Source organism: Coturnix japonica, chromosome 13, assembly GCF_001577835.2.
Source record: "Coturnix japonica isolate 7356 chromosome 13, Coturnix japonica 2.1, whole genome shotgun sequence".
NCBI classification, from domain to species: Eukaryota; Metazoa; Chordata; class Aves; order Galliformes; family Phasianidae; genus Coturnix; species Coturnix japonica.
In genome coordinates this window covers 5,158,823-5,415,532 of record NC_029528.1, presented here as the reverse complement: position 1 = coordinate 5,415,532, position 256,710 = coordinate 5,158,823, and the positions used below count along the sequence as shown (strand labels likewise).

At 43.4% G+C, this 256,710-nt stretch overlaps 4 protein-coding genes and 4 long non-coding RNA genes across 11 annotated transcripts in view; 4 read left to right on the top strand and 4 right to left on the bottom strand.

Annotated features, from left to right (window-relative positions):
- Positions 1 to 14,919: 14,919 nt before the first annotated feature.
- LOC116654066 lies at positions 14,920 to 16,773 on the bottom strand. Of its 2 annotated transcripts, none has more exons than XR_004308939.1 (2): positions 16,622 to 16,773; positions 14,920 to 15,364 (listed from the first exon to the last, which is right to left on the bottom strand). It is a non-coding gene; the product is annotated as an uncharacterized LOC116654066 (long non-coding RNA). The 2 variants fall into 2 exon arrangements; XR_004308938.1 differs by having other exon boundaries at positions 16,643 to 16,773.
- Positions 16,774 to 18,086: 1,313 nt separating this feature from the next.
- Positions 18,087 to 34,927, bottom strand: LOC107320097. Its single transcript, XR_001558135.2, has 4 exons — positions 34,820 to 34,927; positions 26,357 to 26,499; positions 25,512 to 25,695; positions 18,087 to 21,480 (listed from the first exon to the last, which is right to left on the bottom strand). It is a non-coding gene; the product is annotated as an uncharacterized LOC107320097 (long non-coding RNA).
- An 8,755-nt stretch (positions 34,928 to 43,682) lies between these two features.
- On the top strand, positions 43,683 to 54,628 carry NMUR2 (neuromedin U receptor 2). The gene is made up of 4 exons (XM_015875607.2): positions 43,683 to 44,557; positions 48,930 to 49,014; positions 49,719 to 49,844; positions 50,674 to 54,628. The coding sequence occupies exons 1-4, from the start codon at positions 43,841 to 43,843 to the stop codon at positions 50,931 to 50,933; spliced, it is 1,188 nt and encodes a 395-aa protein (XP_015731093.1). The 5' UTR covers positions 43,683 to 43,840; the 3' UTR covers positions 50,934 to 54,628.
- Positions 54,629 to 56,669: 2,041 nt separating this feature from the next.
- LOC107320235 lies at positions 56,670 to 183,978 on the bottom strand. Its single transcript, XR_004308934.1, has 17 exons — positions 183,561 to 183,978; positions 154,813 to 154,966; positions 103,055 to 103,194; positions 99,081 to 99,239; positions 89,446 to 89,524; positions 83,435 to 83,560; positions 80,420 to 82,973; positions 79,957 to 80,148; positions 78,479 to 79,835; positions 77,160 to 77,731; positions 75,896 to 76,055; positions 74,066 to 74,589; positions 71,751 to 71,881; positions 71,593 to 71,650; positions 61,475 to 62,621; positions 57,621 to 57,710; positions 56,670 to 56,851 (listed from the first exon to the last, which is right to left on the bottom strand). It is a non-coding gene; the product is annotated as an uncharacterized LOC107320235 (long non-coding RNA).
- LOC116654064 lies at positions 156,212 to 159,128 on the top strand. Its single transcript, XR_004308935.1, has 2 exons — positions 156,212 to 156,884; positions 158,755 to 159,128. It is a non-coding gene; the product is annotated as an uncharacterized LOC116654064 (long non-coding RNA).
- A 44-nt stretch (positions 183,979 to 184,022) lies between the features above and the next one.
- Positions 184,023 to 221,954, top strand: GLRA1 (glycine receptor alpha 1). Of its 2 annotated transcripts, none has more exons than XM_015875916.2 (9): positions 184,023 to 184,943; positions 201,429 to 201,559; positions 204,893 to 204,960; positions 213,427 to 213,650; positions 215,218 to 215,300; positions 216,258 to 216,395; positions 216,938 to 217,152; positions 217,750 to 217,896; positions 221,168 to 221,954. In XM_015875916.2, exons 1-9 carry the CDS (start codon positions 184,888 to 184,890, stop codon positions 221,456 to 221,458), a joined length of 1,353 nt encoding a protein of 450 aa, XP_015731402.1. In that variant the 5' UTR covers positions 184,023 to 184,887; the 3' UTR covers positions 221,459 to 221,954. The 2 variants fall into 2 exon arrangements, with proteins under 2 accessions (XP_015731402.1, XP_015731401.1); XM_015875915.2 differs by having other exon boundaries at positions 221,144 to 221,954.
- Positions 221,955 to 232,646: 10,692 nt separating this feature from the next.
- On the bottom strand, positions 232,647 to 252,681 carry G3BP1 (G3BP stress granule assembly factor 1). Of its 2 annotated transcripts, none has more exons than XM_015875832.1 (12): positions 252,549 to 252,681; positions 242,073 to 242,186; positions 241,396 to 241,477; positions 240,035 to 240,208; positions 239,173 to 239,263; positions 238,631 to 238,724; positions 238,083 to 238,287; positions 237,248 to 237,349; positions 236,820 to 236,931; positions 236,323 to 236,448; positions 236,110 to 236,219; positions 232,647 to 234,930 (listed from the first exon to the last, which is right to left on the bottom strand). In XM_015875832.1, the coding sequence occupies exons 2-12, from the start codon at positions 242,165 to 242,167 to the stop codon at positions 234,724 to 234,726; spliced, it is 1,398 nt and encodes a 465-aa protein (XP_015731318.1). In that variant the 5' UTR covers positions 242,168 to 242,186; positions 252,549 to 252,681; the 3' UTR covers positions 232,647 to 234,723. The 2 variants fall into 2 exon arrangements, with proteins under 2 accessions (XP_015731318.1, XP_015731317.1); XM_015875831.2 differs by having other exon boundaries at positions 236,110 to 236,240; positions 252,549 to 252,680.
- Positions 252,682 to 253,890: 1,209 nt separating this feature from the next.
- Positions 253,891 to 256,710, top strand: part of ATOX1 (antioxidant 1 copper chaperone) — a 3,993-nt gene continuing 1,173 nt past the window's right edge. The window contains exons 1-3 of the mRNA XM_015875801.2: positions 253,891 to 254,022; positions 254,726 to 254,801; positions 256,111 to 256,263. Coding sequence (XP_015731287.1) covers positions 254,017 to 254,022; positions 254,726 to 254,801; positions 256,111 to 256,244 — 216 coding nt within the window. The 5' untranslated portion in view covers positions 253,891 to 254,016 and the 3' untranslated portion in view covers positions 256,245 to 256,263. The remainder of the gene's footprint in view (positions 254,023 to 254,725; positions 254,802 to 256,110; positions 256,264 to 256,710) is intronic.

Here is a 256,710-nt window from a genome sequence, read left to right as displayed (position 1 = left end):
AAATTAGAGGACCCGTTCATCTCAGTGGAGATGCGGAAACATTCCTGAGAGTATAGTATCATATGCATTTGTCAGCCTTGCTCTCAACAGCCAAAGCAAGGAGGCTTCCATCACTTTTGCTATAGCAACCGCACCACATACTTCAGTTAAACTTCATTTAAGTTCTTTTCCTCTGATGATATTCAGCAGGATTTGTCCTTCCCATGGTCAAAAAGCCTGCAACAGCCATTCTGAATTCTGCCTGCATGAACAGAAATTGAAGGCTAAGCCAGCCAAGCCACTTTGACAGTACAAACTGCCTAAATTAAAACATCTGCAATGTCTATACCTAGGCAAATAAATCCCAGTTAATTCAGTTTTATGGAGGAAGGTTTGTTTATTCATTACACAAAGCAAAACTGAGAGTCGTTTTGTAAAGACCTGGGCTGATATTGGCCTTCTGACACTGCAACGTGGAACTGGCAGCCCATGCTCAGAGCAAGCTATGAAATCTCACTCTTCCATCTTCTGAACAAACACAGGAGAAAGGAGGGATCAATTTTGAGCTGTACCTTTATTTTCACTGTGGGATGAGATGAGTCACCAAGAAACCTTCTGCAGAGTTCATCTTCTCTGCCCAAATGTTGGAGCCTCTCTACATTTCTGAAGACAACAACTACACCTGGAGCTTGGATGTGTATTAAAACCTCATTGCCTGCCTCGGTGAGCCCCATGGTCTATCTTCTTTGTCAGTCGCTCCTAATCAATAGGTGATCAATGATATCAGCAGGATAGTATCTCCAAATCTTGATGTCCTTGAATTAGGTTCCAGTCATACAGATTCTAGCCTGATCCTGTGGAGCCATCTTATCTGGGAAAGAGTGTAAAATTTTACCCTGACGCTGGTGAGACAGGAAGAGAAATTAATCTTTATTTTCTTATAGTTATGAGCTTCTGAGTCTTGCTGGCAACTTTCAAGGTACAAACTAAAAGTATTTCTGTTCATTTCCTTAGAACCATCTGCATTTGTTTCCTGCTTTGTAGCTAATGAATCTGTTCATACTATTTATACATTCAAACTGTCACAAATCTTAAACAGATCCAAATTACTTCACAACAAATGGGGAGTACCCTAGGGAAACCAGGGTAGTTCAGACGCATATCTAACTCCCAAAATCTTACTTTGCAGTGAAATCTCTCTCCCTTGGAGGGATCCAGTGAGTGCACAGAGGCAGCTTGAAATTTAAGTATTGGGCTCCTCGCACTGCCAAGATTCAGTCTGTGTTACTCTTGTACAAGGTGTTACCTTGTCAGTGCTATTAGATCACTCCTGCACTGGATTTTACCCACTGGTAAACAGATTTGGCCAGGGCTGCAGATTGCCTCGAAGCCCTTGGCTTCATAATGTTTGTAAAGAGAAAAAGAGCAACCAAGGCAGAACCAAGTATGTATACATGTGTACACACACAAATCATTCTTACAACATGCACAGTCCTAGATATGGCTGAGATATTGAGATTCAGCAGCTTAAGCCACTCTGAATGGTACAGAAATCACAGGAGACAGGAATAGCCTGTGCAGGTGCTGGTGCGGTTCTCTTCCACATGACTTTTCCAGTGTGGAAGGGCTCCTGGTATTCCAGCTCTGGATTTTGAGCAGACACAGTGTCATCTAGAGGAGAAAGTGTGGCTGTGCACATTGAGATACAAAGGGAAAATATTTTTTATGGGAATAAATGTCCTGAAAGAAACCGGTGCTCACACTGGCACAAACAGCAGTTTTCCCTCCCTCGTTATCTTTCTGGGTTGTGCTGTGTGTGTATGTTCACAGGGCACGACAGGAAGGTCTCTTGGGAAACTCCTTTGTGATAAACCATAAAGAAAATCTCACTGATCTGGGTCATTTCTGTCTTTCTATTATCTCCTCCTTATTTCCCTTCTCTTGAGCACGACAGGCTAACAATAACTTTTGATACTTCAGTGCCCAGTTTGAAATGCTGTAGAAATAGCTTGGATAGTGAATTATTTCTTTGTAATTGGAGACGAGAGCCAGCAGGAGCCTGAAGGAAGATGATTGGCTTGCATTCAGGTTCTCCTTCTAAAGGCCCTACTATTTCCTTGCTTCTACTGTACAGGAAGGAGACAAGCTGTTATTTCTAGTTGTTGAGCACAATAGGATTGGGAAGAAATGTGTTGAGTTTATATTAACCTCCTGTATTGAAAACCTTGGCATAGTTAACTCAGTACTATACCTTTTTAAGACGCAATAGATAAATGAAGTATTGAGTAGTTCACTGCATGGGAGGTTTTTCAATACTGCTTTAGAATAAAAGCAGTTTGGCATGTCAAGTAGAGTAGAGCACCGTGCTGGTGTTGGACAAAGTTTCCCCTCATGTGTCCCTGCTGTGCAACCTCTTCTGCTGCTGGGGCGTTGATATAATTTGTCTCCAGGGGCACAAATGCTTGCTGTATAAGGCACCTAGATAACACTCTGGCATTTATACTTCCTAATGAGACACGCTAGGAGAGCAATAAGCACAGTGGTCATGGGGTTGGCTGCTTGATTGCATGTTAGGACTTCATGCATGTAGGAGGGGGAGATGAAGAGCAACAATAACACAGCTTTACAATACACACTTTAGTTAAAAGGAATCTAAGAGCAGTTCCAAAAAGACAGGCATGTGGTAGAAGCAGTGACACAAGCCTAATAGGAAAGGTGATCTGAGTTTGAAGTAAATTCTGTTCTGGTCTTGGAAGATATGAATCCATGAGCAGGAATAACTTTGCATGAATGACTTCTTCCAGAAGAAGTGCAGCTGTCAAACTCATTTCGAGAGCCTTTACTCAGATGCAAACAGCTGCCTCCAGGCTTTGGAAACAGCATGTTATTTAGTCAGTACTTCATGGGAAAAAAAGGGTGGTTTTTTTTGTTGTTTTTTTTTTTTTACAAGCCTCTGCTGAAAATTAGTTGTGTAAACCAAGCCAGCAACTAAAGTTCAAGCCTTGGGACATGGTGGAATCACAAGAGACAAACAAAATCACAAGAATCTCACTTGTTTTAAGGACAACAATGAAGAATGTGGCACTACCAGGACAAACTAAACCAAAAACAATCTAGGATATCCTAAACACAAACAGTCAGCTTGGGTTGCAGCTTCATGAACTCTGTTATGGTCCATGAAAGTTCTCAGAGCTTTCTGTATCTGGTACATCCAACCATTTTTTTCAGCATCATCTAACCATACAGCCACCTCTATCCTTAACACGCACAAGTGACTTGAAAGAATCATCATAGCATCTTCATTATGCAGGTGATAATGGATATGCATGTGATAATTAATAACTGAACAATTCTGTGCAGTGGGCAATGTGCAGCAACTCCAGCAAGCATGGCTGATTTTTACTTACCAGCACATTCCTATGAAGTTCAGAGAAAAGAGAAGACCTGGAGAAGAGAGGGGTGCATTTGTTCAAATCCCAATACTCAGAGACCTCTGACTGGGGGTGGACATGAAGGTACTTCAGTTGTTACTGTGAAGGGTGCAAAATATATATATTTTATAATCAAGTAAGATAATGTTTTAGGGTTGGCCTGCTCTCTTTAATGATAGCAATCTCAAAATGACTTACTAAGAGTAAGCTAATCAATAACAGCTTAGACATTATGTTTAGCATCTGGGAAACTTCACTTTTTGGGGAAAGGAAGAAAAGTAGAGAGAAATCCCCTAAAGTCATGTCCTCCACTAATACCAAATAGACCGCACATCAAATTCTCTGCTTGTATGCTAATTACCCCCACTTATTAAGCAGTAGGAGCTGGTTAAACAGAAGTCGTTCAGACTGATGATGGAGGCTGTGCTAAGTTCCAAAACAGATCAAATTAGATGCTGGATAAGTAGATGCATACATTAACATCAGTCCAGCTCTTTCTTTTCTAAAGATCCAGGCAACATCTTTTTGGGTGCAGCCCAACCAGCATTTTAATCACATTCTCACATGAATAGTTTAGCCATGCCTCTGATACTGCAGGTCTGCATCTACAGAGCAATAGATGATACTGCATTAAAAATAAAGATATGAATAAACATACTCCAGACAGGCACAAAGATTGATAAGCGGGTTGTCCCTTCCAAATCAACCTGGTTTGAACTACATTTTGTGTTGCTGCCTGACTTAAGAGATATTGGGATCTAAATCTGATGACCTGGAGATCATACGTGTTCCATCTCCTGACTCATTCAAAATCTACATCTGAGTAAGGTATAAGCATTGCTGTGCTTCAGAGCACAAGGTTATCAAATCTTGCTAGGTCATTTCATGCCTAAGGGTTAAGGAAACCTTTTGTACTATTTCAGGAGCTGTTAGGTAATCTGTACACATAAGTCATATTTACCAGTGCTTTTTTTATGGATGGGCACATCTGTGTTTGGTGCTCATTACAAACATTTAACACAGCCTGGTGTGGACTTCTGAAAAACTTACAGAAAAATGGATAGAATCATAGAATCACCAAAAGGTGGAAAAGACCTCCAAGATCATAAAGTTGAACTAACATTTCCCACTAAACAACATTCCTTAGTGCAACACTAAGGAAACACAAAGCAGGAATAGAAAGATTTGCTTTTGCTTAGACTGTTTGATTATTATTATTTCTGATATGGAAGTACCTGTGTGCATTTGAGGTCAGCCTCCATTTATGCTGAGTTAGCCCATCAATCTCTAGTAACAGGGTAGTATTGTGTAGCACTGTGATCCCATGTGGAGTGAGAAAAAGAGGCAACGACAACAAAAAAGAAAAGAGACAAAGAAGGGAGGGGGTGGGGGAAGACAGAGCAATTATAAAGCTTTATCATCTCATTCCTGCAGAAGAAATTCAAATGCACCCTGCCCTATCAGTCTTCGGCAGACAGATGCCTTCAGACTAGAAAAGCTCAGTAATATGGCATTATTATTATTACTTCTTTAGAGAGGATAACATTTCAACTATTAAGATCACTTGCTTTGTCCTGGCTCATTGTTAACAACCTACTTTATCATCATCAGTAACCCAAGTAGAAAAGCTCTCACTGGATATGGTAATCAAGAAGTGATTTACAGCCAGAGCTGAGCCTGGCTGCCATTATGGGAATCTCCATTGCCTGGAGATGACAAGTGACTTCCAAGCTGTTCACTCTTTCTCCTTTAAAAGTTGGTTGGGCACAAACCAGCACCACCTCTCCTGTACTTACATATCTGAATCTCTCCAATTGCCAAACAAGCCTGTGTAATGCTTCTGACATGAAACTTTATGAAAGTCCAGTTGATGAGTTTCGCTGCCAAGATGCTAACAGCTGATGCAGCCAGTGATTCCCAACTGCTACCAAGAGCTGGGAAAACATCCTCTGGGAAGCAAAATGAGTGCATCACTGCCCCAGGTCTAAATACCACAGAGGCTGATTGTTGGCCCCGACACAGCTCAGGTCACTTGGTCATCATGCAGCCAATCTGTCCACCTGTAGCCTCCACTCCTGAGCCAACACACCTTCTACATTTACACCCTCTGAAACATTCAGTTCTGCTCTGGCCACAGCCCTACAGATTCACACTTACAAGGATTCCTAGAGATCCTCTAATCCCTTCAGCTGCCTTGCGATGCTACCTATGCTTGGAGCAGAAGTCACACAGCTCTCTGGTGTGATGTTCCTGAAAACCTCAGAGTCTGCTCTGAAAATGAGGAGAAATTGATCCTTTCTACAGTACTTTAGTATGATTATTCGTGTTCTTCCAAAACAGAGAGTAGCATCAGTGGCATCTTATTTTTAAATAGTATTTATATGGAAAGAGAGCAAAAGAGTTTGGGTTACTGTTTGGAATGAGATGATGATGATTTGAACCATAAAATAATACAGCTGAAATTCTTCCCATGCTGCAAATGAAGGAAAAATGTTGCTATCTAGTGGTGACTATCAAACCTCTGAAATGCTGCTCCATTAGTCATTGAGGCCAGGGCAAGGACAAGCCACAAAAAGCCCTTAGTGAAATGGCTACAAAATCATTCCCAAGCAGCTGTAGTATGAGCTACTCTGTTTGCTTCTGCAAGCCTCTGTTTCACACTGCCATGATAGACATTATCCAAAACACTAAACATAAAGAAAGTCATTGTTCATAATTGCTCATTAGGAGCCGTTACAGTTCTTTGAGTCCAGTCAGCATTTATGAGCCCATCTTTAAACCCTGGCATTAGTAGGTGTATTTATTACATATTAATTAGTGCATGTGCACACTTTTGAGTTTGCTGAGCATCTCCTGCTGAGGATATTTGACTTTTAGAGAAGCTGCTCATCTCAGGCACAGACATCCCCCAGTAAGCAGATTCCCACTGGGCAAAACTCATTAATTAATGAGAAGCTCTGAATTAGCATTTTGTAGCTGGGCATGGAAGTGACCAGCTATAAGCAGCTGAATGAAAATTAAACCAGAGGGATTCACAGCAGTGGGGCACAGCTGCTTGCCCTCCCTGCTGACAACTCTACTCCCCTGTGAGGATATTCAGCTTCAGCAGAATCTGCCAGGTGTTCTTTACATTGCCCAAGAAACTTCTTGTATGAACAGTGGAGAAAGGGGAATTTGGCAGTTCAGGGAAATGAGTGTCAGAGGTGGCTGGAAAATGTTGTCAGCCTGAAGGCTGTTAGCCTGGAGACCTCAAGAAGATGGTAAGCTCCTTAATGGGAGCAGTCTTATAGAGAGTAATGTTATAGAAGTGCTCAGAGGGAAGTTTTTTGCTGCAAGGAACGTGTGTATTGTCAATTAAACTTTTCTAAAGGATAAAATGAAGGCAGAGTTGGCAGCAGAATGGACCTACTGCACGGTATCTGGAGCATTGGTTTAGCAAGATGAACATCCCACAACAATCAATAAGGTTCTGAGAACTCCTCACAGCCACAACTGAGCCTCCTTGCAGTGACTATAGTAAAGCTGTACATATTCCAGAAGTTTTAACATATTCTTATAGGTTGACCACCTCCTCTAATGACATTTCAGGAAAAAGCAGTGATCACACTTTGTTCTTGTTCATAGTCTAGCTTTTACGAAGGGAAAATAAGAAATTTCAGGGGCTTTTCAGGGTCTCTTTTTACCTCTCCTCTTAGAATCACAACTTGCATCAACATAGACCCAGATATCCCTTTGGGCCCATCAGCACACCTGCATCAACACAACGAGACCATTTTGTTTTGTTCAGCAAAAAATCACTGCCACTGTCTTGAGAGGTTTCCTCTGTATCAGACTCTTTGCTCCTGTTGGGGAAGCACATTGCACACACTGACAGCAGCATCATGGCATTATTTTACCTAAAAGAAAATCTTGTCTCAGACACGTGGGTAATAGCTCAGCCTACAGTTAAACCTCCACCAGATTTAGCCATTGCCTAATGAGTTTCCAGTTTAAGCGAACAAAACACAAAGAATAGGAAAGAGAACTATGTTCATCTATCAGACAGAATGAGAGAAACACACATCTCACTTGTAAACAATCAGGTCTAATACTGGGTGGAGGGTGAGTAGTATTAACATGGCTTTGTGAATGGGCACTTGGCAAGGTCTTGGATGTCATCTAGTGGCCAGTTGGGTACACTGGGAGCAAGAAGGGAGAAAAAAACCACAAGAGCAGCTTTTCTGGAAAATAACAGCTTCCCTAAACATCACTTTGACATCCTACAGGCAGAAGTCTGGAGAGTTCCAGATATTCTTGTCTGTTGTTAAATTCTGTGTACAGATGCCATTAGAACCTGATCACTCACAGCATGAATCCCTTATTGCAGCGCTGAAAAGAGCAGAGCTTTTGCTATTCCTGCAGAGGGAGAAAAATAATGCTCCTATTTTACAGTATAGGCTATAAAGCAGATCTGAGAGTACTTTGGCGCCAGGCTTAGCTGGGTGGTTTGAGCTTCGCAGCTGCAAGGTACAGAGCTCAGATTCTGTATGAGCACTTTGCCAGTTATGGGATCAGATAGTGATCAAAGGGAAAGGAATCAGGCCAGGCCTTTCTCTTTACAAGAAGGACCTCAGCAATGCACATGAAGTAAGAAGTTTGAGGGAAGATGGTTGTGAAAGCTGGTCAGAGCACTGTGCTTTGCCTGGTTGACTCAGGAGGACAGCTTTAGCCTCCATTCATCTTTTAAAGCACTGCACAGACAATTCAAGTTGCCAAGTGTTAAGAAACACTAATATTCAGCTGGTGGCTTGGTCTGAGAGGAAAGTGATGAACAACTCTAGTGTTATGTTTTGTAATAGCAGAATAAATAGACACATTCTGAAGGAGCCAAGGCTTATTTTTTCTCTCAAAGTGCTTAAAAATTAGTTCAACTTGAAGTAAATGTTCCAGTCAATTTGTTTTTCTGCTATCTGACCTGCTTTGTTGGTAATGCAAGAGTAATAGGAGAAATACATTGACAGAGCTGTATCTGTAGAATACAAAGCAAAGCCTGTGCATGGGGAAGACTATTACTGATTGCTTCAAGAATGTTTCACAGAACGGTTTATAAGGCATCAGCAAGTCTTTAATTTAACTGCATGCCATTATTACACGCTGAGTGTGGTTTATTATTATACTAATAAACCATAAAGACTACTCTATAACTTCATTACCACAGTCAATTGCCATGTACAGTGTTAATTTACCAACAGATCATTAATTGCCAGCACTCACCGAAACGCAGACATAAAGCAAAACTATTGGGCAGAGTTTGCTTTCCAGATTCTGCACTGCTGGCAGTAGCCAGGATGAGCACTCAAAGAAATGGGATTGCCAGCAACAAAGCTTCACTCTTGACTGACACAACAAAGCAGAAAGTCATAGAGCCATCAGTCACTCCACTGACTTATTGGTATGATGAAGGTAGTCTTCCAAAAAAGCAAAATTTATCCTGATCTGAACCCTCAAAAATATGGATTTTTCCCACTACCCAGCAATTTGATAGGTTCAATTGCATGGGGAAGTACTCCTTTCCCCATGGAAAAAAATTCAGTGCGATATATTTTGTGTGGCTGAAGTAGTCTACCTGTGACATTCATGGAATCATTTGAGTTGGAAGGGACCCATAAAGATCAGCTGGTCCAGCTCACCTGCAGTGAACAGGGGCACCCTCAGCTCCATCAGGTCACTGTGCTTGTTCCAACATCTTAACCTCTTCAACAAAGTGATAAATTGTGTTGTCCTGAGGGGAATGTATTTTGTAAACTTGCTTCAGGGCCTTCTTTGGGCTCAGTAATGGAGTGTACCGGGTGAAATACAGATGTATATCATGAATTCTTCAGCATCAGCTTTGCTCAGATAGGCAGTTTTAAGCACTCTAGGGAAGGTGTTGCAGTAGGAAAATACAGTTTAATGCAGACAGAAAAGATATTTACATCAGTCCAATGAACACCATTAAAATAAGGCATTTAATATTTGTAATGCTGAGAATACCAGATCATGTGAAAGTAACATATTTCTTTTTGCCTGATTCACAATGAGCTTAACCATTAGCATTTTATCTAGAGATGGAATTCCAAACCACAGCCTGCTGAATCAGCAGGTTTGGTTTAGTTTTGGAGTACAGTGTAATGGCCTTGATGCTGTATGTGCCGTACAGCTCGCTCTTAATGATGCTATTACAACTGGGAACATTTTTGTGCTTACTGTCCCTGGAGATATGCAACCCCACTCCTTTATGATGGGATAGACTAAGCATAACAGAAGTTCTTTAAATGCTTATCTAAATTGCTGGCACATTAATTTCCTTTTGCAAAGCTTTTTTTTGCCCTTTACTACTCAGTACAGAAATCTGAATGGTTTTCAAGTGATAAAAAGAATCCCTGCTGAACTCAAAATGGGATATTTCTCTAGTTACATGCCCAGAGGATGAATATGGTGGGAGCTGATACCATAAGGCAGACAGGTTAGCAGAACTTTGTGGCTCATACTGTTCAGAGATGGCCTTGATTCTTGATCTGGTGAAAGAGTTGATGTCTAACCAGGAGTTTTTCTAGTTCTGATGACAAGGTGCTAATTTAACACCACGGTCAGCTGTACCCTGAAGCATGTTTCTAATTAGTAGGAAGAAGACAAGGGGAAAATACAAGCAAGGGAGCTCTCAAAAGTTTAAGGGCATTAATTGCCTCCCAGCTGTCAGGGTAGTAATTAAATTCAGCTTGTTGACTTCAGCTTTGTTGCGATTATGTGAAATTAATCTTCAAATACACTGAAAGCTTCCATTACTGTTCGCTTTGTGCTAAAAGCAGCAAATCCCAAACAATACGCAGAGAGGCACTGGCATGCAGCTAGCAGCCATCCAGCATAACGTGTCAGCTTAAGAGAAATGGGATGAAACTTCTTTCCCACTTTTGCTTTTATGCAGCCTGTTCCCTATGCCCACGTCCCCGACAAGGCCAGAACTATGCCTGTCTTGCTAGGAGAGCAAAAACATGTCTGCCAATCTTTTGAAGAGGTCACCAAAGTCCAGCTGAAATCCTTCTTCCCCCTCCTTATCTCAAAGTGGATTAAGTACAAACAGTTACTTGGAAATTTCAGCTTTCAAAGAACAAATCCTTCCTGCTTGTTAACTTTCGATTAGCACTGTCAGACACTCTGTTCTATGTATCACAACCAATTAAAAACACTTTCTGCCCCAGAAAGCTGGAGCTCAAACTCCCTGCTCAGTATGCAAATACAGTACCTGACTTGTGCATATGTGTCAAAAATGTATACATCAGTGTAGTCAGTGGAAGCTTTGCTATTAACATCAAGTATGCTAAGCACTTTTTATGTAAGTGAAGCATGCATAAATACATAAATGCATTTTAGATCCTTGCTTTCAGAAAAAGTGTCATTTTTTCATGAAAATATAAATTGCTTTGAAAGTGCACTTACTATATTAAGTGATGCTCACTCTTAGGAAGTGATGTGCTGAGGAATAATTGATTGGGTGGACTCCTACATTTAAGCAGAAATAACATGTATTTATTCTGCTTACTGCATTCACTACTGAGTTTTGACTGGGTACCTAGAATTACATCAAATTGCAGCATGAATTAGGTTTTGCTGCTAAGTTTTGATGGTTTTTTTTCCTTGAGGAGCAGACAGTCTCAGTAATCAAAATTTGCATGAAGAGTCACCCACCTCCCCAAGGTATGAAATGCTCACAGAACTCATGGTGTTCAACACCTACGAGGAGAAAATGAACAGTGTGCTCTGTATGGCATGGACCAGAAGGAGAAAAAGAGAAGCAGAAGTCACCATTGTTTTCTTTCTTTCCTGAAGATGGACTCTCAGGTAGCTCCAAATTCCACCTATGAGCCAGTTACTGCAGGTGTTTGGTCCCTGATGTGGTTCTGTTACAACCACAGACTCTGCTGTCAGCCTGCAGTTGTCCAAAGCCAAGAGTCAAACAGTTTAATTTAGTATTGAACACCAAATCTGTCCACAGTAGATTATCTCCCTACAGGGGATCTAGTAACCAGTGATCCCTTGTACCTGATTGAAGGAAGCTGAATTAAGGAGCAGCTCCATGGAGTCTATCCTTCCTCATACCATTGGAGCAAGCAGCTGGCAGAAGAACTGATATGAAGTATTTTGTGGTGCTGATTTTCGTCCATCAATATTCACTGATGACTGTGTGGCCATTGCCACATGGCAATGAATTATGTGGCAGTAGGGTAAGCTCAGTGATCCAAGAGGTGTTGTAGTATGCAGAGGAGGAGCTGGAAGTAGTGTGTTGTGGAGAGCATTGGGAAAGACTGATCCACCTGGGTCATCTCATCTTCCCAGAACTTTTGCTAAGGCAAATAGCTCCTAGGTCAGGCTGACTGACAGCATAGTGCCCTCCTGTCTCTTTGCAGCACCTATCTGATTCTCCAGCTGGCCAAAAAAAGTAGAACTCAGTAATTCTCTCTTCACACTGCATACAAAGATTTGATAGGTTTGTCAATAAATGTTTGACACCATCCTGAAGAAAGGCAAGCCCTACTGGCTCTGCTTTCTTACAAGAGTTACCTTCAGTCCTACTGCACTGTGTCACATCATACAACCTCTGTTCTCTGCCTCTAGCACAGGATATACTGCAAAAAAAGATGCTGGTTGACAGAGGGCAGAGTTCAGTTTCCCAGAGCTTGTATTACAAGGAAAAAGTTTGCAACATGCAACCATGTACTGGATGCAAAGCCTGGCTGCAGAAGTGGCTACAGGGCAGAACCCATAAGTTGCTTTTGAAGTTGTTTGTTTTCCTGGATCTTACCAGATGTTGCCTTCTAATTTAAGATTGAAGAAGTTGCAGTACAAACTAAAAAGCACTGGGGTATTTTTACCTTCCTGGCAATCCAGAATTCTTACTATCTGAAAATCAGACACATTGAATTTCAGTGCCTTTAGCTGTATGTCTGGCAGGCATCCATGCAGCCTCAAACCACACACTTGTGTTATAGCTGAAGGCAGATCCTGGCCTTGCTGTTTGTCAGCTTCCCCCTCAAGGGAAGACTGATGAGGAATTACTGCCAGTGTGTGTAGTATTGCACAACACAATTCTCCATCAGTAGAAAGAGCTGGGATGGGTATTTCAAATAAATCTTATGTATTTTGTTGACTGTTTCATCCCTCAGTTTTGTTCAGATTTGAAAGGGAAACATATAACTTGCTAGTATGTTTCGAACCAGATTTCTACCTACCCCTGTAGGGTAGGGACAATAGTAAACTACTGGAGCTCCCAGATTCAGTCAAAGCCTCCATATTACACAAGTTCAGGTGAGCTCATCTGGGTCATTCAGATCTGAATTGTTCAAAAAAACTTCAGATGTGTGACAGGGTATCTGAACAGCCTAACTGCTGCACAGCCTCTCTACAATCACAGAAAGAAAGCCCACATAAGGTATGCTATGAGGTTAATTGCAATAAAGATTACAAGGCATTGAGGTGAAGATTGAGAATGCTAGGGGACAACAAGCCACTGTGAAGTTCATTATATTCTGAAGGGAACGCTGGTGTTCCTGGGGCTCGTTGTTCCAAACCCTGCTGAGTCCCTGATTAGCACAACCTGCCACAGGCATCTGAGTGGTTCAGGCTCAACTTCAGAGATACTGAAGAAAAGACGCCACAAACTTTTACTTCTGTGACCAACCTTAATTTACCCTCCATTCTCTTGGTGGTGCTCTGTTGAAAGTCCTCTGATGGGTGTAGACACCACAAAAATTTCCTTGGATTTCACACACCATCTCTTAACTACCCCACAACAAAACGTTTCGTAGAAACATTAAAGCTTTAAAAGGCCTCTAAGATCATCTTGTCCAACATTTGATCTATCTCTGCCATACTCTCTAACCCACATCCCCAAGTGCCACATTCACCCTTTCTCTTGAGAACTGAATGGAGAACCCACTATTCAGACACCCTTGGAGTCTTCCAGCCCTGCAGAGGAATGCAGCTTAGGGTTTGGGTTCTGCAGAAACCTGGGCTGCTCCACATAGTAGATACACACACTAACAAAGCCCCTATTAATGCACAGCAAATCACATCCCTCTTGGAGCTGTGGGTGCTGCACTGCAAGTATATCCCACAATCTTCTGTTTGCTGTGCTTGTTAAATACAGCTTCCCATGTACAGGGCTTTTCCTGCCTTTCTCATTAGAAAGCAAGAGAATATTGACCCTAAATTTAACCTTAATCTTAACACCTTAACCCCAATTTCTTTCTCAACTATTTACTTCAGACTTCTCTATTATTTTTTCCGAGCAGCACTGACAGGCGATAGTTATGGAACAGTGAAATGCCTCGCAACCATGGCAACACAGTACGCTCTTTGGAAAGTTTACAGATGCTAAAAGAATTAGTTTACCACAGCCATGTGCATTAAGCATCCTGTGAGATCCCTGGGCTCACCATGTTGTTTAAAAGCACAGAACTATTGACTGATTGGGTAACTTCATAGGGAATCACTCTGATACGCCGCACAACAACTGCCCCCAAAGCACACAGCAGGAACAAGCCCTAAGGAAACTGCTTTTGAAAACCAGCATAGTGGAAAATGTGGATGCTTTGCCATTAAAGATTACGTTTGCTTTCTTCTGCTGTAGAATTACCTCACTTCAGATATAAGTTTTATTTCAGCAGCAACCTCTTTTGATTGGTAAGGAGCAGCAGATATCCTTGCTGCCAACAGTACTAAGCAATCCTTTCACCTGACAACCTGTTCCCACAGCAGGGCCAGATTTCTGCTTGCTTAAATCAGCATTACCTCCCTGTAAATATTACCCACATATAATGCCGCAACATGATGGGAAGTACAGCAGTAACAGTGGAGTAGCACAAATTTAGGCTACAGCAAACAAGGACAAGCCCAAATATGGCAACCACAGAAAGAGGAAGAAAAAACACTTACTTTGGAAGGCCTCAGGTCGGCAGGGATCTCCCAGTAAGAACCCCTTGTCACCACTGCCAACCCTTAAATGAGGTCTGGAAAGGGATGGATCCTGGCTCCAGCCCTTCTGGTCATTCACAGCTGCATTGTATTCACCTGAGCTCCCTTGGCTGGCCCTGCCTTCCACCAGGTGCTCCATCACTTCCACTATGCCACAGTTTACCTCTTTTTATGTGATTGCTGTCACCTGAATTTATATCTAATCTTCCTCTTTTTCATCTGTACTATGCCAAATTAAAATCTCCTAAGTGCATGAAAAATGGTAACTGTAGTGCATGAGCAAAAATTAATAAAGCTAGGAGAGAACATGAAATCAATAATCTAGTGCTGACAGCTTGCTTTGTCTTCGTGGCCAGGCTCTAAGGATGTACCAGTGTTTCCTTCTGTTTAAAATTAATTGAACTATTTTATCATATCAGATAAGAGTGCACTCTTTGTGCTGTTGAAGTGATAATTATGACACGATAATTACAGTCTGTGGCCTGCATGATTCTGTGAATGAGTCAGCAAAGGCAATTAGTTTGCAGCAGCAACTTTATGTGGATGTGTCCCTACAGCAGGGAGCTCCAAGACACAGCCTGGCTAATTGTCATCTCTGTTCCCCAGCCTCCCTTACTCACAGGAGGACAGGGGCTTATTGTTGCTGGTAAGGGGGATTTTTGTTGTTGTTGCTATTTCTTCTTTTCCAGTCTAGGTGACCTATACACAATGACTGCAGAAATCAGAGACAGAAAAAGATAGAAGCAGTTCCTGCCTGTAAGGCTGTGGGTTTCAGGCTCTGCCATGGAGCCTTCTGAGGAACTCTGCTTGATGCAGAACTGATGTGGGCACTCCATGTCTGCTGCACCACACTGGGATTCCATTAGAACTGATCAGACTCCGACTTCTCTACATTGTCTGCCACTGTAATGTCCTGCTGACAAATCGGTGCTCCTCTAATCTTTCTAGAAAGCCTTAGGAATGCCCTGGAAGAAAGGAGACAAAATACACGTTAGCAGAGAGAACTATAAGCACCAGATGTTGCTGTAGGATTGCTTGGTTTCAATAAGCTGAAAGCAGAAGGATGCTTTATCCCAAGCCATTTAGAGCCTCAGCAAGGGAACAATGTATAGACAGAGATACATGTACAGACAAAGAAATATTGGAGTAATATCAGGAGACATGAAGGAGTACAGTCTCATGGAACGGTACTTATGCTTGTAGGTTATTCACTTCTAGAAGGAAGATAGGGAAGAAAAGGGAAGGCTGCTTTATTTCCATGTGTCATTTCCCTGTATGAGCCCAAATGAAAAAAGAATAACCCTCATCTCAGGAAAAAAATCTGTATTGCATTGCAATAAGTAACACTGAGGGCAGCACGTTGGAAAAACAGAGGGGAAACAAAATCTGGAACAGCTGCTTACTAAGTGAACACCATCCATTCTGTGAGCTGATGAGACAGTAGAAGAAACAGTGTGTGATCATGCAACTAAGGATGATACGTATCAGTAGGATCCAAAGGGGCTCATTTAGGCCTTTCCTAATTGTGTTCCATTTAGTTTTACAAACCTATTTTTCTTTAAATGCGTAATTCTATCTCAGATGCATTATTCCTTTACCACAATGTTATTTCTAAGCTGATTCCAACTTAGGCATGTAAATATGAACGTTCTAAGGTCAGGTCAGATCCAAAGCTGCTCCAATGGAGAGGATGCATTTTTATTCCTTGGATGCCATGGGGAGTTACTGTCTATGACACTGCAGAAGAGGTCCATTCCCTCATCCCAGCTCCCTGTAGATGTAGTGAGCTACAAGGGGACTGTCAGCAAGAAGGATCTGTATAGGACATGCTGCTTCCCAGTAGAAGGAACCAGCACACATCAACATGACACAGTTAGGTCTGGGTTTGGAGTCCAAGAGATGCTCTGCTTATGTCAGCATAGCTCCACTGAACTCTATGCAAACTGAGAATGTGATTCAGAGTTTGTCACAATCCTGTCCCACATGTGGTGGAGATCTGGGAGCCAGAGCAGTGTCCTGCAACACGCTTGGAGCAGTTTTATTCATCAGGCTAGTGATTAGCCCTGTGCTGCCTTTATGTCTGAAAGGCCAAAACCAAACAGTCTGTCAGGTGGCACCTCTTTGTGTGACACCTTACAGAGTCCTGGACGTGTATCCTTTGAACAAAGAAATGAGCTGATAATAAAAATAGCAGAAGCAGGGAAATGTTGACTGGAAGAGACCTCTGGTGGTCAGTAATCCACCTGCACAACTGGAGCAGGAATAGTGCCAGCAAAGCCAGCAGAGAAAGCGCTTAAAAAGGAGCTCCCTGCTTGTTCATTTGCTCCATACAGTGAAACAGGTCTCTGTGTTACTGGGGAAACCACAGCCCAGAGATGGAATGCAGTGTCTATCACCAGTGAATGCTTTTCTTAGTGTCACAATAGAGCTTAAAGCATGGCAGTACCCAGACACAAAGCAGAATGCCTATAGGCAGTGTAATAGAGAAACCAATAGCAGTGGAAAATATGATTGATTGTTTGTGGTTTTTTTTTATCAATATGCTGAAGCAGAAGCAATACAGCTCAAATTAAGTCATTTTTCAGGCTGTATTTTAGGAAAAAAATATTCTCAGAAAGAGTGGTGATGCAGTGACACAGCTGCAAAGGGAGGTGGTGGGGTCACCATCCCTAGAGGTATTCCGGATCCATGGGGATGTGTCACAGGGGGATGTGGTCAGTGGGGATGGGTTGGGGTTGGACTCAGTGGCCTTGGAGGTCTTCTCCAGCCTTAATGATTCTGTGGTTCAGTGGTACTATGATTATAAGTACAGTGCCTGAGTTGTTGCCTTGAGTTCATCTTACTGAGAAATCTAGCCTACAGCTTTGATCCAAGCTCCCCAGCTCCTCTGGTTATGAGTGAAAGATAATATCATGTTGGGCCCTAACGGTGCCCTGCGTGGGGTTGCTGGTGAACTGCTGACATAACTGCAGATTTTTCTGCGCTCTCTAAACAGCAATTTTCTAGAAACAATTTATCCTACAATGACATCTGGTGGTTGCTTCTCTTAGACAGGGAATTCTTGCAGAATTATCCTCTGCACGCATTGCCCTGAGGTAATTCTTCCCAAGAAAGCAATTTTGCTGTGATTCTATTTTTGTGCAAACATTTAAACAAGTTTGAAAAATGTTAATGTCAGTAAGCAGCCCCGAGCCCCTCCATGGGACCAGGTGCAACAGCCAGTTTTCTTACTGGGAGTAATTTGGTGGACAAGTGTCTGGAGGAGCACTCATGCACTGCTTCAGGAGGATGTATGGGGTCATACTGCAGAGCAGCCATGGAGCATCACTGCACTGAGCTGTTGATCCCACATCTCTGTGTACTGACTTACAAAGGCTTGTAGCAGGAGCAAACCTCCCTGGCTGCCTCCTTCTAGACAGTCTCTGACCAACCCTAGAAGATGGAGAAGGTACTAATGACCCTCAGGTGTATTTTCCCTAGAGATGGATGCACAGGAGAAAACAGGCGGGCCTGTTCCCCTTTTCCAGGTGCAGTGAGAGCAGCTGCTCAGGCTTTGGCATTGCTCTAATTGGAACCAGAGCCCCTCACCCCCTTGGTGTTGCTCAGATCCCCATGACCAGAGTGTACCTGTGGTCAAGTGTTGGTGCAAGTCCTCCTGGCCATCAAAAAGGGTATTTTGGAGCTTACGGCTCTCACGGATGCCTCCTGGCCACCAGGTGGAACCCAAGCCATGCTCCTCTCAGTCACAGCTGCCTGCAGCAGACTTGCAAGCTAATCAAGACTCCTCTTTAGTGGGCTTTGCTTACACTTTGGGGATAGTTTATATGGACAGATCACATGAAGTAATTGCTATGCTGTTCAGCTGGGACCAGTGGCAATGTGGAGGGAAGAATGTGATTGAATTTCATAGATTTTAGCTGCTATTAAAGTAATATGGATAAATGAAGAGATGTGCCCAGGCAGCTACAAGTCCCAACCAAATATTGTGTTACTACAAGTGAAGAAGTTCACAAAATAGCATAGAACTGCTGGCTTTGGTCTGTAACACTTCAGTTGCAAAGTCAGGATGTATCTGTGTTGGGATGGACTTCAGTCCAATTCTTTGTCTCATGTCTGATAAAACTGAACATTGGTTTAATCCAACTTCAAAGTAAATTCTCCACTGTGGTATCTCCCTTTTTGGTCCTCCTGGATGCGTGTTTTGGAACTTCAGTAGTTAATTGTGGGAAATGCTCATTGTCAGTATTGGCTGCTTTTGTTTCCTACGAATCTCAGGAAAAAAAATTATGTGATATCTGAATGTTTTTTTTACGGTGCATGTTTTCACAAAATCCAAACCAGAATTGCTGGCTTTGCGCTTTGTTTGTTTTTCACTTTGGCCTATTAAACACATGGTGAAATCTGGGGAAAAAAAGAGGATAGATACTCTTTAATGTTTCTCCTCCAAATAAAAAAAGACCTCCCCCTCACCCAGAGCAGGCTGAGGATGTAAACAGCTGTTGCTGTTTATGCTCTAGGGCTGTGCAGGCTTCCCCCAGAGAAGGTACATACACAGCAGCTCATACATTTGGGACTCCTATAGCTCTGCTGTTGGCTACAGCTCTTTTTTCCTTTCCTTCCCTGCTGGGACCAACAATTATGTGCTCTCTTATTTTTCCCCCTAGAAATGAAGCCAAGAGGCTGCCCGTGAGGATCATACATGGTTCATACTCTATGCCTTGTTGACTCACACATCAAAAGAAATTGCTTAATATTGTGTAACCTACTGTTTCTTCTTGTAACTGGCCCTGAAAATACATCAGAGATCTGCAATGAAAACTGTGGCAATTCAAGATGCACCGTGGGTCCTCTGTGTAGGATCAGCAAGATCTTTACATGCTTCAATTTGCAGTTGTCTCTTGACATTGAAGTACAAGGATCTGCATTTGTTTCTTTCATGGTTTCCTGCCCTAAACACCTGTGAACATCCTTCTCTGCCATCGCACACCAGGTGCTCTAACCATCTCTCCTGGCTGTTTGCTGGTCAGCAAGCATGTGTGTCACTGGCAAACAGCAGTGTTTGCTTTAACTTCAAAAGCAGTGAGTTTTGTTTCCTTGGGGGGGTTATGTTTGTTTGTTCTCTTTGATTTTCTTCCAAAACAGAGTCCTTCACCTAAATGTGACACAATTACAATTAGACGTTAAACAACTTTGAATGTTCAAATTGCAGGTCAGGCTGGAGAAGTTCTGAGCACTGATGGAGCTGTGGGTGTTCCTGTTCATTGCAGGGGCTTGGATCAGATGGCCTTTAAAGGTCCCTTCCAACTCAGACTATTCTATGATTCCCACATGTGGCATTTCACTCTCTGAGATGCAGTGAGGCTGAGGGCAGGATTAGGGCTCAGTCAGCTTCACCATACAGCAGCATTCCCAGCTCCAGCTCTCTCCTACTGCCAGAGGGTACATCTTTCTGGGAGAAAAGGCAGAGCCAGATGTGCCACCTCTGCACATGTGGCTCCAACATTCCTTAGCACACATTCATTTCTTCAACACTTCACACCAAGGAACAGCTACTGACAGTGTTGGGGCAGATATATCTTAAGAATCTTCCCAAATCAGCCCCTCTGGCACTTGTGCACTGTTTATGCCAGTGTTGCTGAAATGCTTTGTGTTTCAGCTTGTTCTCTCCCACCAGCCAGCAGCACACAGCTATGAGTGACAGACATGAGACAATACAAATAAATACTTTATAACTGCTAAAAGATTCAGGAACCTACAGGAAAAATGTTTGGATACTGACTAGAATTAAAGGAATACGCAGAAGTCAAAGGGTAACAGATCATTATGTGGAGAGCTGGACTCGATGACCTTTAAAGGTCCCTTCCAACTCAAACTATTCCATGATGTTTTATGTAGAAAATCACTTATCTCCACAGCTATGAGTTACTGAGATCTTCTCGTTTCTCAATAACTAGCATCAGTGTCACCATCTGCTCCCTGGCCTCACCACTGCACAATAGCCTTGCTGTTCTCAGCCCTGCAGAAAGTCAATTGCTTGAAATACAATTTTTAAAAGCTATTACTTCTCAAATGATGTCAAAAAAGAAGCGAGTAGGAGTCAAAGGTCTTAGCAGGAACAGTGTGAAGCAATCAGGAAATGCAGATAACACACTGGAGTGATGCAGGAGAAAGAAAAGCCAGAAGCAGCCCCAGCCAATTCAGGGAATTGCTCTCTCCCCTGTAGGCTGAATATATTTACACTTCTCCATGCTTATGTTGAGCCAAGCTAAGATAGCTGAGCTACCTGTTGTGATATTCACACTCTTTAGCAATCAGCTAAATCAGGGTTTGTGGAAAGTTTATTTCAGCTGCTTTGTGGCTACAATACCTGAACAAAACCTGCACAAAATCCAGGCAGCAGCCTCTGGCTCTTCCTTTACTGCTCTTCTCAGCTGTACTCACAATCTGAAATTAATCCCCCATCCTAGAATACAGGTAGGAAGTTTGCTGAGAAGTCCCAAACAGCCCCATGGGTTTGTGCCTTATGAGAACATCAAACGATTTCCATTTCCATTTTTCTAAGAGAAAGCACTTCAAGTATTTATCTACCAGAAACTGTGTCACCTCAGGGGAAACTTTAAAAAGGAGATATTTCTTCAAAGAAAGACAGTTTACCTTGCTGCTAATATAGATGTCAGTGCATGCTGATATTGCCTCGCTGTGGAATATCCGAGTCAGAAAGTTTTGTTTGAATTCCAAATATCCATTTCTTATCAAACGAATAAGGCAAAAATGACCATAAATTTCAAGAATGGGAGAAAATGGACTGAAGTGGCCACTGGGCAGGATCAGCGTGGCCCAAAGTGTTCAGCTGTGGGAGATGAGAGAAGCAAGAGGAAGTAACAGCCCGACTGAGAGCTCTGAAAAAATACCCAAACCAAAAGAGAACAATGAACCTTTGCTATGGATGTGAGAATGACGTGGGTTAAGGGCCGAGTATGTGGTTTTAGACCTGAGTCTCTGATGTTACCCAATGCCAGCCCTGAGCCAGATCTTCCAAGTCCATCTCTATAATCAGAAAAGGTTTGTTTCTCTCTTCATTCTGGAAACGAAAAGGAGAAATTTGGGGTTCATTTCTGGCAAACTGAGAACATTATATCTATTTTTAAAACCTGAAAAAACATGGGCTGTTTTCCAACTAATTACTTTACAGAGAAATTTTCTCTTTTAAGGTGTTTTTTTTTTTTGTGGTTTTTTTTTTGTTGTTGTTTTTGTTTTTGTTTGTTTTTTTGCCTACGCGATAAACGAAATAAGACATCTGCTCAGCAGGGAGATATTGCCAAGAGCACCTGCTCCTGCTCTGATCTGTGCTGCAGTAGTCCACGGAAAGTGGGAGACTTGCAGCAGGTTTGACTGGAAGAGTCTAATTAACAAATATCTCCCAGGCTGCAGGAGTGGGAGGGATTGGGTCAGACCAGCTCAGGAAGGTCTGGGTATTGAACTGGGCTAAGAAAATGTCCTCTGTGTTGAGCTATTGACCGGAAGAAAGGCAGAGCAGCTCCTGCTGACTATGAAATGGAGCTGGTGCTAAGCCTCTGGTTCTAAGTCTGTTTTTTAAACCTGCAAAATTAAGAAAATATGTTCCTAGTGAAGAAGAAATAATATTCTTATACCTTTTAAAGCAGTGATCCCTGGATATTAGTCGGCTCACACGTCTAGCAATGGTGAGAAGAGTTAGTAGATTAATGGAATTACTCTTTCTCAAGACATTCTATATGATTTAACTCTAATGGTCGATATTCATCTTAGTGACAGGAGAATGTTTATTAGCAATACAGGCAATCATCTGCCCTGCATTGCATGGGTAAGTCTGGGGATGCTGTACTTGAAAAAGAAATTATTCACTATATTCCAACCCTGAATCATTATGGCTTTATGAGCTCTTCTTTTACTTCTGCCAGAAATAGCACAGGTTGATCAATAAAAGACATAGAATGAAAGCTTTGAATTTTCAATCCATACAGACAGTGCCAGGAAAGTTTTCTTCAGATCCAGCACTGCAGTTTGGCACAAGAGAAATCTATGGGGTGAAGAGAAGTTGCGGATAGAAAAGTTTGAACATCACAGGAGAAGAAACCCTGACTGTTTCCTGATACTTCTACTGCACTAGAAGGAGACTCGGTGTGCTGGTTGTAGGGCACTGCCTTCCCTGGAAACACTCATCTCACAATAGTTACACAATTAATAGACATTTTCCCTAATCACTCTCTCTGGAATGTTTCACTTATTTTTATTTTCCCCAATGATCTTTCCTTGCTTATAAGTGGTCCAATGCCTCTTAAAAGTGAAAAGGGTGCCCTAAATCCTGTAACAGCCCTTCTGACATTCCTCCTGGCACCACAAGCATCTCTCTCTTGCTCTTGCTCACCCTGCTGTGTGCCCAGGAGGCCTCAGCTGGTCAGATCTACAGTCTATTTGAAGAAGTGATTCAGGACAGGCTTCTCATTAACACTTAATTTCTCCATTGCTTGCCCGAGGCTTGCCAATGTGGCTTCAAAAATAATGAATTTAGCTACAACTTAAGGCACATTTTATTTTCATCTGAAGACAGCCAGGGAACAGTCATCATCTGAAGACAGCTTACAGTCATGTATTTTTCTCTGCTGTTCCTCCTGGAGAACTTCTCTGGGGAAGCTTAATAAATGGAAAGGGCAGCAGAGGACAACCAAGCACAGGAACAGCACAGTTCTTGGCCAGGTGTAATGCCAAGTGATTCTGATAGCAGACCTCTGCAGGAATTTGCCCATTTTCAGCTTTAAAAATGACTGCTGTTCTCCTTCTGATTTCTACTTTTACTTTATTTTTAATTCTGTAGTTGGATTGGCTCTTGAGAGCAAATAGGATTTACAAAACAGGTAAAATGTTTGTCGGTGCTTTTCCTAGGGCTGCAGGTATCCTGAGGTAATTATTGTAAACCTCTGAAGTGCCAGGATACAGAGATCAAGATAAACTCTTTGTTCATTTGCATTACAGATGGAAAGAGGAAAAAGCCAAACACTCAACAGCCTGTCTGCTTTCTGCCTGAGGATGAAAGGGAGGGTACACATCCTCCATACCACCTCCATCCCATAGTCTTCAGGTAGTCTGTGAAAGAGCACAGTATTATCTGTTGCATAGTATTCTCTATGTAGCTACTGAGAAAGTGACAGTTTCCTATGGAGTCCTATATCCTGGTAACTGCCATCACAAAAGGATCCCTCTCCCTGGATTTTCTATTGTAGTTAATGGTTATTAATAAAACCCTACAGATCACTGTCCCTTATTCTATCTGCAATGACTGTAGAGCTGATCCTTTACTCCTCCAGACTTCCAACAGTGCTTGATGAAGACGCGAAATGGAACCATGGAAGTTAAAATCAGACAAAACTAACTAATAAGACTAACCCTGGGACTTCTGGTTGTTTTTCTTGAGGAGGAGGAGGAGGGAGAGGCTCAGATCACTTGGCTCTGAGTTGCTTTGTGTGCTTTCCTACCACACGAGGTCAATCTCAAGTGAGAGAGAACATTAAGCTCCAAGGTTAGGCATGGCAGCAACTTGATCAGATCAATGAGTAAATTGCAATGAGTACAGATGAGCTATTAACTGCTTAAGCCTACAAAATGAAAAATGGTAAGAGTTTTGGTGAAAACAAGTTGCAATGGAAAGTTGACAGAAATGAATTTGTTTCTTCTACAAAAGGAAAGTAACTGAAAAATCTGATAAGTCTCAGCCTGCGAGAGAGGTTATCTTTGCATGGGCAGTGATCAGCCCTTTGCCATGTTCACAAGTATGGGGCTTAATTGGAAGCCAAGGAGATTTAAATGGCATCTTAAGAAAAGGATCTGATTCAGGAAATTCAGGCTTTAGACACTGTCAAGGGACATTTGGGATTCTTCAGTTTTGAAGAATAAGTAAATGTTCCAAACACAGTGGTCACTACAGAAGGAAAAGGAATCAATTCTGATTAAAAACAACTCCTTTTAAAGAGCTTAAGAGCTGTATTTGAAGATAGCATAACACACTGATAATAGAGTGAGACTAAGTGAAATGAAAGGCCCTGAAATGCACTTAAGCAATTCAGCAATTCAGAAGGGGAGTGAATATTCCTAGGAAAGACTTGATTTTCTGTGGTGTGTGGGATGCAAATTCAATGGAGGAGCCACCCCCTCTCACCCCCCAAACAGTATTCCACGACCCCAGCTGTCATGTTAAGGTAATTTGATTGTACAATCTCTTCAGAATAAGCAGCCTCAATAAATAAATCCATAGATATCATATAAAGTGATTGTGAAATAAATAAAAGGAACAAAAGCACAACTTCTAAAATCCTATTTTAAAACCTCTTTTCCCTCCAGTAATTATTGTGTATCACAAGAAGGTAAAAAGCTCCTTGAATTAAAGATCCACCTCTGCAAATCATTCCAAATTGTCATATATGCTAGCAGGATCCTTTATGAAAAGGACTTACAAAATACAATAGTGCTGCAAAAACCAGGAATTAAGACAACCAAAGTAAGTTTTCATTGCTTAAAACTATTTGGATGATAAACTGTGATGATTCATCTTTAAGTACAGAACTGCGGGATCTCACTAAACTCCTCAGGAGCATTCAAAACAGATTTCCCCCATTAAAGTTATAACCAGCAAACCCAACAAACTGTGCTATTGCATCCAAAAAGGGTAGCTCATAGGAAAGAGAAACTAATGAAAATTGCATTGTGGTGAATCTGTTTTTTTCCCCTTCTGATTTTTAATTTGGTTGATGTTAACCCCTGTTCTTCCCATAACTCCTGCCAGGAACAACTTCTGCAGGCTGCTGGCATCCTGGGGCTATGCCTGAGCAGCAGGTAGTGTCCTTATGGGCAGCAGTCATAGAATCACAGAACATCCTGAGTTGGAAGGGACCCATTAGGATCATTGATTCCATCACCTGGCCCCACACAGGACCATCTAGAAATCAGACCAACCAAAGCAAACTTATACACTCGTGCTGTTTGAGAACCCACTATTGTAAGGGAAGTTTGGTATCAGGAAGAAACATGGAAACGATCTGTTGAATTACATTTTAGTAATGGGAATATTTTCTAATTTACCTTACTGGTCACTACCAGATTCCTTTGGCAAATCCTTCTCTGGACCTGTTGTCTTGGGTGTTCTAATGTCAGTCACTCCTTCCTCCATTACAGAAGAACCATGCTGTTGTTTCACGGACAGCAGAATCACATGCTTCTATCTGCAGTGGGACCAATAACTTCACTTTTCTGTCATCTGCGAATTCTTTCAAAAATGAGAGAGTAAATACAGGAACAGAATCTTGGCATCAGGGAGACAGTTGGTCTTGGGGAGAAGATGGGGGTTTGTCTCAGTTTGAGCCTGCACTGCTCCTTAATCTAGGTGTGAGAAAGCATTAAACTGGGCTTCTTATCACCCTGCCTCTCCCAGTGCTGTCTTTGCTCTGCATGTGGCAGTGTGCAAAGACCCGTGTTCTTTTTGCATGGATGCTGGTAGAAGAGGACATGGGGGAACCTCTGAGCCAAGAATTTGCCTGTTCCATTACACATCTCTTTCGGAGAGCTGTGTGAGGTCAGACATCTGACCCCACTGTGACTCTGGTCCAGGTGACAAGCTGAATAATTCCCACTTGTACCACCAGCATTGTTCACTGGCAATGCTTACAGACATCCCCCAGAACTGCCATGGCAGAGACTCGACTACTGGTTTGGCACTGGGGAAGGCACAAATGACAGTTCATATTCCAGACACTCCACGATTGCCACATTGGCTTTCCATAAACTAACCCACAGATAATTCAATGTTTTTTGCCTTGCCACAATGAAACAGTCATTTGTTGAGGCTCCCTTACCGAGAAATGATTTGGAGCCACTAAGCTGTCAAGCAATATTCAACTGAAGAACGGATCTGGGGGATAAGCACTGACCTGATCAATACTGTCATATTTGAACAGCATCTGAAGTTATTGTTTGATGGTGCAGAGAGACAATCTGGGAGAATTATCTGCCTGTTAGAGTTCAGGCCACATCTTCGTCTCATTTTATGACATTTCCCCGTGGTCTGGCCCCTCTGTGGAAACAAATGGTTTTTCTGGGAGCTTGTTTATGGCATTTTTCTTACAGCATGAACTCACAAGGCTGAAATTCACTCCCAGAGAGTTTATGAATGTTGTGAGAGTTGATTACTCAGACTCACCTAGACAGAGAATTCAAAGAGGGACAAAGTGTAACTCACATCCTCATTTCCTCTCTTTTCTGACACCGGTTCTAAAGGATTACTCTTCTTCCAGACTAGAGTGTTTATTTTCCTTCTTTTTCCTTTTCCCTTCCTCTATAACGAGGTGCAGTTTTTGATGCTAAGTGATGTTTGTAATGGCATCTGGTAGCCATTATATTTTGAGGGGGAGATTTTATATGAAAAGCCATTTTATACTGTTGACCAAGCAATTATATTCAAGGTCACGCCACTTACAGCAATGTACATTGACCACATCACTTGGGAACATATTGAAAAAATGCACCAGTATCCAGAACATCAGTTCTAAACCCACTGCTCCTTGCTTAGTGGGAGAGTTTTCACAAGCAAAAATGCACTGTAGCAAAACAGTCCCCCTGTACACATTGGATCCAAGCATGTGCAGCAAAACCTTCACTCTGTGAAACTCTGGGCACGTGTAGCTAAATGTTGCTAGCCAAAGGCATCAGAGATGCTGAAACATATGTCACATATGGCTCCAGCATACCTCACTAGGAAACAACGTGCCTGCCTATTGCCCTTAGAGATGGCAAGTTGCTCTGATGCTATGCTGATGAGAGCAGTAGTGAGAATTACGGGGATGTTTCAAATGAGCCCCATTTCCTTCTGATTGCACAAATGTGCTATTTCACAAATGCCTCCAGCAAAATAGCTCCATTTTGAAATACTGGATGATGAGCTGTCTGCTAAATGGCCCAAATTGTAGCGACGTATCCTGCCAAGCAACTGACAACTTTGAAACACATCCCACAAACCAAAGCAGAGCAGGTGTCGTCTTGCTCCATGCAAAAGAATATGGCCATGAAGGAGCAGCTGTCTAGTTGTATATCCAAGGTATCTTGTCCACTCGTTGTCTCTCTTCTCAGTTTAAATTTCCTCAAGGTGTTCCCCAAAACCCAAGTAAAATATCACTTCATTCCAGACAAACATTAAAGAAAACTTGAAAGGAGGAAGAACTACTGCATTGTTGAGCAGTAGAAATACATCCCCTTTGTTTCTTTAGCATCAGTTGGGGTGGGAAAGTGAGACCTACATTCCTGCACATAGTTAGGAAAGCCTCTGCATTATGAAGATCACAGCCTCATGCTGCATGGCTCATTCACAGGAACTCACATCCAATCAATGGGATTTTTCAAGACTTGGTTTTACAGCTAAAGAAAGATCAGCTGTTTATAGCACTCTGCCCACCAGAGGGAGAAATTTACTAAATAGTAACGGTCCTTATTTATAAGACGATATGAGGCTGAGGCTCAGTTCCTGAGAGTATTTTCTGCAATAAGAAACTAACAGATCTTTGTGGCAAAGTGCACACACCAAGATTTAATTTCCCCAAAGCTCTCCTTTTTCCTATAGCACCTACCCACCCAGTGCAAACCATGGTCCATCTAGGATTTGTACTTATTTGTTTGCCATCCAAGGAGCTAAGAAAGGCTTTCTTTACAAAAAAAACCCACTTAATTACATAGGCTGGGATGGCTTTTACTAAGTTACATTTGTTTTGCCTCTTCAGGGAGGAATAGAGGTGAGAAAGGAAAGAAACTGATTCTGTCACTGAGTTTAAAGGTGTTAATTACCTCTTCTTCTCTACCACAGCAGAAGGTTGTGAGCATCTCATAGACAGTGCTGAATTTCTAATAGGTTATTCCTCTTTGCTGCCTGCATTCTGCTTGTCTTTATAGAAGAACCTCGGTGCCCTTTTTAGAATTGAACCACTCTGCCATCAAGTAGCAAACTACTCCTGCTCTGGGTGCATTGATCTGCATTTCCAGCACACTTAAATAAATAAATGCTACGCTCATCCTTATGTCAAAGCTATTAAATCAAGGAAGAAGTGTGAGTTAAGACAAGCAAGTGCACACTCAGAATGAGAGGAGAAGGGCTCTGAAGTGCTGAAATGGATCAGCACCTTCAGTCCTTTGATGTGCTTTGGTGTCAGAAGCAATAAATCATTTTGATCCCCTAAAGTTTGGTAGCACAGTTTGCACACACAAATACACATGAGTATATCAGGCAAGCATGGGAAATAGGTATTGACACTGGTAAAATGAGTGTGATTAATATATTTTGTGTGGCAGATGTTATTTGATTTCTAGCAACACCTGAGAAAGTTAAACTGTGCAGATAGCAGACAAATATCCAGGGGGAAAAAACAGTTAAAAGTTAAATAGGAAAGGGTGGCTTCAGAGCAGCCAGGTGCAGATTTCAGCCCCGGGAATAGCAGCAAAGGGCTGTGACAGCGCATGCAGCCATCCCAGTGTAAAAAATAAAAAGCTCCTCTATGTTTTCTCCCTGTGTTCTGCTGAGACTCTGCATCTCCTGGCCTGAAGTACAGAAGCATGGACTCAAGTTACATTGGTGGGATGTTAATAAGATTTCTGCTTTTGCCAGGAGAATGAAAATACATCATTAAAAGGAAATCAAGGAATGGAGAGGATGTTGGTGTTCTCTGGGAGACAGATGATGCTGGAGGTGCACCAGCAAAGGTACAGAATGGGGAGGGAAGATATAGTGCTTTCTTGTAGATTTACAGCTTCCTATATAATTTCTAGCTACCTGTGGGTGATGAAATACCCACAGCTCCCTTCCTCTTCATTGCATCCAGAAAAGCTGGGATGCCTTTCAGCTTAACACTTTATATCACAAGCAGCTCTATCCATAGCATTTTACAGCAGATACGGTGATACTGAGATCTTCATCTTTATGCCTAAGTGACTGCTGTCTCCTTTGCAGTCAGAACTTTTTGACTCCTGAGGCTTAACTTTAGGCAATAATTCAGCCAGGATTAATTTTTCCTAATGATTGTCGCCTTCTTCGCCATTCATTTTCCTGTCCTTATGCTTTTAGTGGTCCTGAGTGCATCTCTGTCACAGGTCACGTATTAGTATTCAGTGCAGCACTCCGCGTTCTGTGCTGCCTCCGTACACCCTGCCTTGCTGCTAACGTTTTCAGAATGCTGCTAAGTAATTTGTGATTATTCAGAAAGGCAGTCCTGTTTGGCGATGAGTTTTGCTTTTGCTGGTTTTGCTATCATGAGGCAAAATAGATGCACTCAAAGTCACTGAATTTGGAAAGCAGGAGCAACCAGCTTAAGGGTGAATACAAGTCAGATTCAGCTCTTTACCACTTTCCTTCTGCTGGGATTCCCTTGCACCTCTTTCTGCTACAAGGAAAAAAAGATCTGATTGTAAAGGAGTCTTAAATATGAGCCCAGCTTTGATGTGAGCTTCTTGAAATACATGCCAGTTTATTTGGGCTTTTGTTTTCGTGCTATATTCAAGCTACAACAATGGTAAGTGCTTTTAAACATACGAACAGCTGTGCTAAAAAGTATACAGCTATTAGGCATTAATACCTCATTAATCTTTCAATGCTTGAGCTAAAGTTCCAAATAAAATTACTAGGATTTATTCCCAAGTATGTGAAAACACATAGTAATGTTCATAACAACTTGGTTTGTGTGTAAAGCAGTTCTAAATTATACGTCACTGCTTTTTAATTTGCCTTAAGCTGTCTTAATGTTATCTTTGCAGAAATGATCACATTTTCTTTGTAAGCTGCAGCAGTGCCATTACTGAAGGTACGTTACTGAACTCTTGCACTCTATCAGCAAAATTAGGAGATAATTTTTATCCATGGCTCAGTTCAAAATTATTCTAAACAATCCCATTTTTTGTCATTATGCAATCACATGTAGTACTTAAAAGTTCCTCTTCTATACTTCAGGGCATTTTCAGCATACCATGGAAACAAATAACACCATCCAGGGAGGCAAAGAGGCAGCTGGGAGCCGTAAACATTGTATTCTTATAGTAGTTGAATTACTGACCCGGTTTCCAGCCCTAGGCAAGTCACAGAAGTTTTCACATTTCATTTGTCATTATTAATGAGCTTTGTTTGTCATAAACGGAGGAAGAAAGGAGGGAAAAGATCATTTTTACTTGCTCTGTGGAATGATTTCAAAGCTCTCTATGCTCTCTGCACTGGCTCATGCTTGGTGAGCACGTATCCTCACCAGCATCTGGACAAGTCTTAGCTATCTTTAGATGAATCCTGAGAAGAAATGCTTCTGCTATTACATTAGTACTTTGGGCTCTGTTTTTAGTCAAAAACAAAGGTGATTAGAATGTTACTTTCAGAAAACTCAATGTGAGTACCAGTAGGTGCTCGCACAGCATGGTGACAAATTCAGGTCAGGCTCAAAGCTCTGCTCTGACAGCTCCAGGTCAGATGTCTCAATCTGTTCACCACAGAAAGAGTTTAAATGCCAGACTTCTGGCTACTGAGAAATCAATTAGGAAAACATGTAGGAACAGTGTTGGAACATTATCTCCCACAAACTTGGGGTAATAACTGGGCTCCTGGTTGTTATTGGAAAGGAACAAAGCCTTCCAACATGCTTAGAAATCAACTCTGAAACAGAGAAATCTTTGCTCAATCATTGTTTAAACTGAGTATTCAAAGCCTCCAGAGAAATGTACAACAACTTGACATTTTCTGATTACTGTTCACTTTCTATTGAAAAGAAATAAATAATTGAAGATTGAATAAATTAACTGCTTAAGTCTGTAATTCATTCTTTGTCCTTCCCCTTCACCTCACTGCTTTGGGATACAATAATTACTATCCTCAGTTATTACCTATATAAGACTGCAAAACTGCTCCAAAATCTTCCATTGAGCTGGAAGGTTCTATTAGGGGAGAAAGTATTAGTATTTACGTGCCTCCAAGCAACATGAGGGATTATTGCTTTTCTTTCCCACACCGAATAGGTTTAAGACTGCAATCTCAAGCAGCAACTACGGTGAGTTCCATGAAAACAGTGCTTCAAATAGTATTTCCAAAATCCTCAGCATTATTTAGTTACGTTCAGTCAAATCTGAGCAGATAAATCCCCAGAAAACTTCATACATGTCACATCTTGCACTTACAGATGCAAAGAAAGTGCAGGTGCTAGGAAAACTACATCTTTTATTTAAGCATAGGCTAATATTGCTTGCAATAGTGGTCAAGTTATCTATCTATACATATACATGTATTTTCATTTACTTATTTATTTAGTCTTAGAACTAGGATAAACCAAGAAAATGAAAATATGTTTCCTATCCACCCTTTATATTGAGGTTATTCCTCAAGGTAGACATGTATTAATGCACATAGATGCAGGTCCAGCAGGTCCCCAAGAGATCTTAACAATTTAACAAGCTATCTCTAAATCAGGCTCTGCCTTTCCTGCCCTTTCTTATGCGTGTGATTGAGGCCTTGCTTCCCAGCTTGTCTGTTTAGCATGAAAATGAAGTGTCTGATACTGTGCCCCTTTAACGCTTGTCTGCTCCATATGTAAATGTGATCTTGCCTACCTAAAATCTTCAGATCCGATTTGTGAAGGTTACTGTAGAAATTTTCAGATGTCAGATGCACACACAGTCAATCTGTGTAAAGAAAACTGATGGCCATTAGAGTTTGCCAGAACTTTGGTTTTGTTGGAAAGGCCGATGCTTGGAAGCATTTTCTTTCTGGATTAGGAGGAACAGATGAAACCTTGAAATCATTAACTCAGTGAAAATATTCTAAAAACCCGCTAGTCTTGTTAAATATATTTTCCTATATATTACAGTGGTTACTCCAGATTAATTGCTGGGCTACTGACAAAGTCTATCCCTACGTGATAGAAGAGTGCTGCTCTTATCTGCTTGGTCAAATGAGAAAACATTGAAAGATTTTGTGCTCATTTCATCTTTCAATCTCTACTCAGTAGTAACAGTACTTAAAACGTATGTGAAAAGGTAAGGGAATACATACACATCATGCTGTATGCCTATTAATATTTAAGACAGGCCTCAAAATAATACAGAAATATTCAGTATCAAGGAAAAGGCACAATATTAGTATACAGACACATCCACACTATATATAACGTATTAAAACATTATTTTGACATTTTCAAAGACCCATTTTCCTTTCAGGAGTTTTCTGCAGGGAGGAACTTGCACCACAACCAGCAGAACGTAATGAGGTGCAAAAGGCCCCGGCTCTCATCAAAATATAGTTTCCCAGAAAAGGGGGCTTCGCCAAAATATATAAATGAAGTCAATTCCTGTGAATAATTTCATTATTTTAACTTCTTCATCCATTTGTGGGCTTAGGATGGAGTCCCTACGAGCTGGCCTATTTCATAATGAATTGTGTGATGAGAGGATTAGAAGCAGAGCTGGCAAACTGCCGTGAGGTTTTGGCAAGAGAACAGCAGAGAAAGACAAAGCCAGCAGATGGAAATGTCTCCCTGCATTGACAAGGATGCAATATTACCAGTGTTTGATCCTATTGTGTTCAGGAATAGTACAGATATGCAGCAACTCATAATAGCACACTCTCCAGCAACATGGATTTAGTGAATCCACTGAGATGTGGGGTTCCCTCACCAAAAATGGATAGGAATATCCTACAGGGCCCATCACCTCTCAGCCTCATCCCACTGAGGCTCAAAACGGATGAGCTGCATCACAGGCCCCACATCTGGGGACCCTTCTACAGCAAGAAAGGGGGAAGGGAAGGAGGCTGAACTCCTTACTGCTCTTCTACAGGTTCGCTTGTTGAAGCTGTTGTTTTCTTTAGCTTGAACATTCACGTATGGAACACATCTGAACTCAATGGCAAATCAAAGTGGAAATGCAGAAAAAAATTGTTTTTTCCTGGCTAGCTGGGTAAGCACCTATTCACAAGCATCAATATATGCACTGTGAGAAAATGTCATGCTTTCTGAAGTTCATCCAATGGTTGAGTTCTCAGTTTTGTTTCTTTCCTTTTTCTTTTTACATTCTGCTCTTGATTTAGCCTTTCATGCCTCAAATTCAGGCACTTCGTATTTGAATGCTGCAGAGTGTCTGTTTCTAAGAGAAATGCAATGTTATTCAAATCACTTATTAAATCATTTATTAAAAGGCATATTTAATTTTCAGCCTGGGCATTTGGACCCACTTTTCCTCATATAGCAGAGTTCAGATCACTGAAGTCTAGCCACAGTAAAATTACACATCAGCTTTTCTACAACAGCAAGAGCTGTGAGCATGGAAATTGCCCATCTCCACCCTTTCCTTCAGCATTAAGCTACATGAGAGAACAGCTTCACAGCCTGTATTTTAAAAATGCCAAGAGTACATTAAAAAAAAAACAACACCCACTTCAGTATAAATATGAATAGGGTCTGAAGAAAGGGCCATTAAATTAATGGGCACAAAATCCGGCAGCAATCAGAAAATATTCAAAATACCATGCAGCAGATTCAGACGGGCTTTGAAGTACTCTGGGGCTTTTGACCTTACTGCAATTGTCGTCAGACAAAGACACAATGGATCTCAAAGCAGAACCTACATGACTTTCCCAGAAGCATGGAAACAAAGGTAAGATTTCTTCTGGGAAGTGTCAGAAAACATCCAGTGATCTTCCTCCTATGGGTTACCTATGGCTGGTCTGCCATTACAGTGAGTAATGCCAAAAAGAAGTTTAAATCACTTCTGTTTCTGTAGAACTTAATGCTTTTCCTGTATCTCTCCATGAAAGGTGTGCAATCTTGTTCTGAGGGTCTGAGCCACTTGTACCTATAAAGCACTTGAAAACCTTATGGGGAATTTGATAGTGATACAGGTGAAGCTGTGCTTTGGAAGATGAGCTTTTTCCCCTCTGAGTACAATCTTCTTGGCATTGCTAAAAGCCACCTACACCACATCATGGAGTCTTTTTGAGAGGCTCACTAGCAAAATGCATGGGTCTTGATTCTCCCATTTTGAAGACAATTGAGGCCTGTACACTTCATCTGCAAAATAGCCATTTGGCACAAGGCCACTCAACTCATCATAGGAATATCTGTGAATAAACGTTTCTCAAAAGGAACCAGAGATGGGCCAATCACTGCCCGGTGTTCTGGTTTGAACCATGTTTCCAGTGTAGTGTAGTTGTTCTTTACTCTCTGACTGTTCTGTGCCATTTTAAACACTGTACCCTCACAAATTCGAACATATTCTCTGGTTTTCCCTTTGCTTGGAGGCACGTACAATGCTGTCAGCCTGACTGATTGCCTTCACTATTCTACAGACCCAATAAAACTATTAGCAAAAATGAGGGATGCACCAAATATTACCTGTATGTCCTCTTCCAGTTCTGTACAGTGATAAATCACTGCTTGTCAGCTCTGAGACTTCATTTCAAATGGATCTTGCTAAGATCACATATTGCAAAAGATGTGACTGTAAAATGAAAGAAAGAATGTATAGACTCTTTGGATGACATGAAGGGCTGGATCTTTTGGGAACTGGAATATATCCCAGAAATCTAGGAGACTTACTGACCTGGGAGACAATGCAAAGGCAATGAACAGGGCTTGGAGCCTTGAATCCTTCACTTCTAACCCTAGAACTTACTTATCCTTTTAGTTAAAGTCCTGAATGATTTCTATAGGCCATTTATTAGTGCTAGCAGACTATCCAGGACCACCTTGTTGTGCATTATGTCCCATAGAAACTGCAAGGTTAATTTAAGCAGGGCACCCTCAGTGCTGGGAAAAGTTGTGTTTCTCTTCTGTTACTGGTAACATAAAGCTAGGAACCAAAGTGTTGAACAGCCTTTAAGTCTCCAGAGTACATGTAATGCTATGACAGAAAGTACAGCAGTAATAGAGTAGCAAAGTTCTTAGCCACAGCACACAAGAACGAGACCAAATGCAGCAGCAACAGATGCAGAAAATAAAGAAAAAAAAAGCTGCTTACCTTTGAAAGACATCAGGTATGTAGGGGGCTCCAGCCAAACAACCTCACCTCAACTACCAACCCTTAAATGAGGTCTGGGAAGGGGTGGGTCCTGGCTCCATCCCTTCCAGTCACTCAGGAGCATTGCATGCACCTGAGCTTCCCTGGACTGGCCCTGCCTTCTCACCAGGTGCTCCATCACTGGTTCAAGCTGGGAGTTAGGGTTTCCACTACAGTAATAGAAAGACCTGGGCAACCAGTCACCACATAAATCTGTGCTGTGAAAACTATATCCTTTCTCTTCTGGGATGATTGAACCATTTCAAACAGCAGAGGAGAGAATAATGAATAACGATGCAGGACTAATCATGGTTTATACACAGTATTATCTTGGAAATAGCAATGGAAAAAAACATTCCTCAAATATTAGCAGTAACAGCTTCCATTCAGGGGAATACTGGGAAAGGCAGACTGGTGCATAATAAAGTTAAGCTCTGGGAAGCAATTCTGCTGTAACAGACCTGGGGGCGTTGGTAGGAAGCAATCTGAACAGCAGCAGCAGCAGCCTAGGCTGTATTAACAGAAGAATTCGTTAGCACTTATCTAGAATACTACATCCATTTCTGGCTCCTCTAGTGCAGGAAAGACGCTGAAAGGGCTGGAGCACTTGCCCTATAAGAGATGCTGGAAGAACAGGTCTGGTTCTGCCTGGTGAAAAGTCTTCAGTGGACCTCATAGCAGCAGCACCTATAAGGAGGTCAGCCTGTGGTCCACTTTGCGGTCTGAGTCCACAGCAGATGCTGCTCTGAGCAGAAGGTTGGACTACTGCCCTGCAGAGGTTTCTTCCAAGCTGCATTAACCTATGGTGTTTTTTTCCTATTTCTCTCCAAATTCTTTGTTGCTTCCTTTTTTTCTGTCTCCTATTTTTATACCTACACGTTTTTCTATTCTTTTCCCTTTCCTAAATTCATAAAACTACTTGAGTTGGAAGGGATCTTTAGATGCTATCTGGTCCAACTCCCTTGCACTGAGCAGGGACACAGCTCCATCAGTGCTCAGAGCCCCTCCAGCTCTATCTTGGGTGTCTGCAGTGATGGGGCACCACCACCTCTCTCTGCACAACACATGCCAGTGCTTCATCATTTTTCATTTATTTTTTCACTTCTAACCCCCAGCACATCATTGTTTAGTTTCCTAAAATGTTAATGTTTCAAGGTTGTTAGGTCTTATCCTCCTCTATTTTATCTCCCTTCTTCATCCTTTGCTGGACAACGTTTTTCTTTCAAGCAATGTGAGCCACCGATCTTTAAACAAAACCAAAAATTAAAACATCAGCTTCCCTAGTTCTGTTTTCCTTGCTTAATTTGGAATGCCATTTCAGATTTAATAATGTTGCCCATTTAAATACAGCTTGCTGTGTTGAAAGAACAGTAAGTTGACTCATACTTGAGTCATTTGTGTCTGCAGCAGCAATCTGTTTTATTAAAGGTATTGTAGAACATGCTCAGATGTTCATCAATAAAAAGATATGTTTAGCACTTACTGTAGTCAGAGAAAATCAATAGAATTCTGGGTCAGCTCAGATCCAGTTGTGCATCAGCATTCACAAATGAGCACAGATAATGGAGCTGGTTTGGTCAGGGAAAGCATCTATCAGACTGGATGTTTCCCTACTAAATAACTGGATAAAATAAAATTGTGTGGGTTCATACTCATCTTCTGTTTCATCATTGGAAGTAAGGCTCCCAGCTCATGAAATGCACTGAGTCCTGGTAGAGAACTGACCTAAGAAAATCTGCTGAATCCAAAACCACCATGGCACAGAGGGGCTTCAGCCAGCCAGCCCTGCACACAAGAGCTGATCTCATCACATCACGTTCCTGCTTTTCTTCTCCCCAGCTCCAGAGGGCATCGATGTCTTATTTTACCTTATTTTGGAGGTCTGCCTCTCAATTTTGAGCTGGCTGCAAACCACAAGAACATTTTTGAGATGTACACAGCAATTTGAAACACGCTTTTTAATAAGCTGATTCAGTTTTCTGCGTGTGTCTAAGGCCTGTTAGATTATTTGAAAACTATGGTAAATCATCCTTCTGGCATGTATCTTTTTCATCACCGTTGTGTCTAGAGCTTTCTTTCTGTCTCTAACCTTGTAACAGGAGACATTCAGAAGAACAGAGCCATCCCTTTCTGCATTTAGCTGAGCCAAGTTTTGGCTCCTGGGGATAGTATAATGGAGAAACGAGCAGGAAGAGAACATCATCTGCCAGCACATTAATGTTCCAAATTATGCACATCCTTCTTCATAGAAATGGTTTCATTAATTCCAAATCGAATAGTATTGATTCTCAATGTGACACAAAGACAGGTGATCACAATAACCTTAACCTGCCTTGCAAAGGGATCCAAACAGCTGCTAAGGAAGGGAATAGAAACTCTCAACAAGTGTTTTTGACAGTTACCCTAATGAGCAGGATAGTATCCTAATTACGCTAATGAATAGAATCATTTTTTTTCTGGACCCAAGAAAATCTGACACATATAGATAGTTTAAGCATGTCCTGTCTAAAAACAGACAAGGAAAAATGTGGTTTCATTTCCAGTTACTGTAAGTTGCAGTATTATTATGTAAGCAGCTCTGAGCTAATCGCTTATTAGAGTAAGAAATAACACACCACTGCATTTCAGACAGGAAATAGAAGGTGTCCAGTTTTCCAATAGGAGCAAAACTTTTAGAACAAAATTTGTAATTCTTATAGCATGTGAACCTCCACACAGAACCTGAAACAAAGAAAAGTTCAGCTAAGTGATTCTCTTAGTATTCATTTATGGTTTCCTTTGTATGTAATAAGTGTTATATGCATTTCATATTCACTGATAGATTCAGTTCTCCTTCAACAAATGCCATACTTTTTACCATCTTCAGTTATAAGATGCATCACTGCATTGTGTTTCTTTGAATGTGCTGTGACTCTTCTGTCATAGAACCATAGAACCACGAAGGTTGGAAAAAACCCCTAAGATCTCCAAGTCCAACCCCATCCCCCTCCAGCCCCCCAGCCCCCCATGCCCACTGACCACGTCCCTCAGTGCCACATCTCCACGTTTCTCAAACACCTCCAGGGATGGTGACTCCCCACCTCCCTGGGCAGCTGTGCCACTGCATCACTGCTCTTTCTGAGAAGAAATGTTTCCTAATATCCAACCTGAACCTCCCTTGGTGCATCTTGAAGCCACTGCCTCTCATCTTAAGAGCACGCTGTGTATATATCTGATATACACCAGGGCTATATGACAAAGCTGTTTTACAGTCCAATAGAGAAGAGTTCTTGCCCAAATCCCAAGGTGAGGAAAAAGTGAAATGGGTATGAACTGAAAAATAAAATTCATGAGTCACATCAGGGGAAAAAAAAAAAAGAAACTAGTTAAGTGTCTTGTGGGTCAGACAATTAAGTGAGTCGAGCTCTCCAGAGGAACATATAAATCAAAGGAGGAAGGAACTGCAATGGAGTATCAGTACTGCGATTAGATGCAGAAAGCCAGAGACTCTGAATAATCTGATTCCTCCTGCTTAAGTCTTGCAGAACCAGTTCCCCCCTGACTCAAGCAATCTGAGTCATGCTCGGGGTTTCAGTACATTTTCTGCTGTGACAACCCTTTCGTCTTCCCCCATATAAATCCATATCACTCCATCATGAAGGACGTACTCAGTATGACAAGATTTTCTGCATCAGTGTTTTTCAGCTCTTGTTGCTGTTCATCTGCTGGTCAAGCCTGTACCACATCCATAGTTGCTACCCACTGCATATTCAAAGGAAGGATACACACGTACAAAAAAATAGGTAAAAATGCCCTCTGTAAAGGACATCATTCCCATTAATTTTCATTAACTGCCATCAATAACAAAGCAATCCATCTCTGGAAGTCTTCTTAGCAAACATGTCCCATCTGTCAGACAAGAGTGGACCAGGAGGCAACTGGGAGCACTGGGCTGCCCTTGCTGCCTCGCTGGTCTTGTTTGTGGCTGTCCCAATACCTTCTCCAACACAGCTCCCTCCTAAGCCTGGTTCTGCTTGGAAGATGAGTAAGCCTGCACATTCAGGTCTAACTCCATCTTGGCTTTTAACAGTCTTTCTGTTAAACCTTGTTATCCACATTCCCTCTGCAGACAACAAGAAAACAACAAGTCGCTTTTCCGTACCACTTACATACCTTCTTCTCTGGTTTAGGACAGATCCCTTTCTGCATGTTCTCCCCTTTACTGACTTAAGTAAAGAACTGAAGAATCAACATCGACTCATTTGCTGTCCTTAGCCTCTAAAATTAGGTAAAATGGATTCTACTCCTGAAGTGGCCTGAATCTTCAGCATCTGCAGATTGCCAGGTGCTCCAGGCAGAGACGTGCACCTTGATATTTTCCACTGTAGTCATGAAATCCTCTTCTTATTTGTATTGATTGATATCCTAGGGACTTCAGATATCACGCACAGCCATGGAGAAGCTGTCTGCAAAGAGCCTAGATAATTCTGAAATAACTTACAATAAGGCACAGAAAGACTACTGCAGATGCAACTGTTATAGAGAAGCTCACTCCTCCAGCCTGGAGGGAGAGAGAACATATCAAATATATCTATGCATTTCGTGACGTGTTGAATGTTATACTGAATACTTAGGAAAACAACAACTCACACTGTAGCTACTGCAGTGAACATTCAAAGGAGAAAATAATACAAAAAGTCAAACCAAGTTTGACTTTTAAATTTGAGTGATTTAGAAGAGGAGTGGGGCGATTGTGTTAACACATACAAAGTAGTGCGGCTGAACATTTCTGCTCCCCAGTCCTATGCCTCTAATTTGCACCTCCTTCTTTTCATCCATATGGTCCTGAGGTTTTCTGTACAACCTGCAGTTCACATTTCTCAGTGACTCCATGTGCAGACCCTGAGCAATGTCTTAAGGCTGTTCAAAGAGGCCAGCTCAGGCCCAGGATGCCAAGCAGGTATGTTGGTGTAGTACTGCATCGCAGCTAATCAACACAATTCGTTAGTGTCTCTCAGCACAGCATTAGCACAATGACACTACTTCCCGGTTCCACAGTATGAAGATGGATGGGGAACCTCTGCCTCACCACAGAGATGTAAATATATAAAAAAGCTTGTTTAGCATGAGTAGATTTCTATATTCTGAGATGAGTAACTTCAAATTAGACCATTAAAATGGTCCATATTTCTTCAAAATATATCCCTCTGTAAGCATGACCCATGAAGGATTTCTGCATTTGTTATACTCTTGATTACCTCTACCATTCTCTGTCTCTTTTGATGAATATGTCCAATTTTCCCTGAAATAAAAAATTGCTCATCATTTACTAACCCAATATACAGACAGTAATTGGTGCCCTTGTGGAAGCTTTGGGAGACATGGAAGCACTTGAATTTACCTGTTCTTAAAAATGCAATTTGCTGCCCTTAATGGAACACAGCAATGTGCCGTAGTGCTATTGCATTAGCTTAGGAAAAGACTCCATAACATAAATGTGGCAAGAGAAATGCTACAAGCAGTGAGGGTGTAGACAGTGCCTGAGGAGACACTGGCACACTCAGAACAGGGCATAATCATGCCAAAAAATCTTGTCTGGCTTTTATCCTGCCACATGCTACACTGCATTCATGTACATTACATAACACACATCACATTAATGTAAATATTACATTGACTAACTCATTCCTATTTGAAACTGCACACTTCTACAGCCAGCACACAGCACAGCATCCTCCTTTAGTGCAGAACAGCAAACATTAATGGAGCTGGAATCTGGAAAAATCCCAGATGCTTTAATATTAATTTCAAAAGGAAAAATCTATATTTATTTTCCATATAAACTGTAAAAATAAAGTATTTTCAATCATGCAGAGCCAGAACTAATCTTTAGCTTCTAGATATATCCTCCTATCCTTATTGGGACAGAAATGAACTGCAATATATATTTCACTCTCCTGACCCTTCTTGTCCTCTCCATATGCCTCTTAACTGTGGTTAATTGTGGTCACAGTGATATGATTCCAGTTGTAGCCTGATAGACCAATAGCCCTGGTTTCCTCCTGTGCTCCTACACTTAACAGCCACTCAGCATCTGTCCCCAGTGGGGTCAGAAAGCATCCAGGAGAGAGAACAAGTGGAAGTAGGTGCAGGTGGCACATCCATACTTTCAAGTGCCCTCTTGTGTTTCTACAGCCCATAATTTTCCTCTCAAGATCAGCCTGGCTGCCTTGTTGGCATTTTAGTAATAACTCAATCCAATTTTGTTTCCTTATCTGTAACACTGAGTTCAAGCTGAACAGACCTCAAGTTTCCTTGTCAGTTTCCCTAGGGTGGTTAATGTATGTGAAACAAAATGCAGACCAATTTGGTGGCTATTTTAGAAGTTTTACTCACCTCGGTTATGATGCTATGGAACCTACAGGTGAAAAAAGAAGATGGAGAAAGAGAAATAAGTGAAATATCAGTGAGAGACTGAGGATGAGAAAAACCCTGAAGTGTAAGGAGAAGGTGTTCAGTCCTGCATAGTTTCTCTCCTCCAGAACTATGACGCAGTCAGTCTCAGCAATGATTTCCCCTTTAGTGCCAACAGTAAATCAAGATCAAATCCACATTATTTTGACACTGCTAAAAAGCAAAGGAATTTTGTTCAGCTGGATCCCTAAGGAAGGCAGAAGCAGGTCAAAGGAGCACACTTGCAGCTCCCCAGGCCAATCAAAGCCAGCAGTGTGCTGAGCAAAATGCCTCTGTGCAAAGCTAGAATCAATCAGTAGAATCTTTCTAATGGAGATAGTTTATGTGAGAGACGATTTCAGCAGGTCTGAAAGGTATCACAGGAGAAGTGTTCCTGTCCTTTAGCATAGTCCTTGTGGTGTGCTCGATGCCACTAACAATTTAAATGAATGCACTGCTGTAAGGCAAAAAAATCCTCAAAGCTCCACACATCAGATGCTGCAGTGGGACCAGACCTTTGTTCCTTACCTACTGCTGCTATTTTTGGGGGACAGTTGTGCTCATTGCAACATTTTTCTTTAAATTCCAAGGTTATTGGACTACTGCTAATTCAGAAGTTAAAGTAGGAAAGAGTAGGTCAGAGAAGATGTTAGAATGCAATAAGACACTTAACTGTGATGCCTTCTGTCACAGAATCATTAAGGATGGAAAAGACCCCTGAGATCTCAAAGTCCAACCCCAGCCCATAACCATGTCCCTCAGTGCCACATCTTCATAGTTCTCAAACACCTCCAGGGACACTGAACCCCCAGCTCCCTGGGCAGCTGTGCCACTGCATCACTGCTCTTTCTGAGAAGAAATGTTTCCTAATATCCAACCTGAACCTCCCTTGGTGCATCTTGAGGCCATCACCTCAACGAGGGATCAGGAATTAGTCAGGAGTTAAATACTCTACTGTGACACAGTCATCACCCTTGTAGGTCAGAAAGTACATTTGTAGAATAGTTTTCATTTGAGAAGAAGAAATCTATGAGAATTCATGTAAATTCAGATCTAGAGGCACTAAATTCATCTTTGGAGTAATATGATCTTCAGAAAGATATGATCCCCAAATGAGATCAAATTCCATCATTCTCTGATCTCTTCTCAGCCCTTTTTCCAACCCCCCAGTGCAAATTGCATGTGCACTTTGACACAATGCTCCCTGATAAAAGATGTAAAAATAGTGTGATATAAGAAGAGCCATAAAAACCCTGTGTCAGATTTCAGGAGAAATATATATATATGTATATATATACTCCTTAAAAAGAGGCTGAAGCTGTATAGATACCTATTCCACAGGAATGACTACAAAGACAGGACGACTTTCTGCCAATCACACTCTATTTCCAAGTACTTACTGCTGCAGCAAACAGAGAATAAAAATCAGCAGAGATATGAAAGATAAAATCATGCTGGATTTTCTTTCTTTGCTGGTGGAGAGCAGCAACACAGTTTTTTTTTGTGTCTGGTTCCCCACCACCTGACAAACACAAGCATCTCACGGCAAGTTTCTCACCCTATATTTCACATTCCCATCTCTCTGAATCCCACATCTCTCATTCTGTAAATGTATCTGCTACAGGAGCTAATACAAGTAGCCAGAACCTCTTTTCTTACTCTATAATCTAATGCACTTAGTGAGCCAATGAATATGTGTGAAAGGAGGGGCTTTCTGGCTTAGGGACTCCTCACAGGGGAGCAGCTGTTACAACAGCAAACCCTCAACCGAAGCCAGGCAAACACTCATCTCTCCGTGGCTTTGTGCATCTAGGTCTGGCAAGGCAACTCCTCTCTCTATCTCCCTGCAAAAAGTGAGTGAACTAGCACAGAGGGACTTACAGAAGGCTGGATTTCAGCTGTGGGACATTTCAGCAGGTCCAATAATGGCCTGGATCAGCAATTCCTCCTGGTTTAACCACCTTGTTCTGCAGGAACATTTCAGGAGGTACTTAAACAGCACTGAGGATTATTTAGCCTTCCTATGTGGGCCCAAACGCAGCCATCTGTTCTTGCCCATGGCTCTGGTGTACTCTGTGATCTTTGTTGTTGGGGTGATTGGTAACTTCCTAGTTTGCCTGGTGATCCTTAAGCACCGGAACATGAAGACCCCAACCAACTATTACCTCTTCAGCCTCGCCGTGTCAGACCTGCTTGTACTACTTTTTGGGATGCCACTGGAAGTCTACGAGATGTGGAGCAACTACCCCTTCTTGTTCGGTCCCATTGGCTGCTATTTCAAGACAGCTCTCTTTGAAACGGTGTGCTTTGCCTCCATCCTCAGCGTGACCACAGTCAGCGTGGAGAGATACTTTGCCATCCTCCATCCCTTCCGTGCCAAGCTGGAAAGCACTCGCAAGCGTGCCCTGAGGACCATCGTGGTGCTTTGGGTCCTCTCCGTCCTATTTGCCCTCCCCAACATGGGCACCCATGGTATCATGCTGCAATATTTCCCCAATGGCACCATGGTCCCTGGCTCTGCCACCTGCACTGTGGTTGCGCCCATGTGGATCTACAACTGGATTGTCCAGATTACTTCCTTCCTCTTCTATGTGCTGCCTATGGGGGTCATAAGTGTGCTGTACTATCTGATGGGGCTAAGAGTAAGTCCTGCTCAAGTGCTCAGTGTTTCTGTAACTCATTCTTGTGTGTTTGTGTCTGTGACTTCAACATTTTCTTGCCCATCCGTCTTGCCAAAAATATATATATTTATAAATATTATCTGTTTGAAGCCCCCCCGGAAACACCCCTTCTTTGCTGTAATCCTGTGCTCAAAAGAATACAGCAATGCTTTGAAATAATACACCCCAACCTTTTTTAAAAGAGAACCTATTGCTTCTCACATTTGAATGTCATTTAAACATCCCATTGTGTAGACTGATGATTCCAACCTCTCAGAGATTTACACCTCTGTGATAGGGACTAGAAGGAAATAAAACAGAAGGAAAATGTGGAAAGAATGAAAAGGAGTGGGCTGGTGATAGAATCCTGTGTATGATTTGTTTTCTCTCTTCTTGTAACTGTGGAATTTCCATTACACCTCTATTTTTTTCCTTCCCTGGAGAGGATGTTAATATTCAGTTGTTAAAACTCACAAAGCTGTCACAAACTGAAATGCTCCCTTGCTGCTGCAGCTAGCAATTTCAGCAGTCTTCTCTTTGGATAACTGTAGTACAATTTCACCACTGATTAAGGCTACCTTAGAGCTCACATTTGGGATCTCTTCAGAAAATGAGACTAGTTTTGCCAATTGCCATTATTTAAATAGAAGGAGAAAACAAGTCAGCATCACAGCATTATTAACCTGTACAGCCCAGTGTTACTAATCATAAAGAATCTGTGGGTTTTTTCTTCTCTTATGTTACATACATTTCAGAAATATGAATCCTATCTCACTGCACTGGATATAATTTAGAGTTTAAAATGCTGTGTTTGATCACAGAGAAAGAAAGGGATGCAACACGCTTGTAAAGACTGATTAACTTACCAAACAACGTGCAAGAAAATCAACAAAATCTGTGCCAGCTCATACATCTTTTTATTGTTATGGCTGGTATTTACTGCTCTCTGGAACTAGAGAAAAGAAATTTTTCCCTACCCTGGAAAAGCTAAAGGGATTATCTACCAGCAGTCTGCACACTCAGAAGATCTTTGAAGCAACTGCAGTTCAGTGGCTGCTGTGGAATCTTTGCATAGTTTCACAGTTCCTAATCCTCATCCTAGAAGAGAAGCCAGGTGCCAAACAAGGGCTTGCTCCCCAGGGATATCTGTTTATTGATAGACTTGTTCAAGCTGTCTTTCCTAAGGGCTGCAATATTTATTGTATATGCCTTAGCTTTTCTGTGTATCCAATTGTTACTTCCAGATTTTAACAACACGTGCCCCCGGTTTGTCTGCGTTGCATTCCAAGCTGTGCTGGGCAAAGGTTTCATTTTTATGTTCGACAGAAATGATAGGGAAATGGTGTGCATGTGTAATTTCCAAGAGAAGACTTTTTTTCACTACTCACAGCTGATGAAAACCTTCAAGCTTCAGCGACACTGCAGAATCTCCTGAGTGCCATGCATTGCTCACAGATAGCAGTGGAAAAGCTCGGAGTTAACCTGAACAACATCTGCAATTCAGCAAACATCTCCATTTCAGCAGGCAGAGGCATCACTTCTAGCTGACTTTGTGGAAGAGCATCTTTTTCATATAGTTTCTCCTTCAAGCTTTGACAGAGCTCCAGAGTTTGTGCCTCAGGACAAAACAGAGAAGGAAGCACGTGTGACACATCAGGCAGTTGTGAAAGGGTACCCTGTCATGTGGTCATTGACTTAATTCTTAGTTTCATTACTTTTAAACATAAATATATATGTTTATCTGTCCTTCTCACATGACCAACTGAGACTTCAGGTTGATTACTTCATCACCACCACCTCATGATCAACATGGGTTTAATTTTACAACTTTCTGGTTTAACACTACAACATAAAAGTCAAGTTCTAGTACTTGAGGTAGTGTGGATTTTTGACATTCAATGAAGAGTGCAGAGAGTCCAGAGACCTGTTTGCCCACCTACCTGAGGCATCTACAAAGGGGAAATAGATAACCAGATGTGACCAGACTGACCACACCTAGGCAAAATTATTCTAGGAGTCCAACTCTTCTCTACTGGTCACATGGGGCACATTTTAACTGTCTTCGAGTCGAGGCAACTTATTCTTGCTACTGTGGAGCTTGTCTTGATTTTCTCATCAAGACCTGTTCTGTCCCTAAAACACCCTGCAGTTCAAACCAGAACCACATGTTGATGTTGGCTACCTTTGGGTGATTTCTGCAGAGTCCAGTTCTGGAGCGGGTCTGTCCCCTTTCACATGCAGCTTGTTCTATCACATTTCCCTTTGCAATGAGGTGAGCTAAGAACACACAGGGCAGCAATGGCAGTTCAGCAGCTGGGTCCCAATAGCACCGACAAATCACTCTGGTTGGCAGGACTGTATGCTCTACTAGAAGGCATGTACCTTCTAAACACCACATTTTTGTTCATCTGGAGTGAACATTTGATCACTGTTTGTGTCAGTAACTTGCAGGAAACTTACAGAAAAACGTTGTCCTGCTTTTGCTGAATGGCCTCGTCATGTTTGCCTGGGATAAGTGAGGTCCTAATTTCACTCTGCCTGGTGACTTCCAACATAAAGTGCTGTAGCTAATAAAGATGTCAAATTGGAAATCCAATTTCCAGCTTTTTGCTCCAGATGCTTTTAAGTCTCTTGCAATGACTAGGTAACATTCATCTCCAGGCAACTCTATATGGCCTCACACATCCACATCCAGTGATGTAAAAGTAACCACCACCTTGGTAGTATTTCTAATATACCATTGGCATGAACTCAGGCTTTGCCATGGACTCATTTCTTTTTTCCTTTCTCATGACTCATTGTTCTACTAAATTGCAACTGCTGGGCTGTTCTTACTAGTTCCACCACCATGTATTACCACTGGAGGCTAAAGAGGAGCCTTGAAGCATCATCAAAATGACAGGAGGAGGGTGAAAAATAAAGATATGTGTGCCCCTGCTTTCTAACAGCATCAGAGCACTGTATTCTACCAGGCTTTGGAATGTTCCTGGGATAAATTACTGCTGAGGCTGAAAACTACTGAAGGGAAGCTAGAGATTTTAATCAATCCAAACAGACTTTTATCACCAGATGTGTCACAAATCAGCTGATCCTATTCTTAAGCAACAGCAGATAGGACTTAACATGACAAAAGGGAATAATGTAAAACATGGGAAACTGTAATTGAATGTAATTCAATTTGCATGTGTTTCTTTTTTTATTGGCTTTACTAATAAATAAAGTATTGGCAGAAGGTCTCTTTGATTGCAGTTACAACAACGTAAGAGATAAATACTGTCAATCATATACCAGGAAACAAAATCACTGTGCAAAATGGATAGGAAGATAGCAAAACTCATGTGTTTTCAAGCCCAGACTGATATTTATGTAGTCCCTCATTCCTGATATTTTTTCCCATGTGATTTAAAGTTCTGTTTCCAGTTTCTCTCTGTATAAAAGCATTGCTCTGAAGATGTAGTATAATCAGCAGCCCTCTCTGCAAGAAGCTGGGTGCAATTATGCAGTCTGCATAGATGATTCCTTTTATAATCAAGGCAAAGACGCGTTTTCATCCTGATTATCTAGCCATTGTCTTTTCATCTCCAAAGCGTCAGTGATCTCACCATAAACATATGGGAGGAGAAGCATTTGGGAGGGGATAAATTGCTTTTCTTTGTATCTTCTTTTTTTTTTTTTAGAAACTCATTTTAAAAATAAATAAATAAACAAAAGCAACCAAACAAAACCAAAGAAAACAAAGCAAAAGTACAAATCCTTGTAATTGAGCAGTGGGTGGTTGGATCTGTGCTGATCACATGCACTGGCTGCCTGCTATAGAATATATATGGATCTTTTTCATCAGCTGGATGGAATATCAATTAGTCCAAACACTCAGGGCATGAAACGAACTCCTTCGAATCGTACACCATTTTTTCCCAGTGATTACAGCTGTGTTTCACTAAGACCTCTCTGGGCATTTTTTTGGATCATTGCTTTGTGCTTAATTGTGGGGAACTCTTTTAGGAAAACAAACAAAGAATATTTTACTAGGAGAGAAAATAGTGCTGAAATTGAACAGACTGCGAACCAAATATTGAGTCACTGAGAGAAAGGAGGGGGGAACTGCAATACCAATTTGCTGTCAATATGCATTCTCAGATATACAAAGTTTGCACATTGTTTGAAACCTGAGGCTTCAACCTTCAGTGTAGACTAAAACTGAAACTTCAACACTAATTTGTTTTAAGGAACCCCAAGTTGTCTCAAATTTTGCCCTCTTAAACTCAAACTACAGCTGCAAAACATCAAAAGCAATGCGTGTTGTGGGGCTGCCACCTCCTATCTAATCTTTCTTCTCCCTCCCTCCCTTTGCCAGCTGAAAGGAGACAGATCTTTGGAAGCAGAGGAAATGTCCGTGAATGTTCAGAGGCCATCCAGAAAATCAGTCACCAAGATGTTGTGTAAGTGGTGGATCTTTCAGTCCTCTGTTTACCATGGGCAAAAGTGTGAATGTTTACTTTAGACAGCTGAGGAATGTATACATAAAAAACATTCTGGAGTCTTAGTGGAATATTCAGTGACCAGATCCTGTAATAAAAGCTACCAAACAATAGGCATAAGATGCGAGACTGGTGCATTATGGTTAATGATCAAAAGGCTCATAAGCAAATTTTCTTCTTTCTCAAAGTGCAAATAAACACTTAGATCTTCCCAAGAAAAAGGTGAACTCACACACTGGACAGCACTCTGTACAACTGGTGTTCCAGTTACCCTGAAGCACTTTCAATACTTCATAATTAAGGACTATATTTAAGGCAAAGTTCACCTTGCTACCAAGATGACGTTTGTGCAGGAAACATTAATCAGCTTCAATATTTCATGCTCCATTATTCTTTTAGGCAGCTTAAGTCACCTTCTGGACTTCCACTGCAAAACCAGCTTATTTTTCTGTGCCCCCAACCGTGCCCACAGATATTCACAGTACCCACCTGATACAGGTTTGCAAGAGTCCTTAATGGAGTTGGCAGAGGCCAAGTTCTGCATGGAGAACATGTTCTCATTCATTCTGAATCCAACTTTCTCAACCAGCTTTGCTCTATTCTGGCAATTGAGCCATGTCCTTACATAACCAACTTACTTTTCTTCTCCTCTTTCTTCGTGGCAGTTGTCCTTGTGATGGTTTTTGCTGTCTGCTGGGCTCCATTCCATATAGATCGCCTCTTCTTCAGCTTTGTTGTGGAATGGACTGAGCCTCTGGCTAATATATTCAATTTAATTCATGTCGTATCAGGTAAAGCTTTCTTCTTCCATTTGCAGAGGTGCTGGCAGAAAAAACAACCCATAACACAGTATTTGTAAGTGTTTTACTTGAAGAGTGTAGTCATTTATTGTTACGTGACATGAAGCATGCATGAAAAAGCTTCTTGGATTTGGTAGACAGTGATGAGATCTGTGCCTTAAACAAAAACAACTGGCAAGGTTCTGCAGCATTCAGGATGCTGTCCAGTACAGTTGTCTGAATATTTGCAAAAAAAAAACATAAAAGAAAAAAGAATGATAAAAAAGAAAAAAGGGCATTATGCATCATTACCAGCTGTTTTTTCCATCTTGGAAACATTCAGAAATGAATGTTTTTGTCATTCAGCTGCTTCTAATGAATACACAGCAGCAGGCATCGTCCTGCAGGAAACGCTACCAAATGACAGGACAGCAGACTTACCTCCTGCCCAGAGCTGAGTGATACAGCTGAACATTTATAGCCCAACAAACCATAAAATGAGAGTTTTTTCGAGGAGGATGCTTATTTTCAGCATGCCATGGGAAAACGCTGAATGTGGCCATTATGCAGCTCAGACAGATTCAATCTCATACAGTCGTCCTGGGGGTTCTGCGAGAAATCAGCTCCTCTTGTCTGGAAGTTATCTCATGGCAGCTGTGATGGGGCACCAGCTGTGCAGATCCCACTGTGGGGATGAGGGCTGTGCTGCAGGCAGGTTCAGGACAGCTCAAGAGAGCTGGTTCTTGAACAGCTGGAGATGGAGAGCTCTAACAATATCTGCCACTTTGTCCTCTTGCTTAATTCCACCCACAAATGGTGTCTCTATCTCCTTTCCCTCTAGGTGTTTTCTTCTACCTGAGCTCTGCTGTGAACCCCATCATCTACAACCTGCTGTCCCAGCGCTTCAGGATGGCATTCCTCAGTGTCATCTCCCCTGGCTGCAAGCGCTGGGCCCCAAAGCAAGCTGCCAGCAAGACTCCTGCCCAGCAGAGCATCTTCATGGTTGAAGATCACAATCTCGTGGACTCTGCAGAAGACACAAGTGTGCCTGGCACCAACAGGACATCTGTCAGCAGTTCTCAGCTCTCTACTGGTCTGTGATTTGCCATGGTGTGATACATCTAAGGGAGGGAAGCTGAAGAAAACGACTGCAGGAAAGAGAAAGGGAAGATAGCCTCCTTGCAGACTGATTTCAGCAAGAAGAGCTCACAGACTGTCTTCTTGAGTGAATGAATGAGGAGGCTGTCAATAGTGGGTTATTAATCATAGAAACATAGAATGGTTTGGGTTGGAAGGGACATATTTTATTGCCCTCAGGCTAATGGGAGGGCTGGAAATCTCTGCTTTGTGGCTGCAAATTCTGCAGCAAAGACTTACTCTGCCAAACTACACAATCCCAATGCTACCAGCAAAAGAGAGACACAGCTTATCCAAATCTTACACAATAGCATTTTTGTGCATAAGCCTGAAGGTCAGCTCTTACTCAGCCTAAACTGGGGCAACTTTCTGGGGAAGCCTCACCTGCCCTCTTCTGGCTTAAGGAAGCAGCTCTCATTTATCTCTCCTGTGGCTTTGAGATGCAGCTGTTGTAAGCATATATGAACGAGCCCTGGGCTGGGCTGATAAGCATCAGGCCCCACCATCCAGAAACTGCTATTTCTGGGCCAAAGGAGAGAGGAACCAAAAATCACGTAAAGCAAACTTTTGCTTTCTGGGATAAGTAAATATTGTGTGTGTGAATGATTCCTCAAATTGCTTTGCCAAAAACTACCCTAATGTGGGTTACTTCTAAAAAGTCTAGAAGTTGCTGCTAGAGTTGTACCTCTTCACACCACGGTTGGCAGTAGTCACACAGTGCTGAAATAGTACGTGCATGCCACAAATCTGTCTGCATGACCTGTGAAATGACCACTCCTGGAAGGCAAGGATGTTCCTTTGTCTGAAATGGTAATACTACAAGGGTACCTCAAAGGTCTGCAGCCTTCGCAGGTTAGTTCTGTGCATCAGACAGTTTTATTTCTGTCCATCTAACTGAGTAGAGTCTGACTGTGTACAGGTGGGTTATGATTGGACCCTGCTATGCCCTATGCCCAGCTGTTTGCAGCAGCTTCTTATCCTTGCTTAAATTTCTGTTCCTTATTTATGTGTTGTCTCTGCCGGAGAAGCCCTGTGGCTGTGCTTCAGCAAACCTTACACGTGCCTATAGTGGACTGCAGAGGTCAGAGATCTATGAAGGCTCAGCAGCCACCAGGGAACAGCCTGAAAAGCACAAAAATAGGGCAGAGCTGCAGGGTCATTAAAGTTGATATAAAGGCAATAATAAAAGGAGTACTTTGCAGTGATTTTGCATCTACTGAATTCAGGTTTTGCAACAAAGCACAATGTAAGGTCTAGGAAACTCTTCTGCACCCCAATAATGCAAAAAGATCCTGAAGGCAGCACACTTCCATCCAAGTTGATGACTTCACAAGCTCTGCTGGATGCGAGGTGAGGACCAAAGGAGTTGTGGGGGAAAGAGGCCATGGTGAATCTTTCACATGAGAAAGAATTTTATAAAGTGCTGTGTCTCAAGTTTCAAAGCACATTTTCTGTGTTTCAGAGAAATGCCTCTCTTATGAATCATGGCACAGGGATGAGTTTAGCCAGCATGACAGGCTCAGGCTTGGCTTGGCAAATTATTCTCTGTGTTGCTATAATGGGGCTGGGACTTCCATAAAGAGTCATCACAATGGATAAGGATATCAGCTTCTGAAAGATGGCATACTATGTGCATCACCAAAGCTCATTCCAGTCTGATCACTGGGGATCAAGATGACGTTAGCCCCCATATGAGGAATGGGTTATACCCCTGCTACAGTGAACTCTTGCCTTATTTCCCCAAAAGTCTTTCATTTTGCTTATGCCTGCTGGTAGCAATGGGACCTGGGGATTACACTGCAGCTGGTGACTCCCATTTTCCTGCAGCTCGAGGGGGAATTTTGGTCCATGTTTCCTAACAGATCCATTTTACCAGCTGTGGTTTTGAGAAGCAGCCAAAGAGAAGGTAACAGACATGCACGAGGCCCTGGAGAGAAAAGACAATTCCAGCTCCCAGAAGACACAGCTGAAATACTTTGTCACCCCCAAGTGGACACTCAAGCACTTCCCAGCTGTAGCCAGCTTTCCATTATCATTTTTCCCCTTACCAGTCAGTAAATTAAGTCTGTTTTCCTACTCCCATTGAGGGGCTGGGATTTCCTCCCTCACCCTATAAAGCACCTGTGTACCACCCTAACTGATCCCAGTGCATCCCCTGAGCTTCATGCCTGTGATAGGATGTCTTCTGCACTGTCCTAGACCTCAAACCAGTGAATAGAGTGTAGCTCAACATACTCACATCCATCATATGACAGAGACACTCCTCTGCAAGGTTTTGTGGCTTTTTGAATGCGTCTCATTCATTTAGGACCAGAGAGTGTCTTGAGTTCTCCTCCCTTCATAGAAGATCACAACCTTGGCTACAAAGCTCAAGGATGTCAAATGCATCTCTTACTTGTGAGCACACAGCCCTGCAGGTGAGATGGGAAGCTGTAGGATGAAGATCTTGTGTGGTCTTACAAAAAGTGGCCACATTTGTTCCTAAGGAGAACAAATATCTTTGGGAGAGGTGGGAGTGATGGGGATAAAAGGTGTGTGTGAAGAGGGAGATTTTTCAAAGAGAAGAACTGAGAATCAAATGGCCAGGAACTCACCTTCAGTTTTAAACAAGATATCTTCTTTTTGGCTTAAAAGCAGCTTTTAGCACATTAAGTTTGACGTCACTCAGAAGAAGTCATGCTTGTAACCAAAAAGTATTGAGCTTTTTTGACCAAAAAACAAAAGTAAAGATTATTAAAGATTATTTAGCCTTGCATCAGTCCAAGTATTCTTTGAAAACACCACTGAAGGTCAATGCTGAAAGTATGCTAAGTTTTGTTAAAAAACACTATAAATGCAGTGATAAAATGTGGGCTGGTTTGAGGATGAACGTCCCAAATTCTTCTTCTAAGACAGCACAACTTAATGCCCAGCTCGATCCCAAGTGAGGGTTCCTAAAGGAAAGTCTATGCATTTTGTCCCTAAGAAATGTTCAGTGTCCACTGGCAGCTTTTCTTCCCAAGAGTTCGGTGCCTGAGTGTTATTTATCACTCTGCTCTGTTATTTACCCTAGCTTAGAAGCTGGACACAAACGTGAAAATACAGGGAAGATGGATAGACATGTCATGAAAGCCCACGATACTCCTTTATTTGTACATTTAGCACTTCCACAGCCAAGTGCTGAAAAATGCTGGTAAATGGTTGAGATCAACTCCTGCTGCAAGAAAAAGAGTTACAACTCACTTTTCCCCCAAATTGTGATGAAAATATATCTGTTTCAAGTCAAGCATGACTTCCTAGGCAGAACTACCTATTGATTTATTTCTCTGCCTCTCTTCACCTCTGGGAAAAACATGAGTGAATGAGCAGAGGAATGTGGGGCAATGCTCCAGCACTGTGAGCAAAGCACGGTTTGCAACGTGTTGTAAGGAAGTGCTTAAAGGACAGAAGAATTGCCCATGTTGTAAAGTGATAACCAAGCCCAGCTCCAAGATTTATACTGGAAAAAAAAAATCTTGACAGCCAAGTGGACAACTCTACTGAGTTTATATGAAGAGGTTTTGGAAACTACGGTGTTTTCAATGTGTAAACTGTGGCTTGTCAGTAAAATTAAACATACACTTCAGCTGCAGAATTGGTTATGTGCATCTGTGTGTAAAATGAAAATAAACTTACTGACATCTCTCTTATGATGTCTGGTCCATCCTCCAGTGGTGCTTGTCCCTTTAATTTCACATGAGGGGGCAAAAGATGAACATTTCCTGGTGGCTCAGTCAGCACCACACAGGACACTTAGGACTTACTATCAATCACAGTAATTCTTATTAAAAATAAAATAAATGCAAACGATTTCAGCTGGTTTATATGCATGAAAGTACAGCACAAATCCCAGGGTGGATTGCAGCATCCAAAGTGCTCTGCTTCTTTGGTGAAGAAGGTTAAAAATCAGACAGCATGGTTGTCATAGCCAGGTCCCAGAGTGAAAAGTGCTGCTTCCCAGGCTGTATGACAGTCAGGTTTGCTCTCCCCTATCGGCTTCTCTACAATAATTTGCTTCATTTTCTCTGCTGCCTATTAAGACACTCACTGGGTTTTCATCCACTGAGATTTCTTGTTCTAACTGGCAAATGCACAGCAAATTGCTGGGCTGTAGCATTCCCCAGTCAAATGTAAATTAAGTTAGGGAAAATCACGGTGACAAAAACAGGATAATATGGAGGTTTGTTTCCTGCAGTAAACTAAGGACGAATAATAGGAAAGGACAAGAAATGAAACAACCTGTCACTCCTACCAGGATAAAAATTTGGTTTTAGCATTAATTCCAGGCAGATGCAATGATGGGAAAAGCCCTTCAGTTGGGAGATAAAAGAGGCTGGGAAGAGAATTTGCAGAGAATTACCCTGTTTGGGCATTGCAGATTTCACTGTCCAGGAAAGTAAACATGTTTGGGGTTGTTAGGGCTGAACATTCACTGTAAAGGCTTGCATGCAAAAAGGCAGGGATCATTTTATTCCCTTTGAGGTCACATTTTGGCTAGTCAGACACAGAGAGTTTGGCCCATTTGCCACCAGAAGCAGAAGGCTGTTACTGCCTAGAGCACTGGAAAGTTTCAGGCAGTCTTTTTAAGGGGAAATTATCTTAAATCCACTTAATTTTTAAAGACGGGATTTTTTAGGAGTAAGAGAGCTGCTGAAATAATTTGCTTCCCACTGGTATAGCTAATTCATTAATGAAACACTGAAGCCATTGTTATAACAGTTCAAATAACTCTATTTTCTCATTCCTCCTCAGTTTATATTATGCTGTGAGAAGCAGTAAAGCTCCTTCCCAGAGGAACAGGCTTCTGTTTGCTTCTTCTTTTTTTTGTCTAGAAATAGGATTTCTAAAAGAGACTTAATCTCAGAATTACTAGACAAAGAGGTCCATCAGAGGAACCCTGAATTGCCCTTACAGCCAAGAGGAAAAAACTGTGTTAAAAATCAATCCATCTGACCTGTTTCAGAAACTTACCTGGTCAGGTACAAGGACAGGTCATCTTGGAACGCTGTATGTTCTTTATATCAGAGGCTGCAGAGCAAATGTGTTTGTCAAACCCTCCCAGTTTGTACTGTTTCTTTATAACACAAGAGATTCCCTTAGAAATGACTCACTAAGCTCATCGTGCTTCATATGAGCAAAGCAAATGGCTAACAGCAAAGTCATGGCAAAACACTGGGAAGAAGAGAGCGGCATCCCTAGGGGCTCACCTACCATCTGGGGCTGGTGCCTCTGGGATACACTCCTAAGCTGGGGACTTCTGAAGAGCTAGGTCCATCCATCTGCTGTGTTTACCCTCTCTATGTGGGAAAGAACCCTATCTGCAGGCTTTGTTCTGCTCTAATGGTATGACTGCAGGGTTTTTTGAGTATCAACAAATAGCCAGTGCTTCAGAAGAAACCAGTCCCACTCCCAAGGTAGCATATCCCTTCCCTTACTTTTATAGGCACAAGCAAGGGTGGGAAGGATATCTGACCTGCCAGCGAACACACTCAGTAGCTACCCAAACTCCATGGACAGGCTCCAAAGGGAAGGTTTGTCAGCATGCTGTTGACTGCAGTGCAGCTGAGCTGGGCAGTGCTGAGCAACTGCAGCAAAACCTCAGAAGAACATCGTGATTCTGGGAAACAGAAGCATTCCACAGCCTTTCTGTGAGGAAGGAAATAAAACACCAACACAGGCACCTGGAGATATGGTTATTGTTTATTTAAATGCATACAAACTTACAGTTTCTGTTAGTTGGCTTGGTGCTAGGGAAATAATATAGGCAGAGGGTTTCCTTGAATGTGGATGGACTTGGCTAATATGACATAACTCAGCTTCCCCAGAGACCTGCAACATTTCCTCCCAGATCTAGTTACCTGTTCCTGCAGAAAAACAGACCACACGTATAGAAACACAGGTTTACATTACAGCATCAGTGTCAGGATCCTGCACTGCAATACAGACACATACAACAACACACACTGGGGTGCTTCACAGTAACCATCTACCTCCCTGCTCTTAGCCTAAAGCAATGCAAACCTGAGTCCCTACATAGAGCAAAGATGAATAGGCAGATGATCCAGTCACATCTTGTTACTTTACATACAAAACCCCAACATGAGGGGCTGAGTTGTGCACAGAGCAACAGTCCCTAAGTTGGGTCCAACATGCAGCCCAAAAAATCCCAGTAAAACTGTTATGCTACTCCAAGAGGCAACAGTGAGTGCCATCCATGAGCCAGCCTTGGCTTGCTGTTTTTTTTACAGGGTAACCATAAGGAGCATTTGTATAAGTGCTAGTTTCCATCTAATCACTTCAGATCTCTTTTCTTCTCCTCCCTTCCCTCCCATGGGAACAGGAATATTGCCCAATCCTCCCCCCATCTTTTTGCCACTAAGAAATTCCATCAAGGATCGACTCCTTTCCTCCAGCTGTAGGGTTTTCACACTGTATTTGTATTCCAGTCCCGATTTCAATTACCTGGCTAACCTTTTCAATTTTCACAGAGAGTGAGAATCAGAAAACAGCAGGTCCCTTATTATAGCTCACACTGGCAGGGAACGTTTCACTCCCCTTTCCTCCCCCGTGTTTGTAGGAAAGATCTGTCAAATTCAAACAAACTCATTGATCATAACTTGTCTATTTACTTACGCTTTGCTGACTGTTAAGTATTCTGGACCCTTCTGCAGTCCTCTTTTCTGTCCTCTTTCTGGCTTGAATGTGCTGCTTTTCATACCATTTCTGAAAGCCAAGGGGAAATAGTTTCAAGTCTTAGCCCTGGAGCTCGACTCCAATGGGACTTCTCACCAGGGTCAAATAGTGGGGAATGGAAAAGCTTTGCGTTTCAAGAGAGGATGTTAACTGATTTTTGATAAGTGAGACATGATGCTATTCAGTCCTTATTTACAGGTCTCTGAGCACTTTCCAGTGGAGGCTTAAAGCATCACAGAGGGTCTCCCAGGCCAGGGGCAATTCAGGCATAGGACAACACTGTGCTAATCCCAAAGCCACAGCTCTGCCACTGAACTGTGCTGGCCAAAGCTGTCACCTGCACAAGAAATCATGTTCCTCCTCCTTTTAGCAAGTGTAATCTTGCATCTGGGGAGGAAGAATCACATGAATCAGTACAGGTTCGGGGATGACCTGCTGGAGAGGATCTCTATGGAGAAGGCCCTGGGTGTCCTGGTGGACAACAAGTTGGCCCTGAGTCAGCAGTGTGGCCTCGTGGCCAAGAAGGCCAATGGTATCCTGAGATGCATTAGGGGTGGTGTGACCAGCAGATCAAGGCAGGTGATCCTCGCCCTCTACTCCACCCTGGTGAGGCTGCATTTGGACTACTATATCCAGTTCTGGGCTACCCAGTTCAAAAAAAGACAGAGATCTCCTAGAAAGAGTCCAATGGAGGGCCACAAAGATGATTAAGGGCCTGGAGTATCTCCCATATGAAGAAAGGCTGAGTAACCTGGGTCTGTTCAACCAGAGGAAAAGACTGAGGGGGGATCTGATAAATATTTACAAATATATAAAGGGAGGTGGGATGGACCAATGTAATATAGTAATGGCCTAAATTTGAACACATAGCTTCTTTATTGTCAGAGTGACAGCAGCAATGGAACAGGCTGCCAGGGAAAGTCTCCTTGTATGGAGACACACAAGACCCAGTTCGACACCTACCAACCTGTTGCATGGTACTTTCTTTAGCAGTGGGGTTGGACTCAATGAGCTCTTGAGATCTCTTCCAACCACTGAGATTCATGATTTTGTGATTGATATAGATATCATTTCCAGGCGAGAGCTCTGCCTGCCCATCTCTCAGCCACCCACCTCCTCAAATGATTTATTTGACTTTTTAGGGGATTTAGTGAAATAGATTCGCTTCTCTGCAATATCTTCCTCTCCTTATTCTTCCTTTGTTATTTCTGGCTCATTATCTTTGCCCATGTGCGACTCCAAATTAACTTATTTACCCACAGATTTCATATTTCTAAAAACCAGCAGGGGGCCCTTGTAAGGCATTCTTCCAGTTAACAGCAGTTGAAGGCCTTAACCTATGCTGAATAGGCTCTGGGAAAGGCAGCTCATCTGGGACTGTTCTTGCCCTGATCCCTTCAGAGACCTCTCCCAATTGCTCAAGCGAGGCATCCCCACCCACCCATTTAGCATCCAAAGTTCATCACAACCACTGAGCTCCACAACAGATATCGTTATAAACTGCAATAACAAGTTTTTTTCTCAGGAAATCGGGAAGAGGCTGCAGCACTGGATGATATTCCCACTTTATAGCAGGTAAGGCTGCACCACTGCGGTTTACTGCTCACCAAAGCTCCCCTTTGCTTTTCAGGGAGAAGGGACATTTGTCAAGTATTTTCTCCCTGATTTCAAAGACATTTTTCAGAGTTATCTACTGCAGTGCAACTGTGGTTAAAATTATCTACCTCGGTGCAGCTACGGTTCCATTTATCAGCAGGAGAGTGCTGCTAAGCTCCATCTTTAGGCCAAAAGGGTCTGAAAAAGGCAAGGAGCAGATTTCTGCTCTGACATCTACACATGCAGCCTCTAAAGTGTGTTTGCAGACACCATCCCCAGATTTACAGGCCAGCTACTCTGGTAAGAGCCCACTGGAGGTCAGCCTTGTGCTACAAGATCCTGTGTGGGAAGTGAGGCAATGGGATGCTGCGTAAGTTCTACTAATCCAGACCCTAAACCTGCATGTGGGGTGCACAGTGTGCCCCACGAGAGCAGCTCATGCAGACCCAGGGTGCTCCTCAGATCCAAGCCAACTTGTGCCACGGCACCACAGCTGGCCAGTCAGGCTTAGCACTTATACTCCCCTCATTCCATGGCCTGTTCATCCAAGTTGACCTGAAAAATGCACCATTTTCAGGGCTGTTTTCAGTCTTCCAGTTTTGTTTCACAGGACCATAGCATCATAATTACATACAGATTGCATGTTGTGGATGAGAGATCAGGATACTGATGCAGGACTAGCACAAGCATAGGTCCAGACATTTAAGAGCCATGTTCCTTTCCAGAGTCAATAATTAAGGTTTTTATACTGAAAACCAGTGAGTGTTTTAACTTTCCAGTCATCTCCTCCCACCCTGTGAGACAAGCCAAGAGCTCTAAAAACATTCCATGGAGCACAAACTCCTTCAGCTAAAAACTTTGAGAAAATGTGTTTTTCGCCCAAAAGAATCTATGCTTTTACTCCAGAATCCTATGAGTACCACTGCAAAGTCAGCTTTGTCTCTACCAACTGAAATCAGCTCTTCCTGACTCATTGATTTACAAAAAAACTGCAGATCAACATGGCCTACACAGAAAACAGACATAGGAGTGCTCAATTGTTATTTCCTCTGGTCACTGTTCCACCAATCTGTCTGCAACTCAGTTTCTCCATGTTTTACCTTCATGGTGACTTACTTTTCCTCTCTGAAACAAGCAGAGCTGTCCTGCCTTGCCTTCAGTCAGCCCACGTCTGGAAGGAAGGACGCACATCATCCACACGAACTCACTGCAGCTCACAACTGCAGTGAGAGTCAGCACTGAACAAACCCTCTGTGGGCTCTGAAGAGAACAATCACAAGAAGCCGTAGGCATATATTCTGCCTGCTTTGCTGTGAGAGGTAAAGAGCCATTCTTTTTTGCTGTTTTTCTAGCACAGCAATAGGAATATCGATTCCCACCAGTGGCTTCCTCCTCTCTGAATGATCAGTTATCCTTTGGTGTTAAACAAGCAGCAATTATGCATTCCAAATGCCCGGAGAATCACAAGGGTCAAAGCATTTTCTGTTCTCCTGCCTCCTATTCCCATCAATATTGCCATCGGCATGGCCTTGTACATGCCACATCTTCTCAGTAACAAAAAGGCATCCTCAGCCTGTCCATCCTTCACACCTCAAGGAACAGCAAATGACTTTCTAAGGTCTAAAATGCCCTTAAGAGGAATTGGAGTAGATGGAGAAAAAAAAATAGAGAGAGACAGAGTGGATCTCTGCAATAATGCAGTAATGTTGGCTCTCCATAATTTGGTGATAAATCCAGACTGGAATGATTACTTGGAAGATGCAATCCTAAGCAGCCTGAGACTTTGCAACTGCGCTATGACACAGTCAGAAGTAAAGCAAGAAATGGGTAGGAACAGAGATACAATTGGTGCCTTGACAGCATCCATTTCCATACCAGACATCTTTGAGTCACCCCTTCAGTGTGCCCTCTTGCTGCATACTGGACTCTGTGTTAAGAGAGTAGGGTACACTGCGTTCAACAGGATATGGGCAAATTACACACCAATGAGCTCGGGCCAAGGCGACTCCCACATCCTGTTTCTTTGTTTTGTTTGGCTTTTTCCCCCTTATCCTTTGTTTCAATATCATTGCTGTTTATGAAAGAAAGTGAAACATGCCTTCACTTTGTGTTTGGAATGATTTGCAACTGATTGTCCATTACAAATTCATTTGCCTGTTATCATTTTGTAGCTTCACACATAGGACTGGAACACTTACCTTTACCAACATACCAAAGTAGATGAAGTCGTAGCTTGTTACCAGGCCAATCCAATGGTGGAACATGATGGAAGCAGGATCCAGTCTTTCATGTCTTGTCTGATTTGCTCCATTGATTTGCCTGGCGCATTTCAGAGTCAAAGTCAAGACTTGCTCAGCCTTCCTAGAACTGTCTCACTCTTCCCCATCATAGTCCAGCTGCTTATGTTCCCATTGCTACAGGCTGAGTCCATGATGCAGGCATGAACTTCTGCTCTGGACACAACCAAGTGAAAAAACCCTGTAACAGCGAGGGATATGGGCACATCATTCTTCAGTGCAGCTCAGAGGGAAATAGTGCTTATTTTAGCATTTCTAAAACAGAAGGTTTTATGGATATTGGGGTTCTGTTCGTTTGTTTGATTCTGGCAGAAGCAGCTTTTCAATCCATTTATCAAGCTGCCTGCAGCTCCCATTTCAAGGCTGATGGAGGTATAATAAACAACAAGGAGAAAAATGTCCTTTGGAAGGTGTAATTCAGAGTGGTTTAATAAATAAAATAAAGTTGGGAAAGAGCAGAAAAACAGCCCATGCAAATTTTAGCTTTCTTCTGCTCTTCACTTTGTAGCACAGATTTACATAAATGCATGAAGTTGGTTGGACCATTCTTTCAAAGTCATTCTATAAACAGTCCTGCCTATGAATTCATCTGCCTATGATGGCTCACATCTCACCAGCCACTCTTCCAAACTGCCCTCCAAATTTCCTCTTCCACCCAGCTCAGATGACCCGGGATAGCCATCCCAAATGCAATATCTCACCCTTTCCACTGCCCACAGAGAGAAGAACTTGAAGTCTGCAATAGGCTTTTGTTCTCCATAGTGGAGACATTGCTCTCATTGTCACTATGGACTCTTCTCTGTATCTTTGCTGTGTATGTTCTGCCATTTTTCTCTGGGGTATGTCAATGCAGTTACTGCATTTCCTTCTAGTGCATTTGGGATATCCAAGGCTGATAGACATTCAGATCGAATGCCTGGGTGTCAGCTTCACAATTTTTCTTCCAGATGTCACCAAGTTTAATTAAATCACAGCAACTCTTCTCTGGGTCTGACTCTCTGCAGCTTATTTAGGTTAAGGCCCGTGGGCTTCAGCAAATATTAAAACCCTGTTAGCAATAGAGAAAACAAAGAGGAAATTATAGACAGAAGAAAATGCTGAAAGATGAAAAGAAATGAAAAAGGCACAAAGAAGGAGGAAAAAAACAATCCCAAAAGAACCAAAACTGAAAAGAAAATAGGAAAAAAAGGAAAAGGAATAAAGTAAGAGAATGAGAGTGAGGATGAAAGAATGGAAAATCAAGAGAAGGGAATGGGAAGGAAGGATAAAGGCACAGAAGTATGCATAAAGAATAATCGACACTGGTTTGCACTAATGCTTCAACAAATGGAAATGTTATCAACAATAACAGAACCCCTGAGCTCCATAACAATAGGTGGAGTAATACAAGCACCACTTCCAGATTAAACAAACAGTGAAAAGTGGTTGATTTCTTTCTCTTTTCCCTCGTATATATAGAAAATAACCTCATGCACTTACGTTCTGTGGCTCATCATCACAAAAATATAACTGAAAGAATGAAACCACCCTTCAGTGCAGACAGAAAACAAACCAGAGGTCTCAGTGCTTTCTGGTTGTTGCAGCTGGGGCCTATTTTCTTATTTATTTGTTTTAAAATTCCCTGCCCCTTGTACTCTAGAGACCATATCCCATAAAACATCAGGTTATCAAGTTCAGTGTGAATAATTCATGAGATCATTATAAAACATTTACACCAGAACATTATTATCTTCCAATGAAAAAAAAAACAAACACCCAAATACTTAATGTCCTCCAACACTAATGGCAAACCTCTTGTGCCTGCAATGCTCTTTATTGCCAGAATTAAATGAAATTAATCTTCAACACTGCTTTTGTGCCTAATGGCCCTGAATCACACAAGAAACACTCTGAGGTAATATGAGAATACAGAAATATATATGTGTGTGCGTGTGTATTCTGACACATGGACACAGAGGGGATTTCATTTCAGCCTTACCCCCTGAAACACTCTGAGGCATAAGGGAGTTAAGCTCTTATGCTTAAGTGATAGATTCAGTGCATGTTGATGGGTTACCATCTACAACCATACCAGAGCTGTGCATGTGGTGAATAGTTATTGTGACTCATGGAGACAGATGAGTGCAAACACACACCCAAGCCATACACAGAGGGACTGGGGTAGCATATCAGTTTTTCTTTCGCATACTGCAAGGATGCATTTTTCCCTTCATCCGTAAGTCAACATTTGGTTCGTTCCTGCTCCCATTATTACTGCTTACAGCTTGCTTTGAATTGAAAATAATAATTAATTTCAGATTTACATCAGTGTCACCAAACCAGGATTTGGCCTTGCATCTGTGTCCAAAATTAACATTGCCCTCTCTGTCTATAAAGGGTTCTAGGAAAGCATCTCTTATAATGCAAGCAGGACTTCTCCAGCCTGGATAACCATTCCTCTGTCACTTTCCACTGGTGCACAAGGCCAGAGAAAGTGGGAAAATTCCCATGGCCAAACCTTCACCTTGTTCTCTTGGACTTAATCACCACAAAACTCCTGAAGGCTTCAATAGATGCTTACTGAATAATCTTAAAACTGGTCAGCTTACAAAAACCTGGTGGCTTTTCCTCAGCCTGTTGCTTGACAGATTCTAGTTTTTAATAAATCACTCCCCAACTCCCCATCTCCCTGATGGGCATACGTTCATCTGTACAAAAGGAAGGCCAAAGGCTCCTCTTCTTCCCAGCAGCTATTAAAAGGCTCTGCTAGGCAGCACAGCTGGTGCAGCTGCCTTACAACCCAACCAGGAGCAGCCTTGTCCCTCTGTGAAGGCTGCAAGCACATTGCACATGCTGAGCAGGTGAACATGATCCCCAGAGATTTATGACTAAGCTGATGTTAAACAAAGCCACCTGGAGCCCACGGCACTGCAGTTTGATTAACCACACACACCTTTGTAGAAGGATTAGGAGGACTCTATCATTGTGATGTTTGAATCTTAATTGAAAACCAGAAATCTGGTCCCAGAACCGTGCTGGGCTGGGATCTGACAGGGGAGCATCTGCTTTAGGGGAACAGAGAATCTCACAGTTACCTCCTCCATGTCAGCCCAGAGAACACCGTGGGATTGTACAAGTCTGATGGATGCAGCAGGGATGGGGGTTTATTTTTCAATCATCTATGCAGAGCCCATTTAGAAATCTGTCTGCTATATGCGAGTGTCAACAAACACTCATGAAATTTCATCTCTGAATCAATTTGCAAAATAGGAAAAATGCTTTGTGAACACCAGTGTAGCTGTGTAGATACAGCTGCCAACAAATGTCCTCTGGGATGATTCTTGCTATTTGCTATGTTTCTCTCAGCAAGATGTCAGCAACATATGAGCTGAAGATGAACCCCTAAGAAAGTCTATTATCCCCAGCCCTGAAACACAAAGGAGTTCTGGTTCAGGTCTTCCCCCTTGAGTACCTAATTCAGCGGTATTACATGACAATCTGTGATTAAGAGAGTGCTAAGCAGTCTGGATTGCCATGCCCACATGCTCCATGCTGTCCACATGTGGAAACAGTCCCAAGATCTATCCTGGAGTCCATCAGTTACTCTCTGAATCCCCAGAAGCCCCATTCCTGAGCATTTTATCTCAGTGCCAATGTTGCAGTGCAGTGCTGGCATTAGGAAAGCAAAAAGACTGCCCACGAATGGTTATTACTGTTAGCTATGCCATCCAGCAGCTAAAGACCACAAATCGCTTTGCTAGATGTTGTTCACGTCCTCCTCAGATACAAAACTATGACTACAAAACTGAGCTCTAATTTGACACCTTTGGACAGAGTCACTAGAACAGGCTGTGTTTCAGTTCATGCATTTGCTTGCATTCTTCCTAACATGTGAGTGCTCTTCAGTATGACAGCTCCAAGTAAAAGCTAAACCCCACAGCATTTACTTGTCTGTGGAAGGACAAAGGGAGGATCAAGTCCAAGCAGTTTCTCCTCAAATCATGGATCAATCGAGCAGTTCTGATGACGTCACTATTACTGGCAGCAGGACCAAATTCAAAATTACCTCAAATTTGAAAGATTGATTTCCACCACCAGCATTTAATGTCTGCTCTACCTTCCTTTTCCCAGAGCAGCACGAATAAAAGGAGAGGGAGAAGGAGACAGTTCAGATTCAAGTGCAATTTAGCATTCATTTGCATTTTTAAATTAGTTAAGCTATGGTCCGTTGCAAAGCAATGACAGAGAATTTTTGTAATAATTAGTCTGCTGGGAGTGTAGAAATGGCTCTACAGGCAGGTTGTGCTGAAAGAGGAAGCAATGCTCAAACTGGGATTTACACAGGCACACGTACTCCCATTCATACGTGGCCAGATCCAACTCACTGGACACAGATGGCTACAATTCAGACAACTTCATCTGCTCTAGACACAGACTATGGTGGAGAGAAAGGGATGCTTCTAAACAATGATTCATCTTATTCAAAAGTAGAAAACTGAATCAGACCACCTGAGCAGTCAGATTACTTTGACAAGAGTAACTACCTCACACAGCCAAAGACACCAATAGTAGAATCATAATGTTCAGAATCATAACCATCATTAACGTTGGAAAAGACCACTAAGATCCCAAAGTCCAGTCACTAACCCAACATTTAATGCTTCCTTCCCCAGGTGGCAGAACACGGCAGCACTAACTCTCACTTTGCTTGTTGGTAGGAAGAGAACACTTGGGACTAAACACCATAGAAACACTGTGGGCTCAACCATCTTGAAAGCAATTGTCCGCCACCCATTAGCTACTCTCACACATCAGTCTGAGTTCATTGCCAGCTTTTAGAGCAGGGCAAGTGAAGGACATCTGTTTCTCAGTGTGACTGCTACTTCTTGCTTAAGTTTCCCTCTGGGTGAGCTGAAGCACAAGAAACACTGAGTGAATTTCCCAAAGCACAAACTCTTCACCTTATCTGAAACTTCAATACTAAGCATACTCAAATTTCTCCAGTTCTGTCATTGCTTTGCCCATCCTCCTTCAAAGTAACAACATTCATTCCCAGCAACTCACCATCAGGAATCAGCCAGTCCTATATATCTGGCACGGTGATGCAATACCCTCAGTGAGGACAAAAAGCTAAATGATAAGGAGACCAGAGCCCATCTCTAACCACTGCACTGGCTAAAATATTTCTAGTGTTTCATTACAAATAGTATTTGCTTCTGTCCATATTCATTCGAGAGATGCAATGAAAACTGAAGCCAAAATCACTAAGAACATAGAGCACAAACGCTTGAGTTAATGTCACTAATTATGTACTTATCAGCCCCAAGGGGATCAACAATTAAAGGGATCAACAATTCAAAGAATACACACACTGAACTGTTTTCTTAACCTATGCTACAGAGAATTGCACGTTCCATTCAGAGTATTTACAAAGGACTGGGCTTAGGGCTTTGCCACTGAATGGTTTGCTATTCTTCAAGCATAACATGGGATTACAAATTGCCAACATTTTACAGACACTGAGTTTATAATGATGTGTCATCTGCGTATCCAGGAACCAGCCATCTTTGAAAAGTTTCACTTGTAGTCTCCTTCCAAAGTCACCATGACTCAATAATCATTCTACCTGCATCAAATGCATTAACTCCATGACAGCAAAAATTGAGACCTCATTATTCTGACAACAAAGCGAGCGCGACTGGATTTCCCCCAAGGAACCCAAACCTTTATGGTTACGTTACCGCATCACTGAGATTTTGTAGGTATTAATCATCAAGTTACATTTTGTTTCAGCATGAATTTAGGTGGCTTGGTGTAAGATACATGTTGATGAGAGAAGGGCAAGAACTTAAAAGCTAAAATAAACATATGTACTATGTGTAAATATACTCACATTAAGGATATTGGCCCAGACCAAAACATGTACCACTCTACATCCGTAGTCTCTTGTGCAACTTTTGGGTCTGGCACTTCATTTTTCCCTTGCAAAGGCTGTGATATGTTGTGTTACCAACTTGCCCAGTCAGACTGGCAGGTCTCAGCTACAAGAAATAACACTACCTTAGAAAGTCGAGGTTTCTTGCTTACTCACCCAGCATTCTGCCTCTAGTCCTGTGCCTAAATTGCAGGGCAAATACTTCCTTTTCCCTTAGGATGTCCTTTTGTTCTTCCTCAGGCAGAGAATTGTTATGGTCATTATGCTTTACAGCTGTGTGGTAAGGTCTGGAAAGGGCTTTTTTGGCTTGCAGCATACAGAGATGCAAAACAAACCTCCTTTCAACACTGCTGCACATTTAGGTTAAACGAAATCCTCTCAAAATCCAAAACATGTTTGTGGATTTGCCTCAGTACCTGGGAGTGAATTCATTCTAGTTTGTTCCTAACATTTCTCATAAAAGCATCATCTTGGAAAGGAGTCCATATTCACACAGAACCAAGCTGATCAAAACTCAGACTACAGACATATCCGAAAACATCCACAGGCTTATAAACATTTACTCCCTGCTGGTCCTCTGATTACAGCGGTGTCTTCCCTGTGAGGTACAGAAAAGAGATGGAAAGAAGACAAAAAAGGAGTTTCATTGTTGACCTGCTTCATGGGATAGGTCTGTATTATAGCCCCAGTTTCAAAAATATTGAATTTTTAGAAGGCTCTTTTGTGGTTTTTTTTTCCTGGAATATCTCTAACCATTCAAAGGCTGCCAAAGTAGTTACATGACATATTTCCTTGTTAAGCTTCTCTTTTGGTTAATGTGGCAGACAGACTGGGCACCACCCTGCCAAAGGGGTCAATTCCATACCCTCAGACCTACTCCAGTTGAGGAGCAATTGTCTATGACTTTGTTTGCTGTGAATTTCCATAAGTGCAAGCAGATTCAGGTAGCCATAGTTCTGCAAAGTACTGCTCCATAAAAATAAGATCCTGTTAAACCTACACCTCTAGGACATCCCTCCTTTGAGATGGCCTATGTCTCTCTATTTTACAGGATAAAGGCTTGAGAGCTCATTCTCTTGAGTCTAATGCTTCCACTGTGTTATCTGTATTATCTGTGATTGTCTTGAAAACCCAGCTCACCCTGAGGCCAGCTATTAGCATCTTTCAGCATTACAACAGCTTTTATTGTCCCACTATTTCACATGCATCCTGTCAAGACAGCAGATGAACGAGTTACCAGGGGGTAAGCTTGAGTATAAATTTACAAGGCCTCTACTCCATCATAATTGCCTGTATTCATATTCTCATTCTTCATGTTCAACCAGATGTACTTGGAAGTGATTCGTCCTCAGGATAAAAAAAAAAGAGGGAGTTAGTTGCTTTGCCTCTGCTCTGTAGGAACAAAGAAAAGGCTGTCCTGGAGCTGCTCGTAGTGAAGCTGCCATCCAAGGAGGTCACCCACTGATGCTCCCTGCCTAACTTGTTCTTCCATCTGTAGCCCCTTCCCATCCTGCCCATTCCACACCATTAGACATGTTTGGGGGGGAGGGAGGTGGGGGTGGGAAATGAAGTCAACTATTTAATTTGAAAGAGAATTTTCATCCCAGAAGCTGAAGTATTTCAGCTGGAAGGAAACACATTATCAGGGAAAAAATACTGAATGGGATTGTCTACACTAAAATTATTGACACTGTATGTATGTGAGCAACCATCCATAAAAGACACGCAGTATAAATCAGTAGAAGACTCTTGTCCAAGCCCAGCTGCAATATTTCTCCAGAGACACAACATAAGAACATTTGGCTATCTGCATTTTTGCATATGCCTAAAAACCTTTTGTTAGCATGACTATGATGTCTAGTGGGTACAATTGCTCACATTTCCAGCTGATAATCAGGTCAGCAGAATCTCATCTTTTGTATACGGGCTCTGATTCTTTTTATTATTTAACAGATTGATCAAGAAGCCCTTAATGACTCCAGTGACTATTTTGTTTTCAGTCAAGCATCAAATAACTGAAAACAGTAAATACTCATGATTTCAGATGACAATTACAACTAGTAAATAGCAATAACAGGCAGACAATCATTAGAAAACTTCTCATCCAGTTAGAGGAGGGCACATATAATAAAGCTCGTTGTCAGAGAAATAAGCCATGAAGGGCACCCATCCTGTAATTTGCCCTTCTAACCTATGGTGGGTGCTATTTCACCCAGAAGGAGAGTAAAGCTAAAAGAAAGCTCCAGATTGTACGCACTCGTACCTTACTTAGCATTTAACTGTTATATGAGAATATTGAGTTCAGTGATCTTCAGCTCACACCAGTAGGACTCTACCTTATTCTTTCTGACTGCTTACCCATTCTGTCAATGCTGAAACCAGAACTGCTCCATAATGATTTGTGAACGCTGTACGATAGTATGATGCCCTAATTACTGTGGTGCCTGTTGTATTCATGTTAGATGAACTGAAAAGTGGGGAGAGAATTCATGAGGAGAGTCAGATGTTCTGAGGAAAAATCTGGCTCAGTGTGTACTTCCTACTACTGCCAACTTTGGGATGTTAAGAACCACATCCAGGATATGAAAAAGGCTGAGCATCACAATACCAAAACCATTTGCCTGTGGTCTTGCATCAGCGAGGCTGAGATGTGGCTGAGAATGGATTTCTATTCTCTTTTAACTTCAGCTTCCCTATGGCAAAAAAACAAACAAACAAACAAACAAACAGGAGGAGGAGAAAATACAAAGATGATACACAAATCTTGGGCTGGATTCCCTTTCTGGCTTATACAGACATAAAAAACATACAGACATGGATAAGTCCATTAAAAGAGAATTAAAATGTATTAACGAATTTGCATTGCTGAAGCAATTGAAGGTTTGAAGGGCATAGCCATAAAACTGATTTCCCCTGAATTTCTTCTTCTATACTCATTAACCATCTGGGTTAAATCTCTTCCTTGTTCAAGTTTCACCAATAAAAAAATGATTCATCTAAATGCTTTAGAGTAAGTAAGGTTTTGCTCCAGTGTAGAGGTAAAAGCTAATGTGGCTAATTGCAACAATTACTGATATTCAAAGACAGATTGGATAAGCCGTACCACAGAGACCCGGTGTGGCTTACCAAGAGTCACATGAATCTTCAAAACATCAGACTCAAACACTCAGAGATGGGAGAACATCACTGATAAAATATGCTTGCTCTATCCTTATTCTCTAACAGGTGTTATGACCTCAGATGGAAACTGGGTACTGCCCTTGCTGGTCTGAAGCAGTACTGCTAATCTTCTCTTCCTAGTATTTCCATCTGCTGACCATGTAGAGATACACTTCTTTAGGGACAATTCATAGCTGCTGCCCCTCAGCCCTGTGACTGATGCTGTCAAGGGATGCCAGAGGCTCAATGGTCAATTGTTTACAGTCTTATCTTTACCACAAACATCTGCATAATCCAAGTCGGACAAGAAAACAGGAGAAGATCAGGTGGAGAAAGGTGATCGAACAGAAAGATCTCTTCATTTCTGCTGATGTCCTTGGGAACAAATAGGGACAAAACAACATAAAAATTGCCTGGCCCCTGGCAGAATGATTCCAGAAGTTTTGCCACAGACTGGAACTGTTTTGCAAGAGCGACAGAACCAATCCCAGTACGCCAAGTTTTAACATTTTATGGCAGAATAAGGCTGAGATCCTATAGGAGTAAAATAACCAATTGACCCATAATCTATAAGAGCAACAATGGAGAATAAAATTTCCAGTATAATTGGTTTATAAATCATTCCTGTGATACCAGGACCTGGCAATTTATTCTGAACATTTGAGCATTTATTCTCAGGAAATGCTGTGGTTTAGCTATATTTAAACTCTTTGGCTGGTGCTACCGGGGGAAAGATGACAACTGTGTGCAATGATTTATTTCTCCACTTTACTTGGATTGTGAAAGTGTAAAGACACAGCCCTGAGAAAGCACTCTATCCAGTGGGCAGTGTGCACTGTGCACTGTGCAAACACTGTCCTTCCTGGCCCCAGCGTGCTGCTGTGCTAGATTTCCACTCAGAACAGCTGGTAATGGGCAGTCACCTTCATCATCCAAATTTACTCACGTGTATCTCCTGTTTCTCATGTCACGAGGTCTCCTTGTGCCACGCGTTCATATCTCTCCTGCATTACAGGAATTTTAGCATATGATTAGATGCTCTTGGACAAAGAAAACCATCAGAGACGTTTCTCATTGCTGCCAGGTAGGCTGGTTATTCCTTACTGTCCCAGTTTGGGATGTACAGCCCTCATTACTCAGCAAAGGAAGCATAAACACTTTCTGGATGTGGCTTCTGGAGGCAATCCTCAACATTAACAGTCTTCTTGCACAGTGGGGTGAGGTGGGGCCCACACCTGAAATGGGACAAAGTTAAGAATCAGCATTTAAAGTACATTAAGGCAGTATTATTTAAGCAGTAGCTTAGCAGACAAAAGGAAAAGATCCTGCCTTTCTCCAAGGAAATAAATGGAGACACTTGCCAAACCTTTCCCACATTCACATGTCCAGGACAGGCAGCGTGGCTGACAATTTCCTTTTCCTGAGGCTTATTTCCACTTTCATCCCTCCAGGAAGCAGTAGCAGAGCCATCACTCAATCTCTGCAGCTGTTCTGCTCTGTGCCAGAGCAGTGACCTCAGTGACAGCAGATGGGAAGCGATACAGTAATGTCATCCCCGTGCCATAGATTTAAAAGGACAAACCATCCTGTATGAACAGCTTTTCATTAGCAGAATTTCACAGAAAAAAATAGCTGAAGTTCAGGAACTGTCATATGCATATCCTAAGCAGAAAGAGGGACCCAGGTACTTTTATCCTAATGGATGATGCTCCTAACATATAATACAGCACTGAAATTGTTGAAAGGGAGGAGGATGGAAAGGTAAGATTTGGCACCACACTGCTTTCCTAAGTTATCAAAGGCAATCTGAAAACGTTGGGCTCTGGTTACAAATTTGATCATGAAAACATGGTTCTTGGGGGAGGAGAAAGAAACCGGAATTTAAGCTACTTTTCCCCATGCTTTCCATAAGTATAAAGCAGCTGAGCAAACAGCAATGGCCCTAGCCTTGGTAGCAGAGCCTCAGCCCAACCATTTGATCACATGAACTGACAATTAAATACAAGTCACAACATATGTACCTTCTCCAGACAGAACTGGTCTCTGTAGCACAAAGACTGCTTAAATGATAACGAGTAGTTATGAAGAAATTAGATGAGTTCCCATTAGCTACATGTGTGTAAAAAAAAGGCAGAAAGAGGCTTAAGGAATGAACTTGAGCAGAAATCCTCAAGTACATCCTATTGCTTTCAGTCAGCAACCTCACAGGCATTGACAGTATTCAAGTTTTTTGATTTTCTAACACTTGTATAAGCTTCGATCCAAGCTAAGATCATGGAGAACTTATCAGAAGGAAGGATCCATACAGAATAGATTATTAAATGCCCATTGTGGACACTGCTGCCCAGAACTGTATTTTTTAAAGAGAGCAATACTGCTGGTGTGTCTCTTCCAATCAGCCTTTCAAACGAATATTCATGTAAGTAGGAGCTGTAGCCTCTCTATTGAAGTGACATCTGACAACATGATGGGTTGTTATAAATATATAACTTGCACAAGTGTAACCAGTCCAGCTGTGTAGGGTAGGTCAGAGCACTGACTTACCATGCCCTCTCTAATGTAGTTCTTGCTACCTCTTAGGTCAGAAAGACCCTGTTTAAATGCAAAGGCACTCTGCAATTGCAATCTGCAAGACAATGAAAGAAATATGCACAACGTAGGTTGCTGACCAAGCAGAACTTTGCCAGAGTAGGATATGGTTTTAAAGGCTTACTCTGAGGGCACCAGCTGTTTTCTTCTGTCATTTAGCAGTAATTTAGAAAACACACACACAGTGCAAGAAAAAGCCAAGAATAAAACCTGAAGATATTTCACTTGCAAATAATGAAAGCAGGAAAATCTGTGAGTGTCCAGGCAGGATGCTGATGATGGAGAGATGTTCATCATCATATGGGCTATTTTCCCAAGAGGAATAGCCTATTTTCCAGTAGGAGGGGAAGAAATACCAGTTATTTTATCCTTTCTTGATAAACGAGAACTAAAGAGGCTGATCTTCAGTACTTGCCTTTTCTATCCATTATTTCCTATGGCATTTTTTCCTCCTGATAGTGCAAAGAGTAGCTGCTATTTGCAACATTGTAAATGACGGTTAATGCTTAGATTAAATGTGAGCTGGGAGGCAGAGAAGGATTAAATGCAGAGATGATACTGTTTTAACAGACTGCTGGCCTTTGCTGTAAGTGAGCTATCAAACTTATACCCAACAAAATCCATCAGGAGAACAGCAGCTTTGCCAGCAGCCATTACAAAGGGGACAGGGAAACATTTCAAATCAAGGAGAATAACTTCTGTTGGGATTAGACAAATTCACAGATGGTAGAAATATCAGTAAATACAATCCCAAAAGACTGATTTTTTACTCTTTTTTTCCTAATGTGGGCTGCATCATGACAAGCACAGGGAATGGCAGTGACCCTTACCATGGCTATATGCAGGAGGTCAGCATGCAGCAAAGTGGTTGCCTCCAACACATTGAATGTAGAGCCAAAGTGGTTCCAGCACAAGGATTAGTTTCTCATTTTCTATCTGCTACGAAGCTTGTGATGGCAGCCACGTGGGAAGAGCCAATTACACTTCTGCTGATGGTTGCAGCATGCCCTGTGAAACGCTGCATCCCTTCAGTACCTCACATCAAGGACTGCAAAAGCTGGGTCAGAAAGTCTGAGCTCACGGAGGAAAATCTGCGTTGCACCAAGTCACAGGAGCAAATTTGCACCTCATGGAGCTCTCACAAGTTCTGAATCCCACCAACACACAGAAAAAAAACCACATAGCCTACCTTATTCCCTTAATCTGCCCACTTAAGCACAATTCAGGCTGCTGCACTGTGAAGAGAAGCACGAAAATGTCAGGACTGCCACAGTGGAACAGAGCAACAGAGCAAGCAGCAGCAGGGACTGATTCAAAATGCCAGCTTTGAGACTTGCTGATGCAAGGTATAGCTCTGGAGGTGAACAAGAAAGAAACAACTTCTTGCTTCTGCTTTCTTGTTCCTGATGAAGTATTACTGCCCATTCAGATTCCCTCCACATTCTGATGCTCAATACAGTTATTATTCCACCCTCAGCAAGGCTTCTGTGTCCATCTCTGAGAAGAGCAGGGGTTGCTTTGTCTGCTACAGTGATCTTGCATTACTTCGCAATGCACGGGAATGCATGCTGTCAAACCTCACTGGGCCATATAGCACAAACCAGAACTCAAAAAGCTTCTGCATTCCCCACCTTAGAGCACAGTGAAAACCCAGAGGGAAGAGAAGCTGCCAGCTGTTCTCCACTCTGATGCTTTTTACACTTCCCAGTCACCCAGTCCAAGCCCCATAAATACCTGCAGGGTCAAAGCCCTGTCCTCACGAGTAAGAGCAGTGACCTTGACAAGTGACATAACCAATATACAGTCATTTCTTTAGAGGGACTTGCCCCCTGGTACAATTTTTTGCTCATTCAGTCTTCCTCCTCCTTTAAGCAAGATCTGCCAGAACTAACTACATTCAGTTTGTTTTCCTCTTCCTCTTTTTCCTTATATTATTTTATTTTTTGTCTTGTCCCAGCATCCCCTCTCTGAGGCATCTCCCTGGGGAAATTCATGTCCCTTATACTTTTTACTCTGTGCGCATAACAGAACATTATCTGCATAATTTATCTTTCACTACACGTTGTGTTCCTTCTGGCTAAGTGTTTTTCTAAAATAAATACATATCCTTACTGTGTACACCGGGAAAATGAGCCAGCAAACTGTCCTATGTGGGACTTCTATAATACCCAAAACCTGAACTACCAAGAATAGATTGGCTCAGTCCTTTAGGTCAAACACAACTGTCAAGCTGATTGCTGTTCATCTCTGAACATATATTTTGTAGTGTTCAATTCTTCCCATAGATCTAATATGAAACACCCCTTCAAGGCTGCATCCTGATAACATTTGAAATTGAAATGTAGCCCAGAAAACAAGGGAGTTCCATGAGATAAGGCAAAACAAACAAACCCCTTCCTGAAACACCTCATTACATCTCTTAATGAAACAACGCACCTATGGGAAAATCATAGAATAGACTCATAGAATCATTAAGGCTGGAAAAGACCTCTAAGATCATCTAGTCCAACCATCCATCAACCCAGAGTGAGGAATATAAGTACAGGTCATAGGCTAATTGACATGACCATGACACCCACACCACGCTGGGCAGCCATGCTACTCCCACTTAGTGAGCTTTCAAGGAGCACAGCCGTCAGCTAGTTCATACTACAACTCACAGAATGCTGACACAACAGCTGACTCTCTCTTGAAGTTAAATGCGCTGGGGCAGTTGTGGTCCAGTCACCACAGTCTTCAGTCAGCTTCTCTTATGGGCTGATGAGCACAAGAACTGCACTGTGCTTTGCTGATGCTGCTTGGGTTTCCAGGTGTTCAGAGCTAGAGCAAGAAAATTTGAGAAAAATAATTAAAAATATAAAAATGGACCATAATAAAACATCTTCTTTTCTATTGTGGCCTAAGGTTTCATAGCAAATCGGAGTCATGGTACATTAGGGTGAAATTGTGCCCTGGGTAACTAAGGGACTTAATCTTCCATCTTCATTTCATTTCATTTCGTCTGAAACACAATCCAGTGATTTCTGTGGGCATTACTATGTTTATGTCAGCTTCCAAACGCAGCCAACACAGGTGTCCTTCAAGCAGGTGAAGTCACACTCTACTTTCTTTCATTTTCTCTGTGTTTGGGCAATTCTCTGTTATCAGTAATGGGGAAAAGCAGTCCTTATGTTTTATCAGCACAGAGATGATTTTGCCAGCCTGGTGTTCCAGCCTTTAGTGGTTCTGGTATCAGATCTGGTGCTGGTACCAGCATTGGTATTGCTTCTGGTATTGATATTGCATCAGTTCCAGTTCTGATTGGAATAATTTTCCCCAAAGGATATAAACATTAACATTTGGTGAGGGGAAGGAAGCCTGAGAACACACGGGTCATTTCAATCAGCTCAGCATGATCAAACTCTGGGACACATCTGCTCAAAGCATCTGTGGTGTTTAAACATTTGCCCCAGAGCTAAAAGGCCGGGATACAGAAAATACAGACATGTTACGCACCAGAGAAATCAGTAGTTATGTCCTCAGAGAGCACTGTGAGCTCAGGTTAGAGAAGAAAAGGTAAAAAGGGGACATGGTTTCAGAAAGGACTGAAAAGATAACAAAGAGTTTTCTCCATGTACTTAAGTCACAGCATTGGTGGCTAAAGTGAGAAAACTCAGGTGATGCAGAACAGGTGTGGTCATAAAAACCTTTTCACTTTTTCAGAGAGCAGTTTGGGACAATTAGAGCAATGAAAACAGAACTTGCTCTGTAGGAAGGTCTGCTGGAAAAAGCTGAGATATATCTCTGCTCTGTTTTCCTCTGGAAAGAGCTCTCCCACTCAGGACTACAGAGGGAGCCTCTCTCTTGCCATAAAGCAGCTTTCCCAGCTGTACCAGCTCGGTAACACCAACAATACACACAACAATTAAATTGGGCTGCACTCACCTTTTCCTTGGGGGTCACAAATGAGGATGCTTGATGACAAACCTCTGGGGATTCTGGAACATGAAGGAAAAGGCAATGGAAATCTTTCAGCTCTGAAAAATAAACCTGGTCAGTTTATTGTAGCAGTTCGTAAGTACTTAAGTGAGCCAAAAATAGTTTAGCAGTTCAGCGGAGCAATACAGGCACCGTATCCATGCTGGGCTGGACATGTGTGTGTTAGCTGCATCACTGACCATAATAATGTCCTTAGGTGTAAGAAAGGGATTCATGCGCTCCTCCAGCTGACATTTTAGTGTCATTCTATGTTAATAAAAGTGGGGCTGAAAAAATGGTATAGAAAACAATTCAGTCTAAAGCACTGAAAATGGAGGAACCCTGTGGAAGTCTCTCTGATTCTCGGGGTTGGAGGTGAGTGAAACAAACCTGTACACAAAAGGACTAGCACCCAGCAGCACTGCCCTCAGTTACTGCAGGCAGTCAGACCTTGAAATAATGACAAATTGTCTTGGAAACGCTCTGATGCACCTGGATGATCTCAGAAAATGAACGGCCTGGGGGATTCCCTTCTCAGCCTAAAAGGGAAATACAGCCATGCTTCTTCAGTTTTTATCACTGCAATAGATGTGAAACATGCACAGTCCTGGGGACAGCCACTGTCCCACCAGCAGGCGATAACCAGACTCATCTCCTGATGACTTCATGGCTTCAGTACAGAACTACAGTTTGATTTTATCCTTCCCTTGCCCTTCTTAACTGTGGATGGACTCAACTTTTGTTTAGAGCATTCTCCAGTTTCTTGGGCAATCAAAAAAGCAAGTAAGTACTAAACAGGACAATAAATCCCACACCTCACTCCCAGCACTGTAAGGAAGTACTCATTTCTTAGCTCTCACAGACTGCCCTGTCCCTCAAGCAATTATGTCATTTTCCTTCCTAACAAAAGCGTAAGTTACTTCAAGTCAGTGCTGGGATCAACACCAGCAGCCCTTCTTCTCATACATTAATTATATAACCAAGTTATTAGCTGAGTACTGCATATTAACCAAGGAACAGCTCCTAAATTTAGAAGTTGAAGTATCCTTCTGCCCAGGTGAGACACAACCTCAGAACCAGCACTGGATGCTTTAGAGGTTCATTTAGACTTTACAGAGAATAAGAAGTGCCTGTTAGTATTTGAAACCATTCACTCTTATTTATCAATATAAAAGCAAAATACACTCTAATACAATAACTTTATACATTTGTTATTTTGAACATAATACAATGTTCACAAGAGTGAACATTGAACTGGATTTATAATCATCCACTGATGCACATACCAGGAGATGGCTCAAGGAAGGCAATGAAGACTCAGATCCCAGTACACTCTCAAGGCAGAGCTCTGTATCTGTAACCACAAATGCTTCATTTTCATGTTTTCTTCTTTGTTCACACTGGAGACAACTTCACAGATCCTCACTCCTTCATCTTAGTGAAGTTCACTGAGAGGCTTCAACAAGCACCAAAACACTGCAGAATGGGAGCAGCACCAGGTCAGCTGAGTGACTCACGGTCACAGAGAGCCAGGAGCTACGCAGGTTGCTGAGTGTCCAAGTATTACAAGGGATGCAGAACAGAAAGATGGCAGTGCGAGGCCACAGGGGTGCCTGCAACCTGCTGAGCCTCGGAGGAGGAATAAAGTGCTCCCCTGCTAACCCTATGGCTGCCTGCTCCCTTCCGGTTACTAAAGCTCTTGTTTGGAGCCCTACCGAGAAGCACTGTTATACCTCATTGTTTCACGTCCAGCCTCTGGCCCAGAATATGACCAAACATGAATTACAATTTATCAAGAACAAGCCCCTGGGGCTGATCATCCTCCTAGACATCACCTTTATTCTATTACTTGGACAAAATACTTGCACATAGATGCCTTCACATAACTAATGGAGCTGAACCTCTTCTCTGCTCTTGTAGCATCAAGTTAATAACAAATTGCCCTCCCTCACCAGGCAAAATAATCCCCTCAGAAACTCTAATCAGACATGAAAACTCAAAGGACAAAACCAGACATATGCAGAGCACATAGTTTCAGGCACCCCCAGAGCAGGGGCTCTTCTCACAGCCCCCTCCCTGTCTGCAGCTCCTGTTTGCCAGAGACAACAAGAGGAACCTGTGTTCTGCTGCTCCCTCCGCATGGAGATTAATTCATTGACAAGGCTCCCAGTAATGTGCCAACACATTAATTACTGTAAGAACAGTGTCAGCGAGAAGTAGGCAAGGTGACTGCTGAAAATGGTCAGAGAGAGCTGCCTATTAGCGCTTGCTACCCTGTCCATTACATGCTGAAAAACAAACTGATAATACCTGACAGACAGCTCTTAACTATTAAATATCACAAGCTGACTAAATGACATACATAAAGTACTAATTTAAACCAGGTTTGGGGAAAGGGACAAAAGGAAAACTGGCCCCCTAAGCCGGTCAGTCCTGTTCCAAGTCCATTGGCCCCATCCTATGGGCACAGCTGAGTCCTGGGGTATGATGGCACAAGATCTGCTTTACCCAAGCAAGTGTTTGACTCACAACCCTGTGCCTACAGAGGCAGAGGGGTGTCCACAGCCCATTTCAGATGGCATAGGTCTGCCCCATCCTTCCCATGGAGATGACAGGTGAGAGTTCAGATGAACTCTGAAGTATCTGTGAGGAAAAAACAACAAAGAACCAGATTACAACTTCTCTCCATAGAGCTGGTGAGTTTACACCCTAGTAAAGGAACAGAGAGGGAATCACGAGGTTAATAGCTATGGCACCATCTTACCACAGTCCTGAGCATCTGCCCAAAACACTTCCCAACCACCAGACTAAATCCAAGAGGGTGACCTTTCTTCACATCCCATAACTGCATTCTTTCTTTCTTTCCATTCTTTTTATTTCACAGATTTTATTTTCTCCCTTTTCTTTAGCCAGTCTCAGGGCAGGCCACAGGGCTAGGAATCCTTACTTTTATCATCTGTTATAAGAGGGACATGACAGACACGCTCTATGAAATGCCAAATGTCAAACCATAAGGAATCCCAGAAATAACAGTTTGGATGTCCAAAGGGGAAAAGCAGGGTATGGATGGCTCCCAAGTATATCTCTAAGTCCACCAGTGCTGCAGAGAGAAACGTGCTTCTTCCCAGCATGGTTGTGCCCAGACTTGCAAGGTTCCTGGGGAAATCCCTGTGTGTGCTGAGAGCAGTCCCTGCCAGAGGGAGACAGACAGTGCTGGCAGCTCTTACCTTTGGAAAAGGTCCTGCAGAGCCTCTGGGTGACAGCGTTAACTGTGTCACACACCTGGAGTGATTGCTTTGAAGAAGTCGGTACTTGCTGACGGAACACACAGAATGAGTGACACAGGTTCCCCTAAGGGATGTGTAGTGAGGGCTGGGAGGAAAATGATAAAGGAAATCTGTGAGGGAACCACCTGGCAGCAATGAGCCAGGACCAGGCTGATGCTGAGCAGCTGACAGAGGTTTGGGGCAGAGCCAGGGGCCCTGGTATGCTGGAGGGGAGAGGAGGAGCTGCCCTCAGGGATGGAAGGGAGATGATGGGCTGGAAAATTAGAGAAACCTGTGGTGAGGAGGTGGAGGGGAAATCAGAAATGAGGGCCAGTGATTCAGATACAAATGGATTAGACTGGGATAAAGGCAGTCAAAGGATGTGAGATTAAGAAGCACGCACAAAAAAGCACAGGAGAGCTGATCAACATTCAAGGGGAATGAGAAAATGGGGTCAGCTCAATGAGCTGAAAGAGTGTGAGATGGGGATAGCCACAGAGCGGAGCAAGAGGCCCTGGATGCATTTGTAGGTGATAAATCCATCAGCTGCTATCAAATGGAATAAGTGTACTGCACAGGGGTGCCTTATATTTTGGTTTAAGTGAGAGAGACAGCTCTGTCCCAGGGACATGCCAGCACTGCTGAAGTGCCCCAGCTGAAGGCTCACTACCTGGGACCAGCCAAGCACTGTGATTCCTTGCCCTGACCCCCATGTGTTGAGCTTCACATGGTCAGCACTCAGCCTATGTGAGCTGGGACAAAAAGATGATTGAGAGGGCTGAATGGTGCAATGAGCAGATGACACAAAAACAGTAGAAGAGCTGGCTCCATCCCTCCTCTGGGCTGGGAATCAATGTGCATGCCAGTTTGGTCATGCACGAGAGCCCACACGGTGTTCCCTGCTCCTTCCATTCCTACACTATCATCCTTTAGTCTTCCTAACAGATTCTTGCACTGCAGCTACTGTGGAATGAGTTGAAACAGATTCTGACTTCAGAAAGCAGCTCTGGGACGTTGCCTTTGCTCAGTAGTGAGTGGGAAAAAGCACCTCCAAATGAGGTAGTGGATAGTCTGACTGTAGCAAGCTCAGAAGCCAGTGCAATAGCAGAAATAATCAGCAGAACAGATAATGTGAAAGTCCTCCTCAGATGCTGAAGAAATACATAGTTAAGTACAGCCTAAATGAGATTAACTGCAGGTCTCTGGTGCTGTGAAGCCTCTGCTTCAGTCTCATTTCACATCCTGGAGCTGCAACCCAGTTCCTTCCAGTCCTGGGAGCACACAGTGTTCCCCTGCTCAAGCACACGAGACTGTTTTACTTCCATTATTCCTGACAAACAAAGAGGTTAAAGCTGAGAGGGGGGAAAAAAGGAAGAAAAAGGGGAGAAGAAAACCAACAAGAGGAACCTACTTTGAGCAGCTGGGGTTAATCTGACTCAAAGCCTGAATCCATGTTAGCGGTTAATCCAGTTAGTAAGGCTTTCATTGGGAGCTTTGAAAAAATCCTTTAACCTCTTGCTGTAAACTAGGAGCAGCTTAACAGCTCAGTGTTCATGAGAAAAGCCTGTCAATAACGCTGCTAAGCAGGTATTTAGCAGGATTTAAGAAACAAGCATGTGACAACTCTTCTTTAATGAAGCAATTGGGCTTCTCTCCAGGATCCAAATGGTCACTGGTATCTTGAGCCTTGCCACGATCTGCTTTTCATGTTCCAAAAGGAGATGCAGTTACTGTCTCTGTCATCTTGGGAAGCATTCCTTCCTGGCAAAACCACAGCAGAAAGCAGATTTCGGTAGTGGTTGTCATAAATGCAATGGATTCTTCACCCTGAGAGGTCTTGTATGAAGAATGCAGCGCTCAAGAAATTAAATGAACTTCCCTATGACTTTTTCCCCTTTTGGGGTCCTCTACACCATTCCAGGGAATGCAGATTGACAAATAGCTTTGACTTTTATGACTTTCTACCCCCAACCTGAGTCTAGCAGGATAAACAGTAAACCGAGCTCTATTTTTATACCATCTGTCTGCAAAGTCATTACGCATTCGCTCCACCTGCAGAGGTAACCAAAAATGAGCACTCCAGAAATCATGCAGCCACATTAGCAGTGTTGTGTTCTTGCTCCTGGCTAAGGCAGAGTAGGGGGACATGGACACAAGGCAACACCCCTACCCTGTGGCCTTCTGCTCTGTACCAAGAGGTATAACCAGGCCAAGGCCCCTCTGCCTCTTGGGTTCCAGTTACCCATGCATCCCATTGCCATTCACTTTCACAGATAAAAAGGTCATTCTGTATTTTTCCCCCCTCTCAATGTTCCTCCCAAGCAGGAACGTCGCATTACCTTTGCTATTTGCTGTGCTCAGCCAGAGCCCCATGGAACATTAAGCTGCTTTTACCGCCGCACCGTGCAGGGATGCTCAAAGGGAGGTGGATCATTGCCATTCTACTGCTGCCTCTAATTCAAGAGAGCCAAGAGAGCGAGCACGGTCTTTCAGAGAGAAATGCTTTGCAGCCAGGCTGAGAAATCCAACGTGTAGAAAGATACAAGAGAAAATAATTCCTCTTTAAGCACCCAATCAGAATTTCAATAGTGTACAGGTTTTGTGTCACTCGAAAGCATTTCCATTTCTGTCCATTTAGTCTCTGACTTTTTCTGCTGATAAGGGCAAAAAATTTTCCAGGCACACACATAGATATTAAAGCACTTTCAGAGGGATTGCCTTTATGGGAGGCCTTACGAGCCCATGATCCATGATCCCCCATGAATCACTCTGATAGGCATAAGGATAGCGCACATCCTAATTAACCTATAACTCTGCCATTAAAAAAATCACGCCATGAGTTAATAAGCTAAGATAATTATTTTTCCTTTCATAAATTATATTTTCCTACTGCTCAATGAGGTATTTTCAACCACTGTTCTATCCCCAGTCGCTATCCTGTGTCATTTCCAAGAAGGAAACCAAGAAAAGGACTACCTTAAAAATAGACAGTGGTAAAAGCAAATGAGCTTCCACTCAATCCAGATTCCATCTCAGTCCTTGTTTTCTTCAGGTGTACCAATGGAAAATTGTCTCCTTCTGTCTCATGAAGAGTCATCTTCACTGCAAAGCACACATGGGACAGGTGCAGTGTTAGCAGATCTGTTATTTCTTACTGCAGAACCTGTTGTATGTAGGTTTGCTGCTTTTTTCACATGCAAGGTAAAACGTTCGGATTTGTTATGAGCATCAGTACAAAAGGCAAAGTGGATAAGGGGAGCATTTGTAAGATTTTTGCCACAGCTGTACTGCAGCATCTGGATATAGGGGATCAGGTTCAAGCTGTGGAACTGAATTTTGTAAAAGCTTCAGCAGCAATCACACATAAGCAGAAGAGAATAAAAATAACACCCAACCCTCCATTTTACACAGCCTTTGCTATGCTGCAGCCACTGCCACTCCCTCAACTTCCAGAGGGAATGTCCACCCCAAATTTTCACCCTTTATGATTCACCCCCTTTCCAGAATAAAGATATCTGGGGTGTTTCCAGCCCAGTTGGTGCCCCAGGCCAGCCAGCGCCTCTCAGGAGCTACCAGCATCCTGTGCTGCCGAGGAGGGCAGCACAATGATCACATGGGCCCAATGGTGCCCACATCCCCCCCAGTACCAGTATGGCCCACACAGCTGGGACACGCATCGCAGATGGCCCTGTGCCGCCCCAATGGGAGCTGCACTCTGCTCTCAGCCTGGCTGTGTCCCAGAGGCTCACTGGTTGGCATTGCCCCAGGGGTCACCTCCAGCCATCTGCCCACCGTGCCCATCTGAGCAGACCTTCTGCTACTGCTGCCGCATGAGGAGGAGGCTGGATACTGCCAGGCTCCCTGCTGCTCGCCTCCAAATGAATAAATAACCAGGGAGCGAGGTGAGCCATCACTCTTTGGTTTAGATGTGGTCTGGCAAGCTGAGTAGTGGTATACTGCTGGGAAAGAGCCAGGGAAAGGCTGCCACCGAGGGGCTCTGCAGTCAGTGCTGCTGGAGAGGAAGGATGATGCGATGGCATACTGTCCCCATGGCAGTACCAGCCTGCAGAAAGCATGAACCCCAGCTATGTGTGAAGCTGGACAAGAGTCCAGGGAGAATCTCTTTTTTGTGTGGGTTGTTAAACCCAGGATTACATTTTCTCAGGTGGGGATGTATCCCAGTGTGGGCCCTTCTAATCTGTGGCACAATCACTCCGTAAATCTCATAGTCTCTCATACAGTTCCAGGGTCTCTGATTTCCTTTGAGTCTGGAGCAGTTCTTAAAAAACCTCTGCAAACCTTTCTTGGAAACAGGGATAGGGAACCAACCCTCCATCTGCACCTCACAAACAGCATTCCCCACCCCAGCCCCTTCCCATCTTCATTTCCTGAAGATAAGCATCTTGCAGAGCCTCAGATTGTGACTAACTGCTGGAAACACACTTGCTGAAGAAGTAGGGATCATCTGCCACATAAGTCCGGCAAAACCTGCAGGAGATGGGAGCTAAGACAGAAAGTTATGCAGCAAAGCTATGCAAAGGATCAGGCTGAGTCAGAACCCCTCCACAATAACACAGTCACGCATTCAGATTGAGTTCCTTGGCCACTGCTACTGCAACTGACCTTCTGTCCTGTTGTCACCCAATGACTGACAAGTTCCTCAACCACACTGCAAGCCAAGGAGATGATGAAGGAATTAATGGGACCCTTCTCCCCGGCAGCTGGGAGCTGTGGCTGTGAGGTCACAGGCTCTCAGCTCTCAGTAATCAGGGCAAACGCAGACTGAATGCACAAAGCAGGAGATGGCTGGACAGTAGGGGGAGGACTGGGAGAACATCAGGTAGTGCCAGGCCTTGGGCAGGGACGGATGGCACAGAGTTTCCCTGCGTCAGGCTTTTGGTCCCAGCAGGTTTGCTACAGCCACACTGACAGATGCAACCACCCAGCTTGGAGGGATTCAAATTAAGGTCAAAAGGGGTAATGCAACGGTGAACGAATGAATGCGTTGTTCCTGGCTCACAGTCATGCCCAGATGCATGTTCCTCATCATTTGAGGATAATTAAAATGCATGATTTACTTGTGTACGTGTGCACATGTACATGCATAAGTACACAGTCTACAACTCCGGAGAAGAGTACAACTATAGGAACCATTTCACTCACTGCCTCTGCAGCAGCTCTCTGGATTTTAAACTTAGGAAAAGGGGAAAGAAGATAGCAAGGGAAAGATTACCCCTTTTTCTATTTAACCTTGCTGGGAGAGGAGGGGAAGGCTGCTCAGAGCCTTTAAGTCCTGAGCAGCGATTTGGCAGAACACTATTCATGCAATTTCACATTTGCAAGGAGCAGGACTTGTAGTGCTCATGGCTGGAACTGGAACCAGGAAGGGTGGCTTTGTGCCCTGTCCCCATCATCCAGCAGATCGATTAACCATTACTCTCAGTTCCACAACATAATCTCAACCCAGATCTGCAACAGCAAGCTCTGAACCCATCCCAGAGCACGATGCCAACTGTGCCCAGCTCTTGCCCAACAACCACGAAGGCCCTGCATGCCAAATCTCCCTCTCTCCTCCTGTACGGCATGGCTCAGCTGTGACAGGCGCACTTTGCATCCTGCTGTGTGCTCCCCATGGAAGCTAGCAAACGACCTTGTGTAAAACCTGACTCCCAGGAAACAAGTTTGTGTTGACAGTGGTACCCAGAAGCTTTGACAACTGCTGAATGATAAATTCAGCATTGCACAAAGGATGGGACTGAGCTGGGCACAGCCAACAAGGTTGTTTTGAAAATGAGAGATGTTCACAGGACCCTATTCCCCAGTTACCCAGCAGAAGCATGCAGCCTGTGAATTTTCTCCTAAGGTATACACATATTCTGACATTTTGTCCTAGGCCTAAGAAGTGCCTGCAAGCAGAGGAGGCTGTCTGAGCACCAGTCTGTACATCAGGCTTGTAAAAGCTGCTTTGGCAAGCCTCTAACACTGTGTTATAGTGGCTGTCAGTGGGTACAAAAGCACACGGACAAGATGACAGAATGCTGTTTGATCATTTTAAATTTGTGATGTTTGGGCGGTTGTGTATTCCCAGCTAGAAAATGCTAAACCCGTCAGTTATATCCTCGCTATTCTCTTCATGCCATCTAATCCACACTGGCCTTCCAGCCAGAGCACTGCCCTAAATTGCCACAAAGAGTTAGCTCTCCATTACGCGGCTCAGTGGAGTGAGGGGCAGAGACATCTGTGTGCACTGCTCAGCGTTACTCAGCACAGGATCCTCAGGCCTAATGAGCTTGGACACTGCACTGAATCCTGGCTGACTCCTGCAGCCCTGGTCTCCAGCTCATAAACCTTTCCGTAGTGCCAAGGCACACAGGCAGCCTCCTCCTCAGGCTGGTCCAAGGGCTGCTGCCTCCATCTCACCCACGCCTGATGTATCACTAGGGCTGCAAAGCCCACATCCATAGCCCCAGCTGGACCAGAGCTGGCTCCATCCCCTAACGTAACAGCCTGCCTGCACTGTCTGCCTCTGTTCTGGGAAGCTGGGCTAGGGAAAAACCAGAAAATGTCCCACAGGCTTCAGTAAAACTCATTGCTGATTATCTTAAACTTTGATTTACTTCAGGATTTGGTCCTCACATAATGCTATTAGCAACTGGCATGGCTGTATTCTAAGTCTGCTTATAAAGTCTTGCAGCTGCACTGATCAAGAGCTGGGCATAAACAGCAGGAGAAGCCAGTCTGGGCTCTGTGCTGATGTGAGTGGCTCTGCATAGAGCCAGCTTTGTTTTTCCTTTTTCCAGAGACTGATGGTATTTTTAATTCTGTGAAAGCTGGGATGGGGTGAGAGGGGGAGAGGGACAAACCTTTGGACCCTCATATTGCTCAGACATCACTACTGGGCCTGACTGATGGTGAGATCTGCAGAGGCTGGCCAGAAACTTCCAAAGTTCAAGTGCTCATTAATTTGTCAGCATTCACACTTGGGATTTCGTCAGGCTAAAACTAATGTAGAGAAAAGATCATCTCCAGAGAAGCTACAAAACAAAGAGCATGGTGACATTTCCATCCTGCCTCCCCCTACTAGGGACCTTCTGCTAAACACCAGCTCCCAAAAGAGTCTGCCAAACCTCAGCTATTATCAGTTTGCCTTTCTGCTACTTGTCCCAGCGACATATTTCTCTCCAGGTGTGGATCAGCACCTGATGGCTTGATCTGGACTTGGATCTCCTTCCCCAGCACACTGCTATGTCTTTAGTGCTGTCCCCAAGCTGTGCTTGCTCCTCTCTGGTACAGCAGCAGTGCAATCCCTTGACACTGACTCTGTAGAAGGACAGAGCCCAGGGTGCAGATCTCTAAAAGAAAGAGGCAGGGGGCATACTCTGGGCTGCCACTACCACATCAGTGAAGGAGAAGAAGCCCTATACCCTTGCTGATGTCCTTCTTGGCTTGCTTCTCTCTCCTTGCCTGCTCCAGCAGCCCTCTGTTTGCTCATGGGTGCCCAGAACAGCACCAGGCCCCCTAGCCCCTCCTGCCATCCCAAAACATACAACCATACAGCTGAGCCACATGAGGCCCCATTAGGAACGACTACAGATGGACAAGCTGGCTGCAGCAATAAAGTCAGTTTGCAACCATTAAAAAGCGGCGAGAGCAAAATGAAGCCCCATGCAGTGCCGCTGCCATTAGGAAACAACAGCAGCTAACACAGGAGTGCGTGGAAATTTCTGCCAAGAGGGTCCCGATCAGGAAACCAGGCACATTCACAATGCAGCAGGAGCCAGATAAAAAGCGATTCTGACTGCAACTTTACCGCGGGTCTTTTAACCAGGGAAGATTTTTGATCCCACCACTTACATTAAAAGTGCGTAACAAAAGGGACCATTTCCTTGTCCTCATTGTAAAAGTGCTGCAGAATCAGGACTGACTATTATGGGCAAGTCTGCTTAAAGACATGGTTAACTGCTGCGCTGAAGTAATAATCCTGCCGCTAAATCCAGAATTTAAATGCCCCAAGGGCTTAAGGGCTGTCAGGAGCCAGAATTCATTTCCAGAGGTTTTATTTAGTTGCAGCAGCAATTTTACCTGAGGGCGACAGTAAATTTGAAAAATACAGGACTAATAATTTAACAGAATTGGCTGCGGTATTTTTCTAGAGACGCACAAACACGCGCACACAGGCTGGATGAAATGAGTTCTGCGCATTGCCCAATCGCAGGTTTCATTTGAATGAAAATGATTAATGGGACCACAAAGGAAAGAAAAAAAACACAGCGCAGCAACAAAACAAATCAGCGCTGCCTCCTAAAGGTCAGAGCAAACCTGCCTCCAGAATTGGAAACCATCTCCTAGGACAACAGCAGGCGTCTGCTGCGGCATCCACCTCCTGCCTCTCCCAGCTCATAGGCGCTCATTTCCAACAACCCAGGCGAGCAGCCAAAGATGCAGGACATGATTGGAAGCAGTGATTTATACTGCCTGCTCTCTAATTTCAGAAGGCAACCTTTGCCTGTCTGTATATTAAGCGTTATTTGCAACCATAGCAAAGTAGAATTGTTTGAGGTGGAAGGGACCCTTGGAAGTCATCTGGCCCAACTTCCCTGCACTGAGCACGAACACCCACAGCTCCATCAGTGCTCAGAGCCCCTCCAGCCTGACCTTGGGTGTCTGCAGGGATGGGGCACCACCACCTCTCTGGGCAACCCATGCCAGTGCATCACCACCCTTACTGCAAAAACCTACTTTATATCCAATCTCAATCTCCCCTCTTTCAGTTTGAAACCACTTGCCCATATCTTATCACAACAGACCCTGCTAGGGAATCTATTCCTTTCCTTCTTACAGCCCGTTTAGATACTGACAGGCCACTCTCAAGTCTCCCTGGAGCCTTCTTCTGGCTGAACAGCCCCAGCTCTCTCAGCCTGTCCTTGTATGGCTGGTGTTCCACCCCTTGGATCAGTCAAGAAACTAACAGATCTTTTACTCAGTACCTCAGTTCAGCTTGGAAGATGCTTTCCTTCAGGGTAGAGTTGGGGATGCAGTGTTGCAGGCAGGCAGGATTCCAGTCACCTGTAAGAAAGAACAACAGCACAGCAGTTCATAGTAGCACTTGCCTCACTGCCTCAGTTCTAGGCATGAGTAGGGCAAACAGCCCTCCTGTTTCAGCATCATGCCCAGTCACAGCCCTGGGGACACTGCTCTGAAGAAGTCTCTAAACTGCTATTTTGGAGAGAGAAATGAGTAGTGGGGAGACAGGGCCAAGGAACTGAATTAAACTTAATAACTGTAAGGTTGCCTTACAGGAAAACCTATAGGATTTAAAGCCATTGATAACTCACCTCCACTACTGTAATTGAGAAATATGTTCTTTTTCTGTTTTTTTTTCATTAATAATTGGGATGAAACAGATGGTGAAGGCCGTGTTTAATGAAATATGTCCATTCAATTAACCCATGCCACTGGGGATTGGGCAATGCAAAAAGAATCACCTGCTGCTGCTGTATCGGGGTCCTCCTGCCCAAAGCCACACACCTAGGCAAGGACGGGGATGCTGAGGGCAGGGCAGGAGGCACAGGTAGGACCTGCAGAGCCCTGCTCAGCTGCTAGTGCTGCTGCCTCAGAAGCTTTGAAAGGAAAGATCTAGTCTATGCGATAATTATAAAGGAGAAGATTGTAGGGTTCAGCCAACACGGTGCTGTAGCAAAGGGAATCGGCCATCAGACATTGCAGAGGGGAATCTCCATTCATGCCTTGGTTTCCTCATCTGTAGAAGTGAATATTTCTTAGTGCTCTGTGAACATCCCAGTGTGGGGTTTTCTGACAGCTTGGAAACTAACTGTCAATCAGCACAGCTTCCTAAGGCAAAGCATGACATTTTATTTCAGATCTTTGTTGGAAACAAAGTTCTGCTGTTTGGCTCTTTTAAAGGGGATAAATGACATTTGAAAATAGACAAAACCACATCCATACTGCTCAATAAATAAGGTGTGTGTATTTGTTCAACTCTACCAGTAGTGCATTCACCATGAAAAACAGGCAAAAAGATATAAAGGCCCAGAATTAGATCAGCTCAATTTAGAGTAAGTATTTATATACAGGTAAATAATTGCTCCCCGATCCCATTTAAGCTCTTGCAGGAGCAGAGTGTCTTCAAGGCTGTGGTAGCAGTGGCTTCAGCTGAAGAGAATTCATGACATGACAGCTGGAGTAATTTTACCAGTTTAAAGGCAAACCAGCACAGCGAGGAAAACAAAATGCTTCTACAAGGAGTATCTACTCTCTTCAATTATGCTTTTTTTTGTTTGTTTGTTTTCATTTTGCAAAAGAAAAACAAACAAATAAACGTGTTGGTCCTTGTGGTGGTGGGGAAATACTTACAGCAGTGAGCAATCAGATTTATACAGGCTGAGGACACCTCCTGGCCTCCCTGCCAGCCCCAGCTGAAGTGTGGCACATGCAATGACACATAACACAAAGTTCCCCTGGGGAATATGCCAGTCAATGTGGGTACGCATGAGGGAGCATCCAACGCGCCCTCTGCCACTCAGCAGCCCCATGAACCCACATGCCTGCAGTGAGCCGTACCCTGCTGGAGCTCCCTTGACTTTGAGCAGCAGCAGACACCTCCCAGGTTCCCCCAGCCCTCTCCCAAAACACATCCTTCACACATCCCCACTTTCTGACCCAGCTTTGTCTTTCCTACCTCCATTACAAAGGATGATCCTTTCAAGCTCTCTACCAGGGGCTCTTCTGCCTCCCAACCACACCAACCCTGGAATCAATCTTTCCCTGGTGGCATCACGGACATATTTTCTGATGTTTGTAACTACTCCAACAATGTTTTGAGCAAAACAGTTTCCAAGTGCAAGGCAAAATGACAGACTCTTGCTAGGTTTTCATTATGAATATGAAGTTGCCAGCTGGTGGCAATTCCCACCTCTCTCAGTCCTCCAAATCTACTATCAATGTTAATCAGCCAAGACCAGGGAAGTCATTCCATTTCCACTGACTACACATTCTTTCTTTTTCTTTTTTAACAACAATATCAACTAAACGATAATTGCAAAAATGTCATCATACTTGAAACTGTATTTTATCAACAGAATATACAAGCACATAAGTCAGAATACAGACTGCAAAAAACTGACCAGGTTCACTCATCAATGTTCATGGCAGCACTTTCAGAGCAGCATCCTAGATCCTGCTGTGATTCATCCTGGCCTGAGAGCAGCTCTGGATCTGAGTTCTCTTTGTGTTTTGGAGACACTCTGATCTATCTTCAAATCTGCCGACCTGGAGGGCACAGCTTGTCCTCCGGGATGTTTCAGCAGCAGAATCAAATCATTCCACTCTTTCCTAATGTGCCCAACTGGGATGCCACAGGTTGGCTGTGCTGACATAACTGCTGACTGTGACTACTGCAGGTGGCTAACAATAGGACTTGAGGAAAAAGGATGATTTTACACCTCTAAAGTGAAGGCACGCAAGATTAAAAAGCAGATAAATAAACTGCAGCCTTCCCAGAATGCTGGATTCCAGAATCAGATCTCTTCATCCATTTGCCCATGCCAAGTCACAATGGCTGATGGGCAGGTGGAGATGCCTCTTCACCCAGGGTGCTGGTCTTGGCCAAAGCAAAGGAGCTGGTTCTGCATTTGTATCCTCTCCATAACAGCTCTGAGGAAGGGATGCTTTCTGACAGCTTGACCACCTCTCATGCTCACAAGCTGCCTGCCTCGTCATTGGCAGAGTCCTCAAGCAGATCCAGCTGCCCAGACAGAGCTGGCTCATACTTCAGAACGTGGCAGGCAGCCAGAGTAGCAAAGAGACGTGCTGGCTTTTTCCTGCACAATCCCCTAACAAGGAATCCTGATGTTCACAGGCACAGCTTTCATTCCCTGGGTCCCACATGCCATTGGGCAGTGACTCTGATCATCTCCGAGACTCCCCTTAGTAGAGAACAAACAACCTTTTTTCTTCCTTATCTCTTGAGATGAATACATCAGCAAACATCATTAAACAGAAGCTTGCCTGGACTGGAGTAGCAACTCCAAGCCATAGGACGTGAATTCTATCCTTGCTATTTTAACATCTGTCCCTGTCAGGATTTATGCTTTTGCTTAAGCATCCAAACCAGATGCAATCAGGGGTAACAAGCCACGCTGAAGGTGTTTATCCATTTGACCACTGGGGATGGAAAACATCATATTTTTATTACTTTTCTAGCCATCTTACCTACTTTGACCCAGGGGCTGAGCACAGGTCATCTTCAGATATTAAACTCTGCCTAGACATCCCTCACATCCTATTCTTTTTGGATGCCTAAGTTTTACAAGAGCTGCATATATGCAGCTGCTCCCAAAACACTTTCAGACACAACATCTTAACATAGAAGTCTTTGCTAACCATCCTCACTTGGAATGGTGCAGACAGAAGCAATTACAGTTTAATGGCACAAGCTATGAAACACTTAATGTGCCACTGGGCAGCAGCCATTACAGCTGGCTGGGAAAGACACAGCCTGTAGTCTCCCCAAAATTCCTACCACTTTCTGATCTCTGTGCATTCTGGAATAGGATGGAGTTTGGGAAAGAATAAGCAGCGAAGATCAACTAATTTCACAGGCAAAATGGTGCCTGCAGCTTGCCACAGTGAGTCCACAGTATCAAAACACAATTAAGTAGTTGCACATCAACAAGCTTTCCTAATTGCTGCAAGGAGCAATTCAATTATGTTTTCAACATTGAAATGAGTCATTATCAGTCTATAGGGGGAAATTCTGTTTGTGGGGTCGTGTTTTTTTATAGCATGTGCTATCTCTTTCCCAAAAGTTAGCTATTTTACTGCTGACGATATTCATTTTGGATGGATTCTTCCCTTAGGAACTAAATAGAGCAATTTCTAGTTATAGGAACATTGTTCTGCTGTAGATCAGAAAAGCCCAAAGGCACCCTCTCCAATTTAGGGTTACAAAAACAGAAATTTAAGGTCCTTTCTGTCTTATGACATTTAGCTGCTTCATAATCAGATGATAAGGAATCATTCTTGTACTCTCAGTTCACTGTAACTCTAGTCTAGATAGGACCCTAAATATGAGCAGCCTAATACCCCAGCTCAGTGCAGTGCCAGCTGCTTTTCAAGAAAGAAGCAACTCCTGTTATGAAAGTAACTGGGATAAAAGGTGGCAGATATTCTGAAGATGCTCTGAATAACAGATGCTAGAAGAATTAAATAGGCACTGTATACTGGGAATGGAAGCAGCAGTTTGGATCTACTTGTTGGGTGACTGAGGAGAACTGAGAGCTTCAAGAACACTTGAGCCTTTCCCACAGAGAGAGAGCTTCTTCTTTTATTATTCCTACAGTGATTTGAAAGCAAGATGATTGCAGAGGGCTGAGATTCAGCAGCACTGGATAAGTCGTGTTTTGAGAGCTATGGGTTAAGCACACTGATTTAGATGTTTCTGCCTGCAAAGCAGTTCAGCAGAGGTAGCAGGTTGCAGTAGCTGCTTGGTAATTGATCTGTGGTGATTTAAAACCTTAATTTGTTTTCATGCTCCCTGATTTAATGTAGCATCTACACTTGAGCATAACTGTCTTAAGAAGGCTGAGCAATAGTTTAGCCTGTGTTCCTTAGGAAACAAGGCTTAACAGAGCATACAGATCAAAACCCCTAGTAACTCCTAAATGCATTGGCCATTTTCAGGCAAATTTGATGCAGGGCTCTCAAGGCATTCTCATAGATTTTGTGCAGAGCCAAATTCCACACTTACTTATTTGACAGCAGGTGTTGGCTGAGCACTGGAAGCTGGCTTTGTTGGGCACATCACAAGGGGACAAACAGAGAAGAGGATATCTGCTCTACTGTGACTCCGAGTCACAGATGAGAAAGACATAGAAATCTACGTTGTATTGGACTTGCTGCTTGTAAAAAGCATTGTTATGAAATAATTGTGTTATAGCCATGGCTTCTGTGACATTTCATTTACATACAGCCATTGATGACAACGGGAACAGAAAGCAGATTTTGACCAGATAGACTGCAGCAGAACTGCTCATTCCTAAGGCACAAGGTACCTATGGATGAGGAACAAGTGTCCCTGGGTGATCTGAAGGCTCTGAACAGCAAATGTGCCACTCAGCTCCAGTGAATCTTTCTCAGGCCAAGCCTTTACTGAGCTGGTTTACTAAATGTGCCAGTAAGCAGGGTGAGCTGTGGACTGGCTGCAAAGCTCAAAACTTTCCTTTCCCACATGTCTGCACACCCATCTGCTTTCAGCTCCCAACATTTTACCATACATTTCAGGCTTTGGCTGGAAATGAGCTCTGCTGCTTATCTGCAAAGGCTCAACCTGTAGACACTCATTTTCACAGACTGCAAGCTTAGTGGATGCACTAAGTTCCCAAGAACTAAAAGGCAGGTTGATCAAGCAAGAACTCCTATAGACTCCTAAAAATATAACATATTCCTCATTAGATAGTTGATGTCACCACAACAGGAATTAGGAAAAACCTAAGACCACTCCAGAACAATTGCATTTGCAAAACCAGGCTGTGCTGCCTCCAAGCACAAGATCTGGTGAAGCCAGTGCCTGTCCCGCTTCATGGTGGCTTGATCCCAGCATGACCAGCAGGACCCAGCTCTGGGCACAGGGCCCAGGGCCAGCAGGGGAAGTGCCACCCGTTCATCAGATGTCTGGAGTTTACAGAAATAGCTTTTTTTTTTTTTTCCTTCGGAATAAAACATGACTCTGAATAAATGTTTTATCCCATTGCACATAATGAATGGCAGTGAATGTGATTTGGGGACCTGTCAGAGCGGGGAGCACAGGCATAGTACATGCACTGCAGACAGGATTAATGAGATTGTTTAACTGAAACTCAGGGAATTGGGATCGCTGTTAATTTGAATCCCCTTTCCTCTTTCTTCTTCCTCTTTTTTTTTTTTTTTTTTTTTTTCCTTGGTTCTTTTATATTCACCTTCCTGTGTGGCTGATAAAATCAGGCCATCAACTTGTTTATTTGCAGCTCTTGGAGAAGCCAATCCAAATGCAGCAATATGGAAGCGTGGAGGCATCCCCTGCCTGGCATTTCCAGCAGATCTAGAATCAGGCTCAGCTTGCAGCCCAGCAAACACCACTATTAACATCTAGAAGAAGTAGTGGGAAAGAAAGAAACAACAAACAGATCTCCAGACTTGTAGCTGCTTGAATTGTTCTGATCTATGGCAGCACTGCTGCTCTTCAGCATTCTCCATGTAATCCATATTGGATGTCAGGGGTATGGAGAACTGTCACTCCTCTGCAGATCAGAGCAGCTCTCACCCCATGCTCACTAGGGAACATAGTGCACCTTCTGTACAAGCATGGGGAGGTAAGGGCAGTGCTTAACATGTTGTCTGCTGTCTGGCTGCTAGAGCCATTTTTGGGAGGAGATTGCTGCAGTTCTTATTGACTGCTTCAATAGGCAGCAAGTTTTCCTGTTGGCAGGTTGGTTTCCTCCTGCAGGAGGAACACTCTGCCCTTTGCCAGCTGAGCATCCCCTCTGTGAGGCTCAGGGAGAGGCTGAGTGAAGCCTTCTGTGTGGTTTCACCTGGTTTGCTCAAGCTACAAAGGAGTTTGTCCTGCCCAAGGAGCACTGTGCTATTAAAAGAGCAGAACAGCAACAGAGCATCATCTCCAGCTAATTGTTTCATCAACTTGGAGAACAACAACTGCTTGCTAAATCAGGCGCTTCTTTTCTGCTTTGCAATTGTGCTCTGCTGCCTGCCAAGGGAAGCTCTGCCTCTGGAGGCTTCTCTGGGCCTCTGGAAACAGTGTCTTTGGGTTTAGTCCAGAAAGACAAAAAAGCAAAACCAAGAGCTGCAACCTAGAAGCAGAGATAGAAACTCTGCAGAGGTTTTTCCTCCTCCTACCTAAATGAAAACCACAGAACTGCTAAACAAGCTCTGACTAGAAGAAAAAGAATTAATGAAACTTGTTTGCTGTGTCTGCATCGGAAAATGTTAATGCTCAGCTAAAGAGCAGACACTTGAGAGTTTCCTCAAATAAGTTCATGTTTTCAGTTGCTTTTGGAAAAACAATCAAATTTGCATATTTTTACCAAAACATTGAAAGCACTTCAGTCTTTCATTTTGCAGGAAACTGAAGCAATCAAGCTGGTCCTGTAGCAAAGTTTGAGAAGAGACCAAAAGCCATTTGGAGCTGGTTGCTGCTTTCATAATGAACCGAACTGGCAAATAACCTTACTCTTTTCCTGTCCATGTCCCAGGAGATAAGCACCTATTAAAGTAGGACAGTGCCTCCACCACTTCCCTGGGCAGCAGTTCCAGGGTCAGATCGCTCTTTTGGACTCCCAAGCAGGTCACCAGAGAAGGAACAAGGTCAAATACCAAACATCCCTAGGTGCCAAACTTAGCAACAGTGTTACTGGTCTGTTGTTAAAAGTAAAGGTTCATTAGATTATGTAAATAGCTCCGAATCTGAGGTCTGAAATTTCTACAGGAGGTCACTTGGCAAAGCTTGAGGTCTCCTTGCAGAATGCAAGAAGGAAGGAGCAGACATTTCTTATTCCTGCAAAAGGGAAGGGAAAACACAATGTGGAGAGACCAGGGGTACCCCTGACCCTGGCAGCCTGCTCAGCTCAGGGGACACACAAGACAGATGTCCCAAAACACCAGTCACAGCCTGGCAGTGTGGCTGGTGCCAAGTGAAGCCCGGCTGCCAGATATTCTGTGCGCACAGAACAAGGCAGTCATGATGAGGAATTTCTCTCCTTCAGTTATGATTGACAAGAAAAGGAATAAGAAGATAGGAGCTGAAAAGCTGTGTGCAGTAACCTTTCCCTTTGTCAGAAATGTCAAACCAATTCCTAACAGCTCACTTTAAAATGCATTTTACGTCCTCTTCTTGACATCTTTCCCACCTCCCCAATGTTGCCAGAAGATACAAATTCACTCTGACAGCCAGAAGGGGAAGGGAAAACAAGAGAGAAAATTTAGAAAAGCAAAACAAATCCCCACTTTTTATAACCATCATTGCAGACAACAAGACTTGGGATAACACACTTAGTGACCAATCAGCCATGAAACACCTTCTCCATGCCAAAAAACATAGCACAAACCAGGCAGAAACAAGGTTACTTATCCTAGCAGGACACAAATTTTGTTGTCCTGTTTCCCTGCTAAACGCTGATAGTGCTTTGTAAAATCACATCAGGTTCATTTTCTTATAGCCTTTCTATTCTCACAAACCTCCTTTCCTTTCCTCCATCATGTTGTACAGCAGAAACCCATATCTTTGCATCAGGAAAGCTGTGCGGATGAACGAAGGTGCGTATCACACAAAGACAAAAAAGAAAAGCAACAACGAAAGCCAAGCACTGCACAATAAATAGATCAGGGAGAGGTTTTAAAAGCTCTCACATCTGCATTTTGCTACGTAATAGGTTGACTTGCTTCAAAATCAGATATCCTGCCTGATCAGCCAGCCAGGCTTCCACCACACTCAGCAAAGAGATAAAGAGTAAATCAGGAGAACAATTGACCACACTTCTTTTACTAAGCTATTTTGGGATGGACTAAATCATTGCTTAAAGATTAGAGAATTAACACAGACCAGACATCCAACTCATATACAGTTATAGTGCCCAACCTTAATGTCATGGCTCAGGGTAGTTTATGTGAGCAGAAGCATGACAGCTCCTCTGAATTCCTCAGAGTATTTGGGGTGGGAAAACACAATCCTATGGATTTTCAATAGCTGCTTGCTTTAACACAAACCCTAAGCATAAGGCCATGTCAATGACTGCATTACCTAAGCAAACCTGTAAGTCTAGCTAGAACTGGGGCAAAAACTATAGGAACAGAAGGACTTCACACCACACAAAATCAATGCTGGCTCTAGTCTAAGCAATGGGAGTTGCTTTGTCATTTGCAGCTGCACTGAGGACAGCAGCCAGTGTTAAAAAATGCCCTTTATGTTGTCAGTGTAGAAAAGCCCTCACAGACCTGAAAAACGTTTTTATCCATATGCCACCAAGTCCCCTTGGACTCCTTTTTAACTTCAGCCACTTCCTAAGAATAAGAAATAACCGCCAGTCAAGTCAGTGCTTCCCCTCCTCTAAATGCTCAGTGAGCACAAACCTCAGCCGCTCTTACCTATTTCTTGTGTTTACCCAACGGATCACAGCAAAGAGGGAGAGGAGGAAGAAGTTTATAATAGGAAAATAATCAATGGTGACATGCCATTGCTGTCTGCAAGGCAATCATTAGCAGCTCAGGAGGGACCTCGGGGCTCCTGTTTGCTCGGCGTGTGGTTGCCTCCTGCAGAGAGCTGAAGCTGTAGGACAGACATCAGCAGGTGCCTCTTCTGCTGCTCTTGCTCCAGCCCAGGGAATTCAGTGCAAGTCAGGCAGCTAAATTACACCTCTGGGTTATTATCTGAGGTATTAATTACCATGTTCTCCCTAATTATCCTCTCTTAACACACTCAGTTGGTTTGCGAGAACAATGCAAGGTTGGCAAACAGTGGCATTTAAAAACGATTGGGTCAGAGGCTCAGCTGATATAAAGCAGCACAGCAGGTTTATGGAAAGGTCAGCCTGTGCTGGAGCTGGAGTTTACCCACCGTTTTATGAGGCTGTGAGCTGAGTTTCAGAGCAGCTGACATGTCCCAGCCAGCTGGCTGAAGGAGAGATGAACTGTTTGGATCCCTGGTTCTCTGGTCTACGATGTAACCATGCGCAAAGTGCTGCTCCCATGCACAGCCTTAACCCAACTTTCTGACCTACAATAAATAAAAACACAACACAACGTCAGCATCTGCAGTCAAAGCTTTTCTTTCATCTCCTATTCCACCCTGCAGTCAGACTTGGGGAACCTGAGGATATTCTGATATATGTTGGCTGTCCTGTTCTTGAAATAACCAGACCACCATGGACTGACAGTAGGTTCACTGACATATATAATGTCGTATTTACAACAGAAGACAGTTCAGCCATGTGCTTCCTTACCTTCGTGTGCACTGTTCCCAGGCTGGCACCCTGCTCAGCTGCAGCATCAGCCTGAAGGACACAGCCCAGCTCCTCAGACTCATCCACCTCTGATGTGGTGGACATCTGATTGGCACAGTCTCATTGGAGCCTTGAGGCATTCTCCGCCCCATGGTTGGAAAAGACCTCTAAGATAGCGCCAAGTCCAAACCCACCAACACATCCCCACTGACCACATCCCTCATTGCCACATCTCCACAGTTCTCAAACACCTCCAGGGATGGCGACACCCCCACCTCCATGGGCAGCTGTACCACTGCATCACTGCTCTTTTGGAGTGAAAATAGTTCCTAACATTTCTGAAGACAGACAATGAAAACATCACCCAACTTTCTATAGAGAGCTGACCTAAGCTCCATTAGTCCTCATGACATTACCCATGGGATAGGAGGCACTCTGCAAATATCAGCAGAGCGCTGTGTTCATCTGCCTTCACAATTCAGTTTAAAAGAGAAGATTCTGAGGGACCCAGAAAATAAAGCTCCAAGCAGGCTATACATATATTGCAATGTACAGAGAGAAGCAATAGAAATCCCATCTTAAACTGTCCTCCAGCTCAGAGAGTGAAATCCACTCTCCTGAAGGTCACTGCTAGCTCTATGTGTATCATTTAAGTCTATCTTAGGCCTGTAGCTGTCATAAGGGCCACATGCTGTTGGAATTGTTTATCCTGACAGAAGATGCGCGTGGTTTTCAAGAACAAACTGTAGTGGCTGCATTTTTAACACAATGCCTACAACACATAATCAGGGCAATATGAGTGACGCTCATCTTTTTCCATAGGAAAGAGTCAAGGCACATTTAGGGCAGTCATGTTACAGTGCCAGAGAAACAATCTCTGAATGAATTCATTAATGACAAAAAGAAAACTGCCCAACAAAGCAGCAAAAAACAGGAGCATATGTTATGAAGGCCCTCCATCCTCTCCTTGTAAGCCCCTTCAATGGCTCTGAGCTCTCTATGAAAGTAGAGCTGTTGTTTCCCCAGCAGTGTTGCATCACAAAGGTGACCTTGTCTGTGTTGCTACAAAATATTCAGGATACCCAGGGTTGGATCCTGGTTTCTACCTGCACTGCACAGGGAGCCATTTCAGGTAGTTCTACAACCCATCACTGTCAAAGGAAACCTCTGCACCAAGCCAGAGTAAATCTGAGTTCTCAGGGCCTCCCTTTTTGTCTAGAGGAGAGATGTTTATGCTGATGAATAGATTGGCATAAGAGCAACAAGGTGCAAGAGATCCAAATCCCTGCTGCTGTTAATATACATGAGTCACCACCGCTGCGTGAGCCAAACGTGCTTCCAAACAGAGCTGCAGTTTGTCCTTGGTTGTTCAGTTGGGCAAAGGCAAGTTTGCAAAACTTCATTTTTTTTCTGTGATTCAATCCCTTGACATAATAGAAATCTCTGTCTCAATCTGCTTACTGGGAAATATCAAGCAAAGAGGGCTATTGTGTGTTTGCATTTTAGTAATAGTTTACAACTTGAATTCTACTTCTCTTTTAGTCCTGCTGAACTCAGAGAAAACAACAAATACACATATATACGTACACATATATATGTACATATATAGCTGCCAAATAGATTTCTTGGAGGAAAGCAGAAAAGTGTGAATAATGGGTTCTGAAGTATGGATAATTAACAGATCAAATACCCCAGGGACTGGGGAATTTTTTCATCAACTGCAGATATTCTCCTTTCCTATATTTCTAAATAAATTATGTGTACCCTCCAGGTACATTTCTTCTCCTAGTTCAAATAGTAAAAATAGAGGTGTCCACGGTGGGGGCAGGGGAGGCTGCTTATTTCTTTTAATTTAATTTAGTGCTTCTGACAGTGAGAAAATGACAGCCCTGGCTGCAGTTAGGAGTCATAAGGACAGCTGCTGCCCAAACCTCCTGACCAGAACACCTCTACCAAGGCATCTCTACTCCTACACAAGAACACTGTTAAATTTAGTCAAACAACGCCAAACTAAAGAAGCTCGCCATTGTCAGCAGGATGGTCCCTGGGTGCAAATGGCTGCAGCCCTTTCCTAAGGTTCCAAGTCACATTCCAGCAGGCTTTTTAAAAAACATTTCCTTACTTCTCATGTATTTATTCTGCTTCTTGGTATACCCATAGCTAAGGAACATAGAAGCCTCCAGTAACATGAAACCCAAGCTGTTTTCTTTTTACCCAAAGCAGGACAAGGATAGAACACAGGAAAGGCTCATTTCCTCTCCCCACACAGATGTTTATCTGCCACTAGAGTCACTTATCACCAATCCACAGCTGATGTATGCTCTGAAAGGTGCGTGCTACTTTGCCCATACACCTTTAGAATTAAATGACTATACGAAAGAATGGCTCTTCATTGGGGTGGTTTGGCTGCTGATTTGTGGAAGCAGTCAGGGAATGAGGCTTTAGAAATGGACACTCCGGTGCAACCTAGGAGCTCAGAAAAGCAGACTTTTCATAGCAATTCTCCCAGCACAAGGTAGAGAGCCAGTGCTCTGTATTCTGCTAATATCACAAGAAAAACAATGTAACTTACTTGAAATAAACAAGCGTGATAAAGTGTTTCAAAGCTTTCCCCCCCCCCAATGAAACACTGTCATCCTAGAAGCAAAACAATAGTCTTCCCTTAGTGACAGCAATTTAATAGCGGGGAAGTTAATTAATTTCATCTCTGCATCAGTGCTTTGTTTTATTTAAACTCCAATTCTGCAGCCACTGGGGTGTTTGGGCATCTGCAAAGCCAGTGAGGGTCCTGGATTGCAGCCAAGGGGAGGTCTGGGGTAGGTGGCAGATGGCAGAGCAGTGGAGACATGGAGATGGCTCTAAGTTACTGTGTCAGGGTAGCTGTAATTGTTCACCAAGAGTTGAAGGGTGCTGCAACCAGAAGTGAGATACACTACAACTATTCATACGTAGCTTAGGCAGTGGGATGACCATAAGTCTTGGCTAGCAAAAATGAAAATATGACTACTACAGGTAGGCTTTAAGGACTCAGATAATCTAAAACCATCTATTCTTCATCTTTGTTGGGGGGAAGTTTGCAATATTGATTCAGCAGGGACCCAAAATTATGGCTATTACATATGTGAATGACAGTGGTTTTCCTCCCTAGAAATCTCCTCACTGGATTACAATGATGAACTGAATAAATCTGGCCAAGGTGCATGGCACAACCAAATCCCTTGCGCAGAACTGCAAAAGTAAGGTTTGATGTAACCCACAGCCCTTGCTAAATCCTGAGCTACAGCCTACTAAGGCCTGGAAAAAACATAATTCAATGTCAAGGAAAGTTGTCGGTCATGAAGCACTATCAGGGAGATATCTCCATCAGCAGCCCCACTGAAAATCAAATTGATCCTCCATTGTACTATGCAATTAACCTATGTAAATACGTGCTACTGACTGCTTCTTTAACAATTCAGTTCCTTTGCTTGTCAAGCCATAAAAAGTCATGGGCAAACACTGCTCAGAAGAGCACCTCTTTGGTGAGCAGTTCCCTCCATCCTGGGAGGAACACGGGGGGTAAGCACTACTGATGTGACAGCCATCTTACCTTTCTCTGTAGGCAGACTTTAAAAGTTGATTCTTAGCTCTTTGCTGGTGCTGTAAGAAACTTCTCACAGCCATTCAAGTCCTTGTTGTTGTTCTTAACCATCTTCTCCTTGCTCTGAAGCCAGGGCCGGTAACCATGCACTGAAATGTTGAAATAAGGACAGAAAAGTGCTTCTGTGGACAAATCAGTTCTTCCTGTTTCTTGCTAAGAAAGCACAGGCAGATGGTGCATAAGGAAGGAGGCAGCAGCAATGGTGCCTAAAAGGCAGCCCAGAGGATTCCCAGCTGGTGATCCCAGAAATAGGAAGCTGCACTGGTTTGCCTTCACTTCGCTTCTATCACATTGTTGATGCATTGCTGCTCCTGTTCCTATAGAGGACAGTGACCGTGTGTCTTAACATTCATACATCCCAGGACATGAACTGTCCTCTGCTCTGGGAGTTCTAAAAAGAGGATCAGATTTCAGCTGCACAACACCAGAAGTTCTGGCATATCAGCCCCTGTCTCAGTAGGCTCAGGTCCTTCATTCATCATCTAGAGCCTCTTCCAGATATACACAGAAAGCCAGAGGAGCTTTGATGCAATAAATCAGGGGCTGGTGGGTACCTTATAAAACCCACAGCCAGTCTGAACTCTATATCTAGGGAGAGCTGCATCATTTTCTGATTTTTAGATTTATTTTACTTCTAGGACATGCAAATTGTAAGCCAACAAGAAGAAAAAGGAGTGTTCTTTCTGCAGCAAGGGAGCAAGGCTGGATACAGCAGAGACCCACTGAAGTATAATTCCAGAAAGAAACAGGACTTCGGTGATGAAGTCTTTTGTGTAGGCATTTGCACATTTGTGTAATGGGTCCCAGTGCTCATTGCACTGTTAGACTTTGAACTAAGGTTATTGTTACTATTTTACTGTCTACCTAAAAACAATTCCAGTTCAGAGACAGAGTTTTGCATCAGATGAGCTATGTCAGATCTTTCCTATACATTTTACTGACCTACTCTGAGGATGTAACCCCAAGGAGAAAGAGAAACATGGTTGGGCAGTCCCAAAACCTACTGTTGCTTCAGCTTTATTAGCTGTTGGCCTGGGCTCTATGAAGGGCTATTCAGTCTTACTCTGACCTCACAATTCATATTTCAAAATCATCTGTGAGACTGGACCCCCCCACCCAGTCTTTATGGCATCCAACCATGATGCCGAGCTCAAGGTTTCCCATCAGTGGGGATACAGCCCTGTCTGCTAAGCAGGGTTTCTGTTGAAGGGATTTTCTTTTGTAACTACTTAGGAACCAACAGAGTATGGAAAATGCTAGAAAATGGTTGGGAAGCAAAAGGCAAGAACATATAACAGTGGGGAAACATCCTCAAAAAGAGTGGCAAGAATATATAAAGTCAAGAGCTGCATTACAATTGTGGATTCCTCTTGAACATCATTGCTAGACCTGGAGCTGTCACCTCCCCCTGCCTGGTACCCAGCAGTAAAGCAGTGACAGCAGCATCCTCTCTATCTGAGGTGCTGCTGTGGTGGTTAATGCTCACACTTCTGGTGCTGGCTGAGTGCAGTCTCAACAAAGCAAATCACATCCTCAGGGTTCTTTGCCATTAGAAAGTAAGCTTAATTAGATTACTGCATAGATGTAAATGGAAAACATAACTTGTGGAGAACTGCAACACCCACCCACACAGACTCTGCAGAACAATCCAGAAATGCTGCATAATTCTGTCCCTACAAACGCACATCACAGAGCACAGTCATGCAGCCAGCACCATGAGCCGTAGCATTTTTATGTTTTGTCAATAATTCTCTCCAGCAGCTCACAAGGCTGGCAAAGCCCAAGGCTATAGCCACCAGTTTTTATGAGCATAATAAGCAGAGTTTATTTCCACAGCACAGACATAAACATTTCTAGGATCCCAGCCACGTACAGAGGGCACCTGAGACACCAGCAGCTGTCTCCAGCTCCATTTGACCCCTTGAAAAAGAAGGCATGGAAAATGCTATCCCAGCAGGCATTAATGCAGGTTAATTAAACCTAAACTGCTCAGCAGGGGCATGGTGAATTGAGGAGCGGTGCTTCTCCAGGCTGCCCAGTGCTCCAGTCCCACTGTGGTGTGATCATTAATGGTTCTCATACAAGCCTCAGGGCTCATTTGCCTGACAAGAGCAAAGCAGTAATTTTACTGTTGAACACTTGCAAAAATGATGCCCTGACTGTTATCAAAAGTGACAGGCAAGTTATGTGAGCAGTTAACTGAAGGTTACTTTTTAGGGCCAAACCTCTGAATAGATCAGACATCAATTAGTTCACGCGTGGAGGAAGAGGGGAAAGAAAACAAAAAGAAAAAAAGGAAGGAGGAAAGAAACAGAAGGGGAAAGGAAATAGTGGCAAAGAGATGGACTTAATTGGTGCCCCCAATCAGTGCTCTGAGGGACAAGAGGAGGAAGACATTAAGCACAGCAGCAGCTGCCCATGCTCAATGGGAGCCATGGCTGGGCCGGACGGTGGCAGCTGCTGCAGCTCAGGCAATGCAGCTGGCACTGCAGGAAGGAGCCGAGGCTTCAGCACATAGAGGAGAAGTGTCCTTCAATCTGTGCCTCCCCCAGGGCTGTGGGGCTTTGGCTTTCCTCCACATCCCTCAAGCAAAAACCTCTTGAGAAACCTTTCCAAGGTACAAAATTGTTTATGCGACAGGCACGTTGAAGAGGACCTAAATTAGCCATAGAGTGAAGGTAACTGGGCATCCTCCAGTTCAAAGTTTTTAGGAAAAAACAGAATATTTGAGACCTGGGAAACTGCTTAAGGAAAAGCTTTCAGTTCTGACAATGTTTCCCAGATTAAAAAACAGACAAAAAAACCACCAACATTTTCTTCAGTGAAATCAAATATCAGATCTGAGTTGCTTTAAATGAAGTGTTAGTTTCTTTCAACCTTCAAATACAACAGTCTGCAAAAACAAGAGCTAAATGAAGATACAGTGCAATGCTACAATCAAAATGAAGCCTTCTATTTAAAATAACGAAGTCCTTGTTTGCTCTTGCTCAAACACAGCATGGAACCATGACTTTTGTTCCAAGACAAACGCAAAAAAGATGGTGCCTTCTCTGCACTGAAGCATCTTAACTGCTTCACCTGATGGCAAATGTGAGAATAAAAGCAAGAAAAGGGAACATACAACCTGTGCCCTCACTTATTATCAAGAGCTTGGTGAAGCCTGCCTGGCTCAGAAAGCCACATCCCCATCACCTGCAAGGCAAGGAACCAGAGGTGTATTCCCCAAGCCCTGCATGTGTTTTCTGAAGGGCTTTGCTGCTAACAGTTTCCTGTGTTGGCTGCTAAGTGGGTAGGCAGCTCTGCTGGGTTTCTTTGAGACAGCTCAGAACAAACACAGTGGATCTCTGATCTTTACCAACAAGAAGATCAATATGTGGCAGAATGATAGGATCATAAAATCATTACAGTTGGAAAAGACCCCTAAGATCCCCAGGTCCAACCCCAGCCCACCCCCACCATGCCCATTGCATCACCACTCTTCCTGAGAAGGAATGTTTCCTCATATCCAATCTGAGCCTCTCCTGGCACAACTTAAGGTCGTTACCTCTGGTCCTATGGGAAGATGCAGGGGAAATAAGACTGAGACCCAAATGAATTAGACCTGTAGACAACAACACGAACTCAAAGAACGAAAGGTTTTTACGCAGTTAGTGATGATGGTCTTAGAAATACAGACAGACACACACACATATATATTTAATAGCTATTCTCTCTTATGATCAGCAGAAGGAGAGAGGAGAAACAGACTGCTTGCATCTCCGCCTCCCTCCCACACCAGCTGCCAGCAGCACAAGGCATGCGGTCCTACACAGGTGGGTGACAGACACTGTCTGTTGCCTTGGGGGCACCCAGGGACACCCAGCCCTGGTCCCACAGCCTATCAAAACCCAGAGCCGTGTGCTCCTGGGGAGGCACCGAGATGGTGCATCGAGATTAAAACATACGTTATTTATTGCCAGATAAGTTCAATTTGGGAACTGTCAGCCCTGACAGGGCCATAAATACTCACAGGGCTGGGCTCAAGCTGAATGGATCCCATGGGTTTTGGATGGGAATACTGCAGCTGGGAGCTTCTTTCTCTGAACATCCACTCTCCCCTCATCCCTCACCTTCACCCCACCTTTTCTGATCTTCAACATCCCCAGCAAGGTCAGCATTTTGCTACACTGGCTGGCTCATGGAGCACACCCGAGCTTGACTGATATAAGCAGACTTGATGCAGGCAGGGACTAAACCTTACAGCGAGCACCCGTTGGTTTTCCGATCACATCCGGACTGGCTGTCAGGCTCCAAAGGCAGCAGGATTTATTGCACTGAAACACAGCAGCAGCAGAAGCCCGTGAGGAGCCTACGGAGCTTCATGTACAGGAATAAAAATTTCAGGGCCGCTTGGAGATATGAAATATTTCTTAATTACTTTCTGTTCCAGCACAGCTTGAGGCTCTTTTTTTTTTCTTCCTGTTGTTGTTCTTGGGGTTTGTTTGGTGGTTTTTGCCACTTTTTTTATTTTAATGTGGCTGGTTGCATAGCAGTATCAATGCCAACTGCTGTCTGATAAAGGACAGGCAATGGCTTTGCTGGGGGACCGGCTGCTCATGCAGGATGCTGGCACAGAGAAGGTGACAGCCTCTGTCAGCACGGGATCATTTACCTCAAACTGAAACACATTAAAAGCTCCTCTCCCAAGACACTTATCCATAATGGCTTTATGTAGAGATGCACTATCATAACATTGGCTTAAAAGCAGCCTGGACAGTCTCCTCACATTGACTCCTTCCTGCCCCTCACCAGACCATGCAGTCATGCTCCTTCTGCTCAACAGTATTTTTAACATATTCCTAAGGCACATTTTCCATCATCCCTAATACTTCACCTTGCTTCCTCTCCTACCCCTCCTGTCCAAGCTCTGCCTCTAAGATAAACATGATGCATTTCACTGCCACGGTCAGCACCTCAGACACCAAAGACCCACTGGGTTTGCCTCATACATCACTGTAGTTTATCATAACCCTGACACCCCTAGCAGGACAGAGCTAAGGAGAAAGGCCTCTCATCACCTCCTCACATCCCATTCTCAGCCACTTCACATGTGTTCTACAGAGCTGAGAACAAGGCAGCACTTGCTATAAGCAGCCTTCCCACCCACACTGCAGTTGGTGCTCCAGCTTTCAGCCAGGGAAAATTGGTTCTGCATAGCTATAAAACAGAGCACCCTGGGCTCAACCTCAGAACAAGCCTCCGAATCAAACAAGTGGCATGAGCAGCATTTGCTTCCCTGTTAGCAGAACTGCTTGTATCTTTGTTCCTAAAAATGACAGGTTTTCTCCCTGCTCACCAGGCTGGAAGGACAGCAGGGGTGGGCAGCTGGATGGAAAAGAGAATGGCAGTTCTTGCCAGGACAGCCCAATGACGGTGGTAGGCCGTGTTTTTTAATCTTTTCTAGGTTAAACACGGGCAGTTGTGTCTTGCTATATTACATTACATAATGTGATTGGCTGATATAGTTTGATAGCTTGAATCCAAGAACATAGTGACTCATGTAGGAAATTGGAAGCCTCCTTGTCTCCAGCGTAGTGTCTCCAGAAGCTAGAGTGAATCAAACTGATTGTGTTCATTCCATTTTCATTGCTTAGTAAACAGCTATTTATTTAGTTATTTTTAAAGCCTGTGAAGGAAACCTCCTCAGTGATGAATTAAAGGCTTGGGCAATCGATTCTCTAAAATACAATATTTTTAGGAAACATCCCAAAAATGGAACAACAGAAGAAGAGAATGTCAGACTCAGGTGTCAGAGCTCCTGGGCTGCAGCCCCTATCTCCAGCATTAACTTCAGAGCAAGGCAGTTCACTTTGCAGGGTGCTGGGAACCCACTGCTTTAGGAGCTGACTGCTTTATGTTTTGTTTTCTGACTAAAAGCCTGAGCTTTCCTAAAACCTTTCCCTCCCCCATCTGGCCATCTTGGTTTGCCCAGATATAAGGACCCATTTCATAGTAGCACCGTAAATCTTAATTAAGATCAGTAAACCACAGATGAAAAGGATAGTATGAGTACACAACTATCAGTATCAGGTTCAGCCTCTAGAAAGCACGGACTTTCATGCTGTACCATGCACAGCAGCAATAAGAAATGTACGAATGCCACAGCGTTATTGATTTGGTAGCTACTAAAAAGCTCCAGGATCCCTGGCAATAAAAGAGTGATAATGAGAAGTAGCCAGGAGAGCAGTCTTTCAGCAAATAGTATTTGCATTCACTGGGACAAGAGCATAAGCTGTGTTTATCAATAGAGAGCTGAGGGATGGTTTGAATGCAGGGGATTAGCCAAACTCATTTTGCATTTGGTGGATGTGGTTTACCTTTATGGCGCTGCCCACAATGGCATCATTACAGAAGAGTAACTCATCCACAAGGGAAAGACATCTTTCAGAGAAGAATCTAAATAATCTAACTGCTCTTTTATTTCTTTATTTATTTTTGTTTGTTTGGTAAAGCCCTTAAATTTCCCACAGCTGAAATATCTTGGTCTACTTATACCCAGAACATGCAGGAACACAGCTGCCTTACAAGATGAAGGAAACACAGAATGTTAAACTGCCCTAACGAGTAGTCACTATGTAATGAAAAAGAAGATAAAGTATGGCTTTATAAAAGCCAGAAGTGTCAGAGATTTCTCTTGGGAGGGCGGTGTAATGTAATTAAGGCCAAGTACAGTCATGAAAAGAGCTACCTTGGGGATGTATGTTGTCTGGTACTGCCCCTCGAAACCCTTCTGATCTCCGGGTAAATGAGGACGCAGCTCCAACAAGCTGCCTTCTACAATTTACCATAGCAAGGTATTTCCAAGAGCAGAAAGGAGGATTGTTAGTAAACACCATCCGCTCTCCTACAGAGAAAGGGGAAAGATGCTGCTGTGCTTTAACAGAGACTACATGAAATAAAAAAAGGCTGCTTTGTTACTGCGGGTTATTAGCATAGGTACAGCCATAATTTTGTTGTTCCCTGCTGCTGCCGCAGCCAGACAGCTCTCACTCGTAGAGCAGAAATCCTGCTGAAATCGTCCTATGAGTGAGCTTACAGTGCTTTGAACAAAAGGCAAGGGCACGATGGATGCAATGGATGCCTGGCCTTCCTCTTACGTGCTTGGTGACACATGAGCTGCAGTCACATCCTCCACTCATCACCCCACATACCCCATCCTTAGGCCACAAACAGCTCCCAGTAGACACTGGGGGCACTTTGCTGCAATTCAGATCTTAAAAAGTCTATTCTTTTTCTTTGCTTATTTTTTTCCCCCCCTCTCTCATTAAACAGCAGATTCTCCCTCCATTTATCTCCTTTCTGGTTGAATATACTCTCATGGCTGCCATATATGTCCCACATAGCAAGATATAAAGGAGCACTCCACACCTCCCAAGAATCCCACTTATTAAGTGGTTAATTAAACAACAATTACACTTCCTCTGGTAATGCTGTACAGGAAGAAAAACTTGGGGAAAAGAATAAAGTAAAGAAAAAGAAAAGTACAAAGCAAATTCCTCCTCCAATGTTTCTTGTCTTGGAACTGCATTCAACTCCTGCTGGCAGAAAGTTTATAGCCCTCTGCAGCGATCCCAGCTGGGCGATTTTTTGCTGCCTCTCAGACACAAATACCATGTAAATTCTCTTAAATTACTTGGTAACTAAGAATGATATGCTCAGTAAATACCCTATCGCTACATAACACAGTAATTACATATTCTGCATCCAGGTAGTAATTCTATTGCCTGTCGATTACTCAGTGATTACGCTTTGAAGTAATTACCGTGACACCTACGTACTCCAGGTGATAAAGCAGCAATAATTTTGTATCCATTCTATGGGGAACTGGATTCCCTATAAACACCTCCACCCTACATATGGCGTAAAAACCAAGTCTGAAGAACTTCTAAGGACAGTGAGAAAGGGAATGTGTCCTTCCTCCCAGCTCACTGGTGGGCCAAATCTTAATGGATGCTGATGATCTCTGAAGACAAGAAAGGGAGCCCTAAGTCCCTAGGGCAAAAAAGCTCTCTTGTAAGGGCACTGTTTATCGTTACCCCAATATTAAGTAACAAATTCATATTGTTAGTACATGCTCAGTAGATAATCTCTTCAAATACAGAATTTGATTAGCTCTGCTGAATCAATTATGGGGAGAAGGGAGGGAAAAAGCATTTAAAACAACAGTCTACTACCATCTATAGCTCCTACTTTTCTTTCCCATCGCCTCCTGAAGCTCATTTCTGAATATATAAATCATTCAGATTCTCCCTGAATCCCAGAGATGACCCTTCTTAATTGCAGGGAGTGTTAAGAGACTGATTTCTGCTAACCTTGTCAGACCAGTCCGGAAAGCTCAAATGCAACCTGGGCAGGATTTTAAGAGCTCTGAGTTCCCATTCTGTCCCTTAACAATGTTTAAGTGAATGCTATTAGGTTAATGTGTTAAACATTGCCTCCTTCTTACCTGAACCAAGTGAGAAATGTTTCAATTACTGTATTCCCATGGAAGACCCCTACCCACTCCAAGTTATTACAAGCCGCTCCATATTCATCACACATTTGCTTGCTCTAAGCTAAGACCACAGCTCTTTGGAGTTTTCACTTAATGACTGCACTGTGCCTGATCCAGGACAGGAGAACCTCTGGGAGATCACAACACAAACAATAAGTAAAGGCTCCAAGCTTCTTCCTGCCCTGTAACCATGCTGGAACAATACTCAGCTCCCAGCCTATGGCACAATCAGAACTCTTCTGTAAGTTACCTACAGCACATTGAAATTATTTTTCACTGGTATCAGCACACACTATGTCCAGGCCCTAGAGTAATTGCCAGCTAAGTAGAGCAGTCAGGGTATTCACCAACAGAGTTTATTAATAAATCTTATGATTAGTTTATTGTATATTGCAGAGGAAAGGAAGAGAGAAACTGCATACTGCCTGAAAAAAAAAACCACGATGCATCTCTCTATTAAAAAATACCCTTCTTTGTAAAGCATAATAACTATCAATGAAACTGCTCATGTGAGTGCTTCTACAGAGAAACAATCTGCTGTTCTGCGGAAGAAACCTATTATTGAGCTCATACAGCTGCAACTGATCACAGCTTTGGTCACCTGGCATCACCTAAGATACACAGACATGTCGTAACATACCTCTGTCCACCTGCAATCAACCCCACATCATGGGGATATGATTCCTTTACACCACAGTAAGCCAACACTCTGCATGCCTGGCAGTGCTGTGATAGCACAATGAAAATATCAGGTTGTGTTCAGCCCTCCCTGAACTATCTTACTGAAATGGCAGCACCTTATCCATATGCCTTCTGCATATATACCTGGTTCTGTGGTTTGAGAGAAAGAAGGCGGCTTTGCTTAAGCTGCTTATTACGAGGTGGGTGTATCTCTGTCCTGGTTCTGTCAAACCTGAAAATCCCTGGTCAGCTCCTCCCAAGCAAGCAAAAAATGAACTGGAAGGATCCAGACCGTGCTGATGCTAAATGGAAGGCAAAGGCTCTGTGCCTGGAACACACAGTTTCACCCTTTGTGTCAAATGCATTTGGCCCTATTAACATTTTATCTGTGTGCCAGAGCAGAAGCAAAAGGCTTGGCAGCCAGTCAAGTATAATCTTGCCTGGCACGTGGCACCCTGCTGCTGAAACAGCTCTGATGAGCGTAGGGATGGCCAGTCGGCACCGGGGAGGAGAGTGAAGGTAGAGATGTGGAAGAGGGGATGGGAAGGAGGGAGTCAGCAGGCCTAGAATTGAGAACATGGGGTTAGGAGACACTTATATATGTGAGTACATATCTACATTGCTCTGTGACGGGGCACCCTGAGGATGTAGTTTCCTTCAGCCACTGGCTTACTCAATTGTTGTCTGCTGTTCCCTTTCATAGAATGGCTCAGGTTGGAGCTAGATATCATTATGGTTCTCTCCAACACCCTGCTCTGGACAGGGTCACACCCACCAGATGAGGCTGCCCATAGTCCTGTCCAACCTGCCCTTGAATGCCTCCAGGGATGGGCCATCCACAGCTTCTCTGGGAAGCAGTGCCAGTGCCTCACTGTCCTTGCAGTAAAAAATGCGTTCCTAACATCTAACCTAATTCTCTTCTTGTAACTCTGGTCTCTGAAAAGTGAAGGTACCGAAGGCACTTATCTGCATGAGAGGCCTCTCCAAGTAAATGTCACCCATTCATAAGTACCACCTGAGCACCTTAGCTCAGAAGAAAGAGAAAGCAGTGCAGATAATAGTCATCACCAAGGATCAGTGCTCTGGAAGGCTCTGTCTTGGCTAAACACTAATAAGAGGGAGGGATCGCTCACACCACTTTCTCATGAGACTTAACATGGTCTGGTCAATAGAATCTGATGGAAAAAATGCTCTCATTTACTTATACTCACAGCACTGAATCTTAGGACAATTATTTGGTGCCTCAGACTCAGAATAACAGAAAGCACAAGGGATGAAATTTGGGAAGACCTGGTAAGTAGCAAGAGTGAAAAGTAGGTTAACCCCAATCAGATAAGGAGCAGAGAAAAATCCTTTGTGGAGAGGAAGAGCAAGTTCAATGTGACACACACAGAGACATGTAGACTTTGCTAGGACTCATCTTCAAAGACAATCCGGGAACTGATACTTACCCAAATGTGAAGTTAAAATAGAAATATACCACGATAATTCTCCTGGTACGTTAAAATACCTTAGCACTAGAATATGTATATTTTGTTGGTATAACTCATGTTCAGATTAATTAATTGGAGCTTCAATTGGAGTTTCAAAAAATAACTCCGCAATTGCACTGCTTAAATAGCTTAAGGTATCACCAGCTAAGGCGAAGGGGAGAGATGAAGATTCTAGTGATTAAAAAGCCCTATTTTAGTGAGATAGTATTCCAAATCTTTCAGAATTCATTAGGGGTGGTAGTGAGGAACACTCCAATTAGACAGTACAGAGTTGAATTGAGGAGAACTATCAGTGCCAGGTAGGCGGACAATAAGCCATGACAGCAGGGTATAGGATGGTCATGGGATGATACCTGCCACCAGCCATCTGACTCCCAGAATTAATCAGTGATAAGCATCACGCTAAGAAATAGCAGTACATCCAAAATGTAAGAGGAGAAGAATGAAAACAAAACAGAATGTGAGAGAGAATCCTGATGAGCAGGAAGGGAGGGAAATGAGGAGGGAAATTCACAATAAGGATGGATGAAGACAAAGTATATGATGTCAGCTGCAGGATTTTCCTACTGGAAGTAAGGTTTCTTCTCTTGCCTGATTTCCTAAGGAAGTAACTCTTGCTCAGTCATGCTGCATATGTACATGTGACTGTTTCTGTCTGTCCATTTCAACCCATCTCTATGTAATGGAACAGCCTAAAAAATAGGAGCAGCCTTCTTGTTTTGCACAAACAGGAAGACGGGGATATTGAGGGGACAGACTGATTACAGTGGGGTTACTGAGCACGCAGCTCTCACATTCCTCATTAGTCTTGAGAAAAGTCACCTAAGATTATTTGACTCTTGCATTTGGTCTCTTGTGGAACAACATCTTTTCTTTGTTATGATTTATGTAGAGTTACACTACATCCCTGTGGTCTCATGCAGAAGATGAGATTCAGCTGGTCTGCACCTTGGGAATGCCCAACAATAGAAGTCACAGGATGCTGCTGCCAGAGGACTTACTTAGCCATGGAAGTGTCAACATATGAAGTTGACTAAACTACCAAGTTCTCCCAAACGAGTTCCTCCTGGTGAATTAATAATATTCCAGCATAAGGCCAACACAAAATGCCTTTCTTTAATATATTTTTCTGCTCTGATTTATTAACTGCATGGAAACATAAGTGTCACCAAACACTACAGTCAATTCCCAAGTCCCTTCTTATGTTATAAATTGAGAAAAATTATAGCTTTTCTAACCAAGGGAGGAATTGGACTCATCTCCAACATGTGAATGTGAAGCCTGCAGATCCCAACAGCTTCAGAGCAAAGTACAGTACACCAAAAGTACACTGAAGACCTAAACTACCTTTGATAGCATGCAAGGGAGCAGATAGGCAGACTCCACTGATCTGAAACCTCTTATCAACAAACCAAATTAAATCCATACTCTACAGATCAAGACCCTTAGGAAAGTAAATCCTTACCTCAACCCCCCCCCCAAAAAAAAAAAACCCTCTAGTGCAATGAATATATTTATCCTCCTAGTGAAATAAAGGAGACCCTTGCTTGCCATACTTATCTCCTGTCATGCAGAACATCTATATGCTGTGTTTCTTAGCTATGTGCTTTAGCATGTGGGTGCCATATCAGCTATGCTTAGTTTGTGAGGCATCTTCAAAACCATACTTCAGCCCAGCCTGCAACAACCTCTCATGCCTTTTGGATACTTCTCCAGACAACTTTTCCTTGTGTTAATTTACTTGCCCTTGTCAGTTCTGCAAGGTGCAACTGTGTCCCCCTTAGCCATTTCCCCATTAAGTAGTCTGACTCAGGGAGGAGGCTTGGAATAGCAACAAGAAAGTTACTGAAAAGAGGAAGATGATGAGGAGCTGAATTTGGTTGGCCTGAAGCTTTTGTTCACATCCTACCAGCGTGAAATGAATACACATCTTCCCACTGCAACTGCAGTCTCGTAAAGATCCAGTTCAGTGTTTCTCTTTTATTCATGCTGATAATAATACAACTAATAGTAGTCTTCCCAACCACTGAAAATTGAATGAAGAAGGAAATCTGCATACTGACTGAACATGCTGCCAGGGAGAATAATAAACGAAAATCAAAGGCCCGATTCCCAGATGACTGTATGCAAAAGAATCAGTTTGCATAAGAATTCACACTTTCAAACACTGCTGGAAATGTGCTCTTGATGGCATTTTTTCTGGTGAAAATGATACAAGCATTTGATCTCCCTCAGAAGAAAACGTGTGATGTTCAAAAATGCTCAGAATTGTCTCCCTTCTCAAAATGTCCAGGCACTAAAGCCAGGAAGAGCTGAGCCTTGGGTGCGTGAATGCCATATGAAGCATCCCTTGGCATCAGACTGAATTATGCGATGACTTACAGAAAAAGAGATAATTATGTAGACTGGGATTATTTATTTACATGGCCCTGTCACATTTAGAATAGAACTGGAGCCCCCAATCTGCTCAAATTCCCTCACACAGCTGATGTACATTTCCCTGTCACAACACATAGAGCATGCACCTGTCATGCTGATTGTCCCTGGAAGTGAAAGGACATTGTTCAGGCATTAATCACTCAAATCAGGGCAGTGACTGTCCCAGAAGCTTCCCCAGCTTGGAGCCAGGGTCACTGCTGCTGTTGGCCACAACAACTGCAGTTCTATGGGTAGAGAATTTGGAAACACACTGCTCCCTGCAGTCATCTGCATGAACGTGCTGGAGATGCACTGCACCAGTCCATGGCAGGCTGACAGCAGCCTGGTGTTGGCCTGGGCTTCCAATAGAAAAACAGTATAAAGCAATACCAGAGCTCAGATGTAGGTTTCATGATAGAACAGCAGGAATGATGCTTGCAGCTCAATGCCATGTCCTAAAAGTAATGCAACCAAATATCAGTGCCATTTTTCTCATTTAGATCAGCTTCTGGAGTGTGCCTCTGCATGTTTGGTGAGGGAGGCACATCTATCCTTTTTGAAAGCCCTTTGGAGCTATCTTCCTCATCTAATGATCTATGTTCTGCTGCAGGACAGCTCAGAAATGAACAAGAGACACTTCACTATTACAAGGCTATAGGATTTTCCCCATAGGGACAGCTCTACTAGAGCTCCCAGTTCTCCTTCTGAAGAGTAGGGCTGAGCATTCAGGTGACTGGAGGTGAAGTTCCTGGCACAACAAAATACAACATTTTTAAAAGACATTGCGTACTTGAAAGGTGCTGTACAGAAATACTTGGGTCACCTCTCCTCCCTTTATATCCTTCTCTTCTGCCCATAGTCCTGGGCATCAGTTTGTTGTAATTTGCGCTGTTCAAAACTGTCAACGTTCACATTTACTAAAGTTCAGACTGGCTTGGGCATTCCCTTCCAGCTTTCTGCTCATTTTTATAAGAAAACATCTCTATCTCTTTAGATCTGCTGTGCCTCCTCCCTGCATCACTGGAGCAGTGCCTAGAGGATGGGGATGAGCCTATGGTCTGATCATACATATTAAATACAAGTTATGTGAGTCAGTAAACCATTTGTTACTAAACATGGTCCTTACACCTGCCAGAGAAGAGAAATTAAATGAACAAGTACTCAAAGGAATCTGAATATATTTGGATGTGCTGGAGTAGTCTACTGATCTAAAGTATCTCAGCATTACTTCATTAGCTACACTTCCATCCCTTCATTCCCACCATCTAGCAATGTAAAACAGCGAGAAGAGGAGCTGAAGAAAGACCCACTGTTCTCCCAACAGGGAGAAGGTTTGGATCTCACACCCAAACTGCCTGCACTCAGAAGGGCAACTTCACCTTGCAAGCTGGGCTCTTGCAGCCACTGACCGACATTCCCTCTCCAGTCCCTGTGGCTGTTTGCTGCCCGTGGGCAGACTTGCAGCTTCTTACTAATTTGGGTTTCTTTCTCCAGTTCACTTCACTCATTTGTCAGGAGGGAAGATTAAAAACAGATGAAAAACAAACCCAGAAACGAATATATATATTTTTTCACTTGCTATAGGATGGAGTTCAATCAAGAGTGGGACATACCCAGAACATAAATCTGAAATAAACTCAGTTATACACTTCCTATGCACAAATGTAGGTGTGGAAGGACCTCATCCATTATTTTTTTCTCATATCCAGGAGAATTCCTTTGGCCTCCAGCCCAGCAGCAGGGCTATAATTATGGTCAGCAAATAGCCAGCATTGGTAGCCATCCACCTGGGAGGAAGGTGTTAACCTGGTTGTACTCCTTCCCCACTGAGGGTTTCCTATCTCCATCATAAAATTCTCATCATGACAAGTTTTGGGCTTTGACAAGATCACTGTGAGCACTGTACCCAGAGATGCACTGGGTTGGAATTAACCTGGTGCTGACCAAAGCTCAGATATGGGCAGTGCCTGATCCCATCTCACTCCCTTTCTCCCTCTGTGAGTGCACCAGCATCTCATCTGACTGCAGACACAACAACACATTTCCTCCTTTCTTGAAAGCAGATGAGGCAAAAAAAGGCAAAAGTTGCTCATAAAACCAGCTTCTCTCAAAATTATACCAATAGAGGGAAAAGGCTGCAGGAAGGGTTTCTGAGCTGACACCACCATGGGTTGGTGGAAAAACAGTGAGCATTCAATGGAGAAAGGAAAAAAAAAAAAAGACCTAAAAAAACCCTCTAGAATAAAACACAAGAAAAGCCTGTGCAGAGCCTTTAAAAATTCAAAACGTTTCAGCTATATTCTTGGTCCCAAGGGGATTTCCTCCAAAGAAATGCATCTGAATGGGACACTCAGAACTACTTCATGAGAGCAATTCTGCACCGTGGAACGTTTTATGTTCTTTTGCCAGAAAGCTGATTTGCATGTGACCTGTACACAGCAGTCAAACTTTTATGCCACCTTTCATTGTGCTTTTTATCCCAAGGCAGAAATGGTGAGCAAGCTTAAATTGTAGGCTCTACCTGCCAGTACTTTTGTTAAAATAATTCCTGGTCTCATGACTATACATCATCAGAGTTCCATTAGTCGAAGCCAATGGTAATAAACTAATGTGCAGAATGATTTCCAGGTGCCTGCAGCTAAAGGGAAAATAATAGCAAGTTTCTACTCCCTTCTTCTCTTGCTTTGTTTCTTTCTCTAGATGACAGACGTACAGATGGAGACTGATAACCTCCTTGGTGACTGGGACATTCCATCCTTCTCCTCCTTTCCTGCAATGAGGCAGCTCGAAGCTGATTTCACCAGAACCATTTATTTGGCAGCAGTACCTGGGATGTAAGTGCCTTGTGCATACAGGCACGCTGCTCTGATCAAGTCACAACAGAAATCGCTTTGCTTGAGGGCTTCTTCCCTGCCACTGAGAACCTTCCCCTAATTACAATGCCATGCAAAGACCACTGAGTTTCCATGCAAAGTGCATTGACTGGTGCTAATGCAGGTCTAGGTGGGTGCCATAAGCTTGTTCTCTAGGAGTGTCTGAGCAATCAGATTGTTTTATGTGTGGATCAGACCTGAACTTACCATCACCACCCTTCATAACCAGGTGCTTCTCTAGTCATAAGGGTCAGAATGATTTCTACCCTAACAAATCTTGGCTGCATTTGCTCTGGGAGTGAAGGATTTTGCACTGAAACATTGGAACACTTAACCTAACAGGCAAACATTCCCTCCCTTTGTCAGATCCTGGAGATAACACAAAACCATCCTGGCAGAGCAAAGGCTGATGCAAGTGCAGAGATTAGATGCCATGGCTCACATGCCAAGAGAAGAGCATGCTGCAGCCAAAGATCCTCAGCTGAGCCAAGTGCAAGAGCAGTGCTGCAGTACCTGGGGTGTCGGGGACCTCTTCCCAGTGCCTTGACACAGCAACATGAGAAAAGCCCCGTGAAACACATCCCAGACTTCTGGTTGCCCCTAACTAGCACTATCAGTCTCTGAGTAGCTTGAGCCAAACAGCTCTAGTCTTGTTCCTTCTGCTGTTTTGCTGCATCCCACCCAAATGACACAGAATGCGCCAGTCAAGAATGGAGAAGCATTATGGTTGCCTAGGCAATGCCTTTGCCATGTACAATAAATAAATGACAATGGGTTTGGGTTAGCAGAATCTCAAGAGTCAGCATTGCACTCACTGCTGCAGTAGCTCTTTACCAAAAATCCTGCTTCTCCCTCAGCACACATAGATACACACATCAGTGCTGGTTCATTCCTCCTGCCTTTCACCACTGGAAACAGCCTCCTCCAGCTCATTCACCATATAAAGGAAAGAGTGGTGAAGAAAAAAAACATCCAAAGACACATTCAATGGAACCCGCTCCCTCCTGCATCTCTGTAAATGACTGACAAACTGTGGGAGAAATCCAAGACCAGAAGACAAAGAATCCTGCGGTATTGCGAGCCACTACAGGGAAACCTCTTATTTAACACAAAAAGGAAATAGTCTTATATACACATATCAAAAGGAAAAGCATGCCACCAGCCCAGCACCCTGCTCAAAACAGGTTTCTATTGCAGGGAGACACTGCAGACCAGCTCTCGGTGCGGGCAGGCAGCCACCGCCTGCCCAAGCGTGATGGCGTTGCTCGTTTTTCACTCTGACACCACTGCAGGCTCCACAAGGCTCCTTGACTTGCAAGGTGATCAGAATATTGAGTACGATACTGCGGTAGCGAGCCTGGCACCCAGCGCAGCAACAGAGCGACTGCCTTCCTCCCCTCCCCTTTTCTCACCCCCACAAAAGGAAAAAAAGGAATAAGAACAAAACCCCCCCAAAAGACAATGTGGTTCCTGGCGTCCAACACCCCCTCCTACATCTTTGGAGAAGGGACCTTGTCTCCATTGTTTCCCATCCTTCAGTTCATTTCACAAATGCTCAGAATGCTCCTGTCCCGTCCGACCCGTCCCCTCCTCCCCCCTCCTACATACACACATCCTTTAATATGCATGCTTTTGCAATGAAAATGTAACCCTGGGAGTACATTGTATTGATGGCCATGCTGCAGTCCTTGTCAGCCCATAACCGTGCAAATAAAGTTCCTGGAGAGAGCAATAAGTAATTATCTACCCCTTATAATGGAGCCCATGCTTGGTTCAGCTGCAAGGGACACATTCTGCACTGGGAGCCAACCTTTTCTCCAGCCTCCATTCACTCTCAGGACCTCGAGCCTCAGCGCCTGGTTTCAGCTGTTACTCTGTCCCAGTTGAAATCATGACACTGCCATTGAGGTAGGACCTCAAGGCACACCATCCATAAGCCTGTTGCTTGTCCTGCCCCTTCTCTCATCACTGTCATTGGGTCTGTTGGACAACTACTGTCCCAATATACTCACCCACAACTCACATTCCTGCCTATAGCCTTCCTTCAACAAGGGGTGAGTCATCACAAATACCTCAGCAAAACCAACGGGCTTCTTTACCTCATTCAGCAGGGCAGGTGTGTAAGCAGAACAAGTTTTTCCTCTTTATGAGGTGCTTGTCCTTTATTCAGAATGAGAATGCCAATGAAATTCTGCCCTACAAGGGCACAAGGCCCAATCACCTATTTTCATAGTATTTCTGAGATGCAAACGTAGCCTGCATGATCAAATACCTTCAGGAAATCGAACTATACTCCCTGCTCATCTTAGTTCTTATTTATTTATTTTAACTAAATAAGATGTCTCTGAAAGGCATTTTAATTTACATAAATATTGTGGAGAAGAAGATTTCATGCTGCTACCTGACTAATCAGTTACACGCTACTGCAAGAAAAAGCCATAACAGCACAGGAGAGGTGCGATTCTCTCCCCCTCCCATTTGTATTGCTTCTGGAGAACTTCATATCGATCAGCTGAGTGACACAGCAGAAATTTCCATTTCAAATTAAAAAGTAAATAAATAAGTTCATTAATTTGCTGACTCAGTTTTAGATAATGTCCGTAATGTATTTCAATGTCAAAAAGGCATCATCTCGTTGACCAGTTTCGAGTCAAGAACGTGAAACTAAAGCATTCTGCTGCTATTCCTTTCAACCACAAGTAAGTATTATAGAAACAAAGACTTAAGAAGAAACAGATCATGATTATAAAGATCCAGTCACAAATATTCTGCTTCACCAATGTGATGCGGGGATTGATGACATAATCACTTCTCTTGCCATTCTGCCTCTGGCAAAAGGTGTGCTGTGTGCACTGCAGGGCTCCTCCTTCCCCCAGTCCTTCCCACCCTTGGAGTCGCTCAGTAGAGCTCATTGCTGCCTGCGGTGAATCGAAATGTGTTATCATCAGGCTCAACATGCTATTGAGTTAATTAAATGTCACACTTTTGATAACATTAATTAGAAGCGTATCAGATTCATACGAACACACACCCTTTGCAAAACCTGGAAAAAAAAAATTAAGTGGCAGTGTTTTCATCTGGATAGATTTTGTTGCTGGAAACAACCCTCCATTCAGAACTGATATTGGCTGTGTTTTATCAGCCCTAAGACAGCAAGTTCTCCCTTGGTTTCTTTTAATTATGTACCAGACCACAGAGAACACATGAGACATTCAGTTGTAGCCCATATTCAGGAGCTCAGGCTCCCAAAACAGGGTTTTCAGGACTTTTAGGATGTGACTTTTAGTGCATTACGCTCTGTAAGTCAATGGCAATAACTTCAGACTCCAGGTTGCCCAAGATCACTGCAAAGTCATCGTGGAGGTTGTTACTGTCCAGGTTTGCGTAGAAATAGGGGTGGATCTTTGTACTACTTAATGTGAATTTCCACATCATGAATTTGAAACAAGGCAAAGAAAAACCCACAACAAAACAAAAGAACAATCCAAAGATGATGTCACAAGCCAGGTATCACACTGCCCATGAAGTCCTATGCGCAGTGCAGCCCTTTCCTTAGACAATATTATTACAGCCCATTAATCCTTCCTCTTTCCTTCTTCCTCTGGCAGCTTAACCCTCACCAACACAGCCGCCATCCCTGTGGCTTTAGCGGGTTCTATTCTGAGAAGTAGAACAATGCTCACATCCAAACTTTCACTTCAGGATACTTCATACTCTCTTGACACTCCCTCACACTGCTGTCCTCTAAATACAAATGGAAATGATATTTTGCATCATAGCACAACTCTTTTTCATAGTTTCCTACTGTATAAAGGGTATGAAATACCAAATACAGCCCAGGTAGGTAGGAGGGCACTTTAGATGCAAACTGCAGTCTCACTCATGACTTCCCATTACTTACTAATAACTACTGGGCTGCTTCTCTAAGTACTCACTTGTGTGTGGGTTTGGTTGTTTTTTGAAACCAGTCTGCCCACAGAATACAAACAAACCGTATCTGATTAAACCACAGAGGAAAGAGAAATAAAGATACCAAAATAAATAGAAACAATCATCATCTCTTCTCCGTTTCTCTGCAACCTAGCTGGAGCCTGAACTGCAATGTACACAGAAAGGACTCTTTCATGAGATGACCATCTTTTGTTTCGCCTTCATCATGACATTATTAGGGTCATGCTATGGGTTCCCAGTGCACATTGCTTTATTGTTTTGTCTTGAAAGTACTGCCTCATATGTCTGACATCTGCGGTATCCCAGAGCATCTTTCATTTAGCTTGATCTTTAAAAGATATGGGGGAAATAAGCACCCTGGGAGCTGTGGCTGAGCATGGAGAGAGGTGGACACATGCATAAGCAGAGACAGAGAAAGGGAAAGAAAGAATAAGAAAGAAGAGACTCGTAATATCTTCTTTTAATCAAGCAGCTATGTAAAACATGCCACTTGCTATTAAAATGCTAAACTGGAATAGCTTCCACAGATAAAGGCTATGACAAAATTCTGCTATTAAGTGCTATAGCATTGTTTTTGGCAGTCACATGCTGGAAGCAGTGTAGCTGCAATGAGTGAATTTTTGCTGAACTTGCTGAAAACAGGAATAAGAGAGCAGTATAGATAATGATATCATTAATTCGGCTCACATCAGACTAGAGCTGTTATATTACCCCATGCATGCCAGCCTTCTTGCCAACCCTGAAGGGTCAACAGAAATCTAGGAAGGAATGGGACAGGGGCAGTGATGTGAAACCTAAGTTTTACCTGGCTAACATAGCACAGATTTGTTCAAAACTGGGTTAGCTGGAAAGTTCACAGACCTTTCAACAAGCTTTACACAAATAACCCAGTGAATCTGCCCTTAGGTCAGGCTTCCACTGTGGGCACTGCCAAGCACTCACATAGTGGAGGCTCATTAGGAGATTAACTTATGTGGTGTTTAATGGTCATTAAAACTCACAGTTTAATAAAGGGGAAGACAATTGGAAGAATCAGGAAAAATAAAAATCCCCTTCTGAGGTAACACATGGATCCCCAGAGACTGTCAAGTGAAGACCCTCAGCCAAACTAGTTCAATCAAGAAACCTGCAGATGCCAGCAGTGCTGGTGGTTACCCTGGCGGAGTGGAAATACAAGACAAGTGTCAGTGCTGAAATATGAGTCTGATGTGCTTGAGAAATTTCATTTTGACATTGTCCTCCCATCTCTTTCCTGCTACAGCATCTTCTGAGGGTTATTTGCTGCCTCTTCCAAAAAATAGTAGGCAAAACAAATATCCAGACTTATATCTGGAGCTAGTGAAAAAGCAATGAGAGAAATGGCGTGTTTTCACATCTGTCAGAGCAAATAGCAAGTCAGTCGAAGCAAACTGCCTGTACTGCCATCAGCCCATCAATGCTAGGCTGTGAGCTGGTCAAGATGGGAGCTCATCTCCTGCGCTGACAAATACCAGCCTAAGAGTCCATTCCTCTGAAATCAAGAGCATCACCCACAATAACTTCGGTCTGGCCTCAGAAGATCAGTTGAAATGGCCTTAATGCCTTCTGGAGCCTCTGAAAAGAAGTACTTCTGGGAAATGGGTTTTCAAGTGCATTTCCCATCTACACAGACACCTACAATCTACTCTGACCTTCACTGAGACGTTTCTCTCAGGGAAGGAAAATGATATCTTTTAATTTTTTCTAGTGTTCCAGCGTATTGTTTTTTCTCCTTCTCATGCAATATAATTAAAATGATGTCCTCCAAGTTGGAGGATACTTAAAATAAACAGCTTCTGTGGAAGCTGAACGACTCAGCTATGGTGCTTAATCAAGTGGAGAAGATGTTTATTGCTGCATATGCTCTGCTGCTGTGAAAACTAGCCCTTAAACGTGCTGTTTATAAACACAAGAAAATAAAAATCCAATAAGAACAAGTTAAGGTCCTTGACACACTATAGGAAAGTGAAGGCAAGAAAGAAAGATCGTCTCTTGCACAATAGGAGTAGACTCAGGTCAGTTAATACATTATAGAATGAATTACTTGTGACAGATGAACCACAGGACATAGAAAATGATGCTTTTCTTCCAGTAAGTGCCCATGTACAGATATCCGTAAAACCTGTAAAATTTCACTGTCCCTCAACAATCCCAATGCTGACAGCTTCAGAGCTCAGATAAAACCAGTGGCCTGAAGATTGCTCACATGCCAACATTTTCTCCTTGGTTTATCATGCGCTACACTCAACAGTAGGTCTAAACAGATGCATTTCAGTGGATGATGATTATATCTAAGATATACACAAAAGACAGAATAGCAGATGTCAGCAACAATGATAAATGATTAGGAAATATTTTGAGGGCCAAATGTTCCAGAGACCACAGGAATAAAACAAGCCACTCATTGTAGTAACTGACTGAAAACCAACGCAGAAGAGTCCCTGTCAGGATGTGCCCAACTTTGCCTATGGAAATGTAAAGATTCATATGGCTCCAGACCTCAGGAGGTCCTTCCTTTCATGCACAACTAATCCAGTGTCACTTCCTGATTTATTTATTTATTGAGTGGACAGGATCACACAGGCAAAGCTCACCTGTGTTACTGGGGTGCTCTACTTGCAGATCACACATAACCTTTTCCAGTGGGTCTGAACCAGGGCATGAGATGTGTGTCCCTCTCCTCGGGACCCCTGAGACACGCAGCACCTCTGAATTAGCTCGCTCCTGGGCACACTGAGTCCATGCACAGAAGTGCTGCAAGGCCCATCCAAGGCTGCCAGTTCAGGAACGTTGCCCTTTGTTACCTGCACTGTTATGGGTCAGCACCTGGATAACTAGACCATTTTTACCCTCTGTATCTTTCCAAGGAGGAGTTTTTATATCTTCCCTATTACATAATTCTGTTGGAGCCTTTGAGTTGAACAAATTACATTATTAACCGTGCTAATAGTAATAAAGCGAGTGATTGGTAGGAATTTCATTTGGCATGCTGGAAATTACAGCTGATCAACACAAGCAGAGGACTCTTCTCTGAAGAAAGAGATTATTTCCCTCCCCAAAATGATTTCTCTCTGCAGTGTGCAACCCAGACTCTGCACCTTGACTCTTCCTTCAGCTTTGAATTACAGAGAGCCCTTGTACTTCAACTTAGACTGTCTCTGCTGAGATACCGCACACCTACCACTGTAAAACCTCAGGAGTAAATTGACATAAATTAGGAAAAAAGAATACAAAAAGGAAAGCACAAGGGATGAATTAACTTGCATATACAACAGCAAATAAGCACCTGCTTACAGAATGTCATAAGGAGCCAAGGTAAACCTGCCAGAGGAATCAAAGCACTGATCACTACATTTAAGCAGTATCACATTCTTTCAGAAACTGCACCAAAAAAAAAAAGCATCTTGTTTTTTCATTCCTTTTTTCTTTTAGGATGAGTTACTGAAAGAGGATGCTGGAAATCAAAATCCAGCACTGATGTATAACATGAACAGAAACAGCAGCATAAATCTCTCTTTAGATTCTGTCAGTGAGCCACCTAAAACACGGCAAAAAGAAATAACGTAATATTGTTCTTTAAATTTAATTCGTTTCTCTTTGTGATCCATTGTACTTAAAGGTACTCTAAGTCAAGAAACTTGCAGATGGCATGTTCTGAAGACAGATACTTTTCAGACAGAGCAGAGAAAGCTTCCAGGCAGCACTTTCTGGACTTGCCCCAGCAGCAGCGTTTGAAGTAGAGATGTTATTTTGAGTTGCATGCATTCAGTTCAGGAACAGAAGCAGCACGGCGTGAGCAGAGCAATCAGGAGCACAGCCTAATATTTTTCAGTACCAAGTATACAAGGAGACAGACTCTAGTACAAAAACAGTAAACAGTTTGCAAACCAATTCAAGCACAAATAAGCATAAGGACAATGCTGTTGTCCGTGAATAGATCGTGACTGAATGCTTTCACCTGTGGGAAAACACACAGCTTGGCTCTTGCAAAATGCTACTGATCGAGTCTTGGTGATACTGCAAAAAGAATTTATCCCAATCCCAATGATCATCACTCTTCCAACAGAAGTACGTTCCTTGCTGCAACTGGAAATGTCGAAACACATAAGAAAGAGCTTTCCTCCTCCCCATCCATCAGTTCCCATAAGCACATGCTGATTTTTAACCAATTCGGAAGGTCACCTGGGACTGCCAATAAGGAGTAGTTGTTCCTAATCCAGAACAGGAGTGCCAGCTCCCTGCAGGGCCCACTGCCCTTGGCCTCCTCTCTGTTCATGTTTTGATTCTCATCCCATTCCTGGTACCAGCTCAGATACCAGCTTTCTGCTGGCTTATTCAGACATCAAACCTCCCTGGCAAATCTGAAGTGCCGCCTTGAACAAAATCACTACCACCCTATTATTGTATCGTAATCCCCTGGGATGCCAACCATGAGTAAAAATCCTATTCAGGGATTTTCACTGGGAGATGAAAGGGTTTTCTCGAACTCACCCCTTGTTCCTTCACCTCCCGGGCAGGCACTGAATAACTCTGAATAGGATTTTGCATGGAATGAAAGGAGAAAAAGATGTAAAGCCCCAGTGGTTCTTGCTGACAAAGGCTCACACAGGGAAATGAAGGACATGAAAACAGGAGGGAAGAGAGACGGAAATTATAAAAGAAAAAGCCTTTATGATCCTAATAAGAAAAATTCATAATCTATCCTGTCTTTTGTTCTGACTCAGAAGGACATTTCCCCTGAGGGACAACATCCAGAAAAAAAGAAACAGATGCAGAAACAGAAAGAGATGGAGAAAATTGTTGAAAAAGACTGAGTAAAACAAAACATCTCTTTGGCACACAGAACAGCAGAACAAGCTTCACAAGTTCCTTACTAAACCTCATAGTATCAGGAAGCACTTGGGGAGCATGTTTCACTCAGAAGACCCTCTTCTGCCAGACCCTCTGCAAATCCCACAGGCTGTGTGGGAGTTACTGCAAACCAGGTGCAGTTTGGGTAACCAGGACAGGAGTTGGTGAATGTTTGAACCTTTCCAGAAACCTAGTAGCAATAGCTTCCAACAAGCTGGGGGACAGACCTGCCCAGTTTTCTATCTATAATGCCATGCCTTCTTCAGGCAAATGGATGGCAGTTCTCCACCTGCTGGACTTTTTGGCCAAAGATATGGAAAACTACAAAGGAAGGTCCTGCACGTCTGTAAGGTTCATAAATAACTCACAGGTTTTGTGCACAAGTGCTCTGTTTAACCTTTTCTCTTTCTGTCCTACCCTTCAAAATGCTTTACCTCTATCCCTCACGTTGCCCTAAATAGGTGCTTTCTTGAGGCTGGCTGTATAATAATAACTGATTTCTCTAAGGATTGTTACTGTCTGAAAACATGTCACTCCACTCTGAACATCCTGCTCCATTCAATTTATGGAGAAGACAGACCACCTAACGTACCAGGCTGCTGGCAGGAACACTGCAAATCAACCCAGTGTGTCCTTCGGACGTACTTGGAAGTGGAAGAATGCTGCTCAGAAAGCCAATATTGTTGGCCAGTAGCCACAGTTAGCCAAAGCACATCACTGTTTCTAACAACAAGCAAACTTCTGCTTAGCCTCAGGGCCATGGGAAGCTGAAGAGGCCAAGGAATTAAATGACCTAAGACAGACACACTTAAGTCTTTCAGTCTGTATTGGATTGTTCATATTGACTTTCTCTCTGGTGCAATGGATGGAAAGGTTTGAAAGCAGACATGCAAGATTAAAAGTTGTTTTATTCGTTTTTCAAGGAAAGGCTGGAAGTCGCTAGGAATCGTGAAATTAATTAATTACAACCAGGATTTTTTCCTTCTGGTTTCAAGCATAAGCCAGATATCCAGTATGTCTTACTTCTTTCTCATAGGTATAGCTAAACATGGGTAAGGGCACACACCTGAGAGCTCCTCTAGCCCTAGTGACCCTATGTTAACTGATACAAATGTGGAGAATTTGACTCAAGACCTCATAACCTCAACCTAAAATGCTCTGAAATAAGAAATTCTAGCATAAATAAACTAATCCTTCATTAAACAAGCAGCAGAATAACACTGCGCACAAGCCCTGATTGCTTCTTAAATTTAATTACATTATGCTGCTTAAAACACAGCCTGGAGGGCAGTGCTGGGGCTGCAGCCCCTCTGGGATGGCTGCCACCAGCCTCCCACCAGGGCAGCCCTTGTGGGATGCAGTTATCACAAAGCCATAAGAAACGAGTGCCTGCAGCACTGCCGGTTCTGATCGTTAAGTGCCCGACCAGAAATAAGCGCCTGATGCAATTATAACAATGATGACCAAAACACTGTGAAGATGAGGACGTTCTACATTTGTGACTGCAGCTAAAATGAGAGTATTATGGGCTGTTATGCCTTGTTAATTTTCTCAAGATAGTGCAGAAAGGATGGAGGTAAGGTCAGAATTCTCAAACGATTCTGTCTCCCAGGAAATGAGACCACAACATCCTTAATGCTCCCTGTAACTACAGCGTGTAATCATAGGCTGCATTCCTGGATCATGAGCCCTAACTGTCCAGCTGCTTTATGTGGTAGCAGCTGACATCTTCTATTGATGAGGCTCTTTGGTACTTCTACTTCAATAAACACCATGTGAATTGGCGTAATGATGACAACCAGAATCATCACAGACTTATGCTGAGCCCCAAAAGATGTGAACATCTCACATAATATAATCAACCCATTTCAGTTCATCCATTTCTTCCTAAACTGCCAGCCAAAAGGAACCCTGTATTTTTTATCAATGAGGACTGAGTTGGACTGAGGAGAGAAGAAGATGCCTGTGGCATGGCTTTCTTCTCAGCTTTCCCTCCCACAGTGCACCTGCTCAGATCTTCTAAATTTAACAAATGCTTTAGTGCACAATGGGTGCCAGGAAAAGCAACCCAACGACTACAAATGTTCTGGGGAATTCACACTCCCCACCTGCTCACTAATGGCACAGCTGGATCCAGCCCGGAGATGCTTCCTTACTGTTTCTACCATGACTCAGAGAGCTGGTGAGGCAGACATCCAACACTTTTTCAACTAGATTTTGGGTGTATGATCCACAGCTTCAAAAGATCCAGTGGTAAAACAATGCTCTGCCTGGTATTGGTATCAGCAGTTGCTTTCTTTATGAGAGGACTGGGTGCATTTCCTGCCTATGGGTTTGCCAATGCAAGTTTCAGGTAACCCTACATGAACTGAGAATACTCATAGAAAAAAGACTGAATCTTTATAAAAGGCAGCATCATGTTGAGGGGACCAAGAAGTGAACTGAACCATCCTTAGCAAAGTCTCTTAAATTTGAGGAGTTATTTTCCCAGAACTTCAGCTGTGTTAGAAGGATCAAAAGAAACTACTGAATGGCCCTATGATGAAGATCAGCTAAGTGCTATCATAGTAAATTGCACTAAGTTCCATCTTTACTTTCTCAGAAAGAGTATGTACAGAAAAAAATATATACATGAGGATACATATCTTCATAGATGGAATGAAAGAGTTCCTTGCTAGCCGGCCCACAGACCACAGCTGTTTCATATGCCTTGTTACACCACAGGGAAGGAAGGAGTGGATGATGGTGAATATGTGATGGTGGGCTTCTCACAGCTATCAGCCTATTGCAGCTCCTTCAGTGAAGGAGGACAAACTGGTATTAAAATGTCTTTCCTAAACCAGAAAGATCATAAAACCTGCTGCAGAGGAAGGCTGTAACAGACGTACAAGAAAAGAAGTTACAGGCTCAGGGTACATTTTGTCTGCTTTAGACCTTTCCAAAAAGGAGAGCAAGACATTAATCTAATTTACTCAGCCAGCTATATGAGGTTTATGTCTCCTTCATATCACCAGTCTGGCATAAAGCAACCAGAAGTGCACAGGTAAATCAATCTCATCATTTCCATTTTAGCTTTAACAAGTTATTTTACTGTTTCTAAGTGCTAAACATGTGTATCTGATGCCTGCAATACGCATTATGCAGCAATGCATCCTGAATAGATAGATGAATATTAAAGGTTGCACTGTTCTGACAGCTTGTTCTAGAGTTTGCCTTATGCTGCCTAAGATTTTCAGTTCTTCTTAAATGTAACTTGCATATCAGTGTAAACTCTCTCCCTCCTTTTGACAGGGTGCCCTTGTAGATGGTAATTTCCTGAGTTGGGAAGAAGAGACTCACAATTCATCTTGGGTTGGGTATCCTACAGCAAGACGTTGTTGCAGAACATAAATATGTATCACTAGATAAAAAAAGCTGCTGCCCTATTCCTACAGTAGGTTGTGATAAATGTGAAGGATTATAATGGATGTCACTGTGGCTGCAGTAATGTGAAACTGATACAAAAGAGACCAAAATCAGGGATATGCAGGAGTCCAGTACAAAGAGTTGCTATTCAGAGAGAGAAAATATGATCCAGAAGCCTAGATAATCTGTTACGTATCCCACGATGCTCAGAATAGGTCTAATAACCACAGCAAATATCTTAAGGAAGTATAAAATAACACCAACTTTGCACGCAGTTATACTACAACTCCCCAAATGGTGGACTCTCGTCTAACTCTGGACTGTAAGAGCATTTGACTCAAGCCCATCTTTTGCATTTACTCTATTCCAGATTCCTGTTGAGCCCCTACCTCTCATTACTCTGCCATCCTCCTGGAGACACACACCACATCCCAGCCCACAACAGGTCTTCTTGGACAGCACAGCCTGCAAACCACAGCAGTCTTCTGTTCACATACCTTTGTTCTTTGCTTCAAGATAGACGTGCTCCCAGTTTGCACAACAGTAATTGTTTACAGGGAAGGAAAACCAGATAACATAGGACATGGCTGCACATGGTGAGACAGAACTCTGCTCTTACTCTACCACCAAGACTGAGCACAGATTGATGCCTTTAGCAAATTAATGAACTAGGAAGGCACACAGGCAAGCTTGCCTTCTGCCAGCATGCACCTCATCCATCACCTGTAGCTCTCCCTAAGGCTTTCATAGACAAATTGTCCCCAGTGGGGAGGATCCCAGCCAGAGCTACCCTCTCCAGTATTTCCACCTTGGCTGTTAAATCCTACATCATTCAGAAGGAAAGAACTGAAAACAGATCCAGAGAAGCACGGGCTACTGTGCACTGTGCTTTGAAAGGGGAAGGGAAACAATCAGTGACAAAGTAAACCTGACGTGCTATTAGAGCAATATCCAAGCTTCTTGGTTTTGTTGGGAGCCAGCTCACTGTCTGCCCAAGGACTGCTGTGTTCCCTGAATAGAGCACTGGTTGAAGCGTTTCTGCCTGCAAGCAGCTGCTGTCAGTTTAAACGCGCAACATTTTCAGAGGTAGCTGAGAGAACGAGGTAGGCAAATCATTTAGGAAAATGGAAAACTGTAAGATGCAGCTGTCTCATTGCTTGAGGTGCTTTTGAAAATGTCATCCTGCATCTAAAGAGACTTTCTTAATGATTTTAATTTCTCTCCCTTCTTTTTCTGAGTACAATACCCAGCAGAGAGCAGAAAGACAAACAGAAGTTGGAAAGCTTTCCAGTGGGGGATTTTTATGGATGTATGGTGAGCCAAAATAGGAAATCTCTGCAAGTAACAGCAGTAGATACTGGAGAGATCTATATAGGAGACAGGTAGCCAGGAGAGACAGGAAATCTAGTGGAGCCAGGAGAGGAGCAAGGGAGGCTGTAAAACAGGAAGAGGACAGTAGAGGGCTAGAGGACAGCTCAGAGACCACAAACCTGCATTTGCTATTTTTTTCAGTAGCTGGGCTTAACTGAGTGGTTTGAATCATCAAGACCTGTATAGCAGACACTGAGCCTAAGCCAGGCTGAAAAGCTAATTGGTCTTGATTGGATTCAAGCCTGAGTTCAAACCTGCATTAAGGTGCAGCAGAAAAACAGGCCAGTTGGGGCTGGGGGTTAAGCTGCAGCCCCTGTGGAACATACCGTATGTACAGATGTTGTGCCACTCAGATGTCAGCACAGCCAGCCAGACTGCAGCTGATGGATGAGACACTGGGCAGACAGAGCTGAGCATGGGTTAAATTTAAGAAGGGAGGAACAGGCTTCAAAAGGGAAGAACCTACTCCTCAACTGACTGTAAGTGCTAGAGATTTCCCAATGTCTTGGATTTCTATTCATCTAGAATGACTCTGTAGAGCACAGTTTCCAGTGGTTTCTTACCAAGCACCACCTGACAGTCTGAGTCACACCAGAACAGCAGTTTCAGTGTTTCTATTAAAGCCCTAAACCCAGCCTCAGGTTTTGCCTGGGGACCATTCACCAAACCCAGCCTGGTCCACAACGGCCACCCCCAACACACAGGAATATTGCTGAGCTCTGCTGAGAATACCGATCTGGTCAACCATTTGGGAGCGCCATGCTAAATTTCTTCCTTCCTCTGCCAGAGCTGCATCAGCCCCTTATTTCCTCCCCTAATTTGACTCAATGACAAGCAAACGGCCATGAACAACAGGATTTTTCTCAAAGTGGCACAACAGAAAACACAGGAGCCAAGACTTATAAGCCTCCTACCATGGAGGAACATTATTGCAAAGCATTATGCTGCAAGCAACGAGCTGCAGACGATCCTATATTGTCCAGAAAACCATGATGTGCATCAATTAAAACATTAAAATGCTTTGAAACAAGTAATAAGCACCTTCCAAACCATTTCTCAACTCACAGCTGTTATCTATTAAGGTTAACATCAATTGTGGTAGTAAACTGCTGGTCTCCAGCATTAGTCTGTGGCTATATACACTCTGCAATTCAAACCCAAAAAGGTATGAGGCTACAGATACAGTTTGTCAGAACTATGTCCTGTCATTGATGCCAGAGAATCTTCATTGTTTTCCTCAGCATATGAGGCAAATGGCTCTGCCTTTTCCCCTTGTACCTGTATCCCTACAGCACTTCACCCAACAGCCTCAGCAGGGCTGAAAGGAAAACAGTCATTAAGAATTTACTCTCTGCAGCTCAGTCCACATATTGCTACAAGAAAAAATCATTTCTATCAATGGGGTAGAGAAGCAATGGCAGATTTAGTAATGTGCTCGAGGCAACACAGGGCTGGTGAGGCAGAAATGTCCCTCTTGGCCATGGTGGAGAGCCACAGGTCCTCCGTTCAAGCTGAGCTCCACACTGCAACCAACACAAGATTTTGGCTCCCATTAATGCAGAAGTTCAGCCTGCCTTCCCCAAGCTCCCAGCATTGGCTCTCTAGAAACAAGCACGGATTTCATGAGCTGCTACAAGAAAATCCGCTAATTGTTTCAGAAGCTGAAATTAATTAAAAATACAGCCCTCAAAAGAAACTTAGCATCTGTACGTCTCCTACTTGTTCTGGATGATCTTAAGAGTGAAATAATACACCACAGATTTTCTGTGTAATGAACCTTAATTGAAGTCTTTTACATTAGACCGCAATCAAAGAAAATAGATTGTAATTAAGCCCAGGTTATTAATGATTTTATATCTAATTATTATAATGACATAAGCCACTGTGAGACTCTACCCAATTTTTCAGGGAGGGTCTAAGACACTGAAGGTAGCCCAGCTTGTGCCTTCCCACTATCTCCAGGTCCCCAGCTGCTCTGCATACTGCAGCTTTCTCTGCGTAGCACAGCCGTGCCATTAGCAGCAGGGAGCAGCTCATCACTGCTCCTCACCACTCAGCAGCGGTGTGTGACAACAGGAGAATCTCTGGTTTCCCTCTTCTCTGGAAACATGGTGTTCCCCCTTGTTACTGCAGTTCAAACCCTCCCCATCTCTCCCTCTGAAAGCCTTGAAGGATCACATTAAAGCTACTGAAGCTCCCACCAACATGCACAAGCTGCCCACAGCATGTCACTTGGTGTTTTCTGCTTCATTTGTTTCTGTTGAGTCACCTTGTTTCGCTAAGATGTCTTTGCTAAGGTTGGCCTCCCGCTTCCGTGCGGTGCTCTGAGGTGAAGGCAGGCCACGGGGCTGCTCCCTGGGGAGCACAGGGCAGCAAAAGAAATAAGCCAGTTTCCCCAGAAGTAGAGAGTCCCAAATGAGGACAGCTCTGCAGTGACACTCACAAGAGTGATGAAACCAATGCTTCACAACGGATGTGATGAACAAAAAAATCTCTATACAACTTCACTGAAATGAAAGCAAGTGCTAAAACCAAGATTTAAAACTCAGAGCGTATGAATCCTACAGCAGTGGCAGAAGTCAAAAGTCTTTTTTTCCCTTCTGAGGGACTTTTCTCATTTTAGACTTGATTTATTTTATTTTATTGCAAAAACACTTCAATTAAACAAACATTGGGACAGAGCCTCAAACCTCAGAGCATGTACCTGATTTTCACTTTCTGCTTGACAAAGACAGCGTCAATGTGCTGAGAATCCACATGAAGGGTGGGAAAATACTAAAGAGAAAGTACACATATGCGAGCTAGTGGAACAGGCTGTTGCAGAGGTGCAGAGCTGAGATGCTGCAGCTGCATCCTGGTCCAAGAGCTCACAGCACACTGAATGGAACCCCATGTGACTTTGGGCTTAATTATGGCTACGTCAGACACTTTGGGTTGGGAGCTGCTTTTGCTTAATGCTTCATAAAACTATCAGCCAATATTCCTTTTATTTTTTTTTCCCCCCTTCAAGCTGATCTTCAAAGTTTGCAGCCCTGACTGGGACAAAGCCATGTTTCACTGGAATAAAGTCTCCTAATTCCTAATAATGGAATGTCATTACTTCCCCTCTTCCTCTCTGACTCCTCCCCAGTGCAAACAAAAGCACATAGGAGGGGACCAACAAGAAGTTGCTCCAAAGCACAATTCTGAGCCAAGCTAAAACATGAAAGCAGGAACACCCTGAAAAGGACAGTCTCAACATAAACAGACTCTGGTGCTGAGGAGCTCATATATCGCAAACTGGGATGAACAAAATGCAAAATCACTTCTCCCTCTGGAAGAAATTTATGCAGGCTTCACTGTGTCTAAGCAGCATTACTACAGACATAAGCAAACATCCAGCTAACAGCAGTGTACACCAAACAGTGCATTACTACATCTCTCTGGATCCTCTAAATCTGCCACACATTTCCACCGTGTCTCAGCAGCACCTTTGTTAAATGGATAGGAAAAGTCACACATTACTGAAGCTGTGCTTCAGCCCTGGCTTATAGAACCTCTTTTCTGCCACAACAGAGCACTGCTTTCTGCAGCAGCCCCAGTGCTCAAAGCAGCCTGCAGGATTTTAGGACAGCTGCAGTCACCGCTAGATGCTCAGCCATAAAGCACTGTACCAGAGCCCTTTTCTCCCTTGCAAAAAAGCAGCAGCAAAGCTCTCTCCATAACAGCCAATTGCCTGGAAGTGTGGGGCCCATCAGGGCTGCAGGGTGAACCCCAAACTCACTGCAGATAGATTCAGCAGTTACTTCCTATAGGATTGCATCCAATACTGCCAAATGCATACATCTACTCAGCACAGGACATTCAGGTCCTGGCCTCAGATCTCCCTCAGTGTCTGGGATGGAGAGGCATGCAGCAAACATGCACAAGCTGCCTCTGCAGATGCCGACGTTCAAACACACATCAGGCCCCAGACAGAATAATTTCAAGCTCTCATTTACCACTTGGCCTCAGCCCACAACCACATGCACTTTCAGTCTTTGCTCAGGTAGCGCCTCATCAAGAGCCCTGAGGTGCACATTGAGGTGTGTGTGCTGCTGGCAGAAGCCCACATGTAACTTGCCCTGCTCACAGCAGCTCCATTTCCATCAGCACTTCTCCAGTCCATAAGCATAACCTACAAACCAGATGCAGAGATAAAGCTTCCCTACTCAGGTGCTTTTATCAGTCCCAATCCTTTTAAGAAAAAGCGTGATGGACTCTTCAGTTGGCCCATCAATTTGGATTATATTCTCCTTTTTATCAGCATCTTCTCTTTAATGGCTTTGGCCGCTCAGATATCAGAGAGCTGAGCTTTCCTCATTGAAGGAAACTTCAAAACATTGTTGGGAGGAAGAAATAAACCTGACTGAAATCACCAGTCGTGCGTGCTGGACTATTGCAAAGGAGTCATCAATTATGCAGGTTTTGGAATATGTTACTCTGCTCACAGCTGTTTGATAGCTGGGTGATATGATTTACGAGAGCAGCCAAGATTCAATTACTGATTTCCCATAAATTAGCTATACAGTCCTTTCATCCAGCTCCAGGTTGTGAAGGGCTCTGATGAACAGTGGGGATTGAGGAGGGGGTTATCTGACCATGAAATGAACTGAGATTTTCAAAGAGAAATCAAAAGGAAAGAAACAACAAGCAGCGTGACACCAGTGGGAGGTGTCAGACTTTGGATTCATGAAATTGGGCTGTCATTCCTGGGCAGGCGTGAGAACACTTTGTACAGATACGCTGATGGAGCCAGTCTTCAGACTATCTGTCTCTTCGTCCTTGACTTCTTATCTTGAAGCTTGGGAGAGGCAGATTATGACTAAAAGGAAATGGTACTCTTTGCTGCATTTTATAAATCCGCAAATATTATTGACAGAAATTGCTTAATAAATGCCTGAAAAATTTTAGGTGCATGCACTGACTTCAGTGAGGATTTTTATCAGCGTAGAGAAAACAGAACTGCGGCTTTGGAATGATAACACCAATTTAATAGAGGCTATAGTGGCACGCTATCAGAGTAAAAATGACTGTCAGTCTCATTCCAAGACAAAACTGACCGTGAAATACCAGAACATCTCACCTGCAGGAAGTATTTGGAAGCCGCACTTAGAAAACGTGAATGAAGAGGGAAGGAAGCGATGGAACAAAGCTCATTTTGTCACCCCTCTATGCCAATGGCTCTGGCCAAGGCTCTGTCCTGCACAGCCCACCAAGGACACAACAACACTACTACTTCAGTTGTTTTCCTTCTGATGTTCTCAGCCAACCTGAAAGGCAGTGAGCACACATCTGACAGCACACTGCCGCCTTTACCACCACTTTCATTTTGAGGCTGAGATTTTTAATCTGCTCAGTGGCAGCTGAAAACAGAAGACTCTCTAATTAGAAATGAAACATGCCAGCCGGAGGAGAATCAAGCAGTCCCTTGATTATACTTTAAAGGATCGAAGGAAATAAAAAGAAGAGATAGAAACAAAAGTTAAAGAATAAAACTTTGGTAGAGCTCCTCTGGGCACTCAAGGGTTATAAGCAAAAGTCTTTTCCTCCTCCTATAGCTAATGGAGAAAGGCATCTTCTGAGATCAATACTAGTATTTCTGAAGCCTAAGGAGTTCCTTAAGTTGGAAACTTGAATTCTCCCCTCTTGGTAAATCAGTCAACTTTTCCTCTTTTTCCATCCAAGCAAATTCACACTCACCAGCAGTCACAGTGCACCTAGCAAAATGTGAAGGTCAGGGGAAAATATCTCTATGTTCTCTATTCTATAGGGAGGGAGGAAAAAACCTCCCCTTCTTACATCTTCATTCCTCTGGCCTGCTACAGGCCACCCCCATGGAATAGAACAGAGGCACAACCAGCACATCCTTCTAACCCTCTAGACCCAGAACAACATGATGTTGCGTAAAGATGCCTCCAAAACTCCAGCCAAAGACCCCATAACATTATGGAAAACAGCCTAAAAAAGTATTTATATATTGCCTCGGGAAATAATATGTTCCTCATTATCATCTACGAGTGAGTTCCACAACTCAACAGCAAAGAGCTCACTCTCCCTTCAAACCTGTGGATCTCTTCCATATGGGGACATAAGAGTCATCATCAAAACATCAAAACTAAGCAGCAGCCATATGCTGCGAGAAGCTCTGATAGTTCTGATACTTGTTACTGGAAAGCCACTTAAAGCTTAGAAAAGGGAATGAAACAGACTGCTGAGGCATCCATGGGGCTTTCAAGGTTTTTAGCTCTTTCTTCTATTTCCTCTGGATTTGTTTTATTTTTTGCACACAAGGGGGAGGAGATGACAGAAGCAAGTAACTGTTTTTCCGCTTGTTTGAAAATAATAGGGTGAAAATTAATGTGGTTCCTTTTTTTGTGTGTGTAGCAAATGCTCCTGCTGGGGCACTGCTGTACCAGAGCAGCTGAGGGAAATGGATTTTATTATCCTGGTTTCTGATCCCTTTACTTAGCTGGCTGGTTATTGCATACCTATCCCCTTAATTGTGCAAGCTGCTATATAGACAAATAACAGGTGAGGCCCATAATGACAGGTTGTTACCATCCAGAGCACTCAACTGGTAAAGCTGTTCTCACAGAAAATTGCTTTTCTCACCTGCATAAGCCTTTCAAGGTACCGAGATGCTACAGGAGGGTTTGCCAAGCTGTGCTTTCAGTGCATGGAATGCAGCAGCCGCCACACCAGGGATTGCCCTTGGCATTGTGACAGAGGCAGCCCAAACGTGGCTGCAAGCTCAAAAGAGCCTCAGGAAACATTCTGCAAGAACATCTGCAGCCTGAGCAGCTTTTGGCCAGCTTATAACAATGCTTAAGACAGGTCTACGGTTCACTGATTATCACTAAATTCAAGTCTCTCCCTCACCTTCAGACAAGGGTCAGCATATAATAGCAAGGATCTTCCTCAAGCTGACCACTCAAACAGACCGCCTGAGCCTCCCTTATTCTTCAACCTCTTGTTTTCTTCCTGTAAACATCTGAATTAAATTAGCATTTAAAAAACCAAGTTACTGTACAGTGCCCAAAATAATAAATGTCTCAGAATTTCAATTACCTTAAATGTAGAAGTGCTGGATCCCTTTTCTGTATCTAATGCGTCACACAGAACCATTACCCTACTGTCAATTAATTATAACAAGGTCAGCACATTCCCTTATGTCTCTTCATGTCTGCACAATGAACAAGCACTGCCTTGTGCCACAGGTGCAGCCCAGCCATGGATATGCAGCCCTGCCACGTAATAGCCAAGCTTTGGCCACCACAAATAACCAACAGGACAGTGCTAGGCTTTGGAGTGAAACCTATTTGGAGAAGAGAGAAGAGACTAATTTGTCTGTTGGTCTTGGTGACTAACCATGAAGCACAGAGATACAACAAGCACAGAGACACAATGCTCCATTTTGTCCTTTTCCCCTTTGTTTTCCTACCTTGTGCGCACTTTCCCTCCTGGTTTTCTAGAGAGGCAGTATTTTAAATGGAATGTGTTTTATTCTGATGATGTACAACACCCTTAAGTGCTTTGGTGAAGGAAGAAAGAAAGGTTGTGCAATAAATAAAATTCTCATCTACGATCAAAGGCACATAAATAATGGACATGCATGGGTGACTGCACACATGTACCTACAGGTAATTCCTCTGTTGGATGGTAGCTGCATTGCAAAGGATCGAGGTCACTGACAGATGAAGACATTTAGCAGTGGATTACCTTCAAAATAAGTTAGTTTTGGGGAGGTTGGCATCACATGGACTGGAGCCAGAAAGACTGCTGAAGACAAAGTAATATCAGCTACACTGCTTCAAGACAAAACACTGAGATGGATGCTTCTTTAAACTGACCTTAAAGATTTGCAGAGATGATGGCACAATGCTGCTGGATGCTGAGCTCTAAAGCTGGTCCCACAGTACCAGTTCTCCTGCTAACTACAGCGTTCTTTGCTTCCTTCCATTTCAGTTCATTTCTAATTGTCCCATTCCTAGCAGAAATGAGGAATGGTACCAGCCTTCCTTGCTGCAGATCCCATTCACATGTCTGAAGACTCCTGTCATACCTCCCACCCATTTGCTTTTTCAAAGCAGGGGAGTCATTTGACTTGTGCTCCTGTACTGAACTTTGTTCCTTCTCAGTTGTGAGGATTTAAAAACTTCAAATATTACCTATGCCTCCCTGCCAGAAAAAAGGAATTTTTGGGGGAGGTGAAGCATAGCAGTGCTCGATGGTCTCCAGCACATCCATTTGATCTGGTGGCTCCCATGATGAGTCAGCACAAGAAAGACTTCTGACAAAACTTTCTGTATCAAAAGTCAACCATTCTGGGAGCCAACAAGAAAACCGTGAGCACCAACTGCAGGCTGCCCGTGTTGCCTTTTAGGTTGGTTTTGTTTGCTTGTTTTCCTTGTGGATTGGACTAAAAGTTTCTGCTTCCATGGCATCTACAATACTTTAATCTGTTGGATTAAATAACCCTTGTCCCACATCTAGTTGAAACTGGCCAGTACACAGGCTACTGCTGCTAGCACCATTCCCATCTCTGTTAACACATGTAACTAGTTTTTGTTAAAATAGGGTTAATTATTTAAAGACATAGGAAAAGCTCCTTACAAAAGGGGGGGTAGAACAACAAGCTTCCAATTCCTGAACTGATACTTCTTTGAGCCACACTATGAATGAAGGGGGACAGTGGAAGATGGTGGCATGGAATCAAAACAAAGCTAATATATATAATTTTTAAAGCACAGAAGAATAGAGGAGGGGGAGGGCTTCTATCTTGCAGCCTTACAGACAGCATTAGCATCTTGTTGCCTAATGAGCCATAGATGTAACAGACACACCATGAAAATAAAAGAGGGAGGGAAAAGCAAGCATCAATAACGTGGAAAAACAGCCACAGAGGCTGCTGCTCAGTGAATGTCACCTCCCTCATACCCTGACTCTTCCCAGCCAGCTGCCATCCTCCCATACCAGATGCTTGATTTCTGGCTCTCCGAGCATTTTATCTCTGCCATAATTTGGTTATCGTTACGTCCTTGGGCTTAGAGTTGAAAACAGCCAAGAGGAAAGATTCAAGAATGACACCCCAGAGGTTCTTTGCAGTTGCTGTCATTTCCTTCTTGGTGTGCAGAGGGACACCACAACCTTGTTAACATTGGGAAGGGACACAGTAGTGCTTTCCTCCCAGTAAGTCACACACATTTTTATACTCAGAAAAAGCAAAAAGCTATTGCCCTGTCTCCTTGGTTTGATAAAGGCAAGGCAGGTTTGGTGAAACGCCCCTTTACCTTGTAAGTCCTACAGTTAATGACAGAAGCAGCCCCAAAGCTTCTGGAACAGCATCCACAGTCCTTCACAGCTATTTTACTGGCATAGCTTCTAGGCAAGAAGCCATAGCAATGGCAAGAGCACCAGGTAGGGACCTGTACCTCATCAGCACCTCATCTTCTTGCCCTGTCTTCTTTATTTTTGTCTGAAGCTCTCACACACGCATTCAAGGTGTATTCCTTTCCTGTGGGATTATTTGGAGGTTTGTTTGTGTAGGCAAACAGCATTTCTGTAATAAAGCCTCAGCCACATTCCATTAGTGTCATTTCCATCTACAGAAGTGAAGTGTCAGCTAATAAAAGGTAGCACAGACCCCTTGGGCAAGATAAAATGAGAGAGCAGGGGAGGATAAAACTCTGCCGTCAAAGATGGAGAAATGATAAATGCTGTTCCAGAAGCAGAAGCTCCTGAAATAGGAATAAAGGATCACTGGGAGACATGGAAGGGAAAGGAAGAAGAGGCTGTATTATCTTTGCCCAGAGAGCCTGCATCTGAAGGTCTCATTAACTCAAAAATCACCTGCTACCCATTTTCTTTCAACACCAAGGGCAATATCCAGCCTCTTCTAGAGGTGCTAACATGCAATTATTGCCTGCTAGCTGTGATGGCTGTGAAAGCACATGGCAGGGCCAGCAGGCAAAGTAACACAGACTGAGCCCCACACAGACCCCACTGAGCTTTGTCTGTGTGTGGATGTAAGGAGAGAGAGCACCCCTTACTGCATCTGAGCTGTGTGAATGAAGGGCATTTCCCAGCAGCCAGAATCAAACTCATCTGCCCAACTGGCCCCAGACTCCAAGTCAGAGGTCAAGCAGCTCCTTCCCAGCTACATGATTCAAGGTCAAGCCCCTCAAGGAACCACCCAGAGCACACCTCCCCTGCAGCTCAGAGACACACTCACGACTCACATGGTCCCTGTCTGCTTCCATTACGCAGCATAAAGGAGGTGACTGCAGCACTGCTGTAGCCTCAAGTGTTGTCCTGGAGTCACTGCAGCCATGCAATGAAGCATGCCAGTCAGTGGGCTCTGATCTCTCCAGTGTCTTTCCCTCTGAGCAAGGCCAAAGAGGTCCAGAAATCACACAAGAAGAAATTAACTGCAGTTAGGAGCAAAGAGCTACACTATTCCTGCAGCCAGAACTCACCTCCCTATCCCAGATATCTTTTGCCTGTACTTAGGTTCCAGTTCTGGAGAAGCCTCAGTTCTCTTCTACCATTAACAATGACACTGCATCTTCCTATGGCCAGCTCACCTGACTTTGCAAACAGTGCCCATCTCCACTAGAAAAACACAACCATCATAGGGGAACTCTGATTAGATTTACAGCAACACAGCAGCTCCCAGTGCTGTAATCCATGTACTTAACACAGGCATTTAACATCATGCAAACAGGGCTGAGTATGCCATACCCGAGAGACATCAGGTCTCCAGAGAAGCCAGAAGTTATCAGCAGCTGGCAGAAAAGACAGCAACCTTCAGGCTCCTTACACTGCCCCTAGGAGCACAGACTAAGCCCAAAGGCCATGTTCACAAGGTCTTCCCAAGCAGCTCTGTGCACTCATCCATCCACAGACATTTGTTCTGTACTCCCCAATGCATTGAACATTCCTTCCTTTAGTGTTGCTCTCAGAAACAAGGCTGTTGCCCATTCTGGCCTCAAACCAGCCTGTAAAATGCTACTATCAGCTGTATGGGAAGCAATCAGCACATATAAAACCATCATATATGTATATACAGAAAACTGATGTGCTTAAAGGCATCAAAAACTCCTCACTGATCATCCAAGAGACTTGGGAACTTTTCTTTTGATTTTATATGGAAATACTGTCACTTGGAAGACACTCTCTTCATTGCTTTGACTACACAGGATTCTTTCCTGCACCTGTATCGAAGAATCATCCCTGGGGATGCAGGCAGGGTTTTTAGTCTGTGACAGATAACCGTGTCCCTCCAATTTCCCAGCTAAGAGCTTCCTAAATTCACCCAGCTCAGCACTCCAGGAAGCCAACTGGATAGCAGTTTGCTTAATAAAAGTTGCTTTTATACAAAGATTTAAATCCTATTTTCTAAGAACCACTGGGGAATTTCCAGGGTGTAATCCACCTACTGCTGACCCTCCATGGCAAAGCAACTTTTATGTCACTGGGTGGGATTTTCTTCTTATTTAAGCACAAAATAGGCTTTTTCTGGTGACATGGGAAGAAGGGGGATATGGGAGCGCCTGAGGACTGCCACGGGCAGGAGAAAGGTTAGGGAATTGTTTCCACATCTACTGCAGAGTCAGTTATCAATGATGACAGGAGAAAGAGGGGACTGCCAAAGAGGCTGCAGTTCTGAAATGCTGCTCATGGAAACTGTCTCTAGCCACATAAGCTGAGTGAACAGACAGGTCTCTGAAGGAGCTCAGGAAATCCTTTCTGCTGCTTCAGAGGCAAGTTGTCCTATGATCCTATCACTATGCAGAGCACCAAAGTTGCTCCCAAACAAGCACAGAAGGCTGCAAGCTGTGCTGAGGCATTTTGGTTCTGATAGGGATGTGCCACTATTTCACCCTGCCACCACAAGCAGCAATCCCTAAAGTAAAACAGGGCTGGAACAATTAAACCCAGGAATAAACATTCATCAATGATTCAAAATATTTGAAGAAAATTTGCTTGTCCCTAAGGCTCAAAAACCATATTGTGAGAGAAGAAAATTCACACTAGGGCTTTAAGTCTCCAAAACACATGCAATGGATTATTAACAAATGTGAGTAGAAGGGTGGCTAAGTTTAATGCCATTCTTGTACACTCACAGGTTTCCGTCTCTTCTTCACACAAAGATTATCCTCCCCACAGATAGATGCCGGAAGTCATCCAGATATTTAAGAACATTCTTTCATTCACAGGTGTTTTTGAGCTTACAACAGCAGTGCTTATTCTGGAAGATGATGAGGGAGAGAATTGCGTTGGCCCTTCAATCAGCTTTTGCCCATTCCACATCAAATTTCAATCTGATAATACTCAGTATAAACTGGAACAATCTAACACAAACAGAAGTGGCTCCGCAGTTATTCCAGCAGCCAGATGAAACACTAATGATACAAATTAAAAAGGAAAATGCTGAAATACTCAGGACACACCAGACTTCTTAAGACAAGTTGGACATGAGCCAGCAATGCAACCCTATGGCAGAATGGGCCAGTAGCGTACTGGGCTACAGGAGGGCTGGGTGATCCTTCCCTTCTGCTCAGGGCTGGTGAGACACATTCAAAACAACCCCAGCAAAGGGGCATGATGGTTATTAAGGGATTGGTGTGTGAGGAGAGGCTGAGAAAGATGTGATTGTTGAGCCTAGAGAACAGAAAGCCCACAGGGAGATCATCAATGTGCATAAATACACCTGATGGGATAAGTAAAAGAGAGAGCAAAACTCATCTCTGTAGTGCTCAGTCAGAACAAGAGACAGAAAGCTCAAACTGAAACACAGGAGAATCCATCCAAATACAAGGTTATTATTTTTTTTGTGTGTTCTGTGAGGTTAAGTGAATACTAGGACAGGTTGCCAAAGAGTTTGTGGAGTCCCTGTCCTTGGAGACATTGAAAATCCAAATGGACACAGCCTTAATGTGGTCTTGACCCTGCTCTGATCTAAGAGGGTAGCCTAGAGATCTCCTCCAGAGCTCCCTTCAGTTGCAAGCACTGGAGAGGTCCCATGGTCATGGAGTTTGTACTTAATTCGGCACATAATTCCCATCTCCATCTCTCATCAAACCCATTCCCTAGGAGCAGAGATAGGGAAGCAAATGCCTGCATTCCCCTTTCTGAGATATCCAGATTTCACCAGCAAAGCTTCAGCAGCAACAGACAGGGAGAAACACTCCAGCATATTTGAAACCACGTTCAGCTGCTGACAGCAGTTGAGCAAAGGATCATTACGAAGACACACAGATGATGTGACAGGGATGCAGCAAGATAGTTCGGGGACTAAGGGACTTTAACTACAACAAAAGGATGGAAAAGTGGAACTGGAATCCATAGGACAAAAAAAGAAAAAGTGATCTGACCAAGTGATTTCAGTTCTGGAGGGACTGAGGAGGGAAAAGAAACTGTACAGCTACTTAAAGATGTATCGAACACAGAACAAGGGCCATGAACTTAAAGATGGGGAAAGGTTACACCACAGAGGAGCTGAGATGGAAATCGAGAGCATAAAAAATAAAATAGGTGCAGCAGAGGAAGCAATAAGAGTAAGCAAGATTAAGAAAAAAAAAAAAAAAAAAAAGGAGCTGGACCAGAATACTGACAAGCCAAAAGTATTGATCCCATTCTTCCTTGGCCAAATAGAACTGGAAGGAGTTGAGCTCTGGGGAGGAAGGAGAGACTTCAGCTGCATCATCCACAGCTCCCTCTCCACCTGACAAAGGCCAGGGTTCAGTCACACACACAGTGCTGTCACATTGATGGCTATTGCTGTGAGGTATAGAGGTTTGGCAACTTACTGCATGTAGCACAAAAGGGAGGAGAGTCACACAGCATCCCGGACAGAGATGTCTCTGCTCCAGAAAGGGTTTCAGACCAGGAGTCAGGCACAATGGCAGGACTGTGATTGCAATAGACAGTTAAGGTGAAAGAGAGAGGGAGAGGAAAAAGCCTCCAATACAGGTAAAAATGTCCTTTTGAAAAAGCAGTTTCTTTGCATTTTTGCACCATGGCTTTCCCCCCTCCTTCCTTTGCTATCTAAAATCTGTCACCAACTCAGTGCTCCCTCCATCCAGAGGCAGCCAGCCAGCTCTGCCCTACACCAGCACATAAATGTGCTGACATGCAAAGCTCATGTTTCCTCTCTTGCTGGAAACATGCTGTGTAATGAAAGAGCATCCCAGCAGGAGGAACACAACCTGTGTGCCAATTACCTTGGCAGACACCATGGGATCAAATGGGGCAAGAACAAAGCAGTAGATGCTTGAAGGCTGAGCTTTCTTGCCTGCTCTACGCTCAGCTGAGCACTGCTTTGTAATGAAGTCATTTTGGCTTGCAAGATGCATAGGCAGATGGGCTGCCCCTCAGGGACTACTGTCTGCACTGTCCATTCCTTGGGGTTTGAACTCATTAAGGTCAGTGTTTTACAAACACAATCAAGGAAGCAAGCTTGAGAGAAGTTCTGATGGCAGTACAAGTGTGCCCTGCTTCATCAGCACTTCAGAAAAATTAGTTTCAATGTCCTCAGTGGCAAACAGCATTTAGCACTGATCAGCACAGGAGAGGGAGGGAGAGGAAAGAGGCTACACAAGGTTTTGTTTTCAAATAAGACTCAAAACAAGTTTGGCACAATGAGTAAATCACAAGCAACTACCTCCCTACAGTGTCCCACTGCATGAAACACCTTCCCAAGATAAATCAGTGCCACATCTAGCCAAACAAGAAAGCCCTGCCAGTTCTTGCTGCATACTCTACATTGCTCTGAGATATTGGCAGAAGAAACGTCTCCGTTCTCTTTGGATTACTGCAGTATCTCACCTTATGCTGCACCACGCAGCTGCAAGGTAGGTTTGTTGCTCATTACCCTACCACAGGCACCAGTGCCCAATACCATTTTATAAGCATTCCTACTTTGTGTCTTCTTTCCCCACACTGTCACGGGGACTTAGTAGCATCCCCTATGGTAACCCTTAAAAACATTATTCTCATTACCGAACCTCATTTTCACTCCTTTCCAAGTGTTCTGTTACTAGGCTGACATTCCAATCTTTACTCCAAATTGAGTTCTTTCCTTTTCACACCTCCCCTCCCCCCTTTCTTTCTTTTAAGAAAATTTCATCAGCTGATTTTTATATTTGTGAAAGAGCCTGAGAGGGAGGAACTATCCATATTCTTAGAGCTTTGCTTAAAACCAGCAAAGAATGACAAATAATCATACAATAGTTTGGATTGGAAGAGACCTTAGAGATCATCTAATTCCAACTCCTTGTCACAGACACCAAATAGCATCATTCAGCAAAAAAAAGCCTGAAGGCTTGAAACTCGGCAGCACGACTCCAAACTATTAGTTTGATTTTGCTGAGATAAAGGGCAACTGAAGCAAAAAGAGCATAATTCTGCCTCAGCCAGTTCTCTGAAGAATCCTTCCACAGCAACTGATCCAGTTCCCTCTTTGCAGGAGGAGAAATCACACTCTGGTGGTGCTGACCTGGCCACGCAACCTCCCTGCCAGCCCTTATAAGTTCACAGTCTGCTGTCCCTGGGCTGCTGCTGGGCCAATTTGCATGAGGAAGATTGTAAATGTCACACCGAAACACGCACAGCGGTATTTGTCCAAAGCAAATAAAGCTTAGGACCAGTAAGCGGAGAAAATGGTGTCCACAAAGCAGTTGTAAATCAGCCCTGTTCCAGACCCTTTGCAAGTTTTATGGCCTCACAAGTATTTGGCAGATTCAAAGCCTTCCTTTAAACAAAAATAGAGCGTCTGCTTACTTCGCCTGCCATGAATTTGCAGTTTTAATGGTGCAAAGAACACTGTAACCCTGATAACACAGGGCAAAGGACACCTCCCTCCTGAGACTGAATCTCCCACAGAGGTAGAAATTACCAGGTTCATCTTCCCACCCACAGCAGTAAAACTAAGCCCACATACTCCACTGAACGCAGGCAGTTTAGCTGTGGAAACCAATGCAGTTTCACCCCACAAGATAGTAGGCCAGTAACCATGATGCTGATGAGAAATTAGTAACCAGTCCCCCTGGGTGCTTGCTGTAGGGAAGAGATGCCCTCAGTGATTCACCCAACTGAGGTCTCCATTCTGTGATTGTGTCCTTCACACCCTGCAGGGTGAAAAGATGTGGTCTGAAGGCTAATACAATTGCTTCAGGGGCAGAGTTTGGTGGGCTATGTCAGAGGTCTCTTACATCAGCTTCTGAAGCAACATTTCCAAGGGACCTGTGGGGATGAAGCTATCCCATCTCTCATACCAGAGTAAAGGACCACTTCAGTGCAGCTGAGAAAGCTCAGGACATCGATCAGTTTCTCCTTACCCTCCAGTGAATATCCACATCAGTTACTTTCCTCCAAAAAAATCTCAAACTCTTACAAGCTTTCCTTACACCATTGTCCCAAAACTCATTGTGCACCTTAGCTAAAAGCCCCTGAGAGCACATAAAGGCACAGGATTACATTTAAGCAAGCAGTAAGATGGGAATATGATCAAGGAACTTCACTTTATGTAACCATGCCATGTTGGGGAAGTGATTACTCAAAGCCAGCACCAAAATGGACAAATTGCAGCACACCTTATTACAGTGTTGTTCAGATAACACTGAGGTAACTGTGCTCTACTTTTATGCCCACTCATTCCACAGTATTCTGAGTTCTAAGCTAAAGAAACAATCCTCACCAGCAGAAAGTGAATTTCAGGGTAAGTAGGAAGAAAAAGAAGTAAAGGGGCAAATGTATCTAACATGGGAAGAGAGTTGCCTTGTACCCTTCCTCCCTCTCACTCTTACACCCTGGACAAGCAGTAGTTTTGGCCCTGAAGACGTTGCAGTGGTATTTAAGTGACACAATATTGATTTTAGCAGCTTGGCACCTCTCATGGAAGTGCTGGTAAACACAGCCTATATTTGCTGGGAGAGAAGCCTTGGAGGTGACTGATGTAAAACATAACTCTAAGGATAGTAAAAAAAGAAATAATAATACACAACTGCTTAGGGTTGTGTCAAATGTGGAAAGCAGGTGGCATAAATGGAAAGGCTGGATAAAGGTCAAGCCTTGGAGGAACTGAGTGAGAATCTCTTCTTGCAGGGAGAGCTGATCTGAAGCAACCAGGAGGAAAATCAAATAAATAGCTTTGAAGGAACTGGTAGGTAGAATTCATCTCATTTTAAGCATTAAAAATGAAGTATGTAACCTGGGCTTATCATCCAGACTTCCCAAGTAAAAAGAGAAAGGCACAATAGAGGGCAATAAATGTTGGCTATCTGTGAAAGCACCAGAATCCAGGAGCCAGTTCAAATGCGCTCAGAGCTGAGGCTGGGTAAGGAAAATCCCAACCTGAATCATCACAAAACTCCTGAGAAGGCAGCAAGCATTTGTCAACATGAATTTAATGAGGTGTTTGCTTGGAGCAGCACCCCACCATCAAGTTGAAAGAGAGACTGCTTGGATGTGGCCCCTTGCCAGCTTCAGTTAACCAACAAAACTCTCATAAAAAAGAAATCACAAAACAAGGTGTTTCATGTGTTTGTTTTTTTTCCTGAAAAGAGTGGGGAAAAAAAGGAAAGATAAATGCTAATAAAATAAATGAAGACAAGGCATCAACTGATTCCTCTTTGCCTAGATCTATAATTACCTCAGAAAAAAATGATTAGGTTGTGAGATAAATACCATTTATTCTTGATAAAAGAACAACTGTGCATTTTTGACAAGTATTCTTCAATATGCCACATGGGTTGTTCTAATAACAGACAATAAAAATGAAATATGATAGAATTTCTAAGAAGATTCCAGTGGTTAACAAAGGAAAACAGCATATTCCTCTGGCTTAAGAAGATCTCAGATTTCTAAAGGATAACAAGAAATATTTAATCAGTCCCTTTGCAAATTGGGTGGGGTGATTTTTGAAGGTACAGTTTTATTCCTGGCTTAGGTATAGATACTACTCGAGAATCAGCAAAATAAGATCAGAGGCATATAACTGGATGGAGGCCAGCCAGCTCTGCAGTGGGGTATCAGCGGGAACTGATGGTGTAGGGAATCACAGAAGGAAAGACAGAACAAGATGGTTTCAAAGCACCACACATTCAGCAGTTTTTAGAAAGAAAAAAGCATTGCCAACATGATTCAGGGTCTATGTCTGCATAAAAAAAACATTTACTTCACCCTTTCCCCCCCTCTATGGTGCAGCCCAGTGAAAAAGTATGTTCAGACTTTCCATTATCCTGTAAATTCTTCACTTTTGGAAACTGGACTTATTCAACTTTCCTAGGTCTAATTCTGATCCCAGCATTAACATGAAAATGGGATTAGCTTTCCATGTAAGCCTGGTCATGGAACTGCTCTGTTCTGACAGCAGCCTGGTTTTGCATAACCCAAACTCTCTGTTAGTTCTCCATGGAATTAGATTTTTTCAAATTCCCCTTACAGATACCCTGAAAGCTGACAGAGAAGAACTCACATACTTGAGAAGCTTAATCCAACCATTCCTCCTTGCTTTAACTTTATACAGCAGCGCATGTGATGTATAGAATGCGTCAAATCTGCCATACTTTTTCCAACATCAGCTTCCTCCGGTCTTTATCTTTTGTATTAGTTACTGCTTGCTTTCTAAACACATTTCCACATCCCTAACAGAGCTCTTCCACACTAACACCCCAGTACAATCTCATTGCAAAGGAGCCCAGAGGAAACCTGGCTGCAGCCAACAGAAAAGAAACACTAGAAAGTGGAAGAATTACACAACAGATAAATCATAAGGAGAATATGTCCACTCTTCCCTTTGCACAGATCCCATACATCACCATGACTCAGTGCAGTTCCCCCACTGGAGACAAATTTCAACTTCTAATGTACTTTCCATCTGACTCTTCCAAAATAAAAGATGAGTCGCTGTCCTGAGATACTGCATTTGGATTGTAACATATTAAACACCTCAGTGTTTTAGAACAGTTTGGTTTGGAGACCCAGTACTAATTCCATCTCTGTGGTTTGAGCTGTGCATTCTACTGTCATTGTGAGAAAACTCCTCTAGTACAATTACGATCTCACATATCTTCTCTTCTAGCTTTTCTGGTCTTCACCAACTGGAAAAGCTGTGATCAATCTTGTAAATTTAATTGAGAGATCATATTGCTGGCATCGAAGCAGACAAGGTTAGTTGCTTGTTGCCTGCGGTCTGCTAATCTTGTATAATTCCTCTATGCCCACCTGGCTGGAACAGTTGTCGGGAGCTTTGAGTGGGGAGAGCACAATGCCTCTTCTATGAAGTGCTTGTGACTTTAATCGGACACATGCAGATGGCATCCTGGCTGCTGTTCATACCTCCATAACTTCTGCACAAGGACAAACCCTCAAGTTTTTCATAAGCTGGCTGCATAGCAAGCATTCATCTCAGCAGCATAAAGCTGGATCTACCACTTCCAAACTCCTTCTAGTCTTCCCCTCTGGTTATAAATTTCTCCTAACTGTAACACTCCAAAAGTGCACTACCTCTTTGTGCATGAACACCTGTGTCCATTGCTGCCAACGCAGGCCAACATCCTTTCACTAACACACTAGCAGATCTGCACAGGAAATCCATAGAACACGAGAATTCCTGCTATTTGCAAGAAAACAGTGCATTTTTCTCTAAGGAGAACCTTCGGTCCTGAGCTGAGGGTTACAAACTGACCATATAATTTGCATAAATACTATTAGTGCAAACATTCCTTTATCTGTATATTCCCCCTTTCTAAGGGAAAAATGCAACACCAGCAGGGGATAAATAAAAAACCTCTGTTACATGCACATCTGAGGTGGTTATCCTTCATCTCCTTTCCGAATATTTCCTTTAGGCTTGGATAACTTTTATTGTTTTTCTCTCTTTGCTCTTTCCCACGCTTGAGCAGTTCTTGGATTTGGCAGGCATAGAGCAGCAGTTATATGGCATGCATTTTTTAATGTATCAAAACTCATTCCTCTGATTCATATTTTCTTTTAAAGCAAACTGTTCACTCAAGGTTAATAACTTTTCCACTCCACCTGGGCATAAGAGATTTCCAGATGTTGCTGAGAATATTTAAACAACACTCGTACCTTCAGAAATGAGCAGGGCAAAATCTGCTTCCCAGCCACCTCCCAGACCAAGGGGAATCACTGGCCCAGAGGCTTATTCGATCCTGCCATTATGACATATTGAATAGAAGTTCCGTGATGTTATGAAAGTTGCATGAGCTCAATAGCAGCTATCCCAATGATTCACGTTAGTAACCGAGCATCACACATAACAGGAAGTATGCTGAAACCAAGCACTGACCTTAGATAAGAAACATGTAACATTCACCTCAGCAAGTCTGCATCTTTGTACATTCAAGGCTGCAAGATGAAACTGTATCCAGGAAAAAGTCTATGTGTGGGCTTTTCATTGGGATAACTTGTGATCTTCGCTGGGTATAACTATCAGAAAGGTCAGCGTGGTGGAAAGATGATACAGGAGCGTAGTAGCAAAGGGACTAGCTTGAATGGAAAGGTGTTAGAAAGGAAAAGTGCTCACCTATCTCCAAAGATCAAGACTCACAAGGAAAACTCACAAGGGAGGGATCCTCAACCAGATATCCTTCTCTAGTGGCAGTCAGCCTTCAAAAATGAGCTGTAAGAGAGGTGCAGCCAGGCTCCATCCCTTCCAGTCACTCAGCTGCATTGCCCTCACCTGCACTAACCAGGGCTGACCAGGTCCCTTCCCTAGGTGATAATCAGTGGCTCAGACTGTGATTCAACAGTTACCACAGACCAGGTGACGCTTTGAAATAGCCCCTATGATGATGTCATAAGGGAGGGAGGGAATGAACACTTCGATCAGCTCTGACCATCCAGGACTCCACCAGGACCTGGATCAGGTCAGAGAACACTGCTGCTTTGCCAGATGATTTGCAAGCAGTTCACACATTCACTTTAATCATTCATATAAACTGAGTCATGTCATCACTAGACTTTAATCGGGCTCTCTAGAAGGCATTTGGTGTACAGAAGTCTCAAACCTTTATAATAACAACATTTTAAACATAGGAAGCGTTAACTTCTCTTTCCATTTCTTCAGTATTCCAAATATTAGAGACATCTCTAGCTTGAGCACCTTTCCTCATCCACCAGACACCGCCACTCACAAGAGTGAAAATCTTCCCTACCTTTAAAACAAACACCACAAAACAAGCAAAGCTTGGCTTCAAAATGGGAGGAAGGATAAAGTCCACCTTAGGACCATGCAGCCAAAAGCTAGTATGCACCATGAAAAAATAAAGAAAGCAACAACCTGTTAACAAAGTAAACATGGTTTGGCCAGTTTCATAAAGGCAACTGCATGACTGAAGAGCCAACTGAAGAACAATTGCCATGCAAGGAATACAAGAAAATGCCCAACAAATGGTATTCTCTCCCATTTCTTATCCTCACCTAACACACAGAATTAACATACAGCTTCCTCTCGCTCTAAATCAGTAGAACAAAACAAAGACAGCATTTCAAAACCTGCTTAGTAATATAGAGCACCTTCTGATCTACACACATCCATAGCAAAAACATCTCAGCTTGTTTTGAGATTTAATTCTTGTTTTTCTCTTCAACTTTATGGTAAAAAAAAAAAAAATTAACAATAATAACAAGTAAGGGAAAATATATTGATATACCATTTCCATCCCAGATTACCCTGAGACCTCTGCATCTACTTTTCACAGGCATTATACAGTGACAATAATGAAAAGATGGTAGTAAATACCCAAAAGATTATTTACAAGAAAAACTCACCCATATAGAAGCCTTCGGTCTGCTGGGAAACACTGAGGCAATCTCCACACCAAGGAGTAAGCTCCAAAAAATGCCTTAGTGGTGGTCAGCCCTTAAATGAGGTCTAGAGGAGGTAAAGTCAAGCTCCACCCCTTCTGGGAGCACAGCTGAATTACTCTCACCTGTGTTTCCCCACAGCTGACCCGACACTTGCCTCAGCTGATTAATCAGAGGTTCAGGCTGTGATTACCAGTTTCCCAGACAGACATTATATGTTTTTGAGAAGTATTTGAATGTAAAAAGAAGGAGACTTACCAGGTAGAGCTGGAGGAAGCATCCCACAGGCAGGAAAAGGGCTGCAGAGCTGCAGTCAGAGAAGCAGACAAGTCAAACTGTGCACCTTGCCAGAGTGGAGAGGAGCACTTCAGGTATTCTCGTCAATGGCATCAGGGAGAGAAGGCTGGAAGGCCTAGAAAGGAAGAGTAGAACACTGCTGTTTAAATAACCACACTGTAGACACAAGGACACAAGCCAGAGTCTAGGCTGAGCAGTTCAATTGGTACCTTTACATATTTTTAGCCCAGGTTCCCAATGAAACCAGTGGCTCAGCACATGCAGATTAGTAACCACTCTTGATTACTTTATCAGGAAGAAAAACAAGTGCATTGCTATCTGGGAACAGCTTAACCCTTTCTGAGAATTTACTAAAGTCATGCTATTTTTCCTTGACTCTGCCCTCAGCTCACCAATGGATGTTGTCACCTGCACGACAACATGAGTGTATGGGAAATTGGTAATCACAGCCTGAACCTCTGATTAATCAGCTGAGGCAAGTGTTGGGTCAGCTGTGGGAGCACAGGTGAGAGTAATTTAGCTGTGCTCCCAGAAGGGATGGAGCTTGACTTTACCTCCTCTAGACCTCACTTAAGGGCTGACCACCACTAAGGCAGCATCTCTTGGAGATTGCTTCTCGGTGTTTCCCAGCAGACTGAAGGTGTCCATATGGGAGAGTTTTTCCTGTAAATAACCTTTTGGATATTCACTACCATCTATATGTTGCTGTCGCTGCACAATGAGCAACAGCTAAAAAGTGGCAACAAATAGGCCAGAAGAACCACAGCATCCCACCCAGGAGCCTGAAAGCAATATTCAATACTACACACTATCCAGCTATGCTGCACTGCAGTGTGTGCTTATGCAGGTAATATATAGAGGGAGGGGGAAGAACAGCAGCAGAACAGTAACTACTTGCCTGAAAGGCATTTCACATGGGAGCACCATCTTGAAATTAATTCCCATCAATTTTTAAAGTGGAATTTTAAATAGACTTGTAATTGTTTAGAAGTCTGGCACAAATCTGCCTCTTGCCAGTCCAGCATTTAGAAACTTTCACCTATGGAAAAATTCTATTCTCATTAGCAGAGGTGCCTGCACTGAAGCTGAATAAGGAGAAGTTTAAATTAGTCAGAAAACCATCACGTTTAGATGAGAACAATGTCCTCCCAGGGAGCAGCACTTAAACTGTCTTTGAGATTTCTGGAGGAAGGACATTGCTCAGTGTTGCTCTTTATAGGAAAGTCAACAGCCTGAAGAAAGATGGATTGTTTCTCACAGCATCCATAAGAGCTTTAATCAAAACGTATCATATTGCCACAGGGCATTTGAGGTTAAGCTCCCAATTTTGTTTTTTTCTCCTCTATCTTATTTCAAACAGCTGGGAAATCTGGATGAGGAACAGATGTGGCAGTGTGAATGCAAAAAAGGTGCAGAGCAAAAGGGAGAGAAGCACATCACCCCATGCATGGAACCACTCAGCTTTACAAAGGAACAGCCACAGTCAGAAATCTGCACACAACTATGGGTTCTGCAGGGAACACAGCCTGTGTTAGGACAGAGCTCCAAGAAACCAACCACAGCAAGGATGCTGGTTCCACCTCTTCGTGCAACTCATCTCAACATTTTGTTGTCCTCAAAGGAAGCACCAGAGGCTCCATTTTAGCAATACCACGAGCAAAGAACTCAAGCAGCATAGCAGCTCTGAGCAGCACTCCTGTGAAGAGCTGGGCCAACACAAGGGTAGAATGGCACATGGAGTCAGAGAGGTGCTGGGCACAGCATGTGGTGTGGTAGATCAGCAATAGCAACAGAGCTGCGCACAAGAGCTTACACCCTTCATTTTTATATTTGGACACCTAGAATTACTGAATGTATTATTTTGTTCTATTACAGGAAGACAGACAGCCCAGCTGATGTCTTTTTGGAGAATCTATTTTGCTAAGAGGGTCAGCAATGTACAGACTTATTGAGATGCTGGTAAAAAGTGTCCCCCACGATCTCTTTGAAGCCCAAAGAAGCAATGATGACTCAAGACCCAAAGAATGGCTCAGGTTAGAAGGGACCCTAAAGTTGATCTAGTTCAAACACCCCCCACTGGATGACGCAACACACACTATCCAAGCCACAAAAATCCCTGTCATATGGATCAACCCAAATGATTTTTCTAAGAGATCAAAGTGTTTGTTTTGTCAGAAATAACTTCCTCAATTTGTGCCCTTAAAAGACACATTTAAAGTGCCTGTAAATATTTTTCTGATGGGGAGATGAAGTTGTCATTGAGATGAGGGACAAAAAAAATAAAGGGTATAGAGTGAAACCCCCTTGGAGCAGTAATAAATCTTCAAGTGATTAAACATACTCCAAAAGGACTCCATTTCTTCTGCTTTTGTGAACAATCACAAATGGAAGTCCACCGAAGTGCAGCGAAGGAGATATATTCCCTATTGTACAGCAAGGGATGCTGAGGCACAGAGATGCTCATCATCACATCTGGTGCCTGTGTGCTGCCCTCCTCTTTGTTCATAGAGAAAGGAGCCAGGAAAGCCCTTAACCCCCTGGGTAAGCACAGAAGCAGCGAGATCATGCTCTGAGCACAGCCTGGAGTCCTGTGGGAGAGCAGAGGACTCCTCCTGACATCTGGGTTGCTGGCAGCAGCTGGGGACAGAGCTCTAGATGTGGCAGCAGAAAAAAAATGACAAATAAAATCAGCACAGGTGTGTTCAGTGCCCCAGAACACCCTGGGGGATACGGCAGTTCAGGAGAAACAAGTCCTCTGCTTCCAATTTGCATGTTGGCTTTGGGCTGCCAGATAACAGTTTGCAGATAGGATTATTAGGGACTTGGCCCCTCTGAAAGTCTCCTTAGGTGACATCAAAAATAGTCATTCAAACATATTGCATATTTTTGAATATAAAGGATGGTAATTATTATTATTATTATTATTTAAAATATGCCATCAAAATCCCTAGATGGAAACTGGCTTTTCTTTTCAAAAGGAGGAAAATCCTCTACATAGAGATTAGTTTTATTCAATGAGAGCAGAAGCAGGCCTCAGTGCAGCACCGCCGAGCAATATTGGGTAATTACAAGATAAGAGTAATTCACCTGTAATTCTGGTTAAAGGATTGCTTTTTACAACGTGAACAGCACTAAGGCCATCCAAAACCAACTTAAATTAGGAGCAATTTCTTCTCTGGAGAAGCAGTGATGCAGTGGCAGGAGGGGGGTCACCATCCCCAGAGGTGTTTGAGAGCCATGGAGATGAAGCACTGAGGGATGGGGTCAGTGGGCATGGTGGGATGGGCTGGGGTTGGACTCAGGGATCTCAAAGGTCTTTTCCAACCTTAATGATTCTGTGACTCTATGAAATACCCTCCAAATCCTCACACCCAGCACGTCCTACTGGCTAAACACAACTTCAGTAACTGAGTCATGCACCAGGAACTGCCAGTTAAGAGCTAAACCAGATTAATGGATGTTAACATCTACACTTGGATTGCTCTATAAGTCCACCTGTAAGTGCTGGCAGTAAATTGCTGTGGCCAACGAAAATAGTCCAAGGAAGATGTGAAATAATAGAAGAGTTCCAAAAACAAAAACCAAACAGTCACTGAACAGAAATTTGCACATCTCAATCAATCTCACAAAACTCATTTTCCTCTGTTCTAGGAGGAATTGTCTGTGGCCAGCCCTTGTTCTAACAGCCGTTCAGCATCACATACATGCTTATTCTTAAGAAATTCTGAACAAAGCATTCGGCTGAAAATGATTTCCCCCGAGGAGGGAAGAAGAGAACAAACACGTGCCAGATGCTTCTGGAAGGCAGTCAGACTCTGCAAGGCTGGGAACAGCACCGGGACCGAAATGGGGCACAATTACCAGTGCTACATTAGATTAATTTTCATTCTGTTTTCCTCTCAGGCTCTGCTGCAAAAACAAAAGGGATGAGATCCAATGAAAGCGCTTAGCATGGGAAGAGGATGGCAGAACAAGGTTAAAAATATACAAGTTCCAATGTTTAAATGCATCTTTTTTGCTCCACTTCAGAACTTGTGCATATCTGTGTGTTTGCATGAGACTTCCTGGCTGTTGAGCTGAAAACACCAATACTGCTTTTCTTTTTATCTGCTCAGTGAGAGTTCAGTAACCTTCCCATCTGCACACATTGGCTTTGGGAAAACTATTTGCACAGAACTGATTTTTGTGTTTTGGCGATCATACACCAGTGCTAATGACAGTGGACCTATCTGGAATTTGCACTCTGGATTATTATTATTAATAAATGTTACTTTGGATCACTGACCTCTCATTCCTATTTATGCAGTTTCCACTTTCCTGTTCTCACGTTGTAATACCAAGCCACAGATAGCCTTCCTTTTGAGGATGGACGTTTGGGGCAAAACATGAGGTTGGGTTAAAAACATTGATTTCCTGTATATCAAAATTATGACAAAACCGATTCACATTTTGAAATACTAAAGATTAAAAGGGGGGGGGGGAGGGGGAAGCAAAGGACAGGCCTCTAAAATGTCCATTTTTCTGCAAAGTAAACCATCAGAAATTGCTTTGTAAGAATTTGGAGAGAAAAAGGACAAGTCACCCGCACCCCCTATAGAGAAAAGGACCTACTGGAATCATCCCTTCCCACCTGGTGTGTGGTGGTAGAGGTGTAATGCACGGCAGGCAGGAGTGGCTGTGGATTCATGGATCCATTACGGGGTTTCCTGTGCCTCAGTCATCGAAGTTGAGAAAAGATAAGAAAACACACCGTCTGTTCCCTGGTGCCACCTTAGTATCACAGTAACTGCATTTAGATTCCTTGGATATAAGCCAGTTCCTTCGAGCCACACTCGCCTGCTCCCGACAGCAAATACTGATGATAATTAAGGCTGAGATTAGCAGAGGTGTCTAGGGGGGATTCGGACGCCCATGGGAACATGCAGCACTGAAGCTCTCCACCTTTGGATTTTACTCCAACTCTGATTGATCCCCCTCCTCCCCAGCAGCATTTCAAGCGCACACGTGCAGAACAGCAAGAACACTTACAGGGGCAGCATCCTCACGTCGGCTGTAGGCAGAGAATCCCGTTGCGACAGTAAATGTGCCCGTTCCAAAAAGCATTATTTCCATTCTGGTAGACTCCTTTAAGCAGGGGCAACTTTCCAGATTACCGAATGAATGGATAAACCGAGTGCTGGATCAACAGAGGAGTGTGGAGAGAAGGAAAGAGAGAGCTGGAAGGAGCCGGACCGTTCCCCCCAGCTGCCAGGGAGAACAAAAACCCTCCGTTGGTGTGCAGGAGCAATTTGCTTCCACTTTCCGGGCTCTCAGAGGGCAAGGAAAGGGATGAGATCCTCTCTCTTTGTTCTTTATTGCTTGGTGCATTTGCATAAAAAGAGGCTCTTTGTTATTTAAACACTCATCTGTACCCAGTGCTTATCCTCATTTTCGAGTTATAATCCTCTATTAGCGATGTGTCAGTCACACGGCTGCGGGGATGGCCTGAAGGTTAGACTGCAAAAGCTGAGCTTCAGGGCTTCCCATGCACGAGGATGCTGAGCCTTGAAGCATCCCATTTTCCAGCGGGTGGGTCTGAAGGTTGGCACTGGTGCAAGACACAGAATTAGAAGCGTGCCATTGCTTCATTGTTCAGCCTAGGAAGAGCCGAGGAGCACTACAGGCTGAATGGGAAAGCATCTCCTCCAGCACAAGCAAGAGATGAAAATCGTTCTTCTCCCATGCAAACAGAAAGAGGAGCAACTGAAGTCACTGCAAGGCACCATTAGACCAAGTGGTAATGGAAGGAGCAGAAGTTTCTGAACTAGCTTTTAAAACCCAGTGAATATTCTGTATCACATGTAGGAACACTGAGTCAATTTGGCTTTCAATATATACCAGCAGCAAACTGAGTACTGCTACAAGGAGATGAAATGGCTTTGTTACCTTATCCAGGATTCCTTTGTTCAAGTAAGGAAAGAACAGGGAGCTAAATTAAATACTTCAGTAATCACAAGGTAATGAAATGTCAATTGGTCATTGCAACGAGGAACGCAATAAGAGTCTGAATTACAAGTGTGCCAGTTCTGATCCTTAAGGTATTTTCTGTTAGGTTTTTGTGCAATTTCCTACATAACTCTCCACAACTATGAGATGTGTTTAAAGGCACTCCATGGCATCCAAGGACAATTTCATCTTATAGGGCACCTTAATCCCCACAGCTTCAAAGTCATAGATTCACATCTTTTCCCAAGGTACCATCCTGGTCTGTACCCCCAGTCAACCCAAAGCAGAGGCTGTCCTTGAGGTGAGTTGAACAAGATGGAGAGAAATGGTTTAGAAGTACCAGTCCTGAAGAAAACCTGCCCATTTTTGTACTTTGTACTTTGCTTCAAGTCCAGAAATTGAAGGGATTTTGCCAGTCTTTTACCCAAGTCCTGCTACTTATGCCATTTGTGAGGACTTACCCCCATTTTCAAGTGGGGTATCAAGAACATACGATCAGAAGGAAGTAATAAGGCAAAAAAAGCACTTGCAGAATTTAACAGAATCTAAACATGTAGTAACACAATGGAGCAACTACAGCAGAGCAGTGACGTCTGAGGCAGCAGCCATAGGCACAAGAATGAAGAAAAGAAACTGCTTACCTTTGGAAGGTCTCATGTACCACAGGAATCTCCAACAAGATCCCCTCACCTTCCCTGCTGACACTTAAATGAGGTCTGGGAAAGGGTGGATCCTGGTTCCATCCTTTCCAGTCACTCAGGAACATTGTATGCACCTGAGCTCCCCTGGGCTGGCCCTCCTTTCCCACCAGGTGCTCCATCACTGCTTTAAGCTGGGACTCAGCATTTCCACTACAGCTGTGATTTTTGATTCACTATCAGCTGATCTAAACATTGTTCACTGCCTCTGAAATACCAAGCAAACCATGAAATAGAACCCTGTCTGTGCCTTATGTTTAGTACACTGAAGAAATCAAAGGGTTCCTACAAAGGCTTAATTCCTTACTGATAAAGGGAAATGGAGCCCCATCCTGAGTTCCACAGCTGTTCAGGGCTGCTCTTTCAACCTTTTCTGAGTCTCCATTGTAGGAGCTGATGGGGACCCATAAACCTACTGTGGAAAAGGCTTCAAAAACAGTAGCATCAAGGTGGTTTAATTGGAAAAGGCAAGGACTTGTCCACCTGGCAAGTCTCCAGCTTGCAAACCAAGGCATGATTGCAATGTAATTACGACTGAAAAACAAAAGAACAGACCCCCTACTCCATAACATGAGATGAAATCTGAACCAAGTCAAAATACAATCAACCCCACAGCACCACATTGCTACAGAACACTGTTTACCTCCAGGAAAAGAATTAATACTGAGACAACTCAGGAAGACTATTTTAGATATACAGTGTTGAAATATTAATATTGTTGGTAGAAACAGTACATGAACCTACTATTCCACAAAGTCTGGCCAAATACACTGAAGTCAAACACTGAATAAGTAACCAGAAAATCCATATCTTAACTGTTAGTTTGGATGCCTGTAGCCAGTCACACAATTTGTTCTGTCCTGCGTGTAGCTGGAGCAGCTATGACAAAAACAACTTGTTAGGCACTTTTTGTAGGGTTGGGAAAATATGTTTTAGAAACTCCACACAGTCTTGTTTACAACCATAAAGTAATAACTGCCGTGCTGAAAACTGGGGGGATACAATTACTTTGGTCAGTGGAAGAGGTTTGACTTTGGGACCTGTAGGATAAAATACAGTATAACTATTTCAAATCGGTTTCTCACAAAGGTAATAATAAAAGAGTTTAAATAGAGACCCTCAATCTAAAGTAGTATAATACAGTAGTTCTACACAACTACCACCTCTGAAGCTGTTTTCCATTTACGCCATCTTGCCTGTATTGCTCTCACTTGAAATCTTGCAAGGATGGATCTCTGCAGAATACCCAAAAAATAAGTAGTATTTGTTGCCCAGTTCCCCCTCCAAATTCCTCTTGAGAAACAGAAATATCAGCTGTAGAGCCACACAAAGCAGCATGTCAAATTTCATTCTGCAGTCAATGTAATATACTTTGATCAATGCAGTGGAGCTTTTGCCACTTCAGAGTTAAATACTTCTCAGCATTTCAACAGATGCAAATATAAAATTCATTGAGTACATCTTTAAATTTATAAACAACCCATGAAGGACAGAAGGACTAACACAATGGGTGACATAGTCCATCAGGTTGTCAGTGATTCAAGCCATGATTCAAGTCATTGAAGGCTGCATAAATCAGACAAGAAGGTAATAATGTTTTCTTTCATGCCCTAGACTGCAGGCAAACAAAAGGGATTCAGTTCCTTCTTTTAACCAGTGGTGTCCAAATCCACATTTCTAAAGAATGCAACCAAATCATCCAGTTGCGAGTTCCTCAGGGCTCCTGCTCACCACATCTGGTGCCCAGGTTGCCCAGAACATACGGAGGACAGATATGCTCCTTCTCTTGTTGAATGTTTCAATATTTCTCATGAGCCCTTTTTGCCAAAGGGACCCAGGCTGGAATTCTGTGTATCTGATAGGCCCATAAGAGTACACAGCTATTTGGCCACAAATATATGCCAGTGATGACCCATAGAGTATGTAGATGCTAAAGTAGTTTTCAGATGCATGAGGTTCACCATAGAGATACTTCGCATGGCACAGAAATGCCACACAGCTCCCAGATACCAGGGATTCAGGAGGGCAGAATTATAAATGGGGTAGAAAATGAATTAGATAAAATTCATGAAGGACAATACATTAAATGGAATCATTTGGATGCAAGTGGTAGCTCCAAGCCTTCATTTCTGATTGCTGGGAACTGAAAGGACAGAAGAAATCTCATTGCGTATACAGTTTCAAGTACATTTAGATTTGTTTTTTAACTTGTTCTATTTCATCAGCAGCAAATACGAAAGGCTGGAAAGTATGCCAGAATTAAAATACACTTCATCTGGAACATGGAGTTCATAGACCACGATCCTACAGCACCACTGGGGTCCGTTCTGCCCCTCGCCTATTCTCGGGGTAGGAGCACACCCAGCAGTGTGAGCAGCTCTAAGGCTCAATAAGCAACATGGAGAAGTCGGATGTAATTTGAAGATACAAAGAGGATCTGTGGCTGCAGCTGTTTGAATGCAGGCCACCTACATCCCTCATTTTTTCCTGTGACAGAAAGGTAAATGGAGATCCTCCCTCCTTCACACCAGGAAGTATAAAGTACGAGATTACAGTTATTACAACCACCTCTTGTTTGAAACAAAGTTCAAAGGCTTGTCTTCTTTAATCAATCTTCCAGCAGACTAGCGGGGCTGTAAATCTCACTTTCATAGAACCAAAGCACCAGGGCTAAATCAGAGTTTTTCCCTCTGTTTCCCTTTTCAAAGCAATGCACAATGCAAAGGAGCTCAGATGAAAAAGTTAACTGAACTGATGATACAAGCCACAACACTTTCTTCAAGGAAAGCAAAAGGCAAGAGGTAATAAAGCATCTTGGCTCCAATACCATATGCTGGCAAGGCATTTTCAGGAGCAGATATAATGAATATTCAGCAATCTCTGGGTATTGTGGTATAGCAAAGTGCCTCTGTCAGGGGAGTCATTTCTGTGGCTGAGGTGAGAAAATAATAGATCTCCACTTGGCAGAGGTAACCACAGACACGTTAACTCAGAGCACACAGACCTCACTGGGTAATGGCCGGCTGGAGATTATTAATGAGTCCATTAATGAGCGTTTCCACTGTGATGAAGTGGCAAAGGAGCTTTTACCATATGTGCACCGAGTAAACCTTGTAATTAAAGGTTCAAGAAAAAACATATATGGAAGAAAAACAACATCCAAAAACAGGAATAAAAGCAGAGACTCATCTCAATGTGCTGTGCTATTTAACAGCACCCACAAACATACAGGAATGCTGTTTTATTCACAGACAGCAAAGATCTCACTAATACACGAGCAGGAAGAGTTTCTTGCTAGGATTGCTTCTGAAACCATCAAAATGCTTAATTCCATTCTCCATCTTCGTAATAGCTCAGACATCATTCAGTCTGGGTTTTTTCCAGTCTAGACTCACTAATGATAGCATGGGTTTTATATGGCCCCTCAAACACAGCAAAAAATGGAGAGCAGAAACCAGGTCAAAGGGAACAGCATGCAAACCATCTGGGGGGTCTGTGTCTGGTTTGGGGGTATATTGTAATGATTTCATATATTAACAAACAAAATGATTGGGCTTACCTCTACAAAACTGAGTAATTCAATTCATTCTTGAGGCTGCTGTGGTTTGATACTACACATCCATTTTGGTTTTACTTTGACTAGGTACACATGTCCCCCTGAACAAAAAGTGCTTATCTATAGCTGTAGAACCCACAGAAGTACAAGGCAACAGCTCACAGGAACAAAGATTGAAGAGAATCTGTGTTTATCAGTCTCCAATTTGCTGCTGTAGGAGCTTGATTAGAAAATAATAACAGTCTCACTGTATCTGTCAGAAGATTCCAATTCAGGGTCCTATCTCTGGCAGCCAAAGCAGGCGAGATGCATCAGAACTCAACAACAATCTTCCCTTCTTTATCATCACAATACATTTCCTACCATTATTCTTTCCTCTGTCCTTCATAATTCCTTTACATGGCTGCCATATCTGCACTGTGAGCCCCCAGGACACTGCACACCTTCTCGTTTCTGCTGTAAGCTGCAAAACCCGCAATCCCCAGCAGCCCTGTAGCTACTGTTCATGTCCTCTGGATGCTTATCTCAGCAGATATACAATCAAAACCTGCAGTTGTCTGGTAGACACTCAGCTCTGCCGAAGGCCAGCAACCCAGTTCTATCATCCTAGATGGTGCAACCATCTCATAACCTGAAGACTTGAAACTTGTTCATATTGCATCGTATTATTATTTTTTCTTCTTTTTGACTTCTTTTCTTTTTGTATAAATCTGCTCTTAGCCCCATTTTTCCCTAAAGGAAACATGAGAAGGCACTGAGTCATGCTCTGCTTTCCTAGAGAAGATGTTTTCTGCATTGCTCTCCTGTTAATTCTCAAGCATTGCACAGGAACTAGAATGACAAAATCCACCCTTCTATCAACATAGGCACACCCCAGGGATTGGGATATTTGCAGAGTTAAAGATACCTATTTATCAGCAAAAAACTCATCTCTCTTCATCCTCTGTGGGTTTCAAAACACCTCAGAGCTGCAGAGACACGACTTCAGAGAGCAGACTGATTAACTGGAGGAGTTCTGTGGTAAATCAAGGATGGGAAGAAATGACAAGGAGAAGGTGGAGGCAACTGCACAATGCTCCTGGGACCACACTGGGGGCTGCTGGTGCTGCAGTCAGCCCTGCTCTCAGAGCCTTGCAAAGTGCCAAGTGAGATCCACATCAGCAATCCTACAAATCTATGATGCTATGAATCCACCCTACCCAGCCACCCACTCAGCAGCTCCCTGTGCATAGACACCTCCAAAGGTAAGGAAGCACCCACCCACCACTATGTAGACTTGATCCCATAAACTCTTCTTAGAGTTAAATGGATGAAAGGCACAGACAGAAAACATTTCCCTGCTTTTACTATTCTAAGCTGCAAAACAGCCTCTAAAAGCGAAGGTCTCAATTTCAACTCAAGGTGTTGGACCAACACCTGCGTTAACCATCTGAGGACAGTGAGGGGACAGTTTCAGGCATGGCCTGGTACCCCAGCTGGCAAACTGACAGCAACCCCGTATACCAGTATGTGCTACATAAGATATCATCATTGGTACCATTCTCCACATGAGCCATAAGAACCCAAGAGAACTTGGATAATGTCTGCAGTTTTATTGCACAGCTGTAACTCCCACAGGGCTTGTGCTCAGGCAGCCAATGAGTCTGAGCTACAGTCCCATTGCCTGCCATAGGGCAGAAGCATTCAGGCACCAATACACTCAAGCTTGCATGCAACAGACTGTTAAGGCAGCATCAGACCAGTGCCAAGCTGCTGCAAAATGGCTGACAGCCATGAAGATGCAGGCAAGTTAATTTAAAGTGGTCTATGCTGCAGCACAGACATACCCAGAGAAACAGCACCGTAGGGAAACGTACATAGCACTGACACTATCAGCCAGGACAGTGAAGGGTGAAGTAGCTTTCTCTCTCCTGCACAGGTCTGAGACTCAAAAGAATTCACACATACAGCAAATAAATGAAAAGAAGATTGCAATATGAGGGATTACCCATCTTCTTTGGTGTTTCCGAGTCATGAGGTGGATTCTGCACCCTGAAGCCCTACCAAGAACAGGCATCCAACAGAGTAAGAGAATGGAAAGGGAGATCGCAGTTCATTTGCTAAGACTCTTGCTTGTGAAATTAAATGCTGTAGATCCAGTATGATGAAGAACAAAACATGGCACAGGCAGAGTTCCAAATCCTCTAGAGTGTGTCTGGTTACTCAGATGCCATCAGCACACTCTTAAGGAATCATGCCTTCAAACATGGGAGTTTGGCAAAATTCAGCCAACTTCACTAGAAAAAGCAATAAGGTTTATGAACTCTGCTGAGAGCCCAGCTACATACCAACACCTGCACTGACACTGACACCTGTCACTATGAGGTTTCTTTACCTGTATGAGGAGCATCTCACACAGAACAAAGGTATTCTTTGGTTACCAGGCTGGTTTGAGAGGTCTGAGGTTTCCACTCCCAAAGAAGTGAGCTAACAAACAGTACATCCCCTATACAACAAACATCTTCCCCATCCCTGGAAAAACAGTGCAAGCAAGACAAACTCTGCCAAGTTCTGCTGTAACCATGACAGTTCCAGCTGCTTTGTTACACACAGGGTGTGGGATCCTCTGGAGCTCCTCTGGAAGATGTGGGTTATGTAGGGGCTGTGTCGGACTGTGAGATGCAGCAGGAGGCATTTAGCTGTGACAGCAATGGGAGCTGCATAGGCAGAAGACAGAGCTAATTAAGTAGCCTTATGGATATTTATGTTACCCATAAAGGCCCACGAGGCTCTTAGCAAGGGTGTCATATCAGGTCATCGTGCCAGGGAGAGCAGCAAGAGGGCTTTGCTCCTTCTCAGACATGTAACGCGAGTGACTGAATGAGTGCATACGGGTGTCTGGCATTTCATGGGAAACTGAGCTTTAATGAGTTGGGAGAGAACTCGGTTCATCTTGCTGTGCAGAGACATCCCTTCCCCTCCGTGCAGATCAATGTGACATCTGGACAGAAATTACCCCTTTCCTTTCTGACTGTTCCATCAGGGCCAGTTGCTACCACACCGACTCTATGCAGCTGAGACAACAGCTGCCTCCTGGTCAGGGAGCCCAAGAAGAGAAGGAAATGTAAGGACAAAATTCCAAGCTACTATGCAGAGCATCACAAACACAGGCTATGGCCAAGCCCCATTTTCCATCCCACTGTCTGCAACATCACTGGAGTCTCTGATATACAGAAATAACTTAGCAGCCCAGCACTCGGAAAGGTGGAAATGAGCAGGTGTGAGAGATTCATAACACTGAGCAACAGAAAAAGGGAAATCACAAAGCTTTCAGATCACAATATCTTTGGCCTGAGGTTCCATGGAGAAGCACATGTGATCTCAGTGACCAAAAAGGGGCAGACAAAGGGTCGCAATAGGTTGTCTCAGCTCCTCATCCAAGCCTTCACTGCAGGTGCCAGAGACACAGGCTTTGTTCCTTACAGAACATGCAGGGCTGGTCAGCAATTTCCACAGGACTGTGTGAGTGGGATGTGCGAGGTGAAGAGTGCAACCACATACTGAAGGAGGTGGGGAGGGTAGGAGGAAAGGAATGGTTCCGGTTTAGGATTTTTATTACCTCATTTGCTTTAAATACATTTTGAACAGACTCTGCTAAGCTCAGGAAGACTTACACTAAATTTAGTCAATTAAACAGCGGATCAATAACTTAAATTTTTTAAAAGTCACTTTTAAAGCCAACTGTGAGCCTCCACAGAGAGGACTGTACTCTTTCAATGGATGTAATTTAAACATGCACAGTTCAGGCCACATCCTGGCACAGGTGAGTCTTAAGCACCACTGATTTTCCTTCTCTTGTCAGGGTGTTTTCAATTCCACAGTCCCTACAAACACACTGCTCAGTCTGCACACAGGCCACCTGCAGCTCAAACACACAGCTCCTGCCACTTGAAAGAAACAAACCAAAAAGCCTTTTGCAAAGAAAACCCTCCAGGCAGCTGTGTTTGAAGAAGCAAAGACAAAAGCTTTTGCAACTAGTGCAGGCTTCACAGGCTCTCCTGGGCACGCGACTAAATGCAGCTTTCCCTGGAGAACTTATTTCTTCTTCCCTCTCTACCAGTTTCTACAAAAGACAGCCTCTTTGGAAGCCCAGCCAGGACTCCTCTGTGGATCAAACAGCTCAAACACGCTCCCTGCTATAGGAATTCTGTTCCTATCCTTGCTGTGCTTCACCAGGGCAGTGCCCAGAGAGCACAAAGTAGTCCAACAGAGAAAAGCAATGTGATACCAAACTGCACCCACTAGTGAGGCTCCACAGCACTTCCACATTAGGCTCTCTTTATTTCAGTGGAGATGTCTAACTCTGCCCTTTGCGAGCCTAAAAAGGGATCCCAGAGCCGATGTTCCTGCCAGACTCATATGACTCAATGTAGATATATATGGACCCCACCAGTGCAGGCCCAGACACAAACTGAAGGTCAGTGTACAAATGCATGCAGGCAACCTTACTTCAACCCTTCTCCCTCCTCTCCCCAGCATCCCAACATTTCTGATCTGTGGAGAGCATGCAAGGATAGCCCAGGCTGTGCAGGGTGAGGTGATAGGGTCTCATGTTATTTCCTCTTGGTGCAAATGTCACTTCTCCACCTGAGTAATTAGGCTGTGAATAGGCCACATTTTCCTTTCTCAACCCTTACTTATACCACTCCATTCTGCTTGGGCCCTAATTACAGAGGATAATAAATCCAGCTAGATAGTGCTTTTCTGAAGAGCAATTTGGTTTTATTTTTCCCAGCACTAATGAGTTCATTAATGGAGGGATTTTCCCTCTCCCTCCCCTCTCTTAATCTGAGTTTCCTTATATAGCATCACACACACGGGTAGTGCTCCCATTCCACAGCAGGTGATGTCTTTTCCCAACCCATCTCCTGCACTCCCCTGACAGCAAGAGGAGTAAAGCAGTGCACCTCCTGACCTTTTCCTTCTGTCAAAGGAGATGGAAAGCAAACATGATTAATATCTCTGTTAACTAGCACCAGGAGGATCAGTCAGCAGCTCACAAATGTGGCAAACACTGGACTAGTGCAGCCTGCCAGGTCAGACCCAGCACAGGTCTGGGACGGCGGCTGAGTGCTGCGGGAGCAATTTAGCTGGGAGAAAGGGGATGGGAGAAAGACAGCATATAGTTCTTATCAAAACCGCTTTTTCACTCAAATCAAAGTGAGAAAAATACACACAATGAGAAAAACTTGCTAACAACAAGGCCTTCCTCAATCAGCCTTTGTGAAAATTCCACCCTCAGTTTTTGTACCCAGTAAATTAAATCAGAATTTCCAAGGAAAGATGATACAGTTGACAATTATTAATCCAACTCTAAGAGGAATCCCCAGGGTACTGACAGGAAATCACTGTATAAGTAACCTTGTCTACATTGTCTACTCAAAGCACAGTGTAGACCCTGGAATTCCAGCTTCCATTTTCATAATGAAATGAAGCATTCTATATGTTTCAAATTCTAGCTTCAAGTTTCTATTCCAGAAACAGTTCCATTAATTCAACCCAAACTCAGTGGCAGCTGCCCTCACTCAGACTGCTCTCAGGGCATTTTCTCTGGATCCAAAGTTGTGCCCCCTGACCTGAGGAGCAAACACTGTATCCCCAAGTATTTCTCTTTTTGGAAATCTTTTGCTGTATAAATCTAACCTGAATCAACCAGCCCGAGACAAGGAGTGAAGGTCATGGCGGTGATGTTTGTGGTATGGAGAGATGTTGATTATTCTGGAGATTTCAGTTTTGCCTTCACGCTCCAACTTTCCCCTAAGTCCCTTCTTTGACAAAACTATTTTCTCATATCTCTCTGCAGCCCATTTATTATCCTCTCTATTAATAAACCTTCATTCCCTGATGAATGAATGCAATTTATCATTAAATTAGAAGATGAAATGGGTCTATTTTTTTTTAAACAAGGAGATTAACTACTATCAACAGGATATATCTCCATTATAAAATTCCATCTTCCTCACCAAATGCAGGAGTGGCATTGTTTAAAGCAGCACTAAGATGAGGCAAGGCAGGAGGGACAGTCAGAGAGGTGACATGCTGCTATGTAAATAGATTGATCTAAAAATGACTGGGAAAGAAAACACGTGGCATTACAGCCATGATTTCATTTGGATCTTTCTAATAGAACGTATTAAAAAAGAAAAAGAAAAAGAAAAAGAGGGAGAAATTTGGGTTTCCAGGAGCTGACATGACAAAACACAGTCTAGATAATAAGAGCCATCTCTCCATGCATACACCAGCAATTAATCACAGAACAAAAAGTCAGTCAGGAAAAGCAATCAAACTAAATGTGAAGCAGCTTTGTTCTGGAAAATGAGGCCATCCTCCCAAATCATCTGTGTGTCATACAGGTCCCAGGAGCTGTCCCTCAGTAGAGCAGTGGAAGTTAACACAGGCACAAGCACAGAGTGTGTTTCCAGCACTGCTGTGGCCAAGCAAGCACATTTCCTTCAAGCTTCATTCCCTGACTTCAGTCTCTTTGTGGAAGTAAAACTGCATTCATTGCAATCCTCGGATCTGGTCTACTATAGGAAGTCAGTGGCAAAGCTTCAGTGCTTCCTGGGAGCTGTTTATGCCTCCAGAACTGCCCCTGCATGTGTCATGTTCCTCTCTCGGAAGCCATATCGCTGCAAGGGCTGTGCTAGCCTATTTGCCTTTCCTCCCGCATTCTTCTATCTTTAGTGCAGAATTCAACCTTGGTAGAGCATTAGAGAAGTCAGCCAGCACTATGCACCATGAAAAAAAACAACACAAAACCAACCCATCCAGCATCATTCTATACCAGCAACCAGAGCCAACCTCCACATGCCTAGAGTACTCCACGTCTATCTCTAGAGCTTAAGAACTTATTTTCTTTCATTCTTGGATGCTAAGGAGGTGAGCTACCTTCTGTCCCCACAGCACAGAAGCACACAGTGAAGAACTGGATTTCTTCCCCTCATCACTGCCTGTGGTGAGTTTTCTTTTATATGGAACACAGGTAAAAACAGGGCAAGACCAACAGTACTAAACATACTCCCTACATACTAGAGTTCCCTTCTGCTCCAGATGCAATCTTTTCTAAGGAAGCACTCTCTCGGCTGGGCTATTCACAAGCCTGCAATGAAAGAATCTATTAATTCAAAGTAAGGACTTCTTCTCTAAAGAGCTGCTGATAAAATGGAACTGATAAAACGGAGGTAATTTAAAGGTCAGATGAAATCCATCTCATGTTCATCCTGCTTTATAACGGAACAGCACTGAGATGCTTCATCAGCTAAAGGGCATTTATATATATTTTTATTTTTTAAGAAAAATTGTTTATCTGTAACAGAGACACTGAATGCCTGATAGGAAACCTTCCCACATTAATCTACCCAACAGCTGGCATCCTGCTGCCTGCCTGGGTGTTCTTTTCTGGAAATTAAATCTCCTATCATCTTTTTATCACAATACAGAGGTAAGAATAGGGAGCCAAATGTAGCATTCACAAAAAGAGCAGAAGAAAGAGCTGAAACTGATAGGGCTGCATTTATTCAAGCATGCAAGGGATGAGTATGAGTCAAGTTACTGCTATACAGTCACATTCCTCCCATACTGCCCCTTTGTTTGACATGGGACTTAGATGCCTCACAGATTGAATCTTGACCTTGAAACCAAATGTCTGTTCTCTTTACTCCTTTCCTTTTCTTATCTAAAGGCCAATTAGGTTCCTGATCAGGTTTTTGTCCAAGGCTATATAAACTGGATGTCACCCATCAATCATAAATTCCCCTAGGCCCACCAAAGAGATTTATCTCCTCCAGCTGCTCCACTTCCTTCTGCAGAAAAAAACTGTTGCAATCAGATCTCTCTTTCCCTGCAGACTATTCTCTGCCTCTATCCTTCACGTGGTCCTCCCTAAATCCCTATAATTAATATTAAATGTTACAGTTTTGCCCTATTAACACAAACTGTCCTTTCCAGAGGCAGATTAAGGGGCCTCCATTGGGGATTTCTCCTCTCCTTAACAAGTTTGCTTCTGTGATCATTGCTGACTGTGTCTCTTACTAGCTCCTAGGGGAAAGGAGTGGGAGGGAAGAAAAAGACAAACACTTACTAGCAACTCCTTTAAAGAGCTGCAGATTATGAATTAAACTGGTGATTAACTTCCATCTTACCATCATGGCAGGTTCCCCTTTTCTTCCTCCCTCTGTTCTTCCTATGGGAATAACAATTGGAAATCACACAAATCACACTCACAGTTTTGCCTAAGCAATTTACTAGGCAGAGTAATTCAATACTCCTTCTTTTTCCTCTCTCTCTCCCCATTTCTTTCTCCTTTTTTTTTTTGTCATTGTGGGGAAAAAAATAATTGCACATAAAATACTTGAGCATGTGAGTGAGGAGGAGCACAGGCATCCTCCTTCATGATCCCTCCAATTTGGTTCTTGGATAGGAAAGAAACATACTGGTTCTAAAGGCAGGTCTAGTTCCTTTCCCGGGTTGGTCCTCAGTGATATTTTAGCTCTGAATTTTCAAGAGGCATTCAGGGACAGACCTGACTCATCAGAGAGCATCACCTTCATTCAGCATCACAAGGGCTGGCAGAAAGTACCCATACTTCCAGCACCAGCCCACATCCTACAAGAGCCCATGCATCAGCACAGCCAAATTCTTCCAAGTTCCCTGAGGCTCCTTCCTACTAGCAGTTTCCAGAGGTACCTCAAGTTCAAAAGAGCAAGTAGTGATCCCCAATATGAATTTGTGAACTGGTCACCAAAGTCTTTGGCCACCTACATATTTGGTGACTTGTGAAATACACCCCCAAGCCACTTCATCTGTGCTTTCCCAGAGACTATGGGGGGCAACTGAGCTTCTCCTTCCTAAAAGCACCAGTCCCAGGGGAGACTGACCAGCTGGTGTCATTGAGGGCTTTAAACAGAAAGCAAAACAATCCTGAATCTTTCAAGCCAAGAGGAGCATGCACATTATGTGGTTCATTAGACCATAAATAAATTACTATAATCTAGGGCCGTCATGATAAATGGATAACTGAATTTTGACAGTCATAGTATCACCAAGAAAATCTGCCCCATGAGAATTCACTATGACAGTTCATCATACTAATTGCAAACCAATATTATCAAAAGATTCAACAATCTTGAAGATGCTTGTTTAAAGTGAGTAACCTATTCACAATCAAGATACACTTATATAGTACACAAATACAAAATCAGAGTTAAATACAGATCTACCTGTACACACATGGCATTTATTTAAAATGTTTCAGCTCCTTCAAAGGGAACTTAATCAGTCCCTGGAGCTTTTCCTTCTGCTAGGGAAGGAAAGTGCAGCTGTATTGATTTCTAATACACATTTCTGCCACCTGAGCCATTTTATTGAGCCAACAAACTGTTTAACGGACAAGGTCCCAGAGGTCTCTGATTTTCACAGGAGCATGGACACACCCTCTGTAGAAAGCTGATGTAAATTCCAGTTAACATTACAAGACAATACATCATGTTACAAGGCGAAGCCTGTACTTCAGTCTGCCTGAATTCCATTGGAACACCCTGTGTCATTCGTTTGCTGCTTTGACTGCCTTCTGCTATTAGTTCCAGCATTTTCTAAACTCCTTTTCTCTTTTGCACCAAAACACTACAGACTTTTAGAATAAAACACGTTAGAGTTTTGGCTCATGGCTCCCATACAGAAAGCCCATGCAAGTGTTTCTCCACAAATAAATCTGCCAGCTCTCAAACACCAAGAAAAGTATTTTAGAGTAGCTTGTCTCAATGGAAGAAAGCTCTCTTAAAAATTGAATCCCATATCTAACTTCAAGCTCTTTGACAGAGATCTTCCATACCAAGGGAAAATACAGAGTGAGACATCAGACATCTCTCCAATGTTTTTTGTCCATTTAGAAGTCAGGTATTAGTCACTAATGTTCTGTTTCTCCCTTACAATGCATAAGATTGCTTTGAACCAACTCTACTTCCTGCTTTATTCTCATCATCACAGCTCAAGAGGGTTTAAGCTTAAGCAAATCAAAATAAAATAAAATTCTCCACCAGTTGAAGGTGTTGATTTTCATATGGATATATTATATGGGAAGAGAGGGGCAGATTTTCTTTCCAGTTAGGAGAAATCTCTCCTAAACCATGAAGTACTACATGGAAAGTTGAAAAGTTCTATTTGCTGTACCAGGTGCAAGTAGAAACATGCATAGATATGTTACAGCATCTGCTACATTCAAATAGCAAGCCAAGGGAGAATACAGCATCACAGTCTTATTTGGTTCCCACTGAAAGATGCCCATTGATTTGATTTACTGCCTTTTGTTTCCAGACAACAGCTTCATAGATTCAGTAACCAAGCAGCAAATGCAAAGTGAGGCCATGTCTGGTCATAGGCATGGAGATTTAATGAGAGGATTGTGATTCCCCATGTCTCAGCCAAGCTGTTTCTCACCCTCAGTGTTCCAAATCTCCCCTGAAACCTAACAAAGCCTTTTCTCTCTGCACAGCCTACATAAATCACTTTTGTCTAATCCAATCGCCTTGGTAGTGAACTATCTACACAGGAAGGGAAAGCTATCTAAAAGAAAAATGCTGTCATGTTGCAACATCATGAATGGGCTGCAATTTTTCTCTCTGATTTCTCCAAAGGAAATGCATGATATTATTCCAGTTTTCACCATAGAGAACTATATTGATGGTTGGAAGAAATCAGAGCTAGCATTTCCCCCTTTCTCCCCTCCCCCCAGGAAATTCACAGTGTTTACATCCTGGCTTTTGTGCTTCCATTCCTCTTAATAAATAACAGCTACTGATGCTTTGTGGGAACCTGCAGAGATTTTGTAGCTTTAGCTTTTTGCCACATACACAGCAGGTAAAGGCAGCAACAGAATAGTACCACAGCACTTAATAGTACTTGAGTGCCTTTGCCATAACCAAACTGAAGACACAAAAGCTGCCTGCACTCAGAGTTTCTCAAACCCACGGTTACTTAAATACTTTGAAAAAATACGAGAAAATCTGGTGTCATTCCCCAGTGCGTGACTTAATACTACTCGCTGTGTAGAAAGATGATCATTAGCCATTAGTTTCTTAGTAACATCATGAGATTCCATTCATCAGCAGTGGCAGTCATTTGGAGGAGGAGCCTCGTCAACTGCTGTGATCAAATAGGTCATGCACAAGCTGTTATCAAAGAGGAATGTTCCTTCCATTCATATTTTGCAAAGAGCATGACAGCAAAAATAACTATGCCAAATTCCCTTTGCTAAACCAAATGTCTATGTTGAATAGCACCTTTTGCCCAGTGGAGAATCGATTTAATTACACAAAAAGTAGAAAATTAGGAGTACACAGAATAAGCTTTACAAACATCTTGTGGGGGCAAAACTTTGCCTGAGCCTGGGGCAAAGAGCAGACTGAGAGATAGCATGAAAGCAGACTTGTACCTGTCCTAGGATTTAACTCTGCAAGGGAAAATATCGCCCAAAGCAACAACAAGCTATTTGGCAAGTGTGTTGAAATCCCAAGTTTTTCCAGTCGTTATGAGAAGGGCACCTGAGGCATGAGGTACCTCATTTGGAGCAGTGAGGATTTAGGTGAGGATCATGATTTACGCACAACCCAGCCAAGACCTTCAAATGACACCTTTTACTTGTGGGTGGATTTCCAGGAACAGTAACATGCAATCCTGCTACAGAAGCACTCTTAATAACCCAACAGCAGCTTTCCATCTCAAATAATGGGGTAAAAGCAAGGTGTTTTTATGAAACATCATTAGCTAGCAAGCTGACTGCTTTGGATGACACTGAAGCAGAGAGAGCTTACAGAACACATTAATAAAATAAGCATATTCACTAATCTGAACAATACAAAGAAACTGCAACACTGAAGCAAGAAACACTTTAGAGAGAAGCCTCTAACAAAATGGTACATCTCAGCAGAGCAATCAAACCTAGAAGCATCTCAGATAGGTGAAAAGCTGTTTCTTCTGCTAATGCAATATGAAAATGTACCCTATTATCAGCACTTTCTGGAGCATGGAGATTGTTAGAAAGAGTGATAATACTTCCTTTTAGAGTCAAAGATCTTCATTAGAGTGAATGGAGGATCAGACCACTTTTATTCACTAAAAGAAGGATGATCCTACAGTGTTTTATTTTATCCTCTGCATGTCTGACTTGCAAATATTTCCATTGTCAAAAGCCTTAAGAAAACAAATAAAACAACCACAGCTTGCTTCTTTCACTCCAGAAGACAAATTATTCCAGTTGGTCCTGTGAGCAAATTTGGGCATGTAAGAGGATGCTTCAGCACATGGACACTGAGGCGCCACTTCAGCATTGAAGGTTGTCACCTCCTCACTTGCTTCCTCAACCTACTGCTGGCAGCTGGAATTTTCCTCTGGAGGGTTTCTTGGTACCCCCTCCAAACACACTCTGTTGATCTCAATAGATGAATAAAACAATGGAGGTAAGTAACATTTCTTTCTCTCATTCCATTTTTATGAATTTATTTTTAAACCATGACAAGAGGAACAAAGAGGGTGAGGCAAACAGCTCTTGGTGTGACACGTATGCCTCAGTGTAAGTCTCTGTCAAAACCTGGTCCCCACTCACCTCAAAATAAACAGCTTCTTTCTTTTACAAGCAAGACACAGGATAGAAAAGTTTTATTTCCTGCAACACCTGAGGGTTGCTGAGGCAGAAACAGGGAGCTGCACAAAACTAGAGGAGAATACAATATTCTCAACAACTGTATGATGTTCAGCACCTGGAAAGAAAAGTTCTGGCAAGACTGGCTCTAGAAGCAACTCTGGTTTATTTCATATGCACATGATACTGTAATCAAAGATGTTTTATAGGCCCGGACCTTGGAAAGAAATAGTAGTTCTGGGTTCTCAGGGATCGCCTGGTAATTATTTTGTACAGGTCAGTAGATAATTAACTTCTGACTTTTGGCTTAAACTTCCTATGGAAGGAGCAATGTATTTTCTCTAGAGCTACAAGGCCTATGCTGCATCTTAAGTTGCCCTCCTGATACTACATAAACTGTAATAGTGACAAGCCCATGAAATGCAGCAGAACAGCTCACAGCTCATGTCAGGTGTCATTATATAAAGCACAAGACATTGAAAACCACTAATAAATCAGCACTGCTGGGGGGAAAAACAAACATTCTTTCTTTTTAATTCCTCTTTTTCAGGGATTACTGCCTTAACCTGATTCACACACATGGCACGGAAGTCAATGCCTCACTCAACAAGCTCTTCACACAGCCTCCTAAATGATCAAAGAATCACACAATGAGCCAGGTTGGAATCCTCAAGTACCATGAAGTTCCAACCCCCCTGCCTGGCAGGGTCACCAAACATCCACATTTACTAGATCAGGTTGCCCAGGGCCCCATCCAACATGCATGCAACCAGTCTTGCAGTCATCTAACCAAGGGCTTTGCTCTACTTCCCAGGACTCCACAATCACAAATGGGCTATCTTCCCCCTGATGATAAACTAACACAGCCCCTAATCCTTTTGTCAATAAATACATTGCCCAGGAGAGTGAAGGTCAAGAACGATCTATATAAAAGCAGAGAATGATGTAGGGTAAAGGTCTTCATATTTAAGATACTGAGCTAATGTTTATATATGGCCTTACGAGAAGGGAAAGCGTACCTGCATTGGTTGAAAAACTACAGTCATCAGACACTTCAAATAACTGCCTGCACAACCTGTAGGGCAGGAGGAAGACAATGCAGCCTATCTGTACAGTCCACTTCTACTTTGAATACTATCGTCAACCTGAGGCACAGCTCCCAATAAAGAAACATACAGAAACCAGAAGATAATTTGGTAAGGATATACCAAACATGATAGAGTACTTCATAATCAATAAGCTCCAGCATAGTGACCAAATACAGCATTATTACTTTTTCTAATAAAAGCTCTGTGATGACGATTGACCTCTCATTTTTTAAACAAATTGAAAATATTTTGTCACATATATGAGGTCTGAATTTCAGCCCAAAAATCACTCATTCACCCCACAGATCCCTTACCTCCACACGTAATGGCCTCTAACTTTACTATGCTTTTTTCTATGCAGAGGTCCCCACTGGATGTTCTCCACCAATCCACTGCATACCAAAACAGACCTTCTCAAATGTCTTACCAGCATTTAATTCCAAAAATGCTTTTGTAACTGTAGATAAGATGGACCTTTAGATTAGTTAGAGCAGATTCTCTTCCATCTGGATATCTTTTCAGCTATATTCTTGACTAATCACTTTAGAAAACATTGCAGGAACATTCTAGGGTGTTATTTCACCAGTAATTGTGAAAAAAAAAAAGTGCCACAGGCTGTATGAGTTTCTAGGAATTTTTTATTTAGTTGCACTGTTTTGCATACAAATAGTTCACGACACACAGAAATTAACAGAATATGAATGTACTTAATAGAATTCTTTGCAAAATCTGCAATTTCAGACCTGTTTTTCATTTTTCAGCATCAAAAAGGCAAGCATTACTGTGGTAGCAATTTGAACCTCTGCCTTGAGAAACACAATGAAAATACTTGGGGCACTGTTTCTTCATTAGCAATTCTCCACAGAACAAACTGACAATAATGGATTTAGTATTCCCAAGATACTTTGAGAGTACTTTTCTGTTATGTCAGCCACTTCTTCACTGAATATTCTGTAATGTATCTGGGAAGGAAGGCAGCATGTGCATGTTCTGTTTTCAGCTTGAAGGAGCTTATCCTCATATAAGGGTTTAGTATTGGAATTTTAACAAAGGAAAGAAAAGAAACTGAAAATGGCGCTGCCATTTCATAAATGAAAACCAGACCACAAACAGAACCAACTTGCAGTTGTGAATGAGTGAATTATCCAAATGAAATGTATTTTCATTTAGGCGCAGAGTGATTTCCACAGCCCTATAGCTTTTCCCTTTTCTTAAAATGATAACAGGGGTCAACTATCAAAACCAAAATGAACTCACAGACCTCCAGGAGCACAAAAAGATTCATTTGCTTCACAAGAGAAGAAATTCACTTACATACTTCAAGAGGACAGAACCAGTGAGTATTCGAAAGAAAACTCTAAAAGGGATCTGGAGGAACAGGTACTCCGTGACTCTCACAGCTAGAGAAAGAATTAAGAGAGAGGAGACAGTTAGAAAGTGGTTTGTTTCCAGCTGCGGAAGGCTTGGACCTATTGACAGATGTATCACCTGGCTATATGTACAACCATTATCTGTAGTTGTGCATGCAGAGTAAAAAGTTTAGCAAGTCAAAAATGTTGTGCACATTCCCCATAGCATCCTACCAAAAAGGTCTGATCTGTGCAAGTGATAAGAAAAAGAGATAATGAAACAGGCTTACAGCTATAGGTGCATTTCAGCAGCTCCATTCTGGATCAGATTTGGCCTTTCATGGTCAATTAATATATAGCAAATAAAAATGCAGTGATATTTAAATTCTTCTCAAGCTTCATTCTGATAAAAAAAAATTCTGAAATCTTCAGAAAGACACTGAGATTTTGGGAGAGAAAATAGGCCAGGAGATGCTTTGTTGTACAGTCACCTTATACAATTGACCTGATCCTCCTGACTAGACTGATGAAAGCTATGAGTTGAAGTAACAAGAGAAGGCAAAAGAGTTATTTCACAAATTCTTTGCCATGTTCCTATTTCCATTTCCCTCAACAGCTGCCATTCATTGCACTGCTAATGGTGGCTCAGCCTTGATTACAGTCATATCCTGTTCCCGGTTATCACCACTCATAAACAGCCAAACACAACACTGAAGATTAATATCTCATGTTGGAAAGAAACATCAGAAGCCAGTTATCCCTGAACACTAATGAAAACATGAAGAAAAACAGAAAAACCACCAGATGCACTGGATGGACTACAGAGGCCTCAGTCACCAATACTAACTGAAATGTTTGAACTACCAGAAGGAATGATAACAATCAGATTCACTCATGGTGAAGACGGTAACGAGACTGTGATGATAAAGCATTTGAGATCTTGCCCTCTGTTGTAGAACAAGCACCCACCAATCCCAACCATGCAACCCCAGCAATTTCCTCTTTATTGAGATAAGCCTAGAACTGCAGAGAACAAAGTCCCATCTGTTCATTACTGCAATGGTGACACTCCACTGTCAGCAGCTGCAACATTTCATAGTATCTTATGATGTAAACTATCTGTCAGTCACAGACCAGGAAGATTAAGATGCAGAAGTTTCTTAGACAACTTTATCCAGAATGAGTTTTACAGGACTGTTACTGTTTTTATTAGTCTGTTTCAAAATGCAACAAAGTGAACACACAGAAGGTAATTCTGGCTTTGAAAGCCTCACTGAGACTATGACAACTAAACTTTATCCTGTTTGAATGAGTTCCACAAGCGAAAGGCATTTTATAAATGCCTTCCAAAACCACTTGGAGTCTACTTGGAAAATAAGAGATCTGGCAAGTAAACCCTCCTAAACATCACAAAACTGCAGCAAAATCAAGCAGAGAGCTAAAACTCAGTCTATGGACAAGCCAGGGAGAAAAGTCTTGGGTTAAATCAGAGAATAGGAACTCCAAGGAACAGGAGCCAGCCCTAACTACATACCTAAGTAGCACATACAGGGCACTGTACCAAGACAAGCAAGTAACAATTGGTTCAGCACCAGGAGGACATACAAGAGTATATAATCCAGAGGCAGACATCCTAGTCTAAATAAATAAATAAGCAAAACAAATCCAGAAGATACTCTGGATAACAGCAAAACATGTAATATGGGAAGTGCAGGTACATTTGGGGCCTCCATAAGACGACATACAAAATTCACATCTCTTAAATTCACATCTCTTGATTTTTTACCTGATCTAGATCTAGTCTGAATGCCTACACGTGCTTCAACCCTTTATTATTATTATTATTATTATTATTATTATTATTATTATTATTATTATTATTTTGTCTTAGTTTCCCCAAATGACAGAAAAAAAACAAGTAACAAGAAATGATCAAGGACCAGCAGAAGAGTCCACAGACCTGAACAAATCTTTCAAGTCTGCCAGCTCGCACCACCAGGACAGAGGACTGCAAAGCAGGTAAATTCTTCCCCTGGGAAGAAAAAAATAGCAGTTTTGCAGCCTTCATCAGGAACAGCTGTGAAGCATTGTTGTGTTATACACACACAGACATCTGCTTTCTCAACCTTACACATAGCCACCCTACTCCCTAACCCAGGGCAGTGCAAGGAGAGCAGGTGGTTGGGAGAAAAGAAGGCAAGCCTGAATTCCTTTGTTATAAAGATGAAACTTGCAACCAAGGGAGAAAACCAATGTGCTGGTCATATCTCTTACAGAGCTGATTTCTAAGGGAAGCAGAGAGGCTGGATATCCTCAAGATTTAAGGCACAGCTGCAAAGAGATGTTTTTGCCTTCTGCCCTCGGTGCCGCTTTCCAATACAAAATACAAGGAAACACCATTTCCCTCCTAATCTGTGGGTCCTAGTAGCGTTTCCAGTTTGGAGCTCCTCCTCTTGGCTGTCAGCACAGTGGGGGCTGGAAAAGAATAGTGACAAGAAGCTTGCCCATGTGGGGATAAATATCAGTAAAGAAAATACAGCAAGGATCCAGCAAGCAGCAGGGAGAATGCTACTGCATAGAACTGCACAGTACCACGTCCCCAGGAGTAACCGTGAACTGAAATCAGAGCCTGTTATTAATCTAGCTAGACACTGAGACCCAGTAGCTGGAGTAAATCAGATTAAACTCCTCTTCAATAGATAGGAGCCAAGCAGATTCTTTTCTTCCCCTTTTATTTTGAAAGACAACCCAGGAAATATTTTTGTCTGTTTGGCTAAACAAACATACTGATTTAAAACAAATAGAAATAGGAGATAAAAAACATCAGGTTAATTTTGGCACTGAATAACATCATTTGTGATACAACCAAATGTGAGAAGGAAAAAGACGGATAATTCCTAGCCCGGGGGGCTACACTAGTGGTGAAGCAAGCTGTTCGTTTCACACACCCCCACTCCACCTTGAGGATGGAAAGATTCTTTGAACACATTGGGAAGAAAAAAAAAGAAAAAAAAGAAAAAAAAAGGAAAAGAAAAGAAAACAGCTAAAAAGGTGTTAAAAGTGTTTCTTTTCCATGAGGAGTTTTACAAAGCACGGGATAGGTAAACAAAGTAGAACATAAAGATGAAAAATCCCCTTACAATGGGACAAAACAGAACAGAAAAAAGTCCTATATGATGTAGGAGAGCTACGTTTTCATTTAACTCAGAAATTAATGAGAAGCAAACCAGAGTGGCTGACTTACACTATGGCTAAGGAGCCCAGTTCCTCCCTCCCAAACAACCACACTCAGCACCCTGAGAGCACGACAGGAGCCCAGGGTACCAGAGCTTTTATATGAAACTGCTAAATGCTCCTTACCTGCCCCAGCCTTGATGGCTCTGGTGTTTGCCAAACCTCTTTGAAAAACCACGTGTCAGAAGGAAAAAAGGAGAAAAATAAAAGGAAAAAGAAAGAAGAGAAACAACAGAGATGATCCTTAAAAGCCAACAGCAACACATAGCAACTGCTACTCAAGTAGATGTTCCACGAGATGGAGACTTAAGGCACGTTACGCTTGCCATGTCAAGGGAGATGATTTCAGAGACTTCTTAAAAAGACAGTGATTTGAGTTAAAAAAAAGGAAATAAAACAAAACGTATCAGCACTTTAAAGGTTAACATCCTCTGCTGAACAACATGCGTTTATCCAACCACATCCTAGAGTAGTTTTTTCAACCCTGAGACCAATGAGCACAGCTAAGAGGAGGGCCTTCGGATGGTGGAGAGGCTGAGTTACCCCCTCCTTTCTGCTTTGCCTCTTCTCCACCACCACCTTTTTTTTCTTTTTTTTTTTTTTCTTTTTTTTTTTTTTAGTTTAGTAAATTAATGCAGCAAGAAACTCCCAAGATCTGGCAAGCCCTAGCAGGGGAGAGAGGGCAGAGGGGAAATGAAATGCATTAGGAGGACACTGAGCCACTTCCTTTCTGAGTGCAATGGGAGTGCTTCCCAAGAAACTTCCCCTTCACTCTGGCCCTGAGCAATGGGACATCTTCCCTACAGCAGCAATAACTTATTCGGGAGGAAAATAACCCAGGAAGCTGGAATCAACAGCACCCAAACGGCAAGCAGGAAAGCAACACGACCGGGACTGCAGCACGGCTTCACACTGACAAATTCCTGTGGATGTAATTAGGAAGACACCCCGGCTAGCAGCAGAGATTAAAGCCCCGGGTTGTTGAGGGTCGCCCCCCTCCCATCCAACCCCACCACCCCGATGGCAAATCTACATCCCCTGCATCTCTCCCACTCGCCAGCCTGATGTCCGGAACGGGATCCAGCTGAAGGGAGATCTCGGTGCTGGAAGCCTGGTCCTCCGGCCCCGAAGCAAGCACTGCAGTGGCGGGGCACAGCGGAGAGGCGGGCCAAGCTAAGCCAAGGCAGCGCCGGAGCGGAGAGGAGCCGCCGGCAGATCCGCAGGCGACCGCGGAGCGCCCATCACCGCCGCTGTCCAGGGTGCTGAGCGGGGCCGCCCTCTCCGCTGCTGTCCGGGGTGCTGAAGGAGCCGCCCCGGCCTTGCCCCCGGCCCGGGGGGGGTGGTTCGCTTCTCTCACTAATTCTCCCCCAAGTGCCGGGCTACTTTATTGGCCAACCCCACCGGCCCACCCCTCGCGGAGTACAAAATAAACATCATAGTGAGAGCTGGAAAAATGTGCAACGTCAACGCGCTCGGAGTCTACGTGTGGGAGACGATCGTTTTCTTCAGGTAAGTCTCAGTTTTGCGGGAGGAGTGTGTGCACGCCGGGCTGGACTTCTGTGCCCATCCTGAGTTTGGGGCACAGAACCCAGAACGGTCTCAGCCTTAAAACAGAAGCGTTATGCCCTTCTCGAACTGCCTTTTCCCCTCCTCTCTGTTCCCCGAGATTAGCTATCCTACCTCCTCGGGTTCGGGACTTTTCATAGCTTTGAGAGTTTCTCTGTTTAATTAGCACTGCAATCTCGCTAACCGCAGTGCTGAAAACAACAAACCCGGCTGGTTGCAAAGTGACAACTAGTGGTGGATGGGAATGCTGCACTTGAATTTGCCCGGGTAAATATCCCCATCTCACCCCCTCCCCATCCTAAGATTGCGGGTTCAGGTGAGTTCCGTGGGATGCTTTTCTCTCCTCAGCTCTTTATCTTAAGATATCGTGGGCTTTCCTTTCAAGGAGAGCTCACCCTATTGCCCCTGCTTGCTCTGCCTACAGTTACTGAAAGCAAAGAAATAACCTTCCTTCATCAACTTTGTTTTTCTTTCATGTTGTTTTTGAACACTTTCACTTGTGGAACCTAATCAAAAGCCAGAAGGGTCAATGGGACTTCTTTTGCAATTGTATCTATCGTTGAGTAGCTGTATTTTGACTTTGTTTTAGATGCATTCCATTACTCACTTAAGGGGCAAGGTAGCAGAAGGAGCTGTTTTACCTTTCAAGAATTGCTTCCACTCCAGTTCTCCATGCAATGCTTTTATTAAGCAAATAGGGGAAAATATCATAAGAGAGAAAACGTCCCATCTGCATGAGTGGTGCAGCCTGCTGTATAGCAAGTAATAAGTGCCAGATACATGCAACTGAAAAAAAAAAGCTTTCACAATCTGAACTATTCAGTCTTATATTTCATTTCAGTTGCATGACTCTTGATTCTACATTTCTGACTTTTTTCATAGTCTCACCTTAAAGTGTTTAAAGGGCAAGAAGAGGCATTATTTGTATGTATATCACTGAAGTAATACTTCTTATTTTACAAATAATAACATTCCTGCTGACAGCGGACAGAGCTTTCAAGCTAATGCTTCCTTTCTTTAAGAACACTAAATTGTTCCCACACACAAAAATCAGGTTATCTCCACTTCTCTTGTAATTCCATAGGAAATCAAAGAGGGCACATCTTATCATAATTTATCTGTTCAACAAAGAAAGAAGTTCTGGAAATAACTGAAGCTATATTCACTTATACCTTCTCCTATCACTTATTCCTGGGAATATCTAAAAAGCAGCACACAATGCTTAGTATTTCAGAGCCATTCTTTCCTGTTTAGTCACAAGTGTATAAACAGCACTAGAAAACACAGTGGGGTGAAATAGAAAGAAGCGTATTTATGCACAATAGAAAATCTTGATTAAGATACAATATCGAAGCAGGGATGAAAAGCAAGGTTAAATGGCACAAGTACTCTGGAATGGTCTCCAGAAAAACTAGAAGACAAAAGGGGGAGGAAGGGGAGAGAAAAGGAAAAAAAGAGTGTAATTCCAGGCTTGGGTTTCCTATGGCTGTAATCTTAAAGCCATATCTCCCTTGAACTGCTTGCACAAGTGAATTGGTACACATTTGTCTTGCCAGTCCTGTTCTATGATGCATGCTGTTATGCATCACACTACGCATCTGAGTACCTACAGGTTCTCAGCTCATCAGTTAAAGTCTCAGACATTCAAAATCTCAGTTAAACAGTACATTCAGGTTCTAATGTAAATGTTTACACTGTTACAAATCATATATATGCATACATACACTTTACATTTGATCATGCCATATTGCATAAAAAGGTATGCAAGATGAAGCCCTCTGAATATCAAAGGTATGTGATATCAAATCAAGTGTTCTTGAAATAAGTAATTAAGAAAATTTGAAAGTGTTTAATTGCAGGAAGTAATGAAACCAAATTGTTCTCTGTATTGCAATCATTTTCCAAACAAGAACCGATTCAACAATTCCTGCTTGAAACTGACTCTAAACAATGCTTTCCTTCCCACCCTCTGCTTCCCTTCATGTTATGTCTTCCATTAATTGCAGGCCAACAATCTACCAGACTTTCCAGTCTGGGAATAGCTTTGCTATTTCAGCTTCAGTAAGAAAAGTTCATTCATTAAGAGTCATTCATAAACTTAGTGTGCCAATTACTCAAGCACTCAGTCATGCATAATGTTAAAAATACAAAACAGCAACAGGCATACAAGATGATAATCCAATAATCCATAATAGAAGTATACATTGCTTAAAATTACAGAGTATACCACACTTCACTGCCAGCCTGTTGAAAATATTCTGGAAAGAAAATCCATGCTAGTACATACACTATAAAAATAATGAAAGACAAATCCAAAGTCCCAAAGGAAAATGCAATAGAGCCAATACAAGAAGCAAGACTAGATCTGTAGCTTAACAATAGTATCCTTTGCCAGTCTTTTAAAAAACAAGACCCCGTGGGAAAGAGTAACAGCTGGTGTGTGAACACAAACATTATGGTATTGCCAATGTAATATTTGTTTCTGCTACAGCCAGGGTGTTTTTGAAGGAATTTGCCATCAGCAGTTCATTCCAACATGCCTTCCTTTATGGAGAACGTTTCCCCTTGTGCTACCTTTCTTCCCAGGCTGCAACCACTTGCTATAGCTATGACTAAGACATTTACCAAGAACCTGGGCAGACAGATGGGGATGGAAGCTGGGTTGGAATGGGAGGAGAAACAGGTCTCTGACAGACAGACTGCTTTATCAGTCCTTCCTTATACATCTCTGGAACACAAAATACTATTTCTCAAAAATAATAATGGATTGGACAATATTTACACACGCTCTTCCATAAGCTCTCCTTCCACCTCTGGAGATTCTCCCAAAGTCTAACTATGTACACCACATCTTTGTACCCCAGTTCCATCGGGAATTCCTTCATGTAGAGCAAAACACTGCCCATATGCCGTGATGGTATTGCCTGGATTTCTTGCTCTATGATAGCCTTTTAATGGCTGTAGTGATCCAGAAATGCTGCTGCAGAAGCCTGAGGATTGGAAGATAAAGGATGGCCTAAAGTTTGCACTTAATCCAAGTGGACATGGTCCTGCGAGGCTCTGAAGTGGTTTGTGCCTCATTTTTATCCTAATCACTCTTTGCACATCAGGAACCAGAAGCATGACCTTCATCTAACCAAAATGAGTTAGCTCCTTCTGAACGGGGACTTATCAGCTAGCAGGAGTGATTCAAGCCAGCTGCTCTGAGTGATACACAGGCTCAGACGCTACTGAATTCCACTACTAGCCTTTTCCTACTCCATTTGATCAGTAACAGAGCTCTTCAATTTCAGCTTTTAAAATAACATACTATTGTGATGCTGTTTTTTGCTTTAGTGGGGAAAAAGAAGAAAAAAAAAAAGAGAACAAAAACAAAAAACTGTTTTGCTTTCCACAAAATAGACTTTCAAGTAAAATAGGCAATTTGAGATCTCCTGATTTCATCTTCTTGAAAATGCAACAAAATGGAAGGCAGGGGAAGGAAAAGGGCAGTATGTATGCTTTTCCAGACCTTCTGCTATACCTCTGCAGTGCTAGATAGCATTGCAGAGATACCCGTGAATGAAACATTAACCAGAGACTGACAGAACTGCAAGCCAAGTAATGTAACAAATATTGTTGGTAGATAAAGAGTGGCTTACTAACACTAAAATCTGCTAGAAGTTGTGCTTTTGACCTGTTGTGCCTCTGCTCTGAGGCTGTTAGCCCCTCCATGAAATAAAAATGACTTGGCAGAGCCTTAGAATAGGCAGCTCTAAGGACACTCTTTAGCTTCTTTGATCTGCAACCTGTGGTAGCCCCATTAGAGACCCTACTAAAACAGTTACCTATTCAAGGCTGGAAAACACAAGGAGGAAGACAATTCTACATAGAAGACCTTTTGAATCATTCAACAAAGAAAGATATATTTGTGGTCATCTCACAATAGGTGCAGGGTATTTGGGACTCTGCCTTCTACAGGGATTTTATACACACTTCCATCCATCCATAAGAATTCACTCACAATTCAGGCAAGTAAGACAAATTAAAATATGTAAAAAATACTTTCTAATTTGCAGCCTGATCTTAACTTTTCCATATAAACAGTTGGCTTAAAGAACCCAAGACTTACCCTCAGCACAAAAAAAAGGCTCCATGTGTGAACAGAAACTTTCTGCTTTTACATTAGATGCAATGAGCAGGAGAACAGTAGATAAGCAAGGTTATTAGCAAACACATCACCAAAAAAGCTGCTGTCTTGCATGCATTAACAAAATATCCTACAACTCCGGGGCACTGTGCAAAATTCAGATATGTGGACTAGCTGTCCACTCGTACTCCTGCTGTACATTGCACTACTCTGCAGAGAATCTCATTAGCAGGACATACATTTACTCTTCACATACATCATGGGAGCTGCTTCTGGAAAGAGAACTATATGGAAAGGGAATAGAATACATTGGGGCATTCCATCACATAAACTTTCTACAAAGAATTCCTTCAAGAACAAGGCTTAGGGCACGTGATTTTGGCCTTTCTCTGACTCATCTTGTGCAAGAGGTGTTGGAGACAACACGCTTGTTTAGAGCAAGTCAGTAAAGGGCCTTTGACACTGTTTTAAGTGTCTCAGATTTGATAGCAGAGACTTAAGGCTAACACCTTCATTCATAACACCAAGTGACTCAAGGCAGAAGGGAAAGCACTTGTAGGCAGCAGCACACTGCAATTCTCCTGTTCTTAACCAACAAGTTAGTTCCATTAGTGAGATGAATTTCAACAGCCAACAAACCCTTAGAAGACAACCTGAGCGGAAAAGGATTCCAGCATCTGAATTAGGATGTTAATCAGTGTCCAGAATTAAATTACTTTATTATCCCAATACCGACCAACAATCATTCATCTGTAATAGAAAACCAGCAGAGAAGTCTGTTCTCATTTCATTCTAACAATACAGGTTAAAAGGGCTCACCAAATTTCAGTATTAAGAACAAGATGTCAGACCACCTAATGAATATAACTGCTATTTAGTTACTGATGAAAGACAAAGGTTTAAAGAAATAAATCACACTTTAAAATCACAGCATCTAAGTATGTCAAAGGGCCTAAGTCCATTCACAGAGTTTCACTTGCTCATTTTCTTTTAACTCCAGAGTTTCTCTCAGAATGCTGGAGTAACTGGCATTAAGATAGATAGGAACCAAAAGGCACTATCATCTTATTATATTTGTCTGTCTCGGCACTTGATGTTGTGGCACATTATATCAAGACATCTCTATTTCCAGTAAGTTACCCTTTTGGTTGGCTATTGTCTTGCATACTTTCTATCGACCTTTGCACCTATCAGCAAAGGCAGAATGATTTCTATTCTCACAAAATGTATGGTTACACTCACACACTCCACACTACCTTTAGAGAAAAAATGGTTAATTCTGTTCTGACAAACTAACAAAAAGAATAATAGTTTCTGCATATCCTCCCCACCACTTTTTGATTCACCAGCCTTGACCAAAAAACAAAAACAAAATCCAAATGCTTTTGAGAGCCTCATTCTGGAAGGAGAGGGAAATCTGCTAACATTGGTGGTCCTGGGATAAACGGAGCATGGAATGCTCTAATGCGAGGCACAGGAAGGATCATTAGCAGCCATGATCAGGGACACTTCATCACCATGCTGTCTGACTGCTGCCTTGTAGACCTACTTGCACAGCTCAGAAAAGAGCAACTTTTCCATTACACTCAACTTTAAATATTGTTAACTCAACAGGTCACTTTTCCTGCAAAGCAGCAAAAAAGAATTCACCCATCTTCTCTTTCCTCTTCCTTTCCCCAAATTACTCTGGTGCTCAGAGATATGATTTAGCAGAGGGTTGTTAGAGGTAGGGTACTATGGTTAGGCTGTGGTTGGACTTGATGCTCTTTGAGGTCTTTTACAACCTTAGTAATTCTATGATTATCCAAACAATTTACACTTGCGAAGCCAAATAACAGAGGGCATTTCCCTGGAGGGGAAAAATTTACATTGGTATCTCTTAGTTATGATGACTACATGATACAAAATAATACAGCCCTGATAACCTCTTGGGAATCTGCCAATTTGCTCTAGTTGATCTGGTCTTGGAGGTCTGCATGCTTTGATCTCAGTAGTGCTACGGATTAGATATATACCTCACAGCTGCTATTAAACCTCTACAGATGCTTCAGGAGACCAGCGCTCAAAAAATGAAGACAGAAACGTAGCTTTTGTGTCTCTCAGTAGGGCCAAAGCACAGAAAAATCTCGCAGAGAGCAGAAATAGATGGAGACAGATGCACCCATCATTTACACGTGCTGAGCACACCCCATTATGCAGACAATTATTTCATCCATATAATGCACCATGGTAAGCTGCTGATTTGGGGACTGCACCACATCTGGCTGCTACATAGACACAGTTGGCATTCTGTAAATACATCTCTGTTGGATTTAAGTACTAGCTGAGAAAAACAGGAGAAACCTTAATTTAACACACCCCAGGATTTTGAGAGGGAGGGGGAAAACAAAAGTGTTCTGCACCTGCTTTCCTTTTGATTTCTCCTTTTGCCATCTTTCCACTGTTGTTCACAGTTTGCTGGTGGAAGGGAAAAAAAAAAAAAAAAAGGAAAAGAAAACAAATGCCTTAGCAGACAGTCAAGGAACTCTATTGTTTTTATCAGTGCCTTGTTGTAGGGTGGGCAAAAAGGGGGGGAAAGCCACTAAGAGGTTGCCAAGACAAGGAGTGTCGCATGCACAGAACAGCTGGGCTTGCAGTGCAATCAATCATCGCATGTGCTGCCTTCAGCTGAACGCCCACAGCAGCTCCCAACACGCCTGCCCTCCGACCACGCAGACAGAATACTGATCCTGTCCCCCAGCCCAGGCAGGACTGAAGCAAACAAACACACAAATCAATGTGTAACAGCTGAGATCAATGACAGATCGAACCACCATCACACTCATCTGTTTCAGCAGCAAAATCAGTGAGCCAGAAATCGGGCAGGAAATACAATAGAATCCATCACTTATCCTCTTCATTTGGTTTCCTTTGGAAGTTTTGTTTGTTTTTTTCATTTTGCATGATATGGGTAAAAAGATACCTCATGTAAAGCCCCAGGGAGCACAAGCACCTCCTCCCCTCACTTACTGAAGAGGTATGAACCTGAAAGCATGTAAGGGTCAGCTGCTATCAGCAGTACTTAAAACAATTCTTAGTGCTAAATGTCCCCATTGCTGCCAAGAACCCCTGTGTAGAAATAGGTAGAAATGTAGCCATTAAGGTAAGATCTGTACAATGCACACATTACTGCAGCTGGGAGCAGGAAAGTAAGATGCTCTGAATTCTAAGGTGAGGCAGCTATATCTTATTTTGTTAAGAACTGCAAAGAAAGAGTAGACAAGAAAGTGACTTTCCATGGGCTATCTTAACAATCTTGTCTTTCTGTTGACTCTCACTGCTTTTCACCTGTAGAAATACAGCTGAGCCTTGCACACCCCACACACACAGAGACCATTTTCCTGCAACAGAGCTTGCAAGATCTGATGTACAAATCAAAATACATGCATCCCACCCCTTCTGTTTCCCCACACTGCTGTGAATCACAAGTGTTGTCCAGCTTCCAGCCCCATCCATCACACCATAACACAGGGCTGCGTGTTTAAAAATCAGCCACTGACAAAGTACAAACCCCATCAAACATGGCTTGCTTTACAGCACCAATACAAGCCTTGCAGCTTTGCCAGGACTGGAACCATGGGGTTTTTTTGGACAGGGAGCTGAAGAACCCAGTTAGAGAGTGGCTATGAAGGAAGAAGAGCCCACCTGGGCTGGGGTCCCAGAGTTTAGCAATTCGTTCCAAAAGCTGCATTTCATTATAGATCATTAATAAGCTGATAAATTACACCAGAAATCAAAGATGGCACAGCAAGAAAGTTTATCTCTTGCTACCCTTACATACAGGGCATTTGCTTTGTGTATTCATTCCCAAAGATACGTCAATCAAACCACACTATGCCTACAATGCTTTTGGACACAACAACTTCTTCTACCAGAAAGAGACAAAATAAGTTCTCTTCCCTTGTGCAATATAAGATACGTACATCAGAGAACCCAGGTTTCTTCAGTGAAGGATCTGAAATAAAGTTTCAGAAAATAAAACCCCTCCAAACACTCAGAACCAGACATTAAATCCCTTTAAAAAGGATTCTATTCATACCACCTCCAATTTATTATAAATGAAAAGGCACTTGCAACGTTCTTACTGGCTCATATCAAGCGGCATAAATCCTTAGACTAAAACTAATTTTTAACAAGCTGCTGCAGCAAAGTATTTGAATTGATGAAAACACGGTTGATAGCGCAACTGCAGAGCTATAGATAGAAGAGCAGCCACGACTTCTCGTAATTCTCTGACACTTGTCTGGTCCGTGATCTAAAACCTTCTGACGTCAATAGAGGTTCCCACTGCAGCTCCTCATCCTAACATTAAATCAAGAAGGCATCAACGAGGAGCATATTACCACCCAGAATGTGAAATCTTTTCTTGTAGAGACGTTCCTCTTCTTTATTTACCACATTGAGGAAGGTGGTTTATGCATAGCTTTATACATCTGAGTAGTCCTCTTGACTTTAAAGGGAATATTCATAGTTTATGAGGACAGACAAATCCTTTTGTCTTCACAGGGTCTTTCTTCCTTTGTTTTTCAATGAAACTCCAATTAAAAGTCTTTTTTTAAAACCTTTCAGTATGCGCACATGTAAAATTCAGTGTTGGTGTTTGTTGGATTTATTTCACATTGTTAAAATCTGAGCATTGACTTGTGATCCTCCACTCTTTATGGAGATACGTTTTCAACCCTGTCTCAATGGTTTAGGTTTATACATTTCCAGAAAGTCAGTACTTGTGCTCTAAGAGATGCGCTCTCTTCTGGAGGAGATTTTAGTTGAGGATGTCACCAAAGAGAATGCCTCTGGCTTCAAAATGATGAGTTTAATGTTGTCCTTGAGAGAGAGAGGAATGGGAGAAGGAATAAAAATAAATAAAAGAAGAAGAAGGGAAAAAATACCATCTCCATGAAGCAGTATAAAGAAGGAAACAGGCTTAGTTTCAAATACTGACCACTGAAAGCTTTATCTGTAATAAATGAATGAAATCAATGGCTGAATAAACCTTCCCTGATAGCTGCCTTTGGCACATCTGGAAGCCATGAGATAGCAGGGAGAACAATGCTGCAAAGGGGCAGAGGCTGTGATGCATAGAAGGAATTGTGACTATGCAAAAGACTTAGAACAGCAGACCTTTGAAGAACAGGGATCTTGCATACAACTGAACACTGTTACTATGCAAACGTCCATTCTCACTGAGCTTTTTCCAACTCAACTATATACAGCGCAGATTTCTTTTGTCCCCTAGATGGTTGCATAGTCATTTATTATTTTTTATTATTATTGCTCTGTCCAGGCAGCGTCAGCAATTGTTCCAAGTGCTGGTGTCTTTCCATAGAGTTAATCAGTGTAATTGGGATGCTTTATAGCTCTAGACAGGATGTTTTGCCATATGGGGTAGGAGCCATGGTCTGCAGGAAAGGAACAGTAGAATATGGAGACACACGAATACTGCAGTCTGACAAAGATTCTCTCACTACACTAAAGTTGCCGCAGATTCCCTTGGCTGGGAAGGGTTAACTTGCTGTGGAAGGCTGTGGAAAAGCATCTCCCAGCTCCTCTGCTCCTGTACAGTCAGAGAGACAAGTGGTAAAATAGCGTGGGGCACCTTTAACCCAGAGGATCCCAAAGCGCTCGCAAAACTTTAACTGATTGCATCCTGCGGCTACTGCAATGCAGCTACTTCTGGTGCAAGAGCTGGAATTGGTTTAAACAGCTCACAGCAACTGAGTACAAGCACCCAGGACAGAGACAGCAATATTTCACAAGCTTCCTTTCTCTTTTCTGCCTTTCTCTTTTCTCTTCGAAAAAAATAATATTAAATAAATAATAATAACTGAGCAGATCACTGCATAGCTTACTGCCCATTTCTTTTTCAACGGTGATACCTATTCTCATATGCTCTCAGATTCCGTATCTCACCAGTCTTGATGTATACTAATATCTTCCTGTCCTGTCCCAAGGTCCAAATCTGTTCCATGCTCCTTTTGCACAGAGGTTCTCAAATAGCTGTCCCCCTCCTCTCAGAAAGCCAAAACACAACGAAGTCCCAGATCTTTCTCCCCTCAGCACCTATAGCACACCCCACAACTGTACTGCATGGCCTCTAACCTCCAGCGTGGCCACATGAATTGCAATCAGCACATCTGTAGTGCTCAGAGCTCCTTCAGCTCTGCACCACATCACACCAAAATCCAGTGCCAGGGCTCATTGCTCTCCCCCACCTCCTCTCCTTCCATCCTGTCCACCTCTACTGCTGCATACCAGAAATTCAGAGGCAACGTGACAGAGAAAAACATGCAGAAAATGAGATTCATCCTTTTTAATTGAATTGTATATCAATATTGATTGTGCTATTCATTTTGATAGTAAATCTAATTATTTTTAAAAAGTCAGCTTGCAGTCTCTGGCAAGCACTCCCAGGCCAGTGTCTGGCAGCATTTCCCTCAAGATAACACATTGATGTGCAGTCAGAAATAGCAGTCTGGGTGTGGGTTATAAGGACTGCCCCTTCCACCCCTTGCCGGGAAAGCTCTCATCTATCCATCATTCTGTCCTTCCCCCCCTCCCTCCAGCTGCTGAGGACAAGATGAGCAGCCACAGAGGCAGGCTGAACTCTGGTTGGGCTGTGCTGGTCTCCAGCTTCTGTGGCCTGAGAGATCTCAGGGGTGGGGAGACAGCTCAGGAAGCCCAGGGGAGCAGAGTGGGATGAAAAGCACTGGTGGCTGTGATGGTGCCTGGCCTCACCGAGTTCCTGCAAAGCCCCTTCCCATGGGAGAGTTGCCATGGGTACGGCAGCTCTCGCTAGTTAATCATGGACAAGGCACTGCATTGCTGTGCCCAACCAACTGACGTTCTTCTTGCGGCTCTGCCTCTCCGCAGCGCCTGCCTGAGTCAATAAAACCGCTGAGTTCCTGATCTGTGACGCAGGAGGAAGTTGTTGGCCCCTCTGCAGCACTTGATCTGGGCACCCCCTATTTCCAGGTGTCATCACGACCACCTGAGATTTCTTTTCAAGGCTAAACACATCCAAACCACGTCATCAACATCCTTCTACCCTTCCATCTCTGCTCCGCAGAGTAGTGGGAGGCTGCCCCTTCACCTCATCCCCAACTTCTTCAGCTGCAGTACTGGGACCAGTCAGATTCAGGAGGCAGCATCAGCTTCAGCACAGGAGGAAACTACTTGAAATTAAAATCCCAAGAGAAGAGTTTCCACTATGAGCTTAGCCAGCCCAACTCAGCTACTTCAGCTTACAGAGGGGTGACACTGCATGCATGTAAATTGAACAAAAAAAACAAAAAAGAGGGAAGAAAAAAGACACCAGCAATAGCGCATGGCACGCCAGCAGACAGGTGCTGTGCTTTACCATCACAGTGCACAGTGCAGCCTCTTTGTTCCACTTTTTTTCTTTGATGCCCAGGATAGGGACTGCCTCAACCTCATCACAAATACCCCCCCTCATTCTTGGGAGAGGAGAAAGGAAAAACAGATGTCTCCATCCTGGTGCTTATGATCACATCAAACCTCCCAGGGACAAACTGGGACGTTCTCCAGCCTGGGAAGAGGCTTGTGGAGGTATCAGTACTGCAGGGCCAAACCACAGCCAGCTCCACGTGCATCCAAGGGAACAAGGCAAAGGCCAAGACCCAAAGCTGTGCAGCTGCAGCAGCAGTGCTGCTGTGTCAGAGCTAATGAGCACAGACAGCAATTTCCTTCTGCTGCATCCCAAACCCTTCCAGTCACAGAAACAGGATGTGCCATGAAACTTGTATTATGAAGCAGATATTCCAGTCTGAAATCTAACTGCATGGAGTTACTTCAGTAGTGCCTAGAGCTAGATCTGCAATAGCTGGAGATATAAGCCTACGAGAGCCATGTTGTGTCCTGAAGGTCCTAAGCCAGAGGCAAGTGCAAGATGTGAGAAATGAGCTGGAGTTCAGGGTAAACAATCTGGTATCTACCATTCCATCAACCTGCAGAGAGCCCAACCAGAGCGATAAAGCCAGTGCTGCTCCTGAGCCACTGATATTGCACCACTTACCCTCATAGGTATCTGATCCTTCCTCTCTTTTCAGAGATACACTTCCTCTGCCAACACTTGTTTTGCAATAGTTTGTGCTTTTGCTGCCAGCCAGTCTTTTGCTTTTTTTCCCCCCTCAGAATTAAAGATTAACAATTAAATTATTTGACAGGGGAATAGAGGCCCCGTGCTAATTAAATTCCTTGGTCTCTCCTCTTTGCAGAGCAAAAATAAATAAATAAAACTGATAGCTCTCACTATCAGCATTCAACCAGAACAGGGCAATGTGTGATGTCGGAGTTAATTAGATGGGCGGCCATGGGCATAGTGGGGGGGGAAAAAAAGAAAAAGATTTAAATATTTCACAAGGGACATACAAATGTTGGGGGGAAAGGAGGAAACAGTCAACTGAGAAGCTGGGAGATGAGCAAAACCACCTTCCAGACTGCAGCAGGCCCACCTTCTAAGCCAAATATCTGTTTATAAGAATATTTCATCTATTATCCGCTGAAACAATAACGCAGAGAGACAAAGCAAACAGCATTTGCGTAGGCTGGAAGGAACCAGTAACAGCTTTCCTGCAGAGCTTGACTGCTCCATTTTAAGGAATGCAATTCTTCAATGCCCTGAACCAGCTCAGTGGTACAGCCACCAGCTCCCACCCCTCCTGTGCCTGCTGTTGGGAAGAGCTCCTGGGGGCTGCACACACAGCAGCACTAAGACCACAAACATTACGCCTGCTCGTTGTCCCTGTGATGCAATCCTTTCTGTTGTTACTGTGCTGATTGTGTGATGACACTTTCTCAGCCAGATCCACGAGGGATTGCACCACTGTAAATAAGATTATCTGCTGTCTGGCTGCTGATAAAATGCACCAAGACACTCAGCTCAGGCAACACTCCTGCACTGATGCAAGCTTCTTCCTCTGTGTTTTTGCTCTATTTTGCCTCTTTTTTATTTATGTGGAGAGTATTTTTTTCCCTCTCTGAACACAACAACTCACCCTCAAGTTCCAGTTCTCTTTCATCATCAGTAATTTCCTAATCACCAAGTCAGGCCAGGAGATGAGCAGTCCTGAGGGACTTCCAATGGTGCTTCTATATGAACAAACAGAGAGAATCCCAGAGAGCTCCCAAGGGAGCACCTGGCCTGGACAGATCTGGAGGAGAATAGTAACTGAAGGCTTTTTGGGTGCAGTCTGAGCTGTGCTGCTACAGTAAAGCTGCAAATCCCAACTTTCACACCCAGAGTGAACATTTAAAGGGCTTCATTAGATACATCTCACCCCTATAAATGATGGTAGGATGAGCCAGCCTGTTTTATATCATTATGGCTGACTTAGAACGTAGATGCACCTGTCTGCTGCTGGAAGTGTTTTGTTAGTTCCTCTTCCTTTATTTTCTTATCTAAGGGGAAATTGTTACCCTGGTTTTAGGAAAACATTCAGTAAACAGATACAAACAGAACAGAACTCAGGACTTATCATTCCTACATCACTGTGATACAATGCACACAAGCCAACAGAGCTCCTAAAATGCACACCAGGAGGCACAAAACCATTCCTGGCAGTTCCAGCACATCCCCAGTGGTGCTCACAGAAACTGCTCTTCAGGATGGGCACAAAGCTGCAAAAAGCAGCGAGGCTGTAATAGAGCGACCCTCACCTTAGCATCACATTTATTAGACATATACTTCCATGCAGTAAATGAGGCTATGGAATTAGTTCTGCTTGCAGAAAGAATCAGAAAATGGCACCCAAGAAGTACCAGCAAACTGGTTCATTGGAAGCAATGCCAACACATTTAGCATAGGCTCTCACACTGAGTTTACAGAAGAGCTGAACACCCCTTTCTGTGCTCTTCCATCTCATCTTTGTTTTATAATTATTATTAAACAAATGCCAGGGGAACTGCAGGTTTTAATTATTTTCTTGCACTTAAAGGTTATTGTCTCTGTCTGCTCCCCACCCCCTTTTTTCCACTTCCATCATTCCTCCAGCCTGGAGTTAATGAGAAGAAATCAGTGTATTGCACTATCTGGCATCTCACTGCTGAAGTGGCAGGACTCTTTGGTTACCAAGTCATTTGCTGCTTAATTGAAATCTTTTCTCTGGACTCATTGCCATGCAGGCACTCTATTGGAATGCAGCTTTCAAGCCCAGTATTGATCCTCCTCCCACTCCCAGCTTTCCTCCTATATGTTTGCAAATCAATTGCACCAGATTGTTTTCCTTCTTAAAAAATAAATATATATTAATAAATAAAGAAAATAATCACTCACTCCACAACCCTGTTTATCCCTGGAATGCACTATTTGGGCTTTGCATCAGCCCTTAGAGCAGACATAGGGGACAAGAAATGTCACGTGGCTACAATAAAAGCTAGATCTCCACTCTGTCACACCAACTCCCAGCACAAGTGTGCAGCCGCTAAGTTCAGATAAGGTTCAGTCTGGGAATAAACTGTGAAGCACAAGGGTAAATGATAACCTAACTTTAGGCCCGCACAGGAATTTATCTCCCCCATAGCAGAGAAGAGTGAAAAGAGTAGTGGTCAGAGAATCCTAACAGTAGCAACTTGCAAGAAGCCAGCCTGCATTTATGGGTTGGCATCTCATCACCTGCTAACACCGGAAAATAGAGTCAATGCTACACACATCACTACTGACTCCTGATTTAGAACTTGCTGGTTCAAAATGCTCTTGCCAAGGCTCATCTAGATAACATTTGTGTCCTGAGCCTCAGCTCACTGGCACTGTACACACAGGTCTGAGAGCTGAGTCACATTAATGCCACACACTGAAACTATCTCCAAATTCCTCTGGTGGACCTCATGTCAGTACTTAGCACTATGCTACCAGGAGGCAGCAGGCCTGACTTCTGCAGTCTCCTCAGTGCTTTCAGCTCAGGAAACACAAAACTTCCCAAACCAATGCTCTCATGCTACAAGAAGACTATAAGACAATGCAGCTTAATACCCTGTGCCTGCTGTAAACATGCTTAGGCCTCTCAGCTGCTCAGCCACAGCAGTTTCCAAACAGCTCTTATACTTAAAAAACCCTGGGAAGTGAAAAGGATGAAACAACAAATCACGCTTCCTACAGAGCAGCTCTTTGACTTATTACATATGTGCATTGCAATACCTCCTGTAGGCTTCAGCCAGCAGTAGGCATCTGAACTCACAAGCAGAGACAAATCTTGTCTTAAGCAGCTGGCAAGTCACTTCTTGGTTTTGTTGTTGTTTGGTTAGTTGGAGTTTTATTTGTTTGTTTGATAATCTAGATAATTTTGCAACACAGTTTAAGCCTGGGAAGAGATCCACGTTTGCATAGATGCCATATATATACAGGGCAGGAAATGAATGGTGTCTATTCCTGTCTTGGAAGTCAAACCTTCAGGCAAGACTGAGGACAGACATCCAGTACCAGCGGTCACTTGGTCCAGCACAGGAGAATTCCTAAGCCAAAATCACCAACCTTGCAGGTCCTTCAGGCTCCCATTTAGTCTGAAGACACACAGGCAGCCTTCATCAGGCTTCTAGAGGGGAAGATTTCCACCTCTTAGAGATAAATTACTAACTTCTTTCCACTCTAGAGGTCACGTAACTTCCCAAAAGATTTCACTCCCTTCCATTCTCAGCCCAAAATAAGCACAACTTCAGAATCAGATTCTATACAATTCCTGGTCCAGAGAATGTGTTTCTGTATCCAACAGCAAACACTGACCTGACCAGGAAGCAGGAGGCAAACACACCTATCCCCTATGGCCCCAAATGCTCTGCATGAGATATGAAATCATACAACATTCATTTATGCTTCAAATTCCAGACTGCTCCAATCCTACTTGCCTTTAGAAAATTAGACTGGGTAACAAATACTCTCCTTGCTATTTGCAGTGTAATTAAGCAGTAATTGCTGCCTAAGGCTAATCTCAGAGTGTATTTTTCCTGTGGAGCTCAGTGCCAAAGTTCACATTCGTAATTTAGTGGCATGCCAAGAAGCTGTACCTAAACTCACAAAAGGATTCTCTCCACTCATCATCTCCCTCCTATTTCAGTGGCAGCTGGGATTCTATGCTCAGAGATGTTTGGGCTGAGCAAACAAATTAGCAGAGCCCAGCCTTGTTAGGAATCCATGTGGGTAACCCATCCTTCCTCACCATGGAAGATACTGACTGCTCTGTTTGTGGACCCCCAAATCTCCCCAGTATGGGATATGCATTAAAATCTCCTCTTTCTTTCTACTCACACAGCCTGGCAGCTTCCAAAGAAGCTGAAGCAGCAGCACGATCTGCGCCCAAGCCCATGTCTCCTTCTGATTTCTTGGATAAGCTGATGGGGCGGACTTCAGGATACGACGCCAGGATCAGGCCAAATTTCAAAGGTATGCGAAAAAAAAACCAACAAAACAACACTACCTTTGTGGATTTGTTTCATTTTTGTGACTGCAGACTGCATGATTACCTCACTAATTGAATAAGGAACATGATGTACCTTTATGTTGATACGGAAGAAGTATGATAACAAGAGATTTGGCACATAGATGCCCTGTGGATGTCTGAAAAGGCAACTCATTTCCACTCAGAATGAAAACAATCTTTTAACAACTCTACATACAGTAGGCGTACTTAGACATCAACACAGAAAGAGATGAGGGATCCTGCCAGTCCAAGCAGTGACCTGAACCTCCTGCAGGTTAGGAGAGGAACTAGCACCTTCTGTGATGCTCCCCCTTCTTACACCTACTGGAGCCAGAAGGAATCCCTCCCATCAGCTCCAGAAGAATTCAGCCAGATTTCAAGGACAGCACTCTGTAAAGCTCATTTCTTTCATTTTCTTTTGTTTCTTACCACCAAACCTTCCTCCTTCAGAGGAGTCACTGGCTGTGCTAACACAGCACTGCCAGGAACCATTAATCATGGTGACAGCACCTGCCAGCCAGCTTCAAACAATAAGCCCCAGCCTGGGCGTTTAAACCCAAAGCAGGATGGGAAGTACATGCCCTAATAATCAACCAGGCAACAGAAACCACTGTCTGGAACACAAAGAGTTAAAAATACTTTGAAAACCGTCCTATTACTAAAATATGCATGCACAGAAAAGAAATTAAACTTTAATATTTAATGAAATGTGTACATTATCATCTTGCTGAAGGCATCTGTATTGCAATTTTATTTGAGATAATTTAATTTCAGTTTTATTTCTGTGAACTACACCTTCCCTACAGGGCAGTTTTGCAGGCTTAGCCTCCTACACATAAATCAAGCTCCAATTTATATGGGACATATAGGAAGTGCTTTACAGAGCTTGGGGTTGCAGCTCACAAAGCACGTCGTTAAAATTAAGCATCAATAACTCATACGGGCATCTTAATGGCTTAGATCTAAATGAAAATAATACCAAGGATCCCTATCAGATTGATTTTTGGGGAGGGGAAGATTAACAAAAAAATTGCATTTTCCTTAAGTGCTGCAAAGACTGAACTTAGTTGTGGATTCACATTTTGAGAACTAAGGAAAGTATATCCAGGCTTTTTGCTAAGACAGATGATGAAGTCTTAGAGGAGACTCAGGGGATACCCTGTAGCTCTCTACAGCTACCCAAAAGGAGGCTGTGATGAGGTGGGATCTGCTCCTTCTCCCATATAACTAGCAATAGGACTAGAAAGAATGGCCTCAAGTTGCACCAGAGGAGATGTAGGTTGGATCACTCAGACTCACTGTAGCACACCAGCACAGGATCAGGATAAATAAGATTTTGGCATGTGTATATCAGAGGCAGAAGCATTTGCATTCATTTAGGGTATTAGCTCAGTGGTTTTCTTATGCTGAGGCCATTAGGAAGGGAAACCACATGTATGTTGACTTTCTATAGCTCACAAGCTGGATGCAGAGAAGAATCCTCTTCCTCCTGAGCATTACGGAAGGCATAAGACAAGTGCTAAAGCCTGGTCAGATGTTCACTTTCAGCTGCTGGATAACCTGCCAGCAGAAGAGTTGATTAGCTCCAGACCACTATTTTACAGGCTCATTAAAAGCAGGCCTGCCACAAGCCAGTTGGATAAGAGGGATAGCAAACAGGGGAAGAAGAAACAGGCACCATTTTGTATCTGGTATTTTAGCCCATGCTTGCATTTAATCATCTGGAGAAGGAGCTGAGCAGATTGCACAGCCTGGGAGCTGCTGCTGAGCTGGCAAAGGGCTGCATGGGAGCTGGTTAGACAGAAATGTGCTCAAATTGCTTGGGACTCGCACCAAGAAAATCCCAAGCCATGAAAAGCATTGCTGTAACACGGCTGCACCCTCAGTCCTACAGAGGATGGACACTAGGTTTTAAATGAGGCCAAAGCAGGAGGTGAGGGAGGAAATGAAAGCAGAAGAGCAAACCAAGCTCCAAGCACACCACTCATTTCCACGCAGGAGGAAGTTTGCACTGATTATGGGCACAAGCTTCTTGTTAAAGCTGCTCTCCTGCTCCCCAGAAGTATTTCATCTGACAGCAGCTGCCAGACTGCAGATGTGGCCTCAGAAGGGAAGCAGTACTGCAGAGCCACTAGGCAGTGTTTGAGATGCAGACACCATCCCAATAAAGGATGGTGGAAGAATCTAAAAATTCCCGCTTGTGATTTCCACAGATCTGTTTCTTCCCAGAAGCAGAGCACAGGGATGATGCAAGATTAATTCAACCAGTGTTAAACAGGGACTTTTATCCCTGGGGTGTCCTCTGCTCCCTGTGCATGCACCTCTCCCCACCATGCACAGTGCAGCAGCAGCTCCCTGGGCAGCCCCCAGGGTGGAAGCCCCTTTTGCTTCACCCTTTCCCCTCTTCAAAGCTCTACAGAAATCCTGCCATATGGGTAAATCACTGGTGTCCCACACACAGGTGCTGCATTCACAGCTCTCAGATGCTCCTAGGACCAAATGCATGGTCCTCAGACTCACCAGGTGAGGTTCTAATTCACATTCATGAATACCAGCACCAAACAGACTGATATGCCCCAAACCCTTTCTAACCACAGTGTTTTCATCCTTTAAATCCCCTTAACTGCCCCTTAAAAGCTTCATTCTAAAAGCAAAGAAAACTCAAGGGAGGCAAAGCACAAAACCTGGCATTACTTTCACTCAAAACAGAACAACCAGAAAACTTCTGCTGGCACATCCTGGCAATCTCCCATCCAGCTGGGAGCATTAGCAAACATGACAGTTACCACATGGGATATAACCTCCACTGCCCCACCTCATCCCTAAGGCATACTGCCTAATCATGCACCATGTCTATAAGGATAATAGGGTCATAATCCAGACATTTGGAGGGAAAGACAAAGACAGAGCTCTAAACACTAGGGCCCTTCAGTAATCTCTTGTCTCTTCCCAATGCCATTATGTTCAAGGTGAGCTTAGCACCCACACACCAACACCAAGGTACCTAAAAAGCAGTCCTGCCTGGCTGTTATCTATTCATTATCATCAAAACAGTTTATGGAAGAGGTATATAAACACTCACCCAAACAGTGGGGCAGAGGTGAAGCGAGAGCACTGTCTGACGTCAAACTGCCATCAGATTCAAGGCTAGACTCAGCCGGGTTGTCCAGACAGCATTCCCAATCTCACCTCTCAGCCCCACAGTGGCCACAGCAGGCTTTGATATCGCAGAGTGGAAATATTTTGTCTTATAGGCACACAGTGAAGTGCTGTTCCAATCTGTATTTGTCATGCAGGCCCACCAGTGAATGTCAGCTGCAACATATTTATCAACAGCTTTGGTTCAATAGCAGAAACGACAATGGTAAGTAAAAATCACAGCACAGCTGTTCTGCTACTGGCTCAGCCTCACTGTAATCCCAGCCAACACAGCATCCTCTGCTTTAATGTGACCAGAGGAAAATGTCTCTGTGTTCCCAAGTTTACCTGAAGTTTGAGTAAATTCCTGGCCACCTCACATCCCTCATAGGTTAAGATCATTGTTCATTTGCAACTCTATGAAAACACTGCACAGGCAAAGTGTAAAGGCCAAAAAAGGGAACAGATTAAGTCTTTCCTAAAGCCTTGACCAAGACTCCAAGCTCAGAGACGGCTGCAGTCGCTTTGTATTAAAGGGCATTTAGATCACAGAACATTGATTCAAACGTCTTAAATGAAATCAGCTGATTCAAATCCAACCTGCAACAGATTCCATCATTGCAAAGATCAGGAAAAACACTAGATCTGGATTTTCTGGGAGACATCAGAAAAATCATTGCCTAGTAGAATTCTTTTTTCCTCTTTTAAATCAATATTTACATGTTAAGGCCAACTTCAGGCAAAATTAGTGAACACGGCTAAAAGCTTGATCTAATTGGCAAGGCACGGGGAGGAGAGAATCGGGAGAACAGGAGATAATTGCTCCATCTGAAAACTATTAAAGATTGGTTGTGACATGATCAGTGAACAGCAAACAAAAGCTCTGGAGGTGCAATACTTTAGCTCTGTGCTAATTAAAGATAATCCAGAAATATGGTGCTTAATTACACTTCAGTTATTCTTAATCTAGGAAGGGGTTGAACAAAGAATGCAAGATCCCAGTTTCAGGTGTTCTTTGTATTCTCTGAGGATGTTACAGACCTGATACACACAACATACACGTGGGTCATACCCCCTCACTCCACAAGTTACTTGTAATGCACATCACAGACAGAGGACATCAACAGCTACATATATATATATATATATGTACACATGGAGTTATGAGTCTCTTCTAACACTACACTTCATGCTTTTCTTCTGGCAGTGCTTTGGGTGGGAGGAGTTCAGTCCCAGGAGTATAAAATAGCCATGACTCCCTGTCCAAGCTCAAAGAAATAGGCGGGCTGCAGAATGTCAGAGTTTATAGATGAGAAATGCACTCATGGATTTGTATACAAAGTAAGAGAAAGAACTAGAACTGAAATACACCTCTGTTCCCAGTTTGCTGTTATATTAGATGCATCCCATGATGTTACAGGCAATTCTTCATAATTCAGCAGGGAAAACCCACAGACTGCAAGAGTGACAGGCCCACAAGGGACAACAAACGGAGCACATGACACAGAGACATGTTTATTAATATATCTGTCCTACACCTCAAGATGCATTGGAGCAGTCATACAAAGATGCCACAGCATCCCTGTAAGAAGGATGATTCATCAAATTAGCATAAAGTAGCAAAATAAAGGAATGCAATTCACCTCCAAGACATGCTGCAGGGACTTGCTATCCTCTCCAGATGCCCCCCATTTCATATTCTATCTTCTGTAAAAAGAAATTCCCATGGGAACCCAAGAGCACCCTCTGGGCACATTACTTTGTCTAGAAATACCCAAGCCAGCTCTGACAAGCTAGTCCAGATGTCAGGCTGACACAACACTGCACACAATCTAATATGATGCACTTCTTTGGGGACTGTGTTTTCTCTTGTAAATGCTGACAAGGACGCAGACAACACAGGTACTGAAGCATTTAAAAATGAGGAGCCAGCAAGTAAGTGCAGTCTTTGGAATCTGCTAATTTGGGATTTACCCTGCAGAGAAGCCAGGCCCTCTTTGCAGCAGGTCCAACAGGCAACACCAGCTCTCCACCCATGTTTTTGGGAAGGGAGCAAGGTCCTGTTGTGGAGCACTTGAATTGGGACAAATGGTAGAATTAGGGGAGGCTGCTTCAGTGGTCACAAGGAAGGGAACAGCTTTGTGGTTTGAAAAATAATCACAGCCATGAGGAACCCAAATGTTGGCTACAACCAGGTCCAGGTGTGCTGCATCATTATGTAACTTCCCTAGTAGATTCAGGAAGATATTTTTATAGACACCACAAATGTAATTAGAGAAGCCTTTGAAAATGTAATGGCACTTCTAGTTCCTACACAAAACACTACTGCTGGTATTTGAGTTTATAGTGACTGAATCTTCCAAATCATGAGGTCACCAAGCAGAGAGTTAAAGAGGCTGGAGGTGAAGGTTCCCTCACAGCTTAAGGCATTATGAAAGATAGAGAAAAATCCAGAATAGAGAATGAAGTAAGCATTTGACACGGTCACTGAAGTCTACTAGTACAACAGCATGTCATCAGTACGGTAAGACTAACCCACCTCATGACAGTCTAATCTGAGCTCACATTCCCTATTAGTAGGCAAACAATCTAACACACAAAGTCTACAGACCTCAGAAGGGGGACCATGAGTTCCTACTAAGAGAAGGCACAGAGCTCCAAACACAGTTCTAAAGGAGTCAGGCAAGAAATGGAGTTCTAGAAACTGTGGCAAGGAGAGGAGAAAATATATACAACTGAAAAAAAAAAATAAGAGACAGTCATCCACCATATTGAAATCCCCAAAAGAGACCTGAATTGGAGCAAGGGAAGTACCCTGAAGCACTGCAGACCCATCTTAAAAGCTTTCCGTGATGCCCATAATTGATGGGACGTTTATAGATTGTGGCTCGTACAGTTTACTCATCAACCTTGTCTGTATTCAACTCTAAGGACAAAGGAGCAAAGCAATTGGAAACATCTCCCTAAATGGACTAAGTGCTTCTATTGCAAAGACACCACCAAATACAGAAACCAGATGGGCCCAGACAGCCTCTTTCTGTCCCAAAGCATTACTACAGTAGAGTATCCAGCAGCAGGGGAGACCAGATGACAAATGGAGGATGCTTCCACTTTATCAGCTTACTTTTATTTTAAAAGCAAAAACAAATTAAAAGAAGAAGAAAAAAAGAACACAAACACTTCTCTCCCAGCCCTTACCAGAGTAGGAAAACTATAGCAAAGCTACCAAAACATCATTCAAAAATGAAACAGAAGCCAAGCACCCAGGGAACAGAGTCTTGTTCTTCAGTGAATAAACAATTTAGGATTATCTGAGCGCCTCATCTAACAAATTTCCAGCTATAACAAAAGTCTTGGAACAAAGCGATGCCCTTTTCCCATGGAAGCTCAGTTTTGCTCATAGATATCTAGCTGGCTTAGGCAGAAGGGAGTATTTCCTCTACAGTGAACGCACATAATGAAAGAGAAATATTCTTGGATATCATCACCTCAGGTTGCCAGGAGCTGCAATGAGCGCTCCAGGCAACTCCTCCCCATCCCATACTATTAAAAGGGCTGACAAAAGCCTACAGAATTATCAGCACAATCTCCCTCAGACATGGTAAATGTATGCAAATTTATCCTTGCTGATTTCATGCCATGGTCATCCCATCTAAAAAGAGCAAATCAGATGTAACATTCCAAACAGCTGCAGCACGGCCACATTTGCTCTCCCAGCATCTCCTAAGGAAAGGAGAAGCTAGAGGCTATGACTGCCCAAATGCAAAATACTTTTCCAGAGACATCTCTACACATGAGCTTCCCAATCACATAACCAACGAATCCCACAAAATAGGCTGAGCAATTCATTCCAGCCCCACAAACCACGGGGCAGCAAACGTGACAGATACAATATAAGGTTCATATATTTAATGAAGAACACACCCACCCCAAGGTCAGCAGAAGACATGAGTATCTACACACAAAGCCTGCAACAAAGACTGGTTTTGGAGCTCTGGTTTTCTGCTGTCAGTCATTCATACTATCAGCCTATCAAACTATCAGCCCTACAGAGATGACAGGTATGTAACAAGTCACCCAATGCAAAATGAAGAGGTTTTCACAGCATTTAACAGCCTGCTGCAGTTTCAGTGTTAGACCTGCAGTGTTTTGAACCTCTCTGTGGTTGGAATTCGTTGTTGCATTGAGTGGACCAGGGAAGGAAAGCAAAAAGAGAACGTGTAAGAACTTTAATACAGCAATGCATGCAGAAGAACAAAACTTAATACTAAATCCCTAAATTTGAAATTCAGGATGGCTACTGCTATAAAAGAAAGGATTTTGCTTTGGGAATCAGCATGATTTTTGCCCAGGAAGAGATGAAGAATTCACAAAGGTTTCCCCATGCACCCAAATTGCACCTTACTTCCTGACATCCCTAATGCACTGCAGGCCAGTGGCTCTGCAGTTCTTCAGGCACGATACATAGAAACAAAACTTCTGACTTCACAGTACATTTGCATACTGATGGACTTCCATATTTTATATACATACATATATTACTTCAAATAATTTTTCACAAGATGCAACATTCATCCAGCTCTTCATTTATGGTTCCCTTATAGCAACACGCTGATGCAGTACACAGCAAGGATTCTGCCAGTAAAGACAAACTTACTAACAAACAAGTAGATGAACCTATAGCAAATGACATTAAAGTCTTATATGGCAAACCTCAGAGAATCTCAGTTTACAGCCCGAGTAATGGGGCAGCATGGGGGAAAGAAGGGAATATTCTTCTCTTCCCCCTGAAACAGTCCCTGAATGTTGCTTTTGCATGCTGGAGAAATAGGAGATGAAAGCTAAGCACCTAAAAGCAGGAAATAGACCAGGCAGGACAAACCAAGGGCTTCCCATTTCCATATACCATCATACACAGCATAGGCTGCTACCTGCAGCCTGAAGGGTAGATTCTCCTGCCTAGTAGAGAAGCCCAGTAAAGCTTCCAACAACAAAAAAGTGCACCTATTAAACATCAAAACACAATTTTCCCCCCCTCATCAGGCACTTACTTTCACATTGAACAGTCCCTCCTCAGCAGAGTCTCCCACAGCCATAGAGCAGCTCCTACTGCAGACCTGAAACCAGCTGCAGCTGCTTGGGGATATCAAGGCCTCATTAACCCAGCCACAGCCTGCACCTGGTGGGGGTCAGTAATGAAAAAATAAAAATAAAAACATAATTAAAAAAAAAAAAAAAAAAGAAAGAGGAAAAAAAGGTCTTTGCTCCTATTCTAGAGAATTACCTCCATGAGACCCCGGGACCTGCACTCTGCCAGCCAGGTGGGGCATTCACCTGAGGGAGTTTGGTCTCTGCCTTGTTTCTTCCATCAGCACAACGCAGTCTGAATCAGGCACTGAAAGCTTTTGGGTTCCCTGGCAGCCTCCTTCCCTTTGACTCGTAGCCCTTCCCCAGTCTGACACACACTGCTCAGTGTGTCCTGTGGTCCTGGTACCTTGGGAAGGAATGGTCTCAAATAACCTTCCATTTTCTTGGCTCCTTGTGAGGCAGCTACAAAGAATTTCAGCATTGTCAAAGTGAATACCTTGATCACCTCAATTGTTTTTTTCCTGTCCTGTGGCATTTCCCTCTTGGAAGCAAAAGGTCTTTGTGCTGTAGTGCAAAGCTGGATGCCATCACAACCCAGACTTGCTGCTCCCCAGCCAGCCAGAGGAGCAGGCTGCAGGAAGTAATCAATGCCTGGATGTGATCGGCACACAAACAAGGAGCTCAAGTGATAAGGAAATGGAGAAAGGTTTGTGTGTGTGTGCTGAGTTTGAATCCCCAGTTCAATCCTTTTCTGCTTGAAAGTTCACATCAGAAATTGGCTGGCTCTGTGCACCATCTCACACTATGGACTTCTTGGTGATGTTAAGTAAGATCTCAAACAATAGCGTCCAGGAGAAATGCTGTATAACTCCAGGTAGCCAAAAAATGAGCGTTATTCAGCTCATCACCTCTCAGCTTGACTGCAGTGCCTAGGCACAAAGCTCTACACACACAGAATCCTTTGGCTGGTACAGCCCATACTTATGGCTGCATCGCAGCCTCAGGCATGGCATGTTTGCTCTCCATGCCTTATGGTGGCTCCTCAGGCAGTGTCATGTCCAGTTTGCAGTCACAGTGTGTGTTTTCACATTGTGTTTAAATAAGCCTGGTTGCAAGAAATCTAAGAGGCTGCTCAACCTCCTGCTGCACAGTTCAGCTATGTATCTTTAGGGAAAAATAGGAGAAAACCATTCTCCATGGCCAGGCCAGGATTGTGGAATAAAACTAACGTGAATAAAGATCTTCATACACATACCCACACAACTGAACAGCCTCTGGAAGGACGTGGTGCAGTTATCACATTCACAACATGCCTCTGGAGTGTTTCCATTTAGGACACAACCAAAGGACGCACTGCAGATGTTGTCTGTGGTCTCATGACTGCTGTAGTAGCAAAGTGAACCACACTGCACCTCTTTTCTCACCCTTTCCTTTTCTTTTGGCAAGTTTTGCAGCTGAAGCAGTGATTTTACTCCAGCAACAAAGGCTGCCTGCAGTAATGCAGACCACTGTGGAGAGATTGGCTCCTTTCCCCCCCTTCCAACACTCCATCAGGCTGAGAACACTTCTGGGCAGCTCACGCTGAAGCTGCTTCCAAACATGAGTTTAATTTGTGTTGTACATGACATAAACCCCCATCTAGAGCTGACCTGCTTGCATCTAGCTTACTTGTAGCTGAATAAGCAAAACAACCTTTTGCTTTCTACCTATTAGGTCAGTGACACCGACTTCCCCTGACTGCAATGGCTGCAGGTCTTTACACACAAAAAAGGGAGAATTGAAAGTATACAAGTTGTTCAAGGAGCTGCTGCGTGACATGGGAAGTGGAAATTCAGGGCTGTTTTCCTCTTTCAGGTCCGCATGATTGCACTAAGATCTCTGTTCCTCGCTGTCCGCAGCTATTCACGTTTTCTCAAGGCATGTTATCTGGGGGGGACAGAGCTGAGTAATTAAGTCAGAGGGAGCCACTAGGACTCATGAAGGTGACATTTGGAACATCAGCAGAAGGAGAGAGTGTTTCAACTCTTTACATGTTCAGAAGTCTGCTCCTTTTAGCATCAAGTCCTTGGTCCATTTGCTGTTGTCACAATCACTAATGTCATTACCAGCTTCTCTGCTCCGAGGATGCAGATGCCACTAAGTGGTCTGAAACAGAGTTCCAGAACACAAGCTATGAACTACCTTGTCCAAAACAGCAAATCACCCAATATCAATCCTCTCCCAACCCTCCAGTGTGACAGGACCTGCAAAACTCACATCCTCCCACACAAGGGGCTGTAGGTTCATAGCTGAGTGAGCATGAGGCTACAGCATCAGCCAGACTCTCCTCCAAATGAACCCTTCAAATCCAGAGCTTTGTGTTCTGCAGATGGAAAGAACAGATCTGATGGCAGCATCAGAAAGCTCCTCACAGATGCCAAGTATTGTCTCACTGAAAGAAAGATCCCAGTGCCTGCAGCAGGTGTTAGACACTGGCAAGCACATCAGAGTCCTTCCATTACCCATCTCTTAATAGAAATCTTCAAAGTACATCAGTATGAGAAAGGCACCGAAGAGGCCCTTAATCATGATAGCAGCTATTAGTTTGGGACAGGGCAGTGAAATTGGTTTAATATGTGCTGCTTTTTAGCTGTAGCTTGCCTCTATACTTAGAAATGTCAATTAATTTATGTTCATGGCACTTTCATTCCTCTCCGGATAGCTGGCATGTCCTCTCCCCATTTCAATTTGTTGGCTCACTTTCTTTCGTAAAATTCAGCAGAAAAGGAACATACAGTTCACCCCAGGAGAACAGAAACTGAGTTTAATTGTCTGCAAGAGCATCCAGGACATCTGAGCCAGACCTCAGCAGCCAGCCTTGGCCTGGAGAGCTCAGGGGAGCTGTAAGACACAAGGCTGTGAGGTAGAAATCACTTGGTGTGATGCTGGGGGACCAGCTACAGCTAAAGATGGCTAGCCCATAAAATCTGTGGCATTTATGGCATTTTAATGTTAGAGAGAGGGAAAACAAAACACTCCTGATTAAGAGAGGAGATGCCATGCATATCCCTCCCAGGTTCATACTCTCATCAAGGGCCATCAGTTCAGCTGAGTTACCTTTATATTAGTGTACACACAGGGCATCTCTCATTCATGGACTGCCCGTGTCACTGTGCCTTTTCTTCGTAACAAGACTGAAGGAATCATAAGTAATCACAATATGGGATGGTTCAACACTGAAAGGAAGCTGGCTTCAGTGTCCCTCTCACTCAGTCCTCTGCAACAGTTGCCTTGCTGCTACCAGCCCTTATGACAACTGAAACTGAACATTGATTCTCCAGTCCTGGGGTTAAGACTAGAGGTCCTGACACTCCACACGTAGCCGAGTTCTGTGATGGAGGGATGCAGAGTTAGACAGCTGCTCATACTATGAGATAGCTGTAAGCTACAGAGCTAAAAATATCAATGGCTCCCTGCAAAATAATACTAGCCATAACTTGGGAACGTAAGTCTAGGTGGGATTTGGTTTTGAGAGCAATTTTGGCACACGCTCCCCATTTCTCAGCATTTTTAATCTGCCCTGAGCACTAATTGAATTTCTCTGCTCCCTGTTTGCACTGTGCAGGATTATAGGGTGAATATCTTCTTGCGGCAGCAATGGAATGATCCGAGGCTGGCATACAATGAATACCCAGATGACTCCCTGGACCTGGACCCTTCTATGCTAGACTCCATCTGGAAGCCTGACTTGTTCTTTGCAAATGAGAAAGGGGCCCATTTCCATGAGATTACTACAGACAACAAGCTGCTGAGGATTTCCAGAAATGGGAATGTACTCTACAGCATCAGGTGAGCTGACTAAATGGGGGAGAGCTCCACAAAGATAGGGGAGGGCAGAGCTACATGCCTGCTGTATGAGCCTAAAATAGACAAGTGGATGCTTTGAGCATGCCTTTGGGTAAAGGGAATTGAGCTGTAATACTTAAAGGAGAGCATCCATTAACAGTGTCACAGCAACGTGGTGAGAAGAGACATCTGGAGGGCTCCCATGAATATGATTATTTGCAATAGTCAGGGCTCTCAGAAGAAGGTGGACTTTGCCTCACAGACTCAAAGCTCAGTACTGGGTTTACCCAAAAACACCCCTGGTGATCTTGCTCCCTGATCCCTACTCAGAACACACTTCTCTGGCATGTGTGTGCTGCCCATCTTATGACATTGCTGCAGCCACAGTCACTCATTTCATGTCTGGTAGATATTTAATATTAATTCTTCCCAAAGAGCTCATTCAAAGACATAATTTAAGGCTTATGTCTCATTGATCAGAGGTAGAGTCCTCTGCCAAAGATACAATGTGGGCAGAGGCTAATGGAGGCTCTTTTCTACTCAGATATTGGTTTAAATACAGAAAATCCAGTTGTTTTCATGAAAAGAAGTTGTGAACAAGTCAGTTCCCTCTTCTGCCACAACATCTTTTGTCACAACATGTCTCTAAACTCAAGCTGAGAATTTCTTCCAACATGAAGGTTTGGGTTAAAATATCTTTCCTTCCTGCTAAGTCTCTCATACATCTGATAGCAAAATTCAATTCCTATCCTCCAGAAAATTCTGCTATTTCTACATCGAGACAAAAAGCTGAAAAATCTAAATGCTTTTGGGAATGACATTTCCAGTATTACCAAACCAAATAACACGAGTCCAGCTATCTGAATGAAATCATTTAATATCAGCTTGTTGAATTAAGCAAACATTTTTAAGATAGATAGCAGAACAGGACAGCATCGCAGCTTACCATGGGAAATGCAGCCAGCACCCAGTGGGAAGATGAAGCTGGAGGTCTCAAGAGGCACAGTGGGGATTTCAGAAAGGTACGGTCACACTGACTTTCCAAAGGGAATTTTCCTTGCAGAAAATTACACCCAAAGCTCTCATTCCTCCCACAGAAATCTGTGATCTTGATCAAAGTTCTTTGTTTATTCTAATGCAGAAAAGTTCTGTTCAGAGATTTCCAGACAGTGTCAGTCTCTAGAAATGTATGTTGCATCCAGAGGAGAGGTCTGGGTTCACTGCTAATCCAGGCTGCTGTGAGCCAGAGGCAAGAAATGAAGGCAGAGGCAGCAAAACTTTGATGTGGGAGCACTCTTTTCTGCACAGACCAAGACAGCGAAACAGCACCTGCCATTTCACCAGTCCCTGCCAGGAATTAGTTCACAGACCCAAATTCTTGGCATTTCTGATGCTTTCTAACAGCACATGTGAAAGCACAGGCAGGGATGGAACGAATAATCAGCCATTCCCCTCCACCACACCAGACAAGTTACCAGCCTATATGAAACATTTGGTGTCTGAGAGGGTTCATTCCTTCACCAGTACCACAGACTGCACTTCATTGCCCCTTGCTGTCTTCTCTCCTCAGGATCACACTGACTCTGGCCTGCCCCATGGACCTGAAGAACTTCCCCATGGATGTACAGACATGCATCATGCAATTAGAAAGCTGTGAGTTCTGTGCACCTCTCCATTTTCAGGAAGAAACAATGTGCATCTCCTCTCCCCCTTCCACACCTCTCCATCCCCATCTACAACTCCTTTCCTGTTCAGTCATCACTGGACTCTTCCTGTATGGAAGAGAAAGGGGGGTGAGCAGTTGGGACAAGCTTGCTCACTGTGCATGCCTGGGGCTGCTCTCTTTCAGCTTTGTTTGCTTCTCTGTCAGCATCCTCTTCACAAATCACCTGCTTCTACAGTTTCAGCCAATGCCAGCAATAAGGTTTACCATTAGAAACAGGAAACTCTTACAACAGATGAGAGCACAGCCAATTTAGATGCCACCGATACAAGAGCCAACCTCTAAACTGCCTCAAGCCAGTGAGTGATTAGAGACTCTTACTCTTGGGTTAGCTGCATTTCATCCCATCCCAATAGGGGTTTGTGAAGGATTTTCAATCCATTCAGCATGTAACTTTTCCTAGACGAGCTAAACCTCATAAGGTCCCAAAAGAGATGCCTGGCTTGCTTGTATTTACATTGGCCTTTCAGTTTGGAGGAGAAAGGTGAAAGCACTCTCTGCTGCAGATGGGATGTTTTTCTCTCAGGATGAACATTTGCCCCTTGTACATGACGTTTATCCCAGAGGAGGGAAAGATATGAATAACTTCTTTCAGAGGAAGAGGTCAGGTTTGAGAAAATAACAGCTCAACAAGCCCTTTTTCAAGTGAAAAATATGACTTACTGCAGACAATATATTGAACATCCCCGCAGCTCCAGAGCAGGTCATTACCCTGGCTTTTACCATATACACAAGCAGTTCTGTTTCAGCCTAAATCCCACACTTCACAGCACTGCCAAAACACCAGGTTAAGACTCTGCCTCCAGGCTCCCTCCTACAAGTGTGTCCATTTCCAGATGAGTGTTTAGTATGCATTTCACATGATATCTGTTCTCTCCTCTCAATAGTTGGCTACACAATGAATGATCTAATATTTGAGTGGCAAGAAAAAGGAGCTGTACAAGTTGCTGATGGGCTGACATTGCCTCAGTTTATCCTAAAAGAAGAAAAAGACTTGAGATACTGCACAAAGCACTACAACACAGGTCAGTGCTGTTTAACCTTAACTCATGGATTAAACAGGGATGAACTCAGGACTGTGCATTTACATATGTGCTATGTCTGATAAAAATCTGGCGACGCAAGGTTTGTTAGAGGTTATATAGAATAAAATATGAAAGTACGATATAGAAACATGGAAATAAAACATAGAAACGTAGATGTGTTGCCACTAAAAATATATAGAAGGAGCCAATAAAAAGCAAACCTGTGAAATGCTCTTGTCCCCAGTAACATCTGTATCTGTTTAAGGGTTCTTGATCTGGACCTTTTCTCCCATCATCTTCCTTTGCCTTTAAAGTGAGGGAACAGGTGAAATTTACATGAAAAATGATATACTGCCAAAATCTTTCTTTGCTACATTGATGTTGTACGTAAGTAGTTTAGAACAGGTCAAAAGCTGTTTAATTTCCTCCTCTAAAGAGATTCTGGTTCCAGGCGGTGTGAGGCAGGACCCAGACATGAGTTGAGAACAAGAAGCTCACAGTGCCTTACCAATAACCTTCCATGCATCTCCTGTCCTTATCAGGCAAATTCACCTGTATAGAGGCTCGTTTCCACCTGGAGCGGCAGATGGGTTATTACTTGATCCAGATGTACATCCCCAGCCTGCTCATCGTCATCCTCTCCTGGGTCTCCTTCTGGATCAACATGGATGCAGCACCAGCACGGGTTGGCCTGGGGATCACCACCGTGCTCACTATGACCACTCAGAGCTCTGGTTCCCGAGCATCACTGCCCAAGGTAAGTGGCAAAAATGATTACTTTCTAGGGCAGCACATGTGTAAGGAACAACACCAGAAGTGTTCTGCTGCCATTGCACTATTCCAATTTAAGGGCAAGTAGAACAAATTCCAGCCCTACAAAACTTTTAACTTAGTTTCCATGGTAAGGAGTAGAGCTTCCCTAAAGAAAACAGTCATCCCGAGATCCATTTCATGTCTCAGTAGCCAGGAGCTCTGCACCTTACAGCACTTGCAACAAGCAGACATGGATATGCATTCTGGAGTCTGGCTTTAATTCATTTGATCATGGAACTTGCACAACAGCACTGAATTTAACTCTTATAAAGATAGTTTGGGTTACTATTTCCCCTGCATGTAAACCATCACAGTGAAGACATGACTAAAATGTAAACTGTGGAATTATTGAAATTCCAATCACCTGTTAATACATTCATATTAAATGACATAGATTTTAGTACCCAAGAGCAGTTATCAAACATACCATGGCTTGGCCAAATCCTTCTGAAGACTTCAGGAGCAACTGGAAAGAATGGCAAGTTAAAAGACTTTTGGATGTACTAGCTATCACACCCCTGTCTCTCCTTCTGACTAATAGGTGTCTTATGTGAAGGCTATTGACATCTGGATGGCCGTGTGCTTGCTGTTTGTGTTCTCTGCACTTCTAGAGTATGCTGCTGTTAATTTCGTGTCCCGGCAGCACAAAGAGCTTCTCAGGTTCAGAAGGAAGAGAAGGCATCATAAGGTAATACATAAGGCATGAAGGACGTGGTTGGAATCTCTCCCAGCAGAGCATCACTTCACGGCCAACTGTCCAGGGAAGTCCCCTGTATATGGTCAGATAGTAAGGAAGGCCATGCATCATGAAGCAGGGCAAGCTCAGTAAACTTTATCTCTTCTAACAGCTTGCTGACCCCAGGGGTCTAGCAAGATGGTTTTTGTTACCTAGTCAAGCAGTCTAAGCCAAAATTGTTGTTTTCATTAGAAAACAGATACATTCTGTTCTGAGTCCTCTTCATAAGACACAGCGAAAGCTGGGGAGGGAGGCAGGTGGGGAGGTGTAAGGGATGACACAGCACCCCCACCAATAATTCAGTCTCAATTAGCCTGGAGGTAAGTGACACCACTTTTGTCTCTATTATCTGCAACTGCAAAAGCATCTGCTGCTCAGACTGACTGCAAATTCCTCTTGGAAGAAACACGCATTCTTCACAGCCTTAGCCTTGCTCCATGCTCATTTGCTATAACTGATGCCAACCCAAGCATGCACGTGTCACAGAGACATGCACTTCCTGCAGCCTGGACCCTACAAGCTTTTGGGCTGAGGTTGCGCAGCAAAAATCTCATTCCAAAGGATGAACTAGAAAGAAACATAAAGGTGACCAAGATCAATTAAAAACTGCCTTTAAAGAACTGGTAGAATCAGATTGCAGTATCAATTTTTATCACCAGCCTTAGTCTATCCAGGACCAGAGGTAAAGAGTGTTGCACAAACACAAGGGAAATGAAGTAAAAGATAGGACCATTAGCAGCTATTAATTTCTACAGCCCATAAGCAAGATCCTGCCATCTCCAATCAGCTGCTTTGGGTCAGAAGATGTAGGCCATTTAATAGAACCAAAGCTAAAACCACTCATCTTGCCTGTTTCACAGTACTTTTGTATCTTCATCCAGATTCAAGCATCCTCTCTCTCTGAAGCCATGCTATTTCAAGCAGATCACTCCAGACTACCGTTAATAAAACAATCAGGAGGAAAGGATACGTTAGAGGAGTTTAAAAGATATTTCTCAGAGTTGTTCCACTGAACACAAGGCTGCTATTGCAATCCCTGCCTAATCTCAGTGCACTTTTAATTGGAACAAAGCATGAAAAAAAAAAACACTTGAAAAAGCAAAATGAACAAGGTTTGCAGGCTCATCAAAAAACTGGGAGCTGACTGCAGATATGGAAATGGATTAGTACAGCTGCCAGAGAGCCTAATTGCTCCGTCTCTGAGTCCTGATGTGTCTGGGTAGTTCTGCCTGGGTCAGGCATGGCATGCCAGACTGAAAACAAATGAGATGCCGTACTGTTCGTGCTGGCTGAGAAAGAATTGCATTTGTTAGATCTGCCCCAAATGGAACCTACTGGTCTCTCTTCACAGCAAAACAGCCCAGACCACGTGTCACGGTCTGGCATTAACACAAGTGAATCCAGGCACATTTCTTCCTTACTTTCCTCAGAATTAGACTCAAGGTACCGGATCATAAGAATTTTTCTTCCTTTTTACAACAATAAAAATCAAATGACTAAATAGCTGTTGTCAGGGTTCAACCGGCTCTTTCCACCTCTTATCTCCTTCTCTTGGGAGGGAGAGGATGAACTAGACTAGAAACTCTAACTAGACAGCTCTCTCTGAACCCTGAACTATGTCCATATTTAATGGGTGATAGGTCTTGTGGGAGCCACAGTGACTGGCCAGGGAGATAAAAGTGAGCTATCTTTGTGTCAGCGCATCTGTGTTTGTGCAACCAGGGAACAGCAGCAACAAGTTTCACTTTAAACTGCAAAACAGAGATGTGATGGTTAAGAGGAGGTCTATAAGCTCTCAGCAGCTCTCGTTATTGTATGGTGCTCAGCACCTAGGATCGGTCAGCCCCAAGATCACTCAGCTCCAAGAGCATCTGGATGCTGATTTGTAGTACCTCAGTATTTCCAACCAGGCACTATAATGAGACAAAGACATTTAAGAATTGTCTCAGACACCAGCAACCAGATGGAGCAGAACCAGAGCACAGAAGAACTACCCAAAGACTGCAGAAATAATCTCAGCAAGAACCTTGAAACAAATAGCCCTGCTGATAGGTCATACAGCCCAACAACCTGCCACTTTGCCAAAGAGAGAGAGAGAAAGAAAGAATTAAAAGGCTTGATTTTGTTTAGTTTTGCTTAGATAACACCAGTGCTCTCCTCCCTCTGCTTGCCCACCTCAGAGCCAGCGCAGTGCCTCCATCCCATGCAGCTACCCGCTTGGTGCAGGGGCCATCCAGAAAAGACTCTCTGCAAAGAAAAAGGACAGGGCAGAAAGGCTTGTAGAGATGGTAGATCAAAAGGAAGCGGCCAGGAGGTCAGCACTAGGACACCAGTCTGGGATGGGGGACACAGCACACATCAGCCAAAGTGAAAGTTAATTAGTGCCATTGGTCTAATAATTAGCCCTAGTGACCTACAGACAGGACCCTGGCATTTCTGACCCTGGTTGTGTTAACTTAACCAAACTTGATTTTCCTTATGATTACATCTCTGTATGTAATAAAATAGGGCTCCGAGAAGCCTGCAAGGCATCCACCAAAAAGCACTAGATTAGCAAACAAAGGATTTTCTCTGCTCAATAATTGGAATTAACACAGCGAGCCATGTCTTACCATTAGCACATGGAAAGGGCATGTCAGTTCCTTGCCTGTGGCAGAGGGCCTGTCCAGAGGGGTTGATGGTAAGGGATGTCCTGCAGGCAGGTGGGCTGAGGGCTGGATGTGTACTGCCTGCAGAGGTCTTTTCCTGGTCAGGTCTTGGCACCTGTGTATCCATGTAACTATGCAGGAAACCTCACTTCAGCTGCACGAGTTACATGGAGCCCACTCCTTCTGGGCAGGCTGGTACCCCATGGGCAATGCAAAGAAGGTGCTGATGGCAGTGGGGGGGAGGGAGGGAGGGACAGAAGCAAACCAGGGGATGCAACTGGAAAAATAAATGCATTATTTTAAACCATTCAAGTATGTCAAAGATACCGATGGGGTGGAAGCAAGTCCTGCTTCTACTGGGTGCCTGGATCCCCTGATTTGCATCTGTGCATCATGCAGCTGGCACCCCTCTATAAGGCTGATCTCCTCAAGAGTTGTACGACAGTGCTGAGGCTGGGATGTGACAGGGGTACTTGGCCCTTAGAGAGCAGGGAGCAGTCAGTGGAGAGCCTTATAGCGAGGGTGCACTGTCTATATCTCATTTTAAGTAGAGTCCCATGCTGAATCTGTTCCAGGAGGATGAAGCCGGTGAAGGCAGGTTCAACTTCACCGCCTACGGGATGGGGCCAGCTTGCCTACAAGCCAAGGATGGCATCTCCGTCAAGGGTGCCAACAACAACAACACAGCCAACCCTGTCCCCCCACCGTCCCGCTCCCCCGAGGAGATGCGAAAGCTCTTCATCCAGCGAGCCAAGAAGATCGACAAGATCTCACGCATCGGCTTCCCCATGGCCTTCCTCATCTTCAACATTTTCTACTGGATCATCTACAAGATCGTCCGCAGAGAGGATGTGCACAACCAGTGAGGGAAGGAGCGCAGCTGAGAGGGAGAGAGCAATCCTTTATATATGTGCAATAGCAATGCAGCAATGCATGAATTTAAGAATGTGGCAATATCTACTAAAAAACAAACAAGAAAAAGCAGGGGGGAGGGGGGCTGGGAGGGACTTTTAATCATGTGAACCAAGGATAAGAGGCACAGGGAGAAGAAAACAAGCTCTTGAGTCAGGGAGAGCAAGGGTAGGGTTTAGTTTTACAGCATAGGAAGGTTTGGATTGCTCCAGCTGCAATCCAAGCACTGTAATATATTACTATATATTCATGCTTAATTATAATGCAAAAGAAAACAATCAAAAAAGAAAAGAAAAAAAAAAGATGAAAAAAATCCTTTTTTTAAAGCCTATTAACAGCTTAGATTCTCAAGTCACTGGAATGATCCATAACTCCATGTGCAGAAACGTCCACAATCACGCTTTATCTGACTTTTGCTATAGAAAGGCCATACCAGTAAAGCACGTGGGGAAAAAAAAGCCCTGACAAAAGGGGGGAAAAAGAAAAGGCAGGAAAATCATTCTATGCTTCTCTAGGTTTCACTGTTTGAAAACTGGATAGATGGGGAAAACTTAAGAAAGAGGCTGTGGCTTGTTGTTTATTTTACGTATTTACTCTTTTAGTCGCGGGCTTGCCGATCAAAATGTATGACTTATGGATAGAGGAAAGCAGACACGTTCTCTGTCATCCCCCAGAGAGCATCCAATGGAAAAATCCAAGGACATCAGGGCCTTCATCAGAAGTCACAGGTACCTTCTGTCCTTTTAAACAACCTGGCAAGACTTGAGTCCCAAGGTGTCAGAAATACCATTCGAATCACTAGAAACGATGAAGGGTTATTCAAATTGCACTTTCTGTTTTCCAGTCCCTGTTCTGCCATGTTTGTTTATAATGTGGGGGGATGGAAGCGTTGGGTGAGTTAAAGCATAAGTTCTATTTAAAACGTGGGCACACCGATGCCTTGTCACAACAGGAATGGGCGAACGGCAATATTCTCAGTGAGGGGTGGGTGGGGGGAAGGTGTGTACAGAGAGAGCAGTTGTTATTTTCTGACATTTCATAGCAGTAATATGAATAGTGAAGTTGGGCCAAAGGACCCGAAACTCTATTTTTGTAACTATTTTGGTGCTGTATTTAGCTTTAATGTGGATGGGAGGATAGAGGAGGCTGCTTAGCCTCTCTCTTCCCTGGGGAGGCTGGCAGGGTGAGCTGGGGATGGGGAAGGAGGGGAGGTGGGATGGGACCCATATAGGGGAACAAAGAGGTCTTCCTTTGGCCAAGTGTTGGCACAGGCTGGCATCAGCATTTGGGGTGGGGGTGGGGGACATGCTGGGTGTCTCTGGCGTCTTATTTGTAAGGCCTGACTTGGGTCAGGCATGGATAAGGGTGATTTGGTCTTGTTTGTTTGCACTTTAGTAAGTCAGGTAAAAGAGAATGGGAAGGAAGACAATCAGTCTGCACTGAAGCACTTGGTGTAACGTCTGAATTAGGCACTAAAAGGCAGAGAGATGAGTGGCACCCAGGGATGCTCCTACTCTCCCTTCATCTCATGCTCAGGACTGCTGGCCTGGGCTGCAGGTCTGATGCCCACACTGGGAACACACAGGCTGCAGGTTTGCAAAAGCTGCATCCCCATAGCACCTAGAGCAGCTCATAGCAAAGTGTCTCCAGGCTCTGCCGTACCTAGATCTGCAGCACCCAAGCATGAGATAGGAGGTAGGGAACAGCCACCCACATGTGTGCCAGTGCAGCAACAGGCAGCTATGGAACAAGGCAGCGAGAACAGCTGCCAGCTGTCCCAGCATGGGGTCAGTGCTGAGAGGAGAGAGCAAGGGAGCACCAAAGCTCTCATGGGCTGGACAAATGGACACCCATCTCCAATGCTGCCAATTCAGCACCTTTCACCAGCACTACATACACTTTACTTAAAAAAAAAAAAAAAGAAAAAGAAAAAAAAGGGAAAAAAAAAAAAGAAAAAAAGAAAAAGAAACAAATGGAACAAAAGAAGAAAAAGAAAGATCAAGAAGGGAAAAATAAGAGAAAAAAGCAATTGTCACTGTGTGGACAAGGGCAAATGGCAATATTTCCTAATGTTTTGGCAAAGGCCACCTGTCTTTGTCTCCCTTGGCACTGCTGGGATAGGGAATGGTCATGCGATACCAGTGTGAACCAGGACATCAGCTTCTTTCCTCTATTCAGACAAGAGAAAAGCTGTGGGCTGAGGATTCCTCCTTCCCCTGGCAGGCAGCGCTTTCTCAAGGAGGGAGATCTCAGGCTGTTGAACAGAGCTGCTATCTGATGCTAGGACAACTTTCCAAGCCTTGGCTGCAGCCCAAGCCTGCTGCTGGCTCTGGTTTTGCTTGCTGAATTATTGAACTCTATGTGTGTGTGTGTGATGCTGGCTGTGCCAACCGCAGGTTTAAGCAGCTCATCCTTGTCTGAGACATTGAGCAAAACCAGAGTTCCCCTACTTGCCTGGGGGCAGAGGAACAACCATCATTCTGTTCTGGCTTAGAGGTGGGTCAGGAGTCCAAAGGACAACCCCATACTTGCCCTAGACCCCTACAAATTGGAGACACAGATAAGCTCATGGTCACTTCTTGGCAGTGGGTAAGGCCAAAGGAAGGCAAACAAAGGACTCAAAATCATCATCAGGATACCTGCATTATCTTCAGTTCATATAGAAATACTTTGGCTGATACTGGAGCCCATGGCAGTTTAGGGACAGGAATAAGAATTACATGCTTACCTTCTTGCCTCCGCATCCACTGCAGCTCTGCCAACTACTCAGCACTTGATGCTCACCATAAGCAGTATTACTTTCTCTTCATTAAGCAGCCAGGTTCCATTCGGGCCATCTTCCAGCCTCAAGGCTGCACAGTGGAAGGGAAGAGCTCACAGCCGGACATGGAACACACTGGGGTTTTGGCAAAGGTCCGATGCTGCTGATAACTGTCCCACATTCATTCTGCCAGATCACTTCGCCACATAAACGAAGCTTAGGATTGTCCTGGGAAGACATGGAAAAATCCGTGGGATTTTCAAAGTGAAACACAAGAAAGTACAGATAAAGGAAAACGTTCAATTTCTGTATTGCAGCAGAACTTGCTTTGATAGCCTCTCTCATCTCCTAAGCAGGCCGCTTCACTAGCGCCAGCAATTATATTTATTAGTAGAAGGTATAGGATTTTGATATTGCAGGGCTGCTTCCAGGCACATTGATGCAATTTAACTTGTTAGCTTTCTTTAAACACTGTGCTCAGAGGCAAAAACCTCAAAATAAAATCAGCAGTGATCAGTCTGGCAGTAGGGTCCCAATTCGCTTGGACTCTTTGGAAAAACAAAGCCTTATCCCAGAAAAACATTATTTCCAGATGTTGCTGAAGATGTATCACATCATAGGCAGGGTAAAGTAGGATTGACTTACTACCTTTTGCTTGGGTAGATGGGTTTTTCACCCTTTAATTCTCAGCAAAAGCACCTTCCCAGCTTAGATCCCAGTGCCATGGACAGCCAGGATTAGGGCTGAAGAGGATCCAGAGCAGGGAACATGGGTTGCAGCAGCTGCGAGGCTCAGCCCTGAAGTTGGCCAGCACCAGTTTGCCTTCAAACACATGGGCTCACTCCACGGGTCTCACAGTGCTGCAGCCCTCCTGTCCTGGACATTTATGGAAAGTTCTGTTATTATTGTATTATTATTAATTTCCTCCACTTCTGAAGATCTTTAAGTCAAACCCAGGGACCATGGAGGACTATAGAGGACCGTGTTTGGTGCTGGTTGGAAAAGCTTATAAGCATATATATTTATTTTTAAAGAAAGGAATGTATGACAGAAGAGTATTTTAAATGGCATCATCTTTTTCACAGATTTTCTACAGTCTTATTTTTGTACCTCAGAACCACTCCTTATAAAACCACAGCTCCTCTCCCTGTGCCAAATAGTGACAGCTCCATCCCTTTCAGTGTCCCCAATTGAAGCATCTGAGCCCTGCAGGAAGGCACCTTGCCCTCTCCTGTCTTGTCTGAAGGAAACGTGGATGGTACCTTCTGATGTTCCTGCTTCTCAATGCATTCCCATCATCTCTATAGAGGCAGTACACTATGTAAGCAGAAAATTAGTCACTTGATCGCTCTTTAGAGCACTGAGATGAGCACCAAAGCAGAAGCTAATAGTCATTAATTAAACACCTCCAAAGTTACTTCAGTTCCTCTACATCTCCACAGCCCCTCTCTCCTTCGCCTGAACAACTCTTTCTTAATGGCAGTTTCACATCTCAGTGAGTCTCTCACCTGATTCAGAAGCATCATTTTCTTCCATGTTCACCTCTTCTTCCTTCCCCTGAACTCACATTTCTGGGGGGGGATATGCTCCTTTCTGACTGTGCCCTGCATGAAACCAAAGTGGTGTAAGAGAGAGAAGGCAGAGCTGCAGCTGTTTGCCTTACGCAGCTCCATGTTTTTCAGTGAGGCAGCTATTCATTGGAAATCACGTTCTCATCTTCCCAGTTTCCTGCCAGCATAAGGAAGAAGAAACTGCTTGCTGTGAATTAGGCAGCACATGAGGATGTTTTGCACAGGGCATCAGCTGGCAGCAATGCCAAGCAGTGCCTTGAGCTGATGGGGAGATGCTGGTGCTCACACCAAGTCACCCCCCCAGAAGCACTGGGTTGGGCAGCTGTAGGGGATGGATGATGCCAACACAGAGAGCACTGAAGGACATTGGCTGGACTGGTGATACTGGAGTTTGTTCAGCAGAGAGATGAGAAATCCTGACTGGGATCTCCCTCATTTGCATGCCACATCAGCATCCTCTGTCATTTAAGGCAGAAAGTCACAACATGTGCCATCAAAGCTGTCAACAGGAATTAGACTATACGGAGCAAATGGTGACCACTGAGAATCAAACTGCGGTCACAGCCTTCATGCACTTCAGTGTCAGGCTTCCAAACTGAAACTATAACAGTGTCTTGGCATTGTGGTACGGCACCTCCTGGGTCTATTGGAGACTGAGCCCTGAAGCCCACTCTGGTACACAGCCAGCTCCTGGCAGCAATGGAGATAGAGAAGCCAGGGCTTGACCCAGCACACACTGGAAAGAGCCTCAGCACAATGAGATGCTGCCATTCTGGATTAAGTCTGGGATGGTCTCACAGCAGTATAGGGATCCCACCAGCCCCCAAAGCAGTGCTGCTGGGACCTGAAGGCTGTTCTTAGCGCTGGCTCTGCTGTACCAGTGGCAAGAAACAAAGCACAAGGAAGAGGCACCTCAGCTACTTGCTAGTAGGGAAAATACCCAGCAAGGGAGAAGGATACAAAAATCCCACCACCAGTTCCCAGCCTGAGGTTGAAGGACATTGGCATTGCCACTCTAAAACCAGTTATCTTTTAACTGGGCATGGAATGATACCACCAAGAGAAGAAAAACAAAGCAAAAGTCTGGCTTGAAAGTAGATTCTACTTACAGGTTTGCCACTCAAAATGTAGAAGCAGCTCATGTCAAATAAGGTCACCCGCAGAAAGAACTTGGCTACACCCACCTGGGGCACAAGGCACTGTCATTAACTACATGCCCTGGCTTCATGCTGCAAGCCATGCCTTTATTGCTACAGGTGAGTGAAGCTTGGCACAGGCAAGGACAGGTAGAGCCAGCCTGGAGCTGCCAGGGCTGAAGGGCACAGAAGTCAGCACCTCATGCTGCTGGAGCTTTGGGGAGCTGGGTCACAGATAGTTAGTATTGTAACATGATGGAAAGGCCTTTCCTGGGGAAGGACAGGTCTGGCTTTTTTATGCACCCCAATACTGAGGCACTGTCAGCTCTAGTGGTTTCACTATGGCCTCACCACAAAGCAATGCTTTGTGCTACAGACCAGCTGAGCAAGCTGGCCAGGGTTAACACACCACAGCATTTGGGCACTAAATTATAGCTGCAGGTACAGAGCAGGTAGGAGCCTGACTCATCCTTGCAGTGAGGATGCCCTCACACTAAAGGTGGAGATCTGACAGCAGCGTTGCTCAAGTCAGCATTGCTGTGCTATGGTCCTGCTGGTTCTGACTTCCAGTACTAGCAGCACCACGGCTTGGGCTTTGGGGGTCATTGCTTGATATGTAATCCATAAATAATCCTTGTTAAAGTAAAACTATGCAATGCTAAACAGATTAGGTCAAGGAGGTAACTTAGCCACGTCTCCTGGATATGCACTTAGACATTTTTAAGACTACCCTCATCACAGTTACCTGTAAAATGGGATAGAACCAACACAAGCCCCTGCAGAGCAGAACCAGCTCTGGGGTTTGTGATGTGCCATAGCTGAACATGAGTGTCACAACCACAGCTGTTCATGAAAGGCTGCAGTGAGAATTGAGCAGAGGACCCTGAGCTCATCTCACTGCCAAAGAGAGGAGCAAGGGCAGGGGTCTGGGGAATGTGAGAACGAGCAGAATGCCCAGGCAATAGACTGGAGCTTCTAGTATTTACTCCTCACTAAATGCAGCCCGTGTGGTCCCTCTGAGGGCTGGGGTTAGGGTGAGAATTCACAAGACTTAAGTGTCTCGTGGGCAAAAGGTACATTACAGGCAGTGTCAGCTCTGAAACCAAACCTTGACAAACCAGCAGTTAGTGAAAGGAAGCTGAGAAGGGACAACAGCAGTAAGTGAAATAATGTGCTGAAAAACATCTCCTTAAACAACTGCATCCTAAGGTGAGGGACATCCCTCACAAGCAGGAGTGAAATGAACGCTCCTAGCAAGACCCAAACACTTCTGTCCAAAACACATGTGTTCTTCTAATGCCAAGGTTAGATCAGAGGTGAGCAGGGAAAAGTAGCTCAGAACAGCGTAGACCAAGCTGACAAACCCCTACGTTAGCCAACTCAAAGCAGAAGAGTGCAAGACAGCACCCACACCCAAGGGCAATGGCCCCTGTGCAGTCCTCCAGCACTGAGCTGCATTACCAAGCAGGGCAAGTGAAAGACACCTATTTCAAATCCTTGCTCAATACATCCCTCCTCAGATCAGCAGGTTAACGCAGGGATCTGTCAACTTTGGAATTCTTTGGAAGGGCCCATTTATTTATTTATTTTAAATAAAAAAAAGAAGCATAAACAATGTTCTGTAAGAATCTGAATGGTGGGTATGAAATCCACCTTCTCCCTGAGGGGGAAGAGTGATCCATTGGGCTTGAACTCTGCCTATGAGCCCATCAGCAGCACCGTGCAGTCAGCGCTCAGTGACAGGCAGCAGACAGACACCTGATGAGCCACACAAGCTGACAGACACTGATGCACAAAGGCTGGGTGATGTAACTCAGCACACACACAGACGTGGAGTGAGCGATCCTGAAATGCACTGCTTGGAGCATCTCATCCCTACTGAGAAATGGAATTCAGAAGATCAAAGCTTGTGTTTTCCTGAGCCTGGATTGGGTATATTGACAGCAATGATCACAGCTAGAGCTCACCTCCTCTTTCATGGGCTTGCTGAGCTGCAGGAAAGGGATGACTTTCTCAATAGAAAGTAGAAGGCCGCTGTGCTAAAAGCCATTCACACGTGCGTTTGAGTGACAGTAAAACTTCAGTGAATTGAGACGTTCACTGAACCATCTGGAGCTGAAGCAGACACTGAGGACTTCACCCAAAAATGGCCTGACATGCAAAAGGTCACAGCACATCTCATCACAGTTTACCATCCCTGCAGCATCGGTGAGCACCATTCTGGAAGCAGCCTTTGAAAGATGCACAAAGCTGGTCCAAGCAGCTGCTTGCAATCACCCACCTGAGATAACAGCAGCCACGACTGATGGTCGGCAGTGACGCCGTATGGACTGTGTTGTCTCCTCACATTGACCACGATGTACAGCATATCATGCTTATTATATTAAAACTGAGATGAAGAGTTAATGAAAAATTTATGCATAAGAGATATAAAAAAAAAAGGAGGGGAGGACCCGGGGATTTCTCCTTTCCAACCTACAAACGCACACCCATTGACATTGTTTTGTAAATGAATTTATCTTTAGCAGAAAAAAAGAAATAAAACTTAAGATATTTCTGTTCAAGACAAGCATTGCACATCTGGTTTTACTTTTGGAGGGGGGAAAAAAAAACAAACACAAACACACGACAGGAATACTTTCTAATTGATAACATACAAAATAAATAGAAGTGGGAACAGTTCAGCACAGAGCGTGTTTTCATTGTGCCCTTCATGAACGCAGCTCAGTTTCTCAGTGTTTGCCTCAGCAGCACAGAACCTCCCATCTCTGAAGGATGCCTCCCCCAAACTTAAGAACAAAGGAAGCCAATGAAGCAGATGCATTTTGTCCTATTTTCTCTATCTCTCCCATCTGTAAGCCATTTGCATGAAGAAAACCTTTGTTTCAAAAGCTTGCTCGACTTACTAAAGCTCATTTGTTCCGAAACACAACAGAGCCTTGATACTGTTTATACCAGGGACAGCTCAGGGCTCTGACAGATGAGCTGGGCTGGATTTGGTAAGAGGTTGCCAGCAGCCCCAGCCCTGGGCCAGAAGTCACCGTCCATTCTCTGCTGGAGCTCAGCATGAAAACTTGAGGTTGGTCAATACAGGTGGAGAGCAGAGCTGTGAAACACACCTTGCTGCCAAGGGGCAATGCAGACACCCATAGGTTACACCTCCCTTTATATTCCCACCCACCAGAGCCCACTGATCAATGCCTTTTGAAAACACTAAACCCAGATTTAACTCCATTTGTGACCTGTTTAAGCTCAGGATTCAGGTGTTTCTGCCCATCATAGAGAAAGGATGGGCAGCAAGGCTGGAATCTCCAATCACACCGAAGCCTCCGAAGCAGCGGCATTAAAACCACCCCGTGTTCATTCACTCTTAAGCACAGGGAAAAATAGGAGCTGCTGCTGCTAAGAGAAACAAGTTCAACTCCCACTAAATAAATATAAAACAGAGGGAGAAATGGCTCACATTCACTTATTTCAGGCTGCTTCCTTACAAGGTGAATGCTAAAACTCCATCAGCTTCTCACAAGGGATCACCAGAACAGTATTCAGTCAGAATTAATCACTCTAGAGCTGAGGTGATAAGGAAAAGCAGGCAGGTCTGATTTGTTCTCCAAGCACCTCAGCACGATCACTGCCAACAGCTTCCAAAGGATGGAGAAGTTTTCGCATTACTTTACCCTTGAGAGGGTGGGGAAAATAAAGAAAAATCTTAAAGACAAAGTTCTTCTGAAGAGAGTAAGAGCTTAACACAAAGCACTTACATGTCTTTTCCCTACCCACCTTAAAAGCAAACCTTCCTTTTCTCTATGAATGCAGTCCATCTACACACACAAGGCTGGTAGGCACTGCACTCCATTTAAGGACATTCTGCCTCACTAGTTAGAGTGCAAAGCAGCTGCTTCCTTACAAGCAGAGCTGTAAAACCATGCTGCAATGAACCCCAACCTCACAGCTCGCATGGCCATGCAGATACAGCAGCAGATATTTTCTCTGGCTTGTAAGAAGCTTTAGAATAGAAAGCACTTCAGCAGTGTCAAGGTGCAACAACAGGAACCTCACTTTCCACGTATACAGTTATGAACCATATATTCACACTGACTCCAACTTAAGAAAAAAGCTTTTTTCACTGGAATTCTCCCCATAGACACCTAAAGCCAGAGCTCCCAGGATACAGCCCACACTGCTGCAAAGATGTGCTGAAACAGCATCTGCCTGTGCTAACATAACATGCAGTGAAGGTAAGGCAGAAGACCAGCATTACCATCAAACCCTTTACTGTGAACCATCTCCCCCACCTGTTACCTTCGAGTTCCACCCCACACAGCAATTCCTAGAGGGCCAAAGGAACACTCTGGGCAGCGAAGGGTTGTGCACAAGTATTGCAAAGACAAACCTACCACATCTCTAGTCTGTTTAAAATACACAGCTCTGCTCTTTCCAACAGCAGTGACAGCTGCCCCAACAGCAAGATCTGGTGATGTTATTATAGTCTCTGAACACATCAGTGCAGCAGCAGATCCCACCTGGCATTGCAACTGGCATTCTGTGATGGTACATAGGACACCACTCTGCCCTTCAAGTCTGAGAACACATCAACACATCAGAAGTTCACAGCCTGTTAACTTTAAGAAATGGGGTTTGAAAGCATTCAGATGGTTTTCTGTCTCCCAAGATAAGCTATTAATACCTCACCACTCACACACCCTTTAAACCACCTCCCACACAACATGCAAACAAGATTATCAGGATCTTAAGAGAGTTGTTCTTCCACATTACCAGCCAAGGGAAGAATGGCACTGCATGGAAATGAAATAATCACGGAGATAATTTGCGCATGCTTTAGCAGGAAGTAATTAGGGAAACTGCCAGTGTGTCATTCGCTCTTCGCCTCAGGCAGCACGTAAAGAAAGAACTAAAAATACACTTTGATTGAGAAGATTGTCAGATGCGGAATCAGAAGCTGCTGGGACCAACTCATAATCTTCACCATTCAGATTAAACCAGAGGTTCCAACAGGGAAATGTGGGGGTTCTGCTCAATTGAAATCTCCTTGTGGCATTTTCTATCCAAAAAGAGCTTCTGGAATTTAAACATCAGACGTTACCTTTGCTGTAGGTATCCCAGCCTAAGTGCAGTCAGAGACAACCAATCACACCTTCACCATTAAAACACACAATGAATTGAAGACTTCAGAAAACAGATAGCGTTTCCAACAGCACAGTCAGTGCACAAACCAGAAGAGCATGAGGCTACTGAGCTTTAAACAAAAAAAGCCAATATGAAGTCTCATAGGTCTTTCCAGCATAGTTGGTTATTTGGTAAGCACAAAAACACAACCATAAAGACATCCTGAAGTGTCACCCCATGTTCCATTTCAGGTGCTGGCAGCATAACTTGCTTCTGAGAAGTGTTTCTGTACAAGATACCCAAGAAAAAGGTTTCTGTAAATCTTTTATTTCACCTGTCACCTGACAAGATCACTCTCCGGGTCTTACTGTTTAACATAGCCAGTATCATTAACACAAAACCAAGCATACACTTCACAGGCTTCAGTTCTTCACTGACATTCCTCAGTCAGTTCTCAGCTTAGATGAAAGTGAGCCAGAATTGTCTGACTCCAAAACTACACAAAAGTTGGGTTTTTTTCCCCCACGTTTATGGATGCTTTCACAGATTTAAGAGCAATGGAAACTTTTATTAACAACACCTCCACAGCTGGGAAGTGCAACCTGTGACTGCAGTCTTGGATTTAACATCAAGAACACCAGAAACAACATATGAGAATTAACACAAACAAGGACAGTTCAGTGAAACAGTTCTGTCGCACACCTTCACTCGATGGCTGCTCCTAATGAGAAAAGCTGTTTCTTCTTTCCTCCCCCCCACAAAGGAAAATAAATACCAGTTATGACCACAAGAGGAAGCAGTATGCATTTCTAGCACTTCTGCCTGGGAGAGGGCACACACAAACAGCTACTGCTGTTTCATTTCAGCTCTCCTCCACTTCATAGAGACATCTGAGAAACATTCAGGAGGGAAATGACGCAACACTAAAGACGAAGCCAAAACAGAACAAAACCCAACTACTGACATTCAGTACAGCCAGGTTCAACCACTATGTTTGGCAAGTAAGTGACAGTAAGTTACTGCTCTGTAACAGGTAATACCTACCCACCCTTCGCAGTAGGGCAGGTTTGCTCTAGCTTTAGAGCAAGCAAAGCACAAGAAGTCTGTACTGCATTTGCACAGAGGTTATATCAATAAACCAAAGAAACATGGAAACAGTAAACCCTAGCACAGATAAAGAAGCTTACTACATAGTTCTTGTATATAACCAAGAATGCTGAGGCCTGGTGTAAACTCAAGACTGCCATTGCTATCCAGATATTTACACAGAAATATAGTGCTGTTTTGATCCTAAAATCCCCATAATTTATATTTATTTTTTAAATCAGCTTCAGCTTCTTTAGGAGTGCTGGAGAGTGTTCCATGTAGTAATCCAGGACAGAGAGGCACCTTCTGTGCTTATGCCATCTATCAGGTCTGGCAGAAGCAGGGAATTAAATTAATGCCTAAATGGCAAAACTATCACAGTAGAGAGAAACGTGGAGAACATGACAGAAGTACTTCTATAACATCAGTGATGGAAACTGCCCAGCCTCAAAAGCAAAATTCCCAAACTCTGCATCCATGAAATACTTGGTTTTGATTACTCAAACACCATCAAACTGAAGAAGAACAGACAGCATTACAGACTTGAGCTATAACCACCTCTACCTGCAAACCTAGCAACAGAAGGAAGGTACATCTTCCCCATGGAAGAACTCCAGCGTACTCTTGACTTGATAAAGCAAATCTAGACCTTTTTTATTATTTTTTTTTTAAACAATTTGCCAAGACTGGAATGAGAGATAAATAGAAGGCACAACAATTTTGCTTTTTTTTTTTTATACAAATACAAACTAAACATGAAAAAAAACCTCCCTATTTCAATAAAAAAATTCCACAAGTTCAGGAAAAGTGTTTTGAGAGTCAAGTTCTAAACATTTAAAACCTATCCCACAATCCAAAATTTTTCCAAAGTGGTAAAACAGCAGTTAGAATTCTTTTCCGTGATCATGTATCAAAAAAAGAAAGACAAGATTCTATGGATACTCATTATTCCACTTTTTTTTTTCTCTCTCTTACAGCGCCACAAAGAGAAAAGGTGAACGTCAATTTTCAGGGTGGCAACAACTCCAGATCAGATGATGTTCGTATGACCCTCAAGGGATAAATCAAAGTTTTATTTTCCTGACCTTGAAATACTTGCCAAGTACTATGTTTTCCTATAGGCTCTTGAACGCATGCATGTGAAATATTATTCCACTGACTGAAATGCACCCAAATTCAGTAGAGAGGGGAGGAAAAAAAAAAAAAGAAAACAAAGACGTTCTTCTAGGAAAGACCACTGGTACCAAAAAAATCCAGTCCGTAAGTTTGAGGTGAGCAAGAAAATTCAGTTCTTTTCTTTTTTGTTTTTAAAATCCACTTTTCCTAAAGCGTTGTTCCACAAAGCTGGAATCTGGGACAAGGACTAGAAAAAAATAAATCAATCACAAAACCATAACACAAACAAAAAGGGGCCAAAATAGTATCAAACGTAGCAGTCTATAACAGGCTAGGGCCACATTCCAAGATACCCAAGGCTGAAATTCACAAATCTGCAGGTAAAAAGGGTTTGCACCACCGTGTCAACATCCACGATGCATTCACTGGCGTTGCCCGATCCCCCTTCCAGCTCCAAATCCTGGCTTCTGGGACATTCCTCCACGTGGAGGCCCTCGAATCCCACCTCCCAGCCCCCCGCGAGTGCCTCCAGGTCCGCGTGGTCTGTTATCTCTGCGGTCACCCTCCCTGGCAGCTCTTGTTTTCTTCTCTTCCACATTCAAGCGCACCTCTCCCCTGAACATGATGGGCTGTAACAGAAGAGAAAATATTCTTGTTAAGAATTCAGGCTCCAAAAGTCAGGCAGATTTCTGCGACCTCCTCTTATCCTCTTCTTCCCATCCAAGGAAAGAAAAGCATTCATAACTTAGAATATATCTGTGGTCAAACTATATAACTTGTTTCGTGCTTGGCTATAGAAGATGAAAAGTGGCTGGAGATGTGTAAAAGTGACACTTTTGAAAATGTGATAGAAAGGATAATGCTGAGAATTCCAATACCTCTTAAAAAAAACCTGACCTACTAGCAGGGTAACCTGATCCCACTAATACACACCAATTCAGTCTGTCACCAGAGTCCCAAACAGCTTTATCCTATGGCTTGAAGAATGGCAGGCCCTCTCTAACACATTGCTATGCAAGCCAGTGAAGACCTTCACTTTGGTCTACTGTTTCAGGACACATTTTTGCCCAAAGCACTGGGTCTCCTTGCAAAGCAAAAGGATTTAGTGCTCCTCAAAGCAAAGTAGGAGGCACGTAAAATTGCTTTCAAAGGTTTAAACAGGTATTTTTAAAACAATTGAATTTTAGAAAAGCATGTCCAATCACTATTACTTAAGCATTTACATGAGCCTGCATGAAAGATACCCTAAATGAGTAAGTACTGAAAGCCTATTACACATTCCACATCTAAGAATTCAGCATCCACTTTCTGGCTCCAGTTAGAACAAGCAATTGCCATCCACAGCAAGGAGGATGGAACTAAATGATCTTTAAAGGTTCCTCCCAATCTAAGCCATTCTATGATAAGCTACCTTTCAATTTAAGGCCAGAAATAGAGGGGACAATACAGTATTAAAGAAAGGATGCCACTACCTGCTGAAAAACCATGCTGCAAGGGAGCACATGGCACAGTTTAGATGCATCCAGATTCACTGCCTACCACCATGCCATACACACTCAAGGGAGGCACATCTTCCATGAACAATCACTGCTGATAAACTATGCAGGTACTTTTCCTTTGTTACAAGGAACTCTTTTCAACCTGTACATTAGTATAGTTTCTCCCTCTCAACCCCTTCTGTCAACAACTGAATAAGTAAAGATATTACTTGTGCACAGGACCAGACTGTACCTTTTTGTGTTGGAAGCACCTTGAAAAACACTGCATGTTATTAACAGAGCAACAAGCCTGACTGAAAGTTTATTTACCCTGTTGCTAAGGATCTTCTGAACTGGCTCAGGATCATCAAACACCACAAATCCAAAATTGGGGAGCTTCCCACCACTGTTGATGCGCAGTTCAACCACATTGCCATAGCCTGCAAGAGAAGAGCCAAGTTCTTGGGTCATACATTAGAATGTCCTGTTGATCACACCAATGGCTGCAACCACAAATTTTAAGGAGTAGAACTACCAACTTACTTTGGAAAAAGTCTTTTAGTTCACTTTTATCCACATCATGGGGAAGGTTCCCAACAAAGAGCTGGTGACTGTCCGGGTACCTCACAATCCGTCTTGTTTCCACATCACCTTGTTCACCCTCACGAACTTGAACATAAGAGTAAAGTTTAAGGAAAGACAGTTCCCAAAAGAAAGAACAGCATCACAGAATTACCAACTGTCTACCCACTTATATATAGGAAGGTAAGCACCCTACACCAGGAATTCTCTGACTGCATGCTATCTATCATCTGTCTGAAAGCAAATACTAAATAAAAAAACAGGATACTTCAGAGAACATAACAAAAGCTCCAGAGCTTGACTGACATTCAGGCCAGAACTATTCAGTATCCAGGTAAGCAGAAAAACCTCACTGTTAACAAGACTCAACTCAAATGAAACTCTTGTCTTACTGATTCCCCAAAACAAACCACCAAATCAAAGATCCAAAAACTTTTACATTCTGTAGCTTTTCTTACTTGGCCTAGGACCCCTCTGTGGTGGGATGCTTGTTCGCTGCTCCCTCACTCTCTGATCCCTCTGAGGTCTCTGTGGTGGGGTCTGAGATTCAGGCTTTGCCTCAGGACGGGGCTGTATAAATTCAAAAGAGAATTATCATGCAAGAATAAAATGAAACAGTCACACATTTAAGAGCTTGCTATCAAGTAATTTATCAGTTCTCTTGAAAATTGAGTCAAAAGCCTGAATACTATTCTTTTCATCCGTGACTAAACACGTTACGCTGTGGCTCTCAACATCAAGCTAAAATTACCAGGTCATTCCATACACAACTGCATAAGAAGTGACCACCTGAAGTATGGCTATACTACTTTAACCACTACTCCCCCATCTCAGCTTCCTGCCAGCCAGTTTAGCAGTGAAACAGCTTTAGATGCTGAATTTCTACCTGTGAGACTGGTACTTTCACAACATGAGGTGGAATCCCCGATACTGGAACAGCTCCACTGGGAGGGAGGTTCTTACTGGTTACTGACGCCCAAGAAAATGTCTAAAGAAAAGAAGATTAAATTCAGCTCTATATTCCTGATGTTACCATGTCTGTATCAAAGGTTTAAGTAATCCATGATATTATGGATTCAACCATTAGAAGTTTCCCCACAACCCCCTTCGAATCATTCCAAGTCAGAAGACATGCATTACAATAACAGAACACCACTTCTAACCTACATCTGACTTCCAAGTAGAATTGAAATATGAGACAGCAACAGCCTAGCACCAAGTACCACAACAAAGTTAATTAAAACATTGTTTTATGGAATACTCATTTGTCAACTTTTAATTCCTTTGACACTACAGACTAACAAAAAAAATAAATAAATCACCATCTAGGTCACATCTCAACCATTTTCCTGATTCTGCATCTTGGCTATTGGCTACAGTCTATAAAGAACATCAGAAGCTCTGCTTATAAACTAAGAAACTGAGCCTCTCACAATTACCATAGTTCCAACATCCCCATAGTTTACAAAGCTTTCCTTTAGATCACGGTAATTTAGTTGAATTTCTAGGTAGTAACTACTTGTCTATCTACTGTTGTAGAAAAGTCAATGAGAAAAAAGCAACTGGTAAGGAAAAGAACGATCTGGACTCAAGAAAGAGCTTCAGAGCATTTAAACACTTATATCTAATTCCAGATACTTCCCTCACTGGAGGACAGAATGAAACAAAGCAGAGTGTCAAACTTCCTGATTAAACAACAAAAAGTCACACATGGTTATTACCCTGGAGTCCTCTTGCACTGCAGGAGCTGGATCAGCAGGAGCTGGAGAAGGACTCTTCTCTACAGTCTCTTCTGGAGCCGATTCCTCCAATACTGGCTCAGATTTTTCTTCCTGTGCCTCTGGCTCAGGTTCCTGTTCAGGTTCTGGCTCTGGCTCAGGCTCTGCCTCTGCAGTTGTCTCTTCCAGGTGTTCTTCAATGTCATTGCTATTAGCACCACAAGAAAAGCAAGCAAGGGTGGTATTTACTGCATCTGATTAGATATAAGGAATGCTACTTGTGGTTTGTTTCTGTGTTGAACATTTCATTACAGAGGAAGAACAAAGGTAATCTAAATAAAACTACATTGTACAAGCTTGCAAGTTTCACATTAATACACTACAGACCAAAGCATTACATGTACTGATAATCTGGAGTCTCTGCAATAAGCATAACAGCATTAAAGTTTCAGTTGTCTTTCAACTGTCAAAAGGGTAAAATCATGTATAGCAGCAAGTTCCTACAGGTTGTTCTGTAAGTAGTCAATATTACCATCTAACAAAGGTATTACCTGACAGTCTGCTCATAATAAGCACCAGTATCATCAGGAACAGCCTCAGGTGTCTGTTGTCTTTCCTCAGGTTCTTCCCCTTCTTCCTCTGATTCTAAAAGAAGTTAGAAACACCACACACAGCTTTACTACTCGACTCCAACTCACCTCCCACCAACACACATTTGAAGTCTCTGCTGAGGAGCACAAGGAAGCACAACCAAAACATGGCACTAAACAGACATTTCCTTACAGTTATGCTTCCACTTGAGTTACTTGCTTTTTCTGACATTAAATAACATTTTCTAAATACTTCAGAATACAATCATTGCCTACAAATTTGATAAAAAAAGATCTCACAGCTTGCTCAATAGAAAAAGATTATATCAAAAATAACTACAGATAATATAGTGATAAAAGGACAAAACTACAGGCAAGAAAAGACTCGGAACACCAAAAAGATGAATGCTGTAAAAAGAGACCTCCTGTAGTCTGGAAACAAAACATGAAACAGACCCAGGAACAAACACCAAAGGAAATACATGGAGTCTGCTGGTGCTCACCTTCAGGAGGTTCAGTGTCAGAGTCACCAAAAACTTCATCTTGGTAGCGGAAGATATCATTGTGGACATAGAATTTGTTTGCAACAGAACCCTAGAAGAAAAAAGGGGGAAAACTAATTACATTGACTGCAATATCAAACTGAAGTAACAAAACAAGAACAGCTGAAGAAAGTCACCCGTCCCCCACAAATATAAAAGATCAATCCAAACTTGCCTCCTTTAAAAAAGTGCACTATGCAGATAAAAGGACACCTTGTGCTAGGAAGTCAAGCATGTGTGAAACAACAGGAAGTTTAATGCTTTTTATTCTTATAGTTGATGAAGTATTAAGCAGAGCATTATGTGATTCAAGGTTTTAATTCTTAGTCCTAGACCAACCTGAAAAAATAAGGTGAATTTGCAATCCTCCCCTTTTTCCATTTTCCTTTTGTCCAAAAATGTGTATTTTGAAAGCCACCTCAATGCCATGTAAGCACTTTACCGAACAAGACAATCTAAATCCTGTCTTCAAGGGGCAGAAAGCAGTTTATTCTTCCCTCTTTTTCCAATACAAGGACATGTAGCCAGGAAGGCAAACTAAGGACAGAACCAACTTAAAGCATACATAAGGAAAAAAAAAAGTTGTAGATATCAAGAAGCCACACATCAGGGTATTTACATCTGTAATTATGATACCCAAGGCTAATTGATGAACATGCAGAAGTAGCACAAACTCCCTAAGAATTTGCAGAGTTCTCCTACAAAAACATGTGGTAAACTACTTTCCCAATGCAACACTGGAGATTCCAACACCAAAACAGGCCTCAAACTTTGACATGATGGTATAAGCACTGCAGTAATGTTATCACTCAGTATAGCATACCTCAGGTGCAAGCACAAATGTTTGCATGAACCTGCGCACGGGCTGCATGTTATTGGAAAGCTCTCCCATCACCTGCACTACAACACCATCATTGAGAGTAGCATGGGCATCCACGTGACGGATCTTTGTGTGGCAGTCCTTGAAGTTTAATGACAGCACCTTCTTGTGGATATCCTATAAAGGACAGAGTACAGGTTATACTGTAAGAGTCATTTCTGCTAAATTAGCAGCTTCCAAGGAAAGAAGGAAAAAAACCAAAAACATATATTTCCCAAACATAAACAAGAAAGTTTAACAGCAAGCACTAAGTTTGCTCTGCAAGCATTTTACACTACGAACTTCAAAAGGAAGCATATTTTGATTAACTATTGCTGTGTAAAATTAGGTAGATGTTTCTTTCCTTTCACAGAATGCCCTAGGTTGGAAGGAACCTGAATCTCCAGCCCCCTTGCCACAAGCAGGGCCACAAACCTCCACATTTAATACTAGACCAGGCTGCCTAGGGTCCTGTCCAACCTGGCTTTGAACACCTCCAGGGACAGGGCACCCACAGCCCCTCTGAGCAGCCGTTCCAGTACTTTACCACACTAGTAACACACTAGTCAGGTGAAGTAAAGAACTTCCCCTGACATGCAACCTAATTATTCTCTCCTTCAACTCAAAACCATTTCCCCTTGTCCTGCTGTTATCTATCCTTTTAAAGAGTTGACCCCCCTCCCATTTACAGGCTTCCTTTAGATGCTGAAAGGTTGCAATGAGGTCACCCTGCTGCCTTCTTTTCTCCAGGCTGAACAAACCCAGCTCCCTCAGCCTGTCCTCATAGGGGAGGCGTTCCAGCCCTTTGATTACCTTTGTGCCCTCCTCTGGACACTCTCTAACAGCTGTCTTTCTTGTACTGGGCGCTGTACACAGCACTCCAGATGGGGCCTAACATGAGCAGAGTAGAGAGGGACAATCACTTCTCTGTCCCTGTTGCCCCCCCCTTCTGATGGAGCCCAGGATACCATTTGCTTTCCAAGCTGCAAGAGCACACCACTGGCTCCTGTTAAGCTTTTCATCCACTAGGAGCTGCAGGCCCCTCTCTGCAGGGCTACTCTCAATTCTCCCTTCCAGTCTGAATAAAGGCCTAGGATCCATCTGACCCAAGTGCAAAACCTTGCACTTTGCTGGGTTGAACCTCATTAGATTCACTCAGGCCCACCTTTCAAATCTGTTGAGGCCCCTCTGAATGGCATCCCTTCCATCCACTATGTTTCTCTAGAGTAAGACACTTGACAAAGTGGATGAATCACAGCTGGATATGTGTCCCAAACACAAAGGAGAAGGTAGTAAATGATAGTAATTTTTCACCAAATACTTACAGACTGCCCATAGACTGCATCAGCAGGTTTTCCATTGGAATCCAAGCCACCATGGACATAGGAAGAGTTTTTCCCATAAAACCTATTGGAAATAAAGTTTCCCTGTGTAAGCTGTAGTGTTCAGATATGTCACGTACCCAAGCAATAACAGCCAAGACTGAAGTCTTCTCCCATATGAACTAGATGGCACAACCCTGTTCTCCTTATCCTGCTATAAAGAAACATTACCCTGGACACAGTGGACACTGGAGGCCGTCCTCAAGCTCTGGCTTCAAGTTTGAGGCAAGAAGCAGTATCTGCCAGCATTAATTAAAGCAGTGCAGGTAAGTTACCCATTTTATAACTAGGGCTTTATAACTGAAGCCAAGTATCAGGGAACTGCATTCTGATGGCAGATAAAATCTGGAACTCAAGTTCACAGTATGCACTAAACTTTCCTCTCAGCCAAACAGATTAGTCTGCCCACTTAAATAGAAAAAAGGTCTAAAAAGTCTTTCTTAACAGTTGAGATTAGAAGGAAGGCTTCAAAAAACTGCTTGAATACCAGCTCAAAGCACAATGAAATACCTTCAAAAAGGAATCTAAGACACAGGAATAAGTTTATTTACTGATTTTTTTAACATACAATTTAAGGAAATCACACAAAAACTGATCACGAAGTGAAGCAAGAGCTTTACCTGTGCAAATAGTCAGGTGCCTGGTTCAGCAGAGTGTAGTACTGCCTCACAAACTCCCGCCCGACCAGCAGGGGACTTGGCTTCTCCATCACCATTTCTTTGGTCAACTGAAAACTAAAGAAAAGCTCTATCAAACAGTAGCATTTTTGTGTTGCTGTTCTCATGCAGACAGCGTAAGCCACATAATCACAGTAGAAAGCACACACCAAAACCTATTAGCAGTTTTACACGGTAAGCAGTTTAACCAATGTATTTTCAGAGTCATCAATCTTTGGGGCTGAAGAGAGGGAGAAGACTGCTGGGGAGCAAACCAGCTGTGGGAGAGGCTGCACAGCAAGGGACATTACCTCATAGGATGACTAAATGTTGGAATGCTATGTGCCCTCAGCAAAATGCAGGTAGCAAACAAGCGTGGTTCTCCAAGAGGATTTGCTAAGTATCTAAGTCATTTACAGTTGATCCAAGTTCTACTTACCTCACTTGACTTCACAATCAGAATTAAAAGTCATATGTTTCAAAGTAAAGCCTGTGCTACTGTATTAAGGGCATTTATAAAAGGTCAGAAGAAGTCCAATCTATTTTGGTCAGCAGTGCAGCACTTGCTGCTGGGGAGCAGAGAGCACTGAAAGAATATCGGATTGTATCAAAGTTACTGCACTACAAACAAACACACGCTGCTCTTCCCTTATTTCTCCTGAACTGGAGTCCACTTGAGCATCACAGTATTCCTAACACAGCTTCCTAATATAAGCAGAATTAGGTTTTCTGCTTCGTGTCCTGTTACATGATACCAAGAGGTAGCAGAATAGGTGCTGAGCTGACAGCTTTGCTGCTGATGTCTCATAGGCTACGCAGCAGTCAGTTTCCATTAAACCATCCTGGCTTTGTAATGCTCACAGTAATGAGTTTGCAATGGTACCAACGAGTCAAGCAGATGCTATCAAAAGGACATCGAAGTCTAGATGTAAAAACTGAGAGAACTCTCTCCCTGTTACTGACCTATGGAATCCTTTCCCTACACAACACTTCCCATACAAATGGAAGATACCTCAGGTGTGTGCTGAAAATCAACACTAATACACTACTGACTTGAGCCCTCTAGCTCAAACTGCCTTTCCTCTATATTGCTTTAAGTCTTGTTCCAGTTCATTCCAGTGTCTTGTATGATGCTTTCACTGTATTTGTTGTACCTCAGACAAGAAGTCCCTAAAATGCTAAGAACCAATGACAAATTACAGCTTCAGCAGGTCAGTGACCTACCAGGCAAGTCTATTGCATTGACAGCTCAAATGCAAGTCATGTACAGGTCTGCAAAGGAGCCAACCACACTGCAGGATGTATCAGAAACGTGGAATGGAAGCTTCAAAACACCAAAGAAAACATGAAACAGACCCAGATCATGGGATTTCACATAAAATATAAGGGAGAAATAGCTGACAGGCTCCAGAAGACATACACATACTCCTATTCTTTCAATAGGAAGCATTAACAGCAGGTAAGGAAATCCCACCTACAGTACAGTATGCAGAGCAGGAAAGACCAAGAATTACCCAGAACTGAAGGCGGCTTTTCAATACACTACAAAGCTTTCCATGGTTTCCTATATTCATGAGCTGACCATGAAGGAAGTGATACCCCACAGCTGTGTCTGCCCTGCAAGAGTTGCTCAGATTCTGCAGATCACTTTCATTTTAGGAAGTTCTCTGTATCTGTGGTTTTAAAGAAACCTTCCAATCATAAGTACAGTACATTACATATACAGATGTCCAAGACTGAGCATGGACTGCAGTAACTAAACCCTCACATCTATGAAACTGACTGCCTTCAAATGTACATTAAATAAGATCTCCACTAAATATCAGGTGTTACCCAACAGGGAAATGAAGGGTAAGCTGTGAGCACCATGGCTCATTTCCTCATGCAGCCATTTCCTGCAAAGCACTACAGAAACAGAAAGCAGCAGCAGGACCCTGAAGGAGTGCAAGCAAGTGGCAGACAGCACCTTCACACTTACTTACACTGTTGGTTTGGCTGGCAATACAAAGTGTATTTCTCTACAGAACTTTAAAACCTTGCCCCTGTGCCATTGGAAAGAACAGTCCTACAGCATCCCCTCAGATCACACAGGGCAACAGTCCCACATAAATGAACATTCGTGAGCTTGTTTGCTCCTCTTTTATAATTGAAGGCAATGTATGGGCAGTGCATCACTCCTTTATGAAGACCCCTCCAGAACCCAAGCTCATTCCCACTGATGTCCAGAAGACTTCCTACCCAGCTCTGTTAAGTCCTACATCAGGTTCCTGAGAATTACTTTCCATTTCTTCTAGAATGAATGTCCAAAGCTTCCCCTCCTGACTTGATGTGGAACCGTTACCTGCAGCACTCAGATCTGAACAGCTCACCTGTATGAACCCACCAGCACCCCCATCTCCAGTGCTATTCTAACTAACTCCAGCACTGCACTGAGGCCATACAGAAGGCAGTGGCTTGTGATTACATCTCATATTTCTAAGACAAAAAACACATAAAAAGGAACTCCTTACTGAAAGGGAAGAAAAAGGCACACGAAGCCCACTCAGAACTGATTCTTATCACACAAGAACAGCAGAGTGCCCAGTTCTCATAAAGATCCAGAAGGAAATGGGAAAAGCCTTTGTATGATCAGACCAGAGGACAGCAATCTGTTTTCACTCCTGCTGCACCTGCTGCTATTCTGCCAGCAGCCATCTGTCCCTGAGCTCCAGCCAGCACAACCTGAATGATACAAGCCAAGCATCTCCCACATATTATTTGCTCCCTACTACTCTAAGCGATTTTTACTGCTCCTCTATTCCTCGACCTACAGATAAAGGCACACAAAGTGACAGGACCAAATGTCTGGGCTATCACTGCGTTATTCCTGATAGAAGCTGATCCACACATCTTTTGTCAATTGAGATGAAAGGTGTTAACAGGAAAAGCTGAAAATGTAATGATTTAAGGCCATTCAGAAACACACGTTCATATTACTCCATACATGTAAAGCAGGGAATAGCTCAAATTATAGCAAATGTGTCAGAACAATTCTGCAGTGTGATGCCACTCCTTAAGCCAGGAGACTTAGGGGATGACAAATACCTCCTTTACAGTGGTTATCACCTGGCTGGTGGAAAATTCCACCATCTGTTACAGTGCTCCTACTTGGCAGAAAATCAATGCTAGGCACTGAATTTCTAAAGTACAGTTATGTAAAGTAGAACCATTTATGCAAACGGTGTATTAAATTTAGATTTCGGCCCACAGAACCAATTAGCATCCATGAAATTAATAGGGTCAAACAACAGCTACCTAGTTGTTAGAGTAATTTGGTGAGAAAACTGGGAAAAAAATAAATATATTTACTGACCATTGGCTGTCTGCACTCAAAAACCCAAGTCAAGTCTCTATCTCATTCTTATTAGAGTGCCCATGTATTACAGACATCTCTAATACACACTACAGTGCTCAGGCTCTCAGGACAACTGGAGACTGCAGGACCCACTCGATCAACGTGGCTTCACTGAAATAGATCTCGCAGGCTAAAATAAAACAAATTTCATTTCCTAAAGCACACCGGGATTTTAATTATCACCTGTCAATAAAAACGACTGTGCTAACAAAGACAAGTACAATTGTTAACTTGGAGCCCATTCCAAACAGGCCACAGTTTGTTTTCCATATCATCCTGATGTCTTTGTTCTCTGCTTTATACATCTGTAATAATAACTTCTATTCCAACAGAAGCAGCAGTCTATCAAAAAGCCCACAAAATTACTACAGCGACCAGAATCTTACACAGCAGACACAGGGAAGAACCCTACAGCAGCCCCACGTTCTCTTTTGGCTGTTGGTGGCCACATAAGAATATCAATTGACTCCCCCTCAACAAAATGGTGCATTTTACAGAACACCAAAACAGTCTCCCCCATGCTTTTAATAACAGGTTTAACTGATTAAGATACTATCTGAGCTGTTACACTGCATCCAACACTGTAATCAGCATCTAAGTAGAATTCATATCCTTCATTTCTGTGATTTTACCTTATATAGAGAAGTAATATGGTGTAACTGATGTGCTCCCTACACAGAGATTCGTCCTATTTAGATCAGGAATGCCAAACTCCTCATGCAATTCTACTCCCTTATTTTCATATCAATTAATTCCTTCACGTAAAAAAGAGTTAAGAAACACCCAGAGAAGCTCATGTGGATGAGGTGGCTGCATGAAACCATATAATAGTACACAGCTGGAAGATGGCACTTATGATGGACTTTAAAAGGTTTCATCAACAGTTAATAAGGTTGTGTTATTAAGTATCATTTTGAATGTCTTAAAAACAGGTATGATTGTAGTGGCTGTTTTCTCTTGGCTAGAGCAGCAAATAATGATGAAAGCACCCCAATATGCTTCCAGTGGGCATGATGTACAGTACAAGTTAATCAACAAAGGGAAAGAACTCCAGTTAATCCCCACTCTCCATCATTTCACATGACCACTGCTTGCTACTGCTGCTGATTAAGCAAAAAAAGCCAGTACCTGTGTGAACTGAGATACAAAACATCAGAGTGAACAATAAAACACAAACAAGCGAAACTTGCATCACTAGGCAAATTCCAGAGGATATTTCATCCAGGGATTTAGATCATTGCAGCAGCTTTCTCTCAAGTAGGAAGAGTAATAATGTAAACCTTCCCAAGGTAATGCATATTTAAAAACAAGCTATCAGATACACTGAGATGTGAGATGCCCTTCTTGTTTTAAACAGCCTTAACTATTTGAGGGAGAGAATGAAGAAAGAATTACCTGCTGTTGACCACAGGGCCAAACTATTAATAAAGCAGCTCATATAAGTAGGCCAGAGAAGTTTCAAAACTCATCTCCTTTAGAAGATGTTACACAGAATTGAGAAGTATGGCATCACAAGGAGCAATATAACCTGCATTTAATATAGAAGCCATTGCATACCTGCCCACAACTACTCCTATTTCTTTACATTTGGACAGAATCAGAGCAGAAGTGTTCTATCACAGAGGCAAGCACTAAGAGCTCAGTGATGGGATAATTTGTTTAAAGAATAATGAAATATTTAAAGAACAAACTTGGTGAGGTTATCAGCTTCAAGCCTTAGTAATCCCAGAACACTAAAGTCCACGGGAAGTACTGAATTTAAGAAGCAGGTATTCCTCAAAGAGAAAAGCAGCGTGTGGTACAAAGTATATCTCAGAGATGAGCCTTCAGTAATAGCCTTCAAGGTGAGTATCTGGATCCTTAAGCCAAACAGCCACTCCTCCATTTGTTATAAAGAATGGTGTCTCCTGTACAACAGCCATACTACCTACAAAGAGGGAGCGCCTTCATGGGGTATCTGAGGCTTTAAAGAGCTGAAATGCAAAAATCAGTCTGGAACCAGGATGTGCCATCCTCAGGCAACCATCTTTCTTTGTGCTTTATTAATGTCCTGCAGGAAGGCAGAGCAATATCTGAACCACATCCTATGATATTTGAGACATAGCAATGAAGGACACCACAGAAGAGCTACATGTTGTACCAAATATTACTACAAAAAACTCTAAATCAAAGCTCAACTGTTTTCTATTCAGGCTATCCAAACTATCAGGATAAGGAAGTATCCAGTGTTACCCGTAAATAAAACGTTTCTATTATAAAACTAGACAAAAAACTGTTCAGAATTACATTCAACACCACTTATTCCAGTACTGAAAAGCCCCTGCTCGCTGGGGCAGATGGGAAGCCTCACCCATGGGCAATGCACATCCCTTTGAACACTCTAAGAATACAAATAAACCACGAATCGCTGCAGGAGAGCTGTCATTCTAGTAGTCAGCCTGTGTTTTTGCTAACAAACCCAAGTGTGAGCCACAAGTACATGGATGTGATGGAGTCTGACAGCTTCCAGTCAACATGCAGCATTTCTCATAACGTTCAGCTCTGCCAAGAAAGAAAGGGACAAAGTTGTGATTTTTCACTGCTATTAGGCAGAATCTAAATGAGAATTGACTCTTCTAGAGGAATGCAACTTCAAGAACATTAAGATCAAAAGCACAGAAACAGAATACAAAGATTACCCAGAGCATAATTACTGAAGCTGGTTGAGAGCAGCATCTATACCTGTGCACTAAGGAATAGTGAACCAGAACAGTAAGGTAGATGCTCTCTTTGAAGGCGGGAGCATCAAGGCCCATTTACAGCACAAAGATGGGCAGCAAATTAGGTTTCATTTAAAAGGGAAAGGACACAAAGGGATCAAACCTGGAATCTAAATAATAACTTACAGGTAAATGGTATCACAAGTGTTTCTCACCAGTTTTCTTCACCTTCACCCATAAAGCACTTCCCTATCCCACTAACCTATGTTACTTTTAGGGAAGTTCTGCTGTCCTGTACCACTGGGGTAAAGCAGTCCAACTTAAGTCAGTCAGCCAAGTTATTCCTTATGTTACCGAGTGATAACAACGCTGACTTTCACTGGCATATTATTTACTTTTGTTTCAATAATGTGCACTACAGATTTATGATAGGGGAACATAAAACATTTGCAAGTTACCAGTTACAAGTTAGAAGCCGTGCATCACTCCTTACAGAACGGAGACAAAGCAGGTAAGGGAGAAGCTCCAGGGAATACACAAATTTAAGTTCCTAATATCTAACGCTGACTTAAATACCATGGCACCAAACTACACATCTTTCTAGAGGCCCAAAAAGCAAGAGAGATCTGAACTCACAGCTACTATTCTATATTCCTCTTGAGGGAGGACTCAGCCAGTTTCTAGCTGAGACTGGTGTGACTATACAGGTCTGTAAATAGCCACTGGTTTTAGAGCACCCCACGCCAGTCAGGAGTCCATCACAACAACCTCCATACACACTAATCCTTTGTGTATATCTGGATGAACAGTTTTACTACTGAGAAGCTGTAACCAGGGATGCAGTGTTAGGCAAACAGCTCCAATACAAGTGGCACATGCCTTGTTCCATCTCCTCTTCGTCCTAGAATGCTTCTTGGGCTGCTTATACCCTGCTTTACTTTCATGGAGGAAACTGGAATTGTCCTGATACCAAAATTAAACAAGCTAAGGAAGGCTGCTGTACAGAAACTTGAGGCAGGAAACTAAGATCATCTGCCTTGAGCACAACTAGTCCACTCCAGACGATCACAGGTTGCTACTGCATTAAGTATTAGAGCAAACAGCCCTTGTGATCTGACAGAAACCCAACATTAATTCCTCTTGAAACTCTGAGTTCTCTCAAAGCCTTGAAAATTCATAGAAGTCTTCCTACACTTTTAATCCAAAGAAAGACTAAATAAATCAGATCCTCCCAAAGAGGCTATTCACCTCAATCAGGGCAAAGGACTTTCATATCTAAGTGGACACATCCCAATCTCACTCTATGGAAAGAATTGTTTTTCCACATGTTTCAGCTGTGACAATTTAATCCACAAGGGACAGCAATAACCTCCATTGTTTATCAGTTATCTCCTTAATGAAAAGTTAGTCAACTTTGAGCCCATACAGCTCCCTAAACTTCTCCTCTATAGAAGTAGTGACTTAAACCCTATGATTTTGCCATTAGAACAGGTTTTGTTCTGCCATCCAAGAGCTGCTCCAACAACCCGATGAAGCTGGCAGCAGGTCCAGTCCTTTTCTCTTAGCTCTGCCATTTTTTCCTATTTGGCTCCACTGCCGCTTCTCAAAGTAAAAAGGAGAAGCTATTCAGAGCAGTCAGATGAAGCAGATTAGAACACCTAGCTATACAGATATCAATGTGAAATTCAAGCTCACTCCCATTTGGAATCGAGTCACAAGAATTAAGGTTTAACCAAATGCTTCCTGCATGCCAAGCAATGGATTCCTCTTGAGTCAACTACTGCACTGCTGTCCATTCTGCTGCAGAAGACTCTTAATCCTCAGACACATCATCAGCCAACTCAGATTTATCCATCCTGGGCACCTTGTTAAGACGCTCATCATCAACACAAAATCAGCACGACAAAGAACCATAAGTTGATGTAGAAAGAGGCTGAGGCAATACAGATAGAAGTGGAAAATGGCCACCAATGCTTTGAAATTCAGTATTGCACATTTGTCTCGGTAAGGAATGCACAAATCTGCAAAGAGCTCCATAACTGACAGCTCGCCATCTCCGAGCTCTCAAAGCAAGTACTCCACCAGCTCTGCCTCTGGAAGAGATCCAGCCTTAATATAGCAGAACTAGGACTCCACACCAGGAGAATATCCATCGCCTGCACAGTTTTAGGCATTCTTACAGTAGGTGAAGATAAAGGGGTTTGTTTGGTGGATTTCTGTTGTTGTTGAGGGCAGCATTTTGCTAGCTTTAATTGCCCAGTGAGGTACCTTAAGATCATCAGGACTATCGGTTCCCACAGGACTTTAATTGCCAGTTGCTTCACATCGATTCTGGCTATTTTACACAGGCATCCATAGAAAGGATCCACTCTTCCAGGCAAAACTACCACTTCCCCCCTCCCCCCTTTATTTCAAATACAGTGAACAAGCACCACCCAAAGCCCCGCTCTACTTTGATTTCCTCTTTGATTTTTTTTCTCTCGTCACATTGCTTGGATGGACAAAAAAAGGACTCAGGTTTAATATTAAACCACAACAATTCAAGTTCTGTTTCCCAGCAGGACATTTATGTTAATCTTATGAATGCTTTATCAGAAGTTCCCAACAGAACTACCCAATATGTACAAGCAGTAACACCATTTTTGTTCCCTTTACTACATGTTCCTCCATACATGCTATTATAACCACTTGCATAGAGAAAAAGGAAACAGCTGGTTTTCTATGATCATAGAATATGATTCCATGACTCTGAACCAGCTTTCAGATGCTCCCTCAGCCATTACAGAAGGTTTGGCTCCTAGTGAACTAATTGTTACTACAGATTTTTATCACAAAGATCCTCTGTGACTTCTGGATTACAAGACCTACATCCCCAAATCACATCAACACTAAGAACTAACCTTCTATTTTGCTATGAGGCCCACTCAGCCATTTTTTAACCTCAAAAAGGAGATTCCATACTTCTCTAGGCTGAAGTAAATATAGTGAATGATGACTTCACTGAATATATTGACTCAGACACCTCTGAAAGAGGTGAGCCCAGTTCACAGGATGCCCATATGGTTATAGCAGCACCATAGATTATCATGGATCTTTTAGCACAATGACTAGGCTTCCTCTTCAGAGAAAGGGAAGTTTATATTAAAAAAAGTGAAAACCAGGCCAAAAGGAAGAGTATAGAAACTAACTAAAGCGCAGGGTTTGTCTGTCAGCTCCTGCACTCCATCCTCTTATTGATGCCTGTCCATAGAGCCTTGTTGGCTGGGAACAACTCAACACATAACATTCAATTCAGAGCACTTGAAAGCGTGAGCTTATAGAGCTACAACAGCATCACCCACGTTTCTTAAAGCCGTCACTTCATCCTGGAGAGCACAGGCTGGACAAAAATAGCATGGCCTGGAAACATGGCTGCTTGCTGCAAATGCTGCTTTCAGCCAATCGTGGAGAAAAAAAAACCCAAGTCATTGTTTTGTGCACGTAGTGAGCATTCATTGCAAAAAGCCTTAACAAAAGAAGTCACCGGGTATCTCCGTTAAAATCAGTAACTCAGAAGGTCGTCCAGATCAGGAGCAAAGCGCACGTGGATGATATCCAAACCTTTCCGCCGTTGTTCCAGGCGCATTTCGGGCCTTGTAAGAAGCTGAGCAGCCTCCTCACAAACAGTGCTTTAAATCTTGGCTCGATCCCGGCCCAGCCAAGGTCATGCGGGCAGCCGAGCTCCTCCATCCCCGCGGTGCCATCCCCGAACACACGCATGTGGCAGCGCGCTGCTCGCGGCCCGGAGGGAGCGCTGAGCCCGTGCAGCCCAGAACCGAGCTGTGGGTTATCTCACATCGCCCTTCCCTCCTCCCAAAACCAAACAAAGCAATAAATAAAAAGCACGGGATGAAAAAGAAGGAGGAAAAAAAAAGAAAGAAAGCAAAAAAAGAAAGAAAGGCAGGCAGGCAGCGCGCAGAGCCGAGAACAAAGCTCGCAGCCCCGCATCCCGATGCACATAATGCCGGCCCGCTCCCCCCCCCTCCTCCCGGCCCCAACGGCCGGTAACCACTCCCGCACGGCGCCCCGCAGCCCCGCGCCCGGCTCACAAGGCCCCGATAGGCCCCCCCCCCATACACACAGTGCTGCCCACAGAGCCGGGCCGGGCCTCACCGCGCTGCGACGGCCGGCAACGAGCGGGGCCCATCCCCAACCCCAACCCCATCCCCCCCCTCCAGGCCTCGGCCTACCCCGGGGATAGGGGGCAGCGCTGAGGGGGATGGAAATGGGATCGCCCCGGTGCACGCAGCCCTCCGCCATCCCCACGAGGCCGCGGCCCCGCTCCCAGCCCGGCCCTGCCCCCCTCACCTGCGGGCGGAGCGGGACGGCAGCGGGAGGCGTCGCAGGAGCACAGGCCTGCCCGGCGGACGACAAGCACCTCACGCAACGGCGTGCTCTGCCGCCGGCTACATATATCCGGCGCGCAGCCTAACCCGGCGGGAGGCTGCTCCACCAATCACACAGCGCCGCTCTCCTTCATTCGGACGCTGATTGGTTCGGAGAGGGGAAAGGAGGCGGGATGATAAATGAATGGCAGCTCACTCTATCAACCACGCGGCCTGGCTGCGCGGAGCGGGGAGATTGACAGACAGCGATCCGAACCAATAGGAGGCGAAGCTCTCGGTGCTGAGGCGGGGCTAGACCTAACGGTAGCCAATAGGACGACGCTGACCGCGAGACCAGGCGCGAAAGGCGGGGCAGGCGTGACGCCGTAGTGTGGTTGAAGCGCACAGCAGCGCCCTTGAGAAGGTGCTGGTAAACCCCGTTAGAGATGGGGGCGGGACCTATCCAATCCTATCCAATGGGAGGGCGCGACGGGCTATGATGGACAGGCAGGGCCTTAAAGGGACAGTCACCCCGCACGAGGGGCGGCATTGAGTGCCCCGTACCACCCCCTGCTGGGGGGCAGCGCTGGGACGGGCATTGGTTATCACTAAGAGCAGGCTGCGAGATCTCCAATGGGCCTCACTAGGTCGCCTCTGACCCCCTGAGCCTCATCTGAACAACACATAGTGCAGGTGTGGATGCTGAGGACAGCAGGATGGAGGAGCAGCAGGTAGCTGGCTGAGCAGGCTGTGTTTGTATCCCATCATATCTATGACATGAAGCACTATCAGATATATTGGACTGTCTCAGACTGAGTCCCTCCCCACCACCACATCCCAGCCCTGCCCACCCCCCTCCCTGTGTGCCCGGCTATTTATAGGGCTGCAGCACAATCTGCCAGCGCATCAATCACAGCTGTGGGGCTCAACGTCAGAGCAGTGACCCACAGCTCAAATAACCACTGCTGGGACCACGGCGGCATTGGGAGGAAAGGGAGCTCACGTTGTGATAGAGCAGCACAGCAGCCAGGTCCTGTGTGCAGCACAATGAATGTCTATGGGCTCTCAGTTGGCATCCCCCTGGGTGAGCAGAGCAAAGGCCTTCAGCCCTAATCCTGCTTTGCTGTGACCCATAGAGCTGCCATTCAGCCTCACCGATCAGGAAAACGGGAAGAGCAACATAACCAAGGGGCTGTTCTCAGAACAAAAACATCCTAAAACATACATCGTCCCTAAAAGGCCATTCAAACAGCTTTGCTCAGCCTTAAGACCACACCAAAAAGCCCCCAAACACCCGCAGCAAATGACTTGTCTCACTAAGAGCCGAACATTGAAGCTTCACGGGCAGCTCGTACCCTACCGAGCCTCCTCGGGCCCCGGGGGCGCTGTGCGGAGCTGAGCTCAGCGCCGCCCCTTCCTCCGAGCCGGGAACCGGGAGCCGGAGCCACGCCATGCCGGTGGGTGCGGGACGGGAGGGCGGCGGGGGGGACAGCGAAGGGCCGGGGGATGGAACCACCTTGAGCTTGTCAGAACATGAAGGAAATGCCAGTTCCGCATAGGAATGGTGATAAATGGTGATGCTGAGCGCTTTGGTTTTGCTCAGTTCCGCACTGATCCGCGCTGTGATGATAGTGGGGGGTTAAAGGTGGTTTGGAGTAAAAAGATGGAGGGGTTGAGGGTGGGAGACAGGGAGCAGCATTGATTTTCTTGTTTAAGGATATCAGGTGAAGGAGATAGGGCCTGTCCCGTACAGAAGGCTGAGCACAGTGGATAGCCTTAGGGCCACGCATGTGTGCACTGTGAGTACTGCGGGTAGTGGTCCTCAAGCTTATTTTCATGATGTTTTTATGAGTTTGGGGCATGATGATATGATATATGATAGGATAGGCATTGCAGAGCAAAGCAGCAGGCTTGCTCCTCCTGGGCTGTGCATACAATGGGTCCAGGAGAATCACAGAATCACAGAATGACCCGGGTTGGAAGGGACCTCAAGGATCATGTAGTTCCAACCCCCCTGCCTAGCAGGGCCAGGAGAACCCCCTGAGAGCTGTGCTGGCCCTGGAGGTGTCCTGATTCCAGTGCATGGTTGGAGCAGGCAGCCTCCAGAGGACCCTCCAGGTGGTGGTGAATGCTGCTGAACCCTCATCTGTCTTCTTGCAGAAACACGAGTTCTTTGTGGACATGACCTGCGAAGGCTGCTCCAATGCAGTCACCCGTGTCCTGCATAGACTGGGAGGTGAGTCGAGCTACAGGGTGTATTATGACTCTGGGGCCAGATGTCACTGCCCCAGGGTCCTCTGTTTTGAGCAGGAAGCAATGTGGGTAACAGCAGGAAGTGTCTGAGTGGAAACCTCTGCACCTTATCACTCTGCTTTGAGCTGCTGGTAGCTGATTGCTAGCAGGGCTGGCGTAACCCTTGGAGAAGAAACACGGGAAGGATAAAGTGCTGGGGATGCAGGAGGCTTCAGGCATCAGGTGGCTTTGTGCACCACCAGGGCCTCATCCTGAACCTGCCAGGAGCTGCACCCCCCTGCTCAGGATGGCTGGGAAGAAGAAGAGAAGGTGGATCTCCTGCCAGGCCACTGGTAGCTGCAGTGCTTCTCTGGATGTGTCATCAGCATCCAAATGCAGAACAGTCATGGTGAAGAGCTGCTGAGCAGAGGGTTTGGTGGTTGCTTGCACAGCCTGTTTTTTGTTCAACCTGGAAAATTATAACTTGTGTCTCCTCTGTGCTGAGAGCAGCAAGAGAGCAGGATCTGGCCTGCACTCACCAGTTATGAGGACTTTTGATCCTGCTTACCCATCCTCACCAAGTGGGAACAGCTCTCAGTCACCAAGCTGAAGGCTGTGAGAATTCTTCAGGACCCCATTGCCAGGCTGTGGTGATTCCAGTTCCTCTGTGTGTTGTTTTCAGCACCTCTGTCCTCCCATCACTCTTTGACGTGCTGGCCAAATACAGACTCATGGGATGGAGCAGTAGAGCTGCTAAAGCTATTACCTACCTTCATTATATGGTTGGGTAGAAGCTTCGTTGAGTTCTTCTCTCTGGCTTTAGAGTGGCTGACCTTTATTTACCAGTGGCATATCCACATGGAAGGTGTCTTGAGCTTCCTCCTGCTTACAGCTGCAAGGTGGTACTGCCACTGATAAAACCTGCTCTGACCCCATCTTAACCTCTATGCCATCTCCTTCATTAGTACTCATTCGTGCCAAACCTCAGCACAGAGTGAGCTGGCTGCAGATTACAGTGGTTGGTTTAAACTCTGCTAATTCTCATTAATGCTTGTGATTGTGCTAGTCTAATAAAGCTCCCATAATAAACCTATGGTGCCTAATGTACATATATAGGCAATCTGGATTCCTTTATACCAATGCTGGTGGGATCCTGCTCTGGTTGTGCTGGTCACAGAACAGAAGTTTGCTGACAAGAGGCATGTACAATTCACTTGGTGACACTGTGAGAGCACAAATGCATGAAAGTGACATTTTCCCTGCTTTTATACCATTTGATTGCTTCTAACTAAGTGTTTTTCCTTTCCTTCCAGGTGTCCAGTTTGATATTGACCTGCCCAACAAGAAGGTGTACATTGAGTCAGAGCACAATGTTGACACCCTATTGGAAACCCTAAAGAAGACTGGAAAGAGCGCATCCTACCTGGGGGAGAAGACAGTGCAGTAGCCTGCTGTGAGGAGGCTAGGTATATATTAGGTGTATGAAACACTGAAGAGATCTGAGCTTGTTCCAGCTCTCTCAGTAAACCAGTCTGTTTCATGTAAAGCACAAAGGAGGGGAGACTTGTAGGTCCAGCTTCAGCAATCCCCTCATATCAGAGAAGCACATGCAGCCAGCACCTTCTGCATGGGACTCCTTAGCTGCTCTGCAAAGCCCATAGGAACCCAACTATAGCTGTAGTATCTGCAGCCAAAAGAGAACTATGGCATCTGATAATTTGAGAAGTTTTGGCTGATACTTGTATGGTCTAATTGCATGGAGAGGTAGAACGCAGCCTCTGTGCAATTACCAGGTGAACCTGGAGTTTGCCAGAGCATATCATGAATGAAAACAAACCCCAAAGACATTAGTGAAATGACCAGGGAGAGTGACCAAAAATGCTAGGGACAGTGATGAAACGGATGGACACCTG

Coding starts and splice junctions, on each gene's coding strand:
- GLRA1 (XM_015875915.2), top strand. CDS start 184,888: ATGTGCAACGTCAACGCGCTCGGAGTCTACGTGTGGGAGACGATCGTT. Junction 204,961..213,426: donor CAATAGCAGAAACGACAATG/GTAAGTAAAAAT, acceptor TGCACTGTGCAG/GATTATAGGGTGAATATCTT. Junction 216,396..216,937: donor CACAAAGCACTACAACACAG/GTCAGTGCTGTT, acceptor TGTCCTTATCAG/GCAAATTCACCTGTATAGAG.
- NMUR2 (XM_015875607.2), top strand. CDS start 43,841: ATGGCCTGGATCAGCAATTCCTCCTGGTTTAACCACCTTGTTCTGCAG. Junction 44,558..48,929: donor ACTATCTGATGGGGCTAAGA/GTAAGTCCTGCT, acceptor TCCCTTTGCCAG/CTGAAAGGAGACAGATCTTT. Junction 49,845..50,673: donor TTTAATTCATGTCGTATCAG/GTAAAGCTTTCT, acceptor CTTTCCCTCTAG/GTGTTTTCTTCTACCTGAGC.
- G3BP1 (XM_015875831.2), bottom strand. CDS start 242,167: ATGGTGATGGAGAAGCCAAGTCCCCTGCTGGTCGGGCGGGAGTTTGTG. Junction 236,932..237,247: donor TGAAAGTACCAGTCTCACAG/GTAGAAATTCAG, acceptor GAATTTATACAG/CCCCGTCCTGAGGCAAAGCC. Junction 236,449..236,819: donor ACAGAGGGGTCCTAGGCCAA/GTAAGAAAAGCT, acceptor CTTATGTTCAAG/TTCGTGAGGGTGAACAAGGT.